General features: G+C 46.7%; 3 protein-coding genes and 2 pseudogenes across 3 annotated transcripts; 2 read left to right on the top strand and 3 right to left on the bottom strand.

Moving 5' to 3' along the window:
• Positions 1 to 60,255: 60,255 nt before the first annotated feature.
• CLDN23 (claudin 23) lies at positions 60,256 to 61,754 on the top strand. Its single transcript, XM_075555767.1, has one exon. The coding sequence runs from the start codon at positions 60,462 to 60,464 to the stop codon at positions 61,329 to 61,331; it is 870 nt and encodes a 289-aa protein (XP_075411882.1). The 5' UTR covers positions 60,256 to 60,461; the 3' UTR covers positions 61,332 to 61,754.
• Positions 61,755 to 122,695: 60,941 nt separating this feature from the next.
• On the bottom strand, positions 122,696 to 245,438 carry MFHAS1 (multifunctional ROCO family signaling regulator 1). The gene is made up of 3 exons (XM_075556742.1): positions 242,441 to 245,438; positions 142,121 to 142,247; positions 122,696 to 125,640 (listed from the first exon to the last, which is right to left on the bottom strand). The coding sequence occupies exons 1-3, from the start codon at positions 245,436 to 245,438 to the stop codon at positions 125,607 to 125,609; spliced, it is 3,159 nt and encodes a 1,052-aa protein (XP_075412857.1). The 3' UTR covers positions 122,696 to 125,606.
• On the bottom strand, positions 145,179 to 145,297 carry LOC142455814 (5S ribosomal RNA; annotated as a pseudogene).
• Positions 167,499 to 168,032, top strand: LOC142454453 (thioredoxin). The gene has a single exon (XM_075555765.1). It carries the CDS (start codon positions 167,564 to 167,566, stop codon positions 167,879 to 167,881), a length of 318 nt encoding a protein of 105 aa, XP_075411880.1. The 5' UTR covers positions 167,499 to 167,563; the 3' UTR covers positions 167,882 to 168,032.
• Positions 245,439 to 278,188: 32,750 nt separating the features above from the next.
• Positions 278,189 to 279,374, bottom strand: LOC142455508 (heterogeneous nuclear ribonucleoprotein H-like; annotated as a pseudogene).
• Positions 279,375 to 288,358: the final 8,984 nt, after the last annotated feature.

Here is a 288,358-nt window from a genome sequence, read left to right as displayed (position 1 = left end):
AAGTCTCTCTCAGGACCAATAATGAGAGTATTGATACCAGGAAGGAAAGGGGAAAGTTGGGGAGAAAGGGAGAACCGATCACAATGATCTACATATAACCTCCTCCCTGGGGGACAGACAAGAGAGAAGTGGGTGAAGGAAGATATAGGACAGTGAAAGACATGGGAAAATAATGATAATTTATAAATTATCAAGGGTTTGTGAGTGAAGGGGGATGAGGAGTTATGTAGCAAGAAAATGTTTTGAGAATGATGATGGCAACAAATGTACAAATGTGCTTGACGCAATGGATGGATTGTGATAAGAGTTGTACAATCCCCCAATAAAATGATTTATATATAAAAAAGAAAAGCTTAAATAAACTACAAAAAGAATGAAAGCAAGAAAGAAATCCTTACAACAATTCACTTGCTAGCAGATGAGGGGATGGCACAAGGCCAGGCGGTTTTTCATGGCTTTGTGCAGGTGCCCGGGAATTGAGGGCTGTGTCGAAGGCAACCACCAACAAGAACACAATGTGTTCCAGAGTCTCGGGCTTTTGTGAGGTTCCGACCTCGCTTGCTGGCTTGGGTTTCACTCGGGAGGCAGCCGTTTACTAACTCCAGGCTGTTTCCAGACAGGCTACGGGCACTGCGTTCAAGGCTGCCCTTCTTCCTATTGACTTGTTGGTTATAGATTTCAGGTTTCACAAACAGATTCACAGTTTAGCACAGGAAGCAGGATGGTTTACATTGCAAACCATCATACCCACAACTCTCCCATCTAAATGGATGGAAGTATCCTGGTCCCTTATCCCTGTGAGATAGATTTCAATCATCCTAACAGAAAGGGACTTTTTAAGAAATAGAAGCACCTCCTCCTTGGGGGTTACACAGGTATCCCCCTGTCTTTCCTATGGGAAAGCACTGATGGACAAATGTGACCATACTCAAGTCTCATCTGGTGAACTGCAAACTCTTTACGAGACCGATGGCGAACAGAGATGGAGACCCCGGACAGGAGAGGTCAGACTGCTACAGAACGCGTGGTAGGATAGCTGTTTCTTCTGCATTCTGATGAATTAGCAAGTGGCAGGGAAGAATAGAATCGATGGCTCCCAGATCAATGCTCCCCTCTGATATCATAATGCATGGCAGAGACAGAGAACGTGGGTAGGAGTGTGGGGTTCATTCAAACAGGGCTTCAGACTTGGGCGTGATCCTTCAGGATCAGGGCCAGTGTTGACAGGCAAGTCAGGGGGAATTACTGATCTGGTGTCTTATTTCCCATCGATGTGTATTCATGAAGAAGGGGTAGAAGGAATCTCCGTGTGTAAGTCAAGCCACTTCAACTGCAGGCCACTTATGACGCTGTGGCTCGGTGCCACGGAACGGGTTCCGACCCACAGTGTTCTCGTGCACAGCACAGCGTCGGAACACTGCCCGGTCCTGTGCCACCCTCCCAGGGGCCCCTACACTCGTTCCTCACAATGTGCTCCCTTTGAGCCCATTGGCAGCCAGGTGTAAATCCATCCCGGGAAGGCCTTCCTGGCTTCCACTGTCCTACTACTTCAAAAGCAGCATCCTTCCCCGGGAACTAGTCTCGCTGGACACCGTGTCCAAAGTATGCAAGACGAAGTCTCTCAGTCGGTGCTGCTGAGAAGCCCTCTGGCTGTGCTTTTTCCAAGGCGGAACTGTTTGTCCGTCTAGGAGTCCTGATACTTTCCATATTTATCATCCACGTATTAGACTGGTGCCTAACCTGGCTTTCTCAGTGAAAACCAAAGATGCCCAATACAATCTGATTGAGACATCCCAGTAGGGCTTGCCACCCATCTTCCCGGGGAATCTTTCACTAAACACACCTACCGTGAGCGCCCAGATGATGCACGGTGCTCATTCATAAGGTCAACCGCACAGACTGAAGCCGTTTCCCGAACCAGAAACCGGGTGTGCGTTCGGGATCCTGAGCGTTGTGTCGGTGAGCGAGCAAAGTTCCTGAACAACATGACGATCAAGCACTCCTCACGCTGCTCACCAACATCCTAAGAAGGGATAAAAGTAACTTGAGAGTGAAATAGAGCCGTGACTTCCTCCTGTGTTCACTTTCAAAGGGACACCTGTCAGCCGCATCCCCGTCGCAACGAGCCTTCACTAAGCACAAATGGGCAACCTGCAGCGTGGCTCCCTGGGAGAAAGAGGACGTTGGACACACGATCTGAGGCCATCGTGCAGTGACACAATGGGCCAAGAGTCCGAGACAGTCAGGGCCACGCTGAACTATGTGTGTAGGCGCTCCACAAAGGGGGTGGCAGCGGTGGAGGGGGGATCTGGGGGGGGGCGATATCCTTCCTACTCTCAAGACATGTATGAGATCTTATGAAACCGGAGAGAGTTTAGGTCAGCCTCCCAGCACCGCAGGAGGGAAAACCCAGGTCGAAGTGGAATTCATTCTACAACACTTGTGACACCTACCGCTGTCCCTTGAGGGGCCTGGTGACAGAGTGCTTAAGCACTGGGCTGCTAACTCCAAGGGCAGCAATGTGCCATCGGCGGGCACTCGGCAGGAGAAAGAACGCTTACAGTCTCAGCAGCTCAGGGGAGGTTCCACCTTGTTCTGCAGCCTCGCTATGCGTCGGAAAGGACTGGCGGGCAGTGGACAGGTGGTCATGTTAGGGACCCCAGGGGTGAAGCAGTCAGGTGCTGAGCAGCTCACGGAAAGGTCAGTGCTTTGAACCCACGAGCCACTGCACGGGAGAAATGAGCTGGTGGTTCCCGTGACGGGGCTGGCGCTATGGTCAAATGACTAACACGACATGACGCTCTGCAGAGGAAGAAGACAAGCAGGGAGGCACGACTGGCGCTTTCTCCGGACAGGCAAGGTCACCTGACAACACGAAACCACAAGTCAAGATGTTTGACAGCTTCTTCCGGGCTCCTCTAAAGTGCAGTCTTGGCACCAAACTTTTGAGAGGACATCCATTCCAAGACATAAATAGAAGGACGTGGAGTATCACCAAGGTGACAGCCTTGAACTCAGACATGTTCTGTTTACTTCTGAAATAACTGAAAAAGCTGTGCTCACACCTTGAAGATGTGCACAACATGCACCGGGAAGGGCACCGAGAGCTGGCGACGGAGCGTGGCGTAGGAACGAGGCAAGCTGTCTGGAAGAAGACACTCGTCTGTGGAGGGAACGGAGGACGAGGAGTGGAGGCTGAGGGCAGGAAGGAGCACTCGGGGAGGGGGGGGAAGCACCCGCACTGCCGACGGTCTGAAGTCAAGAGAAGGCCTGGGAGCCCCCGCCCTCGCAGTTGGACGGAACCGGAGCCGAGTGCTTGAGAAGGGCCCTGGAGAGAGGAGGCACAAGAAGCAGTCTGCAGAGCAAGGTCTCCCCGGGACCAGAGGAATCAAGTGCAAGGTTTCAGTAAAGGTTAAGTGAATATTCTATTTCCCAGGCTTGTTTCAAGAAGTCAGGAAATAATGTTTGCAAAGTACCTTTGCAGCCTTTAAAATGGAGTGCTAAGGAAACACCGTGGTGTTTTAACCCTTTCCTCCCAGATAGCAAATGGAAAACACCATCCGTCAGCTCTTCCACCAAGAACTGCAAGGATCTTTTCATGGGGAGGCGTCTCCTATCCATCTGCCCACCATCAAGCATAACTCATAGATAATGCGTTTGCATATGTTAAACGACGCTTTATAAACAGTGTCGGTTGCATCATGCTTCCAGATGCTTTTGTTCAAAATCCCCTGAAAAGTGACAAAACAGTCAGCAGTCCTGAATAAGCTCCTCTCAGCCACACTCTATGCAGGATAATAATCCTCAGCATCTGCCGAAAAGCCCTGAGCTGCTGATGCCTACGGCTCACCGTGACCCGCCGTGACCTACCATGACTCTGCCTACCACCGCAACCAGCTAGACCTCTGGCCCTTTCCAAGAGCTTAGGAGAATTGTGGGGAAATCCACTTGGGGATTAAAGGGGAGACTCAAGCCCAATTCCAATGTCAATTGGAGCATGCTGTAGCATGCCTAGGTACGCTTACTTTGCCACACAGTGCACACAATAGGCCTAAACGAATCTCCATTTCCACTTGTCCCTTCCCAGCCGAAGGAGAGTGGTGAGGAACGGTGACAGTTCCTTCGGCAACGTTGCATCATGAGGGCGCTATCCGTCCAGGGAGCATGCACTGCCTGAGCTCCAGCTCTGTCCTGGGCACCAGGAAAAGAAATTGCGAAGCTCTACTCCCTACTTTTGAATTGCTCGCAGTGAAACGAGGAGTAGGTGGGTTTAAAAAGAAAAATCAGAATGGAGAGAAGTGGAAGGAATTGAGCCCTTGGAATATGCAGCCCATTGTTCGATGCTCTGAGGCCCGTGTTGTCCCCGAGACCAAGGTCACAACAGCAATAACAAAGAGGAATTCCCAGCTGTAAGGTCTAACCAAACAACCCCCTTTGCCCAGCACAAAGGTTCATCTTTAATAGGAAAAACAGGAAGCATCCGATTCAAAAGCCCAGCTGAAGGACGCAGGTTGAATATTCATTAGGATGGGGGTGGAGTGAGGAAACGGCAGGAACTCAGGAAGCCCGCCATGAGAATGTCGCCCACTATTGAGCTGTTTCCTAGACAGCTTCCACAGAAAAGGGGAAGTGGGGAGTTTCCGGCTTGCAGACTACAGATGACAATGACAGCTAGTTCTAGATCACAGGACTCCTCAGCAGTCCCTGCTCGGTCGGTTCATAAACTCATTTCACAGTTCAGAGTTATGGCATAGGAAAGAAGTATTCTTTGCTTTCTGTCTTACTACTTAACGTCGGGTTAAAGGACGATCAAGGCTCTATGAAACCATCCTGATACATTTCATATAGCCAGGGAAACTAACCAAAAAAAAATACGTTTGCTTCGTGCTTTTTCTGTTGCTGTTATTATTGCCACGAGCTTCCTGGTGGCATTGTCGGGTGGCTAAGCACAGGAGCCTGGTGGCCCTGTCAGTGATTCAAACCCACCAGTTGCTCCATAGGAGAGACGTGAGGACATCTGCCCCCGGAAAGACTTACAGCTTCAGAAACCCTGTCCTCTAAGGAGACTATGAGTCGGCATCGACTCGGTTCCTGCTACCACGCATTACCTGCTTTGGGCTTAACTGAGTAGTTGGTAGACAAGTAAGCCTAGAAGCCAATGGAAATGACTTTAAAGAGAGCTTCGAACAGTTCCATTACTGCCTAATTCTATTTTCTCACCAACTTTTGGAGGCCACCTGGTGAATCCAGTCGTCCTACAAGCACAGGACTGGAGAAACGCCCCAGAAGAGGGAGCTCGGTGCGTGATCATTCAGCTAGCTCGGGGCTAAGCAACGCTTCCTAGTGCTCCCCATCAGTCACCATGCCTCGGAGCTGACTCAGCAACGACGCGGGCTTTTCCAGAAGAGCGAGGAGGGACGCATCTTGGCCGTGTGATGAACAGCTAGGTCCCTGCCTGAATGGCGATGTCGCCGCTGAATGCAGCTCCCCACTGGACCAGCTGGGAAATTGTAAAGGTGACCCAAAAGGAGGATTTTCCAGGTAAGGACTGAAAAAGCCTTGCTGGCAATGTTGTAGTAGAAATTAAATGTAGTCGGCTGCTCTGCATAAAGGAAATCGATATTCTCTATCAGCTAAATTTGAGGCCATTCACATTTGCTTTCTCAGCCCCTGAGAATTCATAAGGTCAGACACCAATTATTTCCGAGTGAGTCATAGCCCTCTCTCTCCCTTCCCTTCCCCACCACCTCCTCTGCACTGCCTCTTTCCTACGGTCCTCAAAGTACATGACAGTGTGTGAAGGTCAATGCTTACTACTCGTGTTCTTGCCCAAAAGGCTTCCTGAAGGAGCGGGCCGACAGGGAAGTAGCCACTGCAGCCCCATTCCCTCAAACTGCATGTTGCTATCAGCCATCCCTTCGGACCTCTGGAAACCAGAAAACACCAGCTCCAGTGAGATATGGAGAGGGGACACATGAGGCAGTGGCACCCACCAGTGTCACCCTCTTCTCCCCTCAAAAAGCACAGGTGAAGCCTTGAGAGTAACAGGGGCAAAGTAAGGGGGGTCCACTAGGGAGGGTGCAGGGGTGTCTTGTAGGGTGAAGAAAATGGGAAGGAAAAATTAGCGACTCACCTACCCTCTTGGATGACAGAACTTAGATTGTATGCATGTGTGTGTCAAGGTTTACTGTTTATACCTCACCAGGTCCCAGCTCTGCTACCTTAGCACAACCCCTACTTCTCTCTCTCTCTCTCTCTCTCTCTCTCTCTCTCTCTCTCTCTCTCTCTCTCTCTCAAAGTTACTGAACTTTGGGAGGGGAGATTGGGTGCTCACAGATAGCATCTATAGATTTTCTCTGCCCAAAAATGTGCACGTGTAAAATATTTTGCAAGCAATTTCACTTTCTTTCCCCTCAATCCTACAAACATCCCTCTTTTCCAGAATCAGAAAGGCATGTAAGAGACCTGGCCAACACCTTCCCTATGTGAATTCTCGGGGGCTTACCAGGATGTCCCTTGACACTCCTACGCTCAAAATCCTCAGCTGTCTCCTTTCTCCCTTGAGAGCCAACAAGCCGTGCACCTCAAGACACATCATTCCACTGGAGCCACGTGGGACTGATGTGCTTGAGCAGAGCCCCACAGGCATGAAAGCATCTTCGCTGGGGCCCTGGTAAAACAGAGAGGAAACTTCAAGGTATCTCCAGCTGCATCCTATTCTGTCCCACGGACAGTGCTTTTACAGTTCATATCTTAGCCCTCATGACTGGACACTGACAATGTGATCGTGGTCCAGATGTTTGCACAAGAATTTGAAAATCTAATTCAATCAAATGATGAATTGTTAAAAGATTAGTAAGAGCCCCCCCCCCCCAATAAAATGATTTAAAAATTTTTAATCACAGAAACCTTTAACAAACAAAAAAGAATGTCAAAATCCAGGGAGTTTCACCTTCAGGGAGAAAATACTCTGTTAACTTGTTTTAATTCAAATCATTCTTTGACATTTGGTGGCATTAAGTAAATATTTTAGGTGTGCACCCCCTTCTGTATATTTGATGTAAATGAGTGCGCTACCATTCTAGTGGGACATGATGCTGGAACACTCTTCGACACTCTCCATTTGCCCCTCATCTGTGGCCACTCTACGCCCAAGGACCAGGGCATCCGGAGCGGGAAGGAGCTCTGAGCATGAGCTTTTCATTCCGGGGGCAATTAGCATGCTACCAAAGTAAGCTTTGCTTGGTTCTCATGAAGGGTTTCACAAGAAAGCAATTTCATAAATCATTTTACCTTTCTAGAGCATGGTTTCCCCAACTATCAAATCAGCATGACTCTGACTGGCCTTTTTGTACGAAGCAGAAACATGAGAAGGGCAAAGATGTCTTTCGAACTCTTAGGTGAAGGTGAACATTGACGTTATGGATTGATTTGATAGGGAAGATCTGAATCTACATTAATACATCTGAGGGCAGAATCAACTACAATCGCTACTATTGGTATTCAGGTTCTATATTAGAAAAAATAAGATAATTTTTAAAACCTTTTAATATGCATATAGGTTACATGTATGTGCATTGGCAAAAGTTAGCATAGATGTCAGAGAACTCATACCTGTACCAAGTAACAAACGACCAGTTTTATTTGACCTTGAATTGACTCTAATCCATGGTTACCTGTGTGTGTCATGAAACTGTTCCATTGAGTTTCAATGCCTGGGTTTTCAGAAGTACATCATCAACCTTCTCTTACTTCAGTGTCTCTAATAGTTTGGTCTGTGTCCCTCAGAAATATGCTGTAAATCCTAACCTCTATGTCTATGGCTTAATGAACTGTGGTGGGGCTGTGGGCTAGGTGTTGTGCTACTAATGGCAAGGTCAGTGGTTCAAACCCACCAGCCACTCCTCAGGAAAATGATGAGGCTATCTTGGAAACCCTCCACACAGGGCCGCTGTCAGTTAGACTGGATGACAATGGTTTGTTTTACGCTTATGCTTATACTCCCACTTGGGAATAGGCTGTTTCAGTTGTGCCAACAAGGTAGGATTGGAGCAGGGTGTACCTGGAATCATTCTCTTGGAGATATAAGGGAGATGAGCCCCACAGGAGGACAAGCAGTGACAGAATAGGGGAGGCACAGCGCCAAACCATATGAAGAGAAGCCAGGAGCAGAAGCTCGGAAGAGAAAGGGCCTTCCTCCAGAACTAACCAGAAGAAAACCTTCCCCTAGAGCAGGCACGTCTACAGCTCAGAAAGGAGGCCTGGCAGGGAAGTGGTTATGTATGCATTGGGTTGGGATCTGCCTGGTCGGCAGTTAGAAACCTCCAGCGACTCCTTAAGAGAAATCCTGGGCTTTCTGCTCCCATAAATAGTTACCATCTCAGAATCCCACAAGGGGCTGAGAGGGGTCAGCCCAGACTCAAAGGCAGTGAGTTTGGTTTCTTGGTTACAACGCAGGTGATCAATTTTGTCTTCAACAACTTAAATTACTTATCAAGCCCCTTAATAGCTTGCCCTGCCTCCCCCTTTTGATTTCTCTTCTCCTTTCGAATGAGATCTTTAGCAACAGATTTGCCCATTTTTATATGCCATTTGATTTCTAAATTCAAAGGGCCACCTCAACCAAAATTAAGCCACCCTCTCCTCTCCTCCTCTAGCCACACACACACACACACACACACACACAGACACACACACACACCCTCTGTACTCAAATGAGCCAGAGGAATCCCACAGTACATGAGCCTCCCTTTCCGAAAAATGATGTGTAATGCTAAGAATGGTCTTTAAAAAGTTTCGGCCTACTTGTTTTTGGAAGAACATCAAGAATCTGTCTGGCGATTTTATACTTAGTGATACACTTTTAGAGACTAAAATTTTAATTATATCTGCACATACAGATATAATTATATATCTTTCCATTTTTCTATTAACTTTTTATGTCATCTCATTTATGTCCAAAAGTACTCTTTAGAAAAATAATCATCAATTTCTAGTTTTATGAAATGTTTAAATAGCATATTTCATCCATACAATGAAATAAATATCAGACTTAAAGACACGTTTTTTTGCCGGTTTTACAATGTTCTGAGGAGATTTCTACAACATAATTAAGTGAAGAAAAAAATGCAGGATATAAAGCTATACTAAAATGATAAAAGTTCCCCCAAAGGTTAGTGATGTTTACCCTTGATTTGTGGTATTGGTTTAGTTTGCCTCTGTAGGATCTTGTATCTTTTATAATGAACATGTGCTACATTAGAAAAACAAAAAATAGCACTAACAAAGCATAGAGAGGAAACTGTGCCTTCTTTCTCTTAAACCTCACCATCCCGACCCTGTTCTTCCTATGACCACTGAAACAGCTATAGATCTCATCTGGAATCCAGGAGAACACCGATAACTGGCACCTAAGAAACAGTATCTGCTAATCATCAGCCCCCTTCCACACCCTCCACAATAACCCCAACACAAACCTTGACGTACTCTGCAGCCAGCAGCCTGACCTTTGACTCACGGCGGCTAAAACTCACTCAGGCTCAGACTGTCTTGTGAGTCCCTGTTGAGTCTATGCGGGCTCCCAGCCACCCCCGCGCACAGTGAAACTCTTCCACGGGATTTCTTGGCTATCACCTTACAGGTGGATGGAGCTTGTCTCTGAGTAGCTGGGCAGGTTTGGGCCTCCAACAACCACTAGTACTGTTCATGCTCCTTTTTGATCATCTTAATGAGAAAACACAAAAAACTCCAAACTCACAGATGTCACGTTGATTCTGACTTGCAGCCACCCGACAGCACAGGGAAGAACTGCTTCTGTGGGTTTCCATCATTGTTTTTATGGGAGTCAGAAGCCTCACACCAAAAGGAAAGAGATTAAAAAAGAAAAAAATTAAGTAATTTTATTGGGGGCTTGTACAACTCTTATCACAATCCATTTATCCATCCATTGTGTGGAGCACATTTGTACATTTGTTGCCCTCATCATTCTCAAAACATTTGCTTTCTACTTGAGCCCTTGGTAGCACCTCCTCATTTTACCCCTCCCTTCTCACTCCCCCTCCCTTCCCACTCCCTCTCCCTCATGAAACCTTGATAATTTATAACTTATTATTTTGTCATGTCTTACACTGTCCGACGTCTCCCATCACCCACTCAAGAATTTTTTTTAAGACTGATGTGGGCTGTGGGCGTCCTCTATCCACCCAATTCTGCCTGCAGGGGCCGAGGGACCCAGCCCCTTCCCACAGACGGGCGCCCTGGCCCTGGGCCATCGGTGCTCTTGGTGGGCAGAGCAGATGAAATTGCGTTCGCTGAAGGAAATGGCGCGCATAGACTTATTTATTCAATTCACAGGATACATCCATCACACCGACCTCTGGATCAACTCGAATAAGGAGACAGGACGCTCTTAAGTGCACGAACAAGCACGGGGGGGGTGGGGGGGGTGTTGCCGATGGCAGGGTGTGCTGGATTCTACTTGGAGCTCGTGACTGGGAGACAGAGACCTGGGCCGGCTCCCCCTCCTCGGGTACAGTTGGGCGATGTCCACTTGACAGCAGGAAAGCGGGTCCTAAGCCTGCAGTCTCTATCCTCCCCGCCTTCAGTCCCACTCAGGTGCACCAGCGGTGGCGGCTGCTCTAGGCTGGGTGGCCCAGGGCAGGGTGAGAATGGGCCAAATGCTCCCTCCCCAGGCCAGCGCTCTGCCTCCTGGTTTCCTCCCCAGACAAGAAACCATTTCACAAAGAGCATGGCTTTGTGTCATCTCTCACCTCTTCTAATACACCTTAGACTGAGATGCCACAGGGCCCATCTGGGATGAATATTCATACTAAACCGCTCTACCTCCCAGCCGCTGCGGCTTCTCTGAGACTGAGAGGTCCGCACCCCGCCCCAGCCTAACCAGGGCCTCTGCCCCTTTCTCACACCCCCACAGTGGTTTCACCTGCCCAGCCTACCTGGCTTCCCAGACTGAGGCAATACATTAACGTGTCCCCACCTGAGACAAAGAAAGGTGCCTTTGTTATACACGCAAGCTCCTAAATATTACCATCATTTAATTACTGCCATTCTTCCAGACCAGCTTCTTGGCAGCAGCCTCCTCTCCAGTTAAATGGGCTTTTAAGTTTTCCCAGAGAGTCTCCATCAGGGATAATTTGTGAATGGAGACTAATTTGGGGCGTTGCCGGCGGTACAGAAGAGGTGAAGCTGAGGTGGCTGAGCTGTTCACGAGCAACCGAGAGAAAGGTTATGTGTGTCCTGCAGACACAGATCTGGCCTTCTGAAAATGGTCACTTCTCTCAGAATAAAGGTCTCAGGCACAAATCAGTGGCGGGCATCGTGGCTGGTGTATGGCCATGGTGCCTGTGGCTGCCAGGAGCCGTGTGCTCCGGGCTCTGAGCTCAGGCAAAAGGGCTTGTTGACCTAAGTCTTCGGGAATGTGCACCAACCAAGAATATCTGGTTGACCCTAAAAGGCATCCCAATCGTTCAAGTTCTGAAATGTCAGGGAGGAGACCTAAGTTATTCCAACAGGTAGAAGTGATGAGCTCCAAGCCTTTACAGACACCCCGATTGGCTCGATTTGGGCATGGGAGCAGAGACGCCTCTCATGCTCCCTAGATAACTTCTAACTTTAGGAGGCCAGGTCAGAACCCTCTCGTTACCAAGTGATGATCTCCTGGGAAGTGTCTGATCCTCTTCCGTGTTTCCCGGAATCACAGCCTGGAATAGTTCCTCGTTTGCACCCATTTTTGACAACCCATGTTGGGAAAAAAATCAGTTCATCTCATTTACCATTCCATCTCCACGTTCATCTTGTGTTCTCTCTGGATTCTAATCTTGATGGACAATTATGTGTAATTGGGACCTGGGAGATTTAGAGGACCAATCTGTCTCCAACTCTAGAAGAGCTAAAGAAATTACAGCAACAACCAAGAAAACACATGGCAGGGTCCGAGGACAGTTTGAACTTGGGAGAATGCTGCAGACTTAATGAAAGAGCATGGGCCCCAAAATGAAAAAGAGGAGGAGGAAATCCTAGATTACCGTAACAATAAAAACTAGTTTGTCTGCCCCATGCATTTTTCCATGACCAGATGCAAACTGAAGCTCTATAAATATCTGTGTTAAATATATGAGCTCTTGAATTTCAGCCGCTGTTGGGAATCTGTTCAGATGAGAGGGACATAGTGCCCAGAGGCAGAAAAGCACGGGAGTCCAGGAAGTGAGCTTGCGGGTATTTGGGATCATTACCAGATTATTGCCAGCCAGTACTCTGATCAGGGTGTTAAGAAAAGTGCAATGGGAAATTGGGAGCTGCCTGCTTAGAGATTGCCCCTAAAAGTCCTTAAGGTGGCCTGGTAGCATAGTGGCTATGTGTTAGGTTAGGATCTATCAGCAAGGTCAGCAGTTCGAAACCACCAGCCTCTCCAAGAGCAAAAGACTGGGTTCTGGACTCCCATACACAGTTACAGACTCAAACTCACAGGGGCGGTTCTACCCTGCCCTAAGAGGTCGCTACGAGTCGGCATGGACTCGAGGGCACAGCGAGCTTGGAAAGTGTTTCCCTAGCATGTCCCCTAGTTCATTCAGCCGTATTTTGGTCTTGACCTACTTTGTCTGGAGTGGGAAGCACCCCCGTGGAGCTCCTGGGTCTGCCGGAGGGGTCCATGTGTGCATTTAGTAATAAGCTTTCTGACTACCCCACACGGGTGTTGGCAAGCAAGTGAGTTATGGAGATTTTACAAAGTCTGGGTGATGGGCCTCTCCTTAAATGTTCTCAGATGGTTAGCTGGCAAGGCCACCCTTTCTCGCCTTGGGCGATGCGGGGACAGGGAAGCGCAGCCCGCTGCACTGTGGGTCCTTTCCCTGCATTAGGAACTATTGCTTATTGGACCATGATCACGTGCCATAATGTAAGCTATTGTCACTTACTGTAACGTTCAACATGTTTTAAAATCTTGCCTTTTAAGTATGCTCACTCCTCCTTTATAAAAATTCAATGAAGCTCTGAACCAGTAAAACAAAATTGAAAACCCTTGCCGCCGGCATTATTAAGCAGCAACAGATCTGAGATTGGGATGTAGGTTTTAAAGAGCTCAGAGCTCCGCTTTTAAGGTCTAATTTCTCAGAGTGGTTTCAGTTAATCTCGCTAGTTAAATCATATAATTCAGTGGATTCTAGTGTAGAATCAAAAACTGTTTTCTACACATCTCCCATGATAATTCTAGGTTGCTAAGGTACAATCTTGATCATATCCCATCTGAATCTAAAAGACGTGTCAATAAAGCATTGGATGTATTGGATGTATTGAACACTCATGTCAAAAGACATAGGATGTCATACAAAAACAAAAAGAACAAAAGACCAAAATGGATATCAGAAGATATCAGAAGAGACTCGGAAATTTGCTCTTGACCACGAGGAAGCTAAAGAGACTATAAGCAATGGTAGGGTGCAGGAGTGAACAGGTTTTAAAGTACATCCCGAGAGGACAAAGATTGTAATAAAATGTGCAGAGGGCTGGAGATAGCACACAGAACAGAAGAATATGCTCAACCTGAAATCACTGCAGAAAAGGAAAAACTGGTCGAACCCTAACGGAATTGTGGGGCAGCATTAAGCAAACCCTATTCAATCTGCAAGTCGAGCAAGCAATCTGCAAAGTGGCCCACGTGAAGAAGCGTGTGGCCTGGCAATCGGAAGCAGGCTCCCTAATAACCTGTGCCACACGCACGAGACTGCCTTGGCTGCTGAATGCCTAGAGGACACGCACTACTGACTGCGGACGGTCAGGGACTCCAGACTCTAGATGGGGCCAACCCTCAACATCAAGAAAACAAAATCCCTCACAGCTGGGGCAACACACAGCATCATGAAAGGGAAAACATTGGAGCTGCGAAGGATTTCATTTTACTTGGCTCTGCGGTCAACACCTATGGACACAACTGTCGTGAAGTCAAACTGGCAAATCTGCTGCAAAAGAGTGCCCTCTTGAAGGCATCTCGGGCACCTGACCTTGGCTTAGCAGCCCAAAGCAGAACCACGACGTCGCCAGGGCTCCTCAACTTCCTTCCCAGAACCCTCTAAGCCCTCGGGAGTTGGCAGTGCCGGGCACCTCTCTCTCAAGGCAGGATAAAGAAGAAGCTAAGAAGAGAGGTCAGGGTGTTAATTTGTTAAGAAAAGTAGTGAGGTCCCCAGTTCCATCCGCAGCCAAGCACCATGAACATTCTCTTCGCCAACACACAAGAAAACAGGAGGCTCATTCTCTGCAGAGCGTGAATCAGCCTGTCGTCTGCAGGCAGGGAGGCTGCCTCCTCTTACTCTTGTGAAGCCTCAGGTGAGTTTGAAACATCTTCTGGTTCATTCACAGCGGAGCCCTCCACCATGGCACCGGGGCACCTTCATCTCCGTGACAACTGTCCTCCCCTCTGAGACTAAGTTACGCTGACAATCTTACCTGAGAGTCATTCTATATCCGCTTAGCCAACAGTGTCCCACTGTGGTGACTCAGGATATCCCCCTCCCTCCTCCCAGGACCTCCTCCCCGACCCGACCTTACAGGATCCCGTACAGTGTTTAGTATTCATTTGCATTAGAATATGTGGTGCATATCATTACAAATTGCTGAGGTGTAATATTTCTTTAAGTATTGGAATGCTAACGACAAATTCGTTTTTTATAAAATCTTTCCTACATTAAGTTATAGCACTTTTAGTTACATTATTAATAATATAACTGTTAGATTTTTTCTGTCCTTTGTCTTTAGTTACTACTTCATTCTCAAAATAGGTATTAACACAATATTAGAGCTACAGCACCGGAAATTTGACAAAATCAGGGACAATAAAAACGTAGACATAAGTGAAAACAAGATCCTGTTCTATATGCACAAAAACACAAGCAAGTTGACACATCATTGTAATTGGGTAATATGACACCTCTAAGCGAATGCATTACAAAGTTCAGAAAATAAATCCCCACAGAGTTTAAGACTTGTAAGTAAATTAATGCCTATAAACGTTGCTTACAAAAAAAAGTTGCTGCTGTTATAACTAACGACAGGAATATTTTTATTAAAATTGTTTTTTCTGCTGAAACAAGCGCAGCACTTTTGTAGCCATCTTCTCTTGTCGCCTCCTCTGACTATGGTATGTACCCACCCCCCACGCCCCCAGCAGCACCACTGAGTTTAGCATATCTTCATTTGATGCATGCCCAAAGGAGGCATAAAGAGTAAATCTACAGAGTCCCTGCATGTGTCTAATCCCCTGCCTTAACAGTCTTCCAGCACGGCCTCAGCTGCCCTCTCCCTATGGACTGCTTTCTCTCGGCCGTGGCCTCGGAAGTCCCCATAAGGGCTCAACCCAAGACGGCTGGGCAGCTTCTTCAGAAAACATTCTCTGAAATGCTTTTAAAGAGTTTCACAGAATCCTTGTTATCTAATAGATAAAGCAAAAATCCGACTGCAGGCATGTTTTCCTTTGCTATTCTACCAATGGAAAATAAAGATGAAAAGCCTTTTTCATATGTACCATATCTTTCTGGGAAAGTCTTAAAGTAAACAGCTTTCATGCATAACTGCTAGAGGCAGTCGGTCTAAAAGAAGGATGCTGAAGTGACTAAACGGAATAAACTCCAACAGGAGGTACAGCTTACAAATGGAGCTCCCAGGCCGAAATTGCTTAGGACGGTAAGCACTAAACACGGCGATCAGCATCCTTGTGATTAGAACCCCTAGTAGAGTTTATAGTGTAATTGGAACCAAATCAGTGGTGCTCTGTGGAAAGATTCTACGAAAATTTGCGGAAAAGTAAAAAGGACAAACTCTTCCACCAGAAAGTAGCCCCAGGATTCGCGGAGGTGGGACTGTTAGCCTCTCAGGGTCTCCTGGTCTCAGCGGCCACAACATCAGGTGATTATGCCAAGATGCGTGCATCCAAGAGCAGGGTTCGGAAAGTCTACAGCGGCTGAGTCCTGTGGGACAGGGGTCACCCTGTAAGGCCGTTCTCACCCTGGCTGAATAATTACACTACTACTTAAGGAGGGATAACGGAAAGTGATTTCTCCCTCTGCCTGTAACAATCATGCGCGTACACGCACACAAATAAAAATAGCAAAACACCTGGAACAACAGTCTTCAAGACACTGGACATCAGGCATCAAAAGGCAGGGATCCCTGAGAGATGCCAACCACATAAGGGGAGTTCCGCTATTGCTACAGCCTACTTCCTGCAGAGAGTTTCCACGCTGTGGGAATGGAGTGGGAAAGTCCCCGAGCCTGGAGGACTTTCAGAGTTAAGGAGACAGAGGGCAGGGTTTGGAAAGTCTACAGAGACTGAGTCCTGTGGGACAGGGGCTCACCCTGTAAGACTGTTCTCACCTTAGTCTTCTAAACCTGCCGTGGAAGAAGTATGCCCAGAGTGTTCCTTAGTGGAAAAGATGGCAAGAGGCCACCTCAGGTAATTGGACATGTTGTCAGTTCACCTCAAGGCAAAGGACATCATGCTGGGTAAAGTAGAAGGACAGCAGAGAGAGAGAGAAAGGCCCACAACATGATGGATGGATGCTGTGGCTGCAGTAATGGGCTCACACCTGGGACTCGTTGTGAGGAGGGCACCATGCTGGACAGTGTGGCACTCTGGTAGGTACCAGGGTGCCTTAGCCTTTATAGCTCCCATCAGACGACAGAGTGAACCACGAAGATTGGGCATAGTTCCTCTTTTCCTGATGGGTCTGGGTAAGAAAAAGTGGGGAAAGATGCAGAGAGGATGCTATGATTCCATTGAAAATTGATGGTTAACAGCGTTAAATATGTTTGTTAAAATTTGGAACTCTATCCTGGGGCTTGATCATTGTGCATCCTGCTGAGTATAAAATGCAGATGGGGGGGGTGGGTTACTATCATCAAGAGAGAAGACTCGGGGGTGGGGGAGGTGGTAAGGAGCTGACAGTTGATACCAGGGCTCAAGTAGAAAGAGAATGTTTTGAAAATTATGATGATGGCATATGTACAAATGTGCTTGACACAATGGATGTATAGATTGTTATAAGAGCTGTAAGAACCCCCAATAAAATGATCTATTTAAAAAAGGAAAACAAGGGGTGATGTGCATCATTAGGGCTCCAGATCCCTGTTCACTGAAATTACCTTGTAAATCTTAAAGCAACAACTAAAATGATAAGCAAAGCTAAATGTGATCATAAAAATATAAGATAATCCAAAAGCAGCAAAAATGGGGAGGGGAAACAATGGGACAGATAGAAAACAAATAACATAATAGTACAGAAAAATCAATGATCACATTAAATGTAAATGATGTAAACAACCCTAATTAAAAAGCAGAGATTGTCAAATTAGACTTAGGAACAACAAAAGTCAACTGAATACTGCCTTAGGAAATGCACTTTAAATATAAAGTCACAATAGGTAAAAACTAAAAGAAAAGGTTATATCATTCTAACGTGAATCAAAAGAAAATATAGTGAGAGTGGCACATAACAGCAGAGCAGCAAACTCTATGAAGCAAACATTAACAGAAAGAAATAGATGAATCTGTAACTACAGCCAGCTATTTCAGTAATTTTCTCTCCATAATGTATAAAAGAGAAATAAAAACATATGGAAGATTTGAAAATTACATTTAATCATCTTTACATAATTAACACTTGTAGAGTCCTCCACCTACAATAGCAAATTCTACAAAAGATGATACAACAAGTGGAAATACAATTTAAGGGATTCAAGTCACACAAAGTATGTCTTCTGAATACAATGAAACAAAATTATCAATGAATTACAGGAAAATTTCAGATGTTGGAAAACTGAGTATCATATTTATAAATAGTCAATTGGTTAAAGAAGAAATCAAAAAGGAAATAAGAAAGAATTTTTAATTGAATGGAAATGAATCTACCAAAATTTGTGAGATGCTTTAAAAACAGCCCTTAGAAAAATGTATAGCACTAAATGCCCTCATTAAAAAAGAAAAAAACTTCTTGAGTAAATTATCTCCACTTCCTTCCAAGATCTCTTTCCCCTGGTGCACGTGCCCTTCATAGACATCTCCCCTTGAATGAGACCCAGAGTTGGATATATTTGATACCTCCCCCAAGTGCTACTTTGTATTAGCCCAGACGTCATGATCAAATCCAGTGGGCTTATTAAAGAAGTCAGAGAGATCCGGCTGGACTAGACTCTCCTGCTGGCCTTGAAGATGCAGTTTCTATGAGTTCTACAGCTGCAAAGAAAGGAATTCTGCTAACAACCCTGTGTGTGTGGATGACCGCCCAAAGCCTCAAGCAAGGCTGCAAACCGGCCGACGCCGAGATGCCGGGGAGAGCTTGAGCTGGGACTGCGTGGAGTTCTGCCTAGACTTCTGAACTGCCAAAGTGTGAAACAATGCACAAGGGCATTTTCAGCCTCTATGTTTGTGGTAGTTTAGTACATAGCAACATTCTACTACACGTTACCTTACCTGGACTAGTGTTTTTTTAAAAAAGCCAGGTCTGGATCCTCCGTCTGGGAGCGCATGCTTTGCTTTGCTTGTTAATGACTTCCCCTTAACAAAGCTCTTTGTTGGTTTTCCTTCCTCTGAATTCCCAAGAGAGGATTGAAGGGCTGGCTCAAAGTTTCAGAGCAGCCCCACTCCAACTTTGCTGCAGCATTTAACCTAGTAGCCTGGCTCTGCGCTTTCAAAGGCTGTTCACCCCCAGTTCATTGGGGTCACTGATTTTTATGGAAGAAAATTAACTTCTGCATTATGCATTAATTACCGTCATAGGAACCAACTGACAAAGACTAACAGTAATTGCAAGCGCTCTGGTCGGGGAGTGGTTACCTGTTGGGTGGCCAACTAACGGGAAGGTCCACAGTTTGAAACCACCAACTGCACAGAGGGAGACAGATGAGGCTTTCTACTCCTGTAAAGAGTTACAGGCTCAGAAACTCAGAGCAATTCTACCCAGTAGTACAGGACTGATATGAGTTTAATAGTAATTACTAATCATAATTTTTAGACTTCCTACTCCCATAAAGTGTTAAGTCTCAGTAACCGACGGGGCAGTTCTATCCTGCCCTATAGCATCAATATGAGTCGAAAATGACTTGGTGGAAATGTGTTTGAGTTTTTGAATAGTAAGCCTGGTTTAATTAGCACACACAAAAAATAAGAAGCCATGTGGAACCACATACCAAAGCCACATATGAACTGACACGTGTTTTTTGGAAATGTGACATTTGTCAAGGTAAAGTATGATTCCCAGGTGAGGTATGAACAGTGTCTTTCTTACCCAAGTAATTCATCGGTGGGAACATTAGACAGGAGGAAACAAGGCGGCATCTGTCTTGGGGAAAGAATCGGAATCTGCAATGCGAAGGCTTGGGGAGCACCAGGCCTCCCAGAGATGCCAACGCTTCTCAAAGAAGACCCGCTGGTCCGCCAAGAATCCTGTTGAATCTTGGCATATCTCTGCATTTCCCACACATTTCTGACCAAGAGGCCTTTCTATGGCGTGCCTATTAAAATCCCTGGAAACAAATACTTTGGTGTGGAAAACAGTGGGAACTGTAGGTCTGGGATGTTAGATTTGTTACATGTCCATTTATCCTGCCCCCTCATTCAGAAGATATCCCACACTAGGTCAAGGGTTGATATTATGTCAAGTGGTCTAAAAAATTCTTCGCATAGTTGCTCTAAACTAGAACTAGCAAGCCCAGCCTCACCACAAGTTAGTGTGAAGCACTGAGGCACCCCGGGCGTCCTCAGATACAGCGCCTCCTGTTTACTTCAGAATCCCAGGCATTGCTCCTCTGCCGGCTTATCTCTCAAAAGCCTTCAAGCAGAGAGAGTCGCAGCCCCCCCTGTGCTGAGCTCAGTGCATTACTAGCATCACAACAGGACACCCCATTATGCGATCCCACCGAAGGGGTGCTCATGCCAGCAGCAACCACGACAGATTATAACTCACCACTTCTTGGGAAAGGCATGCATTGTCAAGCGGGAGGATGACAGCCGTCCAGAACAAAGCCTCAAACCAGGCCCAAGGGTGAGAGCTACCCTGAGCCTCCCAGGCAGGGCCCTGCATGGTTCTAGGTGGGAAGGGGGCTCAGCTGCAGAAGGCTTTGCAAATGATATTAGGCTAAAGCAGACCCTGTGGGAAATGTCTTCGGATAGAGAGCAAAGGAGGAGAGGGAGAAATACGAGAAATGGAAGTAACAAATTCCTTTCTGTTTTACATAGACTGTAAGACATACACCTTTACCCACATTTTAAGATCTCTGGAAATAGGGCCTCTGGCAATTGAGCTCCTCTTGGCGCTGCTGACCACCAAGCACTGGCGCGACCTTAGTCGTTACTGCCCGATGTGCAAGCGTGTGCCCAGACAATGCTGTTGCTTTCACCACCACTTCAAGTGGACTGCGTGCATTTGGGGACGATGTGTGTGAACTATTCTCCCGACGATAACACCACGCTTAAAGCATTAAAAAGGAAGCTGACTCTGTGTTCACAAAGACTTGGAGGGAGAGCAGGGGGGCGCGGATTTGTAATTTGTGAGTGAACAGTCATTACTGGATGACTGGTGGCAATCCCATGTCTTCTTGCAAAATGACCACCAAGTGCTTCCCAGCCTGGCCAAAGTGCGGCCCATGAGTCAGCCGCAGCCGCATCGCCGGGACTTGTTGGAAATCTTAGGCTGTACTCTAAATTTCCAGGATCTCAAAGCATCATGTTAGCAAGGTCCCCAGTCGGCTTGTACATACATTGAAGTTGGAGGGTACTCCTGTGGCATTCTTACCGTGAAGCAAAGTTACATGGGACCGTTGAGCTACATGCAGAGAAATGTCTGCAGGAAGCCAAGCACTTCAGCTGAAGGCAGGAGAAAATGCTGGATCCTGCATGACCGATGATGGAAGTGTTAGTGCAACGGGAGACTGCAGTGACCATCTGACGGGTAATGTCAACTGGACCAGCCTATGGTTTCCATTCGTTTAGCCAAACAACAGCCTAGCTGCTGTCCCATAAGGCAGTGTAATATGAGGCCACCATCTTCCATAATGTAATCGAATCAATAATCAGTTGAAAAGCCTGTGTTTTTTTGGGGGGGGATGGGGGCAGGAATCTGTCTCCAGATGATAAAAATAAAATTTGGCAGAACGTGCTGGCTTTCTCGCCCCCATTGTATCCTCTTTTCATCCCCGGACCTAGGAATCTTGTGCCACAGCCTGCAGAAGGCTCCATGCTGACGCCTGGCCTACCGACTGGAGACTTGGCTGTCCCTACAGACAAGAAGAAAATGTCAAGTTCTCAGAGACTCCAGGCTTTCTGGAGCCATGAAGGAGAGAGAAGTCCTGAAATTACTATCCTGAGATCATCTTTAACCAAACATTTCTACAGGAATTAGGACCACAGTCTCAGAGGCGATCTAGGTCAATGGGCATAATGTAGCCCACAAAGCCAGCATTCTACGTCCCACTGGGGTCAGTAAGGACAGGAGACTTAAAAGCTGTGGGCAGCCAGGTAACTATTCATTTTCCTCATCCACAGCAAGGAAAATCCAAGACTCAAGGAAACAATTCATCCAGAAAAGACTAATGAGCAGAACCATACAAACACAACCCCCACAAGCCTGAGACCAGAAGAGCAAGTGGTGACCAGCTACATGCCCAACTGCTCAGATCAGGACCAAACTAGAAGGTTCTGGATCAAGGAGAAAAAATGTGGAGACAATCAAAATCATAAAAGAAAGTCAGTCCTGTTGATCTCATAAAGACCTGTGGAACCTCTGAGACTGGACCCTTGACACCCATGCAAGCCTGGAATTGAACCCAGGGACCAACTATCAGCCAATAAGCCAGCCTAGAGTAACACTGCTGAGCAACACATGCCTCTGTACAGCCAGCCACAGGAGACCAGAAGGCAGCTTTTGCCCAGAAACAAGGCTCGGAAGGCCGGAAGCCACCGGGAAGATGGGTGAATAGAAATGGCGATTTCAGGAATTAGAAGGGTGCTGTTACATGAGGAGATTGTAACAAAATGTGGAAAGCTCATTTACTTTATAAACATTTGCTCAATTGTAGTAATCACACACACACACACACATGCACACACACATTATGCCTTGACCAGCAACATTTCTCATCCTGTGGGTGGAGACCCCTTTGGAGGTTGAACAACCCTTTCACAGGGCTCAGCTGATTCATAACAGTAGCAAAATGAGAGTTGGGAAGTAGCAACGAAAATCGTTTTATGGTGGGGGCGTGACCACAACATGAGGCACTATATGAAAGGGTCGGGGGTATAAGGAAGGTTGAGAACCACTGCCCTGGGGCTTCTGAGCTGGAAATCTTTAGAGGAATCTACAGTCTTTCTCCCAAATGTCCCCTGAAGGCAGCTTAAAATGAAACCCTAGTTCAGCTTAACTGGTGAAACAAAAATAGCCTCTCTTGAGCATTGTGCTCCTCAAAGAATCATCTATATGGGATCAAATTGGCAGCAGCAGGCGGAGAGAGGAAGTGAGAACCTAGCAGGCAGTGAGGAGGTGAGAGGCTATGTACAACTGGAAGAATGGAATATCACTAAACTAAATGTATAGGAAGCGTTGAATTAGTGTACATGTTGCTATGTGTAGTCTCGACAACAATGTATTAAATAAGCTCTAGGGGTGATGTAATATGGAGAGAAGAGGGGCAGACGCAGAATAAATGTGTTTACCTGAATCAGGTGACATAGGCAGTTTTAGGCTACAGGAAGGTTATTCACTAAAAGGCTCATTTTCTACCGATAACACTCACACCCCCAGGAAAAGCTTTCCCATACACATTCTGTTAGAGAGCTGCCCTCGCATCGGGTGGCAGGGTAATTCTGAAGGGCAAACTGCTTTTGTCACAGTCAAAACAATGCAAAAAAAATACTTCCACGGTGTGTTTGCTTTTGGGGGGTTTTATTTGTCTGTGTTTTTTTGTTTTCAATTAGGCAAACACAATGCCCAGACCCTGGTCTTCCCTGTGATCTCGTTATTGTTCAGAGGAACGTGTAAGTGAGAGGTTTGGTGGAGCAGTGAGGCAGGGAGAAATGTGGGGCCTTGAGACTTCGGAAGAGAAGAGATAAGAATGTAAATTGAAAGAGAGGGGAAAAAAGGTGGGGAGTGCGTGGCCCCCAGAGAGCTAAATAAAAGATGCCGACAGAAACATCCTGTGGGACTGGATAATAGACTTTGTCAGCACAGTTAGCTGGTATTGAACTCCTCCTTCTGGAGTGGAATTCCCTTAGGCCATTTTCCAACTCTTAATAAAACTACCGATAATGTCGACTTAGCCCTTGGTGCTGGCTTTGACACAGGGATGGACGAGAATGTCTGTGTATTTCAGGGAGAAGAGAGCAGAAAAACACAGTGATAATACATTCAGGGGTCATGAAAAAATACCTAGAGAGCAGAAGCTTAGAAGCAGGAGCTTGCAAGAGTTACCTAACAATAAGTGTCAACTCTCATACATCCCAAAGAAATTGGCAAAAGTACCCAAGAGGTAAATGAATATTTTCAGTACTCAGGATAAAACTATTCTATTTGGACATCAATTCTGGATTGAAGGCAGGTATCCAGTCGGTGTGTGTACATGTCCACGTGTGTGCCTTTGTGTCTGTATATGTAGTTTCTATAACCATCGTGAGTGAGAACGATCTTTTCCCGTGTAGGTGATCTAAGGACCAAAAAGCAAAGCTTTGGAAACATGCCCTTGACTTGCTGAAAGTGAAGAGAACTTGAAGTACGTGCTGATGAAGCTCAAGGATAACAGCCATGGGTTACAATCAGTCTAAAGAAAACCCAAACCCTCACAACCGAGCAAAATTGAAGTTATCAAGGAGACTGGGGAAGTCATCCCCGGTAGTCAGTCACTGAGAGGATTGACAGAGTGGCTGCAACAGGCTCCAAGGTAACAATTGTGTGGATGGTGCAGGGCTGTAAAAACTTGGCCAATTGTGTTCTGTTGCGCTTAGGGTCACTATGAGTCAGAACCTATGTGACACACCTAACAGCAACAAAAACAGCAAACATGTTTTTGTTTGGAGAAATGGAAGCCCAGAGAAAATGTCCTTGGTCCCAAGTGGAACAATCCCTCCAGGCTTCCCATAGCTAAAGGGCCTAAAGGTGCTCATGCTCCACTTCGACTGTTGGCAAACTGTGAACTGCACTTAATTGTGTCTGTTTTGGTTAAACTTATGTTGGGAGCCACTGTAGAGTTACATACAGAAGTAAGAAATAATACAGAGATATCGTGTGTCATCCACTCCCAGCCATGGTGACATTCTGCAAGGCTGTAGTGCAACACCACAGCCAGGACAGTGGTCGTCATAGGTCAAACACAGAACAGCCACATCATGGCAAGGGTCACCCCGACTTTCATAGTCGCCTTTATCAGTCACCCCCGCCTGTCTGCATAAGGCCCTCCTTGGCTCCTGGCAATCAGTAATCTATTCTTTTTAAATTTCCATCATTTCAAGAATGTCATATACATGAATTCAGATAGTAACAGGTAACCTTTGTGGATTGCCTTTTCTTTTTTTAATTTACTATTATGACTCAGAATAATTCTCTGAATATTCATCTAAGTTGATATATGTAACAGCATTGTATTCTTATTGATCAATAAAATTCTATGGTACAGCTATACCAGTTTGCTTAACCATTCACCTTTGCGGGACATTTGAGTGATTTATATTTTTACTATTTCTAAGAAGTTGCAATTAACCTTCGTGGAGAGTTTTGGCATAGACGTAAGCCTTCATGTCTCTGGAATAAGCTCCCTGGAGGACAACTGCCTGGTCATATCACTGTTAAACATGGAGTTGTTTTTGTGGTTTTAAGAAAAGGACAAACTGTTTCCAACCTAGCTGAAATATTTTGCTTTTCCACCAGCAATGAGAGCTCCCACTTTTCCACATCTTTGCTGGCATTTTGTATTGCCGCTGTTTTTATTTTCGTCCTTTGGATATGTGTGTGGAGATAGCTCCTTTTGTTCGCTGCTTCCATTTCCTTCACGGCCGATGATCTTTGCATGTGCTTATGTGCTCTCTGTATATCTTACTAAGTGAAATATTCCTTTTCATGCCTTTTGCCCATGTACTAATTGTATTGGTTCTTTTTGTGCTGTCGCATCTTGGGAGCTCTTTATTTATATATTTTACTGTAGTAATTATATATGTAACAGAAACTTAGCCAACTCAACACTTTTGCATCTGTACTGCAGCACACTGATTACATCCTTTGTATTGTGTAATCATTACGCCATCCTTTTCTGAATAACTCCACCGCCATTTGTAGACATTCTGCACAATAAACAATAGCTTCTCTCTGTCTGTCCCTCCCAGTGATGGGCACCGCTTTCTAGAGACTGGCCAGTTTCATATAGGAAAGCCCACAGGCGTCCTTTGGGGACTCTTGTTTCACTCAATATAAACTTTCCAAAGTTCATTGATGCTGACAGGGTTTATGACTGAGGAATATTCTGCTGTGTGTGTGCAACACATTTTGTTTACTCATCCACCTGTTCGTGGCCACTTCGGTTACTTCCTCCTTTTGGCTCTTGTAAATAGTGCTGCGATCACCACCTGGGTGCAGCTTGCTGCTGGTGCCCCTGCTTCCCAGTTTTCTGAGTGGAGACCTAGGGCTGGCTGCTGCTGCTGGGTCATGTGGAAGTTCTATGTTGAACTTTTTCTTAAAGAACATCGAAGTTTCCCCTAGACGTTATACCATTTTGTATGCCCACCAACGAAGGATGAGGGGAGATTTCTTGCTAAAATATTGCAAAACCAACAACTTGCTCACAGCAAATGCCCTTTTCAACAACACACAAGGGATACATGAGCTTCTCCAGATGGATGCACAGAAACTAAATCGACTACATCAGTGTGAGAGACAGTAGAGAAGCTCAGTATCAGCAGCTAACACCAGACCAGGGCTGACTGTGGGAAAGGCCATGAATTGATCCTCTGCAAGTTCAGGATAAAGCTGAAGAAAATTAAAGCAAGTCCCTCAGAGCCAATATATGACCTTGAGTCTCTCCCACCTGACTTTGAAACCATCCCAAGAACAGGTTTAATGCAGTGAACACTAGTGACAGAAGACCTGCGGAGCTGTGAGAGGACAACAAGAATGCCGTTCATGAAGAAAACCCAAGGTTATTTCAAAGAGAGGAAAGGAAGAAAACATCAAAGTGGATGTCAGAAAGACTCTGAAACTTGCTCTTCATCATAGAGTAGCTCATGCAAATGGAAAAACAATGAAGTCAAAGAGTTAAACAAAAAATGTCAAAGGGCAGATGGAGAAGACAAAGCCAAATAGTATAATGAAATGTACAAAGATCTAAAATTAGGAAACCAAAGGGGAAGAACGTGTTCAGCATATCTTAAACTGTAAGAAATCAAGAAAAAATGCAAGCCTTGAGTTGCAATATCAAATGATTCTATGGGCAAAATATTGTATGATATCAGAAGCATCAAAAGTCAATGGAAAGAATATACAGAGTTACTGTACCAAAAAGAACTAGCCGACGTGATGCTGAAGGGAGAAGTTAGTTCAAGCTCTTGAAAGCATTAACCAAAAACAAGGCTCCAGAAATTGATGGAATACCAATTGAAATGCTTCAACAAGCCAATGAAGCACACTCACTCATCTATGTCAGGAAATTTAGAAGACGGCTACTTGGCTAACTGATTGGAAGAGATCCATATCTGCCCCCATTCTAAAGGAAGGTGTCCCAACAGAATGCTCAAATTTTAGAAAATCATTGACATGATATGAAGATAAAAGTTCGCTGAAGATCATCCAACAACAGTTGCTGCAGTACCTTGACAGGGAGCTACCAGAGGTTCAGGCTGGATTCAGAAGAGGGCATGGAACAAGGGATGCCATTGCTGATATCAAACAGATCTTGATTCAAAGCAGAGAACACCAGAAAGATGTTTGTGTTTTACTACTATGCCAAGGCATTCAACTGTGTGGATCATGACAAACTATGGATAAACTTTAGAAGAATGGGAATTCCAGAACAGTTCATTGTGCTCCTGAGGGACTTGTACATGGATCAAGGGGCAGTTTTGAGAAAAGAACCAGGGAATACTGCCTGGTCTAAAATCAGCAAAGGTTTGCAACACGGCTATATCCTGTCACCATTCTTATTCAATCTGTGTGCTGAGCCAATCATCGGAGAAGTTGGGTTACATCAAGAAGAATGTGGCATGGGATTGGAGGGAGGCTTTCTAAGAACCTGAGAGATGCAGATGATGCAACCTGTTTGCTTAAAGCAAGGAGGACTTGAAGCGCTGACTGATGCAGAAGAGCAAGGAGTGTAGCCTTCGGTATGGATTGCAACTCAGTGCAAAGAAGACCGACATCCTCACAACTAGACGAAAGATAATACTGAAGCTAGCAAGGATTTTATCTCACTTGGATCCACAGTCAATGCTCATGAAAGCAGCAGTCAAAAGTCCAAAAGACCAACTGTATTAGGTAAATCTGCAGCAAAAGATTTCTTTAAGGTTTTGAAAAGCAAGGATGTTCGTCTGAGGACTAAAGTGTGCCTGGTATTGTCCATTGCCCCCTCTGCGTATGAAAGTTAGACATTAAGTAAAGAAGACTCCAAATGAATGGATTTGAATCGTGGTGCTGGAGATGAAGACTGGAAGGATCAAAGATTGCTAAAAGGGACAAATCTATCTGTCTCGGAAGAGATGTGGTCAGGGTGCTCTTTAGAGGCAAGGCTGATGAGACTTCATGCTACACACGTGGGACATGTTGTCAGGAGAGGCCAGTCCACAGAGAAGGACATCTTGGTTGGTAAAGTAGAGGGACGGCGAGGAGATGGGCTGACCCAGGGCTGCAGCAATGGACTTGCCATGGAAACAATTATGAAGATGCTCTAGGGGCAGGCAGTGCTTCATTCTCCTGTGAATAAGGTCCCTAGAGGGTGGAAGAGACTCGTGCCACCTAATAACAACAACAACAACAAGTTCTTTGTCAGCTATATTGTTTGCAAGTATTTTCTCAGTCCGTCATTTTACAAATCAAACGTTTTTCATTTTGAAGTCCAGTTTATCAGTTTTTCCTTCATGAGTCATGCTTACCATATCACGTGGAAGCATCTTTTGTCAACCCGAACATTTTTTCTTATAAAATTGTAGAGTTTTATATTTATGTCTGTAATATATGAATATCAAGTGACTCCACCACCATGTGTTGAGAAGGTTATTTTTCCTCCACTGAATTGCGGTTTTACCTTTGTGGGGAAAAATATAGCCATGCATTCTAGGAAGATGGCAGCGTGTGAAGATCTAGGATCCTGGCCCTCCCACATGAGCACCAAGAAAAGCTTCCAGAAGAAACCACAGTCAACCGGCGGTTACCAGGGACGAAGGAGGAAGAGTGTTTGCTTGGGGAGCATGGAATTTTTCTTAATGGTGGGGGAATAATTTGGAAACGGATATCAATACTGGTTGCACCACACGAAGAGTGTAATCAATGGCACTGAATTAGATGTGTAGAAGTTGTTAAGCTGGAGAGTGTTTTGCTGTGTATATTTCTGCCACCATTAAAAAAGTAATTACATGAATAACAGCGAGTACAAGGGGGAAATGTTGTAAAATTGATTGTGGTAATGATTGTATGCCTCTTCTTGATAGGATTGAACTATTGAACTGTATGATATTGGACGAAGTGCCAATAAAATTATTTTTAAAAGAAAGAAAACTGGCATTGCAATGCTGTAAGAACCGTGGCTAGTAAGCCGAAGCATGCAGCACCTACCATTTCATTGAAATAAGAAAAAGACAGATTTTAACTGGGAAGCATCCTCCCTCGCCTCCTGAGCTGGCCACAGTGACAGTGGCAGTGGCCGCACAGAAAGAGTGTGGATCACGGGGTCTGGAGTGATCAAAGAAGACGTTGACAACAGATGGCATTCCATCTGTTGAATTGTAATAAGCAACTAATGTAAGAAGGTGGGTATCTGAAGCAGAATGCGGCATCGGGATCAGAGGAAGGTTCACAAGCAATCTGCATAGCTCAGATGACAGAAGCAAGGCAGATCAGGAGGCACTCACCCCCTAGGGCTAGTAGCCCGGTTGGTGCCACACATGTGATACACATGCAATGTGTCCTAATCTATCAAGGCCATCGTTCTGACATCCAAGCCAAGTACACAAACCTCCATTATCATTCCATACCCTGCCCCAATTATAATAGAACTATCCTAAATATTTATATAAGTACATTTAAAACTACATAAGGAAATATTAATGTTGTTGCTTCAACCATTTCTAAAATACAGTTGTGGTGCTGGCAAAGAATATTGAAAGGACCATGGACTGCTAAAAGGACAAACGCATTTATCAGGGAAGACGTACGGCCAGTGTGCTCCTGAGAAGCAAGGATGGGGAGACTTCATTTCACGTACTTTGGACACATTGTCAGGAGGAGCCAGTCCCCGGAGAAGGACATCATGCTTGGTAAAGCAGGGTTCAGTGAAAAAGAGAAAGGCCCTTGACAAGATGGGTTGACACAGTGGCTGTCCCAATGGGATCAAGCACAGGAATAATTGGAAGGATGGAGTAGAATGGAGCAGTGCTTCATTCTGTTATGCATAGGGTCGCTGTGGGTCAAAATAGATTTAATGGTACCAACAACTCAGAAGTAAAAAGGAAGGTGATTGTATCTCACCTAGATTTGCTTACTCTTTCTTGCTTCCTATGGTGCCCATTTCCTTCATGCGGGGTTGATTTCGGCATCTAGGGGTCACGTGCATCCTCCGTTGACATCCCAAGATAGTCATCCCAGCTCTGTGTGGCCTCCACTGACCCCAGCGGGCAGTAGCCTCAAAGGGTTGGGCAACGGAGGCCCTGAGTCTCCATTAATCCTCCTTTTCCACTATCCCCACAGGAGTGGGATCACGTCAACAGAAAATGGAAAAAAAAACTCTTAGTTCTACAAATAAAGTTTCATTGGAACACAAGTGAACCCATTTCTATACATATTGCCTCTATTTTACTGTTACAGTAAAGTAATTGGGGGAAATATTTGCCAAAGCTTCTTCCATTCTTGCTCTCTCCCAAATTATAGTTTCTGAGGGCTTTGTATTAGCCTGAAGGCCTTTTATTTCTTTGCAGCATATCCTCTAGGACTTCTGCTAATCCTGTCCTCTCTGAGATAGGAAGACTCTTGGAATTCCTTGATAATATCTTGTCTCCTAGTAAAGAGGTTACTGCAGAATCTCTGCTCAAGTAACCGCACCTCCGCTTTCTCCCACAAAGTAGCCTCCAAAGGTACCAAGCCCAATTCTTAGCGCTTGTTACTGTCACACAGATGGCAGAGTATCTACAGATGTGATCAAATCAGAGAAGTTTAGAAGAAGAGATTATCCAGTTTTATCTGGGTGGTCCCCTAATAGGAGGTTTTTTTAAAAATGGAAACTTTTCATTTCATTTCCCCATGAACTTTTGAAGCCTCTTCATGCAGTTATTTATATTCTCCTAAGAATGAGGCAAACAAAGGTTGCACACAGAGAACAGAATGAGTCGATGTGACCACAGAGGCAGACGTTGGCATGATGTGCCCACAAGTCAAGGAATGCCGGCAGCCACGAGAAGCTGGGAGAGGCAGGACACAAGTTCTGGTCCTCTTCCTGCTGGCCCTCCCGGCCTCTAGAATTGTGAGAGAATACTTGTGTTGCTCAGAGCCTTGCCTTTGGTGGACTCCTTGAAATTCCCTCACACCAGACTAATTAGAAAGAGCAAAACTTCCCTCGTTTCTCGTAGATCCAAACACTTGGCCATGAGCATTTCTGAGGAATGAAGTGCACCTCATCCCAGATCCTCTGAATCAAGTGGATTCCCCAAGATGCTCTGGAAGTGCTCTGTGCACAGAGGCCTCATGAAGCGAGTTTTCACTGTGCACCAGCATTCCCCTAAAAATGTCCAATTCCTAAGATAAGATAAAATAATAATTTATAAACTATTAAGGGTTCATGGGGGAGGGGGGAGCGGGGAAGGAGGGGGAGGGGAAAAAAGGAAAACGAGCTGATTCCAGGGAACCCATGTAGAAGACGAATTTTGAGAATGATGAGGGCAACGAATGTATGACGGTGCTTTACTCAATTGATGCATGTATGGATTGTGATAAGAGTTGTATGAGCCCCAATAAAATGATTTATTAAACTTTAAAAAATGTTCAGTTCCGTCAGTTCAGGGGCTGCAAGTCAGATTTTAAACACAAGTTGGGCCGGTGATGGCTGGCGAAGAAGCCACCGAAGAGAGGCACCTGTAATGTCCCCACCTTCCTCACTGTTGCCTAGAAACAGAGAGAACCGCATCGGATTTCATTTCATTTCAACCTGGGGCTTGGGTAAGATGTGGTGGAGCTCATTTCTTATCATTAGTAAGCTGTGGCAGAAAGAACTCCAGTCGCTTAAGTCCCAGAGGTGTGAGCACCTGACCTCTGGATCCCAAGAGCAAGTGATTTGTGCTGGACACCACTCGGCTTCTCATAAGAAGACCGGTTGCCGTCACCTGGATTCTGACTTACATCAACCGCCGTGTCAAGGCAAAACTATGCCCCAAGGGTTTTCAGTGGCTGATTTGTGGGAAGTCGACCCCCAGTCCTTTCCTCCAAGGTGCCTCGGGGCGGACTTGAACTTAGAGCTAGTCACTTAGCGTCTGCACGTGTTCACAAACGTTTTGCACCCGCAGAGACCACCCCCTTTATGGAAGCCCTAGGCAATCCTGAGGTAACTCATGTTTGTAAATCACTACTAATTTTCTTCATTCCAACCTAGCTCCAATTTAGTGACAAAAGAAGCGGGGCCGGTGTCTTAACTCATTCGCTGGGATTTGCTGACCCCTGCTGTCCTGAGCAAGCCTAGCACGGGGTGCAGCAGGGCTGCCTGCTGGAAGCGGGCCCCAGAAAGGCACCAGGAGGTCTCTGCGCGCCCGCGGGTCCCCGCGCCCCACTGACGCCCAGCAGTCACTCTGGGGATAGTCGCGGGGAGCTCGAACTCCAGACATTCCGGGCCCCAGGCGATTGGTTTCTAAACACCCGGAGTAATGAACTATTGCGCACTATTCCCGCTCCCTGGGAAGCCCTACATGAATGACCCGCTCCGCCCCGCCCCTACTCCCTTCCAGGACTCAATGAGGAACACTTTAGATTCTAACCACAGTCTTCTACTAAGATTCAAAAGCAAAGCGAGCGCGAACACAGATACACACACAGCTGCGATCCTTTTTACTGATTACCCGTCGCTCTAAATGAAGACAAGCACGTCTGGGCTTTTAAGAGAATAAAGTACCATGTCATCCCATCAGGGGGAGCCAAACGATCAGGCTTGAAATTGTGGTCATTCGATCTTCTTCCTCAGGGACCCCTGTTACTTTCCAACCCTTAACCAGCTTTATTGCAATTAATGTCTAGCTTAAAGGTTGGCGAGTCAAACCCACCCAGGAATAAGGAAGACGATTGTCACTTCATCCACAAATGTAAGAACATATATTTAGGGTACTCTAGACTAGAACCAAAACTGTTTCTCCATAAAAACAGTAGTATGGAAATCGAGGAAATAGAGTAGGAGGCAAAAGGTATACATACAAGCCTAAATACAGCCATGTACATATGTAAATATATTTATGAATATGGGGGAAATAGACCTATGTACATATGTTTATAGGTTTATTAGTAGGGTAGCAGGTGGACATTGGGCCTCCTCGCGCACACGCCCTCAATACAATAGTACCTTGCCCAGCTAAACGGTCATTCCATGATACATACCTTCCCAACATGATCGCTGAAGACAGACGTGTGCATAAGCAAACATGGTGAAGAAAGTGGATGGTGCACAGCTATCAAAAGATATAGCATCTGGGGTCTTAAAGGCTTGAAGGCAAACAAGCAGTCATCTAGCTCAGAAGCAACAAAGCCCACAGAGAAGAAGCACACAAGCCTAAGTGAATATGAGGTGTTGAAGGGACCAGGTAGCAGAACCAAAGAACAAAAACCATCATTGTGTGATCACCTTCCCCACATAAACACTGAAGATGAATGTGTGCATAAGTAAGTGTGGTGAAGAAGGCTAATGGTGCCCAGTTATTGAGAGATATAGCTCTGGGGACTTAAAGGCTTGAAAATAAACAAGCGGTCATCTAGCCCAGAAGCAACATGGCCCACATGGAAGCATCACACCAACATGTATGATCATGAAGGGCCAAGGGGACCAGGTTTCAAGCAACAAAGGTGGGGGGAAAATCATATCATGAAGGAGGGGAGTATGTGATGGAGACCCAATGCCCATCTGTAGACAACAGGACATCCCTTACAGAGGGGTAGTGAGGAGGAGATGAGTCACTCGGGGTTCAGTGTAGCAATAATGAAACTCACAACTTTCCTCTAGTTCTTAAACGCTTCCTCCCCCCAACTATCATGATCCCAATTCTACCTTGCAAACCTGGTTAGACCAGAGGATGCACAGTGGTGCAGTTGGGATCTGGAAACACAGGGAACCTAGGACAGATGAACCCCTCAGGACCAACAGTGAGAGTGGTGATACCAGGAGGGAAGGGGAGGTAGAAAGGGGGAACCAATCTCAGGGAATCTACATATAACCTACTCTCTGGTGGATGGGCAATAGGAAAGTGGGTGAAGGGAGACGCCGGGCAGTGTAAGATAAGATAGAACAATAATTTATAAATTATTAAGGGTTCACGAGGGAGGTGGAAGCGGCGAGGGGGGGAGGCAAATGAGCTGATTCCAGGAACCCAAGCGGAAGGGGAATTTTGAGAATGATGAGGGCAATGAATGTATAAGGATGCTTTACTCAATTGATGTTTGTATGGATTGTGATAAGAGTTGTATGACCCCAATAAAATGCTTAGAAAAACAGTAGTACTAGTGCCATAGTCCTTAATATTATAATTTAACCACTCTATAGGTTAAATAGGATTTTTCACCTAAGCTGGGAACGGTCTTAACCTTCAAGTACATGTCATGGCACATTGCAGATTGTTCGATGGTAGACACGTGTGCTTCCAATGTTAGTACCCCAGAGTCAACAGACTGCAATTATGTTGTTAGAATTTAAATGAGTGAGAGGTTATATGTGGATGGATGCATAATAAATGAATGGCTGGATAGATGGATGAGTGGATGAATGGAAGGATGGGTGGGTGGGTGGATAGGACAGATAGATAAAGGGATAGGTGGATGGATGGGTGAATGGGTGAATGGGTGGATGGATGGATGGATGGATGGATGGATGGATGGATGGATGGTAGATGGGACTGTAAGCAAGCTTGAATGGGGTGCTAATGAGACCTTCAACTTGATCTAATATAGGTCAGTCTGTTTACGAATTTCAACATCAACTAACATATATTGCTATCATACCAACTCACCTCAGAAATGTGGATCAACAGCCATCTCTTTCACTCAGGCCTGCACAATTTCATCAAAAGCACAATCCGAATGATAGACATCTAATATGTGGCTGCTTCACCCACTGGATTTAACTACCCGTTTATTTATTTTGGAATCCTTGGTCTCAAACATAGACTCCAATCCATAAAGACCATGGTAACGGACAGCATTTTAAAAGTACACAGAGAGAAACAATAGATTTCAAAGTCCTTCCACATAGGAAAGGACAGGGGAAAAAAAACCTTACAGACTGGGTTGTGGTGGTGGTGGTGGTGGATGATGCTAGGTAGGGTTAGGGAGAGGACAGTGAGTCTGTAGACCTATTGAGTAAGAAAAGATGGAGAAAGATGAAGCTGAAGGTTTCAGTGGTTAGAGTTGTTCTGGGTTGAGCTTGAGTTGCTTCTTAGAACTCCAGGTGGATAATTCTATATGCAATTCTGAGTCTTAGATGAGAGACCCCCAGACCCCAAGTGCTTCACATGACCCGAGCGAGCACTTACTCGGGAGGAGAGACGAGAAAAGAAGTTATGGCAGACCCAAATCCTGGTACGCACCCATGTTTAAAAGTCCACATGAGGAGGGGGAAAAGAACCGTGCAATTGGAGCAAATCAAGCAAGTACAAAGCTCCAAAAAACTGCAGCAGAAACAAACCTATGCCAAGAACAGCGTTCCGCTGTACCAACCGCCTGTCTCAGGACAGAATATTGGGATCCTCTCCATTCAAATGCTGGGGCCAGAGGCTGACTGCGTGAGAACAGAGGCCTGAGAATACATGCTTTGAGAGGAATCAGTATGTGTCTAGGGGTGGAGGATCCAGGAGCCACTTTGGGTTGTTAGCATGGTGCCAGCTTGCATTCCACAAACAGCATCTGGATCTTCACATATGCACTCCGTTGAGGAAATCTTTGTCCCCATTCAGCACGTGGAACACTGGAAATGTTATTTACCACACATCCATTTTTCTTACATATACAAGCAGCGACTGCTCATATTACACCTGGATTGTTTCCCATAGATCCCAACACTCCCGATTGAAATTATCTAAAACATGCAAAAGAAAGATTGAACTACTTCAGTTATCCTGCTCAGCAGAATCACATGATTGTATGCCAAGCAGTTTATGATAACCTTTCATTTATCTTCCTGTTTTTGTTGTTCTTGTTGGCTTGGAATCTTTAATTAAATACCGGAGGTTTTTATCACACTGTAATCACTATTGAGGGTGTGCCTTGGTCAAGTCTGAATCTCTTTGCTGAGCGAAACTTCTCTTCCCAGCTCGACCTCTGCACTCGTGTCTAGCGGACGTTAATGACACACACTGTTAGCTGGTCCCATTTAGTTTACATGGAAAATGGACTTTGGGGATTAGGTATCCTGCCCCTTGTTCCAACCACTGAGATCGAAAACTTGTCTAGACTCCAGAGTGTGTTGGTTTTTATAAGAAATAAGACTTCAGTTAAGCTCAGAACTATATAATAGTTCAAGTCTGGTAGGCTTGGAAAGTCATCTTTTAGGATGTGGCTGTTCATTATAGCAGCAGAAATAATGAGAAGTGAACTCTAGTCATAATCCATCCCCCTTTCATCCCCCCTGGAGTCTGAGAAGTAACAAGAGAATTAAAGCAACATTTAATTTGACCATTTCTTGGTTGCAGTGATTTGTACAAGGTACTCAATCTTTCCAAGTTCCAGTTGGATCATTTCTTTAAAGAGAGAGTGAGAGAGAATAATTCCTAATTCATGACTTAAGTGTAACAAGAGCTTGGACCAAGCACCAAATGCTTGTCAAGTACCCCCCATAGTCTCAATCAGGGTGCTGGCCACATCTCTAAGAATTGTAAAAAACTAGTATCCTTAACCTTGCATGAGAACAATTACCTTTTACTAAACCCTGGTGGTCTAGTGGTTGTTCTTTGATCTTTAAGGTTAGCAGTTTGAAACACCAGCCTTTGTGGGAGAACACCGGCACTTTCTTCTCCACAAACAATCAGTCTCCTAATCTCACAGTGGCAATTCTACCCTGTCAGAGGCTGACTATGAGTCCCCAGGGAGTTGTCGGACAGCTCTCCAGAGAGGCTGGTAATAATGGCGTCCTTGGAGAGACGTGCGGGTTGAGCTGCTAACTTCGAGGTCACCAGTTTGAAACCACCAGCCTCTCCTTGAGAGAAAGATGAGGTTTCCTACACCCGTACAGAGTTACAGTCTTGGAAATCCACAGGGGCAGTTCCACCCTACTTATAAGGTTGCTATGAGTCAGAATCAACTCAATGGCAGTGGATTTTGGTTTGGTTTGGTTTTGTGCAATGCCTAACAATGAGGCATTCCCTCCACAACTCACCAGTTGCAAGACAACTCAAGGGGCATCAAGAGAATATCTGGATATGGATAGGTCCAGAAGTCAGAAGTTGTGACCAAACTTCCTAGAATGGAAGTGGAGGGCTAACATTGGAGGCCACAGTGGGGGGATGGGCACTTGTACCAAAAGCAGGATGCAGGGGCCATGGTTCCCCTGGGCCAGAATTGCACCCTGTGAATGGAAACAAGCCTTGATTTGTGTTGATAAAACCAAAAGAAGAACTTTCCCCTGAGAGGACCCCTTGGGAGGGAGGGAGGCAGTCATCCCAACCCACAGAGGGTCAGGGTGGATGAAAGGCAGTCAGCTGAGCCAGGGAACTGCAGTGGGTTATGCCCAGTGGGCATCTCTAGATTCTGACAAAAAAGGGACTCAGAGTCAGCATTTAACCACCTAAAACACCCACATGAGCAGAATGTAACTGCCCTACCTGGGCACAACCTGTCCAGATGGTCCGTTCTCCCCCCTCCCTCAAGTCCCCCAGGAGGAGGGGGAGCAGGGGAGAAGTGACACACAGGCCAAGCGAAAGACCAGAAAGACAGCCAGGCCTGGCCAAAACACCAACTCCCCGGTACGAAGCGAGCCAGGTATGGGGAGAGGAACTACTGTGAAGTAAAGGCCTGGCCGGCACTCTGATATTAAAGTGAATTGGACATTGTCATACCTGACATTGAGCGGACTCAATCAGAAATGAGGGCAGGAAAGAGCGATTCGATGCCGCACACACGGGGATGCAGGGCTGAGAAAGACTCGAGTTGGTGTCTGCTCTCTCCCTCGTCTAGTGGGTTTGTACCAGGGTCTCTGGCGGAGGTCGGTCAGGGCGGGGTGGTGGGGTGAGAGTGAGGGAGCAGGTGGCAGAGCACAGTGCCCAACTCTTGCTAGTGAGTCTTTGCTGCGTTCTCTGATACATCCTCTGGGACTCGTATAGCCTGGACATGTAGAAGTGGTCTCACCCTCATAAAGGACATTCTGCACTGAGAGTCTGGCACTTATTGTGCTCAAACTTGGAAGCCCCTGCCAACGAGATGGAGAACGTGGGGAAAGTCAAAAGGACTTTTTGCAAAAGGATCAAATGAGAAGATGTTAGGTTGTGTGTGTGTGTGTGTGTGTGTGTGTGCTCCAATAGTAGGCACACAGTAGGCACTTAAGAAATGGTGGTGATTATTGTTTCATTATGGAAGACATACAATCTCAACCTGATTGTGGGCAGAAAATTTACTAAAATCCACCAGCTTCTTTCCAGGTAATGATGATGATGTCAGGTCCCATTTTAATAATAAAGTGGCCTTTTAGAAGGTGCTTTCCCATGAGAGCAATAAAAATAGTGAAAGGCAAGTTCAACTCTGAATGACAATATTGACTAATAAACTCAAGGGCCACCTCAGTCCCAGGATGCCCCATTGGTGTTGCCTGCACTGTTTGCCCGTGTGCAAAACGGCTCCCACATGGAGTTACCGTCCAAATGACCCCTCTGGTGACAGGGTCTTCTCTCAGGGAAGAGTGAAAACAGCTGTCAGATCAGAGGTTTGGCCCAGCAGGATTTGAACCTCCCTCCCGCAGTTGTGTTTATTTGGTGCATAACCATAGATAAGTAACTTAATTCAGCTCTGCCTCATGAAGACAATGCTGAAAAACAATAGTGCAACATACTAACATTAATAATTGAGTCATGATACGTGAGTTCAGACCTTCATATTCCAATTATTAATGTGTAATAACTGGTGGGGAGGGGAGTAACTGGTGGTATCATGTTTACGGTTGGGCTGCTAACCACAAAGATAGCAGCTCGGAACCACCAGCCACTCCATGGGAGAAAGACAGGGCTTTCTACTCCCATAAAGAGTCACAGTCCAGGAAACGCACATGGACAGGCTCACCCTGTCGTATAGGATCATTAGGAGTCGGCATTGACTTGATGGCAGTGAGAGTTGGGAGTTGAAGGGGGGGGAGGAGCCCTGCTAGCCCAGCGGAAAAGCATTGTGCTGCTAACTGGAAGAACAGCAGTTTAAGCCCACCAGCTGCACTGGGGGGGGGGGGGGGGGACAGATGAGGCCATTGGCTTCGTAAAGATTTACAGCCTCAGAAACCCTAAAGAGCAGATCTACTTTGTCCAATAGGGTCACTATGACTCAGAATTGACACCATGGCTGTTGCTAATTGGGAAAAGGCACCATAAATTGGTTAGCCTACAGGCATGTCCACTAAATATAAATACCTCAGTTATTAGAGTTCATTTTAAAAGGTGCTTGTTTTCCAGGAGGAAATACGCTGTAGAGACCTCTTTCTTATCACCTGCGATCTCTATCTACAGAGACTCCATCTGGCTGCTGATGAGGAAGGCCAAGCCCCAGTGAGTCATGCGGTCTTTCCGCATAGCCCAGGCCTGGTTTAGAAATCACATCTGACTTACGTGTTTTGTTTCAACATTACTGCTTGTAATGAGAAGGAGGAATCACTTATAGCACTGTGAAAACTTTCTGAAAGTATGAGGTTACAATCCACTCAACGGAGAGTCATGGAGACCTACTATGTGCCCGAGGTAAGAGCTACAGCAACAAGCAGGGCTTTCCATGGGCTTTTTGGTTTTGTTTTGAAGAGAGACTAAGTGCTGACATCGCTAAGAAAATGCCAGACTGTTTTCATACCTCTTCCTATCTCAGCACTAAGAGCATGATGGATGTGTTGTTAATCTAGTTCTCCATCTGGAGGGACAGTTCACGTCATCATTCCCACTGCCTCCGGGAGGTAGTGGGTAACGAACCTGACAGAAAATGGGACCCAGGCTTCCTGAAGAGAGCCAGCAAAGACAGAGCCAAGAAAACTATCCCTTCCCTGTAGTGAGGGGAGAAACAGTATTGGAAGGGAAAATAGCAGTCGGCAGATGATGCGATGTGGTCATACAACATAGAGAACGATAAGGAAAGTGTGGAAAACGTGAATGGATGAAAGCCACTAACACTATCTCTTTACAATGGTTAATTACATGCCATGTGGATTTTACCTGAATGAATTCCTTCTAAGAATCAGAATGTATCATTCCCTTTCTCTAAAAATCCATAGTCCTCCTGCCTGCAGAAGAAAGACCATATTGTCTTCGATATGACGTTCAAGTTCTTTCAGAGCATCCTTTAAAGGTCTGAAAATGACAGTAACACACACACACAGACCTCATGATCTTCAGGAACCACAACAACTATCTTTGCTCCTACAGTTTCCTCTGTCTAGATCCCTTGCTCCATCTGCCCAGTGACTTCTCCGTTTTCAAGGACCAGATCGCCTTGCCCTCTCTCGGCAGCCTTCCTCAAGCCAGCCCCTGCTCCCTCACTCGCAGGAAACTGCTGGTCAGATTGTATTTACCAGAATTAGCTGTGCTTTCTTCTTGCTACCTGGCACTCTAGATGCAACGTCGGGTGGCTGTAGATTAGGCGACTCCACAAACATCAAAGAAACTCCAGAAAGGATATTTTTAGGACAATAACCACAAATAGAAATGATGGAAATTCTCTTGACCCTCCATTCAGTTTTCCTGTAAATTTAAATCTGCTCTTAAAATAGATATAGACAGGTTTGTTGTAAGAGGGTGGGGGTGGGGGGGAAGCGAACTAAATGAATCAGAAAGTCATTGGACTGAGAAGAATGAAATAGCCGGTGTGACCATGTGACAACAAGGAGACACATTGACCTAGATCCTTTCATATTTTCAGGTGTCTTGACCTGGCTCTCTATTCCATTTTACATAAGCCTGGAGTGGTACAATCTAGCCTTGAAATAAATACATCAAAGGAGCCATTTATTTCCAGACTCCCCAGGAACAATGATTGTATCTGGTGTGTAGGAAAGTGCCTGGTTTCCTTAATATTATCAAACTCTTTGAAATGTGGAGGATGTGGGCTAGTGAAAATTAAAACAACGTGTGATACATTTCTTTTCTATTTCTCAAAGATTAGCTAGACTAAGGCTTGGAATGCTAATACTCTCCTGAAAGACCTTCCCCCAGGTTACCTGTATAGACACTGAGCAAGGCCCGGTTCAGGTCACATTCCAATGCAGGTGTATCACAGACACGAGGAAGTCAAAGGGCTTGTTTGGGTAACCCAGGGGGTGGGGTGGAGGGGAAACCTGGGGAACAAGTTGGGGTCACCTCAGCCAGCTACTCCCAGAAGGATGTCTCCTGTTTCAGCTCATGTCACATGTACACACCATTTCCAGATGGGATGGTGGGAAGTTCTGTCCACGTGTGTATTAGGCTAACCAGCCGTGAACATCAAGAGAACCTTAGAAAAAAACCGAGCGTAAACACTGACCCCCCTCCTGCAAAATATGACACCCGGTGTCCCCCGGCCTGGGTAGAAGTCATTTTCCTTTTGCGAGGAGGAGGGTAAAGTCTTAGGTACAATTAGGAAGCATCTGGGGCAGAGGCAGGCGTCCCTGGGTGGCATGCTAACGGCTAAGTCCGTGGCTGGTAACCAAGGTTGGAGATGCAATCCAAACACTGATGAGCGCAGCCACGCAGAAGCTCGGAGACACAACCAAGTCACCGCGAGGCACAAGCTACTCCGAGCCCTGGTGGTGTCCTAGACTAAGAGGTAACCTGGTCACCACGAGGTCAGCAGTTTGAGCCTACCAACCGCTCCACAAGAGAAAGATGAGGCTGTCTATTTTAAAGATTCAAAGTCTTCGAAACCCAGAGGGGCAAGTCTACCCTGTCCCTACAGGGGCACTGTTGAGTCAGAACCACGTGGGAGCAGTGAGTGAGTCATCAGAAATGGATTCTCAAACCCAAGTTACCAAGAACACAAACCCGAACGGACTGGAGTCCGTCTCTCAGCTATAGCGGACGCGGCCTCTTCACTTAGACGGGACTGGCCTTCTCCAGGGGCCTCCGCCTTTGCTTACAGCACCCTTGCTCGCCTTGCCTGACTCACAAGAGCTCACTCAGCCCAGTGCAAACATAACTTCTCTGGAGGCTTCCCTGACCCTCCCCCGCTGGCCCTGTGCCCAGGAAGCAGTGCTGGGCATACCTTGATTATGTTTGCTTGGTTGTAGCATGACTGGACTCTCCATCTCTCCCCTTCGGATGCAGCCAGCTCCCTCTTCCTCTTGCCACCCCAGGCTCCGTGAGCACTCAATGAACACGTGCTGAAGGAATACACTTATGCATCGCTAAGGACTGAGGCGCCCCGGTGGTGCAGCGGTTAAAGTGCTCAGCAGCCACTCTTTGGGAGAAAGCTGTAGCCATCAACTTCTCTAGAGAGTCACGGTCCTGGAGACACTATTGGGTCTGCTCTGCTCTGTCCTACAAGGTCGCTGTGCTTGGGAATCAGCTAAAGACGAAGTCCTAGTTTCCAGGATCTCTTTGTGACATAGAAATGCATACTAGAAGCATCTTCTTGCTTGGGAGTCAAGTGGAGAAGTTTTTTATTATGGAATAGACAGCTCAGCTTGGGAGGTGGCGGCTCCATCTAAAAGTCCCTTAGGAAGGGAAGAAGCGTCTCTACAAAAGGTTTCAGAACTTCAAAGCAAATGTTTTAAATGGTGTATATTTTTGAACTCCAGTCAACCGAGCCTAGTACAGTAGTCACAAAGAAAATCCCGTATTTGTTCTTTTTTAATAGCCCCCGTGTCTGATACAAAGCTCCAGGGGATAGTCGAAGTAAGTTTTTCTCAGGACATTGTGTGCAAGTCACGTTTCACATCCTTAAGCAAAACCTCAGAGGCGAGAACGGCAAGACCCCTTCTCAGGGGAGACCAGGTCCCGGGGAAAGACGGCATGCGCGGTCAAGCGGAGAGGCAGAAGACCTCCATCGAGATGGACTGACACAGCAGCTGCCCGTGGTATATGGGCTCAGACCTAAGAACCACTGGGAGTGTGGCCCAGGACCGACAGTGTTTCATTGTTGACCATGGGGTCGGTCGCTAGGAGTCAAAACCGACTTGCCGGCACCTACCCATAACAAGTAAAACCACAGGCTTTAGCAATTGCTCTCCAAATTCCTTCGGCAAAATAAGCTACGGCTCTTGTACTTCAGGGAAAGCCAACACAGGCACAAAATGGGGTCTTCTTTCACATCTGTTTCAGTCTTTTGATTCATGTCAAACACCTCACAGATTCTAAACTCACAACACCGAGATTCTTCGGCTGTTTTCTTCTGTGTCGGTTAACTCTTGCTGCCTAACAAACCAGCCTAAGAATCAACAGCTGAATATTTAATATTTCTCTGTCATTTTAGGAATGTGATATAATTCCACCCCCACTCCCTACCCCCCCCACCACCACCTATTTTTCAACAGGGATAAAGAGACTTGGTGAAAATTTTAAATTGCATGGTCTAGGATTTGAATACTTTCAGAAAATACTTGCTTCAAGTTACATAGATAGACAGCAAGAAATGCTGGACTCACCTGTGGGATATACAAAGGCTGCTCCCCAGCTTGTCTCCCCCAGATATACCTGTCAGACCTAGGACACTGCTTGCAACTCATGTAAATGATTGTTAAGTTATCTCCCTGAAAGCAGCGGCCATCCAGAGCAAGCTACGCTATTGTCTGTCCTGCCACAGGTGGGGCTCATTCCCAGCTGTTAAGGATAGTAGATTGCTTCCCCTGAAGCTTAGACGAAATCAAGTCTCCAGCTGAAGGGCAATCAAGGTCAGGCTGCCATCATGAATCTAGGATCTGCCCATCTTGTCACATGCATACCCTTAATCCATCCTCTTCCTATAGTGTGTCCACCCCTAGATCACCACCCTCTCATTACTGTGTTACATATAGTACAACCCCTTCCTGTGATGCATGTCTTTACCTGTAATTAGGGCGTTTGCATGCCCTGAAAAGATATATAAGCCTTGGTTTGAAATAAATCGTGCTCTCTCTCGCCCCCTGCTCCTCCCCTGTCTCCACGTGGACCACTAGGAAGGGCTGAGATGAGCATGCTATCATGAAATATGTCTGGCTCTTTCATTTTACTCTCTTGCCTATCTTCTATCTTCCATGACTTTTAAAAATCATTTTATTGGGGGCTCGTACAATTCTTATCACTATCCATACATACATCCATTGTGTCGAGAACATATGTACATGTGTTGCCCTCATCATTCTCAAAACATCTGCCTTCCACTTGAGCACTTAATATCTGCTGCTCATTTTCCCCTCCCTCCCCACTCCCCCACCTCATGAACCCTTCATAATTCATAAATTATTATTATTTTGACATATGTTACACTGTCCAACATCTCCCCCTGCCCTCTTCTCTGCTGTCCGTCCCTCAGGGAGGAGGCTAGATGTAGATTCTTGTAATCAGTTCCCCCTTTCTACCTCACATACCCTCCACCCTCCAGGCATCACTACTCTCACCACTGGTCCTGGAGGAGTCATCTGTCCTGGATTCCCTGTGATTCCTGTTGTTATCTGTACCAGGGTACATCCTCTGGTCTAGGTAGAACTGGGATCATGATAGGGCGTGGGGGGGAGGAGGTATTTAAGAACCAGAGGAAAGTTATATGTTCCTTCACTGTCCATGACTTTACTGTAACCTTTATATATCTTAACGGTGTAGTTGCGCTTGCCCGAACCCATGATTGTGTGGGGGGCTGGTTTCCCCCACACTCACCAAATACCAATTAAAAAATCCTGAAACCAATTCTTGGCTGTTTTCAGTTGGACTCACTGGAGATGACAGCCAGTTAATGGCAATGGAAGACCCAGGATGCATTCAATCCCATGGCAGGGATTGACTGGCGGGGTGCCTTGGCCTGTTTCCAAAGTGGCCTCACATCTTCCATAAGCGAAATTAGCTGGTTTACTTGATAAACCCTGGGGAATGATCCAAGAGGGCAAGTTCTAGTCATGAGTCCATGAGTATTTACCAAGTATAGACTTATGGCATATGAACTTTGTCCCTTCAGTCAAGGCAAGTCACATGACCATCCCTAGTCCATGCAGGAAAGAATGCCAAGCCCAGTTTTTGATGGACAAAGAACTGATCATCATTTAACTTCACAAAGTCATCGAAGTCCTACTCCTTTGGTCAGCAGTTTGAAGCCATCAGCAGCTCTTCAGTAAAAAGGCCGGGCTTTCTACTCCTACAAAGTTACAGTTACCGGCTCGGAATCCCACAGGGGTCACTAGGAGTTGGCACTGACACGATGGCAGTGAGTTTGGGGTGGCTTCCTCCCTCCTAACTTATCTGTTAACAGGAACCCATGTGGGTGTGCGCTGTCCAAGGCTCTGGCACCTACCCACATGAAGACACGGGACACTTGAGATGTAGCTAGCCCGAGTTTTGAAAAGGTCACAAGTATAAAATACAGTTGATTCTGAAGTGTTAGTACAAAAATACAAAATAAAATCCCTCAGTGATTTTTGGCATCGACTACCTGTTGCGGTGACACTATCTGGAAATCGCTGGGTTATGTAAAACATCGTATTGAAATTAATTTCACTCTTTCCCTCTGCTTTTCTTTACCGTGGAAAACTTTACATTAAGACTCTTTAAACTACAATTGCAGATGTAGCTCGCTCGCTATAAACTCTTATTGGACAGCAGTGATCTTTATTAAGCTGCTCTTTGGTTATAAATAATCCTAACACTCGTTGATTGCCACCCTACCCCACTGCCATCGAGTCAATTCTGACTCATTTCGCTCCTCTATAGGCTGCAAAGTTTTGGGGAGCAGGATAGCCTCATCTCTCTCTCCTGCACTATGACTGGTGGGCTGACGCCACCAACTTTGAGTCAGCAATCCAGCACTCACCCAGCCAGGCCACCAGGACTCCGAGATAGTCACAGTTCACCCCAAAACAAAAGCAAAACGTCTGTTGTCACCCAGTCCATGCCAACTCCTAGCCTCCTTAGTTGTCAAGTAGAACTACCCCCAGGCTTTCCCAGGCTGTAACATTGGTGCGAATGCAGCTTTCTCCTGCAGCGTGCCTGGTTGGTGCAAATCACCAATTCATTCCTGAGCAGCTGAGCACTTAACCACGGCACCACCAGGCTCTCTGGGTAGTCACTATCATGACCCTGGTTTGTTCGGATCTCTCTGGGCATGCTCTAGCAAACAGTCCCCCATCCCCCTCGCTTTGGGTGCGGTCATGGGATTCATCCGAGGTGAAGAGCAGAGAGGGTTGGAAAATGGGTGGGCATCAAGGCTGCCCCCGTTTGCTGCTGGAAAACCCAAAGCCTCAAGTGAAGAAGCCGAGGCCAGCCTCCCGGAGGCAAGGAGACCATAGAGAGCAGCCATGCCACCTTAGTCGTCCCAGCCGGGCCCTTGCCTCAGCTAAGCTACTAGCTGCTGCGGCCGCATGGCCGAGGTCAAGAGCAGCAGAAATATGGCCCAGCCAAGCCACAGAATCGAAAGACGTAATAAATGGTGATTGTTTATGTAGCAAAGGTCAACTCAATCGATGTTCTGTGTTTTAAAATTTGAAATCATGCTACATGACTGTGTACTGGTCACACCTCAATAATAGGCAATATGCAAAATGCATTGCCAGATTTTCTGAAGTCTCTTAGAAGTGGATTTTAAACTTGCCAATTCCTCACCACGGTGTCATTTCTTGCAGATATCCGCTCTGAAATATTTATAGATAAAGCACCTGAGCCCATCATGAGGTAGGTTTTATTGGCCCTATAATAAGTAACCTTGAATAGGGAATGTGACAAAGGTCTAATAAAACCAGGCCTTGTGAGCTGTTCCCATGAGTCTTCCAGCTGACTAATTCTCTAAATCCAGACTTATTCCTCCGGGTGGAATCAGTGAACACTCCCCAGGCAAGAGAGGGAACATGAGTCGTTTGGTTAATTAAATCTGTTATTTAGAGCTGACTTAACAGTCCAATAACATCATCACAATGATTGTTCATAAATTACACTTTAATAAAATCAGCTGTCCCACAGATTTAAAACCTATTTAAGTCAAAGGCCCACTAAACATTTGCCTGAGGTCTGAGATCCGCACAGGGCCACCCTTCCATGTCTGGCAAAGGGAGAACCCGACTCCTAATGGTCTTACTCCCCTTTGCTGCTCTAGCTTCACGGCTGTTTATGTATTCCCACTGCACGAGGTGTCTCCCTCACCAGCTTCATTATTTTTCGAAATTGGAATTTTCCATTTGAATTGCCCCATTATACACACACACTCTACTCTCAGAGATGCTCCATTATATTTTATAACTGAGAAGGGTACTTTGTTGAGGTTTCATTTTGTGTAATTTTTATTTAGATTTCAGCATCAAAAGTAGACAGAACCAACTTCTAAGATTTTCATGTCACCCCTTCTGCAAAGCAAACTCGAGTCTGAAGTGGTCAAAGTCAAAGTCTTCTACACTCGGGTTCGCATCATCGATTCCACACCTCAGCTCTGCAAACAAATGCGGCAAGGGCTCATTGTTTGCTTTTAGACTAGACACTTGGTTTAAGCTACAGGGTAAGCGGACTCTCCATCTAATCTCCCACAGCTATAGAAAACTAGGTGTGCTTACATATTGCCTTTTGTTCCAAGCCACTAGCTACCTCCTCAATATGAACTCCACCAAGCTCTTGAGATCTGGGTTTCCATTTGTGTTGCAAATTTTAGAAACATTATAAAAACAATGCAGTGAGGTTAAATTATATGTAACTTAAAATACAGATTAGTTTTGTTAATATTAATCAAATAAGACCAAACCTTACCAATGGACTTCAGGTCCAGTCTCACTCTCAGTGACCCGCTACAGGGCTGCGGAGGCAGTAAATCTGTATGGGAGCAGAGAGCTTCATTATTCTACCCAGACCTTGAGGCCAGCCGCCCATGGCTCATCCCACTGTCCTATCAAAGCTCCTTATGAAGCGCATAAGCCAAAGCCACTGCCATCAAGTCAATTCCACTCATATCGACCCCGAAGGACAGAGTGAACCTGCTCCTTTGGGTTTGTGAAGCAGCCCTGCTGGGGTAGTAGGTGCATGCTGGGCTGCAGAGAGCACCGTTTAGAAACCCCCAGCTGCTTCCCAGGGGAACACTGAGGCTCCATGTTCCTCTAAAGCTTCACAGCCTTAAAGCCTGTTCCCCGCCACCCACCTCCGCTACAAAACAACTCACTGCCACTGAGTCGGTTCCCATTCAGGGCATCGACAGCACAGGGTAGAACTGCTTCTGTGGGTCTCTGAGACAGTTGATGGGAGCGGAAACCTTCCTCTTTCTTCTGCAGAGCAGCTGATGGTCTCAAACTGCTGACCTTGCCGCCAACAGCCCAATGGATAACCAGTGTGCCACCCGGCCTCCTTCATTTTAATTTTATTTGTTTGTTTGTTTGTTTGTTTATTTTACATTTTAATAGGGGCTCATACAACTCTTATCACAATCCATACATATACATACATCAGTTGTATAAAGCACATCCGTACATTCTTTGCCCTAATCATTCTCAAAGCATTTGCTCTCCACTTAAGCCCTTTGCATCAGGTCCTCTTTTTTTCCCCTCCCTCCCCGCTCCCCTTCCCTCATGAGCCCTTGATAATTTATAGATTGTTATTTTGTCATATCATGCCCTATCCAGTGTCTCCCTTCCCCGACTTCTCTGCCGTCTGTCTCCCAGGGAGGAGGTCACATGTGGATCCTTGTAATTGGTTCCCCCTTTCCAACCCACTCACCCTCTACTCTCCCAGTATCATCCGTCACACCCCTGGTCCTGAACTCCTTCATTTTAAAATTAAACTCTTAATAAGTCTTTGTCAAAATGGGATAAGCCTTGCACTGTTCACCTCAAGATTGGTGGCTCAAATCCACAGACTGATCCTTGGGGAAAAGATGAGGCTGTCTACTTCTGTAAACATTTATAGACTCAGAAACCCTAAGAAAGAATGTGTTCCATCCCATAGAATCACTATGAGTCTGAACTGAATCGATGGCAGTGGGTTTGGTAGGTTAAGTGTGAGTCCCTGGATGGTGAAAACAGTTAATGTCTAATAATAATCCTATTGAGAAGAAACCTAAACTCTTCCATTTTTTACTTGCAGGCGTGGGGGAGTTATTAGGGTTCAACTTATCCTAAAACACAAAGTGGCAGAGTCAGGCTTCACGATCTAATCTGGTGGGTGACAGAAACTATACTTGAGTTCTGTACATACCCTCTGCAACACATTCCCCTTCTCCATACTTTACTGTAAAGGTGCCCTGGTGGTGAAGTGTTTATACATTTGGCTGCTAAAGACAAGGTCGGCAGTTCAAAACCACCAGACAGACACTCCTTGGGAGAAAAATGAGTGTTTCTACTCCTATAAAGATTTTGTCTTGGAAACTCATGGGGGCAGTTCCACCCTGCCCTATAGCGTCTCTTTGAGTCAGAATTGATCTGATAACAGTGAGTGAAAATATACCTTGATGTTCACATTTGGGGAACGGGTAAGGGGCCTTTAAGACTACAAGTTCTCAAAGTGCCTCTCAATACAAACATTATTTAATCATGGTAGTGTTGCCCGTTTACATTTTCATTGGGCATTTGAGTTTTGTCCATTTCTTGCTGATGTCTAACAGGGTCAAGAAGGAAGGAGTATTTATCCAATTGTTAACAGTATGTGCTATTATTGATCCAGGTGAACCAAAACACTGATAAAATACCTAACTCGTTATATTGAGCTTCACAAACAACTGACAAGTTTTTCAAGTTTAACAGGTTCAAGTTCAACATGTTTCTAGAAGATGGAGGTGGTGGCCAATGCTGAACTGAAGGGGGAAAAGGATGTTCTTTCTCATAAACTTGTGCTTAGAATTTTCTCTGTGTTATACCATCCACTTTATATCTATTGAACTTTAAACAAATATCACCTCAACTGTAAAGCGCATTATGTATTTCTGGATGTGTCTATGTGGTGTGCTTTAGATGTCAGTATCTAAAGATTCCAACCCACTGGCATTGAGTGGATTCGAACTCAGAGTGACCCCCAGATAGGGTTTCCATGAAGTTGTAAATCGTTACCAGAGTAGACAGCCTCATCTGATGGCCTACGGCAGCTGGTGAGCTTGAACCTCAGGCTTTGCTTAAACCTCAGAACTAGCAGTTCAATGCGTACCTGACATTGTCCCCTGAACTCCTTTTGATTAGTATGTAAATCCTCTGTTCCTCATCCTGTGATTGTTTCCATGGACTTGACTCCATTTGGGTCTGTTGGTGTAAAGTGTACTGGGAGGGAACAGCAAAGCTGGCCAAGAATGTTCCGGCCCAGTCTTATACTGTTTCCAATCCTCAGTAGGTAGTGGCAGGGAATGAGCCCGCCTCTGAACTGGACTGTTACTCTCTAGGACAGAGGGACTATCTTGAAACAGAGAGACACTCTTGTTTTTACTGTGCTTTTTCATTCCCAAGTCCAAAAGATCTACCAGTCAAACTGCCTGTCAAATATATTCATGTTTATTTTATCCAAACACTTAAATCCTACGATTGAGGCCAATAGGTCTCTCTACAGCTACTGCAGCTTAATTTGGCATTATGAAACTAAAATTCGACCTTCAATCTAATTTTAATATCCTAACTGAAGTATTGGGCAATGTTTCTTTGTGTTGTACATAGGGTTACTATGAGTCAGAACTGAATGGGTGGCACCAAACAACAATAATTGGATTTTATGAGCTAGGAATATTCTGGTTTTTCATTATCTCTCACATGTATTCAAGAATTCATATAGCATAGTACTGGAAACATGGAATTGGGTCATTCATGGAATTGTCTTATCTGCTTAGCCAAGACACAGTAAAGCGTAGGCACAATTCCAGGAAAAGGAAAGAATAATTTCTTAATTTTTTAAATATACTGACTCACCAAGATTATGAACATGGTGATACTTTAAAATGTCTTACAAAACATAAAGAATGTATAAGAAATTGGAATACATAATTGTTCTATCCTCCAGTCTACTGCACATTTTCCAGATATGGCCTTGATGTCATAGAGTCAAATCTGAATTTTGATATCATGCTTTCCCTGAGTATTAAATTTTCCCATTGTTGTTTGTTGCTGTGAAGTTTCGTGGATAAACATGAAAAATATTTGGAAATGAGAACAGAAATGACATCTCACTCTACTCCTCAAATAAGGATACTTTATTGTACAATTCCTATGATTGACTTGATGTTACATCAAAATATTATTCAATTCACATACAATTGGACCTAGAGATGGAAAGAAAATTAGTGCCATAAAAATGTGCTACTTGACATTTAAGTAATGTGCTACTTGACATTTAAGTCACAGAAATAGAGAAACTTAACTTTTAAAGATAATACTTTAACAATTTTAACAGATCTAAAATGGTATTTTCCATCGCTTATATACATGTGAAAGGTAGACAATGAATATGGAGGTTGTGGACTTCCAGAAGAACAAATAAATCTCCTTTGAGGGGGCACAGTCAGAGTGCTCATTAGAAGCAAGGATGATAGATTTCATCTCATATACTTTGGACATGTCATCAGGGAAAGAACATCGTGTTTGGTTACATGGAGGGTCGATGAAAATGAAGGAGAACTTCAACCAGATACACTGACCTACTGGATGCAGCACGGGCTCAAACAGAGTACCAGTTGTGAGGGTGGAACAAGACCAGGCCCTGCTGACTGACACAGGGTCACTGTGATTTGGAACAGACTCATAGGACTTAACCACAACAACAAAGAAACACTTAGAAACTAAAATAAACATCACTTTAATCATCTGAACTGCAAGGTAACCGATTCTTAACATTTTGGTGTGTCCTTCAGTATTTTGCTATAAACATATATTCTTTTTAACCTAATTGATTTTACCCTGCAATATGTTCTTATAACCTGCATGTTATAAAGTGTACTACAGTGACTGTCTTTACAGCAAAAGTTATCAATATGCTCTCATTATATTTTTTAAGCAATTGAGAAATCAAAAGAAAGACAGAAGACTAAGACTTTTTAAAATATACTGTAACATCACCTCTGAAATAATGTTATATTTACTTTATCTCCAAGAGTGATTATTTTCCCTAGCTGTGGTCAACATTGGGTAGAATATTTTTCACCCTAATTTACCTGATTTAAGAAGGCAAATTGGGTTCTCCATGTTTTATTTTAAATTTATGTAAATCAAAAGGTAATTCATTTTTATCAACTCTTCATGTGCTTATAATATTTTTCTTCTGGGAACATGCTTGGCCCATTTAGGAACTGTGATATTAACGTTTTACATTAATGGATTTTCCAGATATATATATATATATATATATATATATATATATATATATATATATATATATATATATATATATATATGAAGCAGCAATCTGTTATTCTCACATACAAACTAGAAGGATTTAAGGTTTCTAATTTTGTTTGGGGCATTTGACATCCCCTATCCTCCACAAGCTGGATGGCTCCAGATAACAGCATGGGAAGATTGTAAGCAACTCCCAGAGAGGTTCCACTAGGAAGGATATCCTGCACTCCCTGGAAGCAAAAATAAGTAGAGAGAGAGAGAGAAGCAACCTAAAAGTTAAGTTACACCAAAGTTGTTTAAAATGGGAAGATCAGCAACATCTGCTAACAGACTCCCCTTTACCATTCACCCCTACGTGAGCCACTTCTGTGCGCGCCCCTCCCCTTTCACAAGCTGATCCTTCAAGGCCCCTGAGTCAACCCAAGCAGCCAAATCTCTTGCCTCAATGGCCCCTGGGGGGCCTGCAGAGATAGTAGACTGCACGGGCAGCTTAGTGCAGACGTTCGCAATACCCAACCAACAATTCTTGACATTTTGTTTTCTCCTCTCCTCCTTCTTTTTTGCTTTGTTTCTAGTGGCCAACTCTCCCACACTCCCCACCCCGCCCCCACTCAAGAACAGATGTGTACACACAATAACACTACCACAGGAGCAGGGATCCCCACCCACACGGCGGTTTTATTTTTAACTTAATTTTTTCCCTTTGGTTTCTGTATTTTTGATCTATTATGCTACTTTTACTATTTTTTCACCTAGTCTCTCCTACTTCTTCTTATGTGACCCTACCCGCCTACGAATATGCATACCTCCCAGGCAGAAACAGATCTGGGCACATTCACCTAAACCAGGATGTTTGCTTCATTGTGTCTTCCTCTGAGTGCACAAACTCACCTATATTCATGCTGCCAGAGCTGTAGCAGCCTAGCTTAGCATAAGGAGCTCCATGTGGTTTTACACTGCCTTCAACCCCCACTTCTCCTCTTCCCTCTCCCAGCTCTCCCAATAAGACCTTGACTCTTCAGAGATGTCTTCAAATCCTACTTGCCCAGTTAGCAAGAAATGTACACGATCTCCTAAAATGCCGCATTAGCACCGCAGCTGCTTTCCACCGCACGCCCCAACCCTGTCAACTTGCTAAGAATGTAAGGCTCCTATAGTCCTCCCCTTGAGCCATGCCCTATTTTGAACTATAAAAAGTTTGGAATTTCTTTGTTCTGGATCAAGATGTTTCCAGGTGCTAGCCTACTGTTCAGTCCAGCTGTTCAATCAAGACTTTAATGATCAATATTGTGGTGTGATTGGTCTTGCCCGTTTGCAACAATAGCAAGAGAACTCCAGAACCCACACACAAGCCACACTCCCAACTTGTGTCTCCTTGTCTCTCATCTTATCTGCACATTCACACCATTTTGCTCTGTTTCTCCTGATCTTTTCTTTATTATTTTGTCTTTTCCTTCTTTCTTTTTAAATTCTACTCCTATGATATAAACCCACTGAAGTCTAGTCAATTCTGACTCACAGGAGGAGCAGAGACTGTAGGGGCAGCGCACAGTTCTCAACTTGTGGGTCGCAACCCCTTTGGGGGTCGAACGACCCTTTCACAGGGGTCACCCGATTCTTAACAGTAACAAAATTACAGTTGTGAAGTAGCAACGAAAATAATTTTATGGTTGGGGGTCACCACAATATGAGGGACTGTATTAAAGGGTTACAGGATTAGGAAGGTTGAGAACCACAGCTGTAGGTGAAAGCCTCATCTTTCTCCAGAGGAGCAGCTGGTGGTTTTGAACTGTAGACCTTGTTGTTAGCAGCCCAACAGGAAACTCACTATGCCACCAGGGCTCCTTACATTCTGTGACAGAGGAGCTTAATATATGTGCGATCGCCCTCCATTGCATTACCATGCCTTCCCCCAGGGATGTGGGGCCCCACTGTGCTTACATTCTAAAGTTCCCGTAACCAAAGTTCACCTTTTGGACTCAGGTACACTGGACTGTTGGGTGGCTCTCATACTATTGAATTATTACATATTACAGACTTATAGTACAGTTAAAAGTTAAATTCTACATTCCCATTCATCATTTGACTTTCATAAATTTCTTGACTTGTTTCATTTAATGTTTCAGATAAACTTTGAAATATTATACACAAAATTGCTATGTTTTCAATTGGCATTTCTCTGAGTCTATCTATCAATGTAGGAAGCATAACTGTTACTATAAGCAAGACTGTCAGTATTGTAAAGTCAATTACTGCTAACCTCGTGGCTAACGGCACAGAACCATCAGCTCCTCTGAAGGAGAAAGCCGAGCCTATCTGCTTCGGTAAAGATCTTCAGCCTCAGAAACCTGAGCAGGGCCGCTACAAGTGGAGACTGATTTGATGGTGATGGCTGGTGGGACTCGGCTATTTATGTATTGACTACTTAAATGGTGCTGTCAGAAGTTATTGACTTGTTGCTTTTGTTAGGTGCCCTCCAGTCGGGTCTGACTCAGAGTGACCCTGTGCAGCCACGGGACACATCCCTGCCAGCTCCTGACCCGGCTCACGTTGTGGTGACGCCTGAGCCCACTGGTGCAGCTACCGTGTCAATCCATCTTGCTGGAGGCCTTCCTCTTTTTCGCCGCCCCGCTACTTCACTAAGCGTAGTGTCCTTTTCCAGGGACGAGTTTCTCCTGACGACATGTCCAAAGATGAGGGCTCATTACCCTTACCTTAAAGTGGCATTCTGGCTACACGTCTTCTAAGACATGTCTGTTAATTTTTTTGAAAGCCCATGGTTCTTTCAATATTCTTTGCCACCGCCCCCCCCTGTACTTCAAATGCATCAATTCTTCACAAGTATCTCGTATTTATTGTCCAGATTTCATAAGCTTATGAAATAGTTGAAATAGTAGGTATACAAAGCTGGCAAAACAGCAGTTAGGTTATATGCCAAGTAGGAAGTTTATTGCTGTGTTGAAGGGGCCCAGTTAATTTCAGGCTGGTTCAATGTTATTAAAAAATAGACAATGATCATAATTTAATTTGTGTGCTGTAGCCAATGAAACTGACTTCAGCCTGGGAGGACTAGAGCCAGTGTTTGACCTTATTTTCTTTGGAGAAAGCAAAAAATACAAAGACACAGTAAAGAGACTGGGGAGACATTTCCTGCTAGCAAACTGACTTGGTGAGGCCCTCTTTGCCTGCCAAGGTTTGTAATGTGCCACGCACAGAAGGTTTGGATCTTCTTCTGGTCTGTATCTGAGGTCCAACCCGTGCAGGCTAGCAGGGGACCCACAGTAGTCACTGTAGAATCTGGCACTAGGAGCTCACTAGTCATCTCAAACCCCGGGCACCGTAAATGACCCTTGCTTGCATTCCCACAGGGCTCTGTTCAGGAAGGAAAGTCAGGAGAGGAGCTGGGGGATCAGCTTTCAGAAACAGGTACTAATCTCAGCAATAATTCATTTCTGCCACACCGTGATTCATGCTTTGTTACCCATTCAGCCTTACAATGAACTCAGGGGCCCATGGAACAAAGAGGCCAGCTCCAGGATCACATGCTATCCTTAGCTCACTCATTTCTTTCTCTTAGTACACGGAAAGCCACCGACTGGGCTTGCACTTCTTTGCCACGAAGACTCGCATCAGGAGCTGCCCTGGCTGGCACTGATTTAAAACCAGTATTCGAGCAAACAAACAGAAAACATTATTTATTTAGATGCATCGAGCCATCTGCTTTGACCCCACACTCGTGTCTCTAAAAGGGAATCACACGAAGGAGTCCGTGGCCAGAATTTGTCTAATGGATCTGTTGAGTAACCACTTAGTGTCAAGCACAGGGCTGGGTTTCAGGGACGGTTTACAGCATGGCCCTGTCCGCACAGGACTGACAGCTGAGTCAGAGCAGGACATGATCCGAAGGATACGGAGTGGCGGCAAGTGTGGTGGCAGCAGGGGGGATGTGGAGCTGCACAGTAGGAAGACGTACAATCTAGAGTGTGGAGACACACCGCCTCCCCCACCACCACCACCCCTAGGATAAAGGGCGGGGGTGTCATTTAAGCAACGATTTGCAGGGTAAAATGGGGAAGCAGCAAGCAGGACCCTAGGAAAAGAAAATAGCACATGCAAAGTCAAGCACACAGGGAAACACAGTTTCTTTTTGAGGCAAGGGAACAAATCCAGTGTTCCCGGGTGGTAGCAGGCAGGGATGGTGGTGGACAGAGTCAGGAAAAGGGGCTGGCATGGATGGCCAGGCTTGGACTGTAGAGCCTTCCCAGGGTTAAGGCAAGGGTGTCATTTGATTTGAATTTGATGTGGGCTTTGATGGTAGTTCAGGTGATTGCCCAAAGGGAAAGAGAACCCCCAATGAAAAGAGACTGGAAAGGAGTCGGTTTACCTGGTGAGTAAGAGCAGGGGCTGCTCTTTGGTCAAGATGGAAGAAAGGGAGCGGGAGGGCTGAAGAAAGAGACATTGCTGAGGGCCCTGGAGTTGATTCCACTGACAGGGACCCTCTGTCACCAAGCAAAACTGTCCCTTAGGGAGCCTGGGGTGAATCCTCATGGGAGCAGATTATCCCGTCTTGGTTCATGTAGAGAAGCCGGTGAGTTAGCAGCCAGTGACCTTTTGGTTAGCAGCCAACACTTAAACACGTGCACCACCAAAGCTAGTCTGTGAAATACACACGATTCCCCCTTCTCCACGGGTAAGTAACACGTGGGTTTCACTGCCCTGGCGCTCCAAATGAAAAGGAGACTATTTAGGAAGAACACTGAGGTCGCAGAGTCTTTATGGAAGCTTCCTGCTTAGGCAACAATGGGCTAGATTCTAAGGTACATCAACAGGTTGCTTCAAACCATATAAACAAGACAAGGAACAAGGGATTTATCATCACTGATATCAGATGGCTCTTGGCTGGAACCAAAAATACCAGAAAGGTTGAATTGTGTTTTACTGAACTACGCAAAGGCGTTTGTGTGGATCATAACAACCTATGGACCACATTGAGAAGAATATGAACCTCAGGACACTTAATAGTGCTCATGTGAAACCTGCACCTGGGTCAAGAGGCATTCATTCAGACGAACAAAGGAATACTACACAGCTCAGCAAAGTAGTGCATCTGGGTTGTGTCCTCTCACCGTACTTGTTTAATCTGCATGCTGCGCAAAAACTGAGAGCCCAAACTATATGAAGAAGCATGTAACATGGGATTGGCGAAATGCTTATTAACAGCCTGTACTATGCAGATGATACAACCCTGCTTGCTGAAAGCCTAGATGACTGGAAGCACTTATAAAGACTGCAGCCTTCAGTATGGATGGCGAGTCAATGTGGAAGAACAAAATCCACTGCTCTGCCGTCGATTCCGACTCATAGCAACCCCATGGAGTTGAGTGTAACTGCCCTGTGGGCATCTGAGAGTGTTACTCTTGATGGGAGCAGAAAGCCCCGTCTTTTTCCCATGAAGTGGTTGTGGGTAGCAACCCAACTTGTAACCACTCACCACCAGGGATCCTAACTCTAGATTTTGAGCGCTCAAATCCTCCCAACGGACCCCGTGGACTCTATCCTGAAAAACTGGAGGAAGAAAATTGAAGTTGTAAAGGATTTCATTGTGACTGGTTCTACCATTAATGATCCTGGAAGCAGCAGCCAAGACATCGTTGGGTGAGTGCTGGACAAGACCTCGTAAGTGTTGCAGAGCGAAAATATCACTTTGAAGTGTAAGGAGTGCCTGACTCGACCCATGGCCTTTCTGATCACACCAGATGCATGTCAGCGTTGGACAGCGAATAAGGATGGCCTGAGAAGAATTGGTGAGTCTGAATGTGCTGTTGGTGACTATTGAGAGCACCCTGGCTGCCAGAAAACAAATGAGGTTGTCATGGGTGAAGTACAACCAGAAAGATCTGTAGAAGCAAAAACGGTGACCCGTCACCTCCCATACTTTGTACATCCAAGGGGAGACTGTTGCCTGGCAAAGGGCATCCTGCTTGACAAAGTCGAAGGTCAGAGAAAAGAGGAAGACTCTTGAGGAGGCAGATTAACACTGGCTACAATGAGCTCAGACATGACAATTGTGGGGCTGGCACAGAACTAGACCGTGATTTCACTGCATTTTGTTGTCCATCAGGCACTATGGCTTAGAACTCCCTCAACAGCACCCTCACCACTCTGAGCTGATTTATTTGGCCATATTTCCTACACTTTATTTCTTAAGGTTCCTTGAGCATGAAGCCACTGGAGGCTGGCAAACCCACAGATTCCTGATTCTCTGGGATTCCCACTTAGCGCTGCTGGTGGGTGGTTTGGGGAATCTGTGTTTTCGAAAGCACTTTTGGTAATCCTTATGTCCGGACAAATTGGGGGATTTCTTGCCTTCGATGTGTGCTATTTACATTGTATACCAAATTCTTCAAAGTGCAAGCTAAGCTATAGCAAACAAAGAAGATCAGCGACTGTCTGCAGCTAAGTGTGGATTGCTAACCACAAACTAGCAGTTCAAACTCACTAGCCGCTCCAAGGGAAAAAGATGAGGCTGTCAGCTCCCTTACAGATTTACAGCCTCAGCCACTCTATATGGGGCCGTTCTGAGTTAGAATTTGGTTTGGGGCGAATCACCTTCAGAAAGGCTACAGCAGATCTGGACAACCTACCTGTTACGAAATTTCAAAACCAAACTCACTGCCATCGAATTGATTCTGATTCATAGTAACCCTAGAGGGCAAGGTAGACCTGCTCTGTGATTTCTGAGACTTTCACTCTTTACTCCAGTAGAAAGCTTCCTCTCTCTCCCAAGGAGCAGTCTAAGGCAACCAATATGTCATGTGAGAAGCACTTTGATAAAAAGTAGTGAGGTTCTACTGAAAGCAATTGAAAATAATAATAGTGATTCCCAATCCTGGTATTGTCTGTCCACTCAAAATGTTCAAAATTACTTCAAAACAACGATCTTTATTTTAAAAATAGCTTTAATCTAACTGATGATCAAGGAAGTCCATTTGCATTTTAAGAAACAAGGACAGCGCAGGAACGACTGAAAGAAAAATGTTAGAAAAATGGAGATCATGACTCTCACCCAAATAGCCAACAGAAAGTTATCAAAGGCTTATTTTAATTCACTTTGCAATGAGGGTAAATAGTGAGCAAAAATCAACTACGTTCTACTGAAACAAATCCGTTTGCACTTAAAGAGTCAAAACTCATTTGTAGTAGATTGGATATATAGTCCTCCCCATCCCTGCCCCCAAAGGGGGACAAATAACAGAAATGTGGGTGAAGGGAGAAAACGGACAGTGTAAGATCCGAAAAAAAATAACTAATATGTAATTGATCAAGGATTCACGAGGGTGGGAAGGGGACAGAAGAGGAGCCTATACCCAGAGCTCAAGTAGAAAATGTTTTGGAAATGATGTTAACATATGTACAAAAAATACTCGATGCAATTGATGTATGGAATAAGAGCCCCCACGAAAATGATTAATAAATAAAATTGAAAGTTTGTAGTATTGCTATTTTCTAAGATTCACAGTTAAACGAAATAGCCCAAGGGCAATAAGTGACCCAAGAACCCATGTTATTAGATAGTTATGCTAGGACGCAGTCAACCCTCTCCCAGGTCTTTTTGTTTTGTTTTTGTCTCTAATCCACGTTAAAGTCTTTCACAAGTCTGACAAAGAAAAGAAAATCCTCTATAACCCTTCTCCCCCTTAAACTACCCTGGCTTTGATTCTTTGGGATCATACACAATCCGAAATGTCTAAGAAAATGAAACGGTGCCCTCCCTTATTAACTAAAAAGGGCAAGGTTTATTAAACAAATTAAACACGTGCGACATTTGGGGGACTAGCTTCGCCACCAGACTTCGGGTTCGAAGCAGCAGGCACGGTGCCAGCGCGTGGCGGGCAGCACAGCGGCAAGGGGACCGCGCAAAGCCACGGGGGGCCAGCGGACACCCGCAGCGGGGGACCCAAGAGCGCCTGGCGGGGGGCATTGGGTGCACGGAGGGAGCCCAGAGCCAGAGCCGGGTACCGTGTTGGGCACGGGAGTTGGAGACGCAGGGCAGCAGGTGCGCCCGTGCGCCAGCGCCGCCCCTTCCTCCCCCTCCCGCCCGCGCGGGCCGGGCCGGGCAGCCCGGGGCACCAGGGGCGCCAGGGGCGGGGCGACCTTTGCTCGGCCCAGGGCCGGGCCGCGGCGGACGGGGTGCGGGCAGGGTGCGGGCGCTCGGGCCCCTCCCCCGGGACGGGTCGGCCGCGCACTCCCACGGTTTCGGCGGGACCCGCCCGCGCGCTGGTTTCGATTAGAGCCGGCAGGCGGGCGGGCGGAGGGCGGAGCGGCGGGCACCGGCCGCCCGGAGGGACCCTGCGCGGGAGACGGAGAGCAGCGGCGGCGGCGGCGCGGGCCTGGGGACGCGGCGCTGTGCGGGGCGCCGCGGGGGGCGCGCGCCGTCGGGCGGGATGCGGACGCCGGCGGCGATGACGCTGGGCATGGTGCTGGCGCCCTGCGGGCTGCTGCTGGACCTGACCGCCACGCTGGCGCCGGGCTGGCGGCTGCTGAAGGGCTTCCTGGACGAGCCCCGGGACACGGCGCTCTTCCAGGGCCTGTGGGACATGTGCCGCGAGCAGAGCAGCCAGGAGCGCCAGTGCGGCCAGACGGACCGCTGGAGCTACTTCGCCGCCGAGCCCGTGCGGGTGGCGCGGGCCCTCATGGTCACGTCGCTGGCCACGACGGCCCTGGGGCTGCTGCTGGCCACGCTCGGGGTGCGCTGCTGGCAGGACGAGCCGCACCTGCTGCTGGCCGGCCTCTCGGGCGTCGTGCTCTTCGCCGCGGGGCTCTTGAGCCTCATCCCCGTGGCCTGGTACAACCACTTCCTGAGTGACCGCGACGTGCTGCCCGCCCCGCCGCCCCCGGTCACGGCGCAGGTCAGCTACAGCCTGGTGCTGGGCTACCTGGGCAGCTGCCTGCTGCTGCTGGGCGGCTTCTCGCTGGCGCTCAGCTTGGCGCCCTGGTGCGAGGGCCGCTGCCGCCGCCGCAAGGTGCCCCCGGCCCAGCCGCGCCGCGGCAGCATCAGCACCGTGTACGTCAACTGGCCCGACCCCGCGCTCCCGCCCGCCATCAAGTACTACAGCGCCGGCCAGCACCGGCCGCGGCCCGCCGAGCCGGGCGCCGCCAGCAAGCCCAAGGTGGGCTTCCCCATGCCGCGCCCGCCGCCCAAGGCCTACACCAACCCCGCCGCCGACGGCCTGGACGGCGAGGCGGCCCCCGGCGGGTCCTCGCGCAGCACCCGGCCCTGCCACAGCTCGCTGCCCTGCGACTCCGACTTGTAAAAGGCCAGCCCGCCGGCCCGCAGCCTGGGCTCAAAGGCCCTTTTCTGGGAACTGTTGCCTGGACGGGTTTGCTAGGAGTTAGGTTTGTCTTCGGGGGGATGCAGCCTTCTGGCCCGGCCGTCTCCCTTTCCTGCCAAAGACGACGTCTCAAGGGTGGCATTTGCGTCGCAATGGCTAGACACAGTAAGGAAAAATCGTTGAGATCAGTCGGTACCATCGCAACAATATTTTTACGCGTGGAAACAGTCTTCTGATAAACCCATTCATGTTTACCTGTATAGAAGTTAAGCTGGGGTTCTTTTGTTCTCCCCCCTCCACCCCCCACCCCCTCTGTATTTCACTTTCTTGGAGACTCTTAAGAGGCAATTGTATTTCTGGCTGTTTAAATAAGGCTTTTAATATTAATATAGAACCATGCAACTACCAGCAGTCTGGGTGGATTTTATGGAATGCAATAACCTGATTAATTCTTATCAACATTTCTTCATGTTTACATAGGATTTACCTTTTTTTTTAAACACTTCTTTTGGAGTGAAAGTTGAATGTGCTCAAAGTTTCTCTTCTAGGAGCCAGGAGAATGAAGGGGCTAACTTCTCACTGTGTTCTAGTCCTCGGACACCTCAGCCTGGGTATAGTGGACGAGGGACAAGCGGTGAAGCATGAGCAGTCCAGAAACCTGTTTCTCCTCTGAGTTCCTCTGTCCGTGTCCTCTATTTATAAATAAAACTTGAAGACAACAGCTTCACCATACCCTCAAACGCTGCGTTGTCTCCAGCAGCACCTCTGGGAGTTTCGGAAGTCATTCCTCAGGGCTCCTTGGCTGCCCGGGAACTGTTGGTGAAATCGGGCACTGGGATCTTTGCACCTCTTAGCAGGAGACACACAAAGAAGCCAGCGGGGCCACTTTCACGGCCTGATTGCTTTGTTTTCAGTTCGCGCTAGTTTCTGTGCAGAGTAGAGTCTGTTGTTGAAAAACGAGAAGCACCAGTTTCCACTTTGAAATAGAAATCTTTTCCTCATGGCCAGTGCAGGACCGACTGAATGACAGGCGGGGCATTTAACGGTGCCAGACGAGTGAACCCACCCTAGATGTCGGTGAAGCCATCTGGTCTGGCATCCCAGCGGGGTTTTGTTGGTTTGCTTTTGGGTTTGGTTTTTGTTGGTTTGCTCTTGTTACAGAGCTCGGGCGGCACCGTGGACTCGGTGGGACCCCAAGGCTGTTGTGGTGTCAGGTGCCATCCACTAGCAACCTCCTCATGGTGACCCTGTGTACAACAGAAGGAAACACTGCCCAGTCCGCTGCCCTCCTCCCAGCCGTTCAGTTGCCCTGTGCCATCCTCACAATCAGTGGTAAGCTTTGTTGTTCAAACCCACCGGCTGGGGGCAAGCTCTGCAGTTGTCTGCTCCCACAACGATGTACAGTTTGGGAACTCCTAAGAAGCAGTTCACCTTTGCCCACAGGGTCGCTGTGGGTCAGAATCCACTTGCTGGCTGTGGGGCTCATTTTGTCTTTGTTACTGTTCTTGTTGAGTTACCCTAACTCATAGCAACCCCTTGCACAAAGGGAATGGAGCCCTGGTAGTATAGTGGTTACGAGTTGACCTGTGATCCCGTTGGTCGGCAGCTCAAAACCACCAGCAGCTGCTAGAAGGAAGACTGGGCTTGCTATTCCGGTAAACATTAAAGTCTCAGAAACCCAGCCTGGACTTGCTGGCAGTGAGAATTGAGAGCACAAAGGGGTCAGGCCGCATGATCCATGGGTTTTCAGGAGTAGCTCACCGTGTTTTCCCGTCTGATCAGGAAGCCCTGCTAAAACCTCATAGCCATACTCAAGCCTCCAGGCAGAGAAGAGGTGGCTGTGTTTGCGGGACATTGGCCAAGAACTGAACCCAGGTCTCCTGCATGGAAGGCAAGAATTCTACCATTGAACCTCCACTGCCTTCCTTAACCGAGCTGCCTCAGTTTTATACCCTGCCACTGGAATTGATGACAGTGAGCTACACCGTAGAAAGAATGAAATGAAACATGCCCATTAGCAGCTCTAAGGAGATTACAGATTACTGGAATCCTCTGTATCTGTTTTTTTGAGACCAAACTTTAACATGCAGGCCTTTCACTTCGGGATCTGTTCCAAATGCAGGTTCTGATTCACTAGGTCTAGAATGGGGCCTCGCTCCTGGCTCCCTCCCTCCTTCCCTTACCAGGGACCACACCAGCTTTAGCTTTAGCTGGTGTGGTGGTGTCTCACACCAACGTGAGTCCCAGCCATCGGCGCATAATCACAGCCTTGAATGCCCACTGCCCCGATGAGTTACGATGGCCTTGCCAAAGCATACCGAGCTGGGGTGGAGACTAGACGGCAACGTGCATTTCTGCTTCAGCTGGTCCTAGAGAAGGCAGAAATTAGGAGTCTGAGAAGTTGGCATGGAGCCGACAACATAGAGACACTGAGTCCCTAGCAAGTAGTGAATTGTGCTTATATCATAATCCCACATATTACGAGGGAGGCCTCAGTAAAACCCAGTAAACAGACAGAAGAGACATTTCCCATGGTTCTACGTTGCTTCACTCTCCAACTCTTCTCTGGCTTTTGTTCAGAACACTGCCTCTGTGTTGATTAAGACACTACGGTTGCTGATAGGTAAAACTCTGTTTTTGTCCTACCAATGAAAACAAAGGCAAAGTCCCTTTTAAAGATACACAAAATCCCCTTGAAAACTATACAAAGAAATCTCTAACATACACGTGCTTGTTAACGTGCTATTAGAAAAACAAACTTTAAGGCGGCATAGAAAGAGACAGCATTCTCTGCTGTGCACCGTCCAGCTGCACAGACTGACGATAGGCTTGGGACTCCGGGGGCTGGAGGAGGCCGAGCCTTGGGAGTTGCCCTTGTGGCTGGGTCTTTTTTCTAAGCTCACACTCACGGCCCGAGCAGCTGCCCCACAATGGAACACTGTGGAAGGGCATGGTGGCCTTGCCTCACATGTTCCTCACCTAGGAGACGTCCTCACACGTCATTGCTGATCCACCCAATCACGATGTAGAGAAGCTATCTTCATTTAATGGGACAAGCCTTGTCAAGATGACCCAATGTAGGTCCTGGGGGCGGGGAATCTGTGAAGGCAAAGCAGAAACTGCTCGCCACCCCCTTGCCAGTCGGGCTCAGGGATCTGACCAGGGTGGAGGGAGGAGCCGTGGATCCCCTGCAGAGGCTGTGTGGGATGCTGCCCAGTGTGCCTTAGCAACTGTGACAGGGACGGCCAATCATGTCTGTAAAATCCTCAACGTCTCCTTTCCTTTCCTATTAGCCACTCTTCGTTGAAACTACACCCTTAATTCAACCAAGGCCGTTGTTTGCACCCTCCTTTCTCCCCCACGTAAACCCTGATCAGGCCGTACCTCCACTAACATACACACTCACACACTTAACTGCCCCCGAGTGATACCAGTTCTTCGTGGCCCCATTGTCACTATGGATAGGGAGAACTGCCCCTGACAATCCCTGAGACTAACTCTTTCTGGGAGTAGATGACTCCATCTTTCTCCCGAGGATTGGGTGGTGATCTTGAACTGCTAATCTTGTGGATCGTTGTATCATATTTAAGCCTTGTTTATTTGTGACATAGTTCTTGGAATGCTTGCTCATTCTATCTTTAAATGAAAGCGAAGGACACAGAGAACCAGAAAAAAAAGCCAACCCATTGTCATGGAGTTGATTCTGACACATAGCTCCCCCCCCACCCAACCCCCACCCCATGTGTCAAAGCAGAACCGGAGTCCTGAACTAGTGTTGTCAATGGCAATTTTTCGTATGTTGACTGTCCAGGCCTTTCTGCTGAAGTTTCTCTGGGTGGACTCAAACCTCTAACCTTTGGGTGAGTTCGCTGGTGCTTCACCTGTGCACCACCCAGGGATTCCTTGGCAGGTGCACAGTTTCCACCTGCTATCTTTAGAAGAAACCCACAGGGGCAGTTCTACCTGTCCTACAGGGTCACTGCGAGTTGGAAATGGCTCGATGGCTGGGAGTTTGGAGTTTGGAGAATGGATACTGATCATTCCACAGTGACTGTTAACAACTTAATTCAGTAATTATTCAAAACCATTTCTATGCACAAGTGCTTCCTCACCTTATACACACGCTCCTAACCCTGTAGAAAGTGATCTGTGCCCCAGGACACAGTCAGGGGGTTCCTGAACTCCTGCTCCTCCCCTGCTGAGAGAGCGAGGGGCTCGGGCTCCCTCTGCCTTTGGTGTGCCCTGGGGTGGAGGTGGAGGCACACTGTGGGGAAGCTGAGAGGAGGGGGGAATGGATCATAGGTGAAATTTGCTTAATCTGGGTTACAATTTGTGTACAGAAAACAGGTGAGCACAATTCACGCCTTCTCTGCTCCCAAACCACTGCCATGAGGCCTTTTTCCCTGGGTGGGAAGGAAGGGAAATAAAGAAACTTCAAATAAAAAGCTCATTTGAAATCCACCCCCAGTCTTCAAATCACATCCACCCCCATTCTGATAGCTCAAAACAGCACAAGGTGGCCTCCTGTGGTAAGTCTCCATTAAGGAGGCCTGAACATAAGAAAACGTCTGATTTGTTTACACCAAGGAACTTACGGACAAAACTTAAGTGGGGTCAGAGGGAATTTGAGGGCTTGATTCTCCAGTGGAGGCACATTGAGATCGTGGCTTAAGGATGATGTAAGCATGACTCTCCCTCACTCTTGCCCAACCGGCCTGGCCAAGTTTCTCTCTCTCTCTCTCTCAGAAGCAGGTGAGAGAGCAGCCCACTTGTCAACCAGTGCGACACTGAGGTGAAGAGCCCTGTAGGACAGGTGCCCTCACAGGTACCTGGCATCTTTGCCATTCATGTAGCAAGAACCCCTGCTTCCCCTCCACCCGTGGACAGTCCAATAAATGGTTCTCAGAGAGCCACACTCGCATGGAGTTGAGTGAGACTAAGCAGTCACTGTAGTTTCTCTGGAATTTATGTGTTAGATGCCCTTACTGGCTTACCTGCCTCTGGTGGCTTCAGTTTTCTCATCTGTAAAACTAGAGGACTGAACTAAATGGCCTAAGAGGACCTTCCTAACTAATTTTCTGAGAGTGAGGGTTAAGAAGTAAATGAGACTGAGAAGAGAGAAATAAAATCTTACATTGAATGTGGGGATGCTGACTGACCTACAAAATTATTACCATATATACTCGAATATAGGCTTACCCAAGTATAAGCCGAGGTACCTAATTATTACCTGGGAAACCAGAAGACCTGATTGACTCAAGTATAAGCCTAAGGTGGAAAATGCAGAAGCTATTGGTGAGTTTCAATAACCAAAACAAATGAAAATAAAATTACTAAAAATTGAGACATTAGTGGGATAATGTATTTAAATATTTATTTTAAATAAAAAACAAATAAAAGGACAACAAGTCATTTAACATTAGTAAACCAGCACAGTAAGTGGAAAATAGGTTCAACAAAAACAATAAGGTATCAACAATGATACCTTAAGAGTACTATTCCTTGAGCTCAATCGGCAACCAAGCTAAAATGTAAAGAATTAAAATCCTTCAAAACTGGATTCATCATCATCATCTGTATCCCAATGCAGAGCTTCAGCTGGTGTGAGGTCATCATAGATGCTGTCCTCACTGAGATCGCCGTCATCACCATCACTGCTGTCATTTCATACAAAGCGCAGTCTTCACTGCCATCCAAAGCATTACTAATGCTACATTTCTGGAAGGCACGTCACACCATGTCTTCTGGGATGTCTTCCCATGCATCTCGAACCCATTTTGCTATTAACTCTATGTCAGGCTTCATGAGATTTCCTCCTTTTGTTAGTCGGGCTTGACCAGATGACATCCATTCATGCCACATCCTTCGCACACGGTCTTTAAAAGGCTTACTCAAAGATACACGTCATAGGACGGCTCTGATTGGTTAGATGTGAGTAAACAAACATTCAAAGCCCTGCAGTGCCAGCGGGGCTTGGAATGAACAGCAGAGAAATGGCAATCACCCACGAGATAACGGGCTCTCATCCCGTTACCTTGGGGGCCCCAGGGAGATGTTACACCTTGCTGGGGTACCACTGACCCATATATAAGCTGAACCCCAGTTTTTCAGCACATTTTTTGTACTGAAAAACTCAGCTTATACATGAGTATATACGGTAGTTGGTCTGAGGACAGGTAAGGCCATACTTTAATACTTACACCTGGTAATGTGACATCTATCCAGATATATGAGGGATAACCCCTTAAAATGAATTTTCCCCCCAAAAGCTATGTATTTAAACATTTTTTGCGAAAAAACCTTATGACCTTCAAAACACTCTCCATTACCCTTATACATTTGCCTATCTGTGATTCCATCCTTGGAAACATTTTTCAAACATCTGTTTGGATGGCTGTCAGCACCTCCCTTGTTTTGTTTTGTTTTTCTTCACCTCTTCTAAGTCATCCAGTCACTTCCTTTGCATGCCCCCTCTTCATTCTCAGAAACAAAAGATGTCACACACAGCAAGGTCAGGAGAGGCAGGTGAATCAGGCAAGAGAGGCTGTTTTTTGCCCAAAATTGGCACAGTGAGATGACAGCATGAGCAGATACATTGTCATGGTGGCAAAACCAGTCCCGTCTGCCACAAATCCGACATTTTTGGTCACACACTGTTACATATGCCATCTTTTCTGAACCTCTAAATAGAAAGCTTGATTAACAGTCGGACCTGGTGGGATGAACTCCAAATGCACTATTCCCCCTTACATTAGAAAAACAAATGAGCATCATCCTGATCTTTGATTTCACTTGACAAACTTTTTTGGGGAGAGGTGAAGATGGCCTCTTCCCCTGGCTTGATTGATGCTTGTTTTCAGGGTCCTAAGAATAGCACCACATCTTGTCACAAGTAATGACCATGGAAAGAAAGTCTGGGTCACTTCGGAGCCCCTCCTAAGTATGGCATGTTTCCACTCGACGATCTTTTCCTGGTCAGAACCTGAGGCACAAATTTGGCAGCAACCCATCTCATCCCCAAAATCTTCTGTTAAATCCACTGAACCGAGCTCCAAGATAACTTCCCTATCTCTTCAATGGTCTGTAATTGGTCTTTGAGTACAGGTGCATGAATTTTGTTGACATTTTCATCTGTTCAGGAAGTTGATGGACATCCAGAACAAGGTTTGTCATCAATCGACATTTCACCTTTTTTGAAACAAGAAAACCACTCATACACTTGAGTTTCCACCGCCCCTTCCCCCACTGTTTTCCTTATAAGCTGTGTTCAACATCACAATGGTTTCTGTAACATTTTTCCTGAACAGGAAACAAAATGTCACAGTCGCACACTGTTCTCTTAAATTAGCCATCACAAAATAAGAGGTTCAAGTAAAATTTCTTTTATGAAAAAATTCACTGTGACCAGAGAGAACCTTCCCAGGCAACGCCACTGAGTGCACTAACTCGGCGAGTGGCTTGATGCTTGCCCAGCAGAGCTTTTTCCATTTATGGGGCTTGCCCCCTCATCTAAGGTTTTGTGCGTTTATAGATTTGGAAAATTGGGTATCTTATTGTAGAATTCATTGATTACTATTTTAAGCTCAAAGAGATTTACACTAAAGTTTCCCTCATGTCTACTGTGATAGAAACAAGTGACTGAGTTAATTTAGGCACTTTCTACTTATTCACTCCACTGGCTTAGGAAATGGACAGGAGAGGGCTCGTGGATGGAGGGAATTGTGTGCTGAATTCCTACCACTTTGCACTCTTAGTGGACTCATGGAATTTAGAGAGTTTACGACTGTTGTGATCCATTAGGTTTCCATTGGTGGATCTTTTAGTAGATGACCAGGCCTTTCTTCCTACTCATTGTTTCTCTAGAAACCTCTCATGGCCTGCGTAGCATCATAGCAACATGCAAGCCTTCACTACTGACAGATGGGTGGGGGTAAAGCTTAAGATGCATTGGCTATAGGAACTGAACCAGGTCTCCCATATGGAAGGCAAGAATTTGGGTTTTAAGGGTTAGGGATGGCACTTATAGAATCAGGTCCTTGTAGTCAAAAGGAGGTAATTTAACCTTCAGATGTGTTTTCTAACTCTTGAAGGGGTAAATCAGATATGTGAAGCTAGATTTGGGTAAGATAGTAATTAGGCATGGCATACATGCCTAATGAAAATCCAGAGTCAATTCCAATCCATAGCAACCACATAGGCAGAGTACAGATGCTCCCTTGGCGTTCTAAGACTGTCAGCCTTTACAGGAACAGCCTCATCTTGTCTCTCAAGGAATGGCTGGTGGATTTGAACCTAGACATTGCTTAACCCACCACAGATCCAACATATATGGGACAACGCAGATGAATAAACTTCTCTCCCCGCATCCCTGGCTTATTGACATGTGTTTACATATATGTCCATTCTTTGGGTAGGGAACAATAATACATACATGATATGCTAGGAGATCTGGCTACTGGAGCTCACCTGTTTTTCTAAGAAAGGGGATGAGGTGGGATTTCTGGGGCCCCAGCAGGAAATGGGGTAGGCAGAGTAGAGGTGTTCAGCTGACGTGACCATTTCACTGCAGAACCTACCGAAGCAGGTTGAGCCAATGAGAGCACAGGCCCCAGAAGTCTAATCAAGGGCGACAAAGCAGGCTGCAGTCCTACCCAGAGAGAATGGTCATCCTGTTGTGCGTCTTCCTCACATGCTCTTGAGCCTGACCCATTGGGGGCGGTTCTCATGCACCCAGGGTAGCCCTCTTGAGAGGGCAGGAGAGAGGCCCAGATTACTGTGGGGCTGAGACCGTTCCTGTCAATACAGATGAGCGGATGCACCTGCACGGCGTTTGGCCTCCCAGCTTCAAAAGCCCTGGCACTGGCTCTTCAAGCCAAGGTGACCATTATTGGGGAGTTTCAATTCATCTCCTACCCAACCAATTAATATTGATTAGCTGACATTTCTATAAGGTTCTGGGAAGTCCTTGCTGGTAAAGTAAAAGGTTTATTTTTTTAAGTACCTAAGAATTATTGAGTATTTTCATACTGGGTTGCAAAGAACACTTAATTTATTTACCATCAGGCCTGCTGTTGGGTAGCTCCCCACAGTGTTTCCAAGGCTGTCCTTTTTAACCAAAACAGACTGCCCTATCTCTTTCCCCCTCCTACCCACCCAGAGAGGCTGTTGGGTTTGAATTACCTTGATTCGCAGCCAAGTGCTTTAACCACTGGGCCACCTTGGCTCTTGTTTACTGTACCCCACAGGCGTCAACCTGGAAGTTCTCGTTTTGCTTGGTAGTCTGCACAAAATCATTCTGCCGGAAACGATACATGAACCATCTGGAAACGAGCTAAGGAGCCCCGGCAGTGCCCGATAGGAACACCTGGCTACTGACTTCACAGTCGGCCTCCCAGCCCCTCCCGCTGCTTCACTGGAGAAAGACTGGCCTGTCCACCTGTGAGGATCCCAGCCTCGCAAACTCCCGGGCCGTCTGCTCCATCATGTGGAGCTGGCCCGAGTCTAGTTGAACGGTCCCCGCAATAACCACAGAGAGGGCTGGGCAAGAAGCGTGCTGAGGTTAGGTGTGGGATTCAGACTCACAGTATTGGCCTCGGGTGCTGGGTTAGCAGTGTAGAGGCCTCGTCATGCAGTGCTTCGTCGGTATGCTGTGGGTCCCGATCCTCCCATTTCTGTAATTCAGAGAACAGGGTCAGGATTAAATGATGTGTCCAAGGTCGTTACTGAATTTTGGAGCACACTCCCATGTTGTTACCCTACGACTCACCACACGTCTTGATTCCTTCCATTGGGTGGGGATAAACTCATTGTCAGGAGGTGATAGGGAGAGGTGTAGTCAAAGGGGCATTCCGATTAAGTAATATCTGCACATTGCCTTTTGGTTCCTGGGTGGCACAAAGGGTTTGCACTCGCTCGACTGCCATCCTAAAAGATGGCTGAGCCAATCCCCCAAGCAGTTGTGCCGAAAAGCAGCCGATCACCGTCCCTTGGACACGAGGGCCGGAGAAACCTTAGACGCAGTTCTGCTCTATAACACATGGGTCACCACAAGTCACGATGTACTTGTTGGCAACCGGTTTGCTTGTTTTGGTTTGGCAAGTGCCCCTACTGGGTTAGAGCTAATTCAGATGAATCCTGCTGCATTCCTGCACACTGTGTATCACCGTGCTAATTAGTATCCACCCTGATTTCCAATTTAAATAAGCCTTAGGTTTTCCTCTGTAAGCTTTGACCTCTAAAAAGCATAGCTACATTTTCTGGTAAAGAATTAAATGAGACCCTAAGGAAACACTACTTCACAAGCAAAGGTAAATACTAACAGTGGAGAAATGTAACTACGAGATGGAAATAGTAAGAAATGACCATTTGACCATCTACTACCCTGCAGGAACTTGAACTTTAGTCTGCTGGAAAGACTCAAGCGAGACCATTGCCTGGACAAAATGGGATAACAGATTCATTGAGAGGAACTTGGTCATGATTCAAATCTGAATCTTCTCCCTGGGCACCAGTACTAGTGAGCATAGAGAGCTGTGGGTAAACTCTCACTGGATTGCATCGGATTATATTGAACTCGAAAGCTGCCCGTGAATATCCAGTTATTTAGCACCAGTTAACGAACCAAAATGACCTCCAATTTAGAAATCAGCTCTTCTAATAGAAAGTACCACTTATTACAAACAGATCACAGGAATTTAAGCAGTACAGGATGAAGTACATACACATTTTTATTGAGATGTTTGGGCTCATTGTTTATATGGTTGGCATGCAAAGCAGTTACTGATTTCTGTGGGGAAAGAGAGTTTGTACGATCCTAAGCCAACAAACTGAAACAAATGGTTCCTCCACACAGGACTTCAGAGAAATCGCAGGAGCCCATAGATTTTAGGAGTCATTACTACAAGTCCTAAAAACATTCCTTCCTAAGCCATGTAGGATAGAACCCCACATGGAAGCCCAGCAAGGGTTGGACTTCTTGATTACTGTTTCATGCACTTCGTTCCACCTTTACTGTTCAAACCAGTGTCTAAGGACAAACAACCTCGTGAACGTTAGTTGGATATACCAGGGACTTCAAAAAGTCATGGGAAAACAGAATTTAACACTAATGGAAGTCTTCCATGACCACTGGGAAGCCGCCTCCTGTAAAAGCAGCCTTCGCCAACAGCAAGAAGCCCTGCACGTCCACGTGGCTGCCTTCCTCCCTGCGAGGATTTCAAGCAGAGGCACTCTCACTGCACCCCACAATGATGTGTCCTCAAGAACTCTCACTGCACCCCACAATGATGTGTGCTCAAGAACTCTCACCGCACCCCACAATGATGTGTCCTCAAGAACTCTCACTGCATCCCACAATGATGTGTCCTCAAGAACTCTCAAACATCACCTGCGTGCCTGTTCATCATAACCTGTGCTGACAAAAGCCTCCCTGTTAATTAGCTCTTCTTCTCCCTGACCCTTATCTTGTTGCAGCCCTCACAACATAACCCCCCTCTTCCCACTTCCTTCCTGGGTTCATCATTTCCAGGGGTCCTGGTTTCCTGTCCATTCCTGCCTTCTAAGCTCTATCCTGGAAATGCTGCCCTTCTAATGCCATAGGATTGATTTTCCTAAGCACAGTCGCTTCCTGGAGCTGCTGTTCACCATATAGGCCTATTATTGTTTGGCTCAAAATTGAGCCAGGAAAGTGGGACTCAGTTCCAGGCCTGAAGAAGGCCTAAAGGCCCTAGTCTCAGGGTTTCCGTCAATCCAGTCAGCCGGGTCTTTTTTAGGATGCTGAGTTCTTTTTATAGCTTTCATCCACTCTAACCAGGACCCTAGATTCTGATCCCTTCCAATGGGGTCAACAGTGGTAGCTGGGCCCCATCTAGTTCTTCTGGTCTCCACATTGGAGACACTGTGAACATCCTAACACTTACCACTTCACTAGTAAGCAGAGTAATCTTTGGCAAAGATCTATCACTTCTGGAATTTCCTCCCCGCTTAAAGTGAAGCAAAGTTACATATCTGAAAGCTTTCTTCATCTCTATGATATTTCTCAGTGCATGTGTGTGCACGTGCACATGTGTGTGTAAAATGAGTTCCCAGGGGGCACAGATATGCACTTGAGAACTAGTGGAAAGACTATGGTTAAGATACACCCCTAAAACCTCTAGAAGTCAGGTCTGGTGATCTCCCAAAATGAAGGATCCACCAATTTCTTCCTCAAAACTATCATTATTCTTAAATTATTCTACCTCATCTGGGGTGAATTCTCTCACTTCAGCCCTCAGTGGCATGAACCATCGATCCGTGAGGCAAATTTTACCTCACACAGACTTCATGCCCCACATGTTGGTTTTGTTCCCCTCCAGTCTCACTAATGATAGCCTTGAATATCATTTCCCAGGTCATCTAGCAGCGGAGGCCTGCTTTGTCACCCAAATCCTTCCTCAGAGGACCACACTCTCCAATGAAGATATTAAAGCCACTCACCTGGATAATAGACCAGTGCTCCCAGAGCTACCGGAACTACAGAGGTGACGGTTACACTGAAGCAACAAGCTGTCTCGTCACAGCCCTCTCTGCTGTGTCCCAGGAGACAGCTGCATCTTCTTAGGAGTCCTTCCTATACAGTTTACCCCATGTGAGTCTTGCACAGAACAGATGTTCCTCTGTTCCTTGATTTCTGGGGTCCTGCTCGGTCTCACAGAAGTGGGAGCGGTTAGCTTCTTTTCTGACACAATATGCCCTCACGCTTCAGTCTAGGGAGATTTGCTGGGAATTGTCTTGGTTGGAGAGGTTGGGAAACTGTTGGAGTCAGGCTTTTACTAGCCTCTGGTCTTTAACATGTCGGCAGCAAGTAGGTTTTATCGGTATCAATACCTGAAAAAATGGTAGGTACAAGATGTGGGTATATATCATGCATGTGTAAGTCAAAAAGTATTGTTGGAAATTACATTCCAGAAGATAATGTCTAAGCTTTCAGAACTCCGTAATACTTTGAAAAGGTGAAAGCGTATAATTGAATGCATGGAATTAGTGACCTTGAAGATAAATCTCTCCATACTAATCTGTTAGAAGAACAATCAACAGCCACAGAATTAATGAAGAAAGCCTTGGGATGATTGAGGCTCCATCAAAAGGAGCAACTTACGTAGGGTTTAGATTCCAGAACAGAAAGGGACCACAAAGAAAGCAAGGAGAAATGGATTGAAAGAAATGTCCCAAATCTCTAGAAAAACAAAAAGGAAGTCCTTCAAGAAGCCGAGCAGAGGCTAAACAGGATCAAACCCAAAGGAAAATCACCAAGACCTATCACAATCCAACTTTTCAAAACCAAAGACATAGGGTACCCTCCTGGGGTCCCCGTGAGGTGACATAGACACAACAGTGGTGAGTTTGGTTTCATTTCTTAGTTATCACTGTAACTCATTTAGTCTACAATAAGAGAAGTAAAAGAAAACCCATATTTACCAACTCTCCACCCAACATACTCTTGAAGGGCCTGTCTCCTAGATAAGTTATCGGAAGGATGACACCCCAGAGTCGCACTGTGTACAGTTGCATAAGTATAAGACGGTATGCAGATCCAAAGGCCTTTGTTAAAGAAACACTTGTGAGTTAATGAGAAACAAAGATAGTTTAAGGCAACACAACAGAATGAAACCTCGTCGTTCAGTAGATCTCAAAGCTGTCATATTGAATAAACTCCTGTGGACTTTAGTCATATTGAAAGTTGACTTACATGTTACATTTGCTATAAACTTTTAAGTCTATGATCTTCAGGTCTACCTCAAACCATTGGTTTTTCTGAACCATTTACTAAGCTGTACTGAACTTAGATTATTTTGCTGAAATAAAAGCCTGTCAAAACCCATTAACAACTGTAAAACTTAAGAGAGCTTGCTGAGAAATGAATGAACACGAACACTGAGACCATGAATGGTAACCAATACGAATACTGTCACTCTTAGGTGTCTAAACTCCAGTGGAGTGATGAGAGTTTTACAGAAGAGCCATGCATTTTAATAAAGCACGTTGGGGGTGGGGATAATTTCAAAATAAAGGAAAATGGGTATGTACTTTTCCCCACAAAAAGTTCAAGTATTAAGTTATGACCAGCACACTCACCAATGCCCAGATACCCAAAAATATAAAATTGGCACTTCAATGCAACCCATGCAGCTAATGTGTAATGATTTTAAAAGCTATTCTAATATGACATTTCTAAAATGGCTGATCAGCAAAAAGAATCAACAGCAGATGGATGGCAGCAGTCTGGTCATACCCCAATCACTGGGCATCTTTGAGAGTTGCTTCTGAAAACCTCTCTCCAAAGAAGTTTCCCATACTTCTCATGTTCCTAGCCCATCTGATCAGTGGACCAGCATTTGAAAAATATAAAGAAAAAGATGAATATAAATCTATTTCAAGCAGCATTTTCCAGATGTACCAAATCTAAGCCATAGAAATGTTACTTCACTAGACCATGCACTAGTTTGAAGTACCTGAAATGATTACAATAATTAAGGAGCACTATAAACAACCTAGTACCGTCATGTGTACTTAGCCAACTGAAGTAGGTCCTGCGCCATAGTACAGGTGAGATGTTACAGGTACCACGTTGGCAGAGCAGGCATAGTCATCTCATCCCAAATCATGGTCCAGTTCTGTCTGTACTATAAAACTGAGCTGCTGATGAAGTAAAAGAATTAATAGTATTCATGTAAGAAATAACCAAGTATGTAAAACTCTCTTGAAGACACAAAATGAGCTACATATACGTACTTAGACTAGGAAAATTACTTATTCTTTTACAATAAGACACAAGCAAACATCAGTGTTAAGCAGCAGGAAACAGTCCTTAAATAATAAGAATTAAGACCTACCACTCCCATACAGACTTACAGTCTCGGAAACCCACAGGGGCAGTTCTACCCTGTCCTATAGGGTTTCTATGAGTCGGTATCAACTGAATGGTAATGAGTTTTGTAAGTTTCCTTAATCATCAACCCATGCTGTGGGTTAGGTGTTGGACTGATAACTATAAGATCTTTGCTTCAAACCCATCAGCTGCTCCTTGGGAGAAAAATGAGGTGTCTGCTCCAGTCCAGGTTTACCACCACGCAAAATCTGTGTAGAATTGGAATACGTCGGAATTGACTAGATGGCAGTGGGTTTAATTCTAATTGATCACCAATTGTTGAATATTCCCACAGTCATACTTTGTCCCTCATGAGTTTCCAAACAATTCCTCTAGCTTCAACTTGGACTTCAATAGGAGCAATTGATGGCCTAGTTCATAGTCAGCCTCTGGCCTGGTTCTGATAGATGGTATTGAGTGTCTTCCTACTTTCTTTTCACAAATAGGTTTGATTCCTGTGTGTTCTATCTGGTCAAGTCCACATGGATAGTTGTGGACCTTTGATTTTATTGGAAAAATAAGTTTGTGCTGAATACATCACACATTATTGCAATCTCCAGCATTGCTGCTATTACCAAAACCATATTTTCCAACAACTGATCCGTTTTTGTTTTCAACTTTTGTATTTAATCACCAATAATTACCGATGCATCTTGAATGCATGTTTAATCAACATCATACTATAGACCAAAGCAAACCCACAGACATTCCATTAAGTCGATTGCGATTCCTAGCGCTCTTCTGTCCTGTTTCTGAGGCTGAACATCTCTAAGGGAGCACATAGCCCCAGCTTTCTCCTTCAGCGCGGCAAGTGGGTTTCAGCCCCTGAGCCTGCTGGTCAGCAGTCCGGTGCTTCCCCAGCACTGCCACCAGTGCTCCTTCCAGACTGTCGACGTTGGTAAAAATCTTCATTTTTGTCATTTTTGACAGTAGTTGATGCTTACATTTGAATAGCTGTCATAGCCACTGCTTTTCCTTATTGGCATGTGGATACTAGCCTATCACCAATAGCATTAGATGTCTGCAGAGACCTTGAAGCATTCTATTGACAACAACAGGGCTATCATTTGTCTTCAATTAATTATCCCCGGGTAGTAGACCACATAATTGTCCAATTCAAAATGGCCAATACCAGCCCACTTCAGTTGACTGATGCCTAGGACATCAACCTTCTGCAAAAGACCCCCTTAAGTGTTAAAAAGCAAAGCTATCACTTAGAGCATTAACATGAGCCTGATCCAAGTAAGGCATTTTTAATCGCTGTACATACTTGTGAAAGCTAGACAATGAATCAAGAAGACGGAAGAAGAATCAACGCTTTTACATTACGGTGTTGGCAGATAATGTTGAATAAACAATGGCTTTCCAGAGAAACAAATGAAAGTGTCTTGGATGAACCACAACTTTTTTAGCCTGAGATGGTGAGCTTCCATCCCATGTACTTTGGCCATGCTATTGTGAAGGACTGATCCCTGGAGAAGAGCATCATGCTTGGCAGAGAGTCGGTGAAAAAGAGGATGAACCTCAAGGAGATAGACTGGCAACAACGGGCTCAATCTTAGGAGGATGGCACAGGACCAGGCAGTGGTTTTTGTGTGTGGGGAGGTCAGATGCTCACAGGCATCTTCCCTGAAGGCAGTCCCTGCCAGACTGCTGTCTCCCCACACCACAGGGGTGGGCCTGCTCCCTGCTGCCAGAGACAATGGATTAATGGTCTCTATCAGTTGAGCCAGGGAAGAGGTCAAACTGATCTGTGGCATCCCAGGTTAAGCTGCCATCCTGTACCTAGGATCCGCCCATCTTGTCTGATGTATACCCCCAATCCATCCTCTTCCTATTGTGTATATTTCCCTAGACCACCCCCTCATTACTGTATTACCTATAGCAGAACCCCTTCCTGTGACGTGGGTCCTCACCTGTAATTAGGGGGCTTGCATGTCCCCAAAGAATATAAAAGCTTGATGTATGTACAGACTGTACATACTGTACAGATAAGAGCCTTATGAGCCCCAATAAAAAGATTTTTTTAAAAAGAATATAAAAGCTTGGACTAGCATTAAACTCTCTCTCCCTCCACGTGGACCACCAAACGGGGCTGAGGTGAGCATGCTACCATGAATCGTGTCTGACTCCATTTATTTCAATATTTCTCTTCTATCTCTCATACTCTCTCTAACTTTACTATGATCTTTACTTATTATTGCTGTACAATTGCACCTACCGCACCCATAATGATGTGTTAGGGGCTGGCTTCCCCTGACAGTTTTTGTTCGTTCTGTTGCACATGAGGTTGCTATGTTTCATAACCCACTGGAGGCACCTGCCAACCTTTTTCAACAGTATCCACAACATCAAGCCTTGACCACATGGTAAGAGCTAAGGCTTCGAACTCCTCTGTGGTCAGCTCTAAGTCTATCACCACCCACTCTTGAAAGGGGCTCAGTTCATTTCTGTTAGCCCGAACAGCAGTGCTACATCTTATAGTGATTTTGCCTTGTCCTGCCTCCCCTTCAGGAGGACAGTGTCTACCATGTATTCTCTGAAGGACACTTCGGCTTCGTTCATTCTACTCAAGCAGTGATACCCAAAGATTTGCTTATGTATGGCTGTTAAGTACTCAATTTTATTCACAAAAGTAACTGCTATCGTATGTTCCTTAGGATGGGGAAAGATGGAAAATGTAAAAGTGGACCTAAACACTACTTGGAGTTTGGCTGAAGACCACACAACAAACGTTTACCTCTCTGCTGTGTCTGCATCTGACAGTAATCACTTATGAGAGCGGCCCAGCACAGTCAGCTCTCCGATGTGAACGCGCCAGGCCTACAGAGATCTGGGACTTCTGCCACAATACTTTTCTCCTATTGCTATTCATTAAAGCACATTCAACACTAGCTATCATTCTGGTTTCAGAAAGTAAGTGGAGCAAAGCAGACATCGGGCATTAAAGGTTTTCACTGATCAAGACAAGGAGCCTTTCCAGGAGGCTACATTCACAAGATTCTCATCATCAGGCAACTGTATGCTGACAGCCGGCCAGGCCACAGCAGTAAGGCCGGTCAACTGCTCCTTCAAAGGTTTGTGGGGGAAATTCAGTTTAAAGATAATAGAATGTTTTCCACATACTTTTCCCCCTACATGCACCTTGTAATTTTCTTCCAAGAGAATTTCCCAGAATCTTTAAGCCTAAGTAGCCTGATATCACAATTATTCAACTCTGAAAGATAGCATTTGTTTAGACATGGTAATCCACTAATTCAAAATAGCCCACGTTGGTCGAAGGAAATAGTTTATGTTCCAGTAGTTTGTCCTTAAAAAAAATTCTAGTTTTTCTCAGAATAAAAGTTTATTTTGAAAAGACAATTGGTGGTGGCACAGATGAGAATAGTCAGATGTGGCGTTTTGATTTTGCACTAAGGTCTGAGATACTTTACAGATTTTCACATGATTCATCTGCCCTGGTGGTGTGGTGGTTATTTGTTGGGCTGCGATCCACATAGTTGGCTGTTCAAAACCACCAGCAGCTCCGAGGGAGAAAGACTGGGCTTTCTACTCTCCTCAGAGGTTACAGTCTCAGAAACCCAGAGGGCGTTGCTGTGAGTCAGCATTGACTCGATGGCAGTCAGTCTGGGGACTGGGGTGGGGGGAGATGTGGGTGTTGGTTTATCTTCTGAAAGCAGTTGTTTCTCTTCCTGGATCTTTAAGCAACTCAAATTCCTTCCATTCCTGTATTTGGAAGATGCACCCCTCTGGTAAAAGCCCTCACCTTTAAAAGGCAAATGTGACAACGCTTCTGGGTAGGAGAACTTAGAGATGCCTTTCTTATCAATAAAGAGCCCTGGCGGCCCTGTGGGTTGGGCACTAGACTGCTAAGCCCAACAATGGAAACCCACAATTGGACCCATGGGTGAAAGATGGAACTGTCTGCTCCCATAAAGATTTTTTTTTTTTTACCATAAAGATTTACAATCGCAGAAATTCTGCACAGGGCCAGTATGAGTCAGAGTTGACTTGATAGCACTGGGTTTAGATTTGTTTTGTTTCTCTTAAAAAAAATAATTTTATTAGGGGCACATACAACTCATATCACAATCCATACATACATCAATTGTGTAAAGCACATTCGTACATCATCATTCTCAAAACATTTGCTCTCCACCTAAGCCTGTGGTATCACCTCCTCATTTCCCCCACTCCCTCCCCGCTTCCCCCTTCCCTCATGAACCCTTGATAATTTATAAATTATTATTTTGTCATATCTTACACTGTCCGATGTCTCCCTTCACCCACTTTTCTGATGTCCATCCCACAGGGAGGAGGTTATATATAGATCCTTGTAATCAGCCCCCCCCCCCTCCATTCCACCCTCTCTCCACCCTCCCCGCCACTCTCACCACTGGTCCTGAAGGGATCATCCGCCCTGGATTCCCTGTGTTTCCAGTTCCTGTCTGTACCAGTGTACATCCCCTGGCCTACCCTGTTTTGTTTTTCTTATTGATATTTTTTGTTCCTCGGTAATTTCAGACATTAACATCCTTGGCTAGATCCTAGATGAATTGCTTATATTTGGAATTACTCTAGTCTATATCAACAGATAGGTGCTTGGGCAACTAAGCTGCATCTGCCCTAAGCCACGATATTTTCAACAGCCTCATGTGCATGCGACTGCTGGACAAAGAACAGGACAGACCGGAGGAGAATCGATGCCCTTGAGCAGTGGTGTTAGCGAAGAATACGAAATAGAGCACAGATTGCCAGAGACCAGGCCAATCCATGTGGGAAGAAGCACAGTGGAATACACCTTACGAGTCAGGATGGCGAGGCTTTGTCTCACATACTCTGGACATGCCTTGGAGGGACCAGTCCCTGGAGAAGGACATCATGCTTGGTAAAAGAGAGGGCCAGTAAAAAAGAGGAAAACCCTCAACTAGCTGGGCCGATACAGTGGCTGCAATAACGGCTCAAGCACAGGATTGTGAAGTGTTTCATTGAAGCCATGGTAAGTTGGAATTGACTGGACGCTGTGTAACAATCAACCCACACTTTCAGCTCCCTAACCATCCAATGATCTCATGTACTAAGAATCGAGTAAGGGCATTTACATAGGTGTCGTCTTCACCTAATGATTTCAAGAGACTTTATTTTGATCCTGGTCGATCCAGCAACCAGCACGCTTGCTCACTGCCATTGGTCAATGCCAACTCAGAGGGACCCCGGAGGACAGGGTCGAACTGCCCCCTCTGAGATTCTGAAATGGTAACTGTTTCAGGGAGTAGAAACCCATCTTCCTCCAATGGAGCAGTTTAAAACTGTGTGTGGCATTCCCAACCCGTAACCACCACATCGCCAGGGCTTCTACTACTGAGAAAGGGATGTTGAAATCGCCAACTCTAGATCTAGATTCCACAAGAGCCAAAATACCGCCTTGAGACTGTCTTATATGAATTTAAAGAACATTTCACATATAGATTTGATTATTGAACAGTAATAACAGATGCCCTAATGAGGTGCGGAATGACATTAAAACATCATACATGAAAAAAACCTAAAAAATAATTTAAAAGATAGGACAGAAAGACAGGGTCAAAGCGGAAGTCAGGAAAGACTTTGAAACCTCCCAATGGTGCTTTTTGAAGTCCCCTAGTACCATTGTTGGGAGGCAAAGGAAGACATGACCAAGTGAAAGATGCTGATGAACAGAACATTTCAAAGAACAGCTCGGCAAGATAAAGCGTCATCACGAACCAAGCAAAGACCCAGGGGTGGGAAACCACAGAAGTGCCCCGTCTGAACGCCGTGAGGCGCAAAAGCAGCCTCAAGTTACAGTATGATACAATTCTATGGGAAACCTCGAATGATGCTGGGACATCACAAGAAGATAAAGGAATATGCAGCGTTACCAAACAGAACTAGTCAGCATCCAACCATTTCAAGAGTTTGCATTGAGGGAGGAAATCCAGGTTTTGTTGAAAGCATTAGCCAAAATCAAGGTCCCAGGAATCGACAGACTGTGACCAGTTGAAAAGTTTCAACTAGCTGACGAAAAACTAGAAATCTCACCTATGGCAAGAAATTTGGAAGACAGCTAGCTACCTGTCCAATCAACTGAAAAAGATCCATATTTGCACCCACTCAAAACAAGTGGCACAACAGAATGCAGAAGTTATCGAACAATGTAATTAATATCACATGCAGATAAAATTTTGCTGAAGATCATTCAACAGGACAATCCGAGTGCTTATCAGGGAGAAACTGTATTGTGCAAACAAGGTCAGAGGAAAATTGTTGCATCATCGTAATGTACCTGCTGCTCCTGTTTCCAGGTATCAAAAGCTGTCCCGTGAGAGTTTCATTGGGAAACCTTATCCAATCAGCCCTACATGACTGATCCTGCCCTTCAGACTTCTTTTCACACCTCACAGTCAAAGAATACAATTCAAATCTCTCTGGGATTCCCAAACTGCTGTAGTGTAAATCACAGAGAAGAGCGCAGGATTCTTCAGAGAAGAACCAGGAGGACAGAAACACAGCCTTCATGAGGGAATGGCACGTTCTCCTCCTGAGAGGTGGTGTAATTATTGGGTACCATTCAGTCCATTCCAACTCATTGGGACCCACGTGAGAGTCGAACTTCCCCAGGGGGGTTTTGAGACTGGAGCCTTCATTGAAACACCTAGTCAAGTTCTTTCTCTCACAGAGCCATTGGGTGGGTTCCAACTACTGACCTTTCAGTTGGCAGCCAAGGGCTTAGTCTCTGAGCCACCAGGGTAAGAGCATTTATCTGTGAGGATTAAGACAAGGGAAGTTCATGGTGAGAGGTCCCCGCCTCTGAAAGATCTCACAGGGACGTGGACGAAGGGTCTTGGAAAAGTGTGGACACTGGAGGTAATGGAGTTTTTCCACAACGTTTTTGAAGCTTTCTCATATTTAAATGCAATATTTCTTGCAAGAAAGAACTCCTCGCAGAATGCAAGTTCCACACTGGGCTGCTAACCACAGAGTGAGCACTGGGCTGCTAACCACAGAGTGAGCAGTTCGAACCCAGCAGCTGCTTCTTAGGAGAACAAAGAGGTTCTCTGCTCCCATAGAGCAGCACAGTCACGGAAGCCCACAGGGGGTGTTCTACTTGGTCCTATTGAGTCACTTTGAGTCAGAATTAACTGCACGGCAGTGGGTTTAGTTTGGTTTGAGCAGAGTCCCCCAGGCACAGATGTTTGGAAATCAAGTTACTAATGCTTAAGATCAAGCCTCTCTTCTCTCTGATCACGGTGTTTGCATGTAGGTCGAGAAGAGGGAGTGTGAAGTTGGGGTGTGGTATTTAGGAGTGTGGGAGGAGAAAGCAAGCATGCAGTACCATATGAAGAAAAGGTCTTGCTAGTTCTCTCTGGTATCTGAATCACAAATTACATCTAAGTAACTATGAGAAAAATCTAGAAGACGAATTGAGGAATTTAAGTTCCATTTCTATCCTACCCAGCCGGAAGGCCAGAGAAATCTGACAAAGTAATGTTATCACGACCTCTGGGCCTTCAGAACCATAGAAGCCTTTAACAGTCTGCACACACCTAGCAAAGACAGTGCCTATGGCACTTACAATCGTTAAGAGCACTCGTTAGCATGAACGCTGATTCAGATCTGGAACCAAGAAGGAAAAAGCAAACTCATTGCCGTTGAGCTGACCCTAACAACATAGTCAACCGACCCCGTGGAGACGTCTCTGAGGCTGTCTGTCTCTGGAGGAGCAGAAATCCTCTGCCCTCTCCTCCGTCAATAGATGCTTCCAGGGTACCACCCTTGCTGCCCGTAATCTATTCCCAGGGGGAAGCCGTTGGGCTGCTGACCTCTGAGGTCACAGGCAACCACCAGCAGTTCTGAGGGGGAAAACAGGAGACTCAAAAGACAGGCTACTCGGGCATTTGGATTTAACTGTCACTAATGGTGAAGACACCATGGAAGTCTTGCTGTTTAGCCCCACTTTTGTGCTGTGTTCTCACTCATGTGCTAACTTATAAGCTCAATAAAAGATAAGCATGGGCATGTCCTTCTTTCTCTTTGAAGCCTCCGTGTTCCAAAGAGAAAGCCAAGTAAACTGGGAAGAGATGCGCAGGGCGACAAAGAGAAGGCTCTCGTGTAGCCTTTCAGAATCTGCATACGGAATAGCAAATTGAGAAAGCTGTGCTGGAAGGGACACAGCTGAAGAATATGGAAGCAGACATTATGTTTACAAATAGAACCCGACCTATGTCGCAGTCATAAAACAATAGAGGATTTATTTCTTATACCAACTTAATCTGATAAGCTTATGTAAGAACTATAGCTTGGAATATGGTCTAAACACATTGCACCTGGCATGCTTACCACAATATCTACCCAAAAGAAAGGGAAAAATTCCCTGGGGACAAGCACATTGGAAACGGGCAGGGAACAGTAGACATCAAAGGCCACAAGACCCTGGAAACCATGCTAGCTGTCCACCTACTTTTAAATGAAAACTTGTTGACCCATTTAAGTTCCATGTATCCATACCAGTTCCAAGTTTAATGCTCAAGGACAGTTGAGTCATCTTTGCTTTAAGAGGCACCCAGTATACTTAGCACTTTCTAAATGGATTGTAGGAAACCACGGTTGTGCCACAGGCCACACACTGGCATGCTAACCACAAATCCAGTGGTTCAAACCCACCAGTTGCTTGACGAGAGAAAGATGAGGTTGTGTGCTTTCAGAAGGATTGAGAGTCTCAGAACCCCAAGAAAGAGTTCTACTCTGTCCTCTAAGGAAGCGGTGAGCAAGGATTGACCGGATGGCAGTGAGTTCGGTTTTGGGGTTTTAAGTTAAACCTCCTGACCCTTGAACTCCTATGGTCCCCTGGCCGCTTTTACAATAATGACTGCATGACCTATTGCAATTAGGCTAGAGCCAATGACATCTCACCTGATGTATCTTCACCTTTAAAACACAGTAGCTCTCTAACTTTACAGGGAGGCTCTCTTAGACTTAGACGTAGATACTGTCTAGGTTCTCGCTCTGTGGGCGAGTTTCTCAGACCCATTTAAGAAGCATTATCTGAGTTAATTCTGACATACCATTTCAGGTTAAACATATTTTTACCTTATCATTGAATCCCTGACCTCCTTCTACCGGCAAGAAACTAGGCTTGGTTCAATGTTTTGATATCAATTGACATGCACTGCAGTGAGTATCATAGCACGCTCTCCAGCAAATAATCAAAAGTTTCTGAACGATGCAGATGGATAACACACTCAGCTGCCAATCAAAAGGTGGCTAATTCTTACTATGTCTCTGTGGACACATAACTATGAAGCCAGGCGAACGATCGCTCCTATAGAGAGAGCCATTGCACAGGGGAACCAGTGGAGCGGGACAGAATTCAGGGACTTCTGTCTTCCGAACAACCAATGGACACCTGGAATATTCTGAAGCAACCCAGAAGGTCACTAACTCTAAAGCCAAGGAGGCTACTGCTTGAGGAGGCTAGGGCTTGCGCAGTGGTGAAAGCAATCACCGGAAAGCTGAGCTCCCAGCTGCTCCCCGGGGGTAAGATGCGGCAGTCTGCTTCCTTCAAGATCGCAGCCTAGGAAACCCCATGGGACAATTCAACCCAGTCCTCCTGGTTGTTACGAGCAAGAATCGACTTGATAGCAATGGGTTTGATGTGGGGGGGGGGGGTCTGTGCCAACCCCTGTGTGTAAACCAAATGAAAGGAACCCCAAACCAACCTCACGGGGAGTTGATTGCCACTCACAGCGACCCTCTAAGACTGCAGCTTTTTAAGGGAGTGGAAAGGGGTGAGGGAGGGGGCCCCAGAGAAGGAGCAGGGTGAAGGGAGGAGGGAAAACACTGTCAGAACGTGCCGGGGTACTAAGAATACCTGTACCAAACCGCCCACAAGGGCTGCATCCCAGAGGCCTGAGGCCGGCAAGGTCACCTCAGAGGCCGCGAAAAGCCAGCGGTGCCCGTGAGGAGCAGGGCACACAGCAATGGTTCCTACAAATGGTGGGGGCACAGGGCAGTCTGTCAGCAGGCGCCCTGCTCTTCCATTTTCAGAGACTTGGGTCTCCTTTGCTTTTGATGGATTTTCTCCCAGCTGGGGAGAGCAGGATAGCCCCTCCCTATAGTGGGGCTTCTCTGCTGGGTGCTGCAACCATCGCTGGGTGATCGGCAGTAAGAATGTACTTGGACGTGAGATCAATGGTGTGGTTCCATAGTCGGTGCACTCTGTTGGGCCATTTTACTTTGGAATAGGAAAAAAAAATGGATCAAGGCTCGACTTTTTTTCTTCAGTTCTTTTCATTGAAGATCCGCTGAGCGTGTTCTCTGTGCACATGCCGTGATGATATAATATCCAAGGTTTTGTCTTCTTGAGCTGCCCTTTGACATTTTCCTTTCCGCTCATTGACTTCATCATTACTTCAAACTGGCCAATGCCAGCCCATTTCAGCTCACGGACACCTGGAATATAGGTCTGTCTGCATTCCATTTCATTTTTGACAACTTCCGATTTTCTTAGACTCATCCTGCCTACATTCCAAGCACCAATTGTTAATGGGTGTTTACATCGATTTCTTTTCATTTGGGTCTTGCCCCTGAGCGACTGAAGGTCCCGCAGGCCCGGCTCCATCCCCGCTGCTCTAGTTGGCTCTGCTTTGAGGAGGCAGTTCTTCCTCAGTCGGATTTGCCTTCTGCCCCGAGGGGCTCATGTTCTCTCGGTAGCTCTGGCAAGGTTCTGCTTCTAGTAAGCATTCAGCGTCTGACACGGTTCCGATGCTGTTTGTGAGGTTTTCCGTGGCTAATTCTCCTGAAGTACACAGTCTGTGCTTGGTCTGGAAGCTCTGGGAAACCTGCTCACTGTGGGGACCCCGCTGGCATTGGAAGACCAGCGACAGCTTCCAGCATCACAGCCACACACCAGCCACCACAGTGCGACAAACTGACAGGCAAATGGTGAATCTGCACGCCAGCTCTCATTAAATATTGACCTTAACCCACTCCTGAGAGGGACCTTCTGCTTTTACAATAATAATAATGATATTGAATGTGTGATTCTCTGAAGCTTCTGCTAATGATCTCCATCTCAGGGGTCTTCCTTCATTCTGAGCAACAGAGAGGACGGATTCCAATGATTGGCCTTTTGACTTGTATGGAAGTCACCAAAGGTAACTAGCCGACTCCCTGTGAAAAGGTTGGCAGCCGCCTTTGTGAACTTGCTTCTCTTTCCATACCTGAGTGTTTGTTGCCACCTACAGGCTGGCTCTGGGCACAACATGGGCCCCTTTGCACACAGGACCCAAACCTGGCCCATGTCATTCTGACTCACAGTGACCCTACAGAGCAGAGCAGAACTGCCTGGGACACCACCGACAGAGGCAGAGCAGCTGAGGGCATGAACTTTGGTTCACAGTCCAGCAGTTAACTTCTGTGCCCTGGGGTTCCTTCTCCACACAAGGCCAAGGGCGTTAGGTGAAGTGTACAGTGCATTACACAAGGGCCTCCCGTGATCCTCCGTGAAGGGGTGGGTGTTCTGGGCAGGAACGACAGGCATACATGGGTTCTACCGCACACCTGCTCGGGAAAGCGGCTCCCAGCAGCGGGGCTGCTGGTTCTCGCCAGAAAAATGCCCTTGCTAGACCTAGAAATGACCTCTGAGTGGGGAGACCCAGCCTCACACACTTCTTCCAACCTCTGCTTCCAGCCCAGTACCTCTGCTGAGTCAGCCCTGCTCCCTCCTCCCCAATGAGTCGGCGAGGGCCTGGGATGAGTGTGCAACCGGCCCTCTACAGGGACCTCATAATGACAAGAATCACAAGCGAAGTATCAGCCTAAACCCACGTCAGAGTCTCTGGGTGATGCAAACTGCTAGCCTTTCACTCTCAGACAAAAGGTGATTGGTTTGAGCCCATCCAGAGTCCCTGTGCCCGGTGGCCTGTCTCAGTTCTCCAGTGCTTCAATCACAGAAACACCACTACCGACATGCAGAAATGCAGTCCTTTGCAGTTTGGGAAACCACAGTAAAATCAGGGAGCTGGCCCGAGGGGGATTCTGTCCCTCTGCTGGCTCTGGAGGAACATCCTTGTCTACTTTCAACCTAGGTGGGCCTGACATTTCAGGAGGCACTTTGGCATCAACCTTCCCCTGAGTCTAGCAGGTTCTCAGTGCAAGGACCCTTGGTCTAAAAGACACACTTCCCTCCATCCCTCCTCCGCTCCCACCCGCCCCTGGGGGGAGAGAATTCAGATTCATTCATTACAATCCAGCCAAGCCTTCTTTCAGGAACTGGGTCATCTGACATAATTATTCTGGCAGGAAAATGGAGGTTTCATGCTCCTGTATCGACGCGGGCTTTTTGCTTCCTGTGAGTGGCTGGCATCATCCCCACACCTCTGCTTGACTCATCTTTCCCAGCCCAGGGGTTTTGCTTCGGCCCTGAGGGTCTCCCTCTGGGGTCTGTCTCGTCTTCACCAGCTGCGGTCGCATGAACGCAACAGTGGCTTACCATGCTAAAGTGTGAAGAGAAAAGCTGTCTTGAAGCAGGTGCGCTTTTATGGACAAGTGTACATTTCCTCTAAGCTTGAGTAGGGTGTGTGGGGGGGGTGTTGTCCCCCAATTAATATGAAAAAGACCAGTTCTCACAAATATATTAATCGTATTAAAGGGCAACTCATTCTTGAAAAGGTCAATTTTATTAGAAAAATATCTAGGGCAGGGGCAGAACTAAAGGTTGAATGCAAGTTTATTCTTTGGGATCTGGGACTCGGTTTGATTTGTTTGGGAATTGTGAAAGAATGGTGACTAGTAGGGAAGTTCTGGAAGATGCTATTGATTTTATGTTAAGCCGAGAATCTGGTGGTTTCTGTATTTCATGGTTTAAAAAAAAACTTAAGTGTCTGGAAAAAACAAAAGACACACTCAATTCTCACTCTTGGCTCTTCTATTTAGTGGTAACAAATCCCTCCATTCTATGCTCACTTGCTTCATCTCTTTTACATCTCCAAAGATACTCAAAAGAGAGCCTCATCCTTAGATGGCATCCTACCTCTACTCCTGCCTTATTGACATCATGGGGCTACCATTCACAGCACAGAGGATGCCAGAGCGCCGGGCCGGCCGTATGGGTGTGAACCACAGAGTGCGGAATTCCTCAGAGGATGGGTGGGAGGAAGGGGCCCACTGCCACCAGCAGTCCACACACCTAGCTGAAGGGCATGTCGAGAAACAACGGCTTCCTGCGCGGACACTTTGCCTGGCTCAGGTTCCCATGAGGAGTCGTGGTGGCATAGTGGGGACGCTTGGGCTGCAACCACAACTCAGCAGTTGTTAAGCCCAGCCGCTCTGTGGGAGACAGACGGGGCTTCCTACTCCTGGAAAGAGTGACTGTCTGGGAAACTCCAGGGGCAGGCCTACCCTGTCCTCTAGTCAGCATCGACTCAACAGCAGTGAGATGATGATCTGTAAGTGTACATTTTTACAGGCACCTCAGCCCTTAGCAACTGCTGAATGGCTTCTGGATGGGTGACAGAGCGGAGAGCTATTCAGAAATGTGTTCTTTAAGCGGTATCTCCCACTGGGGCAATGTAAAATCTTTTGTCTTTTTGTCACCTGGATCCCAAGCCATATTGAGTCTCTGAGCAAAGGCATTTCATTGCTAACAGCACAGCACTCAATCTAAGATTGGCCCTAGAAACACAACAGAAATGTGTAATTATTGAATAAGTGTCCAAATTAAAAAAGCGTAGCTCCTATAAAAACGTAACATTGAAGTCTGAGAATACTCTGATATTGTACCACGCCGGGCTTCGGTGTCCTTCTCCACAGCAGCATGAGAGGAGGCCGCTGCTCTCTAACTGCAGCCCTGCCAAGCCGTGTGGTGAGAGCTGGTGCCCCGTGGCGGGGCGCAGCAATAGCCCCCAGATGGTGGACTCTTTTCGTGACCCGGGCTTGGCGTCATCTCCCGGTACTCCTTCTTTCTTCCGGTGAGAGACTTTCAGTTTCATCATTTATCTGAGAAGGTTTCCAAAAAAATGGAATGTCCCCACAAAATCCTCGAAGCCCATTGGTAATTGATTTTTGCTTACAGTTTATACTGACAAAGGTCTGTGCAGCTGCTATTAAAAAGTTTATGTCATTTACTATTTTCCTTAAAATTCACGTAGGTCCTAACACCAATATTAATTGAGCATAAACATTAATTGATCAGTAACTCTTAAATCCCTAATACATATACACGACTACAGTGTATAGATGTGTGTGTCTATTTGTGTATGGGTATATATGTGTGTATATATATATACATATATATTTACACACACACATATATATAATGAGTAAATGAATCTTACCCATTGAGCCATGGAAGTCTCCCCAGCCAGCTGTTTCATCTTCACAGGTCTAGAATTCCGGGCAGGCAATGGGGGCTATTCAGTCTCCTCTGGGTATATTGATGCTTGAGGAGATGCCCTGCTAATCACGTGACAATAAAGCTTCACAAATCAAGTCTCAGAAGACATTCAATTTACAAACATGCCCTCACTCATGCACGGTCGAGCAAAATTTACGAACAGCAAAAAAGGCGTTCCGAGGAAATACAGATGGTCAGGGCTGGAAGAGAATTTTAGAGAAAATGGGCTCAAAGAAATCATTGATATACAGCAGTTATTAAACAAGTACAATGTAAGTTCAAGAGAACCATCGGAACAAGAACATTTTGGGGAGATAAAGAGGACATAGCCTATGGATGGGAAAAATCAAGTTCAAGAAAAGAAAGCGTCAACAAGGGGGGAGAGTAAAGACATTAGCAGAGCGTGGCAGGGGATGGAGAAGCAAAATAAGACGCTTTCCAAAATAAGAAACTAGTTGAAAGAAAATTATTGAAAGCAAATTGCAGAAAATCTGCCCAAATTAAAGGGCATGAATGTCCAAGGTCCTGGACCTTTTGGTTCTGGTCCAAGAAAATAAAATCTCACAACGTGGTTCATCCACATAAACTTCCAGCACTAGTGATAAAATACAAGCCTGATATTTCTAGAAGAACCAGGTGCAGACAGTAACTCAGAGATCCACACGACAGCCGGCTTTGGAACAGCAACACAGTGGCTCCAAGACCACAAAGCAATGCATTTAAATTACCAAGCATTTTATTCCGAAAATCAAGACCTAGAGAAATGATCAATCTAGTGTGAGGTGCTCGACTGTGTTACCTGAGTAAGACCCTTCCTATATTCCTTCAGGAAGCGCCAGAATTCCATGTTCTCCTAGCAACGCCCTATCTCACAGGATCCTTGTTATCATAAAACAGAAGTTCCCTTCATAGACCAGTCCCTTCACAGAGCATTCAGTCTCTACAGTCCTGGGAGGCAGCATCTAATGTGCTTCATCTTCCAATGCTCCCAATGGATTGAAAGTGATCAGGTCAGTGATCCTCCACTCACTAAACCCAAGTCATTGCCATCAAGTCAATTCTGACGCAGGACAGGCTAGGCTAGGCTGTCCCTGTGAGTTTGGGAGGTTGTGAAACTGGCTAGGAGCAGAAAGCCTCATCTCTCTCCTACAGAGCAGCTGGTGGGCTTGAACTACTGACTCCATGGTTAGCAGCCCAGCTCGTAATCCACTATGCCGCCAGAGTTCCATAGTAGATATCAACAAATCGTTTTTCAGGAACAAGTCAGCCTGAAGACAACTTTCTACATGTTGAATCGTGAGACTTTTTACATATTACAACAAAAATTGAGAAACCTAATATATCTGGTATGAATTAGCTATGAAGTGTGGCTTGAGTCGACCCAGAGATGCCTTTAAAGAAAGGCCTGCAGATCCGCTTCTGGAAGGCAGTCGCTGGAACCCCGGGAGCAGAGGGCTAGGGTGACTCCCCTGGGGTCATGGGGGCAGCGTGAGTGTCCCGGGCTCCCAGGCAAAGCTGGTTTGGTTCTGTTTCAGGGAGGAGGTGCCTGAGTGAGCTAGTGCTGTCCCTAATACAGAAACACAAGGGAACGGCTTTAACAGAAAACATGCATTTTCTCACCACTTGGCGGCTCAGTCTGAATTCAGGAATTCAGAGCGCTGGCTCCTGGGAAAGGCTGTCTTGCTCCCTGTCGGCTCTGGAGAAAGTTCCTTGTCTCTTTTGCTCCTGAAAGAGCTTCATCTCTGTTTCCCCATCACGGCTTCTGGCTGGAGTTGAATCTCTTCTATAGCTCAAAAGAAATTGACTCCATACGCACGCTACACTAATCCTGCCTCGATTTATATTAGCACAAGATAATTTTTTAATATGAAAAGACAACCCATTCCCAAATGGGATGATGACCTCAAACATAGAGGAGAGGGGGAAAATGCGCTTGGCTGCTACATGTTGTTACAACATACATGTTGAAGGACATAGTTCAGTCTCTAGCAAGTCCGTTTCCCTAGTCATGTTTACCTTCAACGCAATTTATCCAGTCCTCTGTGTCTATGATGAAACAGCCTGAATCTTGAAGCATGGAAGAAAAGATAAGAAGCAAGGAGTCCCTGAGGCTGCTGCTCACACCCACCCAGCAGTACTGCATAAGAAAGGCCTGGCAATTGCAGCTTTAAAATGACATCCCAGTAACCCTAGAGAGCATCTCACCCCACAACCCCTGGAATGACTGTGATTCAGAATTGCCTGCACCACAGGGATTTTTGCTTTGTTTCACATGTATGAGATGGAGAACATAAACGATTCCCTTGTGCCACTTTGCTAAAGACGAGGCTGAGACAGCCAGCCAGAACTTCCCCTCCAATCACCGTCACCTATTTACAGCACCTGCCAGAATTATCTCAACCAAATCAGCATGTATTATACATATTGTCATGCAGTTGTTCTGTTTGGCGAGCAGCTTTCGTAGCTGACTTATCCTGTAGGTTACCTGGGGGGAAATGATGCTCCTCCAAACTAGCTAACTCGCGGCAACCTTCTTGGGGTCCTTCATGGGTGATGAGCCACGGGCTCTGGTTATGGGAGACCTAGTGCAGCAAATACGATCTCTCTCGCCTTCGAGCAGCAGTTCTCAATCTGAGGGTCGTGACCCCTTTGGGGGTGGAATAACCCTTCCACAGGGGTCACCCAATTCATAACAGCAGCAAAATGACAGTGATGAAGTAGCAACAAAAATAATCTTATAGTTGGTGGGTCACCACAACATGAGGAACTGTATTAAAGGTTCGTGGCATTAGGAAGGTTGAGAATCACTGCCTTAGAAGGAGAAAGCAGGAGACTCAAGCAAGGCCGTGCTGATGCGCTAGATTAAACCAACAAAAGCTTCAGGCGGAAAAAAAAATCATGTATCTGTAGATAAAAGATGGCTAGAATAAAGGCTAGAACCTGCCTGGAGTTGAGCTGCTAACCCCAGGATCAGTAGTTCGAATCCACCAGATGAGGCTTTCTGTTCATGTGAAGATCGATAGCCTTGGAAACCCGCAGGGGCAGTTCTAGTCTGCTCTGTCGCTCACTGTGAATCAGAATCAATGTCACGGCCATGAGTGAGTGAGTGCTCGGGTAAGACAGAGCACAGAATCAAGTCTCTTCCTGCTGTTCATTTAAGCATAAGAAAGTTCATTCGTGTTGTTATTGTCAGGTGCCATCAAGTTGGGTCCGCCCTAGAGGACCCTATGCCCGACAGAAGGAAGCCCTGCCCAGTCCTCCGCCAGCCTCACCACCGTTTCTGTGCTTGAGCCCATTGTTGTCGATGCTCTGTCAACCCATCACTCGGGGTCTTCCTTTTCCTACCCTTCTACTTAACCAGGCATGAGGCCTTCACCAGGGACTGGTCTACTCTGACAACGCGTCTGAAGTGTGAAGGATGAATGCTCACCATCCGTGCCTCCAAGGAACACGCAGGCCAACTTGTACCAAGACAGACCAGCTTGGCCCTTTAGCAGCCCGTGGCATTTTCAGTAGGCTTTTCTAGCACCACAGTTCAAGTGCATTCATTCTTCTTCTTCGGTCTTCCTTCTTCAATGTCCCGCTTGAACTTGCATGCGAGGAAATTGAAAGCACGACTCGGGTCAAGTGCCCCTTAGTCCTCAAAGCACTATCCTTGCTTTTCAGTACTCTAAAGAGGTCAATGCAAAGCATTGATCTTTTGCTCTCTTGACTGCTGCTTCCAAGAGTATTGATTGTGGATTCTAGCACGAAGGGAATTCTTGACAGCTTGAACCTTGTCTCTATTTACCAGAATGTTACCTCTTGGTCCAGTTGTGCGGTCTTGACTGCTCTTTTACATTGAGTTATAATCCAGTCTGAAGGCTTCAACCCTTGACCTTCATCAAGAGCTTCAATTCCTCCTTACTTTCAGCAAGCAAGGTTGTCATCTGCATACCTCAGGTTAATAAACCTTCCCCGCCAATCCTGATGCTGCATTCTTCTTTGTGTAATCCATTTTCTCTGATGATTTGCTCAGCAGACAGATTGAATATGGTGAAAAGATAAAACGCTGACACCCTCGTTTCCTGATTTAAGTCATGCAGCGTTCCCTTGTTCTGTTCACACAACGCCTCTTGATCCAGGGACAGGTTCTGAAGGAGCGCAGTGAAATGGTCCGGAATTCTAATTCTTTTCAAAGTTATCTCAAATTTGTTATGACCGACATAGTCCAATGCCTTGGTGTAGTCAATGAAATGCAAGTAAACATCTTTCTGGTGTTCTCTGATTTCAGTCAAGATCCATCTGACACCAGCAGTGAGTGACACCCTTGTCCCATGTCCTCTTCTAAATCTGACCCGAACGTCTGCCAGCTCCTGGACAAGGTACGTCCATGCAGCAGGGTGTCATTCACCTCGGTGGAAATGCAGTTTGTTGCTGTAGCAATGTCATTCAAGTCTTTGGATTTCTTTGGAATGATATACCAAACCCCCCTACGTGGTCTATCCTGGAAGATGATTGCCAATCATTGAAACAAAAACCAAACCAAACTCGCACCATCGAGTCAATTCTGACTCATAGTAGCCTCTAGGACTGGGCGGAACCGCCCCTCTGGGCTTCTGGGACTCCACAGGAGCAGTGCGGTAGTTCTATAATCATTTGTCTACTTGAGGATCAAGAGTGTAGGGGTGGAGTCTAGCCTGTCAGTCAAAACACAGTCAGTGAGGCCTGTGTGGGCATGTCCTGCCCCTGAGGATTCTGGGAAAACTCTAGAGATACCTCCTTGGAGACTGGAGAGAGTCTCTCCTTCGGTTGACTCCCTGGGAGACGTTGCAGCTGACCAGACACATGGAACTACACTAGTGCCCTGAGCTGGAGAAGCCACATGCACCTCCCCTGATGCAACCAGACCTCTGAAGCCGGAGAAGCCACCAGCACTGAGATGCTTACAATGCCACCGGATCCAAAGACTTTCTATCCACTGACCTGTGATCATCCTGCATTAGGCATCATTGCATGTGCTTCGTGACTCTGAAGAGGACTTGATAGGTGGGCATTGGACATGTAGGCTAATAGCGGACTTATGGGCTTGGACTGGACTGTGTTGGGATGTTCTTGCAGTACAATTACCCTTTATATAAAACCCTCTCTTATCCGCATATGAGTGTCTATGGATTTGTTTATCCGGACTAACATAAGAAGACAGCCTCTTCTTTCTCCCTTGGGGCAGCTGGTGGGTTTGGGCCACTGACGTGGTAAGCCGCTCAGCACAGAGCCCACCGCAACCCAGGCTGCCTCTGCTCAGCCATCAAGTCAGTCAGAGCCACTCTCATTTGGCATCTCACTCGGGGAAAAATGTTTCCCAGCCTGTTGAGTCCAGCTAGACACCATGACCCCCAAGTGTTCTCTTGCTTGCCTCTCCAGATGATGTCACCCTCCTGGACAGGGCAATGAACAGAGCTGGGGTGGGTGTGATGGATGGGCGGGAGGGGGGCGGGGGAGTGGCTGTTGGCTCTGAACCTTCGCTGCAGAGGTTTTCTCAGGCAAATGATTTTAGGGAAAAATTGAAAGAGGTTAAGGATCTGTAAACCGATGCCCTTAGAACCAACTTGCATCTCCCTGGGAAAGTTGCTGTGTAACCTCAGGGGCCTAAGGGCCCCAATTTGAGCATCACTGAATTGGAAACCGTGGATGAGAGGTTCTTGCCAAGAGTACATCCTGCTGAGAAGAGCTGTTTAAGCAGAAGGCCACGGGGACTTGGAAAGGATCCACCTTTGTAAAGGAGGGATTCGCAAAATGCGTTTCCTGGACCACCTACATCAAACGTTACTGGGGAATGTAGTATTTAATATGTTTAATATGTACATGCCCTGGCTCTGTCCCAGATCAAGGGAACTAGAATCTTTAGGAAGGAAGTAGGACCCAAAACTCTGTTTATTTAACCAGCAACCCATGTGATTTTTTTTAGGAACGTTGAAGTTTGAGAAATATTCTCCTGGCAATCTTAAAAGAAAAAACAATTTAAAAAATACCAATGAATCCAAACAAAAACCAAAAATCACTGCCATCAAGTCAATTCTGACCCATAGTGACCTTAAAGGACAGGATAGAACTGCCCCTTTATGATTCTGAGGCTGTAGCTCTGTCAGGGAGCAGAATGCCTCATTTTCTCCAGAGTAGCAGCCTCGTGTGTTTGAACTGTTGACCTTACAGTTACCAGTCCAACTCATAAGCCACAGAGTCACCAGGACTGACTCTATGGTAGAGGTTCTGGGAATCTAGCTTCTATGTATTGTATTAAGCTGCACCATCAGAAAGGTGTAGACTTGCCTATATTTTTAAGCTATGATTGCCTTTACGGAGTGTTCATCTCGTGTTCCAGCGTTTTGGACAAACTACTGCAAGAATCAGTCATAGCCACAATGCTGTAGCAGCATGTACTGATATCCACATCACTCGTTCCTGCCTATTGTAATGCTACCAAATCATTTTGTGTTAAAAGTCGGTGCTACAAACTATATGGTAAGACCCTTGAGGACCTGGGAGGAAAGTTGGCTACACTTGGTAATAGGAATTCCTCTGACAGCCACAAGATCATAATCCAATGTCAAGTTTAATGACAGAAATCAGATTGCACAGGATAACTAAAAGAGACATCGTGTCCTTTTCATTGACTCCACCTTTTCACTTCATTTATTGTATCATTATATTGTCTGTCCTTTTGTAGTAAGCTGTAGTCTAATCTATGACCTCAATAAGATGTTCTCCAAGAAAGTCTTAGGTCAGAAGCTGCAATTAGTGACTCCTTGTATTTTAATACATGCATTACTTTTTCCTGAGTGCTAGGCTAGTAAAGGTTAATTACATAGCACTTGGAAAACTGGATAAAGTGCAAAAAAGAATTGCTCCAGAGCCTGTGTTTTTCTCCCCCTTTCTTGTGCCCACGGGGAAGCTTTCCAAGACTGGAACCAGACCGTTCAGTTATAAGTGCTGACTGCAGCATCACGCGCGATTAAGAGACCACCCCAGCTTGATTAGAACCGCCCGATTCCCAGCATGACCAAGTGTGCGTTTGTTTCACTGAGAGCATTTTATAGGCTAATTCCAAACAAGGTGATGTTCACAAGTGCCAACAGTTAGAACTTCAACCTGAACCCCTACTGGACACAATTCAATGCTCAACATGACCAGAAGGAAATGGAATGTTGGTCTTCTCCAAGCTCTGTACTCCCATCACCTCGCCAAGGGGCTCACACATGGCTTGTGCACGAAAGGCATGCGTGTGTGAGTGCACTGATCCTGGGGGAGAGAATCCAAAATGAACCAAGTATGGGAAGGCTGGTCAGGGAGCCTGGCCACAACCCAGACGCAACCTCCAAATCACTGCTAGTCGTTGACATGTTTTCCTGACATTGATATTGTGGAGTGAGGGAAAGGGCAGGATTAGGGGATGGCACCAGAGGGTTACCCCTTTGTTTTAGGAACTACGTGTTTGGAGACCCTGCGTGTCTCACAGAACAGGGGCAGGAAGTTGGCAGGCTTTCTGGGCCGTGGGCAAAGGCTCTGGCTCCCACTTAGCAGCCATACCCAAGGACACTCTGTACTACCTGGCAATGCAACAGCAGTGGAAAACAAAACCCTTCCTTTATTCCTGAGCGGCCCTTTGCCTCGTGCCTCAGAGGGGGCCGCACACATCTTAGTCTAGGGGACTGTATAGGGGACTGCAAATGAAGAGGGAAATACACCACACTCACTGCCAGCCCGTCAGTACTGACTCGCAGGGGGCCCCTGTGGATTTCTGAGATTGTAATTGTTTATAGGAGTAGAAAGGCCAGTCTTTCTTCAGACGAGCTGCTGGAGGATTTGAACTGCAGACCACAGGGATCAATGTCCAATGCTTAACTGCTACACCACCATGGCTCCTCAACTACCCTATAGGTCAGAGTAAAACTTCCCTGCAGGGTTTCCTGGGCTGTAAATCGCTGTGGAAGCAGACCACTGCATCTTTCCCCCTCGGAGCCACTGGTGGGTTCGAATGGCCAAAGCTTCGGTTAGCAGTCGAGCACTTGACCACGGTTCCACCAGAACTCCTGGCTTAACTCCGGAGGCTTAATAAGACACTGAGAAGGTGGAGCAGATGAAAAATGATCCCATCGCAGTGAGGACTGGGAGCAAAGCAAGGCTGCAACAGGGAATACAGCAATTGCTCATTGCAACCATCAGGTGGCAGCGCCAAACCTAAAACGCTGGGTTCCTGTGGTCTAAGGAGCAGGGGAACCTGAGGAGCTGAGAGATTGCTCAGAGGAGGACTCCGAGTCAGATCTATTCTAATAAAAATCTTAATTTCACTATTCTCCCAATTCTGCAGCAAAAAATATTTCCAGAAAACGCATTGTACTGAGGAGGAGAATAGGTGAAGCTTGCTGCACTCAAGTTGAAAGCCAGTTACTTTGAGGAATCAAAAATGTTTTAAATTGGAATTAAGTGAAGTACATTTACAGTTTAATCAATCTTGTTTAAAGCAAAGGTAGTAAATACTCAAATCTTATCCCCAAATTCCTTTACCGTGTTGTCTGTACTGGCGGTTAGAGGTGGGGCCTTCAAAAGTTCAAGGACAAATTCCATTATTTTCTGATTGTCTTTCCCACAAAGCTTCGAATGCCCCACGTGTGGTGATCTCATGGACGTGTGCGGTACACAGACTGTCTGCTGGGGTGCTGCTGGCCATTTCATCCTAACTTAGTGCTCATGGGAATATTGACACCATGAATACTGGCCAGGGATACAGAGCAGCTCTTCAGAAGGTTGACTGGGCCCGGAGCGCTCACTCTCTTACAGTGGGTGAAGAAAGAGTTTGGCGTTACAATTTACCTCCAATGACAATTCAAGCACAGTATCATGCTGGAGCTCAAAGCTTGAAGTCTGGGGTCAACCCTTCGGATTTGTATCTCTGCCCTGCCAATTGCCAAGCATGCAGTTGACACGCAGTGTGTGTCTCTTTATTTGTACAATGACTACAGGTGTACTTGTTTCACAGGATAACTTTCCGGGTTACACGTAAGCCCCTTTTATTTTATGTTTTGCAGGATGCAACAAATGTTTTATTCATGTGATATGTTGATTGCTTGTAAGATTTTTCTAGTTCATTTTAGGAAAAATTAGTTAGTCAATCATTAAAATTACACATTGCCCTAGTCCCTTGAGATATATGTGTTTCTAAAGACTTTTTATCATGTTTTCTTAAATAGTTTGTACATTACAGAAAATCAGTTGGGTTTTGTCAGGGAGCATGCCATTTCACACAGGAATGGCCCCTGAACTGCCTGAGGCAGACAGAGAGACAGAGAGAGAAAGAGAGAGAGAGATAGCTCAGCAGTTTGAGAGAACAGAAGCTCCCGGCCGCATTTCTCTAAACTGGGGGGGGGGGGGCGTTGTTAAGAATTCCCCTCCATACTTAAATGTTGGCAGCAGGGCAGAATAAATTCAGGGGAGGCATTCTCATGGGGACAGCAGAGAAGGAGAAGCATCTAGAGCAATTAGCCCTGTGACTCTCCCTCTGCCCCCCCCCCCCCAGTCTGAAACCACAAACTAAAAATAAAGAGCCTGACTTTGACATCTGAAGAGCTTAAGCAATTAGGTCTGGATTTTGAAAGATACAAAATTCAAACTGCCTGCTGGCGTGACATTGCCAAAGCCTTCCCTGGGGTTTTAGAGGAACTGGGATGTCTTCGTTTGGAAATCACTGGCCCTCTTGAAGCCTCAGGGAAACTCAGGTGACCTACCAGCGTGATTTCCAAGGGTAGGGCTTGGAAAGCGGGGGGAAATATGTCAGCCCAAGAGAATGACAAACCCGTGGCATAATCCAAACTTTAAAACCTGGATTAGAATTGTTTAACTCACACCAGTTACCCTCGACTCTCTGATTCATTTCCTTCGATTAACGAACCAAACAACTGTGGATTGGCTCTCTGCGATTTATACCCAGCTGTTCTGAAATGTATATTTCAAAACTTCAACTGAAGGATAGTTTTTCTCGGTGCCTAAAGGTGAAGTGGGCGGGTTCTAGGAATCTGTTGTAAATACCGGCTTCCTTTCAAACATCAAACACTTCAGCGATGCAGGAGCTCTCCAAGTTCATCACACTGGGCCGCTGGGGCTCCCCAAAATGACTGGGTGCTTCCGAACCCAAGAGTGAGCGCTGAGCTGTTTTTAGACTCCCTTCTGTCATCCTGTGTCTTCATCGCCTCAGGGGGGAGACATGTGACACTCTGAAGTCTTTAGAGACTGCAGCTGTCTTACTGTCATGAGCGCATTCGAAACTATTTTGGCAGCTTCACGCCAGATGGGCGTATCCACGGGTGAGGAGCCACATGCACGGGGCAACTGACCCTGACCCGGTACTGTCCTGACAGGTAGATCAAAGGCCGTCGCCCTGGTAGTGCTTGTTACACTTTAACATAAAAGTATACATCATAAAAATAAATATACGCTAGGTCTAAGACCACCTTCTAACTTGACGCTCAAGACTCTCCCAGAAGCAATCGCTCATCCAAAGATGAGACAGTGAACCAGTGAAGAAGGAGCTCTTAGAACCAGCCACTACAGGGGAAAACGGGGGAGTGGGGGATACTGGACAAATGGAAATGGGGCAGTGCTGACCCACTGCAGAGATCATGGCCAATGTCATGGAACAATTCATGTCCAAATGATGGACCGGGAAACGAATGTGCTATGGTAACTTCCACCTGAAACACCATCAAGTGTTCCTAAATAAATACATCCTTAAGGCTGAATATGTGTAATATAAGAAAGCATACGGAAGAAAATTAATTTTCATGTGATCATTAACATGTGTGGTGGGGGGTTTGAATTGTGTCCCCCAGAAAGATGTGTCAGAGTCTGAACCTGTAAATGTGACCTTGTGTGGAGATGTAAAAGTTTTGTTTTTGTTTATTTTTCTTTGATGTTTTCAGTTAAATTCAAAGGGTCACATGACACAGCAACTTCTTGACGACATCAATCTTTTCTCCGGTTATCATGATGTTTCATACTGTTGCGAGGATTTGGCCTTCTTTACATTGAGGGGCAATCCATACAGAAGACTGCAATCCTTGATCTTCATTAGCAAGTGCTTCACTTTCAGCCAGCAAGGTTGTGCCGTTCGGATCTCAAAGGTTGTTAGTGAGTCTTCCTCCAATCCTGATGCCAAGTTCTTCTTCAAATAGCCCAGTTTCTCAGAGCATCTGTCAGCATACAGACTGAGTATATGTAGTGAGAGGGGACCACCCTGGTGCACCCCTTTCCTGATTGCAAACTGTGCTCTATTCCCTTCCCCTGTTCGCTGCCTCTTGCTCTCTGTGCACGATCCACAGAAGCACAATGCAGTGTTCTGAAATGCCCACCCTTCTCCAGAATATCCATAGCTGTTGTTGTTGTTGTTGTTTTTTGTTTAATCCACACAGTCAAATGCCTTGGCATAGTCAATGAAACACCAGTAAGCATCTTTCTGGTGTTCTCTGCCCAAGACAAAGCTGACCCCAGCAGTGACCGCCCTTGTTCCACGTCCTCTTCTGAATCCACCAGGACCCCTGGCCGCTCCCTGCCACACCACTGTTGGGGAATCTTCAGCACAATTTTACTTGCATGTGAAATTAATGATATTGTTGAAGAGTTTGAGCATTCCGTCAGGTCCCCTATCTTTAGAAGGAGTACAGATGTGGATCTTGTCCAATCAGCTGGCGAAGTAGCTGTCTTCCGCATTTCTTAGCATAGGTGCACGGGCGCTCCCAATGCTTCATTGAAGCTTGTTGAAAGAGTTGTACTGGGATTCTGTGAATTCCTGGACACTTGTTTTTCGCTCAGGCCTTCAGTGCCAGCAGTTCTTGATAATACGTTCCCTCTGGAAGTGGTTTAATGTCGACTCGGTCTTTGTGTTAGTGTGAATCTGTGTGTTCCTTCCATGATCTCTTGGTGTTCTTGCGTTGCGTAATACTTTACCCATAGAATTCTCCCATCTCGCACCTTGAGACTTGAATTGTTTCTTCCATTCTTTCAGCTTTGAGATATGCCGAATGTGTTCTCCCTTTTGTTTTCCTAACTCCAGGTCTTTACACATTTTATTAAAATATTTTTCTTTATCTTTCCAGTTGCCCTTTGAAATTTTCTTTTCATATCTTTTACTTCTTCATTTTTCCCATGTGTCTTGGCAAGTCTGTTAGGCAGGGTTCTCTAGAGAACAAAGCCAGGACACTGATGATCATATCTACGGATGGGTTTATGCTGCAAGAAGGAATGTAACAGTGGTTAGTCCACCTAGCAGTTCAGAGGCCTCACTTCAACCCACTCTCCTGGAACAGTTCAGATGCTGAAGGCCCTTCAACTCTCCCAGGCTGAGTCTGCCCTCGGGCAAGATCTACAGGGTCGGGCAGCAATGGCAGATTATGAGAAATTGAGACATAGCAGAAGCCTAGTGGGAACACAGCTAAGCAATCTTGGATCCTCAAGAAGCATGGCGAAGCAGTCTCAATGGAACCACAAGCGATGGAACTATGCCAAGGCCACAGGACTCACAAGTGGGCCCAACCCACAGTAGCACAGAGCAGTGCCGTTGAGGCAAAAGACTAGCTCAGGCAGCAGAGCGCTGGCCCAATCGCCAGGGAGAAAGAGAAAAGTGGGCGGGCCGTGGAAAGCCATTTATCTAGTTGCCCTCCAATCAAGCTGTGACCTGATTAAGCATTCCTCACATGTTCCTTTTGGCCTAGTTGGCACAATAAACCCATTACAGCAAGTTTCAGAATCATATATTATGGTGTTTCTTTCTCTCCTGTATTTTGAATTACCTTTTGTTTCCTTCATGAATGATGTCCAAGTCTTCTGTTATTAGTGTTCAGTGAGTCTAATGGATTCTTGAGATGTGCTCTAAATTCAGGTGGAATATACTCAAGGTCGTATTTTGGCTCTATTTTCATTTCCTTCCATTTAAAACTGAACTTACATACGAACAATTGAAAGCTTGTTCCACAAGCAGCCCCTGGCCTGTTTTTAGCTGCTGATATTGGGTTTTTCAATGGTCTCTTCCCACAGATGTAGTCGATTTGATTTCTGCATATTCCATCTGGGGAAGTTCCCACGTATAGTCTTTGTTTGGGGGTTGTAAAGGGTTTTTGTGGTGAAGTCTTGCAAAATTCTATCATGTGATCCCCAGCTTAGTTTGGCACCAAGGCCATATTTTCCAACTGTTTACCACAAATAAACTCATTTTTATGGACCATTTTGGTGATGCTTTTGATGAATAATAAATTATAAAACACCCAAAGATTTCTATTTTTATTGTCCTAATTTTTCTATCTGTAAAGTGGGGGTAGTAATTTCCACCTCACTGTTGCCTGTTACACAGAAAACATTAGCTCTTCTCCTGCCAGGCTAGTTGTTTCCAACATAGATGGTAAGTCAGTCACCAGATTCCGCAAGACCTCTGAATCTCACACACACATTTGTTCAAAAGGAAATGACATATCATTAAACATGATGTTTCAGAAAAACCCCAAATCCTAGTATGTAAGATGCAGGTTTATGTTAAGTACCGAGAGTGATTATTGAACTGAAAAATCAACTGCTCTGTGGATTCTTCTAGAGTCACGAATGTTTCTTCTCTGTAAAGTGATATCCCCATCTGTAGTTAATGCGCTCAGATGCTAAATGCAAGGCTGGAGGTTCAAGTCCACTGGCAGGGTCCTCAGAAGAGAGGGGCTCTGTTTTCAAACCATCAGCCCAGGGCCCAGTTCTAACACACAGGGGAGAGCCACCAGGCAGCGTCAACTGCAGGACAACTGGTGCAATCACGGATTATTGTTAAAGAGTTAGCTGTCCCAGGACAGTCAGGCTCTCGTCACCTGCCCGACGTTCTTTACAGGCGCAGAAATGGAAGCTCCCGCCAAGCAGGTTTGGCTTTGAGTGTCGTTACAGCAGAACTTCTACCTGAGAGCCATACTCATCTGTTTGAATTTCCTCCAGAAAGTATTCTCTAAGTGGCCTTACTATTTTTAATAATACCGGAACTCACCATAATAGCATATGATTATAGAGACTCTGAAAAGCCTCTGGTTACATTGTGTACTTATAAAATAGCGTCACCGCAGGTACGCCGACACACACGCTGGCCGACGTTTTCCACTGGACAGCATTTTCAGTCTTATGGATCTTGGCCCTTTTCTTCACTCTTGTCCGCAGATGCCCAGAAGTTGGAAGTGAATTGTGCCGAGTGAGCCTTTCGCTTTGAAAGGCTGTTATTGGGTGGTCTCTCTCAGAGGGGCTAGGTCGTGTTCCTCATGTATCTAAAATTGATAGTTAGATCCAAAAATCAAACTCCTTGCTTTCTGATTGATTCTGACTCAAAGCCACCCTACAGGACAGGGTGGAACCGCCCCTGTGGGTGTCTGAGACTGGAACTCTATCGGGATCTGACCCAGCCATCACCCCTTTCCCTGCAACTCTCTGCAGTAAAATTCTCCCGATTCCATTCCTCCTCCACATGCTCCCCACATTTCCTCCTGGCGCCAAAGCACCAGCCGATGTCCGGTGTCCTCCAGAAAGGCTGCACCTGTAGGTGCCTGTGAATTGGACTCACAAAAAAATGAAAAGACATGACAATGTTGTGACATCAATAGAAAGCCCTGTTTTTCTCCCTTGGGGTGGCTGGTGGTTTTAAACTGCTGACCTTGCAGTTAGCAGCCCAATGTGTAACCACTGTGCCACCAGGGCTCCCCAGAAAATGCACCCAGTATATTAACAATAAAATAAATCTTTCTCTCTGGTTGCTACTTGCTGTCAGGTTGACTGGACTCATCAAGAGTGCACTGGTGCAGAGGTGAACTGCTCAGTGGGCTTCCCAGGGCTGTGCCTTTTAGGAAGCCGATGGTCTGGTTGGTCTCAGGTATTTCTGGGTGGTTGCAATTGGCAACCTTTGGCTCACAGTCAAGCACTTAGCTGTCTGCATCAACTAGGGATTCTCGAAAGTAACACACCCTCACTCAGAATGATGGGAAAGGCAGAAAATTGCCACAAAGAAAGGAATTCAATCTAACAAATGCATAATTCTGAGACGTTCATGTTGGTAGCTGGCCTCCAGTGGGCCCTGGACTCCATCCAGTGGGGACCCCATGCGCAAGGGAAGGAGAGCTTGCCCGGTTTCACCCCATTTCCATGAGGTTGTGAATCGGACCGTGCGGATCAATAGAGTCTTCCTGGCTGTATCCTGAATGGAGACCCATCTCCGGGCCTATCTCCCAGGAGGTGCTGGGTAGAAATCAAGCTGCCAATCTTTAGATGATCAGTTCAGGGGGAATCATCTGGACCACCTGGGCATGCGTGGGAATGCATAGCTACACACGCACACTGTGGGTTCCCATTGAGTCGATTCTGACATTTGGCAAACCCATACATATGCCCACCACCCACCTCTAGTACGCTGATTCCAACTCAGCAGCTGTATATATGAAGGGACTTCAAAGCTTTGGGAAAAAATGGAATGATAATTAAAGAGAGAGAAGGGTTGATTTTAAGAAACGGGCTCATGTGATGACAGACACGCCCCAAAGCCACAGGGTAGGCAGCAGGCTAGAAACTCAAGAGGAATTCTATGTTCCAGTCTCGAAACCAAATTCCTTTCTCCCAGAAATCTCGGTTTTTGCCTGTAAGGACTTTATCTTATTAGATGAGACCCATTCGCATCATGATCACCTTTCTGCAAAGTCAACCGCCTGTCCACATGAACCACACGTACAGAACACGTTTCCAGCTACACGTGCACTGCTATTCGAGCGAGCAAGACAGAGACCACACGATCTCAGGTGAAGGAGAGGGCGATCATCTGAGGGACATGCATCTCAGATGAGACTTTTTAAAAGATGGTTAAAAAGCTTCTACTGGGTCATTGGTGAAGGAAAATACAATGAAGGAGAGCTCTCTCTTGAATGTCTTTAATCTGTGAATTGTTTTCACTTGTGTTAAAAAATGTTTGTATCCATGAGGGAACTTGAAAAGAAAATCATGGAAACTTCTTTTATTTTTCATTGCATTTTCCCCAGGAACGTCCTGAAGCCCCATGGACCATTGCCATTGGCAACGTCATTTTTATACTTAAACTGGAGCAAGAATCTTTGTTAATTACCATGAAATATTTTCCATAAGCATCATTATGATGATATTTATTGATTGATCACATTATTACTGTTGTGCCATACAATCTGTTCCAACTCACAGCAACCCTCCGGGAGAGAGGAGACCCGCTCTGCGGGGTCCCGTAGGCTGGTGCAGCCTTCATAGCACCCAGTGCCGAGTACATTTCACTCTTTCTCCAATCACAGCCTTACACAGACATCTGTGACCACATCTCTGCAATAATGGGTGCCTTCCTGCGAGCCTGTGACCCTATCTCTGCAATGATGGCATATCTTCCTGCAAGATGAGTTCCTTGATGAAAGGGCATTGGCTTTTGACAACTACTCCTACTGTTTACCAGAGAAGGCCAACGCATATGCAGGTATGCTTGAGATCAACTCTGGAGGGACGGGGTTAGGGGGTGTGCAAAGCACTGGACGGCAAAAAATAAAGAGCATTTACTGACTCAATCCTTCTTAGCATCCTCATCTTATAATCTAATGACGTGCCACAAGTCCATTAGGGAGCCATCTGGAGAGTCTACACCCCGCAAAGTCTGGTCAGTACTTGCTTCAAAATCGCGGGCTCCCAGCACATGGTTACCGGAATATCCCGGGGTATAGGCATCTCTGGCAAAGCGAAGAGATTCACCGTTTCCCTTTTTCCGTGTTGAATGCTTTCCCCATTTTTAAAAGGATTGCCCCTGCACAGAAAATATCACTTACTCAACCTCTCCACTTCAGAACTTGCATGTCCATCTCTTTTCACTTGAGTTTACAAATAAGACAGTGACAAAATCTTTGTAGGTCGGAGATAATAGAAATTGGGTCTTTCTCTGTTATAAGTCTGCTGCGCAAGAGACAGCAGTCAGCAACCGTGCTCCATGTATGGGTGGGAGGAGACGCTCTTGCCTTTCAGAGTGCTGTGTGGTACCTGCAGAGTTAGTCGTAAGGAGAACCAGGCCAGAACATGTTTGTGAGTCAGCACAATTGGAATAATAACCCGCATGTGGACGGGCCAGCTCCAGTCATGTGGTAGATTAAAAACTATGGTGTGAACGACTGCCAACGAGAGAGCCATCTTAAAATGTATAAAGGGGCATATTAGGTCTACATTTTTTGCTCTTTATCAATCCCAGGCTCAATGTGCTTTGTAGGGTGGTTCTTGATATCTTTTCAAGGGATTCTTTACATGTTGATACTCGGGTGCTTGGTAGGTATGTGTGTTCCACAAAGAGAAGGTGCAGACTGTCGTGGAAGCCGACAAATGTCAGTCTGCTGAGTGGCAATGTATGCCAAGTCTGACCAATACAAGTCTGACCCGAACTTTGTGGATCAAGGAAATGGAAAATCCAATCTGCTGTTTCTTGGTTGAAGTGAGGTCATGAGGACAGCTGCTCCTACTGCTTTCTGAAGGTGTTTCAGGGAAGTCCGAAGGAGACGCTACTTGTATGATTTGAAAAAACTGTGGTGCAAAAATACAATGGAGTGCTACTATGCATCGCTAAAAACCAGAGATGAACATATGAAGCACATCGCCGCATGGGAAGAACTGGAGGAAGTCATGCTAAGAGAAGTAAACCAAGCACAAAAGACAAGTACAACATGAGTCCGCTGAGGTTAACTTAAAAAAATGCAAAAGGGGCATAGCGTGAAAGCTACTGTATACAAATATTTCTGGGGTGAGGTTCAGGTAGTATGGTAGGGGCCAGATCAAATCCAGTGATACATATGGTAGCCAACTAAAAAGGAGTGAAGGGAAAAAATTTAAAAAGAAATGGGTAGCAGGGGCACAGGGCACTATCCCACCCAAGGGGAGGGTATTGTTTATATCGCTACAGGGAAAGAGGAACTAGACTTCAACCCAGTGCTCCAAGATGTGAATGCAACATGCTGGCATGGAGTAGGGAACCAGTGGAGAGGTCTGAGGGGCTGGCCCCAATCCTAATTACGTGGACAGCTACCCCCGCTCCCAGAAGAATTTATTTCAGAGGACAGCACTGAAGCTGCAGCTCAGGGAGAGGGACATGTCTGATCAGAGCACATGGAAGCAAATGAAGGGGGAGGAAGAGAGAGTGGAGCACATCCTGGCCCACCAAGCCTGGACGATGAGATTGCCGCTCAGAGCAGCCAATCCACAGAGAAGACCATATGGCCAGCCCCACTATGAGACACAACATCCCTCACTGACCCATAGCGCTACAGGGGACAACATTGGAGGCACAGTGTGGGAATTGCTCCCTATCTGATCCCACCACACCAAGGCAAAACACTAAAGGCATGGAACAGAGCAGAAGGGGAACAAAGCAATGAAGTCCACAGGGAATACCAAAAATAGACTTTGGGGCCAGGGCTTGCCCCATCAGACTCAACAGGAAAACATTCCTAAAGGCCAATAAACAGTTCTTGAACTAACTACAAGCTTTTCTTTTTTGTTGTACTTGTGTTGTGGTTTTTGTTTTGATTTCTTTGTCATTGGCTTTTGTTGTTGTTTTGTTGCTTGGTTTTTTTCTGTCTTGTTTTTGTGCATGTTATTATCTCTGCTGGTCTGTCTAAATAAGATAGGCTGGATGAACAATCTGGAGGAGAAAACAACGGGATCAACAGTTCTGGGCGGACATGGGAGAGGGGGAGGTGGGCGGAAAGGAAGTGGTGTTAACAAACCCTGGGACAAGGGAACAACAAATGATCCAAATTGGTGGTGAGGAGGGTGTAGGAGGCCTGGTAGGGCGTGATCAAGGGCACTGTAACCAAGAGGAATTACTGAAACCCAAATGAAAGCTGAGCATGATAGTGGGACAAGAGGAAAGTCAAAGGAAATAGAGGAAAGAGCTAGTGCAGAAGAAAAATCCTATTAAAGAGAAAAATAGTTTGTGATTTTTAAAGGCTCAAATCGACCGCTCTCCTGGTTTCATCTTTTAATCTCATTGGACGCATTCTGAGACTATCAGTGCCGGCGTTGATAGGATTTGACACTGGTCTCTCAACTGTGATTAGCAATGAGTAAATACAAGAATACAAACATCAAACAGCCTACCCAGCTACAAGAGGATTCAAAGTAGGCGTTTTTAATGTACTTTTTGTGCTCTTCAGATTTGAGGAGAATATGTTGAAATCTGTAGATTTTATTTTACAAACTTTTCTGTGGAGAATAGGTTGTTGCAAATAGAGAATGAAGGCATTTTTGCCATTTGGTAATGAAATGCATGCATCTAACAATGCAACACCACCCACACAACTTGTGGCTTCGAACAAAATTGCCAAATACTTTTATGACACTGGATTTGAAAACAAACCAACAAACATGCAAAGGACTTGGACCACCCTTAAGTACCCAGATAAATGTACTAATGCCTAAAGAACTGCAGGGACATGCCCATAATCCTGTGTCTAGTGACTGAACTCAATTAAAATTGGAAATCTGTCACGGCCCTGCTTTCTGAGTATAATTACATGTATGCTAAGATGTATGATAACATTGGGTGATGTGTTTGGTTAAGCCAGGGTTTTTCTAAACTTCAAATGTAAATCATGGAGGCATTTATTCATGCTTATTTTATATGCAAGTGTGCTCATGTGGATCGGCTTTGGAGGTAGAGGTCATATATTTAGTTTATTTGGAAACCACGCACACTTGTCTATCTTTGGAGACCTGTGGATCTCTTGAGTAGTGCATGTGACACATCTTAATCACTGGAAGATGCCACTCTGAACGGATGGCCTTTCTCAGTGAGATGCTCACCTCCAGAGTGCCCCTGCTCTAAACGGAGACTTGTGAATTCTTAGAATATACTTAATTAGCCCAGCGAAGAAGCCCTCCAGATTTTAAATGAACATATATGGTGGTCTAGAGGGTGCCAAGTGCTGTTCTATAAAAGGGTGAATTTTAATATACTGTTGTCATGAAAAATGCCCACACTTAGTGTATTAAATTGGTACTGAGTCCAAATTTTAAGATGGAATTTCAGTGTAAAATAAACAACAGACACACCCTGCCGGAATCCGTATGATGTCTGATGCCGGGCACCGCTCTGATCGTGCACCATCACACTGCATCTTAGGTCCATGCCATGTGGTCTCGCTCGGCAAGAGCAACAGAGAAGCCTGACACGCGATAGTGTTTATGCGATACCACCTGCACCTAGAGGTGGAGTTTCCCGGTGCAGTCAGGAGGCTGGCTACCCACTTCTCTTAGGTATCTCTCAAGTAGAATTCACGCAAGTATTCGTCCCCCCAGCTCCTTGTTTACAGCAAGCACACGATGCATGAAGGAAGGATTTCAAACAAGATTCCTTTCCGATGACATGAGATGCAAGGCCAACTGCAATGAAACATGTAACCAGGGAACTTTAATTTCCTGGCCGCAAACATCATTCGCCCTCAGCATTGGCATCGCATTAGCTTGTTTTCATGTAATTGTAGAAACATGGTCTTGCTGGCTCAGCACACTTGGCGATCCGTCATTTTGCTGTCCGGCTAGCGGTGCGATGCTGACCGCTGCTAGGCTGAAAAGTGACCCCGCACCCGTGAGCTGGTGATGCGTCGAGTGTGGAGAGAGGCAACAGTGCTAACGGCTCTCAAAACACAGCTGCATTTTAGCTGTACTCTAGGGGACAGGATAATGAGGGTCTTGTGACAATATATTTGGAAATGAAATGAAAGCTGGGTCTAAGGGTTGAGGGTTAGTATCCTCCCCACACACAGCCCATTGTCCTGCAGTAGATTTTGATTCATAATGATACTATAGGACAGGGTAGAACTGCCCCATAGAGTCTCCAAGATTGTCACTTTGACCTGCGACATCTTCCTCGCTGGCGGGTCTGATGAGCTCTGACCAGCAGCCCGATAGCACCTAAGAGTGTTAGATGCGGCGCCAACCTCCCATAGGTGAGGTCTAACTTAGCCAATACACGTTGAGTAGACCCTATCTGGGAAATTCACCGATAGGTTTTCAGGAAGGAAATAGTTCCTATGAAAGTGGAATTAGTCCTGTTCTTGTTCTCAATGAGTTGAAGTTTCTGAAGGTGAGACATATGTATCATTGGTAACTCCAGACAGACTAGACACGTGCTGTGAAGGCCACAGAAGTACTGAACGGCCAAAGAAAGAGGGGATGATTTTACCGACAGATTCTAAGAGGCTAGAAGAGGAGATGGCATTTGAGCTGGCCTGCAGGGAAGGCTACGTTATTGTTGCTCATTGCCATCGAGCAGGCTCTATTTAGAGTCTAACTTATACTGACTCCGTGTACCAGGGTGAGCCAAAAGCTACTGTTACAAAGCCACAGAAATATTCATTGACTAAAAATAACAAAAACTGAAGCTATGGTTTCTTGACATATCCACCATTGAGGTCGATATGCTTCTGATGTTTCCATTTCTCTAAACCACCTTTCAAAGAGTTCTGTACTCTGACCTACCCCACCTCAACACTATAGTTTAGATATCCCGAAGGGACTCAAATGGTATTGCTTTTAAATGTTCATGAAATTTTTAGGACAAAAAAGAAGCCTGAAGGAGTAAGATGTGGATGTGGGGTGAATGAAGCAAGGTTTCCCAATGACTCCTGCCCTCCAGGAGTGAACAGGCACATTGTTGTGATGAAAAAGAATTTTTTTCTGTGAAAATTTCCTTGTCTTTTTCTTATTAACACAGTTTTTGGTTTTCTTAAAACTTTATTATGATAAGCCCTCACAATTGTCCTGTGTGCTTTGAGAAAATCTATCACTATTACCCTTGAGGGAAAAAAATGCAGGTCACCATCCCTCCTGAGCTGACCTGTCTGCCTTGAATTTAGTTGGTCCAGAAGATCCCCTCAGAAGCCACTGTGTTCACTGGAACATGCTCTCTGCTTGGATCGACAAATCCAGGACTCATCTTCAGTTATGATTTGGTCTATAAAATCATCTGCGTTAAGTTCAACCTTCCTTAACAGATCACAGGAGAGATCAGCCCTGAACTAGCAGATTTCCTTCCAACACTTTTGGTTCTCACCCAGCTGAAAGTTTTCTGAGGTCAAGATGTTCCCGTAAAGTTGAAACTGCTGCGCCATGTGAAATTTTACTTTAGTAATTCTGTATTCTTCTTCCAGCAGTCTGGACTTGAGCCACTTTCCTTATTTGTCTACGCTTTTCTTTTATGTTAGTCTGGGTCTCTAGAGAAGCAAAACCAGTGTGTGTGTGTGTGTGTGTGTGTGTGTATATATATATATATATATATATATATATATATATATATATATATATATATATATATATATATATATATATATATATATATATATATATATATAGAGAGAGAGAGAGAGAGAGAGAGAGAGAGAGAATCGAAACTGACTCAACTGTAGAAGTGGTTAAGTCCACTCTAGTTTAAGTCCGTGGGGCAGATATTTAGCTGGTGACTTTTCCTGACTCGTGCAGCTGTTCGAGCTGACAAACCAGGAAGCAAGAAAGTGAAACAAGAAGAAAAAGCCGGAAGATCAAAGCTGGTGGATGCAGAGACAAGGAGTTCACTATCAGTAGCCAGATGTCAGGCTCTGATGGCTCCCAGAGTCGGCAGGCAGTATAGCATGCTGTTGGCTCAGGTCCACAAACGGGAGATCGATGACACAGCTGCAGGGCCCGCACCAACATGAAGGGATGTAGCCCTCCTCTGCACTTTCAAGGCACTTTAATGAGCCTAAGACAAGTGCATTACTGAGCGAACCTGTCTGCAACCATCTGAGAATCTCAGGGATATGTTTAAAGATATTCTGCTTGGAATAAGCCTGTACATGTATAAACTAGAGCCCTAATAGTAATACTTTGGGACTTATCCTTGCATAGCTCTTGATCTCCTTCTAGGACAACGTGAAGGAGTCTGAATCAGGGCTGTTCCCCTTTTTAGGAGAAGCATAATGAGACATTAGACAGAGCTAGAGGGCTACCTGGCTTCATTTAATACCTATAGCCCTGACCCTCTGCCCACCCTGGCTTTCTTAATATTTTAAACTGGTTACCAAATAGTGTTGGTTCCTCATTACATTCTATATTGCAAACATGTCTGATTGTTTTAATTATTGTAATCATTGCTTTAGGACTAATAGGATGTTTTATGAAATCATTGTCTAATGCCTTTAGCCAACCAATTAAATCTCTTATCATGCAAACAGCGATGCATTTTCACAAATTAGCCCTTTAGATAACTGATTTCATACCTTGGGTCAGCCTTTTATTGATGGAGGTTGTTCACTTACACGTGGCCACATTTCACACATACGGCAACCAGAGAATTACAAAGGAAGCGTGTGGAAGCTAAGGCATAGTAAAGAGGCCACTGAACTGCATGGTGCCCAGTTGCTACTCAGAGCCACTCTTCTCTACGAATACCCACACTGCTCCAGTAACAACTACTCCTCTGAGTAGGATACAATAATAGCGGGCGTGGGGTCTTTAGGTAGCGATTGCTGAGCAGTCCTCCAAAGTTCCAACTAGAAGTTTATGATGAGAAAGCACTCATAACAGCGATCAAAGATTCTCTACATAGATGCATGATCAACAGGGGGAAATGTGGGAGGACACTCTAAAACGGAGGTGCTCCGTATGATTAAAATGCCTGACCCTAGTCTGAATCAGGGCTTCTCCTAAAGTTAAATTTTAGCCTGTCTCCCTTCCTAAGAAGGGGTCCTGTGAGTTTCAGCTTTATGAGGTGCTTTAAAAGCGTTAAGCCATCCGCAGTCAACCGTGGTGGAGGCAAAGGCATTTCTGAAGAAATGCTTACCGGGATGGTAGTAGGAAAGTGCATGCCCCAGGACTTTTGAGAAGTTCACGGGGGAAAATGGATTTAAAAGATAAAAATAAAATATACAACTTTATTTCTCAATATAAGATCTCTCGAGATTAAGATATTTTGTAAGTCACGATACTAGCCAGTTAGGCCATCCCTAAAAAGCTGAGTCCTGGGAACTTAGCCATGTCAATGCTGCACTTTTTATATGATTAACTCATGCAAAATGGATGACTTTAAGATTTTTAAGATTCGGAAACAAAAAGAAGTCAGAATGACTCAACTCAGGACTGTTAGGTGTATGCCTAATGATTTCCTATTGAAACTCAACCGAAATTGCCCTTGTTTGATGATAAGAGTGTAGTAATGGAGGACTCTCCAGTGCAGTTTCCCCAGGAGTTTTCTACTAAAGTTTTGACTAACTTTCTCAAAACACTCTCATAAAAAGCGGATGGCATTGTTCCTTGGTCATCCAGAAAGTCAACAAACAGAACCCCACAACTGTTGCCATGATCTTTGCCCTTGATGAGTCTGCTTTTGCTTGGACTGGACCACTTCACTTCTTGGGAGCCAATGCTGATTAGACTGTGTCCTCAGCATAATATTGGTAAAGCCATGTTTCATCTCCTGTGAAAATTCTTTGAAGAAATGCTTCAGCACCTCGATCCCATTTGTTTAAAAATTCTATTGAAAATGTGGCTCTTTTCTGCAGCATATCTGGCTGCAACAGTAGAAACTATGCTCATTTGTAAGCATGCGGTTGCTAATCAAAAGGTTGGTAGCACAAAGGCACACATTTCTCTGCTGGACAAAGACGGGGCCTTCTGATTCCATGAAGACACAGCTTTGGAAACCCCAGGGAGCAGATCTTCTCTGTCTCATGGGATGGCCATCCAGGAGGAGCGTGTCAAAATCCACTTTGGGGCAGTTGGAAAATTGTTCTGTCAGACTTGGGTACACTGAACCAGTGGAGCTGGCTTTGGTTTGGTTATTTTTCTGCTACTACTCACTGCCCCTTTTCATTAGGGCAGCCAGGATTGCTTCCTTGAATATTGCTGTGGATGTTCGCTGCCGGAATCATCCATTCGCAAACAGCAGATTTACTGGGCATTGCCTTCATCAACTTTCATTAAACATCAGTGATTTCACCAGCCTTACACCCAAGCTTTACCTGAAATTTGCTGTTTGTTCTTGCTTCAAGTGCATCGAAGTTCACGTTGCCTGACTGAGGCTCCTTTCAAATTGATGCCATGTCCTTCTTAGTCTCTCACTCTCGATCTTGTTCACACACGTTATAACACGTCAGGACGAGTCCACTCTTGTGCCAATAATATACTTTTTCCTTGACTATCTGACTATCTTGAAGACTCTGTGTATGTGTGGATATTTCGGAGGATTATTTGCTGAATTGGTTTCAGAAGTCTCACCCTCTAGCATAGAGGGTAGAATCTATAACAATTTAACTTTCTTTGTCTAACTACACATACTTGCTTCCTCACTTTTCTGCAGACAGCATCAGTTTCTAAATTTAAGTGGTCTCAACTTTGGGGAAAAAAAATCACTCAGGGCCGCCTTGGCACCTGAAAACATTTGTATCCAAGCCCATAATCCAGGAGAAAGTGCACAAAGAAACCAAATTCCCTGCCGTTGACTCAATCCCGACTCCTAGCCACCCTACAGGACGTGGCAGGCTACTCCCAAGGGTTTCTGAATCTGTCAGTCTTCACAGGAGTAGAAAGCCTCATCTTTCTGCTTCCGATGTGGCTGGTGATTTTGAGCTGCTGACCTTGTGATTAGCGGTTCAACACATAACCACTGTACACCAAGACCCCTTAGAATAAAGGGAGGAAGCATAAGTATGCACTTTTATAGCCCCCTATATCTGTGGTTCTCAACCTGTGGGTCGTGACCTCTCTGGAGGTCTAATGACCCCTTCACAGCGGTGGGTCGATTCATAACAGTAGCAAAATGACAGTGATGAAGTAGCAACGAAAATAATGTTATGGTTGGGGGTCACCACCACACGAGGAACTGTATGAAAGGAATGCGGCCTGGGAAGGTGGGGAACCACTGCCCTAGATCATTCAAGCACCTCCCAAGGAGAAAGACAAGGCTTTCCACTCTTCATGGAAACCCACAGGTTCCATTCTACCCTGTCTTTCAGAGTTGCTGTCCATTGGAATAGACTCAATGGCTGTGAATTTGGCTTGTTTTGTTTTTGTCTCGATGTGCTCCCCTATCTTCTCAGACCCAGGAGGAAGAGGGTGTTTGGCGGGGAGTTAAGGAGACAATGACTAGAAAAGTCACCTTAAGTAATTCACTGCGCTGTCCCTCCATTTCCCATGGACACGCCCCTAGGCCTCTCACCACTGGAACCCAGGAGTGGAAGCCCTTTTCCTGGGAATGACATCCCTGCTTTACAAATGGGCCCTAGGAGTGGCAGATGCTTGGCATCCCCTGGTGGTCTTGGGTTGCTTAACCCAGAGTGGGGCCTCCACTCTATGTTCAACCAGAGGTAGGCACCCAGCAGTCCTCAGGATTCTCAGTCCTTTGAGTGAAGCTCTTGCCGCACAGTGGGGCTAGTGGAGAAACAATATCCCGACGACAACCCTGTTCCCTCGGCCACAGTGGCGTGCAACAGAGCTGCAGCAGCATGGAGCTGAAGGGGTTGAGACACTCCAGCCGGCTCTCCTTCCCCAAGAGAGCTTCCGTCTTCTTGGCCACATCTGCCTGGAGTAGATCTCCCAAGGGAGAGAGCCCGTCACACAGAACTGTTAGGGAGAAGGGCTGAGGAAGCAGATCACGACTCACACATGCCACAGACTCTTGGAGATTTCCTTGAATGGATGTTTCTCCATTGTCTGCTTGCCCTTAGGGCATTTCCCAAAGATTTTATTTACTTATTCAAGTAAATAAGCAACATTCACACACCATTGTATTGGAGAAAAATCCAACTCAGATCCCAATCCCCCCATGTGGAAGGGTCTCACATTGCTCATGTGTGGGCAATCACACAGCCCTGACACACACTGGGCTGGTGGCATGTACCCTAGTTCATTTCACACCATGACTTCCCGAGCACTGAGCGACTACAACATAAAGCCAGCAATTTGTTCTGTTCTAGGTGTATCGGATTGGTTAGCAAGAGTTTGGTTTTGTTTGTGAGGAGTGAAATATGAGTGAAAAAGTGTTATAAGGGACTCTTATGACATTAACATCTTCACAAATCAAAGATATTTTCCCATTTAAATGTCAAATTCAGGAAGTACTACTTTTCAAGTAAATAAAAATCCTGCTGTGGTCTTCCAATAAATTTTATTAGCAGAAATTACAAAACTATGGTCAGTAATTTAGGATGTGTTGGGGTCCTGCAGACTCACCCAGGCAAATTGCCTGGACCCTCTGGGGAGCATTGACCAAATGATTCTCAGACTGTCCCTGTGTTAGGTTACCCAGCCGGTCATCTACGACTTCATCATGTGGCCCACACCGCTAATATTTTTATTTCTTTGTACCATCTGCACTATGACCACATATTTTTACTCATGTTTCCCCCAGGGCTTTCTCTCTCAAAGGTGCTGAGTAGGTTCAAGGTGCCCACCTTTTAACAGCCAACAGCTTAACCCACTGTGGCGCCTGTGCCCCCCGTTGGTACTATGTTGGATGCCGCCAAGCTAAGCCCGTCTCACATAGCGACTCCATGTGACAGCACAACTGTGCTCCCTCAGGTCTTTCAATGGCTGATTTCTCAGAATCGATCACCAGACTTTTCCTTCAAGGCTCCTCTGGGTGGACTCGAACTGCTAAGCTTTTGGTTAGTGGCCAAATGAGTAACCCTTTGACACGGCTGGGAATCGAGAGGCGGAAAAGAAAAGAACACAGTTGCTTCAGACAGACAACAGCCTCTGGGGGCAGGACCGGGACCAGGCAAGCCCTGCCCTGCAGGCCCCAGACCAGGGAGGCTTCGCTATCAGAGTGCGGAGGGGACAGATGGAGCTGTGCTGAGCTATTTGCTTGGGTGTCAGAATGGGAAGTTGCCTTTTACACTGGGAAAGCTGGGTCCCTGTGGTGTCTAGAATTTCCGATGGCAGGGAAGCAAGAGGCATGCTCATGTAGTGGCTTCTCTTACAGCGTTCTCAGTGACAGCACGACAGGCGTGTACCGAGCCCCACTGCCCGGCCCTCCTCTTGAAGAGAGTGCAATATGCCTAAAATCACATAATCGGAAAACTCGGGAGTTCTTTCAATTTACTGAGGTAAGCAGATAACTGTGTTAACAGAGATGCATGATTTATCACATATACCATTCCTTCCCAAGGCTATTTCCCTCACTGGTGAACTTTTTAAAAAGTAAATTCCAGGTTTGATTAATCTTTCAATACCTGCTATCAGAGTCCTGGCAGCTGCGCTTGTGCAAAATGGAATCCCATAGCACGGGGTTCCTTGTCTGTGACTGCTTACCTTGCCTCGCAGCGCCACTGGGGCCCAGGACGAATGCTACCTGGTGGAACTTACTGCACCAGGTAGGAGAGGCCTCCGGAGCTGCTAGGAACCGTTTCAGAAAGTAGATGACTTTTTGAAGTTACCTAGGTCTGCAGGTATGAGAAAGGTCACCTGGCAGCAAAGCTTACTAGAAGGGAGATCTCTCCAGTAAGAAATGCCATCTTTCCCTGACAGAAGGGTCTCGGGGAGGAGAGGAGCCAGTCAGGGTGCGATATAGCAACAATGAAGCATACAACTTCCCTCTAGTTCCTAAATGCTTCCCCCTCCCCCACTATCATGATCCCAATTCCACCTTACAAATCTGGCTAGACCAGAGAATGTACTCTGGTACAGATAGGCACTGGAAACACAGGGAATCCAGGACAGATGAGCCCTTCAGGACCAGTGGTGAGAGTGTTGATACTGGGAGGGTGGAAGGTGGGTTGGAAAGTGGGAACCAATTACAATGATCTACATATTGTATGGGCTGGGTCTGAACTAGGCAGACCCTGGTGCTTCCCTGCACATCCCAAAGGTCAGCATCAGACAGCTCAAGATAACCACCAGATAAGATAACGCCCGATAAGATAACCAGTGAAACCAGATGTTCTGGGTTCAAAGAAAGCCTGGTGGGAGGAGTCCACAAGCAATTCTGTTTCCAGACCCCATATGCTAATTGCCATACATTCCTCACCACCCCTTAAAAACCTTCCCTGCCAGCTGCTCAGGGTGACTTCCCTGACCTGTTGGCCTAGGTCACGGAACCTCTTAGGGAGCTCTCCAACACCCCCCCCCCCAATAAAGCTATTTCTGTTTCTGCTCTCCCTTGTCCTGTCAGTTATGTCTGTCTTCCTCCCAGTTCCTCAGTTTCGCCGTTAAACATATAACCTCCTCCTTGGGGGACAGACAACAGAAAAGTGGATGAAAGGAGACGTCAGACAGGGCAAGATATGGCAAAATAATAATTTATAAATTATCAAGGGTTCATGAGGGAGGGGGGAGTGGGGAGGGGAAAATGAGGAGCTGATGCCAGGGGATTAAGTGAAGGGATCTGATGCCAGGGGCTTCAGTGGAGAGCAAATGTTTTGAGAATGATGAGGGCAATGAATGTACAAATGTGCTTTACACAATTGATGTATGGATGGATTGTGATGAGCCCCTAATAAAATGATTTTTTTAAAATACCATCTTTCTACACCAAGTATTTTCTTTTTTTTTAATTAAACATTTTGTTAGGGGTTCATACAACTCTTATCATAATCCATACATATACATACATCAATTGTATAAAGCACATCTGTACATTCTTTGCCCTAATCATTTTTTTCCTTTTCTTTTTTTACATTTTATTAGGGACTTATACAACTCTTATCACAATCCATATATACATACATCAATTGTATAAAGCACATCCGCACATTCCCTGCCCCAATCATTCTCAAAGCATTTGCTCTCCACTTAAGCCCTTTGCATCAGGTCCTCTTTTTTTCCCCTCCCTCCCCGCTCCTCCCTCCCTCATGTGCCCTTGGTAATTTATACATTGTTATTTTGTCATATCTTGCCCTATCTGGAGTCTCCCTTCCCCCCCTTCTCTGCCGTCCATCTCCCAGGGAGGAGGTCACATGTGGATCCTTGTAATCAGTTCCCCTTTCCAACCCACTCGCCCTCCACTCTCCCAGCATCGCCCCTCACACCCTTGGTCCTGAAGGTATCACCCACACTGGATTCCCTGTGCCTCCAGCCCCCATATGCATCAGTGTACAACCTCTGCCCTATCCAGTCCTGCAAGGTAGAATTCGGATCATGGTAGTTGAGGGGAGGAAGCATCCAGGATCTGGGGGAAAGCTGTGTTCTTCATCGGTACTACCTCGCACCTCGACTGACCCATCTCCTCTCCTAAACCCCTCTATGAGGGGATCTCCAGTGGCCGACACTTGAGCCTTGGGTCTCCACTCTGCTCTTCCCCCTTCATTCAATATGGTATATATACACATATACACACATATACGTCCCTTTGGCACCTCGTGATCGCACTGGCTGGTGTGCTTCTTCCATGTGGGCTTTTTTGCTTCTGAGCTACATGGCCGCTTGTTCACCTTCAAGCCTTTAAGACTCCAGACACTATCTCTTTTGATAGCCGGGCACCATCAGCTTTCTTCGCCACATTTGCTTATGCACCCATTTGTCTTCAGCGATCCTATCATGGAGGTGTGCCTCCAATGATATGATTTTTTGTTTTTTGATGCCTGATAACTGATCCCTTCGGGACCACTCGATCACACAGGCTACACCAAGTATTTTCACATGAGACACATCCCATTCCAAAACCTAAACCTGACTCAATTGTTTCCCAAATGGCTCTAAGAAACCTCTCTCCTGAGATATTAATTTACGCACTTCTCAAACATGGTTCTGGAATCAAGTGTGAGAAACTCGGTGATCACGCTGAGGACGTGCCATGAAGAAGGTCCCAGGTGCCAACATAGCGAGTCATCCACAGGGGAAGAATGTGCGGCATTTCCATGCATCTTGGCTTGTAGACTTCCCCAAGGATTTGTGGACATCCTCTGGGACCAAAGCCTGAGACATGCACTGCCAAGCCACCCCAAGGTGGTCTCCCACGTGAGACAGACAACATTGATAACGATTTCTCTTTGGGCCTTCAAGTCAATTGACTGACTCAGGGGCCCTACTTATGAAGCTCTGCCAACCTCACCATCATTGCCATGTTTGGGCCCATTGGTGAAGCCACTGTGTCAACCCATCTCACTGAGGGTCAGTCCTCTCTGCTAGGAGGGATGTTGTGAAGGTCAAGGTCACTGATTCCGGGCTACCTCCATTGAATTGTTCTGCCAGCCGCTTGCTATGTTCCTGTTTCCTCATGCATTAAATGAAGGTAGCAACTTACTTCAAGTTGCATTAAGCGAGTCTATGCAGGATGAAACCTACGCACGCACACAGCTAATCTTACTGTAATTGCTTATAGAGCTACCTAGCTAAAACTTTTAAGATAATTTTTGTTTTGTGTTTATTTTTAAGTTACCTACCATGTATAGCAGGGAGCCCTTGTGTCATAGTGGATTGCTAACTTTGAGATCAGCAGTTCGAAACCACCAGCCATTCAGAGAGAAAGCTGAGACTTTCTACTCCAATAGATTTCGTCTTGGAAACCCGTGGGAGCAGTTCTACCCTGTCCTACAAGGTTATTATGAGTATGAACCTACTCAATGGCAGTGAGTGACCATGTTATAGCATGTGACACTCATTGGTTATTTACACTGGTGGTGAAGCTGAAAAATACATGTTGAATAAAACTTTAATTCTCAACGGAATCCAGACTTGCTGCAGCCATTGAGGCGGGATGATACCCAAGTGCTGAAGACCTGCCTGAACTGGGCATTTCAAGCAGGGCCCCTTCAGCTCTCCCTTAGAGGCACTTGCACAGCCCCTGCCAGCTGTCACCATGCACCACCCAGAGCATGCACCTCTCACACGTGGCAGGGTTACTGCTTGATGAAAAAGGAAACTTAAATAAAAAATGAAAAGTTATCCCTTAAGTGATGCGATTGAAAGTTAAAGGGATGGGGTGGGGGGAGGGGGTCTAAGGGTGGGGTGAAGAGATGCCAAAGAAACCAAAACAAGGAATAATGCACTGAGACCTAATTGGCTTCACCATTTCTTTGTATTTTTATTGAACGATTCTGATATTTTTAAGTTTCTCCCCAGTTAACAATTAAATGGGAAACCACAATTACAATTCACAAACGGTGGCGTGAAAAATAACCACACACCTCATCAGGAATTACACCAAACCGCTTTCCTTTTTATTCATTCAGATGAGAGTCCAATGCAAAGATGAGCCTGTCATTGAACTTTTTTTTTCTTAGACCATTTATTCTGGCTGCACGTTTACGATTCCAGGAAGTGGCGCAGATGCCACCAGTCGCATGAACGGAAACCACAGCCAGCATGGAGGCCATTTGTCTGAGGCAAGGCCCACGCGGTGGCAAGGAGTGCCTCTTGTGCGTCGGGAAGTGCCTGTCCACCGGGCTGGCTGGGCGCCTTCCCAGGGTGGAAGGGCAAAGCGTGGTCTCCTGCACGGACGGTGAAGAGTCCTGCATTGTCGGCTGTCCATCCAACCCTCCCACCACCCGGAAGCAAGTTCTCAACTGTTTCCTGGAGCTTCTTTTGGTCACGTGACCCTCGGTCCCGCGGAGACACTGGGGTTTCTCACGTTACTTCTCTAGGGTTCAGGTGATAGCACAAAGCGTCACTTGTCAACACCGAGCAGCTGGTAAGAACGTGGGCATTTCCGTTCACACGAACAGCACACCCTGCCGGGCAGGTGGGCCGAGGGAGTGTTAATTTTCCTCCTTTGCTATGGTCCCCTAAGTCACACCCGTCAGAGTCTTGTCAAAAGAATGGTCAGCGTTGGTTCATTGGACAGTTTAGGAACTGTCTCAGGCCAAGTAAGAAAGACAAAAACAAAACATTGTATGCCCAACAGTTCAATGGTCCATAAAGCAATTAAATGTTACCATTCGATTTATACTTACACGCGCACACACACACATACAAAGAGAACTGTGACCGAAGAAACCAAAACATTTAAATCCATCTCAACTGCATTGTCAAGGAAAACTCTCAACCTTGAGGCATCATGTTCAAGTATTGAAAATGCAAAAGCCAGAATGATCCCATTGGATTGTGTGATCACGAGAAATCATGTCAGTTTAACTGCAGGCTTTGGGGTCAGTGAGGATCATTCTTGGGGCACAACAGTCTACAAAAGTTGGCGGTGGCACTCTGCGACGCAGCCACACGTGGACTGGTTTTTTCTTTAAAACTGTGTTGGGATTTTGTATACTGCGGCATTTCAGGGGTCAATACTTTATAAAAGTGAGTGAGAGATCAATACCAGCGGGCTCACCTTCCTGGTTTAACATCAGTGATAAACAGTTTTACACATTTCCCCGACTGACACACTGAGAAGGCAGATGTAAACAGATTCTTTGCGTCCCTCAGAACAGAGTGTTAAGTACTGCAGCAGATGCTGTTGGGCCCCAGATCAGGAGGAGGGCAGCGAGCAATGTATTTGGTTTGCATTTTAAGTTTTACTGTGGAGGGCCTTTAAAGCAGAGATTTTGCGAGTTCCTGGCAGCTAGCCAGTCCTATCGCAGGCTCTGGGTTTATAAATAGCCAACAAGGGATTCTGCTCTCCTGTTAGAAACTCACCATCTTAAGGCTGAAACACAGACGGCTTTCAAAGTGTCCTGTTAAATTTCAGACTCTGTTCTGGGTGGGTCGGGGACCAACGACAAAGGAACTTAGTAGATGAGCCCTTTGTGTTACTCAGAACTGACTTCCATCCATCTTCAGCCACACAACGGTTCCCGTTCTCTTGCTCCTCCCTTGAGGGCCCTCACACTTGGCCTCCGCTACTGAGGGGAGGCAACAGACCATCAGCGGGCCAGTCGGTAACAATCCACCAAACCCGAACTACAGGGACGGCCATCAAGTCAACTGTGACCCAGAGGGACCCGACAGGGCAGGGTGGAACTGCCCCTGCGGGTTTCTGAGACTAACTCGTTATGGGAGCAGAAAGCCTTGGTTTTCTCCCGTGGAGCTGCTGGTGGTGTAGAACCGCTCACCTGTAGGGAGAAGCCCAGTGAAGAACACTGTGCACTGGGCTCCGTGGCAAACCACAGCTGTGCCCCAAGCCTGGCCACAGAGCGGCTCTGCTGGGCCTGAGCCAGGTGTGCACACGGGAAAAGAAAGGACCTGCCCACTCCGCCAGGGCCTGCGATGGGAGGGAGGGGCGAGGCCCGGAGCGCTCGGAAGGTGCCGGCTGACAAGTCCTTGGTGATCTCTAGGGACTAACACGGGCCCGTGGGCTAACAGATGGTGGCTCTTAATTTTTATCTTTCTGGAGTAAAAGAATTAAAAGACATAAACACACGCACACACAAATTATGCTAAAGTAAGAAATCAGCCCCATCTTGGCACAGTTCCCATGCAGAATATTGCACCCAGTGTTAACTAATGCTAGAAGCTTCAAACGGTATAAATTTAAATGTATTTGCATATTATAAAAATAAAGATAAACATATACATATTTTACACTAGCTACGGAACAGCAATGAACGTCAGTCGATCCTTCTTTCACATGGAACAGAACTGAAATCTGAGTGCTCTAACTCCTGCCGCCTGGACGGGAACTATGGCTTATATGTGCATGGAAAACAAAATCCCTGAGAAGCCATCGGCCCTTTTGCGTTCCTTTTCTTCAAGTAGCGCTCTCCTTGGAGGATCACAGTTCTGAGGTTCAGGTTGTGAGACATTTGCTCCATATTTTCTCTCCTCCTCGCCGTCCTGCCCAGCCCCTCCCCGCCTCTTCAGGAAGCCGGGGGCTGTGCTCCCTCTGTGAGAGCCCCCTGGACGCGTAAGCCCCTCAAGGCCACAGAAGACGCCTGGAGTGCGGAGGGCTGACCGGGGGCGGACGGGGGTCCAGGTGAGTTCTGATCGCCTCTGTTCTCCACAGAAATCCCACCGCCACAAGTTACTGGTTTCTGTGCTTCTCACCAACATTCTTCCTGGGGGGCGGGGGGGGGGGGCAGAAGGAAAGGATGACAAAAGTAACAGAGACATCATGATAGTCTTACAAAGAAAAAATGAAGTGACACTATAATCTTATTTCATGGGGCACAGATTTTCATTTCTTCTAGAATTCTCCATAAATCTCCAGCTACTGATGTCCCCCCAAAGAAACTGCCTAATCAGTAGGAAATGAGACAAACGTTTCTGTTTGGGGTGGCAAACTCAGTTCAGACATAAAGAGACAACCACACTAATTGGCTAGGCCACTTATTCCATTGTAATTTCACAGCTTAACTAGATTTCTAACTAAGAACCCCAAACTCTTAAACACAGACTACTTCTTTCCACAAACCCACACGGGCACACAGTCCAATGAACCCTCTAAGAGAGGAAATGCACACGAAAAATCGAGAATGGCCAGAGGGGAGTCACCCGAGGCTTACTCTGCACGTGGACCCTGCACCATCGTCCATAGCCCTCTGCAAACCATGTGTTCACAATTTAAGCTCTGATGGCATTCCCTCCGTTAGATTTGGATTACATTATTTGCAGTCTTTGGATCACACAGGCTGGTGTGCTTCTTCCTTGGTTGACGCCTTGCTTAGATGGCTGCTTGTTTGAAGACAAACCTTTAAGACCCCCAGACACTATTCTGTCTGATAGCTGGGCACCATCTAATTTCTTCACCACACTTTGCTATAGCCCCATATCTTCAGTGATTCTTCATGAGGGTGAACATCCTGTAGGGCCATGCATGCCTTAAGAACTAACTGTTCTTAGATTGGGGCTAGAATTAAGTGAGTCTGAAATTCATTAATTTATCTATGATTTATAAACATGTCTCTTGTTTAGTTTAGAGACACCATTGTCATTTTACGTTCGCGAACATTAACAATCATCTTCCTGGGGCATAAAGTAATTCTTTGGATAGTGTCACTATTAATTTAGCTAATGGTATGGGACGTGAACAACCTGGTTATCATGCAGAATTCATTGGAAAGTGGATTATTATAGGTACAGTTAGGTTAAAATTTAACACCCTACCATCTGATCTCCCTTTCAATGCAATTTTTAGTTTGTTCTAGTTTTGAATATTTTCTACGTTTGTTTGGATTGAGGTTTTTCTGTTATACATTGTGATTTTTCTTTTAATATGTTGGGGTTTTTCCCTCAGGATATATATATATATATATATATATATATTCAGTTTATGAAATCCAGGATAGGTAAATCTAAAGAGGCAGTACTGGATTAATGGTTTCTTAGGGGCATAGCAGGGGAGGCTGAAGGGAAATAAGGAGCTAAAAACAATGAATATAAGAAATTTTAAAAATGTTTTTAAAATGTTCTAAAACTGATTGTGGTATTGGTGGTCCAACTCGATATGATCCAACTATTAAATCATACGAAATGTGGATTATGTGTCAATAAAACTTAAAATGGGGAGTAAAAATGGCAATCTACCTGGATTTAGAAATTGTTACTGTGAAGTGCTCTCGAATCGGTCTGACTCCTCAGGGGAGGCCCTATGGATAGCAGACTGGCATGCTGCCGTGCCCGCTTTGCAGTCACGGCTGGGCACGCTAGGTGGTGCCAGGGCTGCACTGTGGTGGCAATCTGGCTGACGGAGGGACAGCTTCTCAGTTAGCAGTGAACCTCCTCCTTACCGGCCACGGAGTCCTCCTTCAGGGGCTGGTCCCTCCTGAGAACCGAGCTGACGTATGTGAGACAAGGTCCCTCACCCTTGCTTCCAGGCAGCATTCTTCTGCGGTGTACTACTGCAGCACAGACGCGGTCGTTCTTCTAGAGGCCCGTGGTAGAGTTCATATTCTTTGCCAACACCTGCATTTGACGACATCTTCTTCACTGCTGTCTAGCTTTCTTATCACACAAGGTGCTTGGATCAGGTCCACCCATGTTCTCAAAGTGACAGTTCTGATTTTTAACACTTTCAAGAGATTTTCGGCCAACAAAATTGCCCAGTGCTCTAAGTCATCTCATGTCCTGACTGCTGCTTCTATGGAGTTGATCGCAGATCCAACTGAAATGCACCCTGGACACCGCCAGCATTGTCTGGCGATGCGGAAGGTGCCCTGGTGGTACTGTGGGTTACTGGCTGGGCTGTTAACCACACAGCCAGCAGGTGGAACTCATGAGCCACTTCATGAGAAAGATGAGCCATCTGCTTCCTCTAAAGATCTTTAGTCTTCCCCACACTCTTATATAAATATATTTACATATGTACATTCTAGTGTTTAGACCTCTATAAATACTCTTTGTCACCTAGTTCTTTCCTCTATTTCCTTTTACTTTCCTCTTGTCCCACTATCATGCTCAGCCTTCATTTGGGTTTCAGTAATTTCTCTAGGTTACCTTGCCCTTGCTGAATCCCTACCACTATCCTCACACCCTCCTTGCCACTGAATTTGGATCACTTGTTGCTCCCGTCCCTGGGTTGGTCAGCACCACCTCCTTATCCCCACCTCTCCCTCTCTCATGTCCCCCTGCAACCATTGGTCCCGTTGTTTTCTCCTCCAGACTATTCATCCACTCTATCTCATCTAGATAGATCAGCAAGATAGGCGATATCTACAGGTTTAGTATTAAGGCAGCAGATGGACAATGGGCCTCCACTCAAGCACTTACTCAATGCAAGAACACTTTGTTCTATTAAATTGGCATTCCAGGATGCACACCTTCCCGACACGATTGCTGAAGAAAAATGTGTGCATAAGCAAATGTGGTGAGGAAAGCTGATGGTGCCCGGCTATCAAAAGATATAGCGTCTGGGGTCTTGAAGGCTTGAAAATAAACAAGCAGCCATCTAGCTGAGAAGCATCAAAGCCCACATAGAAGAAGCACACCAGCTGTCTGACCATGAGGTGTAGAAGGGACCAGATATCAGACATCAAAGAACTAAACATCATATCAGTGGGTGCCCACCTTCCTGATACGATCAATGAAGGCAAACATGGTGAAGAAAGCTGATGGTGCCTGGCTATCAAAAGATACAGCGTCTGCGATCTTGGAAGCTCGAAGATAAACAAGTGGCCATCTAGTTCTGAAGCAACAAAGTCCACATGGAAGAAACACACCAGCCTGTGTGACCATGAGCTGTCGAAAGGGCCAGGTATCAAACATCAAGGAACAAAAAAAATCATATCATTGAAAATGTGGGTGAGTGCAGAGTGAAGACTCAAAGCCCATCGGCAGTCAACTGGACACCCCCTCACTGAAGGGTTGTGGGGAGGAGATGAGCCAATCAGGGTGCAGGGTAGCAACGATGAAACATATAACTTTCCTCTAGTTCTTAAATATTTCCTCCCCCCACTATCATGATCCCAATTCTACCTTACAAATCTGGCTAGACCAGAGGATGTACATTGGTACAGATATCAACTGGAAACACAGGGAATCCAGGGCAGATGACTCCTCCAGGACCAATGGTAAGAGTGCCGATGCCTGGAGGGTAGAGGGAATGTGGGGTAGAAAGGCGGAACTGATTACAAGAATCTACGTATAGCCTCCTCCCTGGGGGATGGACAGCAGAGAAAAGGGCGGGGAGAGATGTCGGACAGTGTAACATATGACAAAATAATAACAATTTATGAATTATGAAGGATTCATGAGGTAGGGGGGAGTGGGGAAGGAGGGATGAAACGAGCAGCTGATATTAGGGGCTCAAGTGGAAGGCAGATGTTTTGAGAATGATGATGGCAACAAATGTACATATGCGCTTGACACAATGTACGTCTGTATGGATTGTGATAAGAACTGTACGAGCCCCCAATAAAATGATTTTTTAAAAAAGATCTTTAGTCTTAGAAACCAAAAGGCGTTCTAGCCTCTTCTATAGTTTTGCTATGGGTCGGGATTGATTCAATGGCAGTGGGTTTGAGTTAGCATATTTGGGTGGAAGATGAAGCTTTTTGTTCCCCAAAAGATTTCAGGTTCTAGAAACTGAAAAGGGCAGTTCTACTCTGTTCTCCAGGGTCACCACAGGTCAACCAGGTGGGTGCCAGTGGGTTTGGGCTTGTTTTGATCACGAGGTTGCTCAGGGGTCCACTTAGAAAGGATTCTATGTGGAGGTGTAATCCTTGATCTTCACCAGTAAGTGCTTTAAGCCCTCTTGGCGCTCAGCAAGCAAAATCATGTCACCTGTCATGGGTTATTAATAAAATTGATGCCAAGTTCCTTCTTTACATAACCCAGCTTCTCTGATTATCAGCTCGCCATTCAGGGTGACTACTATGGTGAAAGGCTACAACTTTGACACACATTTTCCTGATTTTAAATCACGTGGTATACCCTTGTTCTAGCCCAGTGGTTCTCAACTTGTGGGTCGCGACCCCTTTGGGTGGGGTGGGGTGTTGAACCACCCTTTCACAGGGTGGTCCGATTCATAACAGTAGCAAAGTTAGTGATGAAGTAGCAACAAAAATAATTTTATGGTTGGGGGGTCACCACAACATGAGGAACTGTATTAAAGGGTCACGCCATTAGGAAGCTTGCGAACCACTGTCTACCTGAACAATTGTCTCTTGGTTTCTCATGAGCACAATGAAGTGCTCTTGAAATTCTATTCTTGACAACGCTACCCATAATTTGTTACAATCCACACTATCAAATGTCTTTGCACACACAGAGAAGATCTGGTGGTACAGCGGTTAAGTGATCCACCAGCCAAGGGTTCAAACCCACCAGCCATTCTGTCAGAGAACGTGAGGGCAGCAGACTCGGGAGTCCGTGGGGAAGGTTCCATCCGGTGCGGTAGAGCGGCCGCAGGGCAGACTGGCTCCCAGGCGACAGGTGTGCTCTGGCTGAAAGCAAAGGCGGTGCTTTCACGTCACGTTTTACAGACAGAGCTGTTCGAGTACAAAGAAGCGGCTGCATTGGGGCTCATTTAATAGCCATGAACGGCAGGGCATCAAGATGGTTGGAGAGGAACACCCTAACAGGCCCCATCATTCATTCATGTTGGGTTTCTTACCAAGGCAGACCAGCCGGTGCTTTGAAGGCTCTGTAGCTGTATTTCATGAAGAGCAGATCGGCAAGGCAAGGCAAGGACAAAGCATTTGGGACTCCTTAGCCCACCCACCTCTCTTCAGGAAGCTTGGTTGCCTGGACCCTGATCATTCTGCCCAAGAATCGGCTTGCTCACTCCTAATGCTGATGGCAGCCTCACCAACATTAGCCCCCTGCCCTTTACTAAGCACCTCTGAATGCTGGGAGCTAGGCCATTCACGGCGATGCATTATTTGATGAGTCAACTCAAACCAATCCACCAGGGAAGCCCTCTCCTGTTGCGCGCCTGACAAAGAAGGAAACTGAGGTCCCAGGAGATTATTACCCTTTCCAACCGCATGATCCAGGGAGCAGCAGAGCCAGGGGTTCACGAGGGCTATTTGACTCTTGCGTAGGCCTGACAGCTGTCGCAGAGTTGGAATAACTTGAGCCCTAGGGATCGCTTCACATTTCCAGGGCACTCGGCCACGAGGACGTTTCGAAGCCCATTAATTTAATAAGCTTGCAGTGCAGAACGTTTTGCAAACAGCCTCAAAGTCACTTTATAACAATAATAACAATAACAACAATAATAAACCCAACGATAAAAAGGGTGGCAATATACAATTACACGTACCAGCCAAGCAGTTGATTTTGGGGAGGGTGTGTGTGTGTGTGTGTGTGTGTGTATTTTAGATCAGTGTGGGAGATGTGTTATGTAAATGTTTTTCTCACTGAATCTAATGAACCTTTGGAAATAGGAAAATGCCTAGTTGTCTGCTCACAAGACAGGGGAAGACTGTCCCAACCAGCACCTGAGCCACAGGAATACCTGCTCGAGGCTCCCGAGAAAGGCTATTCCACTGTCCAAGGGTGGCAAAAGAAAACCAGCTTGCACCCCCACCCCCAGAGAGCACTTTCATACCTGGCCTCGTATAGAAAAATAAGTGAGCTATTAAATCTCCTAGCCTGTCCACTTCTCACTTCCCTATCTCCTTAACTCCTACTCGCTTTTCAAGACTCACTGCAAATGCTGCTTCCTAGAACCGTTAGATTCTTCCTGACGGGCCTCTTCTCTGTATTTATAGGGTCTGTTCAGAAAACTCTCTTGGCAGGCGTTGTGGTTTAACTCCATGAGACATAGCGGTATCTGGTGATTTCTGGGATTCCCATTCTTCTCAAGGAGACTTGGATTCTTGAGAGCAGTGTCTGTCTTACCTGGTTGTGCATCACCCACACCTAAAACAATGCCCAAGTGGAGGTACACGCAGGACAAAGAGCTGTTGTGTGAATTGTATGTCTTGGTCACATGGAAAAAACGGCCAAGAGACCATCACTCTAATGGAGGCATAAAAAATGTTATGGAAATAGCGACTGATGATAGTGTTGAAGGTGTTTGCTTAGGCTTGGCCAAAGTCCAAGTCTTGGGGCCACACATGAAGTTAAAGGTTGTGATGTTATACCACGTCAACCACTTGCATCTTGAGTTTAGAGAAATGCAAACTGGTGATGTAAACTCTTCAGGAAGGGCCCGCCACGGTGCAGCGTCAGGAAATTAGGCCAGAATCAATGAGGTGAGGTAACCGAGACTGTGTTCGAGGAGCAGGAGGTTTGAGAAGACATGCGAGCTGTCTTGACACATGAAGGGTATGGAAGGGAAGACAGAGGCTCTTCCTAGGGGTCTCTCAAGGCCAGATGGAGAGGAGTGATGACAAGGTATTTGCACACTTTTTGTTTACAGTTGTTACTATATGAATTGAGGAGCCCTGGTGACATCGTGGCTATGTGTTGGGCTGGGATCTGCAAGGTTAGCAGTTTGAAACCACCAGCAGCTCCTTGGGAGAATGGTGGGGCTTTCTACTCCCATTAACAGTTACAGACTCAGAAATTCACGTGACCAATCCTAGCCTGCCTTACAGGGTCGCTAAGCGTCAGGACCCGGTGGCCCGGAGTCGCTGTTACTGTATGGGAATTGAGCTGCCTTGTGCATTAGTGAGTCTCTGGGTTGGCTGCACTACACGATCCACCTAAAGATTGGTGGTTCAAACCCATCTGGCAGAACGATGGAAGCAAGGCCTGGTGATCTGCTTCTATAAAGATCACAGCCAGGAACACCCAACGGGCTAATTCCACTCCGTAAGACAGGGAGCTGCTGTGCGTCAGAACACACTGGAAGCCAACTGGTTTGTTTTTTTGTTTTTATGAATGTGTGAATCCTGAAATAATTCAACTACTTTTTCAGCAGGCACTTCTTGATGGCTGGACAAGGAGAATTCTAAGGCAAAATGGGATGGTGGACCTGTGTCAGGTAGAAGGGTGTGTCGCAGCCTACACGACTGGCCGAGGCCCAGCTGGAGGCACTCTGGTTGACCAGAGGCGAAAGCACAGGAAGGGGGCAGCCCTGTCAGAGCAGTCACTGGGGTCTCCTTCTGAAGGCATCTGAGTCCCGCTGAGGATCTTAAACTTCAGCCTGTAATTGTCAGGAAGCTGACCGAGGCTTTTAAATATAGAGATGGGACTGGGTCTGACGTTGAAAGATACGATCAGTCTGAAGGGCAGTAATGGAGCAGTAAGCCAGCTCAGGCTTTACCTCAGGGCTCTGGGTAGAGGCAGACGGGCCCAGATGAAGGCACAAGTCTGAAGAGAATGTTAACACAGCCAAATTCACCCCCGTCAAGCCACACAGACACGACGGGGCAGCGGGCTCCACGAGAGAGTGCATACAGGGCAGGGCAGGGAGGTGGAGGGGTTGAAGCTGACAGACTCCCAGCCTGGGCTAGGAGCGACGTCACCGCAGAAGGTAAGAAACAGACCTAAGAGGAACTTCAGGGAGGAAGTTTTCCATCCCGGTTACAGGACTACCAGGGCAACTGCCAGGTAGGAGGTGGGACGTGCAGGTTTGAAGGAACTGAGAGGCCATCCTGGGGGACTCAGGCCCAGATCCCACCCAGTGGTAGAGCCTGCTCTGGCTGGATGTAACCAAGAATTCATTTCCCAGGTGTTTAAACTTTGGGCTGAAATAGAAGCCATAGCCGTGGTAGTTAAGGGCATTTACCACAGAGCAGCACAGAGCCCGGGGGCCACAATTCAGGCCTGAGGCCCAGGAACAGTGTAACTGAGGGCACACGGTCCATCTGCCCAGGCGACTTACTGGGGTGTTCCAGCCAGACCTAGCACACACACACTGCCGTTGAATGGATTCTAACCAAGAGAGACCCTGTGATAGGGTTTCCAAGACTGTAACTCTTCACAGCTTTCTCCTGAAGACCAGCTGTGGGGTTTGAACCAGCATCCTCATGGTTAGCGTCATTCGGGCGTAAGGAGGCTCAAATAGTCAGAGGTGTTCACGCTGAGGAGTTTACCCAAGTACTGGAGGCATTCACGATGTGACGTGAGAGAACTATGCCCCTCTCTTTCTCCTTATTGCATGAAGGCAGGGCTGGGTGCTGGCGTTACAGAATAACTGCAAGGCAGTCTCACATACAGGACCCCGCGAGGGGGAGGCACGCCAACATCCCACCTAACTGTCCAGCATGCACGCTCACCTTCCTTGGACAGGTGCCTCAAGAAGCCAACCTGTGCAGGGCAAGGCAGTGAGTGGGTGTTATTTTCAGAGATTATATATATATATATATGACTGGGATCTTCATATGCCACCCAGAGTGTGCACCGCTGATATTACCAGTAAAGCCAAGTTTGCGCTGTGAGCCAGGGACCTTCTGTGGGAATCCTGGCTCCATTCTTGGCCGTGTGCCTTGAGTCGGCCAGTGGAGGTCTGCACCTTGCCGTTACGAGCGTCAGGTGGGTTAGGAAGAAGAGTCTAGTCGCCCAAAGAGCTAACAGAAACCCCGTGCATCAAAATGGTTCCATCCCGGGGCCGTGGGGCAGCACTGGGCGGAGGCTGGTTCCACTGGGATCCCCAGAAGTCAGGGGCCAAAGTTTAAGGCATGCCTATTTTTATATGGCAAAAATTATGCAACATGTCTCACCTACAACTGTCTACATGCTCACAGCTAGCCCATGAAAGAAGCACCACTGTGGTCTGTCCGCAGCCCGAGCAAAAGGACATGGCTAAGATTCAGCCTCCAGAAGTGGAACACCGCTGTGAGAAATTACTGACCAGCTCGGCTCTTTGTAACAACTTTCCCCATCTCGACCAACTTGACCTTTTTCTGATATCATTTCTTTAAAACATTAGATGAAAAATTGAATTATTCTTTTCTTTTTCCAACAAGGGGGGTGTGTGGAGAGGTGTCTGATATATGCAAGATTACCAAGAGTTAAACAGTACAGCCAAGCTGTACCATGCCGGTTCCTCACTGCGAATTGCCCAACGTGACCGGACTGAGGAATGCATTCAAAAGTGTAACTTTGTCACTGATGCCCTAAACCAGTGGTTCCAGGCCTTCCTGAGGCCACGACCCTTTAATAAAGCTCCTCCTGTTGTGCTGACCCCCCACGCATAACATTATTTTCGTTGCTACTTCCTAACTGTAATTTTGCTACTGTTATGAATCGGGCGACCCCTGTGAAAGGGTGGTTCGACCCCCAAAGGGGTCACAGCCCACAGGTTGAGAACCGCTGCCCTAAAGAATCCCTTCATGCCCAATCCTCTGTTTTCGGAGTGGCGCTGTGGGGGGAGGAGCCTGAACTTTCCCCAAATCCTCAGGGTGCTCCTTGGCCTATTTAAGAGGTCCTTTCTGCTCCCCAGAGGCTGACCCTTAAGCCCGGAGCTCCTAAAGTCTCCAACTGGGAACAGTAAAATGGATGGCCAGGGGCATGGAACACTATGTTTTCCACTTAGCCGTCCAAGAAAGAATGGAGCTACCTACCTAAGCAGAGAGGGAATTCAATCCAGCATCAACCCTGATGGGAGACGGAATAGTTTAAGAATCACAATCCCGCTCAGTCTGTGAAGCAGCGAGCAACACGCTGTCTGCTCCTGGCAAATCCCAGGCACATCAATAGGGCTCGATGATGCACACCCAGGGGCGGCCTTGCCACATAGCCATCCCCACCCATCCCTTCAACGCCCCGGGTCAGCGAGAAGTTCTCAGGCCGGACAAAACCAAATGCTTCCGGCTGGCCTGCCCACCTGCCCGGCCTTTTTATTTTAAACCAGTCTCTGCACACGACTCCGGGTTAGGCAACCTGAGACTGTTTGCTGCCAGGGTCTTTGGACTGCGGGGTTTGTTTTTTACAAAAAGGCTGTCTTCATGGACCTTAAATACCCGCAATGCGAAATAACGTAACTGCCAGGCTCCCGTGCAAAGCAATCACGGCACTTTTGAGCAGCAATGAGGAAGTGGACCAGTCCCGTTTGCTGGTGAACCTGAGGGTGCGCGGCCACGGGGCACAGCTTGACAGGTGGTCTTGACAGCGCTGTGCCGTCCGATGCACAGGGTCTGCCCCAGTCAGAACAAACTCCCTTCTCTTTGGTCTGCCACCTCCTGCCAGTCCACGGGGGCAGCAGGGCATGGGTACCCTGCAGTACAGCCTCCAGGGAAAGGCCCCCGTTAGGAAATAAAGTGGTAGATGCGACTTCCTGCAGGTTCACGGGTGACTCCATTAGGAAATCATGTGGAAGAGTGGGGGCAGCATTAAGGATGCTCCGGAGTGCAACAGCTCCATCTGCTAACCTGTGAAACTCTGTAGTGTCTAAATCAGCAGTTCTCAACCTGGGGGTCGCGACCCCTCTGGGGGGGGTGTCGAACGGCCCTTTCACAGGGGTCCCCCAATTCATAACAGTAGCGAAATGACGGGATGTAGCAACAAAATAATTTTATGGTTGGGGTCACAACATGAGGAACTGTATTAAAGGACCGTGGCATCAGGAAGGTTGAGAACCACTGATCTAATGAAATTCAGTAGATAATTCAGGCTATCCGGTGGTAGGGTCCTGAGTATACAGTTTAATTGGGAGTGGAGGGGCTTAGTCTGCACCTCACTAAGAAAGGGAGAGAAAACCGTCTTCATGGTACCACCCATCAAACGCAGCCAGCAAACTGCCGTTAGTCCAAAGGGGCTCACAGTCCCTCTGAATGGGAACATTATATGCCTGTGCCTGATGTGTACCTACATAGAGATTCACACACACACACACACACACACACACACACACACACAATTTAACAAGAACCCTTGACTTTCTTTGCACTTTTCTCACTGCAAGTATAGTTAAGACTCTTAATGTCAAAGGCTTAGTATCCCATCAATGTCTCCAAAAACTCACTGCCATTGAGTTGATTCCGACTCATGGCGATCCTAGGGGGCAGGATTGAACTGACCCCTGTGGACTAACTTTTTACGAACTGGAAAGCCTCATCTTTCCCTCAGGAAAAGCTGGGGGGGGGGGGTTCAAACTACTGATCTTGTGGATCAACTGCTCAACTCGTAGCCACTATGCCACCAGGGCTCCCCCCTTTAATGTCTAGGGGTCAATCATGCGGCCACTGAGGCTCAGTGGTAGCATTCTTGCCTTCTCCGCCGGAGTCCTGGGCTCAATCCCCAGACAACAAATGGTCACTGTGGAGGCTTGTTGCTATGCTCTCATAGCACTTCAGAAAGGCCCATCAACTTGGTCACTGAAAACTCTCAGCCCACACATGTCGTAAGTCCGGATGACTGGACAACAGCTAAGAACAAGTCCTGAGGGGACTGGTCTCTGTCAGAGGAGCTCCGGGAACCCTCTCTCCCCAGTGAGCAGGGGCTAGCAGAAGGGGCGCGAGTGAATTCACTGCCGTTAGGTGGACCAACGAGAAGCCAATGCTGCAGTTGGAAACCGTCGGGTGCTCCTCAAGAGAAAGACAATACTTCCTGCTCCAGCACAGAGTTACAATCTCGGAAACCTGCAGGGGCAGCTCTCTCCTGTCCTCTTGAGTCACTGTGGGTGGCATACCTTGATGGCAGTGAGAGCGAGAGATTAAGACACCCCTGCTGGTGCAGGGGTGCAGCACTCAGCCACCAAGAGGATGGCAGTGCAAATCCACCTCAGCTGAGGGAGAAAGGCTGGGATGACAGCCTAGGACAACCCACGGGGCAGTTCTACTCTGTCGTAATAGGGTTGCTATGAGTCAGAATCAACCCAAAGGTGCCCAACAGCGCCAACAGCAGGCTGCCAGAGGCCACACGCATGTACAAGAACTTCTTTCAGTCTCCACACACTCGGCACTTAATCTGTTTAATACCCACCTAGCAAGTGGCAACACTACTGCCGGCTGTGACATGCAATACACTTACTGATACGGTATGGCAGGCACAAGGGACTACAAATGGGCAGGAAGTATCCTTTAGGTGTAACAGAAATGTTCTAGAATTTGACTGTGCTCAGAGTTGCATCTCTGTAAGCACTTTCTGGAGACCGTGATGGTATGCAAGTTATAAATCTAAACTTGAAGACATGCATCAGACACAGCTCCATTCCTCAAGGAAGTCACAATCGTGCACAGTCACCCAGGCAAATTCCCTACCAGGCAGATTTCCATCTAATCTGATACAGATTCAAAACCAATAAGCTTGAAAAACAGCTGAGGACTGCTGAACTGTGAAAAGGACTCCCATTTCTATTCAATAGCCCGCTGAGGGCAAGAAGTCACCCAGCTCCCCAGTTTCCTCCTGGCCTGGGAGGCACTTCACTACCAACCACTGAGACTAGTTATAGAAGGAGTCGCTTTGAGCACAACAGTAAAACACTAAATCCTGATTTCACCTATAAAAGAGAACTTGAAATTACTGCTTACAACTGGACCCGCGGGGAGTACCATGATAGATGGAGGAAAGACTGAAGTTGTCAAGAATTTAATTTTACGTGGACCTACAGCCCATGGTATTGGAAGCAGCAGTCAGGAAATTAAACTGTGTATTCCGCTGTGAAAATCTTCAGCCCTCTTTAAGTGTGGAAGAGCAGGGTGTCGCTCTGAAGGCTAAGTGAAGGCCTTTCACTTGCCTCCCATGCGGGTGAAAGACAGACAACGAGGAAGGAGGCCTACGAAGAATGGCGCTTTGGAATTAAGGTGTTGGCGAAGAAAGTTCCACAGACTGCCAGAAGAATTGCTACCTCTGTCCTGACAGAAATACAGCCAGAATGATTCAGAGAAGAGAGGATGGCAAGACTTGGGCACATACACTTTGGACATCTTATCAGGAGAGATCGGCTCCTGGAAAAGGTGTTCATGCTTGGTGAAGTGGGCGGCGGTGAGAAAGAGGAGCTTGAAGGAGGGCGCCGGCACAGTGAGTCCAACCACGAGGTCACACGTAACAATTGTGAGGATGGTGCGGGCGCAGGTGGTGCTTTAGTCCAGTGCCCAAACGGAGTCAACATGAGTCGGAACCAACTCGGTGGGGCCTGCCTACAAGAACTAGCCAGGGGAATCCACGACTTAGGAGGAGGGCGAATACTATGATTTGGCTCCGGCCTGTTGAGCCAGCACGGTTGTTACTAGCCTTCCTGTCACACGGAGCCCTTTCCTGATTTGAATTAAGCATGGTATGTTCCGTGCCCAGGGGTAGGATGGGTTGTGCCAACTGCCATGCAACATGAATCAGTTTTGCCTTGGCACTGTCACTTGATGTTGGACCAGAGAGTCCCCAGAGTCAAGGATAGGACCTCCTGGCCAGGGAGCCCATCCTTGGGGAAATTAGTTCAAGGACTAGGAAATCGGAGCATGCACACCCTTGAGAATCATCGGGGATTTTTCTTAAGGACTCATGCCTGGCCTCACCCATTGAAAACTCTGCTATACACGCCTGATGAATGAAATCTGGCCTTGTCCATCTAACTAGGCGTAATGGTGAGAGGCCCTCGTAGCCATCATCCCTTTGTGATATACTATAACTCTGGACTCCATTATAATCCCATTTTGGAGGGAATTCCTTGCTATGCTAATGCACAGGATTCAGGAGGGGTTAAGTCCTGATCTAAGTAGAGGGTGTAAATCCAATCACATCCATTGTGTCCGGGGCATAGTCTGCTAAAAGCCCAAAGTGTCTGTGGCTAAGAGCCATCACAGACACAGAGAAGGCCCAGGGCCCCGGAAGAGAACGTTCCATTATATCTGTGTGAAAGGGTTGGACCCAGACCAGAGGCTGTAGCGTGAGTCTCGGGGAGCAGCGCCAATGACTCAGAGGTGCCTTCTCCTCCTCTGGCCGAGACTACGGCACTCTGAGGGGCTGAGGGACAAGAGGGTCATGCGGGCTGGCTCCTGGTCTCAAAGAGGCAGAAGACCATGGACTGTGGCTGGGAGAGAACCTTGGCTGCGGAGCGGTGTTGCTGTGAACTAATGACTGGGTCCCTGCTGTTTGTTGGTCCCGACTTGTGGTGAGCTATTAACTCCTCCTAACTCTATTACCTGGCCACTGCAACACATCACTGAATCCAGCACAGGGCGTAGCTGTCAGAATAAAGGTCAAAAAGGATGAACTGGGAGGCATGGCTGACCCCTGCCTCCAGGCAATGGGGAAGCCCCAGGCAGTCAGCTACGCCCTCAAGCCATTTAATGCAAATAGGATGGCGAGGAGGGAAAGGTTCATACAGGCGAGGGTGGCCTGCTGAAGTTAACTTGGTTGGTGGTGCAAAGCCAATACGATAGTCTGACCTCCCAATTTCTAGTGGCTGCTTGGACCCAAGTCTTATTCTCAGATTCAGGCCCAAATCGCCTTTGACAGCTTTCCTCATTCAGTCTCCAAATCGCCTGATTCCAGTCCCGTGTCTGCCCCTCCCCCCCTCCCTCCAGCATCTAGACAGATGTCTCTGCAGATGTGCCCTGAAGACCCGGCTTTAAAGGCGCTGGCTGACAGGTCAGCCTAAACGTGGGCTTTCTGTGACAGGACAGGAAGCCCGCAGGGCGGTTCAAAGAAGGCTGGATGCTGCTGTGGCTTCTTGTCCAAATGGACTATGGACTAAGACTCCAACCTCGGTCGCCTCTTCAATGGCACATGGTTAAGGGAGAACAAAGGGTAAGCCCCTTGCTGACTCAGGAAAACCTGTATCCACGGAAAGTGTACTGAGCAGCTGCCTCCCTCTGTTCTGCACGCTCCTTGTATAATGTCCCTCAACATTATGTACCTGAGGCACACCTGAAACAGAGAGACCAAGGTACGCAAATTCAAAGAGCAGGCACTGTTCCGCTGCATAACGTGTTCAGGCCTAGGGGTGATGTGGTTAATGCAAATCTACCAACTCAGAATCTTCCTCTAGCAATTCAGAAGTACTTCTGGATCACAGTGTCCCAGGGCCCTGCTGGGGACGCATTGTACTGTGTGCACATTAGCAAAAATAGCACATTGAACAGAGCAAACCAGGTAAGGGTGTTCACCGTGATTTTCCAGCCAAGATGGATAGGGGTGTTCCGTGTACAGCATCACCCAGTTTGGCTAAAAGCACCACGTCCCTTCTTCTGCCGCTGCCTATGAACGAGAAGGCCAGCCCTGCCCCTCTGCAGGGCGGGAATCAAGGGCAGGAGAGCCCGGAGCTCCCCGGAGTGCAGACACGGCAAAGATGACACGCTGCAGCTCACGAATCCGGCCCTTCTGATTCCCCTATAAAGAGCACACGCGGGCAATGAATGCGCAGATGTGCTTTACGCAATTGATGTATGTATGGATTCTGATAAGAGTTGTAAGAGCCCCCAATAAAACAATAAAAAAAAAAAAGAAAACCACCAAGGGAAAAAAAAGCACACGTGTGGAAACAAAGCCCCTCCGTGGCTGACTAGGAAGAGAGAGAAATACTTGCGGGAGGACTTTATTTACTTTGTGGAGGTCACTCAGATACCAAGATGTGTTCCAAGAAGACCTGTGACAGGAACTTTTCAAGGTTTGGGGTTAAAAGTGAATTCCTCAAGGTGGCCTGTTTTGATTCTTAGTACGATCCCACATCCCCCACTACCTGAACACTATGCAAGCATCCTCTCCAAAACCCGTCTGCATGTGCACGTTCTCTGCCCTTCAGATTCATTCTGGGGAAACGGCAGCAGTTTGCACAGCCCGATTGTCAGCAACGTGTATGTGGAGGAGCCAAGCGCCCAAGCAACAAGCAAGCAAACGAAAACACAAACTGGCTGCTGTCGAGTCAAATCTAATTTACAGTGACTCACGGGGACAGGGTGGAACTGCCCCTGTGGGTTTCTGAGACTGTGACTCTTTATGGGAGTAGAAAATCTTTTCTTTCTCCCAAGGACCACCGGGTGGTTTTGAACTGCTGGCCTTGTGGATGGGTACCCAACACATTACCCACTACGCCACCAGGGCTCCTTTAGCCTATTCATAGAGATGGAATTAAGGCTGTCCATCAAAACCCGCCTGACTTTTATCAGTAAGGGTTTAAAAAAATGGAGGAAGGAAGAAATCGTGCAAAGAGAAAGTAAAAAAAAAACCCGTTTTGCTGAGATGAAGGCTGCCATGGCTTTTCTGGTCCCATCTTCTGAGGCTGGATCAGGAGGGAGGGCCAGGACTGGCACCCATGTGAGAACTCACTTGGAACAGGGACTGATCACAGTCGGTGTAGGTGGGTAAACCAAGGCAACATTCACTCGCTCGCTGCCGTTCTTGGGGCAAATGATCTCAGCCACTCCTTCTGGTCTGGGCTGGCTCAGCAGCTCCCCTGCAGGAAGAGAGAGAAGACAGTGCATTCACGGCATGTACTTGAAAACAGAGGCATCCTGGAGGGAAAGACGGAGCTCTTACTTGAAAACAGAGGCATCCTGGAGGGAAAGACGGAGCTCGGGGGCGGAGCAAGGCGGTGACGGGCAGGTAGCAAGGAGGAGTAGAGGCCACAGACACTGGCGTCAGACAAATGTGTGACCAACAATAGCAGACTGGCTCTGCTCCCACAGCCTACATTCTCCTCTGCATCACCATGGAGAACGTTCTAGGGCTGATGAAGGCAGGCAATCGGCCCCAGACAAAGACAGCATCTGCCCTTAGACTCCTCACCTTTCTTTTTGCAGACTGACTCCGGAGAGCTTTATCTAGACGTGGAAAATGGGGCCGGTCCCTAGAGCCCAATGAAGCAGGCACTGCCAGGGAGGTGAGCATAATTAGGATTCGGGAGCAGATGGGAGTCGGGCGACCAGATCGGCCTTTCCACAAAGCCCAGCATAAATGACTTGGAAACGTCGCAGACGAAAGGTGTTAGCAAGGTAACGAGCCTTGAAAACAAAGAGGATTTCCTAGGTGGGGTATGTATGCACGTGTAAAGAACCAACACAGTATTACCTCTGATTAATGGAGCCCAGTGAAAACAGTAAATTAACTCCCTGCGTGACCACAAGACCGGAACGAAATCTGTGTATTTATTCTGCAGGTGCCAGATTTGTTCTCTCCTGTGAGATCATTAAATCCCCAAGAACAGCAAGGACATCTTTGTCTTAGTTTCCTCACCCCACCCCCACCCCCCACGAATCCAGCTGGTACCATGCCCCTTCCCTACTCTCCCGGGGAGCCCCGTGCCCTCCCTGGCAAGGAGGATCTGTGGGTCTCAGCTTCGCTTTATTGCATACATTCCTTAATAGCGTCAACAAGCTAAATCAAGGTCACCAAAGCATTATGTCACCGGGGGACAAGCACGGCTGGGATGAAACGTCAACCCCGCAGTACCTATTCACCAAAGAATATGCTGACAGGTGAAGGTACAGAAATCTCGTGCCTCAAAATAAAAACCAAAAGAACCAAGTGCACTGCCATTGAGTTGATTGGGCCTCAGCGGCCCTCCAGGACTGGCTAGAGCGGCCCCGTGGGTTTCTGAGGCTGTAATTATTAACAGAATGGAGAGACTCATCTTTGTCCTGCAGAGCAGCTGGCGGATTCAAACTGCTACACCACCTCACAATAGCATGCATCTAAAAGCCTCACCATCAGCAGGCCGCCTATTGGTGGTGCTCCTCTGAGCACAAAGGGCTGAGCTGAGAGCCTTAAAGAGTACATCTCATTTAAATCCATCTCACAATCACTCCCAAGTTACATATGGGGAAGTCGCAAGGAGGCTAGATGACACCCCACAGAGCCAGCACGTGGCAGGCTTAGGATGTGAACTGGAAAGCCCATCTCACAAGCCCTGACCCTCAATCCTCCTCCCCACTTCCCCCATGAAGGGGTTACTTCTTTATACATCTCTTTCCTAAAGGAGCAATATAAAATCACCATTTTTAAACCAAGAACCAAGCACGACATATTCATGCATTTATGATATACAATTCCTTGCGTGCTAGCGTGAACATTTTTATCTGGCCTTGGATCATAGGATAAAGGTATCATTAGAATCCTTCAGCCAAACAAGTGCAATTACTAAACTACAACAAAATTAATTTAGTATCATTAGTTTGCCAAGGGCCCTGGTGGTGTCATGGTTACACAGTGGGCTAGAATCCGCTAGGTCAGCTGTTCAAAACCACCAACTGCTCCTTGGGAGAAAGAGTTCCCGGCTCAGAAGCTCAGAGGGGCAGTTCTGTCCCACAGGGTCACGATGAGTCAGCAGAGACTCCATGCCTGTGAAAAGCCCATCATTGGCTTGTGCATATGGGCGTCAAAACGATACTCCCAAGCTCAGCAAGTACAGGATCCCAGTGTAGAAAAGCACCAGTTAAAACACGTAAGCATTAACCGTCTTCCAAATAAAGACATGCCCCTCAGTAACAGTGTGCCGGAGCTATCTGACCCCTGGAGGGCAGCCAGGCCAAAGAGCACTTTCTCTGTCAGCAGCCCTCTGACCTTCCCACCCAAATTCTAGCATACAGCAGTGCCTCTCTAAGCCAAGCGGTGGTGTGAGCCGCTTCTGAGCACCCCGCTCACCTGGTTCCTCGCTTCCCACCCTGAGTTTTCCCCAAGGCTTGGCCACAGACTGGGCTTCTCTAGGGTCCACGAGAACTCCACCCTCTCTCCCGGTGAGCACTCTGCTCGGCCTAGACTCGGCTCTGCTCGTCTCCGGCTGCTTGGGTGCCCAGGACAATAGCTGCACAGGCCAGACCCTTGCCCCGGGCACCCCTCAGCCTGGCAGAGTTGGCTTACTGGCTGGATAAGCAGTTGATTTTGGTAAGGTTTCCTAGAGGCTTGAAATCATGTGCAGCAGCTGTGTTACCAATGCCTATGAAACCACGAGTCTGTCCCCACACTCTAGTGTCACCACAGCCAGGTAACTGGTTTTGTTTGGGCCCTATCCCAAGTAGCGCTGCCATTCACAGAAACAGATCACAAGGGTTGGAGAGACACAAATGCTCCCTGCAATGAGAAAGGGAGGCAGAGAGGGGTTACATAATCTGCCAACAGCCAATGAAAACACCCTGGATCACTCCTGATCATGGGGATGGCGCAGGCATGGGCAGCACTTCCCAGGTGGCATCTGGGGTCACCCGAGTGAGAGCTGACCAGATCCAGGCGCAGCTGGAAAACGCTCGATAAACAGCAGCTACTACGGCGGCACAGTGTTCATGCATCGGGCTGCTAACCACAAGCTCAGCAGTTTGAAACCACCAGATGCTCTGCGGGAGACAGACAATTGACCAAGTGTACCATCCCACCGCAGCCACCACTTCCTGAAAGCCAACAGCACCCGGTATTCCCAGGCGGTCTCCTATCCAAGTACTAACCAGACCCGACCCTGCTTAGCTTCAGAGATCAGACAAGATCGGGCACGTTCAGGGTGGTGTGGCCATAGACAAATTGGAGCAAGCCCCAAAGGAAGCCAAGCTGAAGGGGAAAAAGGTCAAAGATCTTGTTCTAACCAATCTCCGTATGGGCCACCACCAGGAAGTGGTCGCTGCTGTGGGATCCTTGGGCTACCTCCACGGCCTATCGGACCTCGCCCAGTACACACTGTATTAACAGCGAGTGGATTGACAAGATGTACCATCCCTTCGTGGCCACCACTTCCTGAGGTGCACTGGCCAGGAAACGTACCCGGGCCTCCCGAGTGGCTGGCGAGAATTCTACCAGGCTTTCTATTCCTGTAAAGAGTTATGGTCTCAGAAACCCACAGGGGCTTGTAGGGTCGCTATCAGTCAGAGTCAACTTGATGGTTATTTTTTTGTTTGATTTTTTTAAAATTATCAGTGATATGAACTTTTGAAAGCTTCTTCCCAATATGTGAAGTATTGATGCAAGTGAATAAGAGCAGTATCTAGAGTCTCTATGGAGAAGTAACACACAGGGCTCAAGTCCAGGGAGGGAGGAATGCCTGGCTTGTAGGTGTATGAGGCCTGCAATCCTCAATGCCAGTTAATATGACAACCCCACTAAAGAGATGCAGTTCCATCAGTTAGGGGTGAGCTAATTCAATGCTTGGTCAGTACAGCCAGAGAATGATGTGATAAACATACAAAATGGTCCTTGGCAGAAAAAAAGGTTTTTCCACCCCTGGCGTAGAGCACAGGCAAAATACCACTTCACCAGAAAAGTGAACACTTCAAATAATAATTAAAACAAGATTTTTATTAACATCTGTGATTACTAACAAATGTAACTTACAGAGATAAACCCCAAATTTGGTAGGTGCTGTTTTTAAAAAAATTACCCTTAGAGAATGTTGGCAATACATTAAAGAGAGGTATCATGTTTGACCTGGTCTAGTTCCATTTCCAGGAACTTGCTTAGAAGAAGAAGGGTTTTGTCTCTGGCCGGCATCCAATGATTACTCATGGAAGCACTATCAGTTCAGTCGTGAAAACCTGGTCACCCTCCTAAGTCCCAGCAAATAAGGAGATGGCTAATAAACACTGGCACGTTAACAGGATGGGACCATCTGAAGTCATTTAAAACGACAAGCCGGGCTTTGCCACATGAAAAAGTGAATTTGAAAGTAATTAGACGGACAAACTGCCAAGAACACTTCCAAGGTTATTTATTTATTCAATTTTATGCTGTGTTGATAATAAAAAGACGAAAGTACATTTCCCGTCGAAGGAGAGGCCAGCTGTAAATGCTGATGCTTTCTCCTCTGTAGGAGATTTTCTATTCCTGCACATTTTATAATGCAATCAGTCTTCCTGGAGATGCAGAAACCTGAGACAGTGAACAGAATACAAATGTACTGAAGCTTTTTCGGGTCACTACTCACTCCTTTCAGGCCCATTAAAGTTATAAAAAATTGTTCTCAATTCTTACTGTTTGTTGTTAAGGAGCCCTGGTGATGCTGTGGAATTAGGCCTTAGGCTGCTAACAGCAAGGTCAACAGTTCAAGCCCACCAGTGGATCCTTGGGGGAAAGATGAGGCTGTTTGCTCTCATAGTCTAAGGAGTAATTCTACTTTGTCTTATAGAGGGCTAGACGTCAGAATCTACTCCTCGAAGCAATGGTCTTGTTTTGGCTTTGCTGTGGTAGAGTTGCGGTCGATCAGAATTGACTCGAAGGTTGTGAGTTTGGTTTGGGTTGGATTTGCCATGGAGTCCAATCTGACCCATGGTGGCCCCTTAGAATGAAACCACCAGACCTATCTGCTGAGGTGCCCGTGGGTGGGCTGAGACCACCCTTCTTTTGACTGGTTCGTGCCACCCAGGGATCACAGCAAACGCTTCTGCTGGTTTCTTTATTCCTTCTTGGGAAGCGGAGAGAGAGAGACGGTGCTTTCTACTCTCATAGGAGTTACAGTCTTGGACCCGCAGGGGCAGTTCTGAGTCCAAAGGGTCGTTCTGAGTCCGCATGGACACACGATGCCAGGGATGTGGTTTTGGGTTGGAAGAATACAACACCAAGGTTATTTTTTGAATCCAAAGGTGATATATGAAACGACGCATCGGTTTCTGATCATCATTTATCAGAATTTTCAAATGCTAAACATGTGTATTTCAATCCTGAATGATGTTTTCAACGTAAACAAAAACCCAGTTGCTGATCCAAGTCCTAAGTTCTAAGTGTCTCTCAAAATCACAAATAGGGTCTGGAACTTAGAACCACTGAAACATAAACGATGACATAAGGTGCTTCCAGGCTGCACTACACAAACAAAATGCCAACACCTTCTCCAACTTCTCTGTAAGATTCCCCAGTGTGGTGACCGTTACAGGCAGCAGGAGGGGACAAGCAAAGATCACCACTGTGTCGTCCCCTGTGACTCACTCACTGACTCACTCACTAACCTGTGAAGTCCGCAGACGCCTTCATGAAAGCTGCCCTGGCAGCTGAGCCTCCCCGGGGTGCACGGGGTGCACGCCCTGACCGGGGCTGCAGCACGTCCTTTCACGGCAGGTGCTTCATCTGGGGCGAGGGAGCAAGCAGGCTCGGCCGTGTCCCCCCAGCACTGATGCCCGCTTACCAGAAAGCTGTTGTTGGGCAGCGGTCATGATGACTAGCGAGCTCAGGCAGGCGACTCCAAAGGGGATCTGGCGGAGCTGGGATTAAGACGTGGCTGTCAACTGAGACGAGCAGTTCAAATTCACCCAGCAGCTGTGCGGCAGAACACCTGGTGGTTAGCTTCCCTAAAGATGGGAACCAAGAAAACTCTCGGGGGGCACTACGGGGTCAGCATCTGCTCAATGCCAGCGAACAACGGGCTACAGACAAGAGCATCGGGCCTGAGACCACAGCACCTCTTCTAAGCACTTGGTGACATTCCCAACAGAAGGGGCGAAACAGTGCAGTCAAACGGTCTCTTCCGAGTGTCCCCTACTTTTGTTGCTTGGCTCACATGATAAGCTCACACGGCCCTTTCATGATGTCTCCTTCCTTTGTGTGTTTGTTTTATTCACACGCCGTTCCAACCCTCTGTACCAGTCTCTCCTGCCTTGAGCTCTTTCCCAGCTTGGCAGTTTCAGGAGTAAGTCTTCCTGGAGAGCTGGGCTCACACACCAGCAAAGACCCAGGAGAAACAACTCCAGGATCCGAATCTCCTAGCGGGAAGGCTTTCCTTTTGGCTTCCGAAGAGGAAACACTAGGAGAATGAAAGGTGGTTTCCGACCACAGTCCTCAAAGCCTGCTTTTCTCAGCCTCTTCCTCTGTTCCAGAGGAGCCCAGATGCGAGACAAATCACAACACCATAAACAATACACAAAGCACCTTTTTTAAAATTAAGGTTTTGTTTCCTCTTTCTCTGGAATGTCTCAAAATGGGCTGGCACAGCAGAACCTTTCCACGAGCCGGCTTTCTGACAAGAAATCGTGTCTACAGATGGCCCGGGCAGTCAGCACAGGCTCAGACACGTACACGCGACTAAGGCCCCATAGCGGGACACAAGGCAGGAAGCTCGAGTTGCTCAAGGAAACAGGAGGGCTCAACTCTCCCGGCAGGAAGGACAGCAGCCAAGGCCTCCCGCCCTCTGCTGAGTGACAGCCAGGGAAACAAAGTCAGCGAGAGTCCTAAGTGGCGCAGTCCTGGTTTCCCTTCAGCTGCGAGGCTCGAGGTTGGTGGCTCAAATCCACCCACCAGCTCAAGAAGGAAGGGCTGGGAATCTACTTCTACCAAGAAGACAGGCAGCAACGCACTACGAATCGACGTGACTGGACAACAACAAGCCATCTCACTCACGGGCGGTCTATCACAGGGGTGGACTAGCTGGCGGCGCTGCCCCCTGCTGTGCGATGCGGCTCTGCTGTTCTAGATTCTGACTCAAGGGAACCCTGGGGGTGCTGAGTGGACCTGCTCCCCAGGGGTTCTGAGGCTGGGACCTTTTGGAAGCAGGAGATGAGGCCTGTCTCGTAAGAAGTCCCCTACATGGGTTTGAACCATTCACCTTCCTGCTGGCAGCCGAGTGCTTAATCAAAGGTCTGCACCACCACAGTGACGGTACACATGAGTGCAGTCATCTTTGTGGGGGGCAGGGGGTGCTCAAGACCTCTATATAAAATGGTGCCATATTGGCATATAAACCCATGCATCTCTCTCCCCGTATACTTTCTCAACTCACTGTCACTGAGAGGATGCCAGCTCATAGTGACCCCACAGACAAGGCAGAACTGCCCCCCTGTGAGTTTCTGAGACTATAACTCTTTTGGGGATCAGAGAGTCCCGTCTTTCTGCTGCGGAGTAGCTGGTGTTTTAGAACTTCTGACCTTGGAGATTGTCGCCCAATACACCACCAGGGCTCCTTCCTGTATCCTCTAAGCCATCTCTAAATTGCTTGTAATAAAACGTTACACAATGTAAATACTATGGAAAGAGCACCATCCACTCTCCTTTGGTCACCTAATGGCTTCTTTATATTTTTATCTGTAGCTGAGTGAATGTGAAACCGCTGACACGAGAGGACCAACCACAAATTCTGGGGAAAGTGCAGGTTGACTGCTGGTACCATGTTCTTCTCCCTGACGGGTAAGTGGTCTGGCACTGATGGATCAGGTTCAAACAGACTCGGGGCAGACCTCTGCCTCTGCTGCTTCCCACCATTCCCTCCCTCCCTGCCTGCCGGGCGCTATAGCCCCCCAAGACCCAGGTGCCTGTACTGGGCTCTGTGCTCATGGCTAGGGGTTTATACAAATACGAATCCACCCAAGAGAGGAAAAATATTTCCTGCTCTGGGTACAGTTCCAGCGGACTTGGCTGAGGATTAGACGTGCCTCTCAGATCAAAGAGTTTGCAGTGGGAGAGTTGGGAAGGAGAGCCCAAACGAACTTGGCCCTCCTCGCTCTCAAAATGCAACTGGGGATTCTAAAAAGCCCCTGCTGCCCGACTGAAGCCCATTCAAAAGGTTACTCTGTATTTTGATAGCCTGTCACCTACTTCTCACGAGAAAGTGATTCAGAGAAGTGAGTTCAGCCAGCTGAAGAGCACGCAGACGAAAGAAAGCTGTCTCCCTGCAGCGTCCACTCTTAATACTTGAGCATGGATGCGGCCCTGCAGCGCCGAGGAGGAGGAGGAAGAGTCGTGGTCGCCGTCATCGTCGCTGGGAGGTGTGAGCAGAGGCAACATGCTCATCTGCGAGCTAGAGGTTGGAGGCTGCAGGCCACTCAACGGTACCTCATGAGAAAGGCCTGGAGCATCATCACAAAAAAAAAATATCTTACCATAGTGAATGAAGGGGGAAGTGCAGAGTGGAGACCCAAAGCCCATTTGTCGGCCACTGGAGATCCCCTCACAGAGGGGTTTAGGAGAGGAGATGGGTCAGTCAGGGTGCGATGTAGCACCGATGAAGAACACAGTTTTCCCCCAGATCCTGGATGCTTCCTCCCCCCAACTACCATGATCCGAATTCTACCTTGCAGGGCTGGATAGGGCAGAGGTTGTATACTGGTGCATATGGGGGCTGGAGGCACAGGGAATCCAGGGTGGATGATACCTTTAGGACCAGGGGTGTGAAGGACGATATTGGGAGAGTAGAGGGTGAGTAGGTTGGAAAGGGAGGACTGATTACAAGGATCTACATGTGACCTCCTCCCTGGGGGACGGACAACAGAGAAGGGGGTGAAGGGAGACCCTGGATAGGGCAAGATATGACAAAATAACGATGTATAAAGTACCAAGGGCACATGAGGGAGGGGGGAGCGGGGAGGGAGGGGGAAAAAAGAGGACTTTGGGGGAGAAAAAAAAAAGAGGACCTGATGCAGAGGGCTTAAGTGGAGAGCAAATGCTTTGAAAATGATTAGGGCAAAGAATGTACAGATGTGCTTTATACAATTGATGTATGTATATGAATGGATTGTGATAAGAGTTTTATGAGCCCCTAATAAAATGTTTAAAAAGAAAGGCCTGGTGACTATGGCTAAAGAGCCAGCCACTGAAAATCCCCTGGGGCTGCTTTCTGCTCTGAGGAAGAGCAGGAGGTGGAGGAGCAAAGGGAGGAGGAGGAGGAAGAGGAGGAGGAGTAGGAGGAGGAAGAGAAGGAGGAGGAGCAGCAAAGGCTCAGGTCGGGTGAGGAACCAGGAGGGCCCATGAGACGGCCAGGCGTCCACACACAGACTTAGCACTGGAAACACAGGCAGAGGGCTGTAAGGCTGGGGGACCCTTAAGACAGTTTCACTTCCTTAAAATGCAAATGAGTGGTCTACTCAGGATGCTGACTGCCCACTACAGGGAATCAGTTCAGCTGGGATCCACTCCTAAGCTCCTTGACGGAAAAGCCAGACCAGACATCAAGCCCTGTGCAAAGTCAGTGCCATGGAGCCCATTCCGAGTCAGACAAGTAAACCGAAAGTGTCTATGTTGCTCTTTAAGAAGCCCTGAACTGCAAGAACAAAGGAAGCCCAGCAATGTCCAGCCTCTCTAGCCACTGAAAATATAGGTCACTTCACAGATGACCTTCAGGAGACACAACATAATCACAATCACAAACGTAACCATGTTAGTTAAAGGTCAGGGATGACTGGGTATGAGACGCAGAACCTCGGAGAAGCCACTTCTTAGCGCCTGTGTGGAAACGACTTTGGATGCTCTCTCTGTGAACACGTCTTTTGGTACTTGCCCAGCTATTGCCTCAGTTTACCTCCAGGCTGTTCCCAAAAGCCTCCTTGGCATCACCAACAGGAAACTGCCACGTCTCAAATCAAACGCCGGATTCCCACCTGACCCCAACCCACCATGACTTCTCTCCCAGCCTTCCTGTGTCCCTACAAAGTATACTCCATTCTTTCAATTATTTCAGACCCCTAATAGTAGTCACTGTTTAATTCCTTCTCCGCCCCCCTCATCAGCCACATCAAGTACATCAGCTCATCCTGCAGGACCTGATTCCAAACACCTGGACTCGGACCAGCTGGCTCAGCCCAAGCCCAAGGCACCATCCCCTTGGGAATGCAATTGGGTCCCCACACCACACAGTCCGAGGGGGCCTTGTGCAACATCAGCCAGGCCAAGCGCCTCTGCCCAGGGCCCTAGGGACACACACAACCTCACAACCACACAGAGTTGAGGACACCTCCTGACCCCCTCCCTCTCACTGTGTTCATTCTGCTCTGGGCCCACGGGTTCCTGGCACCGCACCCTCCTGTCCGACCACTCAGCTCCCTGCCCCTCCTCAGACACACTGTACTCAGGTCTCTGTTCAAACAGCCCGGACGCAACAACGGCTTCCTAGATCACCCGTCCGCAAGGCAGTGTCCTCCACTGCCGGTCACTCTACGTACGACTTGCTTTAGTTTTTGCCACAGACTTAGGCTGACCCGACAGACGCTGGCGGATGGAGGGCCTCCTCCACCAGACCGAGCTCCACAAGGAGAGGACACTAATCTTGTTCATAACAGGTCTTCTGGAGCCCCGGGGACACACAGTTAAGCGCTAGGCTTCTAACTGACCCGTTGGTGGTTCGAACCCACCCATTGCCTCTGCTGGAGAAAGACCAGTGAATAGAAAACCCTACGGGACATGCAGTGACTGTGAGTGGGAATCGACTCAGCGGCCACCAGCAACAAGAGATGCCGGTCCCCAAGCCTCAGAACTGCAAGCATCGCACGGTCAGGCACCAGGTCTGTAGATCCGAGGCGCCAAAGCTGACAGCCGTATCAGGCCACAAGGGCTCAAGTGTGCAATCTCTTCTTACAAAGGGCTCACACCTGCCCGGCGAGGGGAGGTCCCAACCCCCGGACCGGCACAGTCCTCGCCGCTCCCCACACCGCGCCACAGCCAAAGAACCAGAAGTGCTCTGCACGGCCACCCGCTTCCCGCGGTTATCTGGATCCTGGAGCCGCTCAGAAATGAGAAAAAATTCACTACAGATCCACCTGGGCATCTTACGCGATTTTCTAAACTGGGGGGATTGGCAGGCTTGGAGTCTTCACGGAAGCCTGGAAGTGTCGCTAAAACTGCCCTCCTTTGGACTGTAGTCGAAAGGGGGCTATTTGAGAGTGAGGAGGCAGAGGTCCAACACCCACTGGCCTGGTGTAGAAGTTGGGGTGTGGGGTGCGAGGAGCGCACACTAAGGCCAGCTCGCAGGGCACCTTCTTTCCCAGGCCTGGGGCAGACTTCCTCACAACCCTGTGCTGCTCAGCCCTGTGCGGAGTTCTCCTGGGGAGCCTCGGTGGGTCTGGAAGTGCGCCCTCCTCTCCGGTCCTCTGTCCTGCAAACGCCTGCCACCTTGGTCTCTTCCCTCCAGGGTCGGCTGACCTCCACCTTGGTTGCCCCTCCCTATACCTGGGCAGCAAGCGGCCACAGCACAAAGCCGCCTCAGAGGTCTCCCCTATCTCCAGGATCACTGTCCTTGGCTGTCACACACAGTGCCGTGAAAGCCCTTCCTTCGTATCTTCAGCTGGGAGGGTGAACGCACACCCTACTGTTTACTCCCTGTTGGGTGGCAGTGGGTTAAACGTCCAGAAGTGCTTCCGAAAACTGACCAAAACCAGCCCTTCTCAAATGGAAAGCCTACCGTCAACATAAAACCCCAAACCAACTGCTCGCCCAAAGACACCGGATGAAAACGTAAGGCACAGACTGCCAGGAAAGTGTCCAGCACCCAGAGACATACCTAAGGTAAAGGGCGGCTCTGGGCGTGCCTCAGGGCACTGTGGGCAAGCCGGGTACTCCAATGTGTGGCTCCCGGGGCCATAGAAGGGCCACGTCTGTATTTTACAATCATCTGTGAAGTGTGTGGCGGCACGATGAACCCGTCTGAAACCCCCGATGAATGACCACAGTGTGCCGCAGACACACAGTGTGAGGGCACGGCACCAACCACCCATCTGTAAAGCAGTGCGGGGTCTGCCGAGTGTGGTGGATATACAGCGAGGCATGCTGTATTTATGAGGGCATACATTTATTATATCACTACGAATATATTTTTTATGATCACTTCATTTGTGCTCGATGTATTCTTCATCAAAGAAAATGAAATTCAAGTTGAAGGCATACTCAGCCACACAGACAGTACTAACAGGTGACCCCAAACCACTACCATTGAAATCAACTCAGAGCAACCCTATAGGATGGGCAGAACTGCCCCCATGAGTGTTCAAGGCTGTAGCCATTGACAGAAGCAGACTGTCACGCCTTTCTCCCACAGAGTGGCTGGTGGATTTGAACAACTGACCTTCTGATTAGCAGCCAAGTGCATAACCACTGTGCTACCACCAGGGTGGCATGACCTACCAGTTACTACAAAGTTAATAGATCAAAGTAGTTAGAAATAATTGATGGTTATATATGGTCAAGGAACAGCAACAACACGGAAACACGATTTGATGACGGCTGTGGACGGACAAACACCAAACAGCTGACCCGCTTCTCTGCCACCCACCTCTCATCAACTAGAGACCTGCGAGCTTGGCTTCCTTCCCTCCCCTCCCCCGCTTCAACCTTGGGAAATTACTCTGCTTACTGCAAGGACAAGAGGAAAACATGGGGCATACAATTTAGTTCCTCTAACACCAGCTCAGTAAACTTTAAGAAGTTTACAGGGATTCGCATACGGAGGAGGAGACCCCGAGGTGCAAAGGGTGTTTGGCTGTAACCAAAACAGAGGTCCAAGCCACCAGCCAAGCCACAGGAGAAGAGACCTGGCTGCCTGCTCGCCTAAAGACTAGGGCCCCCCAGAAGTGTTCCCAACAGCGCAGGATGGGTTGAAATTGACTCCACAGTACACAATCACAACAAAGCAAACAGTAAACCATTTCTTGACTCAAAAATTCACTCATAGGAACACCACCTTCCTCTCCACCCAGCCTGGAAATTGCTCAGGTTTAAACAAAATGAACAGAAAACTAAATAGCTACCATAACAATAGTGCCTCTCGCCTATGAGAAAATTTACTCAGATGTTTTATGGCTAGTAAAAAAGCTCCTAATGTCTTGTGCTGAGAAATCAGAGCAAATCACATCAAGCTCTGTAATGGAAGCTCATGTGTATCAGAGACAATTAGTTTTAGAAAGCCATTGGAAATAAATAAGTACGGCCAGTCACCACGCTGCAAACGCTTGGCTATGAAAAATAATCAATGGCTCCATTCCTCTTAGCATTGCTCTCGCTGATGCTTCCAACAGCCCTGCCCACGCAAGCCCTCCAGGGCCCTGTGTTCCGGGTCAGTGCCCAGTCTTGCTGTTCAGCACACTGGGAGCTTTCCCCACTCTCGGCTTCTTCTTCCCTGTAGCCCCAGCTCTAGCCTCTTTCTCTTTACACCCTCATCTCTACACCCCACGATGGACTGAGTGCACCAAGAAACCACAGCCACTGGGATGCTTCCAGAACACTGTTGGCTATGTGAGCTTTGTGAACTGGCAGAGAAGCCCAACCAGCCTGCAAAGCATTGCTGCTTCAGGAGTATGCCTTCCACTTTCTAGCAAGTAGACACACAAATAATGTTGGAAACGTAAGCCTTGTGTGCTAGAAACCATCAGGGGGGAACCATAGGTGAGCTTTGTCTTCTATACTTAGCTCACGGCTCAATGAATCCCAGATTCCCCACTGTACAAAAGCTACCCCAAACATCTGCCCCTCGAGTGGATTCCAACTCACTGAGATCTTACAGGACAAAACTGCTCTGTGGGGTTTCGGAGGCTACGATCTCGACCAGAGGCAGGCTACCTTATCTTGTTCCCACAGAGGAGCTAGTGGGTTCAAACCGTCAACCTTCTGTTTAGCAGCCCAACATTCGACCCACTGGACTGCAAAAGACAGAAAGGTCAAAGTAGCATTGAGCAGAGAGGATGCACTCCAATAACATCTAAAAGCTAACCCTGCTTATTTATAGACCGTGCGACCTTAAGGAAGTCATGGAGCGTCTCCAGGCTTTGTTTTTTCTCATCTCTGCACCAAGGATGGTAAATGTCAAACAAATGTCACCAGCCTATGTGATTCAAGGATTATAAATAATAAAATCCAAGACCAGAGGAGGAACTGGTATTAGAGTTTAAGTTCTGATTACCCAGTTTGCAGAAGGCTACGGGTGACAGTGAAAGCCCAAGATCCATTTGCAGGGTCCTCGCATGGATCGAGCTCTGGTGGGTGAAGCACCTTTGACCATTGATCAAGATGTGAATGGCTTTGCTCTCAGACAGAGTGCTTCGGAAAGTGGGCAAATGCAGATGTAGTCAGGTTACAACTCAACACCATTTGCTGTTCCTTTTGACCCATTCTAAACTTGTTCTAGTTTTAATATTTTACACGTTCTTCTCCTTGGGGTGTTTCTGTTATTGTTGCTGGCTTCTTTTTGGAGAGGTGTAAATTTTTATTTACAGGAAGTCCAGGATAAGTAAATCTACAGAGGTAGTAATTGGATTTATAGTTTTTTTGGGGGGTTCTGGAAGGGGGTGTCAGGAGGAGGGGAAATGGGGAGCTACTGAGTACAAGAAAGAAAAACTGTTCTAAAATTTGTTGTGGTGATGCCTGCACAACGTTTTAATATGTTTAAACCACTGAATTGTATGAGGTGAATTTTGAGGCACTGAAACTGTTAGGTGAATAATGAAACGTGAAAGAAGTATCCCAGCGTAAATTTAATTAGTTTCCTTTTTCTCCCTACCAGTGTTTTCTTAAAGTTTTATTCTTAATTATAAAAATTAACGTGCTTGCTTAGTAAGTGTTTTAGAAAAGTAAGCTGCGCATGTAAAAGGAAACATGCGATCATCCTTCCCCACCCTTCTCCTCGGCACCAGTGTTGGGCTGGTGTTGCTCAGATAGTTGACAAACATATGCCAGTGTGTAGACAGCATATATGCTTTGCTGGTTTCTCTTCTACCAGAGTCCTACCGTAAGCAAGGCTGCAAGATGTTTTCACCTGACAACACAGCACCCGAGAGTCCAGATGAAAGTGAGAACTACATTTGTTCCCATTTTCTTTATCCATCTAATATCAAAGCTTCTGCCCCAACCAATATGGATACCGGTCTCCTGTCAGACATTAATATCTTAATAGAATTCCCCCCACCCCCACACCTTGGCCACTCTTTCCCAAACCATCTCCTGCGCCCCCTTGGTGGGTGTGCTCACAAGCCCATATTCCAACCCTGAGTCCTTCCCAGGCAGAGCCTCTCCCTCGGGGCTTGGTATCAGACCCGTCAGGAAGGGGACAGACTGTCTGTTGGGCTAGCTCCAGGCACCTGGCCTGCCACAGCTCAATGTCGGCTCTGGCCAGGCATGGAAATGTTATTCTAGGCCAACAGGCCATGTGGCCCGGATGCTTCTCACAGACCCAAACTGCACATTCGGTTAAGAAAGAACAGTTTCCCAGCAAGATGAGGCCATTAGTATAACTAGCCCTCCCTTTCCGCATCCCTGAAGGACCCTGCAGACACCGTGTTTTAGATAGCGGGCGACTAATGCCAAGGTCCATAGTTTGAATCCACCAGTCATTCCTAGAGAGAAAGATGAGGCTCCCCGGTCCCCTCAAGATTACAGTCAAACAAAGACTATACAAGTCCCCTATAGAGTCACAAAGACTCGATGGCAGTGGGGTTATGAGTAAATATCAGCTTGATGGCAACAGGCTTGGCTTTGAGGCGTCTGGGCGCCTCACTGGCTCAAGTGCTGGGCTGCTAAGAGAAAGGCTGGTGGCTCAAACCACGCAGACACATGGTGGAGAGAGAGCACTGACTGTCGCCGTAAAGATCTGCAGTCTCAGGAGCCCTCTGGATCAGGTCTACTCTGTCCTCAGAATCGACTCAACTACAGAATGGCTGTCTGTGTTCGCTGACCCCCTTCCTTTAGGAGCTGGCAGAGATGAGAGAGCACACGAGCCTGAGTGGTACAGCCTCTAGGTCTCCTTTACACAGAGACTCTCTGGGCCAGACCTCTAATCCTGCCCGGCCCGTAGGCCACTCCTGGAGGCCCTTGCTGGAGCAGCAGCTGCCAGATGGCGATGGAAGGAGTGGCTGAGGGATTAACAGCTTCTGTGTGAAGCTCGCGTGGTGTCTCTAAGGCCCCTGTGGCAGGAGGTCAAGGAATCTTAATAATAAGAAGGCAGGGATGGGAACAGAAGGTCACTTACCGCTAAGCCCGTTTCCACCCTGCGTTTCTCAGCTCTTACATTTCATCATGGCAGATTCCACGGAGTGCCAGTAAGTTCACCCTTTGCTCAGTGTGGAGGATGGTGTAGAGATGATGGGCCCCTCCCAAGTACACGTCCACCGCCCTGGTCCACACAGAGTCCTTACCGATTACAGGGCGTGTGGGCATAAACTCTGCGACCATCCTTACTGGCCACTCGAATCTCCCTGAAGCCAGAGCTCCACACGGCTTTTAAATGTGCCCGAGGAGGGAAGCTTACAAAGCTCCCCTGAATCAGTCAGCAATGCCGAAACATGACTTTGGTGTTTATGCGAAGGCTTGACCTATTCCCAAGAACCCGCCTCAAACCCCATGCATGTGAAAATATTACCGTGTGCAATTCTAGCTCGTGGTGGAGGTTTTACGGAAATTCTATTTCAGGTTTGAACCGTCACTGACAGCGGAGGGGCTTCCCACATGTGCAAAGGACAGCTGGGTTCTACTCAGCATCAGAAACTAACAACTTACTAGAAACGTTTTGAGGGGCCCTGGTGGTGTAATGGGTTATGTGTTAGGCTGCTAACCACAAGGTCAGCAGTTCTAATCCACCAGCTGCTCTGCTGGAGAAAGGAGAGGCTTTCTACTCCCGTAAAGAGCTGGAGTCTCAGAAACCCACAGGTTGTATAGGGTTGCTCGCCATCAGGGCAGACTTGTAGGCACTCAGTGAGTGAGTGAGGGAGAGACGCTTTACCTCCAGAGCTGCAGGGCCTTATCTAGTCTTTGTTTGACTGTAATCTTGAGGGGGCCAGGGAGCCTCATCTTTCTCTCTAGGAATGACTGGTGGATTCAAACTATGAGCGTCAGAGAAGCGCTGCTTCGGGGAGGTGGCGGCGCTGTGCTGGCTTCTAGAGGAAGACCCCGTCAGCCCCATCACACAAAAGCAGAGGGTCCCTGGGCCAAAAGTGTCGAGTGCTCTACACCTACCTTGCCACAACTCTCTGGGGCACCTGGGTGGTGCACACAGTTACACGCTCTACTGCTGAACAAACCCTGGAGATTTGAATCAACCACCGAAGGCACCTGAGAAAGCTCTGTGGTCTACCACCCCAAATCAGCCCCTGAACAAACGCCTGGGGGCACACAGGGCAGCCGTGATTTAGGGCTAGGCGACTCTTGTTGATGCTCAGTGCTGTTGGTGCTGGGACATCCTCGCAATGGGTCCTATGCCCGAGCCCATTGATGCAGCCACTGTGCCAAGGCATCTCCTGGAGGGCCTGCTTCTTGTTTTTCTTACCCTTACCAAGTAGGGTGTCCGTCTCCATGTGGCCCTTACTCGGTGCTAACTGCCATGGGCATGTTACCGTGTGCCTCACAGGCTGTGGTTTGGACAGGAAGGGATCGTGTGTTTAGCAGGAGGCCGGCTGCCCTGTGCAGAGCTCAGAGGTCACTGACCCAGGCCACGGAGACTGCCCAAGGCGGTCAGCCTGACCATGGCCACTGACTCCTAAGTGTGGTCATAACCCACAGGCCGGTGGGACTAGCCGGAGCAGGCAGATGACGTGGCTCCCTGGGGCATGTGAAATTGGGCGGTAGTCAGAATTAGTCCGAGGTGGGTGATGAAGTGAAGAGATAGGCTGGGCAGTCAGCTGGATCCAGGGGCGTGCCAGAGGAAGCTGGTCTGCGGCGAGAAAGAAATCAAGAGCAGGTCCTCAGGGAGAGGAGAAACGGCGCTGAGAGCTGACAACGCCTACAGAGAAGGGCAGGCGAAGGGGCAGAGGACAGAGGGAGGCCCTGAGACGGGGAACAAGGGACAGAGGGTGGTGGGGCAAGTCGGGGGCAAGCTAGGAGACAGGAACCTGAGATGGGGTCAGAGGGACCGAACGACAAGGACTGAGGTAGGGGCGGGCCGACTGCAGACAGCACGGCAGAGGAGACAGAACACACCAAAGACCCGGCAGGGGTGAGGAGTGGATGGATCCCAAGTTCCACACCACACAAGGAAGGCGATACACAAGGGGCTGCGGAAAGTGTGTGTGGGGGGGGGAGGGGGGAGGAAATGAAATGAAGAGATAGTGGGCTTTCCTCCTACAAACGCTTTTGAGGGAGCCCTGCTGGATGTCATGGTTGCGAGCCACAAAGTCAGCAGTTCAAAACCACCAGCCACTCCTCGGGACAAAGATAGGGCTTTCCACTACAGTCTCAGACACTCACAGGGGCAGGCCTACCCTGTCCCAAAGGGTCGCTAGGAGTCAGCATTGACTCCATACGGTGGGCTATGGGTTTTGCTTTCTGTTTTGTTTTTCTATTTCAAGTTCAGCCCTTGGATTCTGAAGGGGCTGCTGTCCAGCTGACTGGCGTCCACTCCTCCTCACGGTGCCATGGGTAGGTCGCAGTAGAGCTGGGCTGCATGTCGCCGTCACTGGCTGAGTGCAGGGAAGTCTTTCTTCCCACGTGCCGCAGGTGGATGTGAGCCTCTGAGCTTTCGGGGGGGTGGGGAGGCAGTAGCTGGATAACACGACTCAACGGCACCACCAGGGACTCCTGACCAGCTCAGAATAATCCAGACCTGGCTCTAGAGAGTGCTCGCTTTCTCGTTACGGTGAGTGAGGCTGCTGTTGATGGCTCTGCCACGTACTCTGGCCTCTCATCCGGGTTTTGGTTGGTGGACGACGAAGGGTGGGTGTGATTACAGCGACGACCGACGCCGACAACAAATTATTGCCAAGCTCGTGTTTGAAACCCTGGCTTTACGGGTAGCCGCGTCCTTCTCTGCCCCAGAGGACATTTATGAGGCCAGCAGGGGCCCCTCTGCTAGAAGAGAAAGGGCCCTGAGGCCTCGCCGTCCTCTGCGCCTCTGGCCCTGAGCTGGAAAAAGGAAGAAGTTGAACTAGTTCACCTCTAGGGATGGGCCGGCTTTAAATAGCCTGTCCTCGCTGAAAATACCATGGAAAAGTACTTCCCACCTTCTCTCTAGGCTTCCCACGTGAAGCAAGTGCCTCAGGAACGAAGCAGGAAGTCGAGCAGACTCCCAAAGAGGCTGGCAGCACATGCCCTGGGCTCTCGCCGTCCAGCACCCTCGTGCTCTGAGGCCAGCGCCCAGGAGGAGGCATGTTACCTCTGCGGAAGAGCCCCAGAGCCGGCACAGCGCACTGTCCCCTGCCCGGCGTCTCCCAGGGAGTGCGGGCTGTGTGATGAGGCCCGGGCTTTGCTCTTCATCCCTGTGACTCTCCCCAGAGGGAAGGAAGCAGGGGTAAATCCTACCAAAAACGAGGTGAGATTTAACTTTCCTGGGGAATAAAGCGCTTTCGCCCCATTCTGCAAAGCAGTGCCCTCCCTCCAAATGAACCAACTGAGCCGCGAGGCCGCCCTGGCCAGGCTGAGGATGAGTTGCAGGGTCACCTTCCTGCTCACCTTCAGCAGCCAGCCTCCTCCCAGGACACTGGCATCCCAGGACACAGTCACCACCCACTCCAGCGGGGACAGCCGGGCCCTCGCTTTGCCCCAGAAGGACTCTAATCAGAAACCAGTGCCGTCGAGTGGATCCTGAGGACTCCAGGTGTGTCAGAGGAGAAAAGGCTCTGCTGGATTTTCCAGAAGTAGGTCACCAAGCCTGGCTGCCCAGCTGCCTCTGGGTGGACTCGAAGTGTCAACTTCTGGATTAGTGGCTAAGCAGGGAGCACACAGGACTCCAGGGACAAAAACCCAGCCTCCCTTACAGTGGACTGCGGCCATTTCAGAGCCTTTTGGCCCTGGCCCCACCCAGATGGAAGCTGGGCCAGAATGGGGGTGGCAAACCTCAGGATTGAGGGCTAAAAGGGCAAGGGTGCTTTCTACAAACACCCACTTCTCCACCAGAAGCCAAATACACGTCTAACCTTTACAATAAGGTAACTCTTGCCATGCCGGATTCTGCTCAAAGTTCTCATCAGCTGAGTGGACATAAAACCTCCCTAAATGATCTGATAAGCTAATCAAGATTTAGCAGCAAGAAACCACACATGGGGGCCAGGAGGGAGGATGGGTGTCCATCGATGCTGAATCTCAGGGGCATAAAATGGATCAGAGACTGCAAGCGACTTGGAGGCAAGGCACAGGATGTGTGGACGAGCCGTGAGCACAGGAGGCCGTGGGGAAGGGCAGTGCTGGCCGCTCAGAAACGGCGAGTTCTGCTTTCTGCCAAAGGCCTCGCCTGTGTCTGGTAGCGGCAGCATCCCAGGCCAGATCACCCGGGACAGCACACAACAGAGACAGGAACAAAATTGACCAGCTGTCTTGGGGATCTTACAGAACACTCGAAACCCCACCCTGGAGGTTGAGGAGCACAGAAGACTCAGTAAGAACCTCTCCAAACCCGAAAGTTTCTTTTCTTGCTGGGGGAGCTGACTTAATTGTCTTCTTCGGTTTGGGGAGATGGTGTAATAAAGTGTAATGAAGTGGAGGCGGCTCCGAGCTACAAGGAATCCATGATATCATCTAATCTGACCTCCCCTCTTACAACCCGAGCCAAGGCCCTGCAGGGTTAGGGAGCCTGGCTCGGGAAAACTGGCTGAGCAGCGGGACCCGAGCCGTTCTCAAAATGGACAGATGTCAACTTCCTGCTCGCTTGCCTCCTTCCTTCAAGTTAACACATAGACTGACTGCCAGTCTCCTCTGCAGACGTTTAACGACTGTTCTCCATTTCCAGAACACTGTATAGTACACAGTGCTGCATGCAAACACAATCTGTGTGTGAGAGAGAGAGAGACTGCCAGCTGCCTACCCAGTATCCATCACTCCCCTCTTCCATCCTCACAGAACACTGGCTAGCAGGAGGGAGGAAAACACGTCTCATTGAAGTGCTTGCCTTTGCAGATTCCCTTCGGGGTCTGGATACCAGATGTAGCCAACTTGATTCCCATCGCGTGTCTCCATGCTGCTCAGAACTGTGCTCCACAGCACTGTCAGAGGCTTCTTTTCAGAAACAGATCAGCAGGCCGTTCTCCTCAGGCATCTGGGTAGACTCAAACCACCAGACTTCTAGTTCGCAGCCAAGCGCATTAACCGTTTGCGCCAACCGGGTCTGGGTAGCAGGGAATGGTTCTTGGCAATGACACGCTGCAGCAGTTGGCGTGAGTGGGGGGGGGCAGGGGGCGTTCTGGAAACATTCTGCCTTTTGTGACAGAGGCGCTATCCCTTGTCCTTCTTTCTCCTAGAAATGCAGACGGGAAGCCTAGTGGAAAGCAGGAGGGCAGAGGCACAGGAACACAGCATCACAGGGTGCAAAGGCGCAGGCCCCCTGCGCGGGAACGCACCAGCCCGCACTGCCAACACACGCAGAGCCTTGCTCAGCCTCGCTCTCAATAAATAGCCACTGGACGGGCGAGAAGAACCTAAGGGTCAGGATTCTTCTCTGAGGGGGGCCTGTTGTAGTCCAAGGAGCAAAGGCTTCGCTCCTCCCCTAAAGTGCGCCCCTTCACCATTTTCCTTGGGGATGGTGACAACACTGCTGAAAGCTCTCCCTGCCTCTGATCGTCAGTCCTCTGTTCTTATCTTCCCCCAGCCTTTCAAAATGCAAATCTCATCTGCTCCAACGTCCTAAGCCAAAAGTCGAGCTCACTGGCATCCAGTTGCTTTCAACGGATGGGGACGCTACAGGACAGAACTGCCCCTGTGGGTTTCCAAGGCCAGTAGGTCTTTACGGGAGCAGAAGGCCTGTCTTTCTCCTACAGTGGTGGTTTTGAAACCGCTGACCTCGAGTTGACCAGCCTAGCACGTCACCACTTTGCCACCAGGACCCTGATGTTAAAGGAAGCTTCTTGAACACTGACAGCATCATGGTCCTTTGGCAGCAGGCCCCCATCCACTTCTCTGGTCCCCTGCTACTTCAGCACAAGCACCCTCCAACACCTCAGTGTCCCTACCTCTGCAGGGCTTCAGCCAAGCCCTTCTGCATGTGTGAAATGCCTTCCCTTTCTCTCTCTCCTCCAGGAGCCAAACACCCCCGCTCCCCTACCCCCAGCATACTTCAACTCAAACTGCGCAATTCCTCTACCGGGAACCTTCCCCTGCCACCCTGATCCTGAGGGAGTCAACCCCTCTCTCCCCCAAACGGCCTCAAGACCCTCGACAGAACTCTCACGAGCTCATCCCACCTGGACACTTCCAGGGCTGTATCGAACTCGCAGCTCCTTGGAGAACAGGACTGTGCCTTCTTGCTCTCCATCTCCTCGGTGCCTGGCACGTAACCTGCCAGTTCAACTAGAAGGTAACGGAAAACAGACCAAAGACCCACTTAAACAGCGCCACCCCAGCGGAGCACACTGCCACCTCGGGGCTCAGGCTCGGACGTGGCCTCATGAGAAGAAACCACAAGTGTGATGCCCCGCTGGCCAAGGGGCGCTTTAGCCTTGACTAGTGTCTCAGCCTGTAAGAAGCGCTGGTGGCACAGCGTGGGGCCGCCAGCTGAGAGCCTAGGGTTGAAACTCATGCTGCGACAGTGCCTCCGGAGAAAGATGGGGGGTCAGTGTACCTAGATTTCTAGCCTCAGGAACTCTGAAGGAGTGTGTGTGTGGGGGGGTAAGGGCTGAGAGTCTGCATTTCTCACACGCGCCCAGGTGACACCTAAGTTGGTGGCCCTGGGACTTGCAGGTCTCCCTGTCATTAAGTGGATTCAGACTCACAAGGACCCTACAGCACAAGGCAGGACTGTTAGCATTAGACGGCATCTCTTTACAGGGGGACGAAGCCCTTGGAGGAGCAGGGGCTGTGGGCTTGTCACCTCCTCCATCCCCAGATGTATCGGCGTCCGCAGCCCCCGGGCTGTGTCGCCCCCACCGAAGGCTGCGGCATGAGAGTTACGCGCTGGGAAACGTGTACACGGAAAGACTGTAAGAGCTCCCGAAACAAGGAGCTCGTTCTGCACCGGGATGTCCTGGAGCCTCCGGACTGAAGGTCACTAGCACGCGCTGCCGGCATTATGATCAAAGGTCAGCCACTGACTTCCCGGAGCTATTCCGGGCTGCAGTCTTGTTCTTGCTTGGCTATTTCAAAGCCTGAACCACGGCCTAGTGCACTACGGAGGGGGAGAACCCGGTGTGCGGCACCTAAGATGTCATTTCAAAGGATAAGACACAAACCAAACCAAAACCAATTGCCAAGTGCATTGCGCGAATGAGCACCCCAGCAGAGCTGCTCCCCGGGGTTTTTCTGAAGGCGGTTACAGGCCTTTCCTCCAGAGCGCCTCTGGTGGACATGAGCCACCAACCCTTCCACCAGCGCTGAGTAGGGCTTAACTGAGTGTGCCCCACAGGGACTCCCTAATAGATCTAACACACACACGTGCGTGCACACACGCACGCACGCACAACCAAAATCTCACTGCCAACAAGTCGATGCCGACTCTGAGTGACCCTGCAGGCCAGAGTGGAACTACCGGCCCTTGCGGGTTTCCAAGACTGTGAACACTTTCACCCACAGAGCGCCTGGTGGGTTCGAACTGCTGACCTTAGCCCAAGGAGTAACCCACGATGCCACTTGCACTCCTAGTCGTAACAGATAGGAAAGGGGTATTAGTGGGGCTCTTCTAGAGTCTTCCGGACCCACCTTCTGTTTCACACGTAAGGACAGAGAGACCTAAGGTCACCAGCGCAGGCTCTGAAGCAAGATCCCTTGAGGTTCTGTCCTATGTTCTCGGAAAGAGTACGAAACATCCATGTCTGAAAAGAAGTACGCGTAGTTCACCTTTCAGAGGCAACTCAAATAATGAATGGGTCCAAGAAATCAAATGAAAATACATCTTCTTGATCATAGTACTTAGTTTCAAAATGAATCATACAATAACAATAATCCAGGCAGTGTGAACAGACGTATAAAACAATGACACAGCAGACACACACACAAATGCCAATTGATTTCAGACAGAAATTGTCTAGGATGTTGAAAAGGATAGTTTTTACTGTTATCTTTCAAAAATGGTGCCAAAACTACTGAGAGTCTGAATGGAAAGAACACAGCTCAGCCTTTCACTCACATCATACATGTAACTTGAAATAACTCATAAATCTAGATCTAATAACCAAGGTGGTGTAATTCCTGCATGACAATGTGGGAGAAAATCTGTTTTTATTTTAACTTTGGGAATAAATGGATGAATTAATTAATGGGTAGATAAATAAATAAATGGGCCTTCATCAGAATTTCGAACTACTGTGCTTTGATAGACAGAAGCCCTGGTTAAAGTAGAAGGTAATAGAAAACAGACTGCAGACCAGTTTACACTTACACAGCGCCACCCCATGCCCCCCACTGAGGGCACTGCCATCTCTGGGTCAGCCTCAGGCGTGTCCAGAGACCAGTGGCCTCAACAGAAGGGACCACATGCAAGTTACCACTCTGTCCAAAAGTTTTGGTTGTCTGGTTTATTAAGGAAATTAAAAAGTAAGTTCTTGACCAAGGGCAAATATTTGGTAGTCCATTTATCTGACAAAGATTTATATCTAAAGTATATTATTGGAAGATGCCTGCCACCAAACCCACTGGCACTGAATTGATTCTGACTCACAGTGACCCTCGAAGACGGGGTTGAACTGCCCCAATGGGCTTCCAAGACTGCAGATCTTTACAGGAGAAAAACGGCCCTGTCATTCTCCCATACATAAACTATACCTTATTAAGTATTTAAATACTCCCCAAAGCTAAAAACACACATTAAAAGATAACTCTTTCTCACAGGCCTTCAGTATCCTTCCAAGAAGGTGGGCAGCTTGAGGCAGTGACCATGAGACGGCCATCGCCACAGGTGGCCCCACTGCACCTGGAAGCACTGCGGCTCTCACTCAGGAACCTCTGCTCCTTCAGGGCCAGTTTTCTTCCCGTGAAGATGTTTCCACAGGGAAGGGGAAAGGGAAATGACAATGGAATTCCAAACTTGCTACCTAAGTATCTTTTTATGAGAACACATTTTGTTTCAGCAGTTTAAATGTTAGTATTTATAATGTTATAATCCATAAATTTTAATGTTTATTAATATTTATAAAGCATTTATCTCATATTCCCGCAGGAGTCTAGCCACTATATAAAGTTCCCAGTTAAAAAGACCATATAACTAAGCTCGGTTCGCTGTCGTGTTCCGTTCTTCTTGTGGCCCCGGTCGCTCGTCCAAGCCCAACGGTCAAAATGGTGAAGCAGATCGATAGCAAGGAAGATTTTCAGACCGCTCTGAAGAGTGCTGGAGAGAAGCTTGTAGTGGTTGACTTCTCTGCCACATGGTGTGGGCCTTGCAAAATGATCAAGCCTTTCTATCATTCCCTCAGTGAAAAGTATGGCAATGTGGTCTTCCTTGAAGTTGATGTGGATGACTGCCAGGATGTTGCTTCAGAGTGTGAAGTCAAATGCATGCCAACATTTCAGTTTTATAAAAAGGGACAAAAGGTGGGTGAATTTTCTGGTGCTAATAAGGAAAAACTTGAAGCTACCATTAACGAATTAAGTTAATTATGCTTCCTGAAAATGTAAGCAGCCATCAGCTGTGTAAACCTTTTTGTATTTACAAGAAAGAAGAATCAAGTATGAAGACTATATACCCAGCTAACATCTGATTATAAATGACAATAAAATATTAATTCTACCCTTTTAAAAAAAAAAACCATATAACTAGTTAGAATATTTAAAACCCCAATATCATGTGGGAAAGTTTCCCTTCAGAGGCAGTTTCCATTAACCATGTGTTGACATGGAACTTTTCAGGGCTCCCTCCGATGATAAGCCCAGTCCAGAAAACCCACAGCCATCAAGTTAATTGTGACTCCCTGTGACCCTTAGAGCAGCGCTTCTCAACCTTCCTCAAGCCGCGACCCTTGAATACAGTTCCTCATGTTGTGGTGACCGTCACCATAAGATTATTTTGGTTGCTACTTTATAACTATAATTTTGCTACTGTTATGAATTGTAATGTAAATATCTGATATGCGGGATGTATTTTCATTGTTACAAATTGAACATAATTTAAGCATAGTGATTCATCACAAAAACAATGTGTAATTCTATATTGTAAAATATTTATTTCTAATGATAAATAAATGAACCTTTGTCTTGAAACATGGAAAATAGTTTGCACACTGGGTACTGGTATGTGGACATATCTGCATGTGGGCAGACCCGCCTGGAGACGGACAGAGGAGCGGGGTCTGGGTTCCTAAGACTGTGGGAAATAGGTGTTTTCTGATAGTCTTAGGCAACCCCTGTGAAAGGGTCATTTGACCCCCAAAGGGGTCACAAACCACAGGTAGGGAACCGCTGCTATAGGACATAGAAGAACTGCTCATTGGGTTTCCAAGGCTGATGATCTTTATTATCATTATCAATCATTTTATTTGGAGCTCTTACAGATGTCCTCACATTCCATAATTCAAATGAATCGAGCATAATTGTACAATTGCTAACACAATCAGTTTCAAAACATTTTCTCTCTTCGTGAACTCTTTGATATCAGCTCCTCTTCATCCCTTCCCTCCCTGCTTCCCCCCTTAATGTTACATATTATTATTATGTATATATTTTATAGCCACATCTTACCCCATCCAAACTATCTATCCATTCAACTACAACTCTGTTATTCACTCCCCTCGAGTGGGGTTAAACAGTCATCGTTGCTACCAGCTCCCCACCCTCCCTACCCTCTTCCTGTGTCCTCAGGAAATCATTACTCCTATTGCTGTTTCTGAAGGGTCATCCATCCTGGCATTCCTGCATCGAAAGGTCTTCGTTATACAAACGAATAAAAATAGGTCTGACAATATTAATGAGGTAAAGCATAGCCTTAAACAGGAAGAGGAGGAACTATTAAAGAACCAAAGGATAGTTACATGTTTCATCAGTGCTCAACTGCACCTGGATGCCGCATGCCCTCTGTGTGGGCCTTCTGAGAGGGACTGTCCAATGATCTTACAGGTGGGGTTGGGGTCTCCACGACATCCCCACCCCTTCACATCAGTTTGGTTGCTTTTTTTTGAACTTCTGATACCTCACACCTAAACAGTTACACGTTGGATGTGGTTCATGACAGAAGTTTAGTGTCCACACCTCATGAGCACACAGGCTGGCCTGCTTCTACCATGCGCACATTGCTGCTTCCCTTCTAGATGGCCGCTTGTTAAACTTCAAGCCTTTAGGACCCCAGACGCTGTATCTTTTGATGGCTGGCACCATCAGCTTTCTTCACCACATTTGCTTGTGCACCCATTTTGTTTTCCGCGATCGTGTCAGAAAGGTATCACATACAGTGCCACATGATTAGAACAAAGTGCTCCTGTACCGAGGTCAGATTTTAGTAGAGATCCAAAGTCTATCTGCTTCCTTGTCGTATTTACACATATGTACATGTAGAGACAAATACCCATATAATTATATAGTTACACGCTCAAATATCTATGTTTAGATATATAATTTTTGCATTCCTCTTCTTTCCTCCTACCCCACCATCTAGGCCTGCCAGTCTTCACAAAGACAGACGGTCTCATCTATTTCCCACAGAACCAGCTGGTGGGTTCAAGCCACCAACCTTTGGTTCATAGCTGAGCACTTTAACCACTGCGTCACCAAGGCTCCTTTATTTTCCAGCCAACTGCCTGCTTTTGTAAACAACGTTTCAATGGAAGGAACATAGCCACAGCCATTCGCTGGTGTATTTATTTACCCAGAGCTGCTTTCCTGTTACACTGGCGCTGTGAAAATAGTCACTGTCTAGTTCTTGACAGCAAAAGCTCGCCACTCCGCGGTCTAGAGTGTGCCTGAGTTGAAAACAAACACCGGCCCATGTAAGCTAGAGAGGAAAGAGGAAGACATGAAAACCCGACACAACGTGCTTCTTTCTGGGCATGACTAAACAGTTACACGTAGGCTGCGATTCACGAGGGAAGTTTAGCGTGTTCAAAGCTAATTTCAGGCCACGCCGTTACCTTCCAACCACGAGGCTGAAGTAATGTTGGGTTCTGATCCTGTCCCACTCAAAACAATCTGCCTCTGTGGGTTGTGTCAAGTTGCAATTACCAATGGCTCTAATCTGCTTGCCCACAGGACAGAGTGCTTTTTTCTAAGTGCTGCGGGCCTGTGTGTGGGAATCCATCATCTGTCCACAGGCTTGAGGTCTCTGTGCAGCGCCATGTCTGGGGCAGGAATTAATGAGGTGAAAATAGTTTTCTTTTCTCTTCCTTCTGATTCCCTTCCCCATCTGCATGTCATCCTTTGTCTCTGAGGCAGCCAGCCTTTCTTCCCGCGTCTTTATTCTCCCACAGAAACAGTGAGTTCCCTGGGGCTGAAAGGGGCTTTGGGCATGCGTGTCCTGGTTGCCTGTTGTAGAGACTAAAGCATGCCTCCAAATAAAAAGTATTAAGTATTTTTCTGTAAGTTAAACAGGTAAAGGGCCAGCAATGGGAGGGAGGGAGGGTGGGGGTGGTGGCCTTGTGCCCCTCACACACCATAATAGCTAAGCTCGACGGCTGCAGATGTTCACTGAGCGCTCGGAGGCAGGAACGGCGGTCAATATGCAGCCGGCCACTGGATGTTCGCATTACAGCAGATCTTCAATGATGATACAAATGCTGTGCTAAATGGGCACGTTCTTTAGGCGTCCTTTATATTCCTGGAGCTGGTGACCAAATAAGTCACTCTGCTCAGCTCTCAAGTCAAAAGATTTGAATTAAGTAAAGCAGCTAAAACTCTGAAGCCAGAATATATAGGAAGCTCTTACAAATGAATATCCCAAACTCAATACCATCTGGTTGGTGCCAACTCAGTGGCCCCACAGGACAGGGTCGAAGTGCTCCTGTGAGGTTCAGGGGCTGGTAACTGTTAACAGGAGTAGAAAGCTCCATCTTTCTTCCACAGAGCAGCAGGTGGTAGCAGCCCAAGCCGTAAAAGATAAAAATAAAAAGCAACATGCAAAAGGTTTGCACAGACACTTCCCAGAAGAGGACACATGATGAGCCAGCACACACGTGTAGAGATGCTCAGAGCATTAGTCACCTGGGATATTCAAATCACACACCCACCTGAGGGGCCAAAAGTATAAAAGGTAACACCAAGTGTTGACCACGACGGCCCTGGGAGAATATAGAATGGCAAAGCCACTGTAGAAAAAAGGCAGTTTCTTATCAGATTAAATAAACACTGACTGTATGACGCAGGAGCTGAACCGCTAGATTTACCAAGAGAAATGAGAGCCTATGTCCACACACAGTTCCATACATGAATGTTTGCAGCAACTTTATTTATAATGAACTGAAAACTCAAAGTGGACCAGCAGGTGAGTGGGTAAGCAAAGGGTGTGCCACTTACAGAACAGAATGTTGGTGACGGTGCGTGCTGTCACATTGTCAGTCCTGGGCCCGTGGAGACCTCATGCACACCAGGACAGGCTGCTGCCCGGTCCCACGCCACCCCAGGACTGGTTGTGCATGTCACAGTGGTGCTGCAGACTGTTTGCACTCAGCAGTACGACAGTCAACAACGTGGATGACTCTCTGAAGCGGTACGCTAAGCAGCCAGACAACACTCTCCTACATGAACCCCCTTATAGTTCATGGTAGAAATGTCAAGTCTAATCTATAGGTCCCCCTAAACACACCAGTATTTGCCTGGAGGAAGTGGCTCTTGGCAACATCGTGGGTTATGCACTGGGCTGCTAACCACAGGGTCGCCAGTTGGGAAACTCCAGCTACTGTGAGGGAGAAGGATGCGGCTGGGCTGTCTACTGCCGTACAGTCAGTCTCAGAAAGCCACGGGGCAGGCAGCTCTGCTCTAGTCTACAGACTCACGAGGGGTCGGAATCAATTTGATAGCAGTGAGTTTCAGGGGGATTTTTTTTAGGGAAGGGAAAAACAGAACTTTGATGCATGATAGAAAAGATCTGTACCTTGAATTTAGTTGTTTTTATCTAAAAACCAATCAAGTAGACTAGTGACATCAGGTCAATTTTGACTCATAGTGACTCTGGGGCAGAACGGAGCTGCTCCTTAAGAGTTTCTGAGACTGCAGCGTTGGCTCCCTTGAGGGACTCAGACCCTGCCTCTTTGACCTGGTGTAAACCAAGTGCAAGGGTTGTTTGTCGTTGTTAGGTGCCATTGAGTCAGCTCCGAGCCAGAGCGATGCTGCGCACAACAGTACGAAGCACTGCACAGCCGTGCCCATCCTCACCACTGTTTATGACTGAGCCCACTGATGGAGCCTCTGCGCCAGTCCATCTACCGCCCCTCCACCGCGCCATCGGGCTCTCCTGACAATACACCCAAAGTACTAAAGACAAAGTCCTGCCATCCTTGACTCTAAAAGAGCACTCTGGCTTTACTTCTTGAAAGATATGTTGGGAAATAATAGATTCACATCTTGATATTTTTGTTTAATAAAAGAGTTCGATAAATCTGTAGAAATATTTGTTTGCTTACTCTGATAAGTTTTAAGCAGAACTTTGAACCCATTCAGAGCCCAGGCAGTGTAGTGGCTATGCTTTGGGCTGCTAACATTGAGGTTAGCAGTTCAAAGCCACCAGTCGCTTCTCGGGAGAAATATGAGGCTTTCTGCACCCAGAAAGAGTTGCAGTCCTGGAAATCCACAGGGCAGTGCTATCCTGTCTTATAGGGTCCCCATAGGCGAGTACTGACTCAGTGGCCATGATTTTTGCTTTTTAAACGAGCTTAACCTAGTTTAGCCATAGCCAATGAAGAGACGACAGACTGAATCAGGATTTTTTTAATAAGCTCAGACTGACGGGGAAAAATGTGGTGTGGAAGCCCTCGTAGAAATTTAACCCCCACCCTCTTAGAAAGAAAATAAAAACAGCGGAATGTGGGTTGCACGGAAAGCGATCTCCTGACCTGCTGAGCACCGACTCAGAGAGGACAGCCAGCCTTGAGCCTTTGCGGCTCTCCACCGTGCTGGCAATGGGTGCCGTTCCCATCGCTTATGCAAGGGCTCACTGCACCCTTCTAAGTCTCCCACCCAGAGCTTTGGCCCATTGTTTTCCCTCTCTGGTTAGCATACCAGATCACTCACTAATTTAACGTTCTGAACCGTTTTCCTTCATCAGCCATGACTGAACTAGTCTGAACCAGATTGAAATCCTAGTTTAAATAAGGCTTGATGTCAACAAAGCCCATGTGGAAGAAGCACACCAGCCTGTGTGATCATGAGGTGGCAATGGGATCAGGTATCAAAGACCAGATCAAAAATATCCTATCAATGTGGGGGGGGGGTACAGAGTGGAGACCCAAAGCCCATCTGTAGACAATTGGACATCCCCTTACAGAAAGGTCACAAGGAAGAGACGAACCACTCAGGGTGCAGGATAGCACTGATGAAGCATAAAACTTTCCTCTAGTTCTTTAATGCTTCCCCCCACCCCACTGTCATGACCCAATTCTACCTTACAAATCCGCTAGACCAGAGCATGTACCTGGGTACAGAAAAGAGCTGGAAACACAGGGAATCCAGGGCAAATAAACTCCTCAGGACCAATAATGAGAGTGGTGATACCAGGAGGGGAAGGGGAAGGTGGGGATAGAAAAGAGGAACCAATCACAATGACCTAATATAACCCCCTCCCATAGGGAGGGACAACAGAAAAGTGGGTGAAGGGAGACATCAGTCAGTGTAAGGCATAAAAATATAGTAATGATTTATAAATTATCAAGGATTCATGAGGGAAGGTGGGGGAGGGAGGGAAAAATGAGGAGCTGATACCAAGGGCTCAAGTAGAAAGAAATGTTTTGAAAATGATGATGGCAACATATATATATAAATGTGTTTGACATAATGGATGGATGTATGGATTGTGATGAGTTATATGTGCCCCCAATAAAATGATTAAAAAATAAGGCTTGATGCTAAGAAAGAGAAAAAATAAAGTTGTTTCTTCCCAGGTTTTACTCAATATACAAAATTTAAGGAGAACATTATTCACTTAAATCAGCAGTTCTCAACCTGTGGGTCGTGATCCCTTTGGGGGTCAAATGACCCTTTCAGAGGCCGCTCAATTCATAACAGTAGCAAAATTACAGTTATGAAGTAGCAACAAAAATAATTTTATGGTTGGGGGGGGGCTCACCACAACATGAGGAACTGTATTAAAGGGTCGCAGAATTAGGAAAGTTGAGAACCACTGACTTAAATGGTGAAGAAAATGTGCTAGTGATGTAAAAGCTCCAACTCTAAGTGCTGTTCACAGAAAGCTTTTGTTATCAACAAGCCAGCCTGCCCCTTTAAGATGGGATTCCTGAACAAGCACTGAACCAAGCATTTGATGTCGGAGTCCCCACTCCACTGAACATGAGTTGAATGAACTTGGAAAAGCACCCACTTGGCCTGAAGTCTCAGTTTCCTTAGACAGACCAAGCGCTGTCTCCCTTATCTCGCAAGCCTGCACTGAAGATCGATAAAATCATAAAGCAGTCTCTCAGTCAAAGGCAGTATTATCTATTCTTATTAGTTCTATTTGAACAATGTAACACATTGACTAATGCAGTCATGAAAAACTCTTTTTAAAAAAATCATTTTATTGGGGGCTTGTACAATTCTTATCACCATCCATCCATTGTGTCAAGAACATATGTACATTTGTTGCCATCATCATTCTCAAAATATTTGCCTTCTACTTGAGCCCTTAATATCTGCTGCTCATTTCCCCCCTCCCTCCCCACTGCCCCCTACCTCATGAACCCTTCATCATTCATAAATTATTATTATTTTGTCATGTTACACTGTCCGATGCCCCCCTGCCTTCTTCTCTGCTGTCCCTCCCCCAGGGAGGAGGCTATACATAGATTCTTGTAATCAGTCCCCCCTTTCTACCCCACATTCTCTCCACCCTCCAGGCATCGCCACTCTCACCACTGGTCCTGAGGGGTTCATCTGGTCCTGAGGGGTTCATCTGTCCTAGATTCCCTGTGTTTCCAGAAGAACAACTCTTAGAATAATCTTACAACATAAGCCCAGACAGTAACATCACCTAGCAGTCTGGAACCTAATTGCTTCTAAGAAAATAATATCTCTCTCTTTTAGAAAAGGCAGAACCTACAATGTCTGGGCCAAAATATTCTCAGAGTTTTGATATGCATTCTCTTAGCTTCATTCCAACACACAGGTATTGTAAGTAGGTGTTTTTAAACATGCTACTCATCACAGCATAACTAAGCCACTTGTGCCCCCCCCCCCATCCCCTGAATGGTCAGGGAAACTCCAAAGAAGTAGCCAAGCGATTCACTGCCATCTACATCCCCCTGACCAAATGCCAGGAACTGGCGGCCATGGTAACACCGAGTCACTCACGGACAGAAAGAGGCTATCATCGCCCAAATGAGAACGAAGTGGCCTTCCATTGTTATTACGGCTTGAATTTTTGTTGTTGTTTTGTTTGTAAGATCATGTCTTAAACATACTTTAGGGGCAATTTCATTAGGTGGCTGCTAGTGGTATTTAGAATCCCACCCCACTACACTTCTTCCTCAACTCCCTCTGCCTGGGATTTTAAAATGAGCGGCATGCCCTGTCTTGTGCTCCCCATAAAGGCACCTTCAAAAAGTGCTAATGGTGCGTGCCGCCTATAAATATTATAAACCCTTTTGTAAAATGATTGACAGCTCCACTTCTTACACAAAAGCACCTGTATTTGCACATTGGATTTGTCTCTAAGTGAGGCACAAAGGCGGTTCACATGAACCTACATTAGAAAGTCATGCACCTACTTCAGGAAGTCCAATTGCACATAAATCCTTTAAATGTCTTCATTTAACACTAAATAATAAAACATACTTTTAAAGAGTGGAGCACAAAACGGCACTCCTTAACCATGATGGGCAAACTAAATATGCACCCTCTCCTTAGGGACCCTTGCCAAAACACTGGGACAGACTATACCTTGGTACTTTCCAGTACTGTGTGGATATGAGCCCGCCAGACACACACATTAATTCCCTCATGAAGGCAAAGAACAGGGTGAGCCTCAGGTGACCTTGTCAACCAGCCAACGTGAGAGCCTTCGTTTTAGAAATGGCAACACTGAGGCTTGGGTGCACCACTCCTGGCTTCAGAGAGAATAAGATTAGCACCTCGCCTTCTATTTCCTTTTCTTTACAGTTCCTCAAAGTCTCACTTAGACCACACCCAAGAAAGCCAACCCAGCAGCAATCGTTGTAAAACGTGATGTTACTATGCTCATCCCAGAATAGACCATTCCTTCTGGTGCTACAAGGTTTAGGGAAATATGCCGTCCTATTTTGGCAATTCTATGTATGATTTTCTAATTTTGAGAGAGACGTATGTTCTGTGCCAATACTAGAAATAGAACTCTTCCCCGGTCTCAGTGAGGCATGAGACCAACATTAATCTGGGTCTGATGATCTGATTCTGTAGTTCAAGAATGAAGTGAACGCAAAGACTTCTGATTTTTAAGAGTCCAATGTAAGCAGCTGGACACGCTGAGGTAGGCTTTAGATGTCATCTTAAAAAGGACTACCCTTCACATTTTTGGAGGGATTTCCATTTCAGACATGTAGTTTGTATTAGCATTTCTTAAGCATGCTTGCAAACACTGTATGTTATTCAACTTCAGACTGATTTGCAAACCCATCCTTCATGTTAAGCACATCTTCTTGGATGTAAATTACATTTCAACCTGCTGCTATGCCATTGCTTCGGACTCGCTGCAGCACTAAGGGCAGAGCAGAGCTGCTCCAGTGCTTCCCAAATGCAGATCTTCACAGAAGCGGACTGCCCCACCTTTCTCTCCCAGGGCAGCCAGCTAGCGGGTTCCAACTGCTGCCGTGTGGTTGCAGCGAAGCCCTCAGCTCCCAGGGCTCCTTACAGCTTTGCCTGTGGTGCCTAGAATAGGAGCACGGACACCACATGGGAAATTATCAGGGATGCAGAACAGCGTGCCCTGCGCCCGACCTCCTAGATCGGATCATACACTTTTAACAACATAGCCAAGGAATCCATGCTAACACCGGGTTTGAGAAACACTGCCTGGTGATATGTAGCTCGACATACATGAAGAGCTACACTACACTGGGATCCAGCTACGTTACAGATCAGGCGTGTGCAGTGAACCATGTGCCCCGTCACCAAGAAATCCCAGGATGTGGCCCCTGTTCTTAACTAACCTGTGCTGCGGCACACGTGGGAGTTTCATGGTAATCCATAGTCGCTCCCCATCTTTTATCGTGAGGCACTTTCGATTTAGAAATTAGCATGCTCACTGCCATGCTGAATCCGAGTGAGCCCTGTGGGTTTCAGAGGCTATAACCGTTCATGGGAGTAGAAAGCCCAGTCTTTCTCCAGCGGAGCTGCTGGTGGTTTCGAACTGCCAACCATGAGGTCACAGCCCAGTGCTTAACCACTCCCCAGCCAGGACTCCGTACAAATTAGCATGGCTGTAATCAATCTGTTGGTGGAAGGCAGTATCAAATCTTCACCTTTTACTTCTCTGTGACGCCAGTCATCTGGAGCTAGGTCAGAGGTCACCGGTTCAAAGACCACCGCCCCTCACTTATGGACTGCTGGACAGGTCTGGAGTTCCCTCTACCATTTCAGGATGCCCGGTGTCAGCTCAGGGCTTCCAGACCACCTACTTCTGACCTGCTTTGGGAGCTAGGTCAGATCTCACAAGTTAGAGGAGTCTGTCCTTCAGACAAATGGAGCCCTGATGCCGTCGTAGGTTACACGCTGGCCTGCTAACCACAAGGTCAGCAATTCGAACCCTCCCACCGCTGAGGGGAAAAGATGAGGTTACTATTGCGCTAAGGATTCAGTCTTGGAAACCCACGGGGCAGCCCAGCTCCGTCCCCAGGGTCGGTACGAGTCAGAACTGATTCGACAGCAGTGTTTGGTTTAATTTTAGTCCTTCAGGTAGCCATGGGCCGTCACTAACGGCAAGAACGTCAAAAACTCACAAAAGGTGCTATGCTTGCCAATTGCCGTTTGATTGTGTGTGTGGGGGGGGGAGGGGATAGTAATAAAGAGATATACAGGACAATGTTCAGAAGAGTTCCCAGCATGGACCCTCCACGTGCATGAATGCCGCCTTCTACCAGCCAACCAGGAAGTGGATGGAGCTTCAGTGTCCAGAGTCCTGGCAGGCCGATCAGCCGCCCCCCATCCCCCACCCCCCGTCTTGGTTAAGGTTAACTGATATCAGATGGTCTTGTTGGTCAGGCCAGGCCTCAACCATTAGCACACATCTTCAGGTGTGATTTGAATAACCAAGACATTTAAGTACTCAGGAAACTCAAAGGGTTTAGAATAGGGTATGGGCACCTTTTTTCTCTGCCAAGGTCCATTTGGCTTTGCATACATGACGTGAGAGCCAAACTGGCCATTTAATTAACTCTCCCCTCATCATGTGATGGCTGGAAGCGCTTCTCCTTGGAGAGGTGTGTGATGCTCCCTGGGATTGAGGATTTCGCGGGCCTTACAGCGTTCTCTCTAAGAGGGGCCTGGTGGCTCAGTTGGAGCAAAGGTCTGCTGATCCACCCCACAGAGGTTACGTCTGGGAAACCCAACGGGGTCGTTCTCCTCGTCCTGGAGGGTCAGCATGTGTCAGAATCAACTCAAGAGCGCAGAGCATCAGGTTCTCACTCCGGATTCAGAGACAGGGCCGCGTGAGTGGAGGGAGCGTGCACCTTTGCCTTCCCTGCAGGGGTGTGGTTTGCATGAAACAGCAGGAGAGACGAGAGGGGTCTGCGCGCGGGGTGGACCGGAGAGAAAAGTAAAGCTTTCAGTGGCAGGGGAGGGAGAGTCAAGGCATGGTTACTTCTCCCCCACCCTCTGCCCGAGCGCCCCCAGATGCACACATGCAAATCCAGCAGTATCTGACGGGCTGGCATTTCTCTTAAGCCCAGCTCTTAAACTACGCTCAGTGATAACACAGGCGGAAAGGCAGGAATGAAAGAATTACCTCTTTCTTTCATTATCTGGGGCAGAAACACCTGCCTAAAGAGGGCGAACTAGAAATAGCTGGTGCCTCCTTTGTAAATGACGTCAGGACTGCGCTAATGTAATCAGCGATCTCTTTTCTGGGGCGCTAACTGCACGGTGCCGTGTGGGAGACCGAGCCAGGTCCGAAGCCAGGGCGGAGTGCAGCAAAGGGCAGGAAGGCTGGACGGCAGTGAGACCAAGGCCGGGGCCTGTCGGTTTTATTGTCCAAAGAGGTGGGAGCACTCCGACCACGTATTCTCAAAATTCCAAAGCAACTGCTGTCGAGTCTAGTCTAGTCCAAGTCCTGGTGGCCCTGGGTGGACACAGTGGAATGGAGACAGGGTTTTCTTGGTGGTGACCTTTCTGAAGCCGACTGCCAGGCCCCTTCCTATAGGTGGGTTTGATCAGGCAACCTTCCGGTTAGTAGCCTGACACTGAACCGCTGTGTTGTCCAGAGGGGAGGTATTCTCTAAAGGTTCCTAAAATCTTCATGAGTCTAGGTAACATAATTATGGTCCCATTACTACTACTTCTCTTAAAAACAAAAAACAGCTGAGCATCACCACCCTCAGCTGCTCTCACCAGATGTAGGCTTTAAAAGGCGTTGATACTTGCTTATTTTAGGATGGAGTACAGACTTCTTCAAAATCGGATTCTGTTCACACTCAGCCAGTTTTCTTTACGGGGGGAAAAAAAAGACAAGATATGCATGGGCACATGTACCATGCCTGCCATTGTTTAAATGAGCTGACGCAGGCCCCGCTTCTTATCTACAACTGTGCAGGAACACCCCAAGCCGACACCCTACCTTTCTACAGAAGCACAGCCTGCCCCAAGGGGCCATCTCTGCCTAAACCAGGAAGTGCACATGCGGTCAGGCCACTGGTCCCGCACCCACGATTGCAGCAGTGATTGTGGAAATCCTTCTCGATCCCTGGTGGCACAGAGGTTACGCAGTACGCTCCTAGCCACAAGTCAGCAGTTCAAAACCACCAGCTGCTCCATGGGAGAAAGACGAGGCTTTCCACTCCTGTAAGGCTGTGACTGCAGCCTGGGAAACCCACAGGGAAGTCTCAGAACCCACTCTGTCCTGCCGGGTTGCTATGAGTCGGAGCCAACTCCTTTGAGGCGTGGCTGGGGATGAGTTGGTGCTGGCTCTATGGCAGCTGGCGAAGGTTTAAGGTTTAGCCCAGAAGCCTCAAGATTTGCTCAGGTCGATGGGTCTGTGAAGGAATGGCAGTTCAAACAAAGGGTTAAAAACAAATCCACTTCATTCTCTTTTCTTTGCATATGAACGAAAACTGGCCACGGCAAATCTCTAGCTCCAGCTTTCAGGGGGAAAAAACATACATGCATCCACAAGACTCACTTCCCAGAAAGGGTGTGGCTTCACTCACTCACTGCCACTGGGTTGAAGTCTGTGCCCACTCAGAGGCACCCTACAGTTCAGGACAAACTGGCCCCGTGGGTTTCCCAGACTGGAACACTTTACGGGAGCAGAAAGCCTCGTCTATTTCCCAAGGAGCTGTTGGTGGTTTTGAACTGGGTACTTGATGGCTAGCGGCCCAACGCACAACCAGTACAACACCAGAGCGCCTATAAGATGTAGCTTAGTCCATCTAACATAAGTTATCCACAGCCTCTTTTAAATATGTAAAATCTCCTCACGCCTCTCATTTCCTTCACTGTCTGTCGTTATGCTGGCAGTTACAGCCCCTCAGTATTGTGAAATGGCCTGGAATTTGCACATAGCACATAACCTACACACATCCGTAGACACTTTCAATCATCCCTAGACTGCGTATCATTCTTTGGACAATGTAAATGCTATGCCAACAGCTCTTTGTTTCCTCTTGGCCTCTGAGAGCTTGCTCTTCCCTTGCACTGTCTGGCCCCTTGCCTGCAATGTTTGCAATCCATGGTGGACCATGTGGCTCGGGGCCCCTGGACACAGAGGACCAGCTGTATCTGCATTTGAAAAAGAAAGCAAGGTTATGAAAGGCCAGCATTAGTGTCCATGTGCAGCCAGCATGTGTCGAACACCAGCCAAGGGGAGGGTATGGGACAGGGACAGGGGCAGCCCTGGCTCCCCAGCAGCTTCCACTTGTGTGTGTGTGTGTGTGTGTGTGTGTGTGTGTGTGTGTGTGGTGGCGGCGGGTGGGCACTAATCCAATATGCAAATACATGGATTCCTTTTCCAGGAAGTACCAGGCTGCAGAGTGAAAGCTGGAAAATTTACAAGGAAGACAGGAGAATCGATAAATTCAGTATTGACAAAGAATATTAAATATTCCGTGGACTACCCAAAGAATTAACAAATCCGCCTCAGAAGCAATATAAGCAGAATGTTTTTTAGAAACAAGGATGGTGTGGCTTCAGCTCACTTACTTTAGATCGTGATTGGGAAAAGACTGATCACTAGAGAGGTCCTCCTGGTTGGTTAAGTATCAATAAAAACCCTGTACACTCACTGCCATTGAGTTGATCTGACTCAAGCAACTCGATAGGACACTGGGTTCTGAGAGGGCCTGTGTGTTTCGGAGGCTGTAGTCACAGCCTTACAGGAGTGGATTAAAAAAAAAAAATCAGAAACAGTTCATTTAACTAAAGCACACAGTGTGGCCATACCGAGAGGGTGGGGAGAAAGGGAGAACTGATTACAAGGATCTACCCTGGCGGATGGACAACAGAAAAGTGGGTGAAGGGAAATGCTAGACATTGTAAGATATCACAAAGTAATAATAATTTATAAATGATCAAGGGTTAATGGGAGGAGGGCAAGGAGGATGGATGGTGATAAGAGTTGTACGAACTCCCAATAAAATGATTCAGACACACACACACAGTATAAATCAAATTGGCAAGATAACAATGTATCTATCTATAAAGCACCCACAGTAATCATAGATTATTGGTATTACTCATATTAGCAACATGACACAGCAAAGTGCCCACCTGGCTGGACACAGAATGAACCTACGAGGTCGCCTGGGAAGGATTCTCAACTGGACTCCAACCGTTCAGTTCAGCTGCCTGTTACAAGGCTCTTCTGCTTCCACACCAGGCTCCCACTGATCGCCTCTCGTTGCCCTTTCTGGTCTTTATCCTGAATTTTCCTTCCCTTGACTTCAAGTTTCCAAATCTTAAACCCAGTGCTGCCCAGAGATCCAGTGGATTTTTTAAGCCTTCTATTTACCGTCAGGTACATCAAGGCAAAGATTAAATAAGACAAGAATAGCTTTTAACTTTTATAATTAAAAATAAAACTGAAAACTAAACTTAATAGGTCCCATGTTCCACTTTTGATTATTTTTGTCCTTAAAATCTGCTCTCCCCCTCCGTCTTTCTCATCTCAACAAAGGGTGGCTACATCATTCTGTTTTTTCAGGCCTAAAATCTTTATTTCTTCCTTTATTCCTTTTTCTTCCACCCCAGACGAGTCCACCCACAAACTCCTGCACCAGAGTCACGGTTAAGGCTCAGGTACCATCACTGCTTACCTGAGCTCACGCAAAAGCATTTCCAGCACAATTCCCTCCACTGTTTCCAGTGCTATTAAGAACATCCTCCTGGCAGCTGGTCCCTCTCTGACTGCATCTGTCATTCTCATCAGGCTTGTGTCGGTTCTGCTGAGCCTCAATGAGACGAGGAAGGCCACTGCCTCAGGGCCTTTGCACTTGCGATTCTTTCTCCCTGCAATGTTCTTCCCTCTCATATGCACTCTTCCTAACGTCCCTCATATTTCACTTCATGTTCCCACCCGTGCTAACCTAGCACTGGCCCCTCATATCACCCCTTCACTCATTACTAGCATGTAAAAATTCACAAAAGCAAGGACTTTGCTTAGTTTACACTGCTCCCTGGTGCCTACAATGACCTAGGATCCCTAGGGAGACAACGGGGAAGTACTTGGCTGTGAATCTAACAGGTCTCTGGTTCGAATCCACCAAGAACTGCAGGGGAGCAAAGGCCTCCAGGTCTGCTCCTGTGCAGTCACAGCTGAGTAGGAATCATCTGGATGGCGGTGAGTGACAGACTGAGTGAACTCAGGGCACAAAGAATTAACTTATTCTTTGTAATGAAATCAGGGGGGTGATTACCAGTAGTATTTCAGAAGAAAAGTTGGACGTTTACACATTATCCACTGAGATATAATGCACAAACACAGCAGATGAAACAAAATGTACACTATGATCCTTCTCTTGTACGTGTGCTTATACACATACCTGTGTCTTACATGTGTGCTCATATAAAACGCACATATAAATGGTCTATGCTTAGGGTATCCAAGTTACGATGAACCACTTATGACCATCTTATGACCATCTATCAATTCTTCTTTTGCTTCCTGTACAGCTTTCCCACTCGTAATGTGTACTATCTGTTCGAGTGTATAACTTGTCGGTGCTAGCTTTCTCGGATGCTCAGTAGTACGGTTTATAAAGAGAACGAGCATCCCCATTGCCACTGAGCGTCTGAGGCTGAGGCTTAACAGATGCAGACTGCACCCCTTTCTCCTGTGGAGCAGCTGCTAGCCTGAAACCTGGCTTTTCAGACATCAGCCAAGCCCCGCAGCCCCTGTGCGACCCAAGACTGAGAAGGAAAGGCGATATTCATGAAAACTAAACAAATCCGTTCTTCAGTACCCGTCAAAAATAACGCAGGACACATCTGTGGGAGCAGAATGCCATTGTAAGTGGAAGCTACGGACATAAAGCAACCTTCAGAATAAACACATCAAAACGGCAGCTGTACTTATCTGTGGATGGCGAGATTTCAAGGAATTTCTACTTTTTACTCGTCCAGAGTAAACATCTCATTTTTGTAGTTATTAAGATAATGAATACTTTTTCATAACTCCCTCTGGCCCAAGAAAGTTCTAAATCAATGGTTCTCAACTTTCTTACTGCCACGACCCTTTAATACAGTTCCTCATGTTGTGGTGACCCCCGAGCATAAAATTATTTTAGTTGCTACTTCGTCACTGTAATTTTGTTACTGTGATGAATTGGGCGACCCTTGTGAAAGGGTTGTTCAACTAACTCCCCAACGGGGTCGCGACCCACAGGTTGAGAACCACTGTTCTCTGTAATGCTGTTCACCAGCTCAGAGGGAGTTCACTGCTCTAAACACTAACCCGTATCATCAAAGAAACAAAGAACACAGTGGAAGAGGCAGCTGCAAGGTTGGTGGTTTGTTGTTGTTTGCTTGCTTGCTTGTTTCCTAACAGGCTGGCTAGAAAAGTCTACTAGGCTGGGTACTCCTAGGAGCAAAACCAGTGAAGTATATATACGGAAACACATAATGCATTGCCACGGAGTCAGTTCTGACTTTTAGCTAAATTACAGGACAGAAAAGAACTGTGCCTCGGGGATTCCAGGACTGTACATCCCCTGGGAGGGAGAGCCTCCTCTTTCTGTCATGGACTGGTTGGTGGGTTTGAATCTTAGCAGCCCAGGGCTAACACGACTCCTGTATAATTATAGAGAGATTTATTTCAAGGAAATAATGTAAGCAGTTGCAGGGGCTTACAAGTCCCCCGTCTGTGCCCTAGAGACTTCCTAACTCACCTGGTAGCAGGCTCAACAACCCCACAAAGGATGAGCAGTCGAATGTGGGAATGAAAGTCAATGAACTCTGCCACAACCTCCACATATACTGGATGCAGGTCACACCCCAAGGAAGCTCCCCTTACGTAGATCCCAAAAAGGAGGATAATTATGGAGTACCTACCTTCACAGAGTAGCCACACGTTAACCTCCACAAAAAAGCCTTTTTCAGAGATAAAGACTCTCAGAAGTCGCTAAGATTTACTTATTGTAGAAAGAAAATGTAGGTTAGAATACAACTTCGTTATGGATAAGTGGGTTCCATACTAAGAACCCACCAAAACTACCTTCGTTAAAAATGGTCCTTTGCTTATAATACCTAACCGAAGACACATCACGTACATATGACTCGGTTTTGCAGTCAGTTCCTTGTACAGTCTTGTGTTCACTACAATCCTGACTTCTCATAAATGGTGACTGGAGTCTTTCCAGTCCCAATCACTTCAAAGAGAAGTGTCAACGTCAGGTCACATTCAACACTGACACACCACTCTTAGGACTGAGTCAACACTCGATACAACCCATCCCATTTATGCCTTTTAAAAAGCACAGGCCATGAGTGGAGTGAGCTAGGTGCAGCACAAACAAGAGCTACCTCTCTATGAAGAAGCACACAGAGAGCCCTCTTTATACCCCCCATCCTGCAACGCAAGATGAGAAGAAAGCGTAGAGTATGGTCTATCTATCTAAAAGATAGATGCCAGTCTAACCGGAACCCACTGGGGATCTTCATTTTACACAGAGGCAGTGGGCGGGGGCTGTCTAGGTCAGTTCCTTGGCTTCTCCGCCTTGCAGCAGCCTCCAAGGGGGTTCTATGGGGCACCAAAAGGTTTGAGACGGGTAGTGTCCGGTTGGACTCGCTGCTGTCCTTGTTTGTAGCCCATCTGTCACAACGGCATTCCCTCTAACATGCAAGAGAAGTTCATGTCCCCGATGCACGTGCAACACTGCAGACCTGTCAGCCACTGTGAGGGAATGGCCCTACGCTCCATTTCATAAGGAGCCAGCCAGGTGTCCAAGTGAGAGGGAGAGGGAGAGGGAGAGGGAGAGGGAGAGGGAGAGGGAGAGGGAGAGGGAGAGGGAGAGGGAGAGAGAGAGAGAGAGAGAGAGAGAGAGAGAGAGAGAGAGAGAGAGAGAGAGAGAATCTAATTCCATTTCCTTCTCCATCTCAGGCAAAGAAGTCCACGTGGAAGCCATTCATATGAAGAAGCACAAGTATGAAAGCAGAGGGGCTACTGGGGACTCCCACCTGTTCACCGTGAACCTCAAATGGAAATGTTAGCATGCACCTTGAGAGGCCGGTAAGCCCCCGACGATGAACAGAATTGGGTTATCATTTATTTTTAAACACTGAGTAAAACGTTTAACAGAGAACCAATAAAGCCTTTTGTCTTTGCACCAGGCTTTTTTATTTTTAAGCACACAAAAATAAAAAACATAGGCTGCTGGAGCGAGCCACGGGCCTACAGGCTACTCAAGGAAAGACTGGATGCCCCCAGATCCCCTCTTTATTAAACACAGTGCAGTGTGTGCTCCCACGCGCAAAACAGATTTAGAACTCGGTGGTGAAAGCAAATGACTTTGTATTTCCTGAAGGTGGGAGGCGGGGCGAGCAGCTTCTGAGTCCAAACCATTAGACTCACTCTCCTCTTACCGAGCTGTCTGATGATCTCGCTCACACCCGGCACAGCTGGTACAGAGAGGTCTGACTTTACCCCAAATCCAGCGCTTGCAGAATGCGGTGGAGAGCTGAAGCGTCGAATTCACTAGCTTCTATTGCTCCACCCTCTTACCCATCCACATATGGTCATGTGTACATGTGCATATCCATATCTACTTTTTCTCTATAAGAAGGAAACAGTCACTGTTGAGTCGATGCTGACTCGCAGTGACCCTGCACTTAGAAGAAAGCAGGTGCAAGGGTAATTATCCAATAGGCATTTACCCTGCTAACTTCACGGCTGGCGGTGCAAACCCATCAGTCACACTCTGAGGGCTAAAGATGAAGCTGTCTGATTCTGTGATGACGGACCGTCTTGGAAACCCTACAGAATGTTCCCATCTCTCCTGTAGAGTCCCGAACAGTTGGAGCAGACTCATTGGGAGTAAGTTCACGGTTGCCTCAGGATTCAGGCCAAGCCTGACACCAAGAACCCACCCTGTGCTGAACACGCAGTCTGTGCCTCTTACGTGGGCTTCGCAGCCACTTTTTTGCGTGTCAACAAAAGCAGACTTTTGTAGAAGTTTACGCCTTTCTCTACACAGGTAGTGGTAGGTGAGCTTTACTTTCTAGCAATGACCAAGGTTACCTGTACTCTCTTTCGCTCCATGGGAACCCAATCGCGGGAGAGCTTCTGGCTGAACGCCCCGTCACCCAGGGTGACCCAGGGAAAGGGCCGGGTTGAGACGGATGGGCTTTCCTGTTCTAGAGTCAGAAACAGACAGAAAGCGGGCCGGGCTCCGAAGAAGCCACGAGATTTCCTCAGGTTGGTCGGCCGTTTTAGGAGAACAGAACAAATGAAATCACCTAAACGAAACGGAAAGCTTGGCGTCTTTACCTCACGCAGCACCGACAGCTGCTGCCCCACGCCTGCTCTGAGGGAGGTGGTCTTAAGGGACTCGCCCCTGCTGGACTAGGTTTGAGGCTGCTGAAACTGAAAACTACCCAGTAAACCTCTAAATCCTGTGGAAATGACTGGCTATCAAACTCCTTAGATTTATAAACGGTTAACTCTCAGCTCCATCCCTTGGTGTTAAGAGTCAACGCCACGTTATCAGTAATTAGCTGAAGCACAAACACCTAAAAGGGGGGGGGGGGACACTGTGCCCTGATCCTATCACACTCTTTCTCAGACGTGAACTAGCAAGAGTCACTCTCCCTGCCGCCCAGACTGAACACACTTCCCATCTTAGAAAGGTACACTGGGGTGTGGATATTTTTCTGAGAGTGATAAAGGGATTTTTAACCTAGAAGAGACTTTTCCCACTGCCATCCAGTCAATGTGTATGCTCGGCGACCCTCCGTGGGTTTCTCAGTCTGTGAATCTTTATGGAAACAGACGGTCATATCTTTCTCCCTCGGAGTGGCTGGCAGCTTTGAACCACCAACCTTGCAGTTAGCAGCCCAAACCACAGAGCCGCCAGGACTCCTGGAAATAACTCTAGAAATCATTTCATCTAGCTCCTAATTTTCAAGATTAGGAAGCATGACCACAGAGTCAGAATGGCCAAAGACACAGCATTTATTGGGAGAAATACGGTCATGGCACACACCCTGGCACCGCACCCTGGCACCGCAGCACCTACACCTGGTTCCCACACCCTGGCACCGCAGCACCTACACCTCCCACCCACAGCAGCCCTGTAACCCCTCTTTCCCATCTCTTCACCCCACGCCCGCTGCTCTGACTGTGACTCTCAACAACTCTAGGCAGTGTTTCCAGCACAGGCAATCTGTACGGGAGCGGAAAGCCCCATCCCTCTCCCATGGATCAGCTGGGGCGTGGGGGTGCCAGAGCCCACTTTGCACTGAGCATGCTACAATGAACTCACAGCAGCACAGGGTCCAACCCACGGCCTTCTCCAGTGTGTTCCTTATTTTCCTAGGGATCCGCACAGGTCGACCTCCGGTGGACGCAGTCTCCTACAAAAGGCCAGCCTGCTCCTTCCAGTTCACCTCCTAGACTAGGCTAGTGTTTTACTACGATGCTAAGCGGGTTTCCGCGAAACTTCTGGCCTAAAACGGACTAGGAGGGAAGGTCTTGAAATCTGCTTCAGAAGATCAGTCAGTGAAAACTCTGGGAACCACAACATGGCCCACAACCCACCAGGGGCGGTGTGGCTTTCCACTGTGTCTCCGGTCACCTTGTGCCAAAGGCTGGCTGGTAAGCAGTTAATACTGTAACGACCACACAACCCTGCCGAGTAAGGTTCTCAACCTGGGGGTCTCGACCCCTTCAGGAGTGGGAGGATCCTTTCACAAGGCTGAGTTGTAGGCAGCTAATATAATGTAACAACCACACAACCCTGCTGAGGTAAGGTCCCTTAAGTCAGTGGTTCTCAACCTGGGGATAGCGACCCCCTTGGGTGTGGAAGGAGCCTTTCACAGGGGTCGCCTAAGACCATATTTCCGATGGTCTTAGGAACTGAGACAAGGCTCCTCTATCTGTCTCCAGGCCAGTCCGTCCACATGCAGATACGCCCACATAGGGGGCCACCACAACATGAGGAACTGTATTAAAGGGTAGAGGCATTAGGAAGGTTGAGAACCACTGCCTTACGGGCTTTATAGAACATTCTAGGCTGATTGAATTCGAGAAAATAAAAGATAACAAAGTTTTCTTCTCCCTTTTTTTTAAACGTAGGATGTGCAATTCTATCAACAAGCACTGGGCAGTTCTCGTTTGCGCTATCGTTCAGTCTTAGGCGTCTCACCAACAGGAACGAACTGTGCTCTCGAATTCCAAATACTGGTGTACGACCATTCCTCCAGGGCTTCACATGCACAAAGTCTCTTGTCATTTTCAAGAGAGACACGTTGGCCAGGAAGGCCCTGGGCCTTGCGCAGACGGACTGTCTGTGCTCAACTGCGGAGCAAGCTCTTGAAGAGGAGCGGGGAGCTTTCTGAAACTGACATCTGGAAACCACAAAACCACCTTCACAAACTCCTTAAGTGGGGTTGCTACGTAATACGCACGCTCGTTTGCTTAGCAGCTGAGCCAAATTCATCGGTTATACAGCACTACAAAAAGGAGTTTAAATGTATTATTTGACAACCAAAATGGAAAATTTAACATTTACTGGCTGTTACAAAACAGAGTTCCCCTGGTCCCATTTCTCTCTTTCCAAAATCAAAGGCTGCACTTAAAATGAGAACAAACGCAGGAAGTTAATCCAACAGACATATTAGTATTCGGGCTTTCTGATGCCTTCCCCCAAACAATGGCTTCCTGAGATTTCAAAACTGGTCATCCTCGTACCCCCTTCACAAGCCCTCCCTCAGTGGCAGAAACCCTTTCTCGGGGAAAGTCAATACAGAAGTCTAACTCCAGGGCATCGAGCTGATACCTAATCAGGATGGTGTGCTCCCTCAGAAACACACAGTCTGAGAGGGGGAGGCCACAAGGTTGGGGTGCCACGTTCCTTGGAGGAAGCCCCCCAAGTCTCAGCACCCAGGAGTGGCAATTCACACCAGTCAACCTTTCTGCTAGGGAGTTAGGCATGCCTGGCATCTGACAAGGTCAAGAGTATGAACACTTCAAACATTCCCCAGGAGGGTTTCTACTCAGGCTCGCCTTTGAAGTCATCAAAACTCTCTGTCCTTTTGTGACAGGTAATATTGTATGACCCCACTTAGCCAAACATCCAGAAAACCAACCCATATCCACTGCCACCGAGGGAATGGTGACTCTCGGCGACCATACAAAACAGAGTCCCGCTGCTCCCTAGGCATTCCAAGGCTGTCAATCTTGATCCTTCCCATCACTAAAAACAAATGACACACATTGATGATGAAACAGTTGTCAGTAAGTTATAGTGTAAAAAGTTGAATCGACAAAAGTCATGTGATACATTTACAGTGTCGCACACACACACACACATCCACTGAGGCTGCTTACGCTCAATAAACAGCTCATGGACTTTAGTTTCCTGGTTTGGATCCAGGTCCATAACGACATCAGGGCTTAGTCCATAGCATCTTGCTGCCTGTGGTCTTAGAAGCTTGCAAAGGGCCATGCGCTCCACTCCCTGCCATCGATTCGACACAGGTGCATAGCTACCCTCATAGGAGAGGGCATAACCACCCCTTTTAGTTTCGGAGACTGTAACTGTTTACAAGAATAAAAAGGCTCCTTTCTGCAGCCAAGCAGCTGGTGGTTGCAAGCTGCTGACCTTGCAGATTGCTGCCCAGCGAGTCACCACCAACGCTTGATCACAAGGGACCACAATGGCTCTTTACTCACCTGGAGCAAAAGAGGAAGGAGAGTCAGGAATAGGAAGAGGGTACAGACTGTGAGGCTAATTGTCTTCACGAACCACCGCATTCTTGGTTGGGAGATCAGAAATGGGTGGGACCTGGTAACCATTACCGAACATTTAAACCAAAGGCTCTCAGCCTTATTGGGTGTACCAACCCCTTTTCAGGGAAAAAAATTTGCTCAGCAGCCCCCTGGCAATGAAAAAATGTTTATCATCTAGCCTGCTGTGGTAGTCACCTAATCTGGTGTCAATTTAAGGATTAAGAGGGTAGGGGTGGAGTTTAGGCTGTCAATCTGGAGATAGCCAATGAGATTTCTGTGTGGGCATGGCCTTCTCCTGAGAATTCTGGGAAATCTGGTACTTCCTCCTTGGAGGCAAAAGAAACCTCTCTCTGGTATTCTCAGAAGATAAGCCACATGGATGGAACCAGACTTCTGAAGCCGGAGAAGTCACAGAGAGACCCCTGCCAGCACTGAGATGCTTACAATGCCACTGGATCCAAAGACTTTCTACCCACTGGCTTGTGATCATCCTGCATTTGGCTTCATTGCATGTGTTCTGTGAGTCTGAAAAGGACTTTATAGATTGGTATTGGACATATGGACTAGTATCGGATTTATGGACCTGATCCGGACTGGGATGTTTTCTCAATGTTCAATTGCTCTTGTATATAAATTTCTTTCTTTTACACATAGGTGTGTCAGTGGATTTGTTTCTCTAGTCTACCCAGACTAACACACGCATAATTGAGGATAAAGAGTAGGTATCTGCTTTTGTATTGTCCTCCCCTCTCCCAAACCACCATCGTTCCAGGCGCCCTCAAGCATGGTATCATCCATTTTGGTCACTGATTTAGACCAAAGATCTCTTAGAAGAATAGAAGATTCCTGACCAAAAAGGTGAAAACTGCAGAACAGAGTTTCAAATCCTCAAGGACTCTAGCCTTCTGGAGCCGTGGAAGATGGACAAAATCCTCCCACTAATTCCAGAGATCACCTTTGGCCCTTGAACTATAAACACTCCCGGAAGTCTCTTAAAACCAATCAACAGTTTAGCTTAACTAATTACCAGGTGTCGACAGAATCAGGTATCCGAAAATAAACCATTATATCGATGTGAAGGAGAGGGGTCGGATTGGCGGCCCAAAGCCCGTCTGTAGACAGTTGGACATCCCCTCACAGAAGGGTCACGTGGAAGGGACGATTCAGCCAACGTGCACTAATGGAGCAACACAATGTTCTATTCCTCTGCTTCGTTAATGCTTCCTACCATCACCACCGCCCCACCATGATCCCAGTTCTACTTCACAAATCCGGCTAGACTGTGGAATATCCACACTGCTACAGATGAGAGTTTTCGATACATGAAAGCTAGCACGGATTACACCCTCCAGAAACAGCCATGGGAATGGCTATGGGGAGAAAGGGGAACCCATAGCAATGATAGATGTATAACCCCTCCCCCCTGGGGACAAACAACAGAAACATGGGTGAAGGGATACAGTGCACAGTGTAAGATATGAAAAAAACAATAAAATATATCATTTATCAAGGGTTTGTGAGGGTGGGAGGGTCAGGAGGAAGGAGCTGATAAAATACAAAAAGTAGGACAAAATAGGAGCTGATAAAAAGGGCTCAAGTAGAAAGATAATGTTTTGAAAACAATGATGGCAACATAAGTACAAGTTTGAATTAAATGAAAAAAATATATATGTGCAGGTAAAAGTTTTGGTCTGGGAAAGTGAAATTTAACGCCCTACAAACAACCGAAACCCACAGAGAATAAGCTCACACAGAGCAAGAAGGCTGAGGGTCTTCTATTACTTTTAGTTACTTTTTAATTTTCACTTTTTTAAAATACTGAGCTAAAAAAAATAAAGACCTGCCTTGACCAATAAGCTCTTCTAAGAACTGTCTATGTGGGCACAAAGGGGCACAGCCACTCACTCAGGGCATTCGATGCGAGCCCTGGGGCAGGGCCGTGAGTTTATTGTCATAAATGACCCGCAGAGGTAAGCCTAGTCGCACTATCCCAGGACCACGGTCAACCGCCACGGAAGGATGCTGCTGGACGGCACGTGGGCTGCTGTCCACGCTCTCAGCAACAAACTAAATAAAATGCAGGGCAAACAGGGCAGGACTTTGTTTCTTGGCAAGGGGCCATCACACTCCATGAAGCCCAGGAGTCTGCTTTCCACGGTTCCTTGCCACTGATGCTTTTAATAACTGCACATTGATCGGGTCCTGAAAGCCTAGAAAAAAACGCTCTCTATTTCTGTTCCCTCTAATAGGGCACAGTCAACAGAGCGCCCCCCTCCCGCCACACTAAGCTCTAATTTGGCCGACATCAGAACAAAGACTGCAAAACGGGCTCGTGTGTTGGGCTATCACTGTTTTCAGCACAAATGAATCAAATCCACAATTCTGGGTGGAGGACACGAGTCCTCACTTCCAAATACGTAGGGTCAGGACTGTTCACATTTCCACGGAAACATTTCTATCCAGGCACGTTTTGGAGTCTCTTTTCAACGGACTTTGTAGATGGGAAGGTGGCCTAAAAAAGCCAAACCAACATCACCCGAGGGAGGGGGGAGGTCCCCGCTCCATTTTCAGCAGCAGCTTTCTGACTCAGCCTGCCTGCGTCTGCCTTCAATGCCCCAACTTCATCCCAGCCGGCTCCATTGTTCCCTGCTGTAAAAATGAGGATATTACCAATTCGCTCGTGCTTATGTTGTTACACTGTGTGTCTACACCAGCCCACTCGAGCATGCTCACACCGGAGGCTGGAAACACCCCTTCGCTGTCACGGCTTCCTTAGCGGCTACCCTCCTAACTCCTCGTCCTCCCATGCGCTCCTGGAGAACCGGTGCATGTCGGAGTAGGCATGCACTCCCTAGGCTTTTCAAGGGCTGGGATTTCAGAAGTGGGTTGCCAGGCCTTTCTTCCGAGGCCTCTCTAGGTGAACTCGAACTGACCACCTTTCAGTTAACAGCTGACAGAATTAACTCAGGGAGGCCCCTCTCGATATAACTTCTGCCTCGCCTGCCTCTTCCCATCTTTCAGAAACCAGAATGAAGAGAAAGCTGTATTCGGAGGAACAGAAATGGAGGGGACAGCAGGCAGAGGGTCAGGTTCACTGATAAAGCTGTCTTGGTGTCTGTGGACTTGGATGTTTCGTTCGCAGCACCAGACCCTCACCTGCCTACCCCTGGGTTCTAAAGCGGATTCTCTACCCAGGACAGCTTCCCTGCTCTGTAAACGACGGTCTCCGAGGCAGGAAGACATCACGTGTTCTGTCCACAAACGGTGCTCACCAGGGCAGCCGCTCCCGCCCAGGGCGTGTGACGGGGCTGCATGTGCTGGAGCCAGAGAGGCCTCTCGGGTGGGCAAGGCACTTGAGCCACAGCCACAGAGGCATTCCACTCTGCAGTCTGGCTGGCCCACTGCCTTGCCCAAGCCATGCCACTCTCCCACCTGAGTGGAGGCCACTCAACAGGCTAACAGTCAAAGGTGGATGGGTCTTCTGTGTCTCAATTAAAAGCGACACTTCCACCTGGCCACCTGGAGGCCCTGGCAGTGAGAGCCCACACCCTCACCATCCTGCCTCACATGGAGAGCTACCACACAAAGGGACCCAGGTTCCCCATGTTCAGGCTGTGACTTCCCTGTGCCCACCTTACCCTATATAGCCTTCCAACCAACCCTCTGCCTGTCTCTGGCATGATGGGCTAGGGCACAGCTGTGAGAAATTCACCCCTCTTGGGGCTCAGCAGCCAATGCATAGACAGATTCAACTATTTATTCTGCTGATGTACTAGAGCAAGCTGAATCCATGATTTCATGACCATGGCTTTGACCTTTACTACAGAAATATGATCGAGGACCTGATGCAAAGGGCTTAAGTGGAGAGCAAATGCTTTGAGAATGATTGGGGCGGGGAATGTATGGATGTGCTTTATACAATTGATGTATGTATATGTATGGATTGTGATAAGAGTTGTATGAGTCCCTAATAAAATGTAAAAAAAGAAAAGGGAAAAGAAAGAAAGAAAAGAAAATGATTAGGGCAAAGAATGTACAGATGTGCTTTATACAATTGATGTATGTATATGTATGGACTGTGATAAGAGTTGCATGAGCCCCTAATAAAACGTTTAAAACAAACAAAAAAAAGAAATATGATCACAAGTAGCACTTTCGGACGACTGAATAAACAAAAACAAGGCTAGAATTCACTTCTGGAAATGTCAGGACACATCTGCTGTGTATACACAGGTATGCCCTGCCAGTACTTTACATAATCTCATCATTTCTGCCCCTTCAATGTGGGCATGCATTATTACATGGGCGCACCTGCAGCGAACGTGGCATTCACAGTCTCCCAGGATGGATGGCTCATTATTAAACATGACAACTTTGGAGTGGAAATGGGGGGCACAGAGGCAAAAGGCATTTAGCAAACCCACCATCTGAGGCCCTGGCTACCAGCTTCTCTTGTCAAGGCTGCACAGGTGCCACAGGGGAAATGGTCTCTCTTCTGAAGGCTGTGCATGAAGGAAAGCAAGCCCTTTCACAGCAGGGACCGAGCCCCGTGACTGTCTGGGTTTGTCTTCGCTGTGGTCACATTTGAGAATTCTACCCATAGCTTTCCAGGAAGTCGCTTCTGAATAATGGGCATTGTACAGGGCTGCCAGATATAGCGAGAGCAGCCAGCTAAAGACCACCCAGTGAAATGGGACTAGAGGAGGGGACCTGTTTATACTGAAAAATGAGGAGCAGTCTGCCTGCAATTCAACTGTACGTGGTCAGCCCGCACTTCATGCAGCGCTGCTGATGCTGGACTAGAATTCTCAGCGGACAAGGCTTATGAGGACACCGTAGCCGACCTCTAAGAGTGATCCTCTGGCGAAGAGGGCCAGATCTGGAAGCACAGCCTGACAAGGAGAGGGCTTACCGAGCACTCTGCAGGAGCCAGGCAGACTCAGTCAGAACTGGACCCAGCCCCTTCACCATGGATAGCCATGTCCCTACCTTCACCATGGATATCCATGTCTCTACCTTCACCATGGATATCCATGTCCCTACCCTTCACCTCAAAGCTCCACAGAATCCGAATTCATCGGCTTGCAACATTCTAAGTGAGCCTGCAGGCATGGGGCTCAACAAGGGTGACCTGGATAAGGAGACAGAACCTCACTATTGATACACCAAGCTCCTGCCAGAGACACGAATCCCACCAGTCGCAAAGAACGTTCCTTAGACTCTCGGTCACTGTTTAATCCTGAAGCAAGGGATGCAAGGGATCCAGAAAGGGGTTGGAGATGACTGGTTGCAAAACAGATCGGAACACAGGATGGGTCAGTTCCAGGACCCAGAGAGCCTCATCACCTGTATGTTTTGAGAGCTGGCCACGCTTCCCTGTTCCAGAGCAACAGCTGCGAGGCTGCCTTCCCCATAGCTGCTGAGACGAGCGGCTCCACACAGTTTTACATGCACCGCACTGAGAGGAAGACGTGGGGTCCACATTCGGAAAAGGAGTCATACAAAATGATCTCCTTTTGTATCTCTATACACAGTCGTTACATGCATTGCACTGAGAGGAAGACGTGGGGTCCACATTCGGAAAAGGAGTCATACAAAATGATCTCCTTTTGTATCTCTATACACAGTCGTTACGTGCACCGCACTGAGAGGAAGACGTGGGGCCCACATTCGGAAAAGGAGTCATACAAAATGACTCTCCTTTTGTATCTCTATACATAGTCGTTACATGCACTGCTCTGGGAGGAAGACGTGGGGCCCAAAGTTGGAAAACTGCCTCCTTTCGTAGCTCAATTCTCTGTACTAGCAGCAGAGGGAGCTGGGCCAGGCAGAGGCCAAGGGTAAGGACGGGTCCAGCAGGGCCAGTGCCGAAGAGGCCAGCCCCCCGCTCCCGCTATCTTTGCTTCATGATTCTGGATGCCAGGCACGTCCCTGGTGAAAAGCTCCTCCACGGCCCCTCGAGTCTGAGATCAGGGCAAAGCAAGCAGAAGAAAGGCAAGAAAGGGAAGCAGTAAACGGTGTGTGCTTAGCTCCTCCTGGAACTCCTCGTCAGCACGCGCCACCGAATTGGCTCCGACTCCTTCTGTGGAGCTGACTGAAATCTTGCCCTGTGGGCCATGCGATGGTCTGCTGTGACCTGCAAGGTATTCGTGGCCACTCTTCAGAAATGAGGGCTTGTCTTTGTAGTCTGTCGCAGTCGGGAAGCGTGGCTGAGCCTCTGGTGGCACAGCTCCCGGCCCCACAGCAGCACGCAAGCCACCGCCAGACAGACAGACAGACAGCGGGTGAGCACTCCCTCAGACCGCCAAAAAGGGCCATGGGGCTGAGAAGGGACCTTTGGCATGGGATCCACCGGAAATCCAGAGCCTCTTTTACATGTTAGAAATCGGGGATTTAAAACTGGGGGATGAGCCTGGCAACATTGCACTTACTAAGCCTGACATCTTAGCAATAAAAACACAAACACTTTTAAAACAGAAACCAGCCTTTTGATCCCTACATCCCCAGCACCAAGCGCTCCGGGGTTTTTGGCAAAGACTGAATGATGTGTGCTAAATTAATAATTATGGTGATCATCAACGGCTATTAATAATTAATGGATGGTATCCATGATGAGCCATATCCCCCCAAATCAGCACTCACTGGTGTATTATGTTGCTCTGGACACATGAACTCTAGTGATCTAGTTTTTCTATTTAGGTTTATTCTGTGGACTCTTTTTTTTTTTTTTTACATGTAAAATGAGAAACAATAGTGAGTACAGGCAACTACCAAGTGAAATAAATTTGAAAATGAAGAAATTCTAATTAGAAACAGCGAGTTCCCTCTCGTTTTGTGAGCTCAATATTCAGAAAATGTGGACTTTTACAAATGAACTTCAAAACTATCTACAGCCTAAGGTGAATTTCCCATTACAGTGGGGCAAGTTCTGCTTGCTGATCGGTCCAGCTGGCAGGTATCATTAATCTAACAATACCAACTCTCAGGAACATCATTCCCCAAACAGATTGCGCAAAACCAAACTGATGCTACTGCTTCCGCTGCCCCACAGACAAATGCTCGTGTCCAGTGCCTGGAGGCCTTCCTGGGCGTGCCTAGAAGGTGAATTCATACGTCAGCTGAAACACGTGCACACACTTGGGTAGCCTCTTTGGCGGCGCAGTAGGTTATACCTTGGGTTGCTGGCGGCAAGGTCAGTATTTTGAACCTACCGCTTGCTCGTCAGGAGACAGAGAGGGCGTTCTAAAAGCTCCTGTAACGATCTGCAGTCTCCGAAACACACAGGGGCAGTTCCGCTCTGTCCTACGGGGCTGTGAGGAGTCAGAATTGACTCAATGGCGGTGAGTTTGGTTTGGTTTCAAGGAAAGGCTCAAAGCCTTTCCAAGGAGTTAAAAGTTGCATCTGCAGTCGGTGAAGGTGATTGTGGTGAAGAATTTGTTGCATAATACTCAGGGCAGATTTACCTAACGCTGAACAACAAGCCTGAGTTGTTCCGACTTGCCCAAGTTGGAAGGTACTGCATATTGCTCGAGGTCATTTCCCTATGTCCAGATCTGAAACTTTTGACCTACCCCAGAGCAACAGTCATCGGTCTAGTCTAAGCCACACTGTGGGGAAGGACGGCAGCTGTGGGGGTGAGTCAGGCACCACGAAGGGAAGAAAGGAAACTGTCTAATAAGTGCCTACGTGGTGCCAGGCATTGTGCTATGCATTTTTACCCTCATTATTTTATTTGATCCTTTCAACAAGCCCATGAAAGATTTTAGGAAAGAGACTTGCCCAGCATCACCTAACTCTAAGTATATGAGATCACTCTGATATACATTTGTGTGCTGTCACTCAGTACATATGTGTTTTTAAATTATACTGAGGAGTTTGTCTAGTTTGGGAAGGTAAGAAGACTTCACTATTTCACTAGGCCCGAGAGCCACAGCCTGGGTCCGTGCTTCCCGAAACAGTTATACGATGCTGCGATTCTCACTGCCAGTTGGACGGACACTGAGTAAGGACGCCCAAAGAAGAATCCGTTCATTTGAATGATAGTGCTGGAAAAAATTGAAAACACCATGAAATCTTAAAAGGAAAGTGGACATGGCTTAGAAGAAGTATGGCCACGAGTGCTCTCCATAGAGGCAGAGATGGCGAGACTTGATGGCATGTTGTCAGCAGAGAGCAGTCCTTGGAGAAGGACAACATGCTTGGTAAAGGAGAGGGGCGGCGAAAGAGAGGAGGTCCCTCAGCGAGGTGGATTGACACAGTGGCTGCAACAATGGGCTCAATCACAGTAACAGTGGTGAAGTTGGCACAAGACCGGGCAACGTATCATCTGTTGTACACCGGGTCACTATGGGTCAGAACCTTTTGATGGCACCTAACAACATGAGTCTCACTGCCATAGGGTTGGTTCCGACCCAAAGCAACCCTGTAGGACAGACTAGAGCTGCCCCTCTGAGTTTCCAAGAATATAACTTTTATGGGAGTAGAAAGTCCCATCCTTCTCTTGTGGAGAGGCTGGTGATCTTGAACTGCTGACCTTGGGTTTAGCAACCCAACTCATAACCATTGTGCCTCCAGAGCACCTGTGCTATGATTACCACTATGTCAAAATTTCAAATGCTTTCCACGGGTGGTAGATAGGTTCATTATTTTAATTATGGTGATGGGTCCATGGGTATGTCTACATAGTCTATATGAATATGTTATTTCAAAACCATGTGTTTGACATGTATGTTAAAACTTATCAAATTATACACTTGAAACATGGGGGCAAGGGGGTCTTATATGTATTGTACATCAATGAAACTGTTTTCATAAGAGCCCGTGGAATAAACCTAAATAGAAATGAGGAAATGAGAGTAACCACATTGATGAAGCATCTGAATCAAAAGAGCTACACAAAAAATTTAAGTTAGGCTTTTTGATTCAGCACTTCCCCACCAAAAGTTTATGGGGAAATTCCATTATCCTTCAATTCAATTTTCCACAGACTTTTTGACACCCCTCGGAGATTCTATACAACGGTGTTAGTGTTACCATATCACAAGCACAGGTTTTATAGGCAAATACATTTCAAAAATGCCTGTTTACAAAAATCCTACCAAGTTTAACAGTAAGACTTCTCACAGTTGTTTAAGTGCTAATGTCATTGGTGTTTTTTCAAAGATGGTTCTATAAACTACAGCCTTTCTTGACCAGAAATCCTTTTTCGGTAACCTCTTGGGACTAATCACCAGCATAATAAAGCTTGAGGAAGGGTGCTCTAACTCACAGACTCTTGGCGCCTACATCTCCCTGGGACTTCAGCAACCACTGAGGCCGCGCTGGATTCTCAGACCTCAGTCCAGAGGGCAGCTGCAGTGCTGCATCCGTGGGCCTGCCCTCCTTCTTCTGCACCGAGGGGGCGTGAGCAAAGCTCCGAGGCCGCGCAGACAGGAACAGCGGACGTGAGTAAGCAGAGGTCCTCCACCACTTCCATCGCAGCACTACCCTTCCTTCCAAGAGCTACAGGGGACAGTAACTCCTCACCATCTGACGAGCTCTGAGTGCCATAAGCAGTTAACATCACCCACTGTTCCGTGAACGATTGGAAGTTCAAGTCCCCACAGAAGCATCTCAGACAGCTGTAGGGTGCTTTCTTAAACAACTGGGAATACCATGTGACCCAGCCATCCCTCTCCTTATTGTGTTATCTTAAAGAAGTCAGCGCCATGACACACAGACATGTGCAGTCCCCTTAGTCACTGCAGCACTGTTGACAATACAAGACGATGGAAACAAACCAGATGCCCATCAGTGGAAGGATGGATATATAAGCAATAGCACATAAACACAGAAGAATATTATGCATCGGTAAAGAATGATCAAACTGTGAAGAGCCTCATGACATGGATGGACTTGGAGAACATTATACTCACAAAATTGTTCAACCACAAAAGGAGAAATATTATGAGACCATTGTTACAAAGGAAAAAAATTAAGATTAAGGTTTCATATCAAAGGAAAGAGACTTTGATGGTCACCAGGGATGGGGGACAAAGGGAGGAGAGGTGAAGCAATAGGGTAAAGCAGGGGTCGGCAGACTTTTAAGACAGGATAGCCAATCCCATCCCTCACAATTTAAAAATTATTTGAGAGCCAAACATACATATGCTTACAAACACACCAAATCACCATTATCCGAATAATCTCCTTTAATGCTTTTTTTTTTTTTTTCCAATTTTCCTCCAGAGCCACATGGAGGTACCAAAAGAGCCACATCTGGCTCGAGAGCTGCAGTCTGCCAACCTCGGGATTAAAGGGTAGACAAGAATGAACACAGATGGAGGGGAGGGGGTATTCTACAAGAGGGAAAGAGGGGGAAACGGGGTGGGCAGGGCAAGTTATTGGGAAATTGATAAGTACTTTAAGTCATTGAACATAAAACTGATTGTCTGAAATGTAGACCCCCACCTATATCACAATAAAAAAAAGGAGAAAAGGAAGAAGAGGATGCAGAAAGGTAGTCCTTTCCAAAAAAATCAGCCACGGGAAACCCCACTGAGCGAAGTGGTCTGATGCAAATGGGTCTCCAAGAGTTCGAATAAGCTGGTGCAGTGATGAGGAAATTAAAACCTTATCAATTTTGCCACTTGAATGTCCTTCTGTTTTCCTTCAATGCACTCGTTTATATTCTAACGTGGCGAGGTCTCTTTATCCCATTATTGAATAGGCTATTGAAAAAAACCAACATTTCTTCTCCCCTGATGCCTACATGCTGCTGGTTTCTGACTAGTCTCGGCCACGTCAGCACTGAGCCTTCCTCACCAGGCTGCGGTGCTGGGCAGTACATGCTCTTCCAGTCGACGGAAACCACTCGGTCAGACACCTGCCTACAACCTGACAGCCCTTTGAAGAGTATGTCTTTTTCAAGAAGAAAAAAAAATAAAATAAAGGAACTTTCCCAAGATCCCTGACATGGCCAAGAGCTGCATGTGGGGACAAACCCAGGTCTGACGCTAGTCTCTGCCTCTGCCCCCTGATTTTCATGGCCCCCACTGCTCCCCCGTAGCTGATGACCTTGACACTGTAGGCAAATAGTCCCCTCTACTGAGGCGGAGTCCCCAGAACGGCTCTGAGGGGAGGGGAAAGCCATGGCTCTCTTTGGGATCTGGATGCTACTAGAGAGCTGAGCGAGCCATGAGGCAGGCAGATGAGAACACTGGTCCGCAATCCAAGAGGCAGCTGGGGCTAGCGGGGCATGCGCTGCCATCCTACGTCTATCGAGACACAGGATGACATGGACTCGCTCGATGACTAGCAGCAAACATCAGGCACAGGCCACTTGAGCAAGGAAGGGTCTGTACATTTTGTAAGGGCGTGCAAACGATAGAAAATCGAAAGATTTGACAAGGCATAAGAGCGACAAGAAAGTCAAATGTCAGCGTCCACAAACAGTTGTCCTGGAGCATGGCCCAGCTCCTCGGTGACGTCACGTCTGGCTGGCCCAGTGAAGCAGCCCGGTGAGGGGATGCATGGAGGCAAAGCCTGAACTGTTTCCTGTCTGGCTCCTCACAGGAAACCTTTGTCAACTGCCCGCAGGAGAGGAGAGATGGGGAAGGGCGCACGATCCCTCATGGTGGCCACTCTTGGGGACATTGGACGAGAGAGGACATTCAGCAGAAGAGACCCAGAAGAGATCCATGAGCACCCAAGGGTGACGAGAGGAAAACCTTGGAAGTGGGGAGCCCCAAAAGGCAGCGGGGAGCAGGGAGTCTGAAGTGCGAGGGGGGCTGAGAACAGACCGCTGCCCTGGGAAACCCAGATGACCAGAGGGAGCAGCTCGGGAGGAGTGGTGGATGGAGACCAAGCCCGGCGGAGTGGAAATCCAGGAAGACGAAGGACAGACAAGGGTGCGCACATGAACAACGCTTTCAAGGAACTTTGCTGGCCGGGACCACAGAAAGGAGGCAGCAGCCAGAGCAAAAACCCAAACCCAAATACTGTTGGAAGAGGAGCCACAGCGCTGCCTGGGAGCCGGGGCGCCATGGAGCGGAGGGGAAACTGATGAAGCAGGGGAGGGGCGTGGGAAGACATAGGGCAGCAGCAGGGAGGTGCATACTGGCACAGGCACGGTATAAACGTGCACAGCAGCTGGTTCGTGTGGGGACAGAAGATGAGGAGGTTCCCGCTCACGAAAGGAATCATAAGAAGAAGAAGGAGGGAGGGTCATGCGCTGATGGGGAGATGGGTGGCTGCTGGGCATTAGCCCCACTGACGGAGAATGTGAACCGATGGCGGCGGCAGCGGCAGCAGAGTGGATTCTCTCTTAGTCCTCGGGGACCAGTGGAGAGATAGGATGTGACACAGGTAACGTGAAGGCCGGCCGCTGGCTTGTTTTCCTCCAAAGAGCTGCAGGGACGGGAGCACACAGTGAGAAGGCAGCCAGGGAACCAGGCCGCGACACTTGAGGGTGAATACAAAAGTGATTACTCAGTAACAGTCCAGGGAGTCTAAACGGAGAGAGGGAGTCAGCGCACAATCAGGGTTGAAAAATAATGTGAACGTGGTAAAAATGGTTGGATGGATGATAGATAGATAGATAGATAGATAGATAGATAGATAGATAGATAGATAGATAGAAGCAGTGCTAGTGAGGAGACCCCGACTCACAATGACCCCTGGTGTGTCGAGTTGGGCTGCACTTCAGAGGGTTTTCAATCACTATGATCTTTTGGCAGCAGATTGCCAGGCCTTCTTGCCAGGCAATAGGTACCCCACTGGGTAGACGCAAACAGCCCACCGTCTGATTTGTAGCTGGCTGTGTTACTCATTGGCAGCACCCGGGGTGGGGGTGGGGGTTCCTGAAAAAGCAGTAAGGTCAATAGATGATGGAGGGCCAGGTGGAAGTTTGCTTCTTCAAGTATTACATGTTCAAAACACCTAAGCAGCTTCTTGTCTAGAACGCAAACTGCTGTGTGACGGGAGTTTCTTTGTGCACATACTGAATATATTAAGAAGCAGTCACCCCGAACACCTACTAATCATTAATCTTTGCCTGTCAAGGCCAGGGACTAAAGGAACACACAGCATCAGTCCATGCACATCTCTGGGCAGCCATGAGTGGTGAGACAGCTGAGGAAAGCAAGGGGCCAAAGAGGAAGCAGGCTCTGGGGGAGGCCGAACCGTCAAGCCCGAGAGAGGAAAAAGAGCCGACAGAAAAAGGGAGAGAGGGATGGCTGAGAGAAAGAAACAGGCAGAAAGATGAAGATGACAAGAAGGATCCAAATCCGTTTAAGAAACAACAGAAAAGGATGACAGTGATGAACTGCACACACGGTGGTGCCCATGCCGGAGCACACCCCACGGCAGCCACGGACTGCCATCAGCAACGGCGCCCCAAATGCACCGACAGCACAATGAAACCATCCTTCCTAAAAACTATGCTTTGGGTGAAGTCGTGGTGAAATCAGAGCACACGTACTTGCCTGGTGAGATTGTAAAATGGTGCAACACTGTGAAAAAGCTTAGTCGTTCCTAGAGAAAATTAAACTGAAAATTATAGTAAGACCCAGCAGTTCCATTCCTAAGTGTGTAGCATGTACCAAAGGAAGGCGAAAGCAAGAATTCAGATACGTGTATACCGTGTTCACTGCACAACGACACACAACAGCAAAAATGTAGCAACAAGTCCAGCGTCCACCACCAAATGAACGGATAAACAGATTTGGTGGACACACGCAGAATGGAGCCCGCTCACACAGCGGTTAAAGCTCTCGGTGATAGCCCAAAGGCTGGACCCCCACAACCACTCTGCAGGAGAAAGACGGGCAGCGGTCTGCTTCCACAGTTTCAGCCCTGGGAGCCCTACGGCGCTTTACTTGGTCCGACATGGACGCTATGATTTGAAACCATTCGATGGACATGTGTGGCATCGAAAATAAATGCAGCTCTGGTATGTGTTACAATGTGGATGAACCTTGAAAACATTACGCCGAGTGAAATACACGAGATACAACAGGGGAAGCATTGCATGCTCCCACTTACATATTGGTGAATTCGTCCACATACCAATTGTTCACCAGGGAACGGGGGAGGTGAAAACACAGAGTTAAAAAACCAAAAACCCGACACATTCTTAAACGTAGCAATATTGTGTAAAATACTTGTTTTACAACATGTTTTATATGTACTTCTTAAGGGTTGGAAAATGAATAAATATTTGGCCCATACTTGCACAACTTCCAGAAGAGAAAGATTTCTGAATATACTGTATATACTTGAGTATAAGCTGACCTGAATATCAGGATGGGGCACCTCATTTTACCACAAAAACTGCATTTAAAATGTGCTGGAAAACTCGGCTTATCATGAATATATGTGTGTGTGTGTGTGTGTGTGTGTGTGTGTGTCTGTCTGTCTGTCTGTCTCTCTCCAGCGATTGAATTCCAGGTGAACAAACCTATCTCATTGGTGAGTTTTGTGGGTTACTACCTGTAAGAATGGCAAAGCAAAGCATCCCTTCTGAAATGCATTATGAAGTTTTCCAAAGAGATAGTACAATTATTATCGCATTTAAAAAATCAATTTGGATATAGATCCCAACCTGATAATGGTGACGGAAAGAAGACACACACCATTCAGAGGAAGCTCCTCAGTTTTCTCTTAAGATACACTGCAGAGGTAACCTAAACATTAAGTATCATTTTTCAAAAGCACTTTGTCCCCAAAGATGAAGGATGTGAATATTTTACCACCTTAATTGGAATTGCTGTTAAAGGTGATACAATACATAGTTCTGGTAAATTTCATGTCAGTGTGTGGTCTTCACTTGAAAGAATCTCAAAGAAAAGGCAATAGTTTGGAAATAAGGCTTTCTGGAACTTAACTTTTCCACTGTACACAACTATGTGCTTTTAAAAGGGATAAAATTACATTGTTTCCCAACTTCTGCCCCAGCATGACGAGTGATTCTGAATATTTATGATAGGATATGATAGGATAGGATAGGATGGGATGGGATGGGATGGGATGGGATAGGATAGGATAGGATAGGATCTGACTGCATAAGCTAAAGCTTTCCTTACAGTGCGTACCTTGACCTATTCTATAAGCTAAACGATTTCCAGTTTTAGGTGATAAGAAATGTCAATCAAGCCTAATCTGTCCCTCAGGCCCTTCGGGAATGCGTGCTTGCGATGGGGAACGTGATGGTACCCAGGTAGCGGAGGGAGGCTTGGGGGCAGCTGCTCTATTCAGCATCATGACCCTGGTGGTCGCACCAAACCACAGACGCGTCAACTGCACAGACTGCATGCCCCACGGTCCATCTCACCAGGCTCACTCTAAACAGTATTTCCAAACACGTTGGCCCTTACTTAGACCTTTTTTGTTGTTAACAATTATAAGCGAGGGTGGGTATTAATTCAATTTTTTCTGAGAAGGAAAGTAGCTACTCAGACAAATGAAATTACTCAGAGAGTGAGATTTCTTTTGGTTCTTCTAAACCAGTTGTTCTCGTCTTTCCTAATACCCAGACACTTTAATACAGTTCCTCATGTTGAGATGGCACCCCCCCCAACCATAAAGTCATTTTCATTGCTACTTCATCACTGTCATTTTGCTACTGTTATGAATCGGCCAATCCCTGTGTAAGGGTCATTCAACCTCCAAAGGGGTCTTGACCCACAGGTTGAGAACCGCTGTTCTAAACCACGCCAACTCACAGTGGTGGTACAGTGGTTATGCAACCCAAGAGGTCAGCAGTTGGAAACACCAGAGTCACTCTGAGGGAGGAAGACGGGGCTTTCTAATCCTGTACTCAGTTACCCTCTTGGAGACTCACAGTTTCTGCCCTGCCCTATCGGGTGGCACGTAACTCCCACCAACTACGTGAGTGGGACGATGCCCATGGGGCACGGCTAACACTAATACACGGTCCCTGGCGGTGGAGTGCGTAAGAGTTGGGCTAAGGTCCACAAGGTTGATGACATGAAACCACCAGGCGCTGAGCGGGAGAAAGGTGGGGACTTTCTACTGCCAACGGCCACAGTCTCAGACACTCAGAGGGGCAGTGCCACCCTGTCCTCACGGTCGAGATGAGTCGGCATTGACTTGGTGGCTGTGAGAGCACTAACACAGAGATCTGTCAGGAGGAGAGAGCAGTCCCAGGACCCTGGAAAGGACAGCCCCGCCGCAGGGCGCTGGCGAGCTCTTCCCTAAGTGGCGGAGGCTGAGGCCAGAGGCCCCAGAGGCTGGAGCAAGGACACCATGAGCAGCGCAGAGGGGCCGCGCTGAGTTTGCAGAGGACCAGCTTCCTGCCTCGCGGGGACAGGAGTCAAGGGGCCACGTGGCAAAGAGGCTTAGGACCAGAAAGAGACCTGGCTGTGGACTAGTGACTATAAAGTTAATGTTTACTAGTCCTGATTTGTGGCACCTTATTAGATGCCCTAATAAATCCCTTTAATTGTGAGCGCTGTCTGTGAGTTCGGTGTGGCCACTGCAACGAAGCGCCAAACCCAGCTCAGAAGCAGTGTGTCATGGGAGAGACGGGTGATGTCGGAATAAGTAAGGAGACTAGAGGGTGCGGCGTGTCTGACCTTTACCTCGTGGCAACAGGAAAGCCAGAAGGGGGCAGAACCTGCCTCCATGCCATTTATTCAGTGCCTTACTCAGAAGGATACATGGTAGATGGAGGATCTACCGCTTGAAACCACGCTTGCTTGCTCCCAGCTCCCCCGCTTTCCCACTACTCCACACTGTTGCAAAGTGCAAGTGCGACCTGACGGATCTGGGCATACCCGCGCCCTTTCAGGAGCGCTAGGGGAGCCGTGCTTGCATCCTGGGTGGCCAACTGCAAGGTCAGCAGTCTCGGCGACTCACAAGGGCAGTTCTATGCTGTCCTGTAGGGTGGCTATGAGTTGGCACCAACTTTGATGGCACTGGGTTTGATCTATAGGCTGGCTCTCTCTCTCTCTGAGAGTTGCACATTTTTAATTAAGACCAAAGGCTCCTGTCAAAGGGAGCATGAGATTCCACAATGAGAGCACAGAACAAACCCGGGGTGCCCATCGCCTCGCCTAACACCATTTCTTGAGCGCAGTCTCCTGGGTGTGGCAGGTTCCAAACAACAAACCAGGGGTTGTCTGTGGACGCCATTACAAGATGGCGCTGGACCGCGCCCTTATCTTCAGGGTTAGTGATAACAAGTTATGCCACGCGTGCGCTCAGTCTGGACTTTGACGCAGGAGAGCTTTGCGCCTATCTGAGAGAGCCCCGTCACCCCGAAGCATATATAAGCCAGGGTTTTTAGCCTGCCCGGGGTCTTCCATAGCTGACCTCGGATCTAGAGGCAGCTCTCAATAAACTCCGCTTATCACGCTATCAGAAGGATCCTGGTCAATTTGTCTCGTCGTGTGTCGCGTTCATCCTCTTATCTTCCGCCGTGGGAGGGTCGCGCGTGACAGCTGGTGCCGAAAACCCGGGATTTCGAGTCCTTAACAAGGCGACGAGACGGTTGAGTGGAGACCCCCGAAAGGGAGGATTCAGAACTGATTAGCGCTGCGGAGAGGGTGAGTTCTGCAAGGCCACTGCTGTGTGAATGTTTATCCGCTACGGCTGCGGCGGCCTTGGCTGAGTGTGGGAGAGAGTGCTTCTTCTGCTTTCGGTTTAGACCGAGAAGAAAATCCTGTGCTTAAGTCCCGTGTAGATAAACGGGCGACATGGGAAATGTTCCAATAAAACAGATGGTTAAAACTTTGCAGCAAATCTTGCTAGCTCGTAAACTGAAGATATCAGAAGGCACGCTTAGCAAATTTGTGAGGGAAATAGACCAGATTGCACCATGGTTTCTAACAACGGGCTCTCTGACTGTCCCATGTTGGGACAAGTTGGGAAGAGACATTGATCGAGCAAAAGAAGAGGGACAGATAAGACCGGGCACGAGACCGGTCTGGAAACTAGTTAGAAGTTGCTTAGTGGACGAAGCTTGTGCAGAAGTGATACGTCAGGGGCAGCGTGAGTGGATTGACTTTCAAGACAGCATGTCAGAAGCAGGACAGGAACACACCCGAGGAAACAGGACGTCCGAAAAGGACGATCCGGGAATAGATCGATCTAAAAGGAAAAAACACAGGAGCTCAAAATTGGAGACAAATACGGAGTCAGAGGAAACCTCCGTGACCGGCTCGGAATCAGAGACCGGAGAGGAAACAGAGACAAAACAGCCAAAAACAGGAGGGACCACAAGAGAGAGGGGGGCTGCCGCGCGGGCACGGCAGGAAGCCCCTACTGAGATTAAGCTTAAAGACAAATCCAAAGTGCCAGGAAGTATTTATCCCTGGAAGGAATTAGGGGCTTTAGGCCTTACCGAAAGTGATGAGGAGGAATTGGAGGAGGCGGCGGCTGCATATGACAGAGGGAGGTACGATGAGTTTGCTGCTATTAAGTCTATACCTCCGGCACCTCAGATACCTCCCCCCTATAGCTCAGGGGGACAAAATTATTCTCTTTTGACGCCGAAGAGCCAACGGATGCTTAGTCAGATGTTCCCGGTTTTTGAAAATGCCAACCAACAGCGATATCATGAACCTTTAGATTATAAAATTGTCAAGGAATTGGCCGAGGCAGTAAGATCTTACGGAGTCAATGCTAATTACACACAATCTTTAATAGATCGTGTCTGTGCGCATTGTATGACTCCTACTGACTGGTGTTCAGTCACCAAGGCAGTCCTAACCACAGGACAGTACCTAGAGTGGAAGTCTATGTGGATGGAAAACAGCATGACCCAAGCAAGACAAAATGCAGCCAGGGGCATGCCTCAGCAGGCTTGGACATATGAGATGCTAACAGGAAATGGTCAATGGGTAAACAATCAGACAGGTTACCCTATAGATGTATACCAACAAATTAATTTAGCCGCCGGAAAGGCCTGGAAAGCGCTGCCCAATAGGGGAGAAGTAAGAGGGAACCTTACAAAAATAATACAAGGCCCTACGGAGCCATTTTCAGATTTTGTGGCTAGAATGCTAGAAGCAGCAGGAAAAATTGTGGGGAGTGGTGAGAACCTGGCCTATACCCCATCCAGTAAATAGACAAGCCCCAGTTCTCCCAGTATTTTTTGCTCAAAAATGTGATAGATTGGGAGTCCCTTGTAGTCCTCCTGTGAGTAAAGTATCAAAATTTTATAATGTCACAAATTTTACTTTAGTTAATAGCTTATGTTTCCATATCGTAAAAAATTCTTCCAGTAATCAGTGCATAAATTTGAGAAAGATAAATGTTACAACATGGCTTGATCCTGAAGTTACCCCAGGGTCGACTGTCAAGGTAGAGGTCGATCAAGAAGGCGAGATGATTTTTAGTGGCTCGCCCCCAGCCCCGCAACTAGGCGAATGGTCGACACCAGCAACTCCGCCGGTGACGCGTGTCGAGACATATGTCTGGCAAGAAGAATTGCTGGCACCAGTAGAGACGGGCGAAGAACATGAGGAAAGAACTCGATGCAATGGTACTCTGGAAAGAGTGAGGGTATTCCCTCCCTGTCGTCCTAGAGAAAGATTTCCACCAGAGTTTGAAAACTGTGACCCAGGGGTACAGGATAAATTGTATTTATCTAAACTAAACCTCAATTTTTCCCCAAAATTATATAACAGCACCCAGAATGTGAGCAAGAATACATGGTCGTGGCATCAGTGGATTCTAAATAACAGATTGAATGCTGCCACTATTATGTCCCCTTTTGCTGGCTTGTTGGGAAGCGTCATACGTCTCAAAAGAGCTAATGTAGTTATTGTGGAAAATATGGCAAACGTTAGTGAAGGCTTGAGTTATAGCCATAATTATATTTATGATTATAATCCAGTTTGCGTAAAAAGTCCTTTTTTATTTTTAGTTTTTAATGATACAAGTATTATAAATGATGTTGTTAGTTGCAATAGTAGTAAATGTAGATGTAAAATTAGAGAGTGTTGGTCTGGAAACCGAACGCATAATGCTATGGTCATTCGCATTCCCACCTTAGTTCCTATACCTGTGGAAGCGGATCCGAATCAATTCCCCATTACTACTCTATTGAGACATAAAAGAGATTTTGGCGTAACAGCTGCAATTGTTACAGCAATAGCGATATCAGCAACAGCGGCCGTAACTGCGGGTATCGCTATGGCCAATCAAGTGCAGACAGCTAAAGTTATAAATGAAGTTGTGGAAAAAACCGCGGATGCACTAATGGAAGCCCGCAATGCCCAAGCTCATTTAGCGGCGGGAATAATTTTGTTGAATCAAAAAACGGATTTATTGCAACAAGAAATTGAGCAACTTACCAGCTTGGTACAACTGAGCTGTGTATTATCAACACCTGCGGTTTGTGTCACCCCTATTGTATATAATGAATCAAGCAGCATTATTAAAAACATTTCAGATTTTTTGACAGGCCAATGGAGTGAAGAGCTGGAAGCGATACAGGACCAGATGTTGCTGAAGATTTTGAAATTGAATGGCACACGTACTAAGCCTATCACGCTTGGAGATTACACCTCTTGGTTGTCCTCTGCTTTTTCCTATTTCAAGGAGTGGGTGGGAACATTTTTATTTTTGGGCTTAATCTGCTTCGGTGGCATAATTCTTCTCTGGATGATTTGCAAGCTCAAGCGCAATCAGGCTAGCGAAAAGCGTGTGATATTACAAGCCCTCATGGCTCTTGAAAAGGGCGAGCAGCCAGAGATTTGGCTTTCCCTCCTCAAGCGCTAGACCATGCGCAAGCTGAGTCCGCAGCCAAAGACGGGAAAGACCAGTGGGACATGGTACCAACCTAAGACAGGAGCCTGCCGCTAGAGGGCAGGAGTTCCGATGACGGGTAAGGACCATGTGGCATGCTAGGTCACCTAAGACAGGCGGGATTCCAAAATCTTATTATATAAAAAGGGAGGAGATGTGGACGCCATTACAAGATGGCGCTGGACCGCGCCCTTATCTTCAGGGTTAGTGATAACAAGTTATGCCACGCGTGCGCTCAGTCTGGACTTTGACGCAGGAGAGCTTTGCGCCTATCTGAGAGAGCCCCGTCACCCCGAAGCATATATAAGCCAGGGTTTTTAGCCTGCCCGGGGTCTTCCATAGCTGACCTCGGATCTAGAGGCAGCTCTCAATAAACTCCGCTTATCACGCTATCAGAAGGATCCTGGTCAATTTGTCTCATCGTGTGTCGCGTTCATCCTCTTATCTTCCGCCGTGGGAGGGTCGCGCGTGACAGTTGTCTATCAACCGTCTCCCCCTAACTGCTAGGGCAGATCCATTCCTCAACCACCCTCTTGCCCCATCCATCCCTGGTACCTATCAGAAGAGAGAAGGACAAATGATAGGGCAGTCCGAAAAGGCTGACTTCCATTTGGGGGTGATGGGACTCCACTGCCACTTAGGAAAAATGGGCCATCAAGTTGGCCAGTGGGGGACACACGATGCTGAAGTGATTTTCTAAACGAGGTCTCCAGGCGGTTTCCAGGACTTTTCTTGCAGCAAACGACAGGGCTTAGGGTGAAGGGAAGAGCCTTTCCCATTATCTTCCCTTCAAACCAAGTACTGTGAAATCCTCCAGGAGGAAGCCTCCTTCAGGATGAATTGCTCGGTGCATCCAACCAACACCTACAAAGAACAGTCAGCCTGAGGTCATCCACAAAGTAATGGTAAACCACAAAGATTTCTTTTCCTGTTGCTAAAAAAAGACTTGCTTGCCCTTGGGAAACTACTTTAAATCTCGTGCAAATTGAGTTCTTGGTCTTGCTTTCCATTTCTTTCAAGACTTACATGCATACATGTTTACCGTATATACTACAGTATAAGCCGATCCAAATATCAGCCTAGGCACCTAATTTTACCACAAAAATTGCATTTAAAACGTGCTGAAAAAGTCGGCTTATATGCGAGTATATACAGTACATGAGATAATTTAGAAACAAATATTATATTACCCCCTTTATATGAGTTATCTTGAATAGGCAAGTGTACTAAGACCAAAGGCTATGAGTGGTAACAAGGGGCTGATGGAGGAGGAAGAGGGAATTACTGATGAAGGGAAATAGGATTCTGTCAAGGTGATGAAAAATGCAGAAATAGTAGGGATGCTTGCATAACACAGTGGATATAATTAATGTCACTGAATTGTGTATGTAAGAAATGTTGAAAAACAAATATGGTATTATATATTTTTAACATAGTAAAATTTGTTGGTTTTTTTAAAAATAGAAGCAGCTTCATCTGGTATGCCTTCGTAGTATCATATAGGATGATGTTTGATAGTGTTTAGTTATGTTTTGAAGTCAGGAAAAGGGGATGCTTCTACTGTATTCTTCTCCTTCATTTCTTGATCTAGTCAGGGTCCCTGGCCTTCCTAGGACCTGAGATTGGGCTTTTCCATTTCTGAAGAGAGGCTGTTGGAATTCTGATAGGGACTGCACTGAACTTACAGATTGCTTTGGGCTACTGATCCATGTCTAACCTCGGTATTCCGGGGTTCCTCATTCTTATGTTTTGCCTTCTGTTGAGCTACATGGATTTAAGATGGCAACGCGCTCACTCTGGTCATTTTGTTTTACCCTATGTGCCGTTCGTGACTCTATTTAACCTCTGTGGCTTCCTAATCTAACCGATTTGCTTGAGAACCGTATCCACTTTTGGAGTAATATGTGACTCACACATAAGCCAGTAAGACAAAAGTTTAAAAACTCGAGCAGTCTACCACACAACTGGCGAATAAAAGGAAAGATTAGCCCCATGCTACATGACTTTTTGACATCATCAGACTTTGAGCATAAGGCATATGCCAAGTGACCCCACATTCAAAGCCTTTTATCCTGGGAGGCTACTGGAAATTTTTACCTTGCACAATAAAGAAAATAAATTCCAAAGTATTAAAATGGTAGTATTTGTGGGAAAGAGACAAAAAAACCCCACAAAATCAAAACCCAGCTCACTGCCACCAAGTCGACTAAAATGCATGGCAACTTTATAAGACGGGGCAGCACTGTCCCTGTGGGTTTCTAACAGGAGTAGAAAGCCTGTCTTCTGTGGAATGGCGGGTAGTTTCAAACTACTGACCTTGTAGTTAGCAACCTAATGCATAACGATTACAAATCACAGAAAGCTGCCTCGGTGCTTAGTGAGACTCCATCAGATGACATAACTACATGATTAACCATCTTAATACAAATAAATTAACATGTTTACTGAGAGATTTATTTGGGTGCTCTCAAGTGAAAGAAACAAATCTATAAACAGCAGAATAATCTCAGGGGTGAGAACCGAGGGGGGAGGGAGAGGTTTTGAGCACTGAGTTTATGCTACTGGTGGTAGAATGACTTGGACATGGATTTCGAGAAGGGCTGCATAATGGGCAGAATATCATAAGTGCTGCTGAATTATATGCACGCACAAACTGCCAAGGTGGCCATCTGTTTTGTATGTGTGTTTTCACCACAATCGAGAGAGAGCAAACGGATCGAAAAGCGTACCGAAGCCACAGCCACACACGAAAAACTTCACTGCCATCAAGTCAATTCCGTCCTGCTGGACAAGGCAGCACTGGGCGGCGGGTTCCCCAGACTGTAACTCTTTCAGGCCCATCTTTCCACCGCGGAGCAGCTGGTGGTCTCAAGCTGATCTTGCCGTTGGGAGCCCAGTACATAACCAGTACACCAGGGCTCTGGTTATAGGAGCGAAGGGAGAAAATCAAGACGTACCCAGCCGTCCATGGGATAGGAACTTAAACAGGGCGATGGCCCAGGAAAGCCCTGCAGAGAGAGTCACACTGAAAAATGGCAAATTCCTCTCCAGAAAGCTTTGCAGGCTTAGAACAGAGCCGTTAAGCACAGTTTTCTACCATTCAACTTCAAATCGTACGCTACTCGGGGTGAGCTGCCGACAACTTCAGTTAATTCCTTTTAAGTATTAAGTTACCACAATTAAACTCGACAGTCACTTAGGCCAACGACATCTTATTCCCAAATCTGGCATTTGCTATCTCATTAGAATTTAAATCCCGTAGTCCGAAAGGGGTCGGAAGTTATGTTCCTGGACCTAGGACAGAACAACGAGCGCAGGAACAGAATGCTCGCCCTCACCCGCTCCGAGCCGGCTGAGCAGCACAGCCACAGGAAAAACACCCATCAGCCAACCTAAAAAGGAGGTGACAATGAAGAGGTCTAAATGCTGGATCCCTGGGGAGTGGCAGGGCGATTTCAGGAAAGCTCTCACTGCTTGCAAGAAAACAGGGTGGTGCTCTGCATGGAAAGAATCCATGAGAGATGAGGCTGTCTGCCCCAGAGCAACGGAACGGCCAGAAACCCGAAGAGGCAATTCTGCTCCGAGGGAAGTGTAGGGTTTGTCATTATGGTGCCTCTTTGGTGATATGTGGAAGAAAGAAGAGGTGATTCACCCCCACAGAGAGTTACCCTCGGGGCAGTTCTACTCCAACCCGTAGGGTCGCTATAAGTCAGTGTTGACCAGATGGCAGTGGGTTGATTTCATTAAATGACCATAGTGTTTTTGTTCTTGTCTAAATATGAAGACGCAACAAGGGAGCCAGGGACAAGAAGGTGATGTGACCATGGCCCCAGGGACTTCCTAGTCTTCAGCCTCCAGACAACAGCGGTTTGGGAGCCAACCACAGGACGGCAGCCACTCCGAGGGGCCCGAGCACTCTGTGTGCACACAAGTTAAAGCTCAGCCATGAGAGGGGGATTAAGAAGAGAGGGCCACTCTTCCAACCACCACTGCCACCGAGTTCATGCTAACTCACAGCCACCCTGTGCCGGTCTTCTGAGACTGTACATTGTTGTGGAAGCAGACTGCTTCCTCTTTCTCCAGAAGAGCAGCTGATGGGTTTGAACCGCTGACCTTGTGGTTGGCAGCCCAATACCTAACCCACAGGGCCACCAGGATTCCTTATTAGAGCTGTAGCAAGAATGGATAACATTAAATTGCCACGGAGTTCCTTTCTTCTCCCTAATCTCCTACGGACTTTCACTGCTTTGCTCCTTTGTGGCGCAGGTGGATGGAGCTGCATGAGGAGAATGGACAATTGTTCCTACCATACGATGGCTTGGGTCTCTCTGGCTGCACAAAAGATCCCAATGAGCAATTACCTTGAGGAATCCAACAACAGCATCAGGCTATGAACTCACAAATCAAGAACATACACTTTAAATGTAGTATAAAAGATAAAAGCCAGCCCTTTTGGGGGAGATGGGGTGGGGGACAGGTATAGGGATCTGATGCAAGACGAGTTACAATCTCCAACACTTGCAAATAACTAAGAGTAAATGTAGAAGATCAAACAGTTGTGTCATGAAAAAAGTAGGGGGGATGGACTGCCTGGCATGATTTACTCTGGGCAGAGGCCAGCTACACGCACGCTGCATTCGCAGCAGTTCCGACAGGCCTGACACGCATTCAAGTCCTAGAGAAAGAGAAACAAAGGAGGCCTTCTTCACACTGGAGGGCGCGCGACGATGAAGCAGATGGAGTGCGGCTTCATGTCTGTGCTCGCAGAGAACGCGGGCAAGCAGAGGCTGGCGTATCACTGCAATCAGACTGGTCCTCAGTGAAGGCAGGACCATGACATTCTTCCCCGTAAACGTTCCATTTTTATAGCGTACGTTAAAAAGGTAATCTCACACAACTGAAAATACGCCTTTAACGGTTCCTCTGGCAAAGGAAACATTAAAATGGACCGACGTGCCTCTTTCTTGCGTGTCATATGGGAAGATACTGAGAAATCACTATCATCGTTAACATCTCTACTTTCATTATTAACCCAGTTCCCGGATTTTTTTAAACTGATGTAAAATAGTACTACACGAGAAAGGACTCTGGTAGTTTAAAAATGATCAATTCCTGCACTTTTAAAAAAATACGTTCTACACCAAGAGACTTGATGCTTCTCAGAAAGAAGACTTTTAAAAAGATTTGTTTAGCTCTGACCTTCACTGACAGCATGCCCTGACAGACAGAACCCCATTTCTCCGTGGCCCACCTGTAGACAGAAGCCCATTTCTCCGTGGCCCACCTGTGGAGAAAGTTCTGCTCTGCACTCAGCTGCTACTTGGCGTGGAGTCGCATTGTAGAACATGGCGCAGCTGTGAGCCTGTCCTCCCTTTCTGACCCAAGTTCCCTGGAGCCAGATCGTGAGGGAGACTCCTGCTTAAACGTCCAACGTGCCCTGGAGCGTGCTTTGCTGAAACCCGCTCAGTGCAAGTCAATTTCAACTCGATTCACACTCATAGTGACTTTATATAGGGTGGTTTCAACTAAGTCTCTTACTGGGAGCAGACAGCCCCATCTTTCTCCCCAGGAGTGGCTTGTGGGCTCAACTGTTGACCTTGTAATTAGCAGCCAAATGCCTACCCTACAATGTCGCCAAGGCTCCACTCAATGACCATAGGTTTGATAAATATCTACCTACATGATAACCTTAAAGGCTACTCTATTTCTCTATCTGATGTGAGCGATGAGTTGTATCTTCCAGTAAATAACATAAACTAAGAAATAGCTCTTGCAATGGTTTTTAAAAAGAAAACCTATCTTTTATGAGCTAAAAACCATAATTAACCACAGTTGGTGATTGCACCTGAGAAGGCTCACTCAGTATTTTCAAACTGATGGTGTGAACATGCATTCCACAGGGGCACTGTGGCTGGCTCACACGTGGGAGCCAGAACTCAGAAGTGAGCTTCCCCTGCAGTCACTTCAAGTTAACACTTGCCTACTCTGATACCTGCCCACTCTGTCCCCTAAAACAGGTTAGGAAACACGGCTCCATCACTCACATGGTAACACATGGGTGCAGCCCTTTCTAATTTGTTATGGATGAGCCAGGCATGAAACCAGAGCGGCAGTATATCTCATGAAACACATTAGACTCGACACTACAGGAAGGTATAACTCAAGTTAGGCAACGTTACAATTGGCCTCCATTTTTACGCATCATGGAGTCATTTGTGAAATTCAAATAGTATCTTTGATATCGTACACAAATCCTGTGGTGAAGTGAAACTGCATAATATGGCTCTTCTATCCACGGTCTTTGTAAATTGTACCCAGTGACTAGGTGGAAGCCCGCAAACAAGGTGTAGGGGATGCCAAACGGAGAACTAGTCAGTTGCGCCATTTGGCTGGGTATAAAAGTGGGTAATCAGCAGCTGGAAGAGAAATGCCCCAACCACAAAGGAAGAAGAGCCATTACCAGAGGATGTGTGAGAACCTGCTTGAAGTGGCAGAGGCAGCAGAAGCACGAGAGGCGGCAGCACCAAAACCAAGAGGCAGAGCAAAGGAACTCGTGCAGAGTAAGCAAAGCTGACAGCCTTTGGGCAGCCTGGCTTCCAAAGTGGGGTGCTTTGGAGGCACTGACCAGTTCTAATGAAATATCGCAATACTTTCTAAATAGGATCACAGACCAAGGTTCCATGGGTCAGGGGACCACACAGGTTGAAGCCAGAAAGAGACCTGGCTTCTGCCATGGCAGCAGAAAGAGGACTGTATCCTTAAGGTTTTCTGATCCTGACTTGTGGTACCTTGTTAAAATTCCCTAATAAACCCTCCAAAAGGTGAGTATCACCTGTGAATTCTATGTGATCATGGCAAGTCTGTCGAACAGAGAAGAGGAAGCGGAGTGCCGTGGGAGTGACAGCTGACCGCCACCTCCCAGGGATCACCCCAGGACAGGTGTGGAGTTGCCCTCTCCTTTCCCCTTACGTAGCTCGAGGAGATCAGACATGGTCCCCATGCCACCTTCCTCAAATCCTCAAAGAAGCTTTGCCAGGAGAGGGAAAAGAGGGAACCAAGGGCTTTGCTACCTTTCATCTTTTTAATCCTCTAATTTCATCTAAATTCCAGAGACAATTAGTAGGAGAAAAGATAAGGGATATATTATTTTTCCCAATTCATTTGTGCTTATTATTATTAGGTTAAAAAGTGGTGCCACCCCTCAGGACCAATAATGAGAGTGGCCATTCCAGGAGGGGAAGGGGAAGGAGGGGAAGAAAGGGGGAACCAATAACAATAATCTATATATAATTCCCCCCTTCCCAGCGGGACATACAACAGAAAAGTGGGTGAAGAGAGACATCGGTTAATGTAAGACATGAAAAAAACAAAAACATAAATTATAATGGGTTTATAAGGGAGCAGGGGGGATGAGGAGCTGATACCAAGGGCTCAAATAGAAAGAAAATAATTTGAGAATGATGATGGCAACAATGGTACAAATGTGCTTGACACAATGGATATATGTATGGATTGTGATAAGAGCTGTACAAACCCCAATAAAATGATTTTTTAAAGTGGTGCCAATTCACCCTGCTTCTACACAAAATAGAAAGCTGGTGGAGGCCCACTGCCTAGGAGCTTTGTTAAGAGGGTGCAGGGAGGCAGGGGGCGGAGGTAAGAAGAGAGCTGTTTTAAAGGCACTTCAGACCAAGAAAAGGTGGGCCGGGCTCCACCACAAACCCACCCCAGCTGTTCCCACCAGAGGGCTGTTCCTCCCTTGGTCTCCAAACCCCACCCGACTGCAACCAATGTGACAGGAGACAAAGCGTGACCAAAAGCAACAAACAGAGCGGGGCAGGAGAAATTACCACCCTGCACCAAGCAGCTACATCTCTTTAGCGCATTTGCCTTGACCTCTTCTTTCACAGGCACCACTACGGAAAATAAGCTAGAACAAAAGACATTTCGTCAGGCACAGGCATAAAGAACTCCGGGGAAAGCTGCATACATAATTCATGAAGCCAGCAAACCACTATCAGCATCATGTGCCCTTTCAATATTTTAAAGGAGTGAAAGGCCAGTAGACATTATATGATCTGACTGCTATGCTATCCTTCTATATTTAAGAACAAACGGGGAACTTTATCATCCTCAAGATGACGTTACTTACAAACCCGCGTAGAACTATAGATCGTTCGAGAATTTGCTCGGCATCCATGATGAGAGCGTGGAAATAAACCTGATGCCAACATTCATCAGTTCGGCCAAAATCAACCATGAAATCCTTACGGTTCTCAGTTTTTAAAAGAAACATCTCAGTTGTTCTTTCGTCGATTGCTTGCCTGTCTCCCCCCTGGTAGTTAAAAGTCAACCTCTTCCATCCACTCACATCACTGAGATGTCACTTCCATCTCGAAGGCTGGTCACATCTTGGACCCTGCTTCCTTCATCCTCTTTCACTCCTTGAGACTCCATGCTCACTCCATTCAGATACACCTTGCCGGCTGCTGCCCTGACTGATCACACAAATGTTAAAGATGCCACCCCATGTGACCTTTCTACATTTCCCTCAGCACTCTGAGAAAATACACACATCCCACAGGCTCTCTACTTTCGTGTTAGACCCCTGTTCCACTATTCTGGTGGAAAGTTCCAGCTGATGGCGCAGGTCGGCTACAGGATATGAGCATGCGTGGATATTGAGCTGGACTCCCATTGACTTGGGCAGCCCTCCTTTGCAATCACACTTCAATGATGGGGCTGCTTTCCAAAAGCCTTCAGCCAGCCACTGAGTCCTCTGGAGACCTTCTATACCCACCTGAACCCCTCCACCTGGTCCCTGAAGGTCTTTTTATATCCACAGTTACTACCCAGCATGGGCACTGTATGCTCACTTCTTAGCCCTGCTCCCACGGCTTTGCGCTGTCCTGGCGGGGGGGCGGGGGGGTCTGGATCTCACGGAGGCCTACCCATGACAGATTCTCAGGGTTTATGATTCAAGACTACAGTGCTCCGAACAGTCGCCGGCAGGTCACACACACGATTTCACCTTTCACTCAGACACAATGGACATGGGTAGCTACAATGTTTCTGCGAGGAAGTTCAGGGTGATGAGAAGTGGGTTCTGAGGGGGACCCCCAGGTTCTGTCATGTATGTACTGTATGTTCTGTATGTACTGTGTGGTCCATGCTTTGGAGTGCCCCCATCTGCACACACAGGAGAGAGCAGCCAGGACTAATGCTTACTGGGCACTTACAGTGCGGTAAGAACCACTCTGCACACTTGACGCCTTATCAATTCATTTCATCTTCACAACACCTAAAGGGACACGTTTGGGAAGTTTCTGAGTGGATTCGGCCTCCTGGCAACCCCCAGTGTGTCATCCTAGGATGGTGCTGCTCCACAGGGTTTTCAGAAGTAGACCCCCAAGTCTTTCTTGTGAAGCACACCTGGGTAGACCTGAACCCATGAACATGAGGTTAGCAGTCTGCACCACCCAGGGGCTCCAGAGAGACTCTGCAGAAACCCTAGGCTGAGGTCCTGTTGGCGTTCTCCTGGGGGCAGCTTCCTGGAGGTCCACGCCAATGTCCCTCTTTGGTACGATGCAGGGATGAGGGAGTTAGGACCTTTCCCCCATGCAGCCTTCGCAGACAACGAGCAAACTGCCTGGCACTGTTCATCTCTAAAGCCAGGTGCCGTCAAGTCAAATTCAATCCACATCATCCCACGGTGCTCCGTAAACGTCACACAGGGGTTTTCCAGGCTGATCCGTTTGGAAGCAGGTTGCTAGGTCTTTCCCTATTCAGAGGGGCCTCTGAGCCGACTGCAAGCACCGACTGCAAGCACCGACTGTAAGCACCGACTGCAAGCACCGACACCGACTGCAAGCACCAGCCTTGCTGTTAAGCAGCCACAAGTGTGACCAGCACACCGACAAGCGGCACGTCGGGGTTTCCGAGCTGCTGCTGTTAGCTGCCCTCCAGTTGATCCTGGGCCCTGGAGACGCTGGGGGTGCAGAGCACAACTGTTTGGAAGGGACTTCACGCTGGGACTTGGGAAGCAGGCTGCCAGAGGGTCTTCTTCGGCACTTCTGGGTGGTTCGAACTGCCCACCTTTCCTTCTAGCGCTTAAGCCTTGGTACTGTCAGCAAGAGCACTTGCCCTATGTCGTCTTCGAGGAAGCACACAGGCTCCATGGGGTAAAAAAGACCCACCCTATTCGCTAGACTGAAAATTAGCTAAACTCATGGGGGCCGAGGGGGCGTCACGGGCCAGAGGAGGAGGAGGAAGTGGAAAGTTCTGAGGACTTTCAATATCATGCACCCAGATTTCCAATACCGTGACTCCTCCTCGTAACCTGTGCTTCCGGCCCCGAGAAGGCAGGTGAGTCTGTGTGTGCACAGGTGTGGACGGAGCCACCGGCACACGCTGCTGCCAGATTTCTCCAAAGCAAATCTCTGTCTGCCAGCGAAGAGTCGGGACGCCTTTGGAACAGAGAATAATGCATGCACACACACACGCCTAATGCCTGATTCTACCTCCTGGTTTACAGTCCACTGTCATTTGAATGGAAATCCCCCACAAACCAACGTGTCGGGAATCACAGAGGGCACCCTATGTCAGGAGACTTCCGAGCGTACCAAAGCCCGCCGCGTGCGTGCCCCGCCCTGTGGCTCCTCCAGGAGGCAGTCACCTGTCTGTGACTAAGCAGAAAGGGCCAACAGCCCTGGGGGGTCTGCAAGACGCAGCCACCTGCTTGGGGCAGCTTCTAACACAGCACCATGTCACACAGACAAGGCCTAGGCACACGGACGGACAGTCTTCAAAAGTGGCTAATAAACTCTGTCAGAATGTGCTTGACACAATGGATGGATGGATGGATGGTGATAAGAGTTATATGAGCCCCCAATAAAATGATTTTTTTAAAAGCAAAGGAAATGTATAGAAAAGAACGATGCAAATTTATACAAATATGTCGGATACAATTGATATAAAGATTGTAGCAAGAGCCTCCAATAAAATGATTTTCTTTTAATAAATAAACTCTGTCAGGCTGCAGGAACGCCCATCCCAACAGCCTTGAAGGCAAAATCCTGAAATGACCCAAAAGAGGATGCAGTTCCCTTTTTCATACACCAGGTCAAGGGGGAATAGAAAGAAAGAAGCCATTCCGGAACCAATGTGGAGAGGGAGCACTCGGACACATGTGCTTTCCTTGGGTTGGGGAAAAGACGAACATAGTCGCAGGGGCCTAATCAAGGAAATAAATTCAAAGGAACACCTGCCCCAATCCAGAGTCTGGGGACCCTCTAGGAACAGTTAAGGAAGGGACAGGGGGGCTGTGCCGCTCCCAACCCTCTGGGGTTGACGTGTGTCAGCAAAGGGGGCAGATGCATCCTACATTCCAGGCAAGGAACGGCCTGGCTCTCACCAGACCTGGGAGCTGTTTGGGGTATCAACAGCGTTCTGGAAAATTCACTTACCGTATATACATGAGTATAAGCCGATTTTCCAGCACATTTTTAATGCAGTTTTTATGGTGAAATTAGGTGCCTCGGCTGATACTCGGGTCAGCTTATCCTCGCGTATATACGGCATCTTTTTAGGTCTCCCTCATGCGGATGATAGGCACCCACCCTCCCAAAGCAAACGCCTGCACTGGGACATGCTGGTGTGGGGCCCGGAGGAGTCCAGACCTTTTATACAGCCCCTCATGTGGTGGTGACCCCCCAACCATAACTAATTTTGTTGCTACCTCATAACTGTCATTTTGCTACTGTTATGAATCAGGTGACCCCTGTGAAAGGGTCATTTGGCCTCCAAGGGGATTGTGACCCACAGATTGCAAACTGCTGGTCCAGAGAATGACCGTGAGTTCTCAGCAGTGTGTTCAAGGAAAATGTGGTGAGCACCTTGGCTCCGTGTCATCTGCATTACTTTTGACATTTAGAACCAGATGAAGATTTTAAAAGCCAATGCTTCAATGGGTTACTTTGCTAGCTTTATACAAAACACACAATTAGGCACCTTTGAAGCATAAACATGACCATAATAAGATTGAATGGTTGGCTGTGTTATTAGGTCAAACACATTTCAGTGGGCTGGTTTGGAACCACACAGAAGGGCCTCACTGTTACACAGGAGTCCTACTGCACAATGCATTAATCACTGGGCTGCTAACACACGACCAGCAGTTCAAACCCACTCCTTGGGAGAAAGATGAGGCTCTCTGTTCCCATCGGGATGAGTTGGCATCTACCTAAAGGTAGTGAGTGGGTCTGGTTTCAGTACAGGTATAGGTCCCAAGGCAGGCGAGGTGTGCTTCTGGTGTAGCGGGCATTAATCACGGACATAGGGCTAGAAACCACAGTGTGAGGCTCGACAGCAGCAGTTCTCAACCTATGGGTCTGGACCCCCTTGGGGCGGGTCAAATGACCCTTTGACAGAGGTTGCCTGATTGTTAACAGCAGCAAAATTACAGTTATAAAGTAGCAATGAAAATAATTTTATGGCTGGAGGGGGGGGTGTCACCACAACATGAGGAACTGTACTAAAGGGTCGTGGCATTAGGAAGGTCGAGAACCACTGCTCGCCGATTGAAATGAAAAATGCCACTCTGGCACAGATGGATTTTCACTTAGATGGCAATTGAAGCAGAAAAGCAGAAGCAGTGTTTTGAATCTGTAAAATAAAGCTCACTAACAATAATTCTTTGTTAACTTCTCATATGGACACAGCATTGTACTGGCTGCCAGTCTTATTTTGATTGGTGGCCAATTGTATGTAGACATCTAAGATGTGCAATTATTGCTATGTCTAAACATCACAGCAAATTAAAAACGGGTGAGCTAAACTGGGAGTAATTACTCTGAAAATAATGGTATTCCTGCGGGCAACACAAAAGCCAATTTAAAAGAATACCCTTATTTTCAATGGAAAAAAAAGTTAAGCTTTTATCATTCCCAAGCCTTTTTTAAGTCCCATCATCCTGGCTGGGAGATTTGTGTCTTCTAACTGCATCTCAGCAGTGCTCCAGCACAAAGAGGGATTACAAATTTAAGAGCACTGAACACTTGCACTTCTGAAACTTGAAGAAGCAGTGTTGTTAATGGGCTCAAAATCTGCCAAGGAGCCTGCAAAGAACCAAAGATCTGCCAATATGCCACTGACTACAGTCTGTCCGCTGAGAGCATAGCATACGGCCAGTTAGACACACACACACACACAGGCCTGTTTTTTTCTCATATAAAAAATCTGTGAATATTTGAATTATATGATCAAATGCTCCGGGTATGGTTAAAAACACACAGATACCTGCTTTCTTTTCTGGGAAGAAACCATGTTTGCAGAGGAAAGAGCCCTCATAAAGGGTTAGAGGGAGAAGGGCTTTGGATTCTGAGCTTACCATCCAGGCAGGGGATTGCTTTTTCAGGGTCGGAGCATGCTAGCGGGTGGAAAGATTATGAGTCACTGAGTAATTCTGTTAGCTCTCTCTCTGCAGTTAGAAAAGTAGCGAAGTCCAATTTTTGAGCGCTGAAAGAAATCACAGAGAAAACTACCCATATATGGCACTGAATGGAATTCAAAACTCCAAATGTGTTTAATCCATCAAAAAGGCAAGCAGGCTAGGAAAACAAAAATGCCTTCAGCAAGATAGTCCAAAGGGCCTTCAACAGATGAAGCATTAATACAAAATGATAAGAAAATACTATAATTCAAAAAGAAGATGCTAAGATGATGCCAAAAGAAACTGTCTGAAAACAAACAAAAGAAGCCATGGAATTAGGCAAAACCCATAAAGGCAAACACTAATTAAACACGAATTAAAATTCTGAAACATCAGTGAGATGTTTACCACTAAGCTTGAGTGCATTTTTAAGTCTGCTTTTGCGGCTAGGAAAATATCTCCAAAAAGATGATGCTCGGCGATCAAATGGGTGCCACGTTGCAGATGATGCCCATGCTGCTGAAGGAGGGCAATGGCTTGCACATGCAGGCGTGTAGGAGCATCCCTGCATGTGCTATCTGCATGGAAAGCAATGTAAGTAGGCGTGGATTGAGCCTTCAGAACATTCTTTGCCTTTGACGCGATGGTTCCACTTTGGGACTTATTGCCCAAATAGGAACAGAGTGGTATAAAGAAATACAGTCACCACAGAGTTACTCATGGCAACAGAAGCCAGAGCAACTGAACACGCAATGGTGAAACTAAACAAAGGTAAAAGTGACCCTGCGCTGCTGCCCTGCAAGCACTCACAATTATGGTGCAAGGCTAATAACAGGAAGCACTACCAATGGCAGCTTACATAAAGAAAAGCAAATCCCGAAAGCATACCATGATTATCACTACCTATTTTCAAACCTACGTTTAAAAGAGAACTGAAAGAGAAACATATCCAAATACGTAGCGTGACTGAGTTAGAGACAAGGTCTGAGCAATTTCCTTAGTCTCGATATTTCATACATATCTAAAGAAACAAGGAAGTATAACGAACATAAGGTGTTTATAAGTAGAGATCTTAATAGGGAGCTCCAATCTTTCTCAGAATCAATCAAACTGGATGCTGCTGAGTGAATTCTGTATCACTGTGCTCTATTGGGTTTCCAACAGCTAATTTTCTCAGAAGTAGATGGCCGGTCTTTCTTCTGAAGCATCTCTGGGTAAGCTTGAACCTCCAACCTTTCAGTTGTTGACCAAGTGCTATTAACAGCTTGCTCCAGCTAGGGACCCCCTTGTTCTCTCTCCACAGGTTTATCTGAATTCTAGGATAGGTTCAGACACGCATGTATTCCAGCCCACAGCAGCAACAACAGTGGCATTTATCAAACTGACCATGTGCCAGCCATGAGCTCAGGGTCTGTATGAACTCAGCTCACCCTCAGCCCATTCCATGAGAGACACATAATTCTGAGACCCAAATTCAGAAAGCTAACCACAGGTGAAGCAGGGATTCCTGAGTTAATTTGGCCTTTCACCCCTTTTCGGGGAAAAAAAAAAAAAGTCCTCATCACCACGTGGCAACTAAAACTTCTGTAGGTGTCTGCTTTTGTAGCCCATCGTTCTAGTGCCCCCCTGAGCAGCCACCCCCGGGGCTCCCACACATAGCCACCATATTTCAATGCTTCTTTTCTACTTGGCAGCATGACGGTCCAAGCATCTCAAGCCCGAGCAAACACAAACTAAAGCTGCAAAATCGTGCATGTGCTTTCTAGAATGCTAACGAAAATGTACACGAGCCCGGTTTGACCAACTGAAAAGCAGAGGGAGGCACACTGAAAGACAAGAAACCACGGCCACAGAAGCATAACTGAGTCCGAATAACTGAGAGGTATGAAACATGAGGTTCCAGTAGGGAAAAGCAACAACATCAAATACCCCCAGGACTTGCTGTCAGTCAGTAGTGCCACCAAAAGCACCACGCAGAGAGTGGAACTCCAATCAGTCTGCGGCGAAACACCAGCTGAGTTATATCCAAGTTGGCCAGGATGGCAGGCAGGGCCTGTTACGGCAAGACTTGGAAATCAATGTTCCCGGCTCATTCCTGGGGATTACAGAGGCAGGCTGCAATCTCCCTGTGGGAATAACTCACCTCCTTTTCTCCCGCCCTGGCCGAGGAGGGGGTGAACAAGGGCACGCTTAGCTACAAACCAGGCGCTTGCCAGCCCACCAATCACTTCATGACAAAACTGAGCAAATCGTTAGACACTACCCTTCCACTTGCCCAGCCCAGAAATTTAATGCAAATTAAGAAGCCGCTTCCTCATTAAAATGTATAAATGGTGAATGTTCGTGTGCGCGGCGCTGACTCCCACCCATCAACATGAATTCTTTGGATCTGTTTGGATTTGAATGCCCTGGCCCACATCTCTGGGTAACTCACTGGAATCACCTGTTACACAGGTGAGACCCAGGGCAGCGCCTGCCTCCAGTCCCTAGGCCTCTAGCACTGGCTCCGGGGCCCTGCCCTGTGTGATGCCCACTGGCTGGCTGAGCAGAGGAGGGTGCAGAGCAGCGTCGGTGGGTGTAGGAGGCGGTGGGCAGCGCGCTCTTGAGAAGTGGAACAGTGAGCAGGGCTGAGCCCCAGAAGCCTGTTAACTCTGGGGAACTGGCTGGGCTAACTTCAAGGCCAAGGATTCAAACCTGCCAGCCACTCACGAGGAGGAAGAGGAGGCTGCCTTCTCACGGTAAAATTTACAAACCCCCAGAAGCCCTATAGAGCAGCGGTTCTCGACCTGTGGGTCGCGACCTCTTTGTAGGGCCAAACAAACCTTTTTCACTGGGGTCGCCCAATTCCTAACAGTAGCAAACTTACAGTTATGAAGTAACATCAAAAATAATTTTATGATGGGGGGGGGTCACCATAACCTGAGGACCTGTGTGAAAGGCTCACCGCATGAGGCAGGTGGAGAACCAGCACTACAGAGGCTCTGGGTTTATCACTTCAGAAAGACCGATGTGATGATCAGTACAAGATCCCTGTGATTTTTAGAGAAAGGGGGTTCCTCGGTCATGCAAGTGGTTGCTCAGCTCACCCAAAGTCTGAAAGCTTGAGTTCAAAAGTGCCTTGGAAGAAAGGGCTGGCCATCTACTTCCCCAAAAACGTAGCTACTGAGAACCCTGTCGAATGTGTTCTCCTCTGCCAGGCATGGGGTCACCAGAAGTTGGAATCATGCAGGGGCAACTTTCACATTAAAGAAAACTGCTGTCAAAAATAAGAATAGTGTCTGGGGTCTTAAAACCTTGTCTTAAAGCAAGCAGCCACTTAAGGTGAGGCGTCATCTAATTCCACATGGAAGAAACACACCAGCCTGTGATCCAAGGACTGTTAATAAAATCCAAAACCGAAGGAGAGAATAGTATCAGAGCTTACATGGAGAACATCCACTTCACAGAATGTGATGGGTGACAGTGAAAACCCAAAGCACATAGGGTCCCCACATGGATTAAATTAGCCTTGCTATCATACAGAGAGTATAGTAAAGACAATTATGGATGATGTGGTTAAGTTAAAATATAATACCACACCATTTCATCTCCCCCTTTTGACTCATTTTAAAGAGCTGTTTCAGTTTTTAATATTTTCTACTTTGTCTTAAGGTTTTGCTATGTTTTGTCGAGTCATTGACAGGTTGTTTGTTTTGCATGTATGTGTTTGCTTTGTATGATGATATTTCATTTCGTATGATTTTCTGTGTATCAAATCCAGGAGAGGCAGGCCTCCAGAGACGATAAATGGACAGAACAGGGGATGAGGGGAAATAGGGAGCTTAACCGTGAGAATGAAAACAAAATGTTCTGAAATTGTGCTGATGAATGGACAAATCTTAATAGGAATAAATAATCAAATTGAATGACATGAAAAGTACATGCCAATAGAACGATTTAAAAATAAGAATCATATCAAAGCAATACACCTGATAAATCAAACACAGCACCTAAAGAAAATACCATTTTTTGTAATTTTATATTTTCACCTCCTTTCCATTCAAGTTTTTCTTCTAACTCCCCTCTGCTCACAAGGGGAGACATGGAAGGAAAAACCTTGTTCTGCGCCCTCCAAGTTCACGACCACTGTAGGAAACGCAGGGCTCATCTCACGGGCTTCATTTTAGGGGTGGGGAGGAGCTAAGACATTTAACTCCATGAACGCTGAATGCGCTAACAATAGGCAACCATCTCAACGAGAGAGTCCTTCAACAGAGAAGCTCTAAGTCCTAACCCTGTCTCATTGTTCCAGTGACAGCACTCCATCTAACTTATGCTGCGTTTGGAGTCCACTCCATATCAGCTCTGTGGTTTGGAAACGATGGGTGACTTCAATCCATAAATGGCCCCGAGAAACGTAGAGACTCCTGGAGAGGAAGAGACCCTAAAACGATTCGTTTGAGAGGTTCATTAAAATCCTCAGGTGCAACGCATATTTTCTTTCAAGTGCCCTCGCACGACCTGCCTGGGACTTCTTACAAACCGTCCCAAAGAAAACCGCCAGAGAAGAATGCCTTGGACATTCCACATAACTGGCTGTGTCCTGCAAATGCAATGTTTTCCTCGGCAGCAGACTTTCCTCCTGGCCTAAAAAGCCCTGTTTTCCTTAGAACCCTGCCTTTTTTCCTGGGGGGGGGGAGAACAGTTGTTTTTTTTTTTTAGTAATTACTCAAAACATGCAAATAATTTCTTCCATGTGTGGTCAGATCCATGTATTAAAGGATCAACAATTACATCAGCCAATATCCAAGAAAACACAGCAGCTCCCCATGGCCAAGTATTCACTGCTGATCCTAACTCCTGGGCCCCAACATAAGGTTTCCGAGGATTTCCTGTAAATTTGTATGGGAGCAGACAATCTCATCTTTCTCCCTTAGAGTAGCTGGTAGGTTTGAACTACCAACCTTGTAATTAGCAGTCCAACACATGCCCAACGGTGTCACACGTCGGTGGCTATCGTGATCCTAGGGTTTTTACTGGCTGATTTCAGAAGTAGATTCTTCAGGCCTTTCTTCCTAGTTCACCTTGCTTGTGAACTCTGTTCCAACCTGTTCCACCTCAGAGCAACCAGCAAGCATCCACAGAGGCATGGTGGTGGCTGCAGAAGGGGCAAGCTCCCAGGAAGGGGCGAGCTCCCATTCCGCGTCTCCAGCAGCAAAGGCAAGACCACCATCTAAAACCCTCCTCATTTTAAATCACTGCCTCTCCTGGAAGGATAAGTCAGAAAGTATTGCGACTAAGACTGTAGTTCACGTTTATGAACAAAAAAAAAATTTTTTTTTTAGTATGTCTTTACTACAGAAATGTTCTCTCCACCCCCAGAAGAATTTACTTCAGAGGACAACACTGAAGATACAGCTCAGGGAGAGAGACATGTCTGATCAGAGCACACAGGAGCAAATGAAGGGGGAGGAAGAGCGAGTGGAACACATCCTAGCCCACCAAGCCCTGAGGATGATATCCCTGCTCAGAGCAGCCAATGCACAGAGAGGACAATATGGTCAGCCCCACTATGAGACAAGACATCCCTCACTGACCCATAGCCCAAGGGAGACAACACTGGAGACACAGTGTGGGAATTGCGCCCAATCTGACCCCACCACATGGAGGCAAACACTTAAGGGAGTGCAATAGAACAGCAAGGGGAACAGAGCAAGGAAGTACCGAAGGAGAACTAAAAATAGACTTTGGGCCGAGGGCGTGGCACCCCATCAGACTGGACTTGAAAATCACGCCTAAAGGTCAACAAACAGACCTTGAACTATTTACAGGCTTTCCTTTGTTTTGCCATTTTTTGTTGTTGTTTTCTTTCTTTTATTGCTTTGTTTTACTCTGTCCTGTTTTATGTACATATTATTATCTCTGCAGATCTATCTAGATAAGATAGGTGGGATAAACAATCTGGAGGAGAAAACAACCAGGCTGACAGTTCCAGGGTGGAACATGGGAGAGGGGGAGGCGGGGTAAAGGAAGTGGATGTTAACAAACCCAGGGACAAGGGAACAACAAGTGATCCAAAATCGATGGCGAAAGGGTGTAGGAGACCTGGTAGGGCCTAATCAAGGGCAATGTAACCGAGATGAATTACTGAAACCCAAATGAAAGCTGAGCATGATAGTGGGACAAGAGGAAAGTCAAAGGAAATAGAGGAAAGAACTAGGAGGCAAAGGGCATTTATAGAGGTCTAAATACAGCCTGTGTGATCACGAGGTGTGGATGGGACCAGGTACCAGGCATCAAAGAACAAAAAGTCATATCATTGTGAATGAGAGGGAGTATAGAGTGGAGACCCAAAGCCCATCTGTAGGCAACTGGACATCCCCTTACAGAAGGGTCACAGGGAGGAGATGAGCCAGTCAGGGTGCAGTACAGCATGATGAAACACACAACTTTCTTCTAGTTCTTCAATGCTTCCTCCCCTCACACTAGCATGATCCCAATTCTACCTTACAAATCTGGCTAGACCAGAGCATGTACACTGGTATAGATAGGAACTAGAAACACAGGGAATCCAGGACAGATAAACCCCTCAGGACCAATAATAGTAGCAATACCAGGAGGGTAAGGGCAAAGTGGGGGTAGAAAGGGGGAACCAATCACAAGAATGTACATATAACCCCTCCCTGGGGGACAGACAACAGAAAAGTGGGTGAAGGGAGATGTCAGACAGTGTAAGACATGACAAAAATAATAATAATTTATAAATTATCAAGGGTTTGGGGGGAATGAGGAGCTGATACCAAGAGCTCAAGTAGAAAGAAAATGTTTTGAGAATGATGATGGCAACAAATGTGCTTGCCACAATGGATGGATGGATGGATGGGTGGATGAATGGATGAATGGGTGGATGGATGGATGGGTGGATGGATGGATGGATGGATGGATGGGTGGATGGGTGGATGGGTGGATGGGTGGATGGTGATAAGAGTTATCCAAGCCCCCAATACAATGATTGTAAAAAGAAAACACAAAAGAAATGTTCTGTCACTAATATACTTAGGTTCCTTAGGGCACCTTTAAAAAATACCAAATCAAAGCAGTGGCTGCCTAGGAGATCTGCTGGGCCTTGGGTTCAAAGCAGAGACGTCGGCTCAGCGGGTTATTCATGGTGGCTAGTTTGGGGAGTTCTCAAGTGGTCTTCTTTGGGTAACTATTTTCCAAGAACACTGGCTGATCGCGGGAGCCTACCAAGAAGCAGCTTTAGGGAAATGGAAACCTGCATTGGTGAGAAAACGCCACCGAGGAACGGTTTCCATCGCAACAAGGCACCAGCTTATTCTGTAAGTGTAGCTAACTAGTGCTGTCCTACGAGACTTTCATCGGCAAATCTGACCCCTTTCACCCTACCAGTCCACTAACGCCGCTTCAGGCTTCTGTGTGTCCTCAAACGCATGGAACATGACATTTAAAAGTCTGCGTCTTTCGAGGGCGCCCAAGCTTCCCTTCTGGCAAATGGCAAAGTGCAGCCTCCCCACCGGGGAAGGATTAGAGATGAAGAAGCCCCACCTTCAGATGGGCACAGACCTAGTTGGAGAGTATGTCCGGAAATAGTGTGACGTTTAGATATTTTTAAAAATATAAAATTTAAAAAGAGGTTCCTATGATTTTTGTAGATGTGTGTGTGTATATATATATATATATATATATATATATATATATATATATATATATATATATATATATATATATTATCTTCCCCTTAGGTCTTAACTAAGCTGGGAATTTTAGAGGGAGAAAAAATATATATGAAGCCTTGACCATACAGGGAGCTGAGTCCTGGAGTGCTGGTTGGTACAATTGTTCTCTCCCTAATATGTGGATTTGAGCACACAGGGAGGAAGAAATCATTTGTATATTTAAGTAACTGCTGAGTAGGGGGGGGTACACTGATAATGTTTTTTTTTTCCCCAAAAGAAAAACCGGGTTCTGAGAACAGAGCATTGAGTATTTCCTCCCCCGCATGCCAACTGGCTCATCATCAAATCACACGTGCCATAGAAAGCCACAGGGGTAGTGTCCTACTTTTTGTCCTCAGCAACACTACCAAGACCTTCCCACAACTCGGTTCAGATTCCATAATCAACACGGCACCTTAGTGCCTGGCCTGCAAAGCCCTGCGCATCTTAAACCATGCTTTCAAAGAAAGTTGCCAGGGAATCCCAAGTCAGTTCGCCCCAGAAAGGAGGCCATCCACCTAATCTGCTCCTTGCCTCAAGACGCCTTGGACTCACTAAGCCACCCAGCCAACAAGCGGACTAGGACAGGACACACAGGAACCTCCAGAGCGCCTCTAACTCATCTCCCTGCCCTCCTTGCCCTTCCCAAGCGCCCTCCTGCACAGACGGCTTTCGAGAAGAAAGCAGCTGGCACCACCTGGGCACCGGGGCTGCTGACCAGTGATGCTCTGCCTGTCAAGAGCCAGCGCTTCCTTCCAGAGGCAGGAGAAGCCACCTTTGCCAAGCAGCGCTTCCACCCCTCTCCCACGCCTCTCTCCTCCCAGTCCAACTTCCTTCGCATCCCCTGCCTTCTGAGACTGTGGAGCTCAAAATCGCGGGGTCCACTCAGTCACTCCTGAGGAACCAAAGACCCAGCACTCCCCACTTCCAGACTGAGGAGGGGGATCTAAGAATTGGTTTTAAGAACTCAGTGCCCCAAATAAAAGTAACTAAAAATGTCCCCTCCCCCTCCCCACAAGGAGTCCGTGTCTGCTGGCAGTGACATCTGGGAGCTGTTACACATGCTGCCCTCATAGTAGCGAGAGTAAGCGGGGCCACTGCCCACCGCACAGCGGGAAGAACTTCCATGGCCCCGCCCTGGCCTCACACGGGGCGCCCGGGGCAGACCTGCTGGAATAGCATCACCTGGAGGACGGCACACCAGCAGGAGGCAGCACTGGAAAGGCCTTCACTCCCATGCCCCCCACAGGAGGCCCTCCTAGAGAAGCCATGGTGGGGGGGGGGGGAGGTTGGCAGGGGATTGGAGGAAGCAGTGGAGCACAGGGAGCGGGGCAGGGTCGCTGAAAGCAAATGTAAGGACAGGCAGCTTCCAAAGCCAGCTGCTACACCGGTGCAGTAAGCCGCCCCTTGCCCACAGCGCCCCATTTCTGTACGGGTTGGTGGACACGTATCAAGGGCAGGAGCATCACGTGGGGGAAATAAACAATCCGGCTGCATGTGCGTGCATCCTTACGATAAAGTATACTGTGAGCACCCCAGAAAAGCCCACCGGTAAGAATGTGATGAATAGAGTCCACATCCGAAGCAGGGAATGCCGTCAGAGGTCACACTGCGAGCACCCGGTTTGCAGAAGGCTGTGGATGACAGTGGACGCCAATTCCATTTGCAGGGTCCCCGCAGAGATCAAGCGTCCGGTGAATCCCCTCTGCCCATCGTCCACAGATACGTATCAGACAGACAGCACTATAAATCCCTTATGGCAGATGAAGTTAGGTCAAAATGTAACACCTTATTATTTGACCTCCCTTTTAAAAGTTGTTTCAGTTTTTAATATTTTCTGATTTCTTTTCGATTGAGGTTTTTCTGTTGTCTCATCATTGTTGTTGGGTTTGGGGGCGGGTTGTGTTTTGTATGACTTTCTGTATATGCAATCCAGGATAGGTACATCTATAGGCAGTAACTAGATTAATAATGACCTAGGGGCATGGCAGGAGAGAATGCCAGGATATGAGGAAGTAACAGCAATGATGCGCCGAGATAATGCTCTATAATCGACTATGGTGAGAACTGCACAACTATGACTTGACAATTAAGTTGCATGATAAGTGAAGTATATGCCAATTAAACTATTTAAAAAGAAAACAAAACCGCTCGCGTTGCGTCCTCACAGCTACCCTATAGGACAGGGTAGAGTCTGCCCTATGGATTTCCAAGACTGTAACTCTTTCTGGGAGTACCAAGCCTCACCTTTCTACTGTGTAGAGGCTGGTGGTTTTGAACTGCTGACCTAGTTAACAGCGCAATTCGTAACTCATGACACCACCAGGGCTCCTAGAGTTAGACTGGACTCGATGGCAGTGAGCTTGGTTTGGAAAGTGAAAACTCCGTGCCTGTTCATCCCTGGGGTAGACACTGCCCAGGGTGTGCTGGGCCCTCCTCAGAGAGGCGTGACATCTTACACAGAACAGAGTCCTTCTGGCTTCACAGAAACACCTGGTCTCAAGCATTCTGTGGTTTGACATGCCTGTCACTCACTCTAAGTCCTACAGACTGAACAGACAGGAGGCACCAACTAAGGGCAACGCAGACCAAAACGGGGCCTCCTCGCCCCTCTCCACTGCAGTGAAGGGAACCAGCCTCCAGGGGAAGGCCAAGCAGGCAGCCCGCCACCCAGCCAGCCATCAGTCTCACGGCAGAGCAGCTGAATCAGGGAGCACAGAGAGCTAGCTGGGTTTGGCCCAAGCAGCCCTACCAGCTGTGCCTAGCAGTGGCTTCAAACCAGTTCCTTCCAGTCTGACCCCCCTGCTAAGCAGTTATTCTCCACCCCAGGAATATTGAATCAGAATCTATAGTTTAACAAATCCCAGGTGGTTCTCATGCGAAAAGGTCTGCAGGAATCACCTGCCCAGAACAGAAGTTCTCAGCAAAGGCTCAAACCAGCATGAGCTGGTTCAAAGACCCACCACTGGCTGGAAATGCTACACCGCTGCACCCTGGGTAAGGGGAACACCAACAGGAAACACGCTAGAGAGGGCAAGAGACCAGGTCAGCACTTGTCCCTGGTTTGGAGAGTCTAAATAAAAGTCCTATTTGATTGTTAGGCTCTTTTTTTTTTTAACAATTTATTAGGGGCTCATACAACTCTTATCACAGTCCATACGTATACATACATCAATTGTATAAAGCGCATCTGTACATTCTTTGCCCTAATCATTTTCTTGGGCTTAAGTGGAGAGCAAATGCTTTGAAAATGATTGGGGCAGGGAATGTATGGATGTGCTTTATACAATTGATGTATGTATATGTATGGATTGTGATAAGAGTTGTATGAGTCACTAATAAAATGTAAAAAAAGAAAAGAGGAGAAAAAAGAAAAGAGATTGTTAGGCTCTTAATGAAGCTCGGCTCCCCGGGGAGAAGGCAGGTAATGAGTAGACGGAGAAACCAACCAGAAATGGTGGTCCCCAGTCTCACCCTCCCGCCCAGCAGAACACCGGCCCCTCCCTCCTGCAGGAGACCAGCAGCTTTCCTCAGCACATCCTCTCGCCCACTCCTCACACAGCCCTGGGAAGCACACCTGTGAATGACACAGGTGTGAGGACGAAGCAAATCCGTGGGAAGAGAATAGGTGAGGTTTACTGGGGAGGAGTCTGTCCTGGGAGCTGCACATTTTAAGTGCTTTGAATCACCTGGATCATAACTGGTTTGCTTTTGTTGCCCTGGGGGGTGCTTATTGATTTACTTATTTGTTGACTGGAGCTTTTCTGTTTTGTTTTTAAAAGCTAAAGATTGGTAGTTCAAACCTACCAAGAGATGCCTCAGGATAAAGGCCTGGCTCGCCACACAGGGTGCCCATGAATCAGCACTGGCTGAGGGGCAACAAGAGTAGACCAGGGAGGGACAGCATGCAGAAGAACATACCGAAGACTAACACATGAACAAGAAGGTTCTCTAGGAAATTCTAAACTCTTTGTGCAGGAAAAGAAAGACTGGTCATTCCAGTCTTAAAGAAGAAACGCTTCACTCCCTCCCTCCCTGCTATCAAGTTGATTCCTGCCCATAGCGGCCCTAGCGGACGGAGCAGAACTGTCCCTGTGCGTTTGTAAGGCTTCAAATCTTCACAGGAGTACAGCACCTCACCTCCCTCCCACAGAGGGCCCGGTAACTCTGAGCAGCCCCCGAGGACCCCACTCCATCACCAGAGCCCCACAGAGATGCACAGGCATCTGAAAACAACTGAATGTTCCAAAGGCCTCTCTAGTATTTTAAATTCTAGTCTGCAGAGTATATCTTTCTTGCCATGATTAAGATTTGGATTTTTTTTTATATGAAACAAAGCCGAGAGTTCAAAGAGGGCTGAACACAAAAAGAAACGCCAGGCAGCATCAGTATTAAAGCTACACTTAAAGAGATGTATAATAGCCTTTGAGAAATGCGAAACAATGACTAATTCAGTCCAAACAACCAAGTCATGCTCAAATTCCAGCCATGCTAGAACTGACATATAATAAAGCAAGAATGTTTGCCTTGCTTCAGTGGCCAAGCTGAAGGACCCACTCAGGGGAGGGCCCTAACCTAGCCATACTTGGAACACCCCAGGGACATCTCAGGAAGCAGAGAAACAGAACAAAGCAAGGTTTATCATCAGGAGTGTACCACAGTGACAAAGTATTTCTCACCAAAAGCCCTAACAATTCAGCAAACATCGCAGTCTCTCACCAAGCTACAAAGCCTAAAGCTCGGCGCTCGTGCTGGAAGGAGGCAAAAGCATGTGAACAAGGAGATAGAGATGTAATGACGTAAGCAACACCAACGGAGCACAGCTAAGGATGTGAAGTGCTGTCAGAGAGGGGCACAAAGTGCTTATGAATTAAAGATGAACTTGAGGTGCTTGGCTAGGGAGATGCACAAAGGCATCTGGTTCCTGGCTGAAACTGAGTTGAAAGAAATTGTCCACTGATTCAGGTTGCTTCTGATCATTAAAAATTAACTTTTGACAGGGTGCGACGTAGCACCGATGAAGAATATAGCTTTCCTCCAGTTCCTAAATGCTTCCTCCCCCCACCCCCAATGCCATGATCCAAACTCTACCTTGCAAGTCTGGATAGAGCAGAGGTTGTGCACTGGTGCATACAGGAGCTGGAGGCACAGGGAATCCAGGGCGGATAATACCTTCAGGACCAGGGGTGTGAGGGGCGATACTGGGAGGGTAGAGGGTGAGTAGGTTGGAAAGAGGGAACCGTTTACAAGGATCTACATGTGACCCCTCCCTGGGGGACGGACAACAGAAAAGGGGGTGAAGGGAGACACTGGATAGGGCAAGATATGACAAAATAATAATTTATAAATTTTCATGGGTTCATGAGGGAGGGGTAGCCGGGGAGGGAGGGGGAAAAAGAGGACTTGATGCAAAGGGCTTAAGTGGAGAGCAAATGCTTTGAAAATGGTTAGGGCAAAGAATGTACAGATGTGTTTATACAATTGATGTATGTATATGTATGGATTGTGATAAGAGTTGTAAGAATCTCTAATAAAATGTTACAAAAATGAACTTTGAGGAACTTAGAGAGCAGTGGAATATTTTGTGGGAAAATATCTATCGAAGCAAGCCCAACTCTCGTATTAAGGTACATACTCTTCTAACTTAAACACACACAGCACTCCCTGGGTGGTATTAACAGTTCACTCGCCTGACAGCTCATCAGAAGGTTGGTGGTTCAAACACACCCAGGCGTGCTCCCAAAGATGGGCCTGGAAATCCACTCCCCACTGAAATCAGCCAATGAAAGCCCGACGGGACACAGTTCTTCTCTGACACGGGGGGATCTCCATGAGTTAGAATCGAGTCAAGAGTAACTAGGTAAACTATTAGGATCCTGCCCCTGGCCTATGTTCTAGCGCTGTGCTATACTCAATATAAATACATCATGCAACCTCAGAAGTCCTTTCATTTTTCTGATTCATATCCCATATATATTTTTTGAGGTTGACTTTGGATTTTATTCGTGTTTACCCCATCCTGATAGAGTCAAACAAAAGCAAAAAATCGATAGCCCACAAGAAGGAAGCTGCTCTCAGACAAAAGTATAAACCATAAACCAGGCACAGGGTTTTCAAGGCTGTGAATGCCAGAGCTTTCTTCCATGGTGCACCTGCGTCAGGTAGAACTGCCAACCTTGTACTCAGGAATCCAGTGCTTACACCTCCCAGGGGTTCCAAAGGTAAGTGCAGACTACCAAATTCAAAGTCAGGAGCCCTGCAGGGGGCTGGGGTGAATGTCGGACTAACTTCAAGATCTGTAGTGCAAACCCACTAGACACCCGGGAGTCGGAAGCTGCGGCTTAGATGACAGCCTGGGAATCCCTCGGCAGGCTCTCCATGAGCGGGACCCACCTGGGGGCAGTGGGTTTGCCAAATAAGAAATAAGGTGAAAGGGGAAGATCAAAGGCAGCCTGGCTCAGAGGCCAGCAGTGCAGTCAGTCTCTACAGAAAGCAGACAGAGTTAACACATTTGACATTTAGCTTCCTTCCCGCCTAGGTCTCCTTGATTTTCCCAAAGAACCTCCTTTCCCGCTACTCAATAGATGAAGCGAAGGCCGGTAAGGAGTCTGTGGCAATGTGGTTACATCTTTACAAAAAAGCCTTTGACAACCAAGTGGTTGGTGGCCGAGGGCACTCCAAAACATCCCATCTTCTGGAAGCCAGAATAAGAGAGAATCTAGCAGTGCGCTCCCAGGCCAGCTGGGCGGGGGCTGCAGCAGCCAAAAGATCCCACAGAACAGGGCCAAACCCACCTCTCCTTTTGCAAAGGGGTTGCTCTGACTTTACCACTGCTCTGCAGGGGAGGCCGGGTGGCGACGGTGCTCTGCTGCTAACCGAGAGGCTGGCAGCTGGAACCCCCAGCTGCTCAGCGAGAGAAAGTTGTGGCAGTCTGCTTCCATAGCAACTTACATCCTAGGAAATCCCAACGGGACAGTTGCTATGAAGGAATCGAAGTCAACTGGACAGCAAGGGTTTGCGGTGGTTTGGCTTGGTTCAGTCGGTTCTGTTCTGTGTAAAACCAAAGGAGGCAGTAATTTGCTGTTGACTCATTGCCTGAACATTGAAAACATAAATTTTGGGTTTTTCCCTCAATGCATGTGCAGAACCGTTACCGTTTACAGGAGAATTGACGCTTCAATAAATGTGAGATAAAGCGACCCATTTTTGAAGTCTCTGAGACGCAAAATGCCTTCTCAAGAAGACAAAAGGTTACTAATAGACTCAAATGCTCCTGCTGAATGAAAATGTGTGGGAATACTCCAGAGACGCCATGAACATATTGCGAATGCACGCTCTGGATGTTCCAACCTCACCCCTGAGCTTTTGAAAAATCCCAGCTCTTCACAGATCTCGGAGAAATGTGACAGTCACCAGCAAATGATGGCAATCACAGAAAACTGTCTAAGAGTCATCTGTAGCTTCAACCCTCTCTTCTTAATGTAATTCAAAATGTACTGCGGTATTTTCTCCCCCCCCCCCATCTTTGCTCCTGCTCGAAGTGCAACCCGGCCCCAAGACCAGGCTCTTCTGACCGTCGAAATGTACACTCTGTGGTAAAAGCAACTCGTGGTCTGTTCCTATTTAATATATGAGATCACTGCAACTTTCCAGCCACTTGTCTGCATAATGAGTAAATAAAAATAAATCATCCTTATACCCTGGGTGGCTAGCAGACACACCTCCATTGAAAGGCAAATAGGCAACAAGTGAGTGAGCTTGTTTCTGTCTCAACACAAAGTTGTACGTAGAATTTATGGCTAGACACAATCAAAAAGAAAGGGCTGAGATTTGGCAGGGGGTCCTTTGGGGGGCCCCTCAGAGCCCTTAGAATACCTCTTCACAACTCTGTTCAAGAACCTATTTCTCTCCCTTTGTTGTTAATAACATTCATTCTATTAGTGCCCCCGTTGGGGATGAAGAACTAGCTTTTGGGTGCTCCTTCAACAAAGTGACGCTGTGAAAATGTAACTTCAACCACTGCATTCAACTTAAAGGCACAATACAGACACATTCTGCTTCCCTGAATAAAAGACAGTGGCAAATATAAAACAAACCGAAGAGTCGCTGAGGCAGAGAGGGCAACAGATACCAGATGATCGGACAGAATGAATGGTTCAGTTGACTGGTAACTAAATATGGGGTTTATCTGCTTGTTCTCCCAGGCTGGAGCGTTCAACTCAGTCTGATCTAGGGCAACGGAAAGTGGTTACCTTCAGAAATGTTGGTATCCAATGCCCGGATACCATTACAATCTGCTTTTTGTTGGCCCTCAGAAGCGGATAAAGAGCAGAGTGGCATTTCATCACCTCTGAATGTACTCTTGAGATGTGGGGGGGGGGGGGGTGTCCAGGTGAGAAACCAGCAATGACACTACCGTCAGGTTTGTGCTTAGGACACTCACAATGTTCTTGGCTAAGCCTGTTCTACAAAAACCAGAGACGCAAGACAGGAGATGTGGAAATGGACACGTTTTCAAGGTAAGTCTTTTCTGTTACCAATTAACTAGGCCTCCAAAATGCCAGACAGCTGGCCCTGGAAGTCTCCCACTCACTGATAAAAGAATTTTCTTTCTTAATTAAAGAAGAAAAAAAGAGAGAGCTGGAAACCACTTCCCAGAAAAGAGAACTCCTGTCGGCTTTTTGTCTCTTCAGTCAGAAAGCTCCATTCTCTAAACACTGTCCCAAAGACAATCCTAGAGACGTCTGGGAAAAACCTCAAAGTGACCAGGAAATACCCAAGGAAATTCCCCACGAGAGATGTAAGTCGCCCATCTTCCTGGCCTTGGCGCACACTGCGTGATGCAGCACTCCCAGGGCTGAGCCAGGCCTCGGGGCCTGGCAGTGCTGTCTTCACTCCCCCATCATACACCCAGATGACAAAACAGCCTTCCTGGGAATTTCTTGAGTGATCGTTTTTTACTTTAGAATTAGTGACTTGAAAAACCAAAGAATTTAACTCAAAACCAAACTCACTGCCAGTGTCAATTACAATTCATGGTGACCCTAAAGGACTGAGCAGAACTGACCCCCGTGGGTTTTGGCCACTGGACCGCTTTCCCGGCGCTGAAGGTCTCGTAACACTTTACAGGAGCAGAAAAGCAGCTGGTGGTTTAGAACTGCTGACCTTGCCCTTTGCAGCCCAACACGTAACCGCTATGCCACCAGGGCTCCTCGAATGTAAAACACACTTAAAACTCAAAGTGCCCCTCAGAGGAGGCCACCATGAGGCACCATTCGGAGTCTGTTTTGCTCCCTGGAAGTTCCTTTCCATGCAAACTGGGCTACATGGGAGAGGGAAATGGAAATGCAGCCTGGAACCTAGCTGAGTCCTCCAATTAGGGAAGTACAGAACATGTAACTAATCCATACGCCTCCATTTGCTCCCAAAGCTTCCTGTCTACCAGGAAAACCTTTCCTGGGAAATCAGTGATGTTCAGTCAGTGTTCTGCCAAGCGAGAAGCAAATTCTCTCCACGATCCACCTTAAAGGCCCCAACAGAAGGCGTCCCTCTTCCAGACTTACCTGGGAAAGCATGTGGATTGGGCGACCCTCTCTTAAGGCACTTAGAACAGAGGATGTGCACGGTGTAGTGCAGCCCAGGCCATTCCTGAAGTAGGACATTCAGTTCCTCGACCAAGGGGGTTATGGCTTGCCACGCCGTCCAGATATTTGGTAATGATGCATGGCTGGCAATAGACAGGGTGTCTGGCTGCAAGCCCCCCTTGGCGGGTCTGTAACTCACGACCACCGGAACTTTTCCTCTGTACGCAAAGATCTGAAATTTACCATCTGACCTGTGCACCACGTGGCTGTTGATCTGGACACTGTAGCGCGCAAACAAGCCAGGTGGAAAGGTAAAGGGAAAACTATATTCGATCTGCAACTGCTCGGCCACAAAGGATTGCCCGGCCAGGTTGGTCCCATTGATCCAGGCCTCTGCATGGGGGACCTCGTTCTGCACGTAGCATGGAAACTTGTACCAGGCCATGGATCCATTCAAAGGCTTGCCCCGGGGTTTATTGAGGCAATAACAGAGTCCCATCTTCTCTAGTAGCTCCAGCAGCAGCTGCAAGTCCTGCTGGGCTTGGACATGAGGCTTCAGCAGCAACCGAATGACATGGGCCGGCAGGAGTCCATGCAACAGAAAGCCCTCCACATAATGATGGAGCTGCGTGGCTCTGAGCAGGTCCGGGCTTGGGGCAGGCAGCGCCATCAGCAAGGAGCTTTCTGCATCCGCCTCGCCATCTCCGCTGGTCCCCAGGAGCAGCTTATGCAGCAGTAAGGTGGCATCCCGCTGGAAGAACACATTGAGGATGTCTATGAGGCGAGTGAGGTTATGGAAGACATGCTCCTTGAGGGCCGGGCTGTCCTCAAAGTAGAGCAGTTTGCCGCTCTCGTGCAGATAGGAGAGGGCACTCTGCAGCCGGTCCTCCGTCAGACCGGCCTGCAGGCCCAGGCGCGCCGAGTCCCACCAGCTCAGCCAAAGTCGCTGGGCCTGAGGCGGCTGGAAGTGCAGCTCCTCCAGCACCTGCCAAGATCGGGGCAGTACTCGGTGTAAGTTCGGGAAGATGTCCCGGTGCTCCGCCACCGAGAGGAGCTTGTCCCGCAGGCGCTGCAACTGGCGGGGGTCCCTGCAATTAACAGGTAGCACAGGCGAGAGGATCTGCAGCCGGTGGTTGAGCAGGTACTGGAAATGGGCCTTGCGTCGCCGGAGGTTCTTGTCCGAAACGCCATAGTAGGCTGCATGGGGGCTGGCCGAGCGCAGCTCAAAGTCGCGGGCCAGCGCCTCGTCCACGACCTGGGCCAGGCGGCTGAGCCCCTGGGCGTCGTGCTTCTCCTGCAGGGCGATCTGGCGGTGAATGTCCAGGCACTTCTCCTCCAGCTCCCGCCCCCCACACAGGTCTGCGTGCGTGCCCACGATGCACACCACGGCGTGCGGCACCCGGGCCCCCACGCGATGCAAGAAGGAGCCCACCGTGGTGGGAAAGCAGCCCGGCTCGTAAGTGGCCAAGTTGACCACGAGCACATAGAGCGCCCCCGGGGAGAGGAAGAAGGGCTGGATCACCTCGTAGCTCTCGTCGCCAGCTAAGTCATACACGATGAAGCGCAGCCCCCGCGAGGCGTCGGCTGTCCAGCTGGTCACCTCGATGCCTTTGCTCATGGCGGAAGGTGAAGGTGGGTAACTCTTCTCCTTGTCTCCTCCCCCCTGGCTTCCCTCCCCCCTCTCCTCGGTGAGGCAATGGCGGAGCAAGGTCTTTCCAGCAGCCTTGTGGCCCATCAGGAGCAGCTTGAGGCGGGGCTGCACCGCCGGCTGGGAGTGCGCCAGCTCCTTCTGGTAGGCTGCGATGTAGGGGATCCCCTTCATACAGACCTCGTAGGGGGGCTGAATCAGAGGGTTGTCCTTGATCTTCCACAGGCCCACCCGGGAGAGCTGGCCGAAGTTCTCTGGCAGCACAGCGATCTGGTTCCCTTGCAGCACCAGCTCCTCCAGGCCCGTCAGTTCCACAATGGTGTCGGGCAGGTAGCGGATTCGGTTATTATCCAGCCACAGCGTGAGGAGGCGGCCCAGGCCCGAGATCAGGGATGGCACTGAGGTGAGCTGGTTGCGACTCAGGTAGAGCTCCTCCAGACCAGCCAGCGGCAGCAGCGCGGCAGGGAACTCCTCAAAGAGGTTGGAAGAGAGGTTGAGCATTTTGAGTCTTTGCAGGCGGCTGAACTGGGCGGGCAGAGCCTGCAGCCCGTTGTTGTCTAGCATGAGGCTCTCCAGGCTGGCCAGCTCGCACAAGCCGCTGGGCAGAGTGCCAAGCTCAGCCCCGCTCAGCCAGAGGATCTTGAGGGCACGCAGGGCACTGATAGCCTCAGGTAGGCCCCGGAGCCGGTTGCTGGACACGTCCAGCTCCTCCAGGGCCACCAGCTGCAGCAGCTGCTGGGGAAAGGCAGTGAGCTGGTTGTGGTCCACGTCCAGCGTGCGCAGACGATGGAGGCAGGCGAGGGAGTCCGGCAGGTGCCCCAGCCGGTTAAAGCTGACGTCCAGCTCCTCCAGGTGGGCGAGGGCGCCCAGCTGGGCAGGCAGGGAGGGCAGCCGGTTGTGGCTGAGGTTGAGCTTCCGCAGCTCCGTCAGGGCACCCACCACCTCCGCGCCCAGGGTGGTCAGCCGATTGTGGCTCACGTCCAGCTCGGTGAGGTGGTGGCCCAGCTCGGCCACCGCCGGGGGCAGCCGGACGAAGCGGTTTCTGCGCAGGACCAGGACGCGCAGGCTGCCCAGCGCCGACCCCAGCCCTTCGGGCACCTCCTCCAGGCCGTTGTTCCCCAGGTTCAGCACCTCAATGTCCCCGATGTTGGCCGGCAGCACGAGCTGGGGGGCGTCGGGGGCCTCCGGCTGGTCGGCGCCGGCCCCGGGGCACCCCCCGGCCACAGTGAGGGTGAGCTGGCGCAGGTTGCTCCGCAGCTTCCTGGCTCGCAGGGCGGCGTCCCGCCACAGCCTCACCGTCTTCAGGTTCCCACTGTCCTTCCCAGCCATGGCGGGGCTGTGGGCCGACACCCTGGCGCGGGGCGCGGGAGCCCGCAGCTACATGCCGCGCCCAGCCCGGGCCGGCGCCCGGCGCCCTGGGGCTCCGGCTCCTCCTCGCCCACCAGCCCGCGGCGGCCAGCGGCTTGGGTCCTAGCGCAGCCAGCGGCCGGGCGCCCGCAGCTGGGGGGCGGCGGCGGCGGCGACACGAGCAGCTCCGGGGGGCGCCGAGCGCGCGGCGGCCGGCGGGGGGTGCAGCTCGCATTCTCCTTCCTCCCGCGCCATGGGCGCCCGGAGCCGCCGCCGGGGCAGCTGGGGCCGCGCAGCCCGCCGCGCCCGGAGGATGCCCGCTCCTCCTCCCGCTCCGCCGCGCTCGCTGCCCGCCTCGGCTCCCGCTACCCTCGCAGCCGCGGCCCCGCGGCCGGCAGCGCCGTGGCCTCCGCGAGCCCCGGGACGAGGCCGGCCCCGGGCTCGGCCGAGGGCATGGTTCGGGCGCCGCCGGGAGGAGGGGTGGAGCGGACCCGGGAGGGCGGGAGCAGGAGCGCCGCGGCCCGGGCGCTGGGCGGCTCGATGGGGAAGCTGCAGCAGCGCCGCCGGGCTGCCCGGCCCACGTGACCGGCGGAGGCGCCGCGTGTTCCCGGCACCGCCCCGGGGGCGGGGGCCGCGCGGGAGTGCCCAGCGCGGGCTGGGGGCGCGCGCCGCGGCGAGTTGCGCAGGCCCCCCGAGAGGCGGCTTTGGCCCCGGCTTAGGGGCCCGGGTGGCGGCGGTGGCAGGGCGTGGACGCCTGCATTTGTGTCCACCTGGCCTCGCTCTTTGTTGCCCCTCTCGCCCCTAAGGACCCTAAGCATGTCCTTTTCCGCTCCCGTCGCGTCGGCCGGCTTCCCTTGCGGTGTCTTGAACCTTATTGCCCCCCCCACTCACTCTACAGCCACACCACAATGAACTGGGGTCCCCGTTTCATGTTAGGCGCACCCCGCAGGGGCGACGAAACAAAAGGAGAGGAGCAGGCAGCCGTTCATTCGGTAAATAATTATTGAGGCCTTCTTTTGTGTCAGACCAACTGAGCCGGTTTCGGCTGCCCCCAGAAGGCTTTGAGCCGTCTGATGGGGTGCCAGGTGTCAGTCTGGGTGGCCCTGTCATCCTCACAACTCCTGACAAGGGTAGCACCTGGCAACGGTGCTTTCCGGAGCTCAGAAGAAATTCTCCGCCCAGTGAAATGGCATCCATGCTACGTAAGTTAATCATTGATTTCTTCAGCGTTCATCAAAACCTTGAAACCTTTTAAGATTCCAGCTATCACCCCCATCCACCCTGCAGATTCGTTATGAATGTAAGAAATTTTCAGGGACAGAAAACTGGTTTCAATTAGTTACATATGTGACTTAACACATGTAGGTTCTACCACGCCGCCACCCCCATACGTAACGCTTTCATTTTGAGACCTATGTTGGAGCAGATGAGTCATCCTCGTTTGTCACCTCAAAGGCGAGGAATCAACATCTCAGCCTGGAAATTTGTCTCAGGGATCAAAGCTATCGAGACCTGGGCCGCCATATCCTGTAATTGGAGGGCACACTACAAATCGGGGGAGCCCCAGGGGCTCTGACACCATCAGAGGGATGGATCTACCTGTGTTCACTCAGAAGAACTCCTGGGAGATCAGATTGCTCAAGGGCTATAACGTAGCACCCGAACCTGAACCTCCACCATTCTCAAGACGAGTAGGTTTGGAGCCCATTGCTGAGCCGCTGTGTCCGTCCATCTTGCTCAGGGTCTTCCTCTTTGTTGTTGTCCTCCTGCTTTACCAAGCATGATGTCCTGTTGCGGGGCTAGTCGCTCCTGGGAGCATGGCCAAAGCATGTGAGAAATCATCCTCACTTCTAAGGGGAATTCTGCCTGTAATTCTTTCAAAATATATATGTTTGTTCTTTGGGCCGTCCATGGGACTTTCTGTACACTGAGTTCCACCAGCAGCCAGCAAAGCGAGGGGCCAAACTGCTAACTCCCCAGGTTCTTCCAAGTACATGGCCCTGAACCTGACCCTAAATCCTCCATACTTCAGGCCTATTGTACTACAGACCTGAGACTCCATCTGGGGCAGAAGAACATGGAACTTACCTCTGATGGCTAAACTCAGATTCTAAATTGGTATAGATCATTCCTTCCTGTGTAATCCGATGTAATCAGCCAATCATTTGTAAGGAGACTAGGGTGGGAAGCAACGCTCTAACTCAGGTTATAGACCTGAAGCCATGTAGTTTCATGGGGATGTGACTTTGTCATTTTTTACGTTATAAGAGATCACAGACGAGAAAATGAGGAGAGAGGGAACTCAATACCACAAACAGAGCAAGGAATGGACTGTGTTCTCTGGACCTGGAGGTCCCTGAGCTGAGAACCTCCTAGACCCAAGAGAAGATGAAGGCAAAGTTGCAAGCATCTCCAGGGGGCATCAAATCCACAAATGTTGACGGGAGCAAGGACCTCCCACCAAAGCTTAGAACTGGGGCCCTGAATTCAGAGTTCTAGCTTCCTAAACTGTCAGAGGGTACTTTTCCATTTGTTAAAGTCATTTGCTTGTGGTATTTCTGATAAAGCCGCACCAGATAGCTAAGCAAACTCAACACAACTCACTACGATCAAATTGATTCCAATTCACAGCCACCCTATAGCACAGAGTAGAATTTCCTCTTTGGGTTTCTGAGACTATAAATCTTTATGGGAGAAGGAAGCCTCATCTTGCTCCCATGGATTGCCTACTGGGTTCCAACCACTAACCTCCTGGTTAGCAACCCAATCATAACCCACTACACCACCAGGACTTCTTACCTATCGAAGACAAGCCTTTAAACCCAGAGAAAAAGATCTCTTGCCCTAGGTCTTTCCTCTTTCAGCACACCATCTCCTAAAGTCAAATTTCTGATGGTTCAAGGGGACATACCCCCTCCCACTTCTAAAACATGCTCCAGGAGACAGGTAGTAGCAGCCAGGTTCAAGTCATCACCCATCATTCAGGAGGAGTTGCTGGTCTGCATATGCCTAGGCCTGGGAGTTCAGGGGGGTGGGGGTGGACCTTAACTCACCTGTGTCCAGAGGCTCCTCCTTGTGTGGTTGCAGCCCAGGTTGAGATAAGGAGAGTGCTATAGGTCATTTGTTAGTGTGCTGTCACATTCACATATGTAGGCATATGATAAATAGTCGCCCATTTATACTCGTGCCCCAGGTCCTGGAAATGTTAGAGTTCTTCTAACAAGTAAATTTGTGGGAGAGGAATTCTGGGTATTAGAAGTTCTCTTGCTTGAAGGTTTACCCTGCCACCCTTTAGAGCAGTGGTTCCCCACCTTCCTCATGAGGTCACCCTTTCAGACAGTTCCTCGTGTTGTGCTGACCCCCAACCATAACGTTATTTTCATTGCTACTTCATCACTGTCATTCTGCCACTGTTATGGATCAGGCAACCCCTGGGAAGGGTCGTTCGACCCCCAAAGGCGTGCCAGCCCACAGGTTGAGAAGTACTGCTATATACCGAACGTTGTAAACTTGGCAACGTAGGCTTTTAGGTTTAGTCTGGTTTTCTTACTGCTTACATTTTAGCTGCTGCCATATAATTGTAATGACATGCCATGTACATTGGCTTTCTTCCAGAGTCCAGATCTACTAGGACCTAACAGTCCATAAAGGGGTGTGTGTGTGTGTGTGTGTGTGTGTGTGTGTAAGCTGTGTCTTGAGTTAGCCCTTTAAAGATGTGGTTAGGGGAGCAGAAGATGCTGGGCATGACAGCAGGAGCCTTGTGTGTAAACACCTGTTGATTACAACATGAATGGCCTGGGAGGATGATTCTTCACTTTCACCCATTGCATCCACCCCTGGCTTGTTTTGCATGGTCTTCAATGTACTTGACTTTCTTCCATCTTGACAGATTTCTTTCTCTTGACCGTGCTGGCCCTTTCGCTGTGTTTCCTCTCCGCACTGAACGGGTCTGTGGCTGCTCTGCTTCCGACCCACTGGCCTGGCTTCCGTCCCGGCCAGCTGCTGTCAGCACCGCTCTCCAAAAGGCCAACCCAACCTTGCCTCTTGTTTGACCGCCCAGTATTGAAAATCATGCTTTTGGAAGCACTCTCCTTTCTTGGCCCGTGGATGCTTGGGTGTCACCTTAGGGTGAGTGTCCTGTAGAGGCTAAGGATTTCGTTCTAGGGGCCATTTGCCATTAAAGTGACCCACAATGTGACCCAGAGTGGCTACATGGGAGAGCTGGCCAGGATTTTCCTGAGCGTGCATAGTTGTTATGCTTTTTCTAATCATACTTATAGTATTCTATTTGCATTGAATATCATTTTTAAGTTCACAGGTGTAGCCTTTCCCGATTTAAATTTTATCTGTCACAACTTAATCACGTCAAGACTTTAGGGTGACCCACCATCCCAGTGTGTAGAAGGCAGAGGGTCCGATTCAAAATGTGAGACTTTCCGTGCGCGGGAGAAGGGCAGACTTGGTGCGAGGTTGGTTACCATGGTTGATCTTTACAAAGAACTCTAAGCTTGTTCGCCTTCCCCCTTCGTGAGTTCTGAAGGCACAGCTTCCCAGGTCTGCTGCACTTCGGTCGCTCTACACTTTGAAAACAGGGCTGATTTCAAACATGTTTCCTTAACTGAAGTGGCACATCAGAGAGTCCATTGTGGACTGGAGGTTCTAACGCCCTTTGCAGTTTAGGACCCGCTCATCTAGTCCTCACCAAAGGAAACTTGGCAATCCCTGAACCCTTCAGTGCTGAGACCCAGAGTGAGAGGACATCTCATGTGAAAGTGAACGCATTCTCTCCTTGCAGTCTGGAGATGCTGTGTACAGCATATGCTTCCTTGAGTATGTAAACTCATTCTGGAATTTTGGATCCAGCCAATATTTTGTTCTAGATAAACAACAACAAAGATCTCCCCTCCTATTTGCTTGCACATAACTAAAAGAATATATCACCTCCGTGATTCTAATCAGTCTACACTCTTCTTGCCTTGGTCGACCAGGAGGTAGAAGCGGAGGAATCAAGGCAGAGGCTGAGAAAGAGGACAAGAAAGAGATGCAAGACCACTGCCAGGAGTCAATTCTGACTCGTCATGATGGTCTGGGACACCTCTCTCCAGTGGTTCTGGCTGTTCCAAAGAAAATGATTAGAAATAAAGCCTTAAAAATTTTTTAATAAAATAAAAAGAAATAAAGCCTTAAAAAGTGTTGTAGATGCTCTTAAGGTTTCCTACAGATGCAAGAAAGAATGTCCTCGCACTTTCTGCCTGCCTGCCTGTGGCAGCCATGATTGAATAGGGGAGGACAGTGATGAAAGAAAAAAAGAAAAAAAAAAGTGTTGTAGAGCAGTTTAGCCAAAGGCAATCGATGAGGTCATGTAGTCCAAATTCTTAGTAACTTAGATGATTGACTGAGGTATCTACTAATAACCTCCAGTAATAATAGCTAATGTGTATTAAAGATTTCCTATGCACTCCGACATGAAGCACTTCTTTAATCTTCCCGACGGCCCTGTGTGGGAGGACCCAGTCTAATCCCCACTGTGCAGAGAAGGAGGAACGAAGGCGGAACCACTGAGTGGCAGAATCCAGACACACACAAGGCAGAGCCCCAAACTCGTGTTGTTCATCACTGTGCTATTTCGTGCCTCTTGGGGCGGGTGCGCGGAATGGCCCTCTGGTCTCTGTGTACTGAGTATTTTAAGCTGTCGAGAAGTGATACCAGCTGGAGAGCAGGGCTGATACCCGATCTTCAGTAGGAATTGAACTTTGCTCTTAAATGTTGAAGAAACACCACATCGGACAGCCAAATGCTCTAAACAAACACACTCCCCAAACTACGGGGACTGAACTTCGCATTTGTTCTTCAATATGACTTGGGAAATCAGGCAAATTTCTATGTCTGCTGTAAACAAGTTCTGCTTGCTTGATAGTTTAGTTTGTGTGCTTGTTTCAAAAGGGAAAAGGACAATAGCAGTGCTCCTAAAATCTATACTTCAATCAAAGGTCGCCTTTGAAGGCGGGCATTAAAATGTGGGGGGAGGGGAGATGAATGACTAAATGATCAATCTGGGGTTAAGTAAAACCAAGCCTAACACCTTCTGTTTAGATTAAAAGGGCATTGAACAAGCCTCACTTTAAACTTGATTGCATCTTCCTGTCTGCGGTCTGCTTTGAATGCAGGTTGGGTCCCAGCATGAGCTGGGAAGTCTGCAGGTCATCGCAGGACGGATGCAAAACGTGTCCAAGACACCGGCTCCCTCAAAAGCAAAGGCAAGCGTGCACGGGTACTGGCTTGTCCTTTCCTGTGCTCTACAAAAACAAATTTACCTTGGTAGGGGCCGCTTTTCATTTAACATTGGGTCTCTGTTGGCAGGTCAGATGGGGACACATACGCTCCCTACAACGAGGAAAGTAAGCGGCAATGTATTTTTAGCATTGGTTGGGAATGCTTTCAGCTGAAGACATTCTGCAGGATCCAGGCTATTTCACTCAAGGCCAAAGCACTTGCAGATCATGCCACCTAGAGTTTCAGAACGCCCCCCTGAGAGTCTGCAAGTAGTGGCCCCTTCTGCCGTTCTCCATCCCTAGGCTTGTGCAAACTTTCATCCCCTCAAACCAAGCAGAAAAATCATTGCAACAAAAGGTAGATGAGAAACATCTGTGAAACATGAGAAATGAAGCAAGCTAGAGCACCCTTGGTACTTTGAGAGGAAGCACATCCAGGAGGAGGGAACGGGGAGGATGAGCAGGGAGGATGCCCCTGCGGTCTGAAGATGAGCCAGGGAAAGGGAGCCACTCGCCTGGCTGGTGCCTTTGTGACAGGTAACCCCAGGTAAGAGTCACCCTCCGGGACATGAGAATTCCAGTGGGTTGCAGCGTCTACGCCCTCCTCAAAGGACGGCAGGTGCCGTGTACAAGCTGTAAAACCATAAAAGGCAGCCCCGCTGGGAGAGTTGCAGTTGTAGTACTCGGTGCCATCAAGTCAGTTTTGGCTCATAGTGACGCTCTGTACAACACAATGACAATGACACCAGCTGGGCCGGCCTCACCCTCAGAAGCACTGCTAAGCTTGGGGCCCTCGTTACAACCACTGTGCCAGTCCGTTTCTTTGGGAGTCTTCTTTCTCACCGGATACTCTACCAAACATGATGCCTTTCCCCAGGGCCTGCCCCCCACCACCACAGGGGGTTTCAGTCACAAGCCTGAAATTTAATGACTTTAGTCATGAGATTTGATGATAGTGAGATAAATGGTTGAAAATCTTGCTTGTGTCTCCACACAGTTTTGGAAAATATTTCTTTAAAGAAAACATTAAATAAATAACTAGAGATATTGGACCCTCCCTGTTGAACACTGTGTTGCTAACTTTTTTTTTTTACTGTTTACAAGGCATGGCATATCGTTGGAAACAAAGTTCCCGCAGAACTGGATATTGGGTTATTACAGTCGCAGCAACCATGAAGGCAGTTCTACTTTGTCTTGGGAGTTCTCTGTGAGTCAGTGTTGACTCGAAGGCAGTGAGGTTTGTGGCAGCAAGCCACATTTTTCCTTTCTGTCCTTCATGACACCTTGACTCTTGTAGCAAAATAGTTCCTGTGTGAAGCAGAACAACAGAACCTGAATTTCTACCTGCGCTCAAGTCTATCCAGTCAGATGGATGAGAAGATTCCTTGAAAGAATGCTATGTAAATGTGAATGCCGAAACGTAAGACTGACAGTAGACTATAGCTTTACTACTCATCTGTGGTGGTGACATAATCTGGTGTCCACTTGTGGAGGGGTGGGGTCTAGCCTGTCAATCAGGTCGCAGCGTGATGACCTCATTTGGATGTGCCACAGAGATGAATAGCTCACTGGAGGCCAGACACACTCTCTGCCTCACTTGTCTTCTGGACAAGACCACGTGGAGCTAGGCTAGGCTGATGGCAGCCAGAGGCTTAGAGCTGGAGGAACCACATGGAAACCCATGCCAGCACTGAGATGCTTCCACTGCCACTGGATCCACAAGACTTTCCACTCATTGGCCTGTGATCTTCCTGCATTCAGTGTCATTGCATGTGCTTCGTGAGTCTGAAGAGGAATTTATAGATTGGTATCAGACATGTGGGCTAATAGCAGACTTATGGACTGGATCTGGACTGGGATGTTTTCTCAATATTCAATTTCTCTTGTATATAAAGCTCTTTCTTATACACATATGAGTGTCTATGAATTTATTTCTCTGGACAACCCAGACTAACACTTCATCCAACTAATTTGTGTAGTGCTTTTCGATAAGAAATAACTTTAGGAGACTGCTGACCCTAACCTCTAAATAAAGGGGTAGAAATAAAGCTTTAGTCCTCTGATAAGTTAAAAATACATTTTCTATTTCTAAAATCTTCAAGTTGACGGAGTCTAGAAAGTAGCTTGCAGACACCTTTGTTTTCTACCTTTGTCCTCTAAGGCCAGGAGCTACTCAGGTACCAAGGACAATTTGAGGAAGCCCTTCCCTTCCTCTGCTCTGTAATAATTGTTCTACTGTCTTTGTGCTTTTCTAATACAGTTGTATTTAACAGTTCATTTTCATTTTGAAACTAAACTACTAAGTATTAATTTATTCATTTAGGTTTGGGAATTTCTTCCACTATGAAATATATATATATATAACATGAAGCAAATTATGTATAACTTGTTTTATTTTTAAGAGATTTTTGCATGTTGTTTTATTTTGCTTGTTTGTTTTTACAACATGTTTTGCGTGATATACAACCAAATGAAAATAGACCACAGGGTGGAGTGGAAATATTTTAGGAGACAGCCTCTAATATTTTGGTTCTGATATGGCATTTGACATCGCCACCTTACCTACCGCTTCTCATTGTGGTGGCACAGACTATCCTCTGAAAAATAACTGAATTTGACTGGAACCAAACTTTCAGGGTTTTTGATAAGTTTTCGTACTCAGTGTCTTCCTGGTGATCTCCTCCTAACGGATGCTGCTGGGGCTGTTGATGCGGGTGGGTGCCACGGAGTTAATCTGGACTCACAGTAACCAGGGATTTATTAATTTTTAAATCTCCTTGTGTATATTGTTAAGTTGGTGACAGAGATGATAGAAAAGTGTTGGGCCTCCCTTTTGGTAGCCATGGCAATTCAAAATGCTCCTATTATCTGCTCCATGATAGGCCACGTGGCCTGCCAGCCTGCACCCTGACTTGTGGGTAAAGTAGGGAGTGATGAGTGACACAATCCCAGCGACACCCCCACCCTGGGCCTAAAAAGTCTCCTACAAATACATACCCATGTTCATTGCAACACTATTCAAAATAGAAAACGAGAGAAGCAAATCTAAATGCCCAGCAGTAGAAAGAATGGAAACGTAAACTGGCAACAAACAAACGAAACCCACAATGAAATACTAAACAACATCAAAATACCTCGCAATGTAGCTGAACCTAGAAGACATTGTGATGAGTGAGATAAGTCAAGCACAAAAGGACATTTTCTATAAGACCACGATTATAAAAAGTCAAGAAAACCCCGAGGGAACGTATGGGAAGAGGGTGGGGAAATGGGGACTTGGGAGCTGATGGCATTGATGACTGTATAACTCCACTCGATGGGATCAAACAACAGAATTGTAGGTGAATGGATATATTGGATTGTGTAAGATAGGGAAAAATCAATAAATAAGGGTTCCTGGTGGGTAGGGTCAGGTGGTTGGGGGATAAGAAGAGCTGATATCAACCAGGTCTAGAAGAAACTTTTGAAATATTGTGTTAGCAATTGTACAATATTGCTTGAACCAAAGAAAGTTATATCTGTAAGATCTCCCAATAAAATGCTTAAATTTTCATTAAAAAGTCAAAAAAAGGTTTCCACAGTTAAAGAAACGTTATTTGATGATTATCAGAAGAAAGGAGGAGCCCTGGAGGTGGTGTGGTTAGGAGTTAGGTTGAAATCCATGTGGTGGGCAGTTTGAAACCACCAATAGCTCCTGGGGAGAAAGACTGGGTTTTCTACACCCATAAACAGTTACAGTTTCACCCACCCACAGTGGGGCGCTGTGAGTCATCATTGACTCAATGGCCATGAGTTTGGTTTCATCAGAGAAAGGAGGAGACGGGAGGGAGGGAAGTCACTGAGTAGACAGATGTTGACTTGGGTAAGAGGAAAGCAATATACAATATGCAGTCTAGCAAAAAGCATGACAGATGCAGAAGAATGAAACTGGGTCCATGGCTCTTCTCATGTACAAAGATGAACTCAGGATGGATTAAAGACCTAAATGTAAATCTCAGAGCTATAAGGATCATCAATGAGAAAATTGAGATAAACTTAAGGGTACTATTGCAGGGCATACATAGATTACCAAGTATAAGAAAGAAACACACACAATGGAAGACAAAATAGATGACTGAGACTATTAAAAACAAACACTGTGCACATCTAAGACTCATCAAAAGAATGAAACTAGAGTCCACAAAATTTTAGCAATGACAAAATGGACAAGGTTCTAATTACCGAAATCCACAGAACTCTGCAACACCTCATTAAGGGAATAACAAATGGCCCAATTAAAAAGTGGGCAAAGGACACAAACAGACAGTTCACCAAAAAATGACAACTCAAATGGCTAACAAACACATGAAAAATGCTCACAATCACTCGCCATCCAGGAGATGCAAATTAAAACTATGATGTAATATCACCTTACACCCACAATGATTAAAAATGAAAAAATTTTTAAAGCCGAATTAAAAAATAAAAAACAAAACAGACAACAACAAATCCTGGAAAATGTGGAGATATTGGAACTTTTATATTCTGTTGGCGGAGGACTTGTAAACACGTGCAACCACTCTGGAAATCGATATAACACTTACTAAAACACCTGGGACGGACACCTCCTGCAATCCAGCAATCCTGCTATTGTGCGTATATCCCAAAGAAGTAGGACAAAACACAAATAGATGTTTGCTTGCCCAGGTTCCCTGCAGCACAGTTCACAATAGCAACAGGCTAGAGACTGCCCCAATGTCCATCAGTAAAAAAATGGATAAAGAAACCATGATACATCCACATAAGAATATCCCTGAAAATATCCCTGAAAAGCAGTGCTGAAAGCATGAAACACCTCATGACATGGAGGGACCTAGAAACCATCATGCTAAGGGAAGTTAGTCGGTCAAGGGCAAATATACTTCTATAGGGATAGACAACAAGATGAAGGCTTCTCCTACTCTCAGGTAATTTTCTAATCCAGTCTTACTCAGAATGAGAGAGTGAGCCTGCCCACTACATCACCCCTCGCTAGGTACGTTTTATAAGCCACTTTGAAAGAAGGAGTCGGTTGATTTGGGCTGCCATACAACCATGTGAAAAAGTCAGCCCAAATCAACCGACACTCCTACAAGCATAAAAAGCAAACCTTACTGGAAAGTCAAGACCGGGGAAGGGTAGCATGTATGTTTGGGAGAAAACATTTACTTTGCTGTTTGCTGTTGGTGGGCAAATGGGGAGGAACAACCTCCCATGGGGCGGGGGGAGGGGAGCACTTAACAATATTTATTCTCCAAGGGAGAATAAGCCTAGAATGATGATCCTAGGTTGACACTTTTGACCTAGTAGTTTCTATCCAGCCCTTGGTGACCCAGGCCAGGTGCGATAAACCACTAGGACAGTGGTTCTCAACCAACCCTGAGGCTAGTTCCTCGTGTTATGGTGAGCCCCCAGCCATAACATTATTTCCGTTGCTATGTCATAACTGTAATTTTGCTACTGTTATGAATCGGGCGACCCCTGTGAGAGGGTCATTCAACCCCCAAAGTGGTCATGACTCAGAGGTTGAGAACCGCTGTACTAGGACTTTAGATTCTGTCCTTTCAAGACACACACCGTTCTGCATTGGCCAATCAGAAGGACGTATTGTGGAAACCCCAGTAGTGAACTGGGTTTTACCTCAAACTCACCTGTAGCCCTGAAGGCTGAAACTCCCTAGGGTGAGAAGAAGCAGATGGCTGGAATTGGCACTCGTTGGCCTTTGCTTTGGCTCCCTTTCTGTGAGGGCACTCGATGACAGGGGACCAGAATCATGGTATATCTACAAGTTTAATGCCCTCTTTGCTCTGCTGCGACATGTACTAGTCTGATATGCATGGCTCTGCTGTTGTGAATTAATAGTATTAAAAGTTTTGCCCTATTGCCAACCCCCATTCTTAGTGTAAATGGTGCCCTCTCATTTAAGAATTTAATCTGTAAAAAACAACAATTCATGAAATGTGCTTCAGAGCCAGCATCAACTTGTAAAATTTCCTTTTCTCAACAGTGTGTCACATTCTACACCAATGGATAAATTAATGACACTATCAATAGAATTACCTTATGCCTCAGAGTGATCACTGACAGTGTTCTCTATCCTGGAACAATAATGAGGCCTCAAAAGTGAACCAGAGATGTATGTAAACCATACACATGTGAACAGGTTTGGGGCCTGCATTTAACTCGAACCCCAGTCTAAGAAAAGTTATGTCTTATGGCATGGTCCTACTCAATGCTCAACCTCATGAAGAGAACTGATGATATAGGAGCTACAGCAATGCATGGTGAAAGCAGATGGTGCCTGGCTAACAAAAAGAATAGTGTCTGGGTCTTAAGTCTTGTCTTCAAACAAGCAGCCATCCAAGTGAGGTGTCATCCAAGTGAGGTGTCAACTAAGCACACCAGCCTGTGTGAGTCAAGCACTGTAAAAAATAAAACCCAAATCCGAAGAAGGGAATGATATCAGAGCTTAAAATGTGAACCCTCAGTTTGCAGAAGGCGATGGTAACTGTGGAAGCCCCAAATTTGCAGTGTCTCTACATGCATTAAGCCAGTGACTCCCCTCTAAGCACTGTTGAGGGATGTGAATCACCTTGCCAGCAGACAGAGGGCATTGTAAACTCTACTACCGCAGATATAGTTTGGTTACAATATAGTACCTAATACCTTATCATTTGATTTCCTTTCAAGTTGTTTCATATGAAAAAAGCTAGGTGAACAGGAAATACCTGTGGATTGAGCCGCAGGTGAGTCCCCTCGGGCTGTGGACCAGACACGTGAATAACCTTGCCCCCCTGCTGAAGGCAATGGGAAGTGGATTGTGGCAAAACCAATTAAAGTGTAACACCGTGTCATTTGATCCCCTTTTCACTCATTTTAAATTTGTTCTGGTTGTTAATGTTTCCTACTTTCTCTTCCATACATTTTTTAAATTTTGCCATTGTTGGTTATTTTGTGGAAAGTGGTGGTGGAGGGTTTTCTTTTGTTTTCTGTTTTCCATTATATGAAATCCAGGCTAGGTAAATCTTTAGTCATAGTAACTAGATTCGTGGTTTATTGAAGGTATGGGAGGGGAGGTCAGAGGGAATTGGGGAGCTAGTACAATGCATACAAGAAGGAGAAAATATTCTGGAATTGATGTGGTAATGATTGTTCAACTCTTTTTGATATGACCAAACTATTGAAGTACATGCTATTTGACTCATATGCCAATAAACGTATATTTTGAAAATAAGGTTTACAGTCTCATGCCGGGGATGATGAAGGCAGAGGGAGGAGACACAGGGAGATCTGCAAGAGTTGAAGGCAACAGAGGCAAATACGGTTATATGTGCATCCTGCCCTGACTGATCTTTAAGTAGATGCTTGCATAGGCATGAAGGCTGGACAGATGGGAGGGGGGGAGTGACAGTGTACCCAGGAGGACAGGTTTGACAGAAGGAATTTGTATATGGATATTTTCCTTTGATACAAGTGTACTCATGAATCTGTTGGATCCTGTAGGGGACAAAGTCATGAAAACTACTTAGACTCAAACAAACACCTTGAAGGAATGAGTTGCTTGCCTGGGGCATCAGAATCATAGTCTCAAAGGACGTCAAGGCCAATTGGCATAACATAGTCCCCGGAGACAATGTGCTACATCCTGCTTTGGTGAGTAGCATCTGGGGTCTTAAAAAGTCACGAACAACCATGTAAGGTGCAGAAGTGGGTCTCTCCCTGTCCAGAGGAACAAGCTCGATGAAAATTGAAAGACAGTGGAAACAATTAGTCCTGTGGCCTAATGGGCCATACATATGTCCAGCTGTACACCTCTGAGGACAAAAGAACTCAGTGGTGTCTGACTACCGCTGACCGGCTGCTCTGAAAGGGACCACAATGGAAGGCCCTAAGCCAGCTGTCCTCAACCTGTGGGCTGAGGCTCCTTGGGGGTCGAATGGCCGTTTCACAGGGGCACCTAAGATAAGGTGACCAGACATCCCGCTTTTGGCGGGACAGTCACGATTTTTAACAATTTTTTCCCACATCCTGCAGCGTTTTTAAAAAGTCCCAATTTTTGGAAAGAATGCAAAACAAGCTAGGGTATATGGTTTTCAGCTGCCATGTGGCTATTTCGCCAGCATATGAGTTTTAGCAATGGTGTCCCGCTGGTGTCCTGCTTTACCAGTGTTAAAATCTGGTCACCTTAACCTAAGACCATCGGAAAACACATATTTTCGATGGTCTTAGGAACCCAGACACCATTCCTCTATCCATCTCCAGGTGGGTCAGCCCATATGAGGTGCATCCACATTCAAGTACCTGGTGTGAAGACTGTTACCCATGCTACACCATGCTTCAAGACAAAATTTCACTGATTTGTCATTAGAAATAAATATTTTGTGATTAAGCACTCTGCTTTCATTATGTTCAATTTGTAACATTGACAACACATCCTGCCTATCAGGTATTTACAGTATGATTCAGAACAGTAGCAAATTTAGTTACGAAGTAGCAACGAAGATAATTTGATGGTTGGAGGCTCACCACAACATAAACTGTATAAAAGGGGCGCAGCATGAGGAAGATAGGGAACCACTGCCCTACGTAGAATGGGAGGAAAACTGTTCAACAGACCTCAGCATCATCGAAGGGACCAGGCTCACGGTTCAGCTAGACCTTGGAGGGACCCCGGCTACGGCCTTAGTCACCCTTTGGATCTGGAGCTGTGCTCACCCTGTGTCAGAGGAACCACCCGTTTTAGATCCAAAATCATCCTTTCCTCTAGGACAACGTTCCGGGAGTTGGGGGAAAGGAGGAATGGGAGTGGGAAACACAGGGGGGTCATGGGAGAAGCAATGGCGCATTAAGGGACCTGCAATTGCAGCAAAACTGATGATCTGCTCGATTAAACCTTCACCTAATTCACAATAAAGTTTTGAAAAATTGCTACAAACCAATTTGCAGAGTACTAAAAAACAGCTTAGGAGAAATCTAAGTAATGCAAATGAGAATAACAACACATTCCGTCAAGCAAATTGACACAGGTTTGTAAACATTGAGTATTAACAGTAGAGTAGGGAAAGGGGTCACTTTCAAGTAGGTCAGGAGAATAATTGGCCAGAATTGATGAAGGGCATTAAATAGCATATAGCAAAAATAAGTAAATAAATAAATAAATAACATGCAGCAAAGTCCTCAAATATTTATCCTGCTCCTGGGAATGACTCCCAAGAAATGGAGATGCCCTCAAAGACTCATATCCAAGAATATATAGTGGTTGGCCCCCCACCCCCATGAAACCATCGCCCTTGGACAATCTTTAAACCTGAAACAAAAAGCATTCCCCAAGTCTTTTTAAAAACTAACCCTAGTGTATTTGGCTTAATTAAAAAAGAATGTCTTCCTTAAGCATCCTTTAAAGAGCCATCTGTTTGGGATCAAACTGACCATTTGAAAGATTAGATAGAAAGTTTAGGGGGGAGCAAGTTTGTGCTAAGAAAGGGCAGAGAACTTGGCAAAGGAGTCTGGGAAGGGCTGACCATTTAAAGAATGGAATGGATGTCACTGGCTTGTTTATGTAGAAATGACTCAATTGACATATGCTTTGCTGTGCATATTTTCAACAATGAATTTAAAAAATGATTATTCGGTGAGAAAAATTGACAACAGCTGGATCACCAACAGTTTGTGATGGGTGTCGGTGAGACAGTATCCACTCCTAGTCATCCGAGGCCTGGTGGATGAATCACGCATCCCATCCTGCGCCATTCCCACAATTAAGGTTGAGCCCATTGCTGCAGCCAGAGTCAATCCATCTCCTTGAACGCCTGCCTCTCTTTTGCTGACTCTCTATTTTCCAACAGTATGGTAAGAGTTAAATAAAGCTGGGCAGGGATATGTCATAGGATCTCTGTTTCAAATAGAAATAGTTTTAAAACTATATCCTTCAACATAATGGGAAGTCAAAAAGTAGTGCGACGATGATTCCAGTTCATTCCCGCATGGGGTTTTTCCAAAGAGCACATTTAAACATGTCCCTCCTGTCTTTTGTTAAGGAGCCTTAGTGATGCCGTTGGGGAATCACTGGACTGCTAACCACAAGGTGGGCAGTTCAAACCCACCAGCGGCTCCCACAGAGACATTGCTCAGTCCTGTGTCAGCCCCAGGAACAGGTGCAGATTGGATTGTTGTGGCCAACAGGGTTTTCACTGACGAGTCTGCAGAAGGGAACCCTCATGGGGTAGTGGGCATGCATTGGGCTGCACTCGACATGGTTGGCTCTTGGAAAGCCCCGGCATCTCAGTGGGAGGAAGACTGGGTTTGCTACTCCCATTAACAGTGACAGTCTCTAAAACCCACAGGGGGGCGCTAGGAGTCAGTCAGCATTGGCTCAATGGCAGAGAGTTTTTTGTTTTATTAAAGCACACACACAGTAGTTAGTTTCTGCTTGCTGAAATAACAGATTTTCTTTTTTTATACTTCTCCAAATTTTCACTAATTGGGATTGTTATTACTAGAATGAATTACATTTTCAAAAGAAATGCATTCAGAAAATTAACATATTTTGCTTGACCCAGCAATCACAAAGAGCACTTCTTATCTTCAGTACTGCATTTCCATATTTCAGTCTGGGATTTGTGTGAGAGTAAATACATTCACAAGGAAACCCCCCTTTTCCTAGAATTTCACCCGGCGCTTCCTTGCTGGCCTTCACATAACCCTTGTGCAATTTCTCTAAGTTAATTGCATACGACTCATAAAATTAGGGATTTTTAAGTGCATTTGAACAATGCCAGGAATGTGGTTGCTTAGTACTGCATGACAAAACATTTCCAGAACCCTCATTTCTAACTACAGAAATATTTGAAGCAGATGAAGCTTTGAATTTTTGCTTTCTTAACTTAACTTGAATCCTGCTAAAGGCCATTTAAAAAAAACAAAACACCAGACTTCATCTAATCCCGCCCCTTCATCTATAGAATTGGACACAAAGAAGCAGACAAAGTCCTCTAGTGGTCAAATCCAACAAGCTAACAGGAGCTAAGAACACCAAGACCCCAAAGGTGAATTCTGATGAGAGGGAAGAAATCTGGTTGACATATAAATCGAGGATAATGCTTCATATCTCATCCAAGCTAACTCTAAGATGCTACCAGAAGAACCAAAACGTGATAATTTTTTGTGCTAACTGGTTAGGGCTGCTCTAGCAACTTTTGCTGATCACACCAGTGATGAAACCGTTCCCGAGAGACTAAGTAAGATCACTCACTTTTGATGACAAATTGTGTGGTGAACAAGAAAACCCACTCCACACTGCCAGCTGCCTCCTATGGAAATCTCCACTCCCTTCGCCTCTGTTCAGACCCAGCTGCTCTCCTCCCTAGCCGCACGGGCTAAGTCGGTGGGTGCCAGGCTGCACGCGTACACTTCACATGCCACTCTCCACTGCCGGCCTCGGGTACCATAACTCACTTGAATGACTCACAAAGCTCCCAGGAAATACTAGACCTTTAATAAAAGGTTTACCAACAATCCCAAAATGCATGTACGCAGATACCTAGGGCCAGGTCCAAGAGAAGTCTCAGGTTCTAGGATGACAACTTGATATTTATTTTTAATTAATTGGCTATTAATGAATTGCTTATTAATTTAAAATCACCATCAAGCTGTTGCGCTTACCCGCCAGGAAGCTCCATCTGAGCCCCAGGGCTGGAGGCGCTGATTGCGCTCACCCCATGGCCATGATAGATTTCTTCTGGCCTCAGGAGGAAGAATCGGCATTGGGCCCCCAGGTGGTCTTTCTTGGCTAGTTAGCTTCCACTCATTAGCCTCAGATATGATCGGGATTTTCAGGAAGAACCCAAAACAAAAGGCTAAATTGCTTTCTGTGTCTTACATGTCCTAGGAGAGGCCGTTGGAGAGAAATGTTTGAGCTAATGGGTCCTGTTTATATTGATCACATCCATTCCAAACCCAACCAACTCACTGCCAATGTGTCGATTCCAATTCATAGGGACCCTATAGAACAGAGTCGAACTGTCCTTGTGGATTTCCAAGACTGTGACTCTTTGTGGGAGGAGAAAGCCTCAAGACTCATAAACAAGTGATAGAACAAATCACTTTGCTACTAGACTGAACTCTACTTTAGCTCTCTCTGTGGCCCGCGAAAAGTCACATAGCCACTATGACTCTCAATTCCATCAACTACATAATGAGGAAGTTGAATTACTTCAGGGATTTTAATTCAGAGCCTGGTGATGGGCATCAGAAAGTCCATAAACAACAAAAACTATAAGCAAAAGTATATGCATTTCCCCCCCAGGGAGATTACCAACTTTATCAGATCTTCTAACCATAGCCTAAGGACAGCAGTTTGAAACCACCAGCTGCCCCCAGGAGAAAGATGGGGTTTTCTAATCTCATAAAGAGTTAGAGCCTCAGAAGTCACTGAGGCAGTTTTACCTCGTCAGGGGGTTGCTGTGCGGGAGCATGCTGTGAGGGTCATGCGTTTGATTTTCCGGTTGCGGAGGATCATGGGAGACCTGGTAGCCTTGTCAGGTAAGCACTGGATTGCTAACCACAAGGCAGGGGTTCAAAGTCACCAGCCACTCTGAGGGAGAATAATGAGACTTTTGGTTCCTGGAAAGTTGTATTGGGTTGCCATTGGTTTGAGGGGACTCACTGGTAGTGGCTGGGCTTTTAAAAGGATGATTATATTCAGTGTTATCATCTTTATATAAAAAATGAAAAGAATAGATTGGGAAGGAGTAGGGAAAATCATACAACGGTAACTCCATGACCCTTAACCCCATCCATGTTAAATGTAACTCTGATGAACTGACAATCTTCAGATTTCCCTTCTCTGCTTGGCATCAATAATGCAAACTATCTATTTGCATCAGCCTCTCTGACACGTTTCTGTTCTTTCAAGGTCCCTCATTAAAAGTGACTGATGCTGATGCAGGCACACGGCCGCATGGAGCTTTAGAAGCTGGCGTCAAGTGTTGGGAATTCTGTTCCGGAATGAACACTTGGACAGTGCTCCTGCCAGGGGCATTGAATCACCCTGCAAGGTCACAGCCCACTTCCCCATGCGTCTCACCCAACCCCTCCACCTCTGCAGGGAGAGCTCACAATGGGACCGACGCCACCACTTAAAGGTGATGAACCTGGGATCGCGAGAGCTGCTGCTGCTGCTTCTTGTTCACTGTCCTTGACATTTGTATTGCAGGTTATAGATGTAGCGGATCATTACATACCTGGCAGCACACTCACTCTGTATACAACAGACATGTGATACATGTGTTATATGCAGGTGGCTTGTGTGTTTTTAAAAATTTTATCTTACTATTATTTTACTTCAAAACCATTTTATTGGTAGCTAGTACAGATACCATACCATTCCACAGTTCAGTTGCATGAAGCAGTATTGCTATCAAATTCCATTTCAAAATATTCTCTCCCTTCTTGAACTCCTTGGCATCAGCTCCCCTTTGTTCCCCTCCCCCACCGGAGACCCCAGGGGCCCTTATTCTACTGGCTGTCTCCATAGGTTCATAATCCTGGGTTCCATAGACTGAAAATCAGAAAAACATGTAACAAAAGTTCAGAGGGCTACCCACAATGACAAAACACATCAGAGATAAACCCCAATGGGGAAACAAACCCAAAACAAAAAATGTTGAAAACCAGATCAGACCCCACATATATCAGGGGGAAATCAAGTGACAAGGTTTTAGCCATTCAGGTTGGGTTTATCGTTTTGACGTCCTATAGTTTTCCCTCCAATCCCCTCTGTTTGGTAGCCAGTTTATGCCTGACCCTCAATCATGGATAGAGGTAAATCACCAGAGACTTTTTCCCGTGTAGATCTTGTGAATGTATCTTGGACTTCCACTGTCATGCATAGACTTCTGCAAACCAGAATCGTACAATTTAAGCTCTGATACTATTTTCTCCCTCAGATTGGGATCATATGATTTACAGTCTTTGGGTCACAGATATTGGTGTATTTCTTCCTTGTGGACTTAGTTACTATTTCACTCAGAGAGTTGCTTGTTTGGAAACAAGGCTTTAAGACGCCAGATGCTATTCTATCTGACAGTCAGACACCATTGCTATAGCACCCATTGCTATAGCACCCATATCTTCTCTGTTTCCTACATGCAGGTGCATATCAAGCACAGCTATGTTGTAAGAACTAATTGTTTTTAATTTGGAGCTAGGATTTAGTGTGAGCCCCAAACCCATTCCTGGATCTTTTGGTTTGTTTGTTTGACTTTGGCTTCCCTGAGAGACCTCCTTGTTAATTTATGGTAGAACGTCTCATCGATCATCTCCCTGGAGCATAACAGTCTTCCATGAATAGTGTCATTGATTAGCCCCTGGTACTAATTTTTAAAACACTGTTGAGAGAGGGATATGGGAACAATGTAGGCTGTTATGTATCACTATACCTGAATTGTTCACTTGTGCAGAAGAAATCCTTATGCGGCTGGATGTTATTTTAAAAAAATGGGAATTGGTTGTCAGGCAAAATGTATCATCATATTCACAGACAATGTCAATTACAGGTGTACTGGAATAATCTATCTTCATACAGCATGTAGGGCATTGTTGTAGTAAGTCCAAGTCTGTCTGCCTACTGACAGTGCAATTCTCTTGGAATAGCTGTCTTCTGCTTCTTCAAACACCATGCTGTCTCAGTCTTAAGGCCTCAGGTTACAGATGTTTGAGTAGAGTCCAGTTCACCTAGTGGGGTTTCCACATTAGATCCCTCTGCTATCACCTTTGGAGCATGTTGTGCACCTTGAAGATCCAGAATTCAATGCCCACTGTTATATGGCGCTTGTCCTGGGTACCCAGGGGGTGACAGGAACTTGGGCCAATGTGGCTTATGAGGTGCATGTTACTTATTAGTGCATACGCTCCCCTTAGGGTCCTTAATGGTATTGTCAGTCTTTTTTTTTAACCCTCAACCAACAGACAGGCACTTGTTTTCTCCCAGACATGTCTGTTCCTTTTCCCCTCTCTGGACTTGACTTTCCTATCAGTAGCTCTCATCCCTCTGAGAGCGATATCTACCTGTCAGGGGGTACCTTATCACAAATTTTCATGGCTGTCACTAAGTGGTCAACATTCCCTCTCCCTCCCTTGACAGTTTGACCCTAGATGACATGAGGAGCCCTCTGACAAAGTGACCTTCGAGACACACACACAGAGGGGATGATGCAAGGCACCAGTTGGGCTCTCTACCAGGCTTTTGGCTGCCCGGCCAGGAGAGGATGCCCTGTAAGCCTGAGCTTGTACCTGTCCTGCTGCTTGTCTCTACAGCAATGGACTCTGACAGCATTTGTCCTTTTGTGATTGACTGACTTCATCCAGCATCATGTCTTCTAGATCCCTCCATGGTATTCGTCACTGTTTTTTATGGATGTGTAGTATTCCATTGTGTGCTTGTATCAGGGTTTTTAAAATCCATTTTTCTATTGATTCCTACTTCTTGCTATTGTGAACTATGCTGCAATAGACATGGGGGAGTATTTGCTGTTTGTGATCTGTCTCTTATTACTTTGGGTATATGCCCAGCAATGGTATTGCTGGATCATATGGTATTTTTATTGCCGTCTGTTTTAAGAATCACCATATCGCTTTCCACAGTGGTTATAAGCATTTACAGACCCTCGAGCAGTGTATGAGAGCTCCACTCTCTCCACACCCTCTCCTGCATTTGGTGTTCTCTATTTTGTTGTTGTTTTAATTGGGATATGGTTACGGGGGCTATATGGTATCTCATTATTGTTTTGACTTGAATTTCCCAGATGGCTGGTGAACAGCAGCATTTCCTTGCGTGCTTTCAGCCATTTGAGAACCACTACAGCTGCTGTAATAAATGTACATGGGTTTACCTTCTGCCCTTTGAACCTTAGATTCTTCTTATCTTTGCCTCTTTGAAAATTACTTCTTTCACATTGCCCTTGAGTCAAATTCCAATTCATAGTAACCATAGGACAGAGTAGAACTGATCCATAGAGTCCCAAGGTTATAATCTTTCCAGAAGCAGACTGATACATTTTCTCCTGCAAATGTTATTATTTCTACTATGAGCCTTATATGTGCAGTCTTGCATCCAATAACTCAGTAAGTTTGCAAGTGAAAACTGAAGTGAAACAGGTTGCTACCATTATGAAACAGAAAAATTTGAACACTGATTGGATATGTGATGATGTATAGAATTATCAGTTCATTTTTAAAGTTCTTTTTCTTTCAGAGAAATAATGAAATAATTCTGTATGAAATGATATGGTATCTATCATTTGCTCTAGAATAAACTGATTAAGAATCAAAAGGCAGAGACAGTGGGCTAAAAGCAACCAGCTGAAACACTAACACCAGCTTCCCAAAGAGAGAGCCCAGTGCTCTGAGACACCCGGGAAAATGGCACCAGTTTCCACAAATCTACCAAAAAACAGCAAGTTGCTTCCACCATTTCAACAAGAATATAGAAACAAAATCCAGTGCCAGTGGAAAATCTGGACCTAACAGCAGTCATAGAAAAGGCAGATGTTGACCTCCCCAGGAAGAAATCTTCAGAATGCTGTTTGGAGCCATGCAGGACATGAGGGAAGCATTACAGAAAAAGGATGAAATGATAGAGGAAATAAAAGCCCTGCACCAAAGGGAAATACAGGAATTAAAGGGCGAATATATCACTGAGAAGGATGAAGAAAGAAATCACAGCCTCAACAATTATAGTAGGTGACTTCACTATACTGCTCTCTGAGAACGATAGATCACTCGGAAAGAAACTCAAAAAGGAGACTAAAGATCTAAATACTACAATCAGACAACGTGACCTGATAGATATCTACAGAGTTTTCCACCCAAACAAAAAAAGAATTCTCACTCTATTCAAGTCCACTTGGTACATTTCAAGTCCACATGGAAACTAGACCACGTGCTAGGGCATAAGTCGAATCTACATAAATTCAAGGACATTGACATCATACAGACCCCTCTCTCTGACCACTGTGCCACAAGATTGGAAATAAAAAGGGAGATAAAGAATCAAGGGCAAACCATTGGAGAATGAATAACTCTCTAGTGCAAAAGGAGAGTGTGCTGGCTCAGATCAGAGATGAAATTAGGAAAATTCTAGAAACCAACGAGAATGAAAACATGACACACCAAAACTTATGGGACACAGCAAGGGCAGTCACCAGAGGAAGTCTCATAGCGATACATGCACACATAAAGAAGGAGGAGAGGCTTATGATTGACACACTGGCACAAAATGTACAGCAACTAGAGCGGAGTCAGCAAGAAAATCCAACTAACAGAAAAAGAAAAGCAATAATAAGAATTAGATCTGAGATACAGGATAGAGAAAATAAGAAAACTATGGAAAAAATCAATGCTGCTCTAAGTTGGTTCTTCAAATGGATAAACCGAATTGACAAACCACTCACGAATTTGACCAAAAAAGGAAGGAACACATCTCAATAGCAAGGATGGGGGATGAAAGAAGGAATATTACAATGGACCATAGTGAAATCAAAAGGATAATTACACAGTACTATGAAGGACTGTACTCCAATGAATTAAAAAACTTGGAAGACAGGGATGAATGCTTGAAAAATACAATCCCTCCCTAGATTATCCCCAATGGCCATCAAGAACCTCAACAGACCCATATCAATAGAAGAAATAGACAAGGCTATCAAAAAATTACAAACTAAGAAGACACCGGAACCAGATGGATTCACTGGTGAATTCTATCAAGCATTCAGGGAAGAACTAAAACCAATCCTACACAAACTCTTCCAGAGCATAGAAAAAGATGGCAAACTTCCAATTTCGTTCTATGAAGCTAGTATAACTCTAATACCTAAACCTGGCAAGGATCCCATAAGAATTGAGAACTACAGACCAATTTCCCTAATGAACATCAATGCAAAAATTCTTAACAAAACACTAGCCAAGAGAATACAAAAATATATAAAACAAATAATTCACCATGACCAAGTGGAATTCATACCAGGGATGCAGGGATGGTTCAACATATGAAAGACCATTAGTATTATTCGTCACATTGAAACGAAGAACCACATGATATTATCAATAGATGCAAAAAAAGCATTCGACAACATCCAACACCAATTCATGTTTACGACACTCAAGAAGATAGGAATGGAAGGAAAACTCCTCAATATAATACAAGCTATATATGAAAAACCAACAGCCAATGTGGTAGTCAATGGAGAAAAGACGAGATCAATTCTTCTGGAAAAGGGGACAAGGATGTCCCCTGTCCCCATTCCTATTTAACATCGTGTTGGAGGTCCTAGCTAACAATATAAGGCAAAGAAAGGACATCAAAGGTATTCGTCTGGGGAAGGAAGAAGTGAAACTATCGTTATTTGCAGATGATGTGATTTTATATATGGAAAATCCTATAAGTTCCACGAGAGGAGAACTGGAAGCAATAGAGGAACATGGCAGAGTAGCAGGATACAAGATCAACAAGCAGAAGTCCATTTCATTACTTTACACATCGGACAAGGACACAGAAGAGGGGATCAAAAAGGGGGTACCCTTCACAATAGCCAAACACAAAGTGAAATATCTAGGGATATACCTGACTCCAAAAACAAAAGATCTGTATGAGGAAAACTACAAAACACTATTAAAAGAAACTAAGGGTGATCTCAACAAATGGAAGGAGATCCCATGATCGTGGATCGGCAGAATCAATATTGTAAAGATGTCAATTCTACCCAAGGCACTATGTAAGTTCAATGCTATCCCGATCCAAATTCCAGCAACTTTCTTCAAAGTGTTGAAAAACAGATTACCAACTTCATATGGAGAGGAAAGAAACTGAGATTAACCAGAGAACTCAAGAAAAAGGACCAAGTCAGAGGGCTTGCTTTACCAGACTTTAGCACCTACTACACAGCCACAGGGGTCAAAACAGTGTGGTACTGGTATAACGATAGATATTCAGACCAATAGAAAAGGATTGAAAACCCAAAAAATAAAATCATCAGCATACAGACAACTGATCTTTGATAAGGGGTCCAAAGTATCAAATGGGAAGCGGATACCCTCTTCAATTCATGGTGCTGGACAAAATGGATACGTAGCTGCAGAAAAATGAAGCAAGACCTTTACCTCACTCCATGAACAAGAATAAACTCAAGGTGGATCACAGACCTTGAGATAAAACCCCAAACTCTTAGGGCCATCAATGAGGGAATTGGGATAAACCTGAGAACCTTGGCACAGGGATTATATAGGCTATCAGAAATCGGGAAGGACACCAACACAGAGGTGGCACAAATTGACTAATGGGACATACTAAAAATAAAACACTTATATACATCAAAAGAATTCACCAAGAAAGTAACGAGAGACTATAGAATGGGAAAACATCTTTAGCCATGACACATCAGACAAAGGCCTTATTACTAAAATCTACAATACACTGCTAAGCTACAAGAAAAAAATCCAATTGTTCACTCAGGAGGTGGGCAAAGGACCTGAGCAGGAGTTTCTCAAGGGCAGAAATCCAAATGGCCAATAAATATATGAGAAAATGTTCCAGATCTCTAGCCATAAGAGAAATGCAAATTAAAACAACTATGAGATACCACATAACACCCTCAAAGATAGCCCAATTCAAGAAATCAGAAAGTAACAAGTGTTGGAGGGGATGTGGAGAGATAGGAACTCTAGGTGGACCTGTAGGTATGTACGACCTTTATGGAAATCAATTTGGCTATGTCTAAAACAGTTGGAAATTGAGCTACCTTATGATCCAGCAATCTCCCTACTGGCATATACCCAGAAGAGACAAAAAACAAACCACGGCCAGACATCTGTGCCCCAATATTCATCATGACACAGTTCACAATTGCAAGGAGTTGGAAACAGCCCAAATTCCCATCAACAGACGAATGGATTAAAAAAAACTCTGGTACATACATACAGTGGAGTATTACGCATCCCTAAAAAGCAATGATGAAGCACATCGCTGCATGGGAAGAACTGGAGGAAATTATGCTAAGTGAAGCAAGCCAAGCACAATAGGATAAGTACTACATGAATCCGCTGAGGTAAGCTCAAAAAAAACAAACTCAAAAGGGGCATAGGGAAGAAGATGCTGTACACATACGTCCCTGGGGTGAGACCCAGGTAATATGGCAGGGGCCAGACTAAACTCAGGATACATATGGGACACATATGGTAGTCCATTAAAAGGAAGGATGGGAAAAGATATGGGTACCGGGGGAACAGGGCACTAACCCACACAGGGGGGAGGGTGTTGATTGTGTCTCCACAGGGAAAGAGAGACAAGACTTCAACCCAGAGCTCCAAGACAAGAACACACACATTGACATGAAGCAGGGAACCGACAGAGAGGCTTGAGGGGCCGGCCCCATTACCAACTAAGTGGACAGCACCACCCTCCCCCCAAGAAGAATTCACTTCAGAGGACAGCACTGACGCTACAGCTCAAGAAGAGGGGAAGGGGGACTGGTCTGGTCAGAGCACACAGGAGCCAACGAGGGGACATAGGGGGAAAAAAGAAAAGAGTGACGCACATCCTGGCTCACCAAGCCCTGAGGACAATGTTCCTGCTCAGAAAAGCAATGCACAGAGATGACCACAGGGCCGGGCCCACCGTGGGACACAGCGTTCTTGACCATTAACACCATAGGGGACCACACTAGAGACACATGGCAGGAATTGTGCCCGCCATGAGCTCACCACGCCAAAGCTAGCCTCTGGGGGCATGCAGCAGAGCAGCGGGGGAAGCAGAGTAATGAAGTCCCCAGGGATAGAGGCGGTGCCAGGGCATGGCACCCCATCAGACTTGACTGGAAAGCACCTGTGAAGGAAAACAAACAGGCCCTGAACGATTCATGTTTGTGTGTCTCTGTGTGTTTTGTTGTTGTAGCTATTATTTTACTTTCTGTTGTTGCTTCGTGGTACCCAGTCTTGTGACAGTACATAGCATGTCTACCTGGAAGGGACAGGCGGAATAAACAAACCAGAAGAGAGAACAACGGGATGACAGTTCTGGGGGGACATGGGGGTAGGTGTGGCGGGGGGAAGGAAGAGGGTGTTAACAAGCCCAGGGACAAGGGAATAACAAGTGATCCAAAATCAGTCTCAAGGAGAGTGTGGGGGGCCTGGCAGGGATGGATCAAGGGCAATGTAACCGAGAGGAATTCCTAAAACCCAAATGAAGGCAGAACATGATAGTGGGACAAAAGGAAAGTACAAAGAAACAGAGGAAAAAACTAGGAGGCAAAGGGTAGTCATAGAGATTTAAATACCGACATACGAAGATGTAAATATATTTATATATGACGAGGGGCGAATAGATCTGTGTACATATATTTATAGGTTTAGTATGAAGGAAACAGATGGACAGTGAGCCCCTGCTCAAGTACTCCCTCAACACAAGAACACTTTGTGCTAACAATTCGGCAGTCTGAGATGCTCACTTGCTGTTAACAATGGGTGCACAGGCAAATGTGGTGAAGAAAGCTGATAAGTGCCCAGCTACCAAAAGATATAGCACCTGAAGTCTTAAAGACCTGAAGATAAGCAAGCAGCCATCTAGCTGAGAGACAACAAAACCCACATAGAAGAAGCACACCGGCCTGTCCCAACTAGATCACTGAGGATAAAGTGGGTGCATAAGCAAAAGTTATGAACAAAGCTGATGGTATCCGGCTATCAAATGAAATAGCACCTGGGGTCTTAAAGGCTTGAAGACAATCAGGTGGCCATCTAGCTAAGAAACAACAAAGCCCACAAGGAAGCACACCAGCCTACCCCAACACAAATGCTGAAGACAAAGCAGGTACATGGGCAAGTGCGGTGGAGAAAGCTGATGGTGCCCAGTTGTCAAAATATATAGAATCTGGGGTCCCATAGGCTGGAAGATAAACAAGGGGCCATCTAACTGAAAAACAACAAAGCCCACGTGGAAAATGCACACTAGCCTGTGAGATGACAAGGCATCGAAGGGATCAGGTATCAAGCATCAAAGACAAAAAAAAAAAATCATAGCATTGTGAATGAGGGAGGAGTGCAGAGTGGGGACCCAGGGCCCATCTGGGGGAAATTGGACATCCCCTTGCCGAAGGGCTATGGGAAGGTGACGAACCAGTCAGAGTGCAGTGTAGCAATGATGAAACATACAATTTTTCTCTAGTTCTTGAATGCTTCCTCCCTCCCCCCCATTATTATGATCCCAATTCTACCTTATATAACCGGCTGGACCCAGAGATGTACACTGGCACGGATAGGAACTGGAAATACGGGGACTCCAGGAACAGCGGTGAGAGTGGTGATATCGGGAAGGTGGAGGTAGGGTGAGGGAGAAATGGGAAACAGATGACAAGGTCTATATGTAACCTCCTCCTCGGAGGACGGACAGCAGAGAACTGGGTGAGGAAGATGTTGAATGGTGTAAAATATGATAAAATAATAATTATTTATAGATTATCAAGGGTTCAGGGGGACGGGGAGCAGGGAGGGAGGGGAAAATGAGGAGCTGATACCATGGGCTAAAGTAGAAAGCAGGTGTTTTGAGAATGATGATGGCAACATATGTGCGAATGTGCTGGATACAAATGATGTATGTACGGATTGTAAAAAGAGTTGTATGAGCCCCTAATAAAATGATTTTTTTAAAAAAGAATCACAAGGTAGGCAAAGATAAAACAATGCTGGTTCGGAGTTGATACATTTAAAGAAAAAGGACCAAGGCTATAGGCACACATTTTTGGTAGCTTTATATAAATGAAGCCAAAATATAGACAACAGTGGTTTTTCCAGAATATATTGCATATTATCTGTAATATATATATTATTAAATATTTATTAAAAATTTAAAAATTATTATAAACATCTTAATAGGGTTTTCTTTGTCAGTATTGTATTCCTTAAGATAGAAAAGTCATCAAAGAACAAAAAAATCAAATCACTGTCAATGAGGGGGAGTAGATTGGGGACCCAAGACCCCCCTTACAGAAGGGTCATGGGGAGGAGACAAGCCAGTCAGGGTGCGATGTAGCAACGATGAAACACTTTTCTCTACTTCCTAAATACTTCCTCCCCACCTTCAACGCCCCCCGCCCCACTATCACGATCCCAATTCTACCTTACAAATCTGGCTAGACCAGAGGATGTACACTGGAAACACAGGGAATCCAGGGTGGATGATCCCTTCAGTACCAGTGGTGAGAGTGGCAATACTGGGAGGGTAGAGGGAGGGTGGGGTGGAAAGGGGAAACCGATTGCAAGGATCTACATGTGATCTCCTCCCTGGGGGACAGACAACAGAAAAGTGGGTGAAGGGAGATGTTGCACAGTGTAGGATATGACAAAATAATAATTTATAAATTATCAAGGGTTCATGAGGGAGGGGGAACAGAGAGGAAGGGGAAAATGAGGAGCTGATACCAAGGGCTCAAGTGGAAAGCAAATGTTTTTAGAATGATGAGGGCAATAAATGTACTAATGTGCTTAATACAATGGATGGATGGATGGTGAGAAGAGTTGTACAAGCTCCCAATAAAATGATTTAAAATAAAAGATAGAAAGTCTAGAAATTATTCACTACGTTCTCCTTGGGAGTGCTCTTTCAGCTCCCATCAACAAATTCATTCACTTGTTTGATATCACAGAGAAAATGGAAACTATCCCTTTGTGTCATTAATTTTTAGGAACCACTTTCTTCTTATGCAGTTTTGCTAGATAAAATAATAATAATAAAGCATCATATAGTTGGTGTGTTAGTCCAGGTACACTAGAGAAACAAATTCATAGACACTCATATGTGTATAAGAAAGAGCTTTATATACAAGAACAATCTAATATTAATAAAACATCCCAGCCCAGTCCAAATCAAGTCCATAAGTCCATATGTCTGATACCAATCTATAAAATCCTTTTCAGAGTCACGAAACACATGCAATGATGCTGAATACAGGATAATCACAGACCAGTGGGTGGAAAGTCTTGTAGATCCAGTGGCAGTGTAAGCATCTCAGCGCTGGCAGGGGTCTACCAGTGACTTCTCCAGCTCAGGGCACTGAGTAGTTCCATGTGTCTTGTCAGCTGCAATATCTCCCAGGGAGTGAGCTGAGAGACAGAGTGTCTCCCGCCTCCAAGAGGTAAGATCAGAGTTCCCAGAATCCTTAGGAGAAGACCATGCCCACGCCGGGCCTCATTGGCTATGATCTGATTGACAGGTTGGCCTCCACCCCTTCACTCTGAATCCTCAAATTGACACCCGATGGTGTAACTACCATACTTGTGAAGAAGTACATATGTATTACTTTGACCCATATGATAAATTGGTACTAATTTGAAACTACCTCACTGGCTCCAGCCAGTTCTGATGGCCTTCGTATTGTTCCTTGAAGACCCGGGATACACTCTGAATGCATTTCTTCTGGAAAGATACTCCCATGATACTCCTCCCCTACTTTTACCCTAGGTATGTGTTCCCTAACTTTCTCTGAAAACCTATCACCCAATTCCAGTGGAGTCCCACCTGTTATCCCTCTATTCATCGACCTAATTCCCTCTCCCCTGAGAATTTAACAGTACCAAGTATGTATTTACTTAGTGTATACTTCTCCCACTGTCACTATAACTTCATGGCTGTTTACTTGCCACTGAATAAACTAGACTTTAGCACAAAAGTGGCATATGATTTAAGAGATTCTAATGTCTTGCCACAACTGACATTAGTGGTTCCGTGATTGAATTTTCACCTTCCATGAGGGAGATCATGAGTCAATTCCCTTCTAATGCCATAATGCATCTGTTAGTGGACACTTAATGCTTTGCTATGATACTGGATCGTTCTCAAACAGCTTCCAGACTAAGACAGACTAGGAAGAAATGCCTGGAGATTTATTTCTGAAAATTCTCACTCACTGTCATCAAGTTAATGCCGACCCATAGCAACTCCCTGTGAGTTTCCAAGACTGTAACTGTTTACAGGAGTAGAAAACCCAGTCTTACTCCTACAGAGCTGCTGATTTGAACTGTGGACCATGCAGATCACAGTCCGACTTGTAACCACTATGCCACGTGGGCTCCATTCTGAAAATTCACCAATGAAAATGCTGTGGATCACAACAATCCAATCTGCAACTCATCATGGGATGGGCACAGGACGGGCAATGCTCTGTTTCATTGTGTATGGTGTCAATGTGAGTTGCGGAGGGGTGTTGTACAGCAGTTAACAACAAGCAACTCATTATAGTTAAGAATAATGAACTTTAGTCATAACTTCAGCAACTCCATGGGAACGCTTGTAGAATTTACTTACATGTATATATAGTACTTTTCATCTTCAAAGCACATTATAAATAATTATTTTAATACCACCTCATAATAGATGCCAATCCCTCATTTTATAGATAGGAAAACTAAAGAACATAGGTTAAATCTGTAAGGATCAATGAGTGCGTGTATGTTTGCGTGAGACTCGAGCAACTGCCTCACCAGTCAAAGACACTTAACTAGATCTTGGGCTTGCTATAACTCTCTTTCAAGTATTTGCTAAAGCTTTTCTGGTGAGTAATAGGTTTGTTGTGACAGCAGGTGACTCAGTTTCTGTAATGCTTTTTCAAGAACTTGTTCTTCAATATGTACCCAGTGACTCACAGAGTTGTCTTAGCAAATAATATATGGTTAATAAATTAATCTTCCTATTATAGTTTCTTTAATGTTTATCCCTTATTATGTTTTAAAATGAATTATGCCAAATCTCTCGTAAGTGTAGAAGAAATCTTTTATGCAGTGTTTATAATTTTCTCTCTCCGAGTTTGAGTTTACTTTTGAATCTTCAAAAGTGCTAGAAGTCACATGACTGACTCCAAAATCCAATATGCCAGATGGCTCACACAATTCCATTTTTTTTCATTGGGAATTCTCCCTTTGATAAAGAATAATAATAGTTCCATGGTTAATTTTTTAATACTTTTTGCCAAATGCTTCTCCTTTAATTGTAGACAGGCTCCTCTGTTTCAGCTTTTAACAAAATGGCATGTGTTTCAACATGCATGCAGTATTCAATAACATGTGGTCTAAGAGCAACATTGAACATAATTGAACCATTTTCACATAAATATACTTAACACGTAAGTCCGCCCAACAACTCACAAGAAAAGCAGAAACTTGTTTAATGTTGTTTTGACACCTAGATGAATGTATTATTTCAAAAACAATCTTGATCTTTCACTTAGAGTAAGTATGAATTACAATCTGTATTGTGAAACTCTTAAACTTGTTTTTTATTCTTCCTTTCCATTGTCTTGAAATTAAAAAATGACCAAAAGTCTGTGATGAGGATCACAGCCCCCATGCACCAATCATCCGGGGCATGCTAAACAGCCCTCTCATTCCTTTTACTCCCACAGATGTACGGCTTCACTGCTCCTTGACTGCCCAAGCAATGTTTGATGGGAAGATCACGGGAGTTTTCCTGTAGAACTTGATCGCATCCACACGCGCTGCTCTGACCACCACAGCAGCCACTCCGCTGCAGGCTAGCTGGGCCACCGTAACTGGGCTGGTTTCACCTCCAGTCATCTGACTACCACCGCTTGCTCCTGCTGTGGAATTCAAAAAGAGTTCTACATACCTGTGTAACCTGCTTGCTCTTGACATTGCTGCCATAGCATCTCCATGAGTAGCAAATTCCACAACTGCTTTGCCAATTATTCTGCTATCAAGACAAATTTCAATGTGTACTCTCACAGAGTTGAGTGGTAACACCCCCTCCCCCCAAATTATATAAATGTCATGCTCGGTAGCTCTGGAAGGTAATGTCCCACACATGCACAACATGTTCTTTTGTGCTCTGGAAAGAAGAACCACCATACCCTATCTGTGATCAGACATACCTGAAAACAATAATTGAGGTCTCTTCCCACTTGACCTGACCCAGGTCCCTAGCCATTATAGTCCTCATGGCCTCCGCCATAAGCACCATAACTCAGTCTTTCAAAGCCAGCTCCTCTGCCAATACTGTTAGACCATCTGCCAACCCTAAGGCTACCATAGAGACCTGGGTGCTGCAAAGTCATTTGTTTTCCAAGTGGGTCATAATGAGTTCTAACTTCAGTTCCACTACTCTGAAAGATTTCAATATACCTGTGCCTTATTCGTTCCTTGTGTTTCTTTGAAGCCTTTTCCGCTTTCCTGTGAAGCACAGTACCCTTAAAGTCCATGGGCAATGTCAGCCCATTTAGCATGACTTCCAACTCTGAGAGAACGGAACAATTTCTTCCTTACTGTATCTGCAGGGGAGTCCTCTCAGCCCCACAAAGGCATCATTGGCCATGTCAGAACTATCGAGATTAGTATGCTTCTACACACAATCCCTTTCAACATTGTTTGACTTGAATACGTCAACATATTTGTGTCTTCTAGTTTCCCTGTCTTTAATCAGGGCCAATTAGACTTCATATTCATATTCAAGTTCAACAAAAGCCTTGCCACATGTTCTGCCTTCTCTGGTGTCAATGAAATGAATTCCTTGGGCCCTATTTTGAAGTGTGGTCAGAAAAGAAACTCTCCACACACACACCCCCACCCCCGCCATTTCATTGGCCAAGCAAGACCAGAGCAAGGCCCAGACCATCACCACGAATCTTCCCTGCCTTCAGGCCCATCATCATCATCTCTTATGGATCCTGGCATTGAAATAAGACTCCAAAGTGATGATGAAGATCAGACCCACACATTGGTGAGCCTTGAAACCTAAAAATAAGGAAATTTTTAAAAATCTCAACTTTTGCTGCTTTTTGGAATCACCTAGAAACTTACAAATACTTATACCAGAATCTCACTCCCAGAGAAACTGATTTGTGTAATCTGGGGTATTTCTTGAGCACTGTGATTTTTATTTATTTTTAAAATCACTTTATTAGGGGCTCATGCAACTCTTATCATAATCCATACATAAATCAATTGTGTAAAGCACATTTGTACATTCATTGCCCTCATCATTCTCAAAACATTTGCTCTCCACCTAAGCCCCTGGCATCAGCTCATCTTTCCCCTCCCTCCCCACTCCCCTCCTTCACGAACACTGATAATTTATAAATTATTATTTTGTCATATCTTGCACTGTCCAATGTCTCCCTTCACCCACTTTTCTGTTGTCCATCCCCCAGGGAGGAGGTTATATGTAGATCCTTGTAATTGGTTCCCCCTTTCCACCCCACCCTCCTTCCACCCTCCCGGTATCGCCACTCTCACCACTGGTCCTGAAGGGATCATATGTCCTGGATTTCAAGTGCTTCCGGTTCCTATCTGTACCAGTGTACATCCTCTAGTGTATCCAGATTTGTAATTTAGAATTGAGATCATGATAGTGGGGCGTGGGGGTGGAGGAAGCATTTAGAAACTAGAGGAAAGTTGTGTTTCATCGTTGCTACACTGCACCCTGACTGGCTCGTCTCCTCCCTGCGACCCTTCTGAAAGGGGATATCCAATTGCCTACAGATAGGTTTTGGGTCTCCACTCCACACTCCCCTTCATTCACAATGATATGTTTTTTTGTTCTGATGATGCCTGATACCTCATTCCTTTGACACCTTGTGACCACACAGGCTGGTATGCTTCTTCCATGTGGGCTTTATTGCTTCTGAGCTAGATGGCTGCTTGTTTACCTTTAAGCCTTTAAGACCCCAGACACTATATCTTTTGATAGTCAGGCACCATCAGCTTACTTCACCACATTTTCTTATAACCCGCTTTGTCTTCAGCGATTGTGTGGGGAAGATGATCATCATGGAATGCCAGTTTAATAGAACAAAGTATTCTTTCATTGAGGGAGTACTTGAGTGGAGGCCTAATGTCTATCTACTACCTTAACACTAAATCTATATATATATGTACATAAATTCTTCTGGGGGGAGGGGCAGGTGTCCACGTAGTTTGGATTGGGGCCAGCCCCTTAGACCTCTCCCCTACTCAATACCGGCATGTTGCATTCACATCTTGGAGCACCAGGTTGAAGTCTAGTCCCTCTTTCCCTGTGCAGATATAAACAATACCCTCCCCTTGGGTAGGTTAGTGTCTTGTGCCCCCGCTACCCATTTCTTAATTTTTTTCCCCTTTCTCCCCACTCATTTGTACTTGTCTACCATGTGTATCCCTGTATTTGGTCTGGTCTCTGCCATACTACCTAGTCCTCACCCCAGCAATGTTTGTATACAGTAGCGTTTTCCCTCGTCCCTTTTTGCATTTTTTTAAAAGCTTACCTCAGTGGACTCATGCTGTACTTGTCCTTTTGGAGCACTGTGGTTTTTAAAGGGAACTTCTAAACTGCAGCCAAGACACTGGTAGTAGAGACTGGGTTAATAAAATTCTGATGCACAGAGCCTAAGATTAAAGGTCAGGACGATGACGAATATAATGATTTCTGGATCTCTCTATAATTCCAGACATTTAAACTATTTTGCAGTCATCAATAACAGCTGACTGCATTCTTTAGCCTGGGGCTATTTTGTAGAAAAACCTAGTTTTAGAAATGTAAAATGTAAGGGAAGTCAGGCTAAGGTAAAAGGACGACAAGATGGCAGCAGCTGGGAAACCTTTCTTCAAATGTAAAGAGCTATAAAAAATATACAATGATCATTAATCAAAATTTTGACAGGTTACATAAACCACGCAGGACTCAAATAGTCGTTTGTATTGTGTACACTGCCTCAGAAATAATTCTTTTTACTAAGAGGATTTATTTTGTTGTGGTTGAGAATATACACAGCAAAACCATTTCAACATGTACAACTTAATGAGATTGATTATACACTCTTTCATATTATACAATCATTGTCACCCTCCCTGTCTGAGTTTTTCCTCCCTATTTATTAACCCTGGAAGGTTCCTAGTTAAGCTTTCAAATTGCGGTTGTCAATTTGACCTCATATAAACAGTTTTTATAAGAGCATAATACGCAAGGCAGATATTTTTAACCCAGTAAGCTAAACTATTGTTTGGCTTTAAGAAGTATCAGGGATGTTGTTGGTTTAAAGGTTATTACAGGGCAATAGCAGTTGACTTCATGGCTTCGTGGTCCCAGGAGGGCTGGAGTTCACACTAATTGTGAATACTGTCCAGCATTTTCCCCCTTTTGGTTAGAATTCTTCTGTGGAATCTTGGATATAATGCTGATGCACACCTTTCCTGATTTTAAACCTTGCAGTATACCCTTGTTCTGTTCACACAACTGCCCCTTGATCCATGTACAAGCTCCGCATGAGCACAAATGTTCTGGAATTTCCATTCTTCTAAAGGCTGTCCACGGTGTTATGATCTACAAGCGAATGCCTTTGCACAGCCAATAGAAGACAAGCCAAGTGTCTTTTTGGTATTCTCTACTCTCAGCCAAGATCTGTCAAGGTTGTGTCATCTTACCATATTCAGACTGCATGCTGAACAAACACTCAGAGGAGCTGGGCTGTATGAATGAATGTGGCATCAGCCAGAATACACCTTAGCAGCAAGGGTGCCGTAACTTCGTCATACACGCTTAGTTTACTGTTCAGCTATTTTACGTCAACATAGCTTCCATGAACTTTAGCTACTCTACACTAAATCTCTTATGACGTCCACTTCAGTCTTTTCTTTCTTTCCTGTCTGTTTAATGAGCTTTTATTTTCTTCACACGCGATATTTTTGATATCATCCCACAACTCACTTGAATTTTGGTCACTAGGGTTCCATGTGTCAGATCTGACCTTTAGTGGGCCTCTAAATTCAGCCTATAGTCAAGGCTGAAATTTGGCTCTCAGGGATCCGTTTTGATTTTCTTCATCTTCAGTCTGACTTTGATTATGAGGAATTGATGACGTGACAGTTCACTTCTGGCCTTGTTGAGCCTGATAATATTGGACCTGTCCATCTTATCTTCCCTTTGCATTTTGGAATAAACTCTTTAACTCCTATGCATTCCCCCAAAAAAACTCCTATGCAGTGAAGAGGCTGTTGGTCTTCAAAGTTCCTATCATGTGACCTCTGGCTTAATTTCTATCTCAAAGGTCCTAGTTTTCAATTACTGTTCATTTCTCTGTTTCCAAATTTCATATTCCAATCACCAGTATTAATGACTATATCTTGCTTGCATTTGATCAATTTCAGACTGAAGAAGTTAGAATTCTTCAATTACTTCATCACTGGCTTTAGTGGTTGGTGCATACATTTGAATAATAATATTATCAAATGATTTTACTTATGAACACATTCCATCACATGCAGTATTATATCTCAAGATAGATCTTGAAATGCTCTTTCTGCTGCTCCATGCAACACCAGTCCTCTTGAATTTGTCATTCCAGGCAGAGTTAGCCCCATGGTGATCTGATTCAAAGTGGCCACCACCAATCCATTTTGGCTCACTAATGCGTAGGAAATTGATATTTGTGTTCCATTTCATTTTGCCACCACTCGCCTGCCAGTTTGTCACACTGTGATGGCTGGTGTGTTGTTGTAATGTTGGAAGCTCTGTCACTGGTATTTCCAGTGCCAGCAGGGTCCCCCAAAGTGGACAGGTTTCAGCAGAGCTTCCGGACTAAGAACAGAAACAGAAGGCCCTGAAAACTTTGTGCATACCTTCAAAACATTGTCAGATACTGAAAGCCTAATGAACCGAAGCAGAACACTGACAGATAATATCAGAGGATGGGCAGTGCTCGAAAGGTGACTGAGGAGGAGCCGCTTTCTCAGAGTGGCGTGGATGGAGTGGAGCCTGTGGGAGGGGAGCCTTCTGGATCTCCATTTTGCTGATGGGTAATAATTCAGGGTGAGGAGAAACGGGTGTAGAAATCTGCTAATGATCAGGGCTTTGGAGGTATGATGTATGAATGCAGGAAAATTGGAAGTCATTAAAAGTGAAATGGAAGATATACAGATCGGTACCCTAGATATTACTGACCAGAAATGGACTGGTATTGGCATTTGGAATCAGAAAATCATATAATTTCCTGTTCCAGGAATAACACAAGCAAGAGGAATGACTCTGCATGCATTGTTAAAAAGGACAAATCAATCGGGAGGTACAATGTTATCTGTGACAGGATTATATGTATCCATCTTCAAGTAAATGCAATCAATAGACTGCTTATTGAAATGTATGCACCAACCACAAAAGCAGATGGTGAATAAATTGAAAAATTCTACCAATAACTTCAGTAGGAAATTGATCAAAAACATGCACTCAAGATGTATTGATAATAATTGGCAATTGGAATGAAAATGAAAACAAAGCGAAAGGAACAGTAGGAAAATGTGAATTTAGTGATAGAAACAAAGCTTCAGATCACATGTAGAATTTTGTAAAGCCAATGACTTGTTCACAACAAATACCTTTTTCCAAAAGCACAAAGACAACTATACACAGAGACTTCTCTAGATGGAATCCACAGGTATCAAATAGACTATATCTGCGGGAAGAAATGATGGAGATGCTCAATATCCGCAGCTAAAAGCAGGCCAGGGGCTGACTGTGGAACAACCAATTACTCATACGTATATTCAGAATAAAGCTGAAAAAAGCACACAAAAGTCTATGAGAACCAAAATATAAGTCTATCCCCCTGGATTTTGAGAACATCTCCAGAACAGATTCAATGCATTGAACACTAAAGAAAGAAGACCTGGTGGACTGTAGGAGGCCATCACCAGCATCCTTCATGAAGAAAGCAAAAGCCATTAAAAAGACAGGCAAGAAAGAAAAGATCCAAATGGATGGCAGAAGCGACTCTGAAACTTGCACTTAATTGTAGAGTAGCTAAAACAAATTGAAGACAAAACTGTCAAAGAGCTGAGTAGAAACTTCAGAGGGCAGCTCAAGAAGACAAAGTCATCTATTGTAATGAGATGCGCAGAGACCTAGAATCCGGGAACCAAAAGGGAAGAACATGCTCAGCATATCTGAAACTGAAAGAGTTCAAGAAAAAATTCAAGCCTCAATGTGCGATCTTGAAAGATTCTATGGGAAAAACAGTTGATGATGCAGGAAACATCAAAAGAAGATGGAAAAAATATTCAGAGTCACTATACCAAAAAGAACTCGTCAACATCCCACCATTTCAGGAGGTGGCCTACAAACCAGAACCAATCACGCTGACAGAAGACGTTCAAGCTGCTCTGAAAGCATTAGCCAAAACAAGATTCCAGGAATTGATGGAACATCAACTGAACTGTTTCAACAAGCACTGGACACACTCATTTGTCTCTGCCAGGAAATTTGGAAGACAGCTACTTGGCCAATTGACTGGAAACGTTCCATATTTGTATACATTCCAAAGAAAAATGATCCAACAGAATGCTCACATTATAGAACAATATCAATATCACAAGCAAATAAAATTTCACTGAAAAAAATCTTCCAGTGACAGTTGAAGTTGTTAGTCTTGAAAAATTCTATCAAGTGATCTCCAGCTTTGTTTCTATCACCAAGGCCATATTTTCCAATCGTTGTTCCTCCCCTCTGTTGTCAACTGTCTAATTTCTTCACTAATAAGTATCACTATGTCCTGATTGCAGGTTTGATCAATTACAGACTGAAGAGGTTGGTAGAATTCTTCAATTTCTTCATCCCTAGCTTTAGTGGTTAGTGCATAAATTTGAATGATAGTATTAAGTGGACCTCGTTATAGGTGTATCGGTACTATCCCATAACAGACAGTATTACACTTCAGATTCGATCCTGAAATGTTCTTCTTGACAATGAGCGTGACACCATTCCTCTTGAAGCTATAATTCCTGGCATAGTAAACAACATTCTTGTATAACTCAAAATGGCCAATGACAGTCCTTTTCAGTTCACTAATGCCTCAGACATCAAGTTTTATGTGTTTCATTTTATTTTTATCATTTCTGGTTTTCCTAGGTCCATACTTTGTACATTTCAGCTTCCAATTATTAATACATGTTTTTGTCTCATTCTTCTCACTTTAAGTAATGTCCCATCAGCATGTGAAGGTCCTGAAAGCCTTATTTCATCCATGTTGATTCTACTTTGAGGGGGCAACTCTTCCTCACAAATTACATCATTTAAATTGGACCCTCAAACAAATCTTTAAAAGTTCTAAGTATCTATGGTTCTAATTTTTAATCTATGAAATCTGAAATCATGGGTCACTTCTGCGCTTAATTTGGAATGATAACAAAAGTAACAGAAAAGCAGGTACAAATGCAGGCGGCTTGTTGACAAGGAACTACTTTTTTAAATCAGCAAGGAAAAGCAAGTGATTTTTGCTTGCAAGCCTGGGACGAAGAAATACTGCTACTATCCGTGGCTCATCCTCTGAGGCGTGAAGGGCGCTTCCAGAACTCTATTCCTCTCTCTCTCTCCCATCATTGGCTGTGGATTTGGGGGTTTTGTTATGTGATTCCTTGAGCGCTTTTAAAGAATTTTTGCTCCAGTTGGTGGAGGTTGCTTTTGGAATCGGTTCTCAGAAGCAATCTCTAGTGTCATCATTCAGCAGTCCCATTTCAACACTCCCTTAATTCCTCCCATTTTGTCTGGCTCACTGGGTGTTTCCCCATAAAAAACAGCGTGGCTTTTGTAATCACAATTTGAGCAGGGTGGTGTGACTAATCAGTCAGTCCCCTGCATCTCTGGTGTCTTCTGTCAAGTGAGTCATCCCCAACTCTGCCTTTGTGCTCATGTTGTTTCTACACGCTGGTGCTCAAGTCTATGTTTGCTGCAGACTTTACGTTATTCTTAAAATCCATTTTATTTTAACAAACACATTCTATATTCTTTCTCAGGAGTGGAAATAAACTGCATAGGCATCTGGGTAACATTCATGACAGCAGCCCACTGAACAGAATTTATATCCCACAGTTTGGGAAACTGGACCAATACAACAACCAACTCAAATCAAAACACCCATATCAAATGTTTACAAGGTACAAGAACTTTCATATTTATATATAAAACAATGTATATTATATGTATAATAAACTCTTCTTTTGAACAGTGTTAGTTTGGAATTTACAGAAAAATTACCAAAGAAGTACACAATTCCCATATATCTCACACCCAATTTCCTCAAAGACTAACATCTTAAATTAATGACACAATTGTTGCAGCTAATGTAATCATAAGAGAGTGCATCAATATTAATGCATTTGTATGAACTAAAGTCCATCAAACCAAAACCCAAATAATGTACATGGAATCAATTCCAACTCCAAGTGACCTCATGTGCTTTAGAGTGGACTGTAACCCCTAGCGGAGTAGAACTGGACCCTCTCATGCAGTAGAAAGAACTGTATTCCAGGGAGTTTTCAGTGGCTGAGATCTTTCAAGGTGTTTTCAGGCCGTTTTTCCGAAGAACTTCTGAGTGTATTCGAACAGCCATTCTTTCCATTAATAAGCAAGTGTTTAACCATTTTGCTCCCCAGGGATTCTGTAATTTTTCTTATATCCTGTGATCGAATCTAAAATCCTCCCCCCCCCCTCCCTTTACTGCTCCAGGCATCCCTCTAGGATCCAACATTTTAGTTTGGGTCTCGTGTCTCTTTGGGGTCCCTGCAGCTGAGACATCTCCTCAGACTTTCCCTGTGTTGGCTGATATTGAGAGTTTTGAGGAATACTGGAAGACAGATCAGCTATTTTGTACACTGCTCCTCAATTAAAAGGTGTCTAATGTTTTCTCATTATTAGACCTGGTTATGAGATTTTAGGGTTAAGATCACAAATAAGGTAATTTTCATTATGTCATATTAAAAAGCACCTAATGTCAGCATGACCTAGTAATTTTTACATTAACCTTAATTTCCTGACCAAGGTAGTATTTGTCACGTTTCTTCACTATGACATTAATCTGACCTGCAACACCCCTCCCATGCTATACTCTAAATGTAACAATGGGGAGTTAGGTTGTATGTACCTCCTAAGGACAGAGTACATACTCAAATAAAATTTGTGCATATAAGATTTATCTCTTCTCTCCTATTTATTATTCATTCAGTCAGTCATTTTTTACCAGTCAGTTTAAAATGGCATATAGTTATACCATGGGATATAATTCAACATGACTTTTTAATTTTGTTTTTACTCAATTTATTCTATCTGTGGCCATTGTAAGCACTTTCCATGGAAAGGTGACTTCCATGTCCCTTTGACTGATTATTATAGGTTTTTTTGGATGTTATTATTTATTTATGTGGCATTTCCTTACTTTCTACAAAATATGCCCCATTTGCCTCGATCCAATCTTAGGATAAGCCATTTCTCTGAGAATCCTTGATTTCATTTATTGAAGAATGGCATTAAAAATCCAGATCAGAGTGCTGGGTCTGCTCATTGCTACTGGTAATGTTACTGCTTTTAGTTCTTCTCAGCTGAAAGAACAGGGAAGTATATGGGTGTACACTAGTCCCTCAGTAAGTGCTTCCAATTGTCTTCATTTTGAAATACTCACTGATGAAGGCCAAAGACCTTTGGTATGAATTACACCTAAACATAAAAAAACTAAAATCCTCATAACTGGACTGGCAAACATCATGATAAATGGTGCAGAAATGGAAGTGGACAAGGATCTCGTTCTACTTACATTGATAATC

This window comes from Tenrec ecaudatus, chromosome 8 (genome assembly GCF_050624435.1).
Source record: "Tenrec ecaudatus isolate mTenEca1 chromosome 8, mTenEca1.hap1, whole genome shotgun sequence".
Classification (NCBI taxonomy): Eukaryota; Metazoa; Chordata; class Mammalia; order Afrosoricida; family Tenrecidae; genus Tenrec; species Tenrec ecaudatus.
The sequence above is the reverse complement of the archived record's forward strand: the minus strand, read 5'-3'. Positions and strand labels throughout refer to the sequence as shown.

What these genes read in the sequence shown, in the direction of transcription:
- CLDN23 (XM_075555767.1), top strand. Translation starts at nt 60,462, where the DNA reads ATGCGGACGCCGGCGGCGATGACGCTGGGCATGGTGCTGGCGCCCTGC.
- LOC142454453 (XM_075555765.1), top strand. Translation starts at nt 167,564, where the DNA reads ATGGTGAAGCAGATCGATAGCAAGGAAGATTTTCAGACCGCTCTGAAG.
- MFHAS1 (XM_075556742.1), bottom strand. Translation starts at nt 245,438, where the DNA reads ATGGCTGGGAAGGACAGTGGGAACCTGAAGACGGTGAGGCTGTGGCGG. An exon ending in CAATCCACATGCTTTCCCAG is followed by an intron (nt 142,248 to 242,440) that starts GTAAGTCTGGAA and finishes CTCTTCCTGCAG; the next exon opens with GGGAGCTGCTGAGCCAGCCC. An exon ending in GTGATCAGTCCCTGTTCCAA is followed by an intron (nt 125,641 to 142,120) that starts GTGAGTTCTCAC and finishes CCCGCCCCCCAG; the next exon opens with GAAGAATGTTGGTGAGAAGC.